Below are 286,306 nucleotides of genomic sequence, written 5' to 3' on the forward strand. Positions count from 1 at the left end.
CGTGAATGCTGGACATAAAATGCTTCTCTCAGAGTCACCACAATTGAACACTGTAGTGTTGTTTATGCAACATTTGTTTTTCTTCTCTATTTGCCGATTTATATTTTACTCATATTAGTTCATGTTTTAGTTATACAGTGCTGTGGAAAAGTATTTGCCCCCATCCTGATTTCTTCTGTTTTTGTGTATATTTCATACTAAATGTTACATACATCAAAGGCAATCTGAGTAAACATTAAAATACAGTTTTTATATGATAATGTTATTTATTGAAGCACAAAAATTTCTCCAATACCAACTGAGCCTGTGTGAAATAGTATGTGTCCCCTTAGTTGCTAAATCCCCAAATCTATGAAAAAATCAACACCTAAAAGGTTCACCCAGTAGCACACTATGTCAAGGTCAAAATAAATTCCAGAAATGAGAAAAAAGGGGATGAAATACGTCAGTCTGGGAAGGATTATAAAGCTTTTTGAAAGACTCTGGGACTCCAGAGAACCACATTGAGAGCCATTCTCCAAATGGAGAAAACATGGCACAGAAGTGAACCTTCCCAGAAGATTTTTTTTCCCTGTGAAAATGTAAGACACTTCATATAGATATGTAAGTAAAAACAATGTTTGCTGTACCCTTACATTTCACTTCAAATGCATTACATTTTTTTGTGTGCATATGAAACAGCAGGTTTGAAACTTGCATTGTGAAATTATAACCACTAGAGGTCAGCAAACAACTAATTTAACCACACACACACACACACACACACACACACACACACACACACACACACACACACACACACACACACTTTCTATTTTCTCAACCCCATTTAAGGGCGAAGCACGGAGGTGTGAAGTACACTACAGTTGCATCTGTTAGTTTACTAGAATAGTTTTTAGTACACTAAAAAGCATCCACATGTTAACAGTAGGGTACAACGGGGTAAAAGGCTCCTATGATTTGATTTTCTCCCAAACCACTAAACAGCATCAGAAACGATCTCAGTACTTTCCTAAACACCTGTTTGTCACTACACACTGCGATCTGTTCCTCTTCCATAAGATCATCGCGTGTAATGTGCAAAGGTTGATTTAGAGGCAGTTTGATCTAATATTTAATATATTTTAAAAGGTCGTAAATGTATGTAGCTAATGAATATATATACTAATATATTCATTTATTTATAATAACTGTCCAATAAGTGACAGGATAATATTTGGGGTAAAATCCCTGATAAACAGCGTTAAGCAGATGGTCTCTGAATAAGTGATTCGGAAAGTCTTGCAGGCATCCCGCAACAGACGGTGTTCAACTTTCTCAGAACAAAACGTTTGCTGATTGTGCTGTTGATGAAAGCAGTGGTGCCTTCAAAGAGGGGCCATCTGCCATGATCATGATATATACATACACTAACCAACTACTTTATAAGTAACACCTGTACACCTACATATCCATGCGATTATCTAATCAGCCAATCGTGTGGCAGCAGTGTAATGTATAAAATCATGCAGATACGGGTCAGGAGCTTCAGTTAATGTTCACATCAACCATCAGAATGGGAAGTGTAATGTGATCTCAGTGATTTGGAGCGTGGCATGATTGTTGGTGCCAGATGGGCTGGTTTGAGTATTTCTGTAGCTGCTGATCTCCTGGGATTTACTCTGAATGGCGCCAAAAACAAAAAAAAATCCAGTGAGCGGCAGTTCAGAGGACGGAAACGCCTTGTTGGTGAGAGAGGTCAACGGAGAATGGCCAGAATGGTTCGAGCTGACAGAAAGTCATCGGTAACTCAGGTAACACCTCTGTGCAAGTGTGGTGAAAACCCTGTGGCGGATGGGCTACAACAGCAGAAGACCACGTTGGGTTCCACGTCTGTCAGAACCGAGGCTGCAGTGGGCACATGTTCACCAAAACTGGACAGTTAAATACTAGAAAAAACATCTCCTGGACTGATGAATCTGGATCTCTGCTGAGATTCACAGATGGTTGACCCACTCCGTCCTTTAACCAGTGAAGGGAGGCCTTTAGTCCTGTTTTGACCCATGACTCAGCATCCATAAAAATTCGGAAATAAGCTTTTTCTTTGAACGTTAGCACTTGTGAATGTGAAGTTTTGATATATTTTAGAAATGAATTGTAAAATAGACATAAATGGGTCTATCTTCAAAGATTCTCCAGGGAAAAACTGCTTTTGACTAATAAGGGGATAAACTAAAACACTTTACAATCCCCTAGTCTATAATATACTGGGTAACAACTATAAAACACTTTTAACCCTCCTATTGCGTTCAAAATCTGCATATACCTTTTGCATTTGTGGGTCAATTTTGACCCGGTGGAGTTTTAAGCTTCTAAAACATTCATAATCCAATTGTTTTCATAAAAATAATATTGTAGCTCATTGTAAACTTCTTAGCTGTTCATACATGTAAAAAGATCTATATTTTTGGCATTTTAACTGAAAAATCTAAATGTTATTATGCATGATGTTTTTAACATAGAAATTCTTTAACATTTCAAAATATACATTAACTACAAAATTGACCCGGGAACACAAGATGTAACAACTTTATAAAAATGGTTATATCTCTTCAATAATTCTTCTAAAAATGATAGAAACGATGTGGTATTTAAAGATTATGATTTACCTCTACCGGGTCAAAATTGACCCGAACGCAATAGGAGGGTTCAAGCTGCGTACACACTGCCAGCGACACCGTGCGAGACAGCGACACCATCCCATTCATTTTCAATGAGAGCGCAGCGACTGCCGGCGACACGAGCTGTCGCGACCATTGGCGACCAGATGTGGGCGTGTCCAGCGACGCGACAAAGTTGAGACAAGTTTCACTTTATTCAAATGAAGAGCGACTTAAGGAAGCAACAGCCAATATTAGAGAAGACGGTAGAGCTCACGTGATCCTTCTCTCAAGGAAAGATCAGTGGACTCACCCTCTGCAGCAGCTCATCAAACTGGATCCTGTCAAGCCTGAATTACTGCTGTAACTGGACTTCATCCAGCCGCAGCTCTTGCACCAGCCGGTGGTACTCACCGTGCTGACTCGGATTGAATGGTTTTGTGGACCCAGACAGACCGGCGTTTGCGTTCGCCGCAGATAAACAGCCGCTGTTTCTCGTTCATCTTTGATGTAAAGCATTTTATGTACCGATTCCATTTATATTTAGTCTTTTCCCTCCAAAATTTTTGTTTTTAGCAGCAAGAAAAGCAATTCGCTGTCAACAGCAATGGAATGGCTTCCGTGAATGTCATTTATAAACGTTACTAGGCAACCAGTTGTGGGAACGCCCACTAGCGACTTCACCGCCAGCCACTGGCGACCTGCAGCGATGAAGTCGCTGGCAGTGTGAACGTAGCTTAAGAGAAACTTTTAAGAGAAACGACTTTCTTTCTATTCTATATCATTGAATCTGTCATTCCAAAAGCTAAAGACAACGTTGATGAAGACACGCCTCATCTTTCAAAAACCATGTCCTACAAAGATACCGCTGAAATAAAGACTTGGAGCAGGAGGGCGGCAGCACGTCATCTCTTTGTAGTCAAAGTTGTCAAGCAACGGTAGCAAACTAAAGTTCTCGCACAACAAACTAACAACTGCTAATGACGCTGAAAGTGAAGTTCATTCTGAGAAAGCCTCTGGAATCATTTGTTTGCATTGACTTGCTTTGGCTCTAAATATCTGAACAAAAATCTGAACTTCACTGCATTAAAATACCTCAAAATCTTCAAACGACTTTTTGGGGCCACTGTATCAAACGATACCCTTTTCTCTTGTGCTTTTGTCGTTGTCATTTTCGGCATTACTCTTCCTCCAAACAACAGGGGGTTTTGACACTGTATTCATGTACATCTGTCTCTGATGCTCCAGCACCTGTGAGCGCAGTCTAAAAAACATTTAATGAAGTCAGCATGATTTTGTCCTCTCTCACGACAAGGACAAGATGACTCGTGGAGGCATAAATTCTCATTAGAAACTGTTTGACTGTCCAGAGTTTTATAGTTCAGAGAAAACAACACTTTTTTGTAAGTGTGTGGCAGTTTTCAGATGACCCTCTTGTGTACCTGTGAATTTGGCAATAGTAAGTCTGAAGTTCTTTAGCTTAAAACATGTCTGTGATAACTGTAATTTGGACCATTGCCCCCAGTGGCTGAAGCTGGAAGTGTTGTTTAACTAATGGGCACATGAAAGCTACAGTTTCCAGTTGAAATGTCCATAGGGTGGCGCCAAATGCGAGTATTGAAATTCACATCCCCACTGCTGTTTAAGGATTTCGTCCTCAAGTTAGTTCATCGTTTTAATAGTACCACCAGTTGCTCTGGTTCTGGTACTGCAACGCTTCTCAACACTTGATCTAAAGCTTATATATTATTGGTCATGGCATTTCTTCGTCGGACAAAGAAAACTAAATCGGCACACTCACCATTTCAAAAAGGTTTGCGATGTAGCCATGCGATTCTGTGCGAATGTTCGCTCCAGGGGAGAATGCTTCCTTAGGAATCTATTGTTTCGATTCAAAATATTGATTGTGCCGTGAAATCGCGCTGAACATTCACGTTTGGTGTGCAATGGCCTTTAGAGGGAAAGTGCTACTTCTGAATCACACTCACCATTGTTTATATGAACGCGGTTACTTCCTTGTATCCACCCGGGAACTGAACTCGTGTCTCGGAGGCTGCTCGTGCAAAGTGCTATCAGCTGCGCCACATTTGAACTGATGCAAAAAAAAAATCTTATGGGAAATGCTGCTAATAACTTGGCAGAATGAGTCGATTTCAGGGTACATGAACATTCGGCAGCAACATATCGATTTCTCGTGTGATCATGTTGCATGCCAACAACGTTTCATAAGTTGCACTGAACACAAAACTCTACTATTACGTTATCAAGTATTAAATTGTATTTCCTTGTAAAATTACACATACATTCATTAATTCTATGGCCTGTGAGAAATTCTAATTAAAAAATTTCTAAAAGTAACACCTAAACATTTGCCATGATTAAATATGTACTGGTTTTCCTATTCACACCAGCTCACTCTCATTTACATTAAAAACAATGACTTTTAATTGAAGCTACACGTCAGAATTAAACATGAACATTTTATGTTTTTATACTTTTACACTATAAAACTCACAACGGCAGTCAAATTCTTTGCACTGTGTAATGAGTGTCTTGCGTTTTCCATTTTCTTTATTGTATGTTCTCAACCCTTCTCTTGGGGAGACATCTTTCTGGCATTTTTCATTGAAAAGTGTACACCAAAGCAATTTTCAGCTGAACAGATTTCAGGTCAGTCCCCTTGGATACTCATTGAGTAAAACTACGAATAAGCAGGTGTGTGTATGTATAAGACGGCAAGCAGAAAATAATGAGACACGCTTTCCCACAACATTCATTTTACCCATTCTACAACCTTGCAAGCCTTCTGTTTTTTTGTTGTCTATTAAGAAAGCATCTGGGACTTTGTCGACAAGCAACAGCCAATTAAAAGGTGCCCTGGGGCGGGATAGAGAAGTGATGTGATTCCAGCGGCTTATGCACAGTATGGCTGAGCAGGTTTTATGCAACAGTGTTTGCATTTGATGGTGGACAGTGAAAAATATGATTTTGTGCCACTGCAGTCTTACACACTGTCCCTTTTCCACTGTTTCTTTGTCACTAGAGTTTCGTTTTTCATACACAAAAATTCTACACAGGGCATGCGAGCATATTACACATATTACCCTTAAAATCTGTTTATAAACCACATCTTAATTAAGTCTTATACACTAGTTTTTAAAAGCAGCCAGATTTCACTGGATTACATCTGGATCTATTAAGAAAACTATGTGAACCCTTTGGAATTTGCTGGTTTCTGCATTAATTGGTCATACATTGTGATCTAATCTTCATCAAAGTCACAATTATAGACAAACACAATGTGCTTAAGATAACAATACACACAAAAGATTGAATGGTCTTTATTGAACACATCCCATTAAACATTCACAGTGCTGTGGAAAAAGTAAGTGAACATTGGATTTAATAACTGGTCAATCCTCCTTTGGCTGCAATAACTTCAATCAAGCCTCTCCGGTAGATGTGGATTAGACCTGCACAACGTTCAGAAGCAATTTTGGACCATTCTTCCTTACAGAACTGCTTCAGCTCAGCCATATTCTGAGGATGTCTGGTGTGAACGGCTCTCTTGAGGTCATTCCACAGCATCTCTATTGGGTTAAGGTCTGGGCTCTGACTGGGCGACTCCAAAAGGTGGATTTTCTTTTTTTAAATCCATTCTGTTGTGGATTTACTTTGATGTTTGGCATCATTGTCCTGCTGAATCACCCACTTCCTACTGAGCTCCAACTGGTACATTGCCACCCTGATATTATCCTGTAGGATATCTTGATAAACTTGGGCATTAATTTTCCCTCGATGAGGACAAGCGGTCCAGACCCCGAAGCAGCAAAGCAGCCCCAAATCATGATGCTCCCTCCACCGTACTTTACTGTTGGGATGATGTTTTCATGGTAGTATACGGTGCCATTTTTACGCCATATGAAGTGCTGCGTTTTTTCCCCCAAACAATTCAAACTTAGTTTCATCAGTCCACAAAATATTTTCACAGTAGCGTTGTGAAGTGTCAAGGTGGTCTTTGCCAAACTTCAGGCACGCATCAATGCTTTTGTTGGAAAGAAGCAGCTTCATTTGTGGTTTCCTGCCATGGACACCATGACTGTTTAATGTTTTCCAATTAGTAGACTCATGATCAGAAATTTTAACCAGTTCCATTGATTGGGTTCTCTGTTTTTACCTCATTGAGCATTCTGCTGTGTGCCCTTTGAGGCATCTTGGCTGGACAGCCACTTCTAGAGAGAGTAGCCATAGTACTGAATCGACTCTTTGTCTAACTGTGGACAGATGAATATCTAAGCTCTTTGAGATCACTTTTTAACCCTTTCCAGCAAGAATTCTTGATGGTTTACGTCAACAGATGCTTCTTGTGAATAGCAAACTCAAAATATTTGAGTGCTTTTTACAAGTCAAAGTAGCTCTAACCCACACCTCCAATCTTGTTTCATTAATTGGATGCCAGGATTGTCAACTCCTGACTCGAATTAGCATTTGTTGATGTCATTAGCCTAAGGTTTCACATTTTCCACAGCACTGTGAATGTTTAATGGGATGTTTTCTATAAAGACATGACATATTATAATTGTTTGTGTGTTGTTAGCTTAAGCACATTGTTTTTTGTCTACTTGTGAATTTGAAAAAGATGATATCACATTTTATGAGCTCATTCCCATAACAAACTGAACGATTAAGGACGTGTGAAGTAAATAACCCCTAAATCAAGATCTGTGGTTAACATTAAAGAGGCCGGTTGTCTGATAAATTACATCACATGTCATTCGTCAAGCACATATCAACCGTACATGCTTGACAAATGATGGGTAATTAATCTGACAACCATTGTGTTTTCAAAGCTACATAAAAGTTTCAGCTGGTTCTCATTCTAATAGTTAGTGTAATATAGGGCATGTCTGATGCTAAAGATTAAATGGTTTGCTTTAATTATTTGTTCTTAAAGATAAAGTGAGAGAAAGAATGGGCCATGATTAACACACCTACAGATTGCGAGACTTCCAAGAACCTGGTCTTTGTCGAGCATCTTTGAACTTTGCCATATGAAGAAACCTATTCATAAAAGTCTTTAGATCATACATGAGTCATTCATGTTCTGCCTCAGGCTTCGACTGCCAAGATGAGCCGAGGATACAGTTCGAATTCTTCAACTTCTTTAGCGCTTTAGGCTCACTACTATTGAAGGGCCGACAAATATACTGTTACATAAGTCCATCTTTCTTCACTGTAAAAAGTGAACATGAACAGAGTTATTTCTGACCTGACCCTTCAGTAAAATGAAATAATAATATTGAATGATTGAATAAAACTATTTAATTTAGATGTAGTCTTACTTCGCCACTCTTTTCACTTTCGAAACAAAGTCTGGTCCATATTGCATCTTAGGGTGTGTTCACTCTTGTAGTTCGGTTCTCTTGGTCCGGACCAAAAAAATAAAATTATACATTTAGTCCTGGTTTGCTTAGTGTTCACACTGGCATTTCTAAAACCGAACCTAACGATACAAAACCAAAGGCATTAGGAAAAAGTCACAACGTGATTGGACAGCTTTTATGACGTATATTTTTTGATGGAACTTGCCGATCATCCAAAACAATGTTGGCCTGCTGGGTGAAATGTGCTTGTTAGATTTATATATGGTGGTATTTCTACCTGCTGAGAACAAACAAAGCGCTAATAAAATGTAAAGGAGTCAAAACAGCGCCAGGAATTCCTCCGTTGCAAACACAAATGAAGATCTGCTGCAATGACGGCTGACGTCGGTTCCGACACCTGTCCCGAACTGTAATGGGCAACATTGATCCTATGATGAGAAGAACCAGGTATGCTTGAGGTCAGTATTAGGCCAATTACTTTCTATTTTTGGTCCGTTTAGACGTCTTTGGTCCATGTTGCGTTCATATATCAACCGAACCGCACCAGAGTTCATTTGGAAGTGGACCGAGACCCACTTTTGTTAAGTGCGCACCAAGGTTCGTGTGACAGTGTTCACACTTGTTCAAATGAACCGCACTAACAGAGCAATCGCACCAGAGCTCCAAAGTGTCTTGTGACCCATTGCGACATATTCAAACCACGAACCAGCAACAGGGTGTTTGGCCCTCAAGGCTCATTGATGGACGAGGGTAACGAAGGCTATCCTGTCTGGTCCAAACCAGCAGAAGGTCTACCGTGGCACAAGTCACCAAAAATGTTAATGATGATTACGGGAGGAATGTGTCAAAACACACAGTGCATCACACCCTGCTGCGTATGGGGGAGCGTAGCCGCAGACCTGTCAGAGTGCCCATGATGACCACTGTCGAAAGTGCCTACAATGGGCAAGTGAGTGTCGGAACTGGACCTTGGAGCTGTATAAGAAGGTCGCTTGGTCCGATGAGTCCTGTTTTATTTTACATTGCATGGTAACAGGATGCACTGTGGGAAGAGGACAAGCCGGTGGAGGGAGTGTGATGCTCGGGGCAATGTTCTGCTGGGAAACTCCGGCCATTCATGTGGATGTCAATTTGACACGTGCCACCTACCTAAACATGGTTGCAGACCAGGTACACCCCTTCATGGCAATGGTATTACCTGATGGCAGTGGCCTCTTTCAGCAGGATAATGCATGCCACACTGCACACATTGTTCAGGAATAAATAGTAAATGGTCTGCACTTATATAGCACCTTTTTAACCTTAACAGTATTCAAAGCACTTTACACTGTGACTCATTCACCCATACATTCATACACCAATGGTGGCAGAGCTGCTATGTAAGGTGCTAGCCTGCCATTGGGAGCAACTTGGGGTTCAGTGTCTTGCCCAAGGACACTTCAGCATGTGGAATCATGTGGGCCAGGATTTGAACCACCAACCCTGCGATTAGTGGCCGACCCGCTCTACCACCTGAGCCACAGTCGCCCGAATAGTTTGAGGAACATTATGAAGAGTTCAAGGTGTTGCCCTGGCCTCGAAATTCCCCAGATCTCAACCCGATTGAGCAATCCTGAACCCTATCTGCAAGATTTTATGCATTACACTGCTGCCACATGATTGGCTGATTAGATAATCACATGAATACAGTAAGTAGATGTGCAGGTGTTCCTAATAAAATTGTTGGTGAGTGTATGTATTTAATGTAAATATATTTGTACAAATATTTTATAAGGCATTAGTAAAAACATTACATTTCAGATGTTGCCAAAGCATTCATGTTATACGTTTAATTGTCTACACAAATGTACAAATACGTACTTTTAAATGTTACATGCGAATAGCTATGTATATAATGTAAATGTAACTTACATATAACAGTATGTGACAAAATATAACTTGAGCAATATAATATAACAGAGCATAAAATATAGTTAAATAATTGAATGGTACATAACTAAATATATGTTAAGTTATATACAATAAGTTATAAGTATGTACAGTGAACATATACTTACAAACTTGTAATTGCACATATTTATTTTACTTGCACAAAGTACGTTCACGTTCAAGCCTGTCTCTGAAGGTCTTCATTCATACAGATCATTAAAGAATGTCTGCTAGAATCCAGTGAAATGCATCTGGACTTGGTTTATCCAAGTTCAAACAAGTGTACATACTGTATGTACACACTCACACAAACTATACCTACATAATGCATCATGTGTACAGTGCATAAAGCTTACATCTGCTGTAAAGTATTATTGAAAAATCAGAGGGCCTGATTGGCATTAATTACATATTACTATTTAAACAGGAGATGATTTATATGTTCCATGTGCACCCTTCACCCACATGGCCATGTGTAAAGGGTGGAACTTGCAGCTGTGTCAATACACTGCCATGCACACTGAATTGTGGGACTTTATTGCTTCAATATCACCAACAAAACATTATTCAGCTAGAGAAAAAAATAAGAGGGAAAAATTGATTTGTGTTTTATAACTTTTTTCATATTCTCTTATCACAACTCAATGAAATGTAAAAACAAGTCCTATAAATCCATCAGAGATAATCTTAGCTTGAGGGCACATATCTTACCATAGTATGTAAACGTACAACTTATAGGCCTCAAACCTAGGTTTCCCTCGTCATCATTTTCTGTTTTATTTTCTGTTCTACAGAAGGCAAGACATAGAGCAGCCCACCTTACAACTCCAACACAATGATTGCAGTGTTTGCATTGCAAATGTCAAGAAATTAAGACGTTTAGTTTCAATAAATTGCACTGTGCCATCTCAAGATAATTTAAGATTCAAACCAATGGTCTGCTGCTTTCTTATCAAGGTTATGATCTCCTTTCATTATCATTCAGAAAATCTGTTTTATGTGATTGCAGTTAATATATTATGATGAATCTTAAAACTACAAAAACTACAAAATAAGCATTTGGCTCTTCTGAAACTCAAATGATGTTTGAGTCCCTATTAATTTGAGTTACATTAGTGGTGTGACAGGGCAGAATCAAAATTATTTAACCCTGTTTGATTTAAAATTACATTTACATTTATGCATTTGGCAGATTTATCCAAATTGACTTACAGTGCAATTATTTCATATATATATACACTCACCTAAAGGATTATTAGGAACACCTGTTCAATTTCTCATTATTGCAATTATCTAATCAACCAATCACATGGCAGTTGCTGGTCAAGACAATCTCCTGAACTCCAAACTGAATGTCAGAATGGGAAAGAAAGGTGATTTAAGCAATTTTGAGCGTGGCATGGTTGTTGGTGCCAGACGGGCCGGTCTGAGTATTTCACAATCTGCTCAGTCACTGGGATTTTCACGCACAACCATTTCTAGGCTTTACAAAGAATGGTGTGAAAAGGGAAAAACATCCAGTATGCGGCAGTCCTGTGGGCGAAAATGCCTTGTTGATGCTAGAGGTTAGAGGAGAATGGGCCATCTGATTCAAGCTGATAGAAGAGCAACTTTGCCTGAAATAACCACTCGTTACAACTGTGGTATGCATCAAAGCATTTGTGAAGCCACAACACGCACAACCTTGAGGCGGATGGGCTACAACAGCAGAAGACCCCACCGGGTACCACTTATCTCCACTACAAATAGGAAAAAGAGGCTACAATTTGCAAGAGCTCACCAAAATTGGACAGTTGAAGACTGGAAAAATGTTGCCTGGTCTGATGAGTCTCGATTTCTGTTGAGACATTCAGATGGTAGAGTCAGAATTTGGCGTAAACAGAATGAGAACATGGATCCATCATGCCTTGTTACCACTGTGCAGGCTGGTGGTGGTGGTGTAATGGTGTGGGGGATGTTTTCTTGGTACACTTTAGGCCCCTTAGTGCCAATTGGGCATCGTTTAAATGCCACGGCCTACCTGAGCATTGTTTCTGACCATGTCCATCCCTTTATGGCCACCATGTACCCATCCTCTGATGGCTACTTCCAGCAGGATAATGCACCATGTCACAAAGCTCGAATCATTTCAAATTGGTTTCTTGAACATGACAATGAGTTCACTGTACTAAAATGGCCCCCACAGTCACCAGATCTCAACCCAATAGAGCATCTTTGGGATGTGGTGGAACGGGAGCTTCATGCCCTGGATGTGCATCCCACAAATCTCCATCAACTGCAAGATGCTATCCTATCAATATGGGCCAACATTTCTAAAGAATGCTTTCAGCACCTTGTTGAATCAATGCCATGTAGAATTAAGGCAGTTCTGAAAGTGAAAGGGGGTCAAACACAGTATTAGTATGGTGTTCCTAATAATCCTTTAGGTGAGTGTGTATATATATATATATAGGCTCTATATAAATGTGATCCCCGAGGAGGTGGAGAGTGGCGTCGCCGACGGCGTAGGATACGAGCCTCTGAACACCCAGAAATGCGGGGAACCACCGGAGCAGGTGAGGGTGGTTCCTGAGAGGGAACAGCATCGGGAGGTAGGTTTTTGAACAACAGAGGTGAGCTTAGCGAGCTGTGACACCATCATATCCAGAGCCTGGTTAGATGCAGAGATTTCATCCTACTGATGTCCCAGTAAGGCTCCCTTCTGAAAGAGGGCAGAGCGGAGTGTAGATTCCTCCGCTGTGTCTATACTTGGCTAGAATGTTCTGTCAAAGAGCGATACAAAGAGACCCAAGAGCAGAGGAACAGTTCAAATGATTGAACATGTCTCTCCAATTTGGAATGCCCAAGTCCTTGTGGTTGTGTAGTGACTTGTGACCATGTGGAGGCTTCACGCTGTTCTCTGCGGCATCCACGAACAACTCACCATGTGCCCCACCGAGAGCGAGAACCACATTATAGTGACCATGAGGAGGTTACCCCATGTGTCTCTACCCTCCCTAGCAACAGGGCCAATTTGGTTGCTTAGGAGACCTGGCTGGAGTCACTCAGCAAGCCCTGGATATGAACTTGCGACTCCAGGGGTAGTAGTCAGCGTCTTTTCATTGTGGAAGTCAGGAGCACTTCAGGAGAATCCTCGGTGGATGCGTATTGAGGTGCAGAGAACAACGGCCAGCAGATTGGAAGGCAATCACTTTCATGAAACATGGGCAGAGACAAGGAATCCTCCGTTGAAGACTTGTGAGTGCAGAGAACAAGCGTACAGCAAGCTAGATGGTAACCACACTCCTGACACGTGGGCAGAGGCAGGCTGTCATGGAATGCAGAGGCAGGACCCAAACGCAGAGTTGAAGGGGTACAAGGCCTCAAGGGGTAAAAATAAACATAAACTAACCAGAAGGGGAAAAACACACTGTACATAATACAGGCAGAGGAAACGGGACTGACCGGACTGGGCTACGGGAACCAGGGAAGGAGGAAACAGACAGACTGACATGACCGACATGAGAGATCCAATAAGACAGGAAGCAAGCCAAACTGGCACTGGACAGTAAACACAAGGAGACTAAAATATGGAGATAAATCAACAGGTTATCAAGGCAGCGCAGGTGTGACTAATAAACTAATAATGGGCAAAGAAGGATGTGGGGTATGACGTAAGACAGAGAGACATGTGGCAATACAGAAACTAAACAAAGCCACATGCTCTCACAAGACAACCAAACACAGGATTGGCATGAGCGCACATCACCATGCCAACCGACAAACAAGATGAGAGAATGCGTAGCAATGGCAAAGCGATGCCACGCATTCTCACACTAAAAAAAAACCTGAGCGTACAAACGCCACGTGATGCACACAACAGGTGACAAAAACAAGACAGGACACTTGTGCGAGAGTTCAGACACACACCCGACATCTTAGACCAAAGTGACCGAACCTCAGCACAACATGAAGACAGCTCGGGACCCGAGCGTGCAATGCAATGCGAGCGTGGCGCGTGGTACACCCATGTTCGCGAGAGACAGACAAAATATTGACGCAAGTGCATGCTGCCAAGATGACTTAAGCGCGATACACCCACGTCAATAACAGACAGACATAAGAGCATGAGTGTCCGGATCCCGACACAGATCGAAACCGAACCAGACAGGAAGACAGGATCCAGACACCATGTTCCCGACATGAAAAAAGACAGACTGAAGAGCGCACGGCAGGGAATTCAGTGCACATCAAATGTCATAGAATAGACACAAATGTTTTTCAAAATGATGATTGCAATAGAGTCGAAAGTATATAACGTGACTAATGTTAGGGGTTTTAATTATAAACCAATTAATATAATAGCATTAGGAATGGCATATGATAGCATTAGGAATCCTCTTGCCAGCTGTCTGTCATGTATCATTGTAAGAAAACTGCCTCAGAGGAGATTCAGCAGTCTAGATTTCACCAAATATAAGGCATTAAATTACATCTGGATATTGTTCCTGCATCAGAACTACTGTGTGTGCGGGCAAGAATGTCTCTCTCTCTCTCTCTCTCTCTCTCTCTCTCTCTCTTTTGGCTTGTTCGATACTGGTCTCTCTCTCTTCTCTGGTTTGTGGTTTGCTCTTGTAATAGAGGCCTTTGGGTGGAGATGACAAAAAGTCTACAGGGCAAGAAATGAAGAAGGCAAAATGCACATGACCAGAACTTTCTTTTAACTCTTTATTTAGCTGCATTCAAACAGCTTCATTGTACTGAAATGAGTGAAATAAAGAGTTGCTGTAAGTTTCTAAAATAGAAGTAGCATTCAAGAATCATACATTGTTTATGTAACTTTTGGGGTGAAGGATCAAGAAGGGAAAATATGGTGCAAATTGTACCCTCAGTTCTATCCCTTACACATACGTTATTGCTGAATAGTCAAGTTAACCATTAATGTAGTAATGTTTGCGATTTGACTTGATTGAAAGAAATGTAAAAGATAAAATTACATTTTCACAAACAGTGTGGCTTTTACAGATATCTGTGCTTTCATTCATATTTGTGAAGTCATGTCCTTATTAAAGGAAATGTTCTTTTGACTGTGTGCTTGTTAGTTTGTCTAGGTTTGAAACAGCACTAAACACTACACACTGGAGAGCCTTTTTGAAGCTACATGAGAAGAGACCACCATGTTGACATTGTCATACCAGCAGAATAACTGAAGACATTCCATCACAGAGTATTGTGCTCAGATTCTATCCAGTAGGGGCAACACAGTCCCATTTCACAATGGCTCACAATTAAGCTTTATCCCTTTTCAAAAAGTTTGTTGAATGCTTATTGACTCCCTGTTGGTCTTTAGGGGCTCAGAGACTTTGGCTGCTCAGGTTGCAAAGTTGTACATGGCTTGTCCAGGAATGACAAAACAAAACATGAAAATATTAGGAGAGTTGAAACTTTGATAGTAAAAAGGAATATTCCGGGTTCAGTACAAGTTAAGCTCAATCGACAGAATTTGTGGCAAAATGTCGATTACCACAAATAAAACATAAAAAATTGATTCTTTAATCAAGGTTACAATGAGGCACTTACATCTGAAGTGAATGAGGCCAATTTTTGCCGGGTTTAAAGGAAGAAATGTGAAACTTATCATTTTATTTAAAGCACTACATTCATTCTTCTGTTAAAACTCATGTATTATTTGAGCTGTAAATTCATAAAAATTTCGTACAATTCATCATGGCACCTAACAGAAAATGAATGCTTGTAAATCTGATCTATTTGAGATGTTATGATTTAGAATGCTTGTAAATCTGATCTATTTGAGATTATATGATTTAGAATGTTTGTAAATCTGATCTATTTGAGATGTTATGATTTAGAATGCTTGTAAATCTGATCTATTTGAGATGATATGATTTAGAATGTTTGTAAATCTGATCTATTTGAGATGTTATGATTTAGAATGCTTGTAAATCTGATCTATTTGAGATTATATGATTTAGAATGCTTGTAAATCTGATCTATTTGAGATGTTATGATTTAGAATGCTTGTAAATCTGATCTATTTGAGATGTTATGATTTAGAATGCTTGTAAATCTGATCTATTTGAGATGATATGATTTAGAATGTTTGTAAATCTGATGTATTTGAGATTATATGATTTAGAATGTTTGTAAATCTGATCTATTTGAGATGTTATGATTTAGAATGCTTGTAAATCTGATCTATTTGAGATGTTATGATTTAGAATGCTTGTAAATCTGATCTATTTGAGATGATATGATTTAGAATGTTTGTAAATCTGATGTATTTGAGAAGTTATGATTTAGAATGTTTGTAAATCTGATCTATTTGAGATTATATGATTTAGAATGCTTGCAAATCTGATCTATTTGAAATGTTATGATTTAGAATGCTTGTAAATCTGATCTATTTGAGATTATATGATTTAGAATGTTTGTAATTCTGATGTATTGAGATGTTATGATTTAGAATGCTTGCAAATCTGATCTATTTGAGATTATATGATTTAGAATGCTTGCAAATCTGATCTATTTGAGATGTTATGATTTAGAATGCTTGTAAATCTGATCTATTTGAGATGTTATGATTTAGAATGCTTGTAAATCTGATCTATTTGAGATGATATGATTTAGAATGTTTGTAAATCTGATGTATTTGAGATTATATGATTTAGAATGTTTGTAAATCTGATCTATTTGAGATGTTATGATTTAGAATGCTTGTAAATCTGATCTATTTGAGATGTTATGATTTAGAATGCTTGTAAATCTGATCTATTTGAGATGATATGATTTAGAATGTTTGTAAATCTGATGTATTTGAGAAGTTATGATTTAGAATGTTTGTAAATCTGATCTATTTGAGATTATATGATTTAGAATGCTTGCAAATCTGATCTATTTGAGATGTTATGATTTAGAATGCTTGTAAATCTGATCTATTTGAGATGTTATGATTTAGAATGTTTGTAAATCTGATGTATTTGAGAAGTTATGATTTAGAATGCTTGTAAATCTGATCTATTTGAGATGATATGATTTAGAATGCATGCAAATCTGATGTAGTTGTGATGCTATGATTTAGAATGCTTGTAAATCTGATCTATTTGAGATGTTATGATTTAGAATGCTTGTAAATCTGATCTATTTGAGATGATATGATTTGGAATGCTTGCAAATCTGATGTATTTGAGATGATATGATTTAGAATGCTTGTAAATCTGATCTATTTGAGATGTTATGATTTAGAATGCTTGTAAATCTGATCTATTTGAGATGTTATGATTTAGAATGCTTGTAAATCTGATCTATTTGAGATGATATGATTTAGAATGTTTGTAATTCTGATGTATTTGAGATGTTATGATTTAGAATGTTTGTAAATCTGATCTATTTGAGATGTTATGATTTAGAATGCTTGTAAATCTGATCTATTTGAGATGATATGATTTAGAATGTTTGTAAATCTGATCTATTTGAGATGATATGATTTAGAATGCTTGTAAATCTGATGTATTTGAGAAGTTATGATTTAGAATGCTTGTAAATCTGATCTATTTCAGATGATATGGTTTAGAATGCTTGTAAATCTGATCTATTTCAGATGATATGATTTAGAATGCTTGCAAATCTGATGTAGTTGTGATGCTATGATTTAGAATGCACCCAAATCTGATCTATTTGAGATGTTATGATGTAGAATGCTTGTAAAGCTGATCTATTTGAGATGTTATGATTTAGAATGCTTGTAAATCTGATCTATTTGAGATGATATGATTTAGAATGCTTGCAAATTTGATGTATTTGAGATGTTATGATTTAGAATGCTTGTAAATCTGATCTATTTGAGATGTTATGATTTAGAATGCTTGTAAATCTGATCTATTTGAGATGTTATGATTTAGAATGTTTGTAAATCTGATCTATTTGAGATGTTATGATTAAGATGGCTTGTAAATCTGATCTATTTGAGATGTTATGATTTAGAATGCTTGTAAATCTGATCTATTTGAGATGTTATGATTAAGATGGCTTGTAAATCTGATCTATTTGAGATGTTATGATTTAGAATGTTTGTAAATCTGATCTATTTGAGATGTTATGATTAAGATGGCTTGTAAATCTGATCTATTTGAGATGTTATGATTTAGAATGCTTGTAAATCTGATCTATTTGAGATGTTATGATTAAGATGGCTTGTAAATCTGATCTATTTGAGATGTTATGATTTAGAATGCTTGTAAATCTGATCTATTTGAGATGTTATGATTTAGAATGTTTGTAAATCTGATCTGTTTGAGATGTTATGATTAAGATGGCTTGTAAATCTGATCTATTTGAGATGTTATGATTTAGAATGCTTGTAAATCTGATCTATTTGAGATGTTATGATTAAGATGGCTTGTAAATCTGATCTATTTGAGATGTTATGATTTAGAATGCTTGTAAATCTGATCTATTTGAGATGATATGATTTAGAATGCTTGCAAATCTGATGTATTTGAGATGTTATGATTTAGAATGCTTGTAAATCTGATCTATTTGAGATGTTATGATTAAGATGGCTTGTAAATCTGATCTATTTGAGATGTTATGATTTAGAATGCTTGTAAATCTGATCTATTTGAGATGTTATGATTAAGATGGCTTGTAAATCTGATCTATTTGAGATGTTATGATTTAGAATGTTTGTAAATCTGATCTATTTGAGATGTTATGATTAAGATGGCTTGTAAATCTGATCTATTTGAGATGTTATGATTTAGAATGCTTGTAAATCTGATCTATTTGAGATGTTATGATTAAGATGGCTTGTAAATCTGATCTATTTGAGATGTTATGATTTAGAATGCTTGTAAATCTGATCTATTTGAGATGTTATGATTTAGAATGTTTGTAAATCTGATCTGTTTGAGATGTTATGATTAAGATGGCTTGTAAATCTGATCTATTTGAGATGTTATGATTTAGAATGCTTGTAAATCTGATCTATTTGAGATGTTATGATTAAGATGGCTTGTAAATCTGATCTATTTGAGATGTTATGATTTAGAATGCTTGTAAATCTGATCTATTTGAGATGATATGATTTAGAATGCTTGCAAATCTGATGTATTTGAGATGTTATGATTTAGAATGCTTGTAAATCTGATCTATTTGAGATGATATGATTTAGAATGCTTGCAAATCTGATGTATTTGAGATGTTATGATTTAGAATGCTTGTAAATCTGATCTATTTGAGATGTTATGATTTAGAATGCTTGTAAATCTGATCTATTTGAGATGTTATGATTTAGAATGCTTGTAAATCTGATCTATTTGAGATGTTATGATTTAGAATGTTTGTAAATCTGATCTATTTGAGATGTTATGATTAAGATGGCTTGTAAATCTGATCTATTTGAGATGTTATGATTTAGAATGCTTGTAAATCTGATCTATTTGAGATGTTATGATTAAGATGGCTTGTAAATCTGATCTATTTGAGATGTTATGATTAAGATGGCTTGTAAATCTGATCTATTTGAGATGTTATGATTTAGAATGCTTGTAAATCTGATCTATTTGAGATGTTATGATTAAGATGGCTTGTAAATCTGATCTATTTGAGATGTTATGATTTAGAATGCTTGTAAATCTGATCTATTTGAGATGTTATGATTTAGAATGCTTGTAAATCTGATCTATTTGAGATGTTATGATTAAGATGGCTTGTAAATCTGATCTATTTGAGATGTTATGATTTAGAATGCTTGTAAATCTGATCTATTTGAGATGTTATGATTAAGATGGCTTGTAAATCTGATCTATTTGAGATGTTATGATTTAGAATGCTTGTAAATCTGATCTATTTGAGATGATATGATTTAGAATGCTTGCAAATCTGATGTATTTGAGATGTTATGATTTAGAATGCTTGTAAATCTGATCTATTTGAGATGATATGATTTAGAATGCTTGCAAATCTGATGTATTTGAGATGTTATGATTTAGAATGCTTGTAAATCTGATCTATTTGAGATGTTATGATTTAGAATGCTTGTAAATCTGATCTATTTGAGATGTTATGATTTAGAATGCTTGTAAATCTGATCTATTTGAGATGTTATGATTTAGAATGTTTGTAAATCTGATCTATTTGAGATGTTATGATTAAGATGGCTTGTAAATCTGATCTATTTGAGATGTTATGATTTAGAATGCTTGTAAATCTGATCTATTTGAGATGTTATGATTAAGATGGCTTGTAAATCTGATCTATTTGAGATGTTATGATTTAGAATGTTTGTAAATCTGATCTATTTGAGCTGTTATGATTAAGATGGCTTGTAAATCTGATCTATTTGAGATGTTATGATTTAGAATGCTTGTAAATCTGATCTATTTGAGATGTTATGATTAAGATGGCTTGTAAATCTGATCTATTTGAGATGTTATGATTTAGAATGCTTGTAAATCTGATCTATTTGAGATGTTTCGCAGATATAAATTAGACTGTGATGCTTTCAAGATGAACAAATCTAAAATAGACCTCACAACAACAATGTCCTATAAAAAAGAGCTTCAGGTTATAAATTAAACATTGAAATATATTCAAATGAGGCACTGTACTTCTTAGACATGCATTCTTCAGATAATATAGTGGTGAATTCTAGAAAACAATACTATTTTATTATATATATAATACAAATTTAGTTTTACTAGCTTACTAATAATTATGATAAATCATATTTCACAATAATATAGTAGCATTTTGAAATAACGTTATGCAATGGATCCAATGATTGTCAAGCTTTATCTAACTGATACTTCCTTAATTTCATTAGTACAGACATGGCCAGTTTTAGCCTCATCCAGAGAATTTTCTGGGCAGATCAAATGTGGAATAAGTAATTTGAGGAGAAGAAACAGGCGTCATAGTTTTCTCAGTAAAGTCATTCAACTATTGACGTCTCCTTATTTGACTTGGATCTCCTCACTTTGTATTTAGCTGGGCTCACAGCACAAGTCTCACATTCGAAAGGTTCAAAGCACTTCAAAGTTTCCGCGGCGACACACGAACAGCTAAACAGTGCGCCGGAGGAGTTGTTTTTATTAAACGCACAGAGAGGCGGAAACATTAAGCGCCAAGTTGGAAAAGTTTCTCACTAGGGTACGACGAGTTAGTCTTTCCTCTGTGTTTCCCTGGAGATTTGTTACAGTGGAAAGAGGACTACCCCTGAAACCCATATGGTACAACCCAATGCACCTTTTGATCATTCCAGCAGCGGCGGACTGTGAAACAACATTTCGAGGCACTCACTGGAGTTGCGGGGTTAACTTAAAACTCGTGTCGTGACCCACAGGGATTACACACGCGACAAACAATGATTTTTAAAGAGTTAACCATCTAACAACGCTGAGCTGAAGAGTAGGCCCTATTAATGCATTAAATATAGCGAAACATTTGCTGTAACACCGTCCGCGATGAGGCTCACTGCGGTTCTTTATGGCAGTATTTTAACTTTGATGCTTCTCTTTGAAGGTAAGTGTTTCTTTGGAGTGTCCCCCCACCACACGACATGTTGTTTGTAAATACAGGTGCAATTACAAAGCCAGCATGTGTAAATAGCCTTCAAAACAAACGACTAGAATCACAGGCGGTCTCTTCGAAGAGTTCCAGCGCACACAAACAAAACAGAACTGAAGAGTCGCGAGTGTTCCAATGTGACGGCGGCACTTGTTTCATCTTGATTTATAGAATTTGACCAACATTCGAAAATGGATTTTATGCTCGTTACATGAACTATACAAGAGTAATCGGAGGAAATGGTCACATTTTGCTGCTCAATCGCGGTTTAAATCGAATTTTCTCGGGTTGTATATGTAAATTCGGACATTTTCAAGTTTATAACCTGTAAAGTATTTTTGAACCCGATGCTTGTTTATAACATGATGCGTAACTTCGCTGCGAGTCAACAGCCGCCGCTCACGCTGCTTTGAAACATGTTGGAACAGCCGCTGGAATGTCGCGACTTCAAAGCCGCGCGTGTCTCGGCCTTTATAAAGAAATACGCGGCGACTAAACAAGGACTGTGATTTTTACGGAGGTGAACATGCCAGATACAAGTTCGACAGGTCTGCTGATGTCACCTAGATATCTTTTCTTGTATGACAGGATATAAAAGACAGTAAACTTGGTGAGTTTCAGTATTCATTGCGTGTGTTTTTCAAACCTCTTACATGACAGTGTAATTAAACATTCATTTTTTATTTAAAGTTGGATCTACACTAGAAAGAGCATTTTCCTTGAGATATTGCCTACAGATGTAATGCATGCTTCAGAATACATCAAACGGTATTGAGTAATCTTTCCTAGGCAAATGTAATGGCTTGGTACAATCTCTGAGCTCACTTTAAATAATAGTTAAAGAGCAAACTTTTTGGAAACTTTCTATGTCTGTAGATGTTTACTTTTGAAACCGCTATTTAATTAAAAAAATTTTTTTGTTATTGTCTCATTGTTTCATTTTGCATTTAACCATACGAAACCGGTTGTATTTAGGTTCAAACTCACAGTGCAAATCTTATTTTGTTTAGGGACACTGTATTTGATGCAAAATGTTTGCATGTGTTGCCTGATCAGTTTTGAAAGGGCAAAATTGGCAGATTGGAAGGAGGCTTGAGCTTAAAGGAATATTCGGGGTTCAATACAAGTTAAGCTCAGTCAACAGCATTTGTGGCATAATGTTGATTACGTAAAAAAAATTATTTCGACTCGTCCCTCTATTTTAAAAAGAAATCCAAACACAGAGGTTCCAGTGAGGCACTTACAATGAAATTGAATGGGATTCATTAATTGAGGGTTTAAATACCACCTTTTTTCTTCCGATCCCGATATCGGAAATCTCCGTATCGGCCAATACCGATAATAATTCACTTCTTATTCAAATTCTGGTCAAATGCTCCTCCGGTGCCGTTCTAAATGCATATTATAAGTGAACCGAACTATTGAACATCTACATCTGAGATGTTGTTCGTGAGTAGCGCTCAAATATTGCGCACCGCGTGAAGGCTAAAAATAGCCGCGAGTGCATCAACAGCCTGTTCGTGAGTTTGTCAACAGAGCAGCGCCATTCACTAACACGCTGCACATACTATATATTTACTTATTAAACAGCCGTTTGTGATTCACAGAGCTATCGCACGTCTTCAAGTGACTTTGAATAAAATGCATGAGTCATATGAACTGCTTTAATGGTGTTTTTATGGTCCTTTGTAATTATTTTGAGCTTGACAGTGACTAACATGACTTACACACAATATCGGATTTGGATTGGGTTCGTCGGACCGATACCAGATCGGTCTAAAAGCTTCAGTATTGGAGCCGATACCGATCCAGGTTATTTTTGGGAGTTATTGTCCCAATGGTAGGAATGCAGATCGATTTAGGTCTTGAGGTCTGAGGCTATTGGCCCTGGCTGGCTAGTTGAGAGCCATGACTCGCTCTGGCCCGATAGTGGAAAAACAGCTACTGTAACCAAGATCCTTTTCTTTTACTTCTTTTTTTATGTTGCGCTATTTTTTGTATCTGTATAAATAACATCTCGCTTTGTGTTCCATGGTCTTTTTTTGCTGTAAATTTCGTGGTCTTTCCATGGTCTTCGAGTAAACTATGATAGACCTTTAATTTTTGGGTGAAATAATCCTTTACATTTGTGTAAGGTATGAACTGACAAAGCAAGTAGTCTCTTGAAATTTGTGTGAAATCCTGATGTCTTTTAAATGAGCTTTGTTTGGTTTCGTGACTTCTAAACATTGCAGAAGAATTGACCACTCTTGCACTATTACTATAATTGGGATACATATTGAACAAGTCATTTCTGAACAGTTAGGATGCTTTAAGATTAACGTCCCAATGCACACAATATTCTACTACACCAACCTGTTTTCGCTTCAAGACCCAGATTTTACAATGGACATCAAGTGGTGACCAAGCACGGTTCTAAAATTGTTACCTTGTGTAGTATTGTTCATGGTTTTTAAACATGAGGGCATATCACACAACCTGACCATCGGTCTAGTTTGACTATCTTCTACCAAGCGATGGATGAATTGTATGGAATGATATTCCGGACATTATTCAAAAGGAATTGCAAATTGCGTTTTCAATTTGTGGATGCATAAAATGTGACATAATCCAAACGCAATTGCAAATCGCGCATTACGGTTTGCATTTTCGTTTAAGCGAACGCACAGTGACTGCCAAATTTCAAATGGAAAAGCAAAGTCCGTTTGCAACTGTGTTTCCCATATCTTACGAGTTTTGGCCCTGTCATATTTAAATAGCAATTTCAATTACCACGTCTGCTTTTTCACTTTCTCAGCGTCAGTATGTAGCCAGCCAAAACTCAAATGGAATACTATTTTATTTATTTATTTTTTTTTTTATTGCAAAATTAACAAACAGAACAAGACGATACATACAAGAAATATAAACAATCTTTCAAAACAAAAGAGAAATTATGGTTCAGAATACGTTAAGAGAGGAAATGTGAAAGAAATTTAAATATATTCAACAATAGTCTAAAAAGAAAAGAGAGTAAGAGAAGAAAGAAGAAAAAAAAGAAGAGGGCACAAAAGAAAAAACATTAAGAGAGAATATTAAACATGGCACTAATTCTGGATGTTTTCATTGCTTTCTTGTTAACAGAAGTTGAAATTGTATTTAAATACATCTTCAGTTCTTCTTTGAAAAAGCTAAAGTGGGGTTTACTTTTTATATATTTACATTTATGGATATGAAACTTTCCAATATATAAAAGAAGGTTTATACAAAAACATGCATTAATTAGATTCTTGTCTTTAACATAAAATCCAAAAAGAATGTGTCTATATGATAAAGAAAAGTTACATAAAACCTTTTGGACAATCAGAGCATCAATATTGTTCCAGAAAGACCGAGTAAAAAGACATTCCCAAAACAAATGATCAACAGTTTCAGAGGAGGCTTCACAAAAGAGCAGGAAGTATCAATATCATTTCTAAATTTCTTTAAAAAGTATTTAACTGGATAAAATCTATGAATAATTTTATAGGATATTTCTTTAACTTTATTAGTTAGAAAGAATTTCTGAGGAAGTGACCAAACATATGACCATTTAATATCATCAAAAAGGTTATTCCAATAAGAAATGGAGGAAGGAATTGAAGTAACATGGTCCAAAAATAATGAGCTAATTTTATAATTGGATTTATGTATTGAAAAACAAATAGAACCAACCACAGTAGATTCAGGGCTAGGGGGAGAAACAGAAGTCACTGTAGCACTATTATTGTTTCTAAACAGCATACAGATTTCCAAAGAGATGGCCTTGAAAACTATATTCAATTATACTGTATAACTATATCCTGAAACAAAATCGGAATAATTAAATAAATTACCTTCACTATCAAATAGCTGGTTTACTAATATCACCCCATTATTGAACCAGTTTTCAAGAAATAAAGATTTCCTCTTATGAAGAATATTACAGTTGTTCCAAGTTAAAAAATTGTGTGGCGAGAAATTATGCTTGTAAATAAGTTTCCAAGCCATAAGCATCTGCTGATGATAATTGGAAAGTTTGACAGGAAGTTTACTAATTGAATAATTGCACATTAAAAGAAAATGTATACCTCCTAATTGAGAAAAAATATATCTTGGGATTATACTCCAAATAGAAGATTGATTGTGAAGGAAACGTTTAAGCCAATTTATTTTTAAGGTATTGTTAAGAGAATCAAAATCAATGAAATTTAAGCCACCTTTATTATAAGAATTCAAAATAACTGATTTTCTAATACTCAAATGGAATACTAATTCCCTTAGTATTTCCATTTCCGATGCCTTACACAGAAACCTGTCAATCAGGGTCAAGGGTGGGATTATGCTATGGGGCGTGTTTGTCTTGGGAAGTGACGTCACTCACAGTCGACGGTCAAGAGGTGATGCCCTGAACAGACGCCGGTTTATCAAATCAAATCACTTTGTCACACTACCATGTACACAAGTGCAACAGTAGGTGAAATTCTTGTGTGCAGTTCCGAGCAACATAGCAGTCATGACAGTGACGAGACATATACCAATTACAGTAAACAACATACTTACACAACACAATTTACATATCAAATGTACACATACTTACACAACACAATTTACATATCAAATGTACACATACTTACACAACACAATAATTATATACAATGTACAGTAAACAATACACACAATATACAATACAATAAGGAGTATATGAAATATATATATATATATATATATCTATGAAGTAGTATATTGAGGAGAATATGTTGACAGTCCAGTGTGAGATTATAGATGAATAAAGTGCAGTGCTAATTATTGATCCTGATAGACTGTGAGTGATGTCACTTCCCAAGACAAACACGCCCCATAGCATAATCCCACCCTTGACCCTGATTGACAGGTTTCCGTGTAAGGCATCGGAAATGGAAATACTAAGGGAATTAGTATTCCATTTGAGTTTTGGCTGGCTACATACGCGACGCTGAGAAAGTGAAAAAGCAGACGTGGTAATTGAAATTGCTATTTAAATATGACAGGGCCAAAACTCGTAAGATATGGGAAACACAGTTGCAAACGGACTTTGCTTTTCCATTTGAAATTTGGCAGTCACTGTGCGTTCGCTTAAACGAAAATGCAAACCGTAATGCGCGATTTGCAATTGCGTTTGGATTATGTCACATTTTATGCGTCCACAAATTGAAAACGCAATTGCAAATACAATTTGCAATTCCTTTTGAATAATGTCCGGAATATCATTCCATAGAATTGCACCAAAATAATGTAGAGTTTGATTGGATGGATGGTCTTTGACATCAACGACAAAAGGTTTTCTCATTCCCTTTTAAAAGCCGGTGAGCCAATTGGTTTTGCGATCCTAAATTTACACAATTATGTTTAGTTGTACTTAGTATTTCCATTTAACACAATTTTTTTCACAAATGGGTCATCACCACGCACCAGTTGAGAACATTTGAGACCTTTGTACGTTTTGATATAAAGCACTGGTTTTACAATTTTATTTAGCTGGGTGTGTCATTGCAATAATGTTATTGCGGAAATATGCAGTCCTTGTAAAAATCTGTGTCCACCATGCGTGTTCGTTCTGAGATGGCTCATAACTCCTTGTTTACGATTCTCTATGGTGTTTTCTTAAGCTGATGCTTCCTCAACATTTGCTGCTTTTTTTTAGCCACTGGCAGTGGTACAGCTCTGTGAATGTCCTGCATACATGTGCACAATCTTTTTATAAAGTGTGTGAAAATCTGTGACAATGTTTTAAGTTTCTCACCAACCCCCTGGGCATCAGCTCAAATGTTGTGATCCTATTCAACTACTCATAAAATGCGTGCATATGCTTCTTATTGCCTTAGGGGCTTGCGTTTAACAACAGCCATAGCAGAAGTAAGGTCGTCAGCATTTTCATTGGCACATTAAAAGGATTCTGTATATTTTAAGAATTATGTATCAGTTAATGAATTCTACTTCCATCAAAGGATCTAGAAATGTTGAATGCATGTGACGGCACGTGTTGTTTTCATTTATTAAGAACATTTACATGCACAAACTTATACCAGTTACACTTAATAGGGCATAAACGTGTGCGGTCATGTGGTAACCCTTTTAATTGGGTAGGATCATAAACAGCCAAGAATAAACAGATCGACTGAGGTACATTTTTGCCCATCACCCTGATTTCGCATCCCTTTACAAGCGCCTTACCCCTTTTATTGGCTTGGCCAATGTGCACAAGCGCATGACCGTTTTAATTTTGATGTAAAAAGCAGAGAATAATCAGATGATTGCAAGTAAACACATTTTTCTAAAACAAAAACTAGTTTTGGCAGTTATCTGCGTATTGGTGTGCATGTAAACATGCTCATTGTGTTTTTAGTGGTAGGAGAATTCTTTATGGCCGTGAGTTTAACTATTGGATCGTACTGTTGACTCCCTCTTATTCCATAATTATGGCATTTTTTTGTGCATATTCTCATGGTGCGTTCATTTATGCCTCGCATTGCTCTCGCGAGTTTAACTGCTGGATTATAAATGCTTGTTTAAAATCGCGAGTATTCCCCCTCTCTCTTCCAGAAAAGGACAGGAGGGGCTTCTATGCTTGGTTCATAGTAAAGTACATCCAATAGCTGGAATCAAGTAGACGTGCGTATTTTCAGAACTTACCAGGTAGACCAACTTCCTCGCTCACTTTCCTCCAAGCGATGTCTTTTTTTTTCGTATCACTGTGTCATACAATTACGGGTGCCCACACACCACTACAATAATTTTTCCAGATTTCTTCTGCTACTATGTCAGTACGTCAGTGACATCCGGACAATCTCAATGCTTGTCAAAGGCATTTGCGACAACGCGGCATGCAAATCTTTCGCTCGAGTTGAACATTTTTAACTTGTGCGAATACGCTAATGAAGCGATTTTGCGTGTTCGAGTCACACCATTCGATTCATTCGCGTCTATTCGCATCTTTGCATTGACTTTGTATGTAATTGCGCCACGCGAAACGCTCACTTCATGTTGTATATGAATGCAACATTAGGCTATTTGCACTATAATATTGGCTTCGATAGGTTCTTATAGCTCACATCTTGATTATTAGTAGACATATATATTGGTTTTACAGATTAATCGGTGCCGATTGTTGCTCTTTTTTTGTGTTATCTGCAAAAATCTATGCAGATTTTATTCATTTTTTATTATTGTGGCTGCCACTGGAGGGTTCTTCATATAAAGCGGCCTGGTTTTGTAGTATAACAGTGGCCACTAGAGGTGAAATGAATACTTGCACATTTTGGAGATTTGCTGTATCTAAATCTTTCATCATTGACAATATTCATCCATACTTTTATCCTCGTTTCAATGCATTTTTTGTAATTGGGGAATCAAATGTTTTGAGTTAGGCTTGGGATCTATGCCTTTTTCAACAGGGCTCTACAGTGCGAGTATTTCACTCGCATTTGCCCCTAAAAATAGATATGTGCGAACTTGAAAAATGATTTACGAGCGTGCGATTAAAGATTACAAACGTAACCCCCCCCTTTTTAAGATATTTGTTTAAAAAATTACAAAACCCACATTCCACAAGCGGAGTTTTCTGTGATGACGCGGTCCAGTCAGAGAGAGAAAGGTGAACAATGGAAAAAAAGTATCGGTATAGGCGACATCGCATTTTATTTTAAGTGAAAAAGAGATGAGGAGAAAGAGGGAGATTCGCAAGCTTCAACTAATGAAGTCTCTTCAGAAGGTTTACCGGAGACTGCTAACGTTAGGGCTGCTGAGTGCAAAGCTACCGTGACCACAGCGGTCACTTCAACGTCCACTGTAGCCGGTGAAGGGAGAACATATAGATTCAATGCAGATTGTCTCAAAATGTTCCCATGGCTAGAGTTCGAAACAACATCATGTTCTGTAAATATTGTAGAGGGCAGAAACAGGTGGGCATCTCGTCCTTCGTGTCAGGAAATCCGTATCTGAAATAGTGATGGTCATTTGCGAACGAGTTTTAATTATTATGAATAATCAAAAGATTTAAAAATAACGAAAAAAACAAATAAAATAATATTAGGCCTAAATGCTCAAGCGCACACATTAGTTCTGACTGTCTGCTCAGACTAAAAGCCTCACCTGTTGTTCCTGTCAATCAGACACGCAGTGTCAACCAATGAACCAAAGATGCATGAGGGAGGGCGGAGCCAACTTACGTTGTTCAGATTGTATTTGAATTGTTACATTTATATGCCCTTTGTTTATATACATTGAAAAGTTATACTTTAAATGCACACGTGAAATAACATCCTTCTTTTTTACATTTATTTCAATTTGTGGGATGCTGCAGTTTTGCAAATTATTAATTTTTCTTTGATATGGTGCATTATTCTATTATCAGTACCGCCGCTACCTACATGCATACTAAGCAGTTTGTGTAGGGCACCAACTCCCTAGGGGGGCACCATCTTACCCTAGGATGGCACCAGAAAGACCACCGGCTGCCCTTACTCGTTTGCTATACGTTATTCAAGGACCCGAAAGCAGTTGCGCAACACTGATGGTCGCTTCACGCTCATATCACGTGTAGGGCATCAATTTGGCCAGCGGTGGCGCTGTCTATTATGCTGTTCAGACTGTATTCATTTTGAATGGTTAGATTTATATTCACTTTGTTTATATACAATAAGTTATACTTTAAATGCAAATGTTTAATAGTATTATTTTTCTTAACAAATCAATGCATTTTTAAATACATTGTGGTTAAGGTAGAGTGCAATTTAATTTAATAATTTAATTCAAATTGTTTTAACACCAATTATGAAAAGAGCCGGAATGCCCATCGCTAATCTGAAAAGAGATAGTGTAGCGAAACCTCTCACGGCGGCATATCCAGTGCTCTGGATGAGACCGGAGAAACCTTCAGGCTCGGTGTATACAGCCTTGAGGAGGCAAGTGCTGCAGTCTAAGGAGGAGAAGTGGAACAGTGGGGATTTCTTTAAGACTGCAAGGGAAGCTCAGCTTCCCCTATAATGTCAAAAAAATAATGGTCAAATATGTACTATTGTGTAAACAATTTATTGACTAAAAATGCGTTAGAACACGTTCATCTCGAAGACGAGTTTGTTCAGAATCAGCTACATTACATATAGCAGGTCGGCTGACTCGATTTACTTCTCATACACTCCCGTAGCGTCAGTGCATTTCCCTGTTGAAGCCGAGCGTCCATTGACTTCAATGGGGCTGCTCTGAACAGTTTTTTCAGTGCTCCGAAAATAGACGGTCATTGGATAAATGCTGCGATTATGTCCCGCCCACGGACGCCATCGCCTCTGGGGTGAATGAGGAGTGGGCTGGCCCGACTCCGGCTTCAGCGTGATGATTGGAGGATCTGTCGAAAGACTGCATCTCCTTTTGATTGACAGCGAATCTGTACTATAAGAAGTCACTGAAGCTATTTCGCAGCTCAGTCCCATCGTGGATTTCTCAAGTGTAGTCGAAAGACAAACTGCTGCAACCTATTTCTTTATATTTGTTTGGCGAAATTGCTAGTCAATTTGCATAATACATTTCACACAATTATACACCACATTCCTTGTTTCAGTTTTACCAAGTTTAATATATTTTGTTTTAGCTGCGTTCGCTCGTTCGTTCGTTCATTCATTCATACAGTAGGCTAGGCTAGCGTCAGTACGGGTGAAACTGCGCATCGATGGCAGACGGTGCTAATATTGTCGACCTGATTTTGGCGAAGCCATTTGAAAGTCTTCCTTACGAGGAAAAATTGTGAATTAAACAGCAGGGCAGATCAACACCTAAGATTGATTTAGTGCAAAAAATAGGGTAAATAAGTTTATAATGTAGGCCGAAAATGAGCTTCCCCTCTTTGAAAGACCAGCAGCCACCACTGAAGTGGAAGCAGCTGAAAATAAAGATAAACATTGCATACTTCATTGTGAAAGAAGAACCTTTCGTCAAATTTGGGATGTGTGGAGATGATCGGTCAAATTGCTGACATAATGAGAGATCGCTGGCTGACCTCTAAGTATGCCAGACGGTCAACATACAAAAGCAGCTGGACAACTGATATCCTTTGATTCTAGTAGGCATGGGTTCAATGTGTGATTTGGAGGTATTTGCTGTTCCACAGATGTGTGTCCCTTTAGTACACGCACACACACGCATACACGCAGTATAAATATGTATGTAATACATTTTTGTTAATAAACTCTGTATTTAATTTTCAGTGTGCTCCTAAATTTTTTCATTTTAGGAGCGCATGTACTCCTTGGGAAAAAAGTTAGGGTAGAGCCCTGTTCAAGCAAATCTGAATCTATTTTCATAATCTGAAGATTTTCCTGATTATTATCGAATATATATCGAAAAAAAATAAAATAATTCAGATATAAATAGTGCTGCTCGTTGCACAAAAGTCTTTGTCTCTTTAGACATATTTCTCAACACAACTTTGGTAACTTTGGCAGGGTTAATTAAAGGGGTTGCACCCCAGACATGGCACGTTCTAAAATTCAAAACATTTATTTATTTTCTACTAAGGTACGAACACACCGCCAACACTCGTTGGAGTGCAAGTTGCATAGTTTTCCTTTAAATATGACCCAAATCATTATCAAAGGACAAATATTATTTACTCTAGTATAACTGGATGATGTATTGTGTATTTGTCTTGCATAAAGCCTAGACAACGTACTTTCAGTTACAAGTATGACCTATTCATGGCTACATACAGAGAAATGTCATGATAAATGTTTCACTAACCTTCAAACTCAACAACGTCACTGTTCATAAAAGTATAAAAACTTTTGTAACTTTGTGACTGTGCCACTTCAGCTCGTGTGTGTGTGTGTGTGTGTGTGTGTGTGTGTGTGTGTAGATCATGACTGTGACCGGCTTCAGTAAATGGTATATCACCCTCTTGTGGTCTCCCAACACTATTACGGCTGACTGTTAAACAGAGGCCAACTGAGTGAATTGGAAAGCATGCCAATTAGGCTTCTAATTTAAATGTCAACTAATTTTAATATATCAATGCCTCAAATATATCAATAAAATAACGTGCTGATCAATAATCGATATTTTATGACATCCTTATTTTAAATTGAAGTGAGGGTATGCAAAGAAAAATGTGACTTAAGGAAACCTCACCGGTAAGCACAAACATCGTGTCTCCAACTTCATGTCTTGTGAATGATAATAAACCTTATTCCTCATTAAACCTCATCTGGTGATGTATACTAAACGCTTCATCTGGTAAATATTTAGTCTATAAAAAAAGCATAGTTTCGTTAATAATTCTAGGGCATTGTAATGGAGCGAATCTCGGTAATTTCAAAATAAGAGCCTCTGGTGTGTTGGCGTTATGCACCAAATAATCTTTTTGGCATTTTGTTTGAGCAATTTTTGGAATTTTATCCATTTTTGACTCTTGTAGCCTCTATGTCTGTGCCCATCATAGAAAGGAAATAATGAGTTGTTGTTGTTTTTTTTACAAAGCTTCCGCTTCTGGTGTAAAAATGCTGTGTGCGTCTGGCTGCCGCTTCACATTCAGACAATATGTTTTTGCGTGTTTGTTTCAGTTTGTTTTTCTTTTCATGTATTAGTCTGTGCATGAAGTTAAATCCTGTTGGCTTCTTGATCTATAACATGTTTGGAATTGGATTCTATGCCTTTCTTTCTGCTCGCCAGAGAAAAACAGCATTTACCTGCCATTGGAGACTGGACAGCTCACACTCCATTTCACGGGTATGTCGCAAGGCCTCTCTTTCTAGCATTCACCTCTCTTGGCATTGGTATTCACAGCGGTCATCATCACAGCTGTGTACATCCCCCCCACAAGCCGACACAGACCGGGCACTCAGGGAACTGTATGGGAGTATAAGTGAGCAGGAAACCGCGCACCCTGAGGCTGAGTTCATTGTTACCGGGGACTTTAACAAAGCCAACTTCAAAACAATCCCTCCAAAATACCACCAACACATAAACTTCAACACACGAGGGGACCGGGTTTTAGATCATCGTTACTCTCCTTTCCGGGATGGCTACAAATCCCTCCCCCGCCCCCCATTTGGCAAATCGGACCACTCTTCCGTTCTGCTTTTGCCCGCTTACAAGCAGAAGCTGAAACGGGAAGCACCCACCCTCAGAACGATCCAGTGCTGGTCGGACCAATCAGACTCTGCGCTACAAGACTGTTTTGATCACGCGGACTGGGAGATGTTCCGGTCCGCCTCTGATGACGACATCGAGGTTTACGCTGACAGCGTAACGTGTTTCATCAGGAAGTGCGTAGAGGATGTTGTTCCGACCAAAACAATACGGATATACCCCAACCAGAAACCATGGGTTAACGGCGAGGTTCGCGCGGCACTCAATGTGCAGTCCTCCGCTTTTTAATTCTTCTAACACGGAGGAGCGTAAACAAGCCAGTTATGCCCTCCGTAACACCATCAGTGAAGCCAAACGCCAGTACAGGCACAAACTTGAAGGTCAGTTCAACACCACTGACTCTAGAAGCATGTGGCAGGGAATTAATACCATCACGGACTACAAACGGAATAAAGACTCCGCTGTGAACACCGCTGCATCTCTCCCGGATGAACTTAATACATTTTATGCTCGTTTTGAGGACAATAACACCGCCCTCGTGGAGAGAGCACTCGCTGCTGACGCTACAGAGGTTGGTTCACTCTCCGTCTCTGTTGTGGATGTAACCCAATCCTTCCGACGGGTGAACATCCGTAAAGCCGCGGGCCCAGACGGTATTCCGGGCCGTGTCATCAGAGCGTGCGCGAATCAACTGGCTGGTGTTTTTATGGACATTTTCAATCTGTCCCTCTCCCTGTCTGTAGTCCCCACATGCTTCAAAACATCAACCATTGTGCCTGTACCGAAGCAAGCCACAATCACTTGCTTAAATGACTGGCGTCCTGTTGCTCTGACCCCCATCATCAGCAAATGCTTTGAAAGGTTAATCAGAGATTACATCTGCTCTGTTCTGCCCCCCTCTTTGGACCCATTGCAGTTTGCCTACCGCAACAACCGCTCCACTGATGATGCCATTGCATCTACACTACACACTGCTCTCTCCCATCTGGAAAAAAGGAACACATATGTGAGAATGCTGTTTGTAGACTACAGCTCAGCATTCAACACCATAGTGCCCTCCAAGCTTGATATGAAACTCCGGGCTCTGGGCTTAAACGGCTCGCTGTGCAGCTGGATCCTGGATTTCCTGTCAGGCAGACATCAGGTGGTTAGAATGGGCAGCAACATCTCCTCATCACTGACCCTCAACACTGGAGCCCCGCAGGGCTGTGTTCTCAGCCCACTACTGTATTCCCTATACACGCATGACTGTGTGGCAACACATAGCTCCAATGCCATCATTAAGTTTGCTGATGATACGACGGTGGTAGGTCTGATCACTGACAATGATGAAAGAGCCTACAGAGAGGAGGTGCACACTCTGACACGCTGGTGTCAAGAGCACAACCTCTCCCTCAGCGTCAGTAAAACCAATGAGCTTGTTGTGGACTTCAGGAAGAAAGACGGAGAACACAGCCCCATCACCATCAATGGAGCACCGGTAGAGCATAAGTCAGCAGCTTCAAGTTCCTCGGTGTCCACATCACTGAAGAACTCACATGGTCCGTCCACACTGAGGCCGTTGTGAAGAAGGCTCACCAGCGCCTCTTCTTCCTGAGACGGCTGAGGAAGTTTGGAATGAACCACCACATCCTCACACGGTTCTACACCAGTACTGTAGAGAGCATCCTGACTGGCTGCATCACTGCCTGGTACGGCAATAGCACCGCTAACAACTGCAAAGCCCTGCAAAGGGTGGTGCGAACTGCCAGAAACATCATCGGAGGTGAGCTTCCCTCCCTCCAGGACATATACACTAGGCGGTGTGTGAAAAAAGCTCGGAGGATCATCAGAGACTCCAGCCACCCGAGTCATGGGCTGCTCTCACTGCTACCATCAGGCAGGCGGTATCGCAGCATCAGGACCCGCACCAGCCGACTACATGACAGCTTCTTTCCCCAAGCAGTCAGACTGTTGAAAACTTGATCTATCACGATCAATAATTAGCACTGTACTTTATTCATCTATAATCTCACACTGGACTGTCAACATATTCTCCTCAATATACTACTTCATATATATATATATATATATATATATATATATATATATATATATATATATATATATATATATATTCATATACTCCTTATTGTATTGTATATTGTGTGTATTGTTTACTGTACATTGTATATCATTATTGTGTTGTGTAAGTATGTGTACATTTGATATGTAAATTGTGTTGTGTAAGTATGTTGTTTACTGTAATTGGTATATGTCTCGTCACTGTCATGACTGCTATGTTGCTCGGAACTGCACACAAGAATTTCACCTACTGTTGCACTTGTGTACATGGTAGTGTGACAATAAAGTGATTTGATTTGATTTTGATTATTGAGTGAGTCTCCACTCTCTTTATCACCTCTGTCGACAGTTCTTTGACCAGTTGGGTAGCCTTCCTCTTGATCAACTGTTAGGTGTAGACTGGGCAGGGCTCTGGCTAACGTGATATTGTTGATTGTGGCTGATGTAGCTGGCATCTCATGACTTTTTGTACTATATATCGCATATGAACATGTCTTGGATATCATTTATTAAAGCGTTTTATCTTCCTCATGCCCTTCCTTGGCATTCATATAATGGAAATCCAACAACTGCCATCCGTGTTTAGACTCTGAGACATATAAACTCTGTTGTGAACTCTGAATCCTCCGGCGACCGCGGTATATCCATCGCTCGCCACGGAAACTCCAGTCTGTCTATTGCTCATCTCCTACAGCAATTCCATCTATCTGGATAAAAAGATGTTGCTATTGAAAAGTCGTGCTCTAATGGACAAAGTGTCAATTCTCAATGAATACATCACTGATAAAAAACTGGACAACTGAAACCATGCAAACACCTAATGACTTTCTACAACAAAATTTGCTTACTCCACATAGATACAAATATTTTTCTAAACCCCAACCTCACGTAAAATGGGGCGGACTGGCTGTTGTTTGTTGAGATGGCTTGAGAGTGGTTTTGACTGAATTTCATAGTGTCACAGTCTTTTGAATATCTGGATATCAAGATTGTTGGTGAAACTCCTCTCATTGTGTTTTTGATTTTATCGACCTTCAATGTATCAGCCTCACTTTTTCTCTTGACTTAGTGAAATACTCACTCTTATACTTAACTTAGATTGTACATCAAGTCTTAATGTTTCTACAACTGGTACACAAATCGGCATCTCGGATCATAAACGTATAGAATTAAGTCATACAAGAAAACTGAGGTATCTTATCGCAACCTCAAAGCAGTCACCCTTCATCGTTCCCCACCTCTTGTTTGTGCACCATTATTTTCTGACTCTTCGAAACTGTCCTGTCCTTCAAACATCCTGTCAAATTATAATTCAGCTATCTCAGCTGCTCTTGAAGAGCACGACCCCATCAAGACAAAGCTGGTGCCCTCTTCTCGCACAATGCCTTAGTGTACTCCTGAACTGCGGGCATTGAAGAGAGCGGGTCAACTTGAAAGACTCTGTAGAAAAACAGGCCTCACTGTTCATTCCTTAGCTCTTACAGAACATCAGCTGAAGTACAGAGCAGCACTCAACGCTGCATGTTCAATGTACTTCTCTATCACCCAAAAAGCAAGTTGTAGACCTAGAGCCATCTTTGCTATGGTGAACAAGCTAATTCACCCGCCAGCTCAGTACTCTCACAGCTCTGATCAACTTTGTGACTCATTCCTGCACTTCTTTCAAGATAAAATTGTTTCCATTTTACCAAACATTCACGTCAACAATTTCTGTAGATCCTCTACACGGATGTCTGTCTGAACACCCTATCCACCCTTTCTCCTCCTTCACTCCCACTAGCCCATCATCAGTAAGTGATCTAATTTTACATTCCAACTCATCCTGTCAGTTTGACCCTGCCCCAACCTCCCATAACCACTATGAGTCAGTCCTTTCAGCACTTATTTCACATATGATAAACACATCTCTTGCATCTGCCGATGTTCCTACTGATCTTAAAATTGCCGCTGTTACACCAGTCCTTAAAGGTCCCAACTTAGATCCATCTTCCCTCAGCAACTATCGTCCTATTTTAACCTGCCTAAACTTCTGGAAAATGTTGTAGCCTCCCAGTTACAATCACATCTTGCAGTCAATAATGTCTATGGCCCTTTCCGATCTTGTTTTCGCCTACAGCACTGAACCTTCTCTCTTGAAGGTTGTTATTGACCTCTTCCTCTCTGCTGACTCTGATTATTCTGATCTTGCATTAGCTCTGCTTTTGACAGCGTATACCACAAAACACTCCTTTCCCGACTTTCAGATATTGGTATTACTGGCACTGCTCTATCCTGGTTTTCTTCCTACCTCACTAACAGACAATTTTTTCATTTTGATTAAAGGGGTTATATAATGCCATTTTTGTACAAGTTAATATGAATCTTTAGGGTCTAAATGAAAACTTTGTAATATACTTTTATTAAAAATTCTCATTAGTATTTTAAGAATACACTAATTTTACCTGCTCAAAAACAGCTCTGTTTTCAGCACGCCGTTTCAGTGCATATGACTTTAAATGATAATGAGCTTTGGTCACCCCGCCCCTTCTTAGCAAAACCAGCTTTATACTGACCCTCGTTTATAAAGCAGTCTGGTGAAAAATGATTCGCGCAAACATGAACGCATTGACGTTGCTCGTGGGGAATATTCCCATCGTAAACAAAACTCAGCCACTGCGTCTTCAGCGGTTCAGATTTAGGAACATCAAAATGACTGCTGTGTTCGTTATTACACCGAAGAACAGAACGCCACAATCGCTTAGGTGCCATTCTGCTCCAGTGTATCAACAATGATGACAGACTATGATTGACAGCTCGCTCACGAGCGAGGGCGGGTCTGTGTTGAAACACTGCTGTCAATCAACAATCCTGGGAGGGGCGTCCGACCGTGTGACGTCACACAGTCGAACGGCTCGATTTGAGGCAGGGGAAAATATATAAGGAGATTAAAACAAAAACACTGGATGGATTTTTATCATAATAGGATGGTTGTGTACAGGCACAGCCAACACACATTTCAGTACAATCAACTTGAAAAAGTACATGTACCATTATATGACCCCTTTAAGAAAAACAAATCCCCTACTGCTCCTCTAACTCAGGGTATCCCCCAGGGCTCTGTACTGGGTCCACTACTGTTCATAGTTTACGTTCTCCCACTAGGTTAGATCATCCGTCGTCATGGTCTCAGTCCACACTGCTATGCTGATGACACCCAGATTTATACATCTGCACGTGCTGATCAGCTCATTAACTGCCTGTATCAATGATGTACAATTTTGGTTAAACAGTCAAATCTGAGATCATGATTTCTGGGCCACAAACACTTAAACATATTGACATTTGTGTCTATATTGATGGAAATCTGACCAAACCCTCTAAAATCCATCTCTTACTCTGCCCACATCAGAACCATCACTAAAACTGAACATCACAAGGAGTGGTGGTGGCGTAGTGGACTAAAGCACATAACTGGTAATTAGAAGGTCTCTGGTTCGATCCCCACTGCCACCACCATTGTGTCCTTGAGCATGACACTTAACTCCAGGTTGCTCCGGGGGGATTGTCCCTGTAATAAGGGCTCTGTAAGTCACTTTGGATAAAAGCGTCTGCCAGATGCGTAAATGTAAAACTGCTTTCTTCCATCTACGTCACATTGCACGACTTCGCCCCATTCTCAGTTTGAAGGATGCTGAATCACTAGTTCATGCTTTCATATCATCACGTTTCGACTACTGTAACTGCCTCTTTACTGGCCTACCAGCTAAAACTATTGCCTGATTACCATACATCCAAAACTCTGCAGCTATAGCTCTCACTAACACGAAGCGTTCTGGACACATTACTCCCACAGTCTTCACTGGCTGCCTGTCTCATGCCATATTACGTTTAAAATTCAAAGCACTCAATGATCCGTCACCTCGCTATATATGAACTGCCGCGTCCATACACACCAGCACACACTATTTGTTACTTGTTCTTCCGATTCCAAATTGGTGACTATCCCCAGATTTCGTCTATCCACTTTTGGTGGGAGATCCTGCCGTGTAATTGCAGCTAAACTGTTGAACTCTACCTCAGAGCCTCTGTGGCATCTCCTCTATTTCTAACTTTAAATCTCAGCTTAAAACACATCTTTTCTCAGCGCAGATTGATGTTTCCTAAAAGTCAGACTTTATAGCTATATCACCAAGTGTGTGTGTGTGTGTGTGTGTGTGTGTGTGTGTGTTTTCAGGATGGCAGTAAATGGACCGCGTCTGTGTGAATGACTGTCTGAGATTAAGGCCAAATGTTGACCTACAGTCAAGCAGTCTAGAACATTTTAACAATTATCGAAGAATCAGACCACGATAGGTACATACACCATATGTAATGATAAATGAAAGATCTGGACTACACATTATTCTGACTTCATTTAAGCATTCAGCAGAAAGATACTGTTGTGGTAGTGAACGTCTGTTCTGTCCTGCTGTGTGATAGTTTAAATAGGTTTTTATTTGTGTGAATAGCTTGTGTTCATAGATGAACGACGCAGTTTTCTCAGACTTTTTTCCAAGCTGCTGAAAAATGGGGATTGTCTGTGGAGAAAATTCAATTGAGTTTGTCCTCTCCCATGTCTCACATTGACAGAAGATCTGTGTGGAATGATGGAACATGGGAGAATTGTTAGAGTGAATTCTGCTGTCTGGCGTTTAACGTTACTAAAACAAATCAACAATGTCTCCTTCATTTCACCCCTAATCGAGTTAGACATTTTTATTACTACGGTGGGAGTTGTAGTTAAAGTTTTCTCAATGTGTTTCATGAATTCAGCAGGAATGGTTCTAATATTCTGGCTGTTCTTTGGAGTACAACACTTTACTGAGTTGGGACTGTGCTAGTGAAAATGTTTGTTTCCTACTCCATCACAGATATTGTTTTTCTTCATCAGTATTTTTTAGCAATATCTGAACATACATAAGGTCAGTTTATTACCTTATATCAAATTAATTTTGCTTTTGGAGAATTGGCTGTCGGCCTCAAAGTAGGTGGAGCTCGTGGTCACACCTTCCGATGACACGGACCAATGGCAGTAAGAAACGATTAAGCAGCAGAGAGAATTTTTCCTAAAAGTTTGCCCAGGCGAGCTGTTGTGAACCACCGAAACAAATACAAAAACGCAACCTTTTGGCCAGATTTTTTCTGTTTGACTTCACACCTGTTCGTTCTTCGATTTCGTATGAAGGATATTGGGGCCTTGATATACCGTAGTGAGTTCAGGTGACAATGTAGCATACTACCGTTGGAAACATTACTGTTGCACATGGCCTGGTCTAAGGTGGACTTAGGGGTGACAATGCAAAAATAGTAACATCTATACATAAAAAGGCATTTGTAATATATATGAAGGCTTGGTAAGAAGTTTCCAAGTCAGTTTTATTTAGACAATTGCTACGTTTATTATTTTATAAATTAATATTTATTACAAAAAAACAACTTGCTAATATGTCTTTTTTATTATTATTAAAAGATTTATTAAAAGAATCACTTCATACGAGTCATTTCTGACTATAATGGACGTGTCGTCTGTTTCGATTCACTAAAAGTACCGGTTCATAAGAGTCATTTGTTTGCCGGACTACAGTGGTTGCTCTGCTTCGATTCACTAAAAAGAATCGGGTTCATAAGAGTCATTTGTTTGCCGGACTACAGTGGTTGCTCTGCTTCGATTCACTAAAAAGAATCGGGTTCATAAGAGTCATTTGTTTGCTGGACTACAGTGGTTGCTGTATTTATTCACTAAAAAGAATCGGTATATGAGACAAATCATATAACATATAAGAGAAGTTGAAATGTGTTAGTTTAAAAAAAATACATAAATCAACCCCTGGGACATATGTGTCAAAGCTGAAGAAACACCCATGATGAAACTGTCAGATTAACTCTCCAGAGAAAGCCTGAGCAAATCAACCGTCATGACATTCATTCATTCATTAGTTCTTTGTGCTTCAGCAGGGACTTTCCAAACACTGTTTGAGGTGCTCTGAAGAGTCTCATGCACATGTTAAACATGCACTACTTTTCAGATGTGTTCTGAGTCCTCGATTACAAACGGTTAGATCTGTACAGTTAGTCCGATGACCAGTGTTGAACCAATCCACCAATGATAAAACTAAGAGATTTAATGCTCATTGCAATGCATATGCAACCTATGTCGGGACTAGTTCGTTCAATTAGTCAAACTCCCACTCAGACATTGGGAAATGTTTAATGTTACTTTGGGTATATTTTAGGACATTTCTATCTTTATACTGTGGAAAGCTTATGTTAATAAAACATTTATATTGTTTTGTTTTCTTTCCTAAGAAGAAACTAAATGCATTTTGACAGGAAAAGTACTGCATGATTAGAGTAAAATTTCAGCACTTTCCAAAAATCTGTGATTTTTATCACGATTAACTCATTAAATTTGTGTTAATTTGCAATTTAAAAAATGATCGTCTGACAGCATATATATGCATATACATGGTCTGTAATGCACATGTCTATACCGTGTAAAAGGATGTTGTTAAATGATATGTTGAGTGTTGAAGGCGTTTAGCATCTATCACAAATGACCCCTATACTGGTAATCGTTTGTATCCATTAGCAATGTGCTCTCAAGTGCTCCTGTTCTGTGTGTTTAAAGCAAGTGCTCTGAATCCAGAACAGCTGTAGAATGGAGGAGTAAGTAATTTTATTTACTGGCTGCATTGTGTCTAATGAACTCTCATTTCTGTTTCCCAGGCTGTCTTTCTCTCCGTCAAAGGCTTTCTGTGTCCTTGGCCTAGAAATCCATGTCACGTTCTGTGGTCGCTCTTTTCCGAAACCCCCTCTCCAACCCCCCCAACCCACACATTCTCACCGCCATGTCTGCATACCCTTAACCATCCAAGAGGCCTCGGCAACAGGCTCCATTAAAGAGACAATATGGCAATCCAATGGGCCAGCAACGCTAGGCCTCAAGTAGCAGTTTGCAAGTTAAAAGCTCCTCTCCGTAATGAAGTCAGAGAACTTGAGTGGCCCTTTAGTGTGCGGGACAAAATGTCCAAACAAGCCGGCCTCTCTCTTGAGCAGTATGGGATGCATGTAAACAATAGCTTTTGACTCAAAGTAGAGTTCCCCTTTGGTTATTTTGACAATCAGGAGGCACTTGGGAAAGGGTCGCAAACTCGAAATTTGGTGGTGTGCGTCTAATTAAAGAGTATTTGTTTTAAGTTTAGTTTGGAAGGGGAGTAATACTTCCTGTTTGTCTTCTGAGTCTTATGTTCAAACAGTTTAGACTCTTATAAATGCTTGTTTTATTTGATATTCAAATTATGCAAAAACTGTTTGTTTTTCTGCTTCAGAAACCAAATTTCACATTGGATATCGTGGCGACCCAACACCTGTTTAGCATACCAAACTAAGCAAATGGCAATAAAATCAAGCATTGGAATTTAGTGCTATTATCAGGATCTGCAAAGGCACAACAATGTGACAAATTATGAGCTTTTCGTGATTTTTGATCATGCAACTTGTCCTTGTTGACATCGGTCTAATTTGGCGAACTTCTAACAATTAACAGACAAAATTGCGCCAAAATACCATAGAGTTTGATTGGACAAATGGCCTTTGACGTCAGGAATTTTTATTATATATATATAATATTTTATTTATATACATTTATTGAATTTTTCTATCCTAACTAAATGGTTTCTTAAAACCATTTAAATGGTTATTTGCATTTGATAATTCGCATTTAGCCTTTCTTTAGTGCTGTGAATTGATACAGATTTCCAGATTCTATTTGAATTCCAATTAACAAATTCTCAATTTGAACTTTAAGCTCTCGATTCGATTTACCCACAATTTGAATTTGATTTTGATTCATATTTCTGATATCATGTCCATTTTGCATGCATATGAAATAAATTATCTCTCTGCTAATGCTGTAAATTATACATGGGATGTTCGTCCATATATTTTCACAATTTTAGTCACATTTTAGCTTTTTTAAAATGAACATATTCCATCAAAAATTTGATATCTTGTAATTGCATACATCATGTTGTATAGCCTATATTCTGTTACATGCATATGGTGTATGTGCATACATTTGTATTATTTACATTGATATGTACAACCAGTGCTTAAACCGTACTCGCTCTTTAAGAATAGCAGCTGCAGTTAAGCAAGCGTCTCAAGGAGGTGACTTATCGAATGAGTTGCAAAGCTTCTTTAGATCTGAATGACTCTGTTTTTGATCAATAATTGACTGTAAAGAACAGAAAGGTTATTAAAAGAGACAGTATTCAATGTGGAATGGATTGTGTGGATCTTGTCTATGGAGACACATTACACGGAACGAGTGAAACCAAACTTTTACTCTCTACATGCAGTGAAAAGATCTCGTCGCTGAACTTCTTCGCCACTATACAACTCTGTCATTGTGAGTGAAACCTGAACATTTACCAGCCAGTGGCTGATTGCAGAAATATTAGTCGCGTAGTGCGTAATTTGGTCTAAAATGCAAGGCGTTTACTCTCATTGCAGAGGGCTGTGACTATCATAACAGACCAGCTGAGTAACACTTTGTTAAAGCAGGCGTTAGCTTTAATTCACATTGAGTGTGGATCAAAATGTCATACTCATCAAGTGTTCGGAATAACTTTAGCCTCTCTTTGGCCCGTGACTCACTGACTTCGCCCTTTTTCCTACTGTGCTGCTTCTGTCCTGTTTTCTAATGTGGGGTCTGATCTAGTTTAATGTCACTGATGCTTCATCAAGTGATTATTGGTGCCTTCATGTCGTCCTGGTAACTTTATACTCAAGAATTATGATGTGATGTCCAATCAAGTGATTTTGTTCGGATTTAAAAAGACCCATTGTGCAATTTCCAATTCATTTCTGTTTTCCCAACAAACACGGATGGGACTTTGCGAGTCAACTCAACCAAAAGGTCCCAGACTCAAAATGCTGTACTTGATTATTATGGGGTAATTAATTCATTATTTTGCCAAAACGACCATTTTTACCTTTTTGATTTTGGAGAAAAACTATGGGTCAAAAATATAACCTTGAAGAAAGTTGGCAGCATCATTATTTTTACACCGAGATAGGCAAGTCTATTTCTAAAATCAGTTGACTTCAGCACCCTTTCTTGCATTATATGCCAATGTTGGGAATCCAAAAATGGGAAAACAATGTTTTGTGTGTTGTTTTTCCAAAGCTGGAGTGCCTATAATTCCATAAGTATAATATATATATATATATATATATCTTAATATCCTTGTAGATTCTGGGTCAGAACAAACTTTCCTTTTTGTATCTTGATTTTAAGGCCCTATGTGGTTAAATCCAAAATATATTGGACTCTCATTGTGACAGCGTCTGAAAATGAAATGTAACCCATTTTCAGTGGTCAAAAACCAAATTATTTTTTTCCCACTCAGTCATTCAGTGGCCCCCAAATGAAATGGTCTTTTGTATTTTTGTTTCCGAGAGACATTTTCTCCCGCATTTATTTAAAAAACTAAAATAAAAATCATCATTGTTTCACATGGAATTTGATATGTATCATCTAGAGATGTTCCTGACAAAAATAATATTTATTTTGGCTTTCATCGTCATTTGTGTTTATCCTTCAGAAATGTTGTTGATTTGATCTGGAATAGACCAGAAATATCTTTAGTGCTTCTATAACTAAATGAATGGCAAATGATGCACATTAGTCGTTAATTGATCATTCTAGTGCTGAAAATGGAGGAAATGTAGTTTTGTTATACTTACAATATTCTTACATTGTCATCAACCGCTCTCAAACTGCATTCAGACTAAATTATACAGTCAACGTTTACAATTACAGCTTATTATGATCAATAACCGACAGTTAACGTCTGACATTGTCTTAACTGACTACTACTGGTAAATACAACATTTTGATGGCATTCAAGCTTATCTCGTAAATAAGATTATTCCGACTCTACTTGAAGGCGGCATACGTTTAACAAGCTTGTTATACATCCTCTTCAACGTCAATACTAAATGTGTCACTCATGTATAAAACAGGCAATCTGTGTTCATTGTAAATCTATAGTTCTCTCTTTTTTCAATCCATACTGTCATCTGTCAGCTTTGAATCTTTTCATTCCGGTTGCAGAGCCATAAACAAGCTTTTCTTTATTTTGACACATTCTCAAGTAGTGCTTTTAAGGATGAGCTATTAAAAGCCACATGTGGGGTAAATAAAGCAAAAACCATGGCAACGGCATATGCTGTTTTCCCAGAAGGAATCTTTATGTTGGCCTAGTTGTTATGTACATATTTAAAAATGTAATGTAGTACTTTCTGTATTGCTGCTGCTTCACCTTATTTCTTCGTATAAACTTTGCTTTGTTTAAAATGGCTATAACCGTATACATTTACGGTGAATTATGCTATTGATATTTGGTGTGGTTGCTTAGCAATGCTATATATTGTACAATTTTGAAATATGGAAGCTTGACACTGCACAACTGTTTGAGATACAGACATGAACTTTTATGCCGTTCTTTGAATTTTCGACTTTGTTGGGCTTTTAATTAAAACATGAATAAAATGATGAATTGATTGAGCATTTTGCCCAAATCTTGGCATGCATGCTCTTTGGCCATTTCAAGAAGAAGAAGAAAATTGTCTTTGGCACCCATAATGACTACTGTAGAGTGTGTAGAACCTAATATTGATTTTATTTTACAGTATTTTCAATGCTGGAACTGTATTATTCTCAGATGATCCATGTATATGGATGGGCGGAGGTAGAAACTGGCTGAACAGTCAACGCAAAGTTTAATGCTATGAATGAACCTAAAACCAACATAAACAAACATGCAATGCGGCCACGTGCATCTCTCTCTCAAACCGACGTCTCTGGCCACCCCTAATCTCGCTCTCCCGCTGATCAGTTGATTCAGCGCCAGCCTTGCTCCATCACGGCCCGGCCACGCCCTCCTCGTCACACTATATTACGCAAATAAGATGAAAGATTCAATCACCATGTGATACACGTCATGAATGCTGAAGTAATTGTTTGTGCCTTGTTCAAATTCGAAAAGATTTTGTTTGTTGCTTTGGGTTTTAACCTTGTACTGTGTTATATTCTGTCTGCATTTGAGAGATTTTGCAGACTAAAGCTCTTCAATTTATCAGTTAAAACAATAGAAAATACTGTGTCTGTGGTATCATTACAATCGTCGTCTTTCTATATATGGCAAAAAAAAATTGCCATTTCTCAAAATGTAAGAAAATGGGAGTAATTTCCCCGTCATTTCAAAATAAGAGTCCCTGGTGTGTTTTGGGCTTGTTTATACAGTCCCACGTTATGCACCAAATTCTCTCTTTCTTTTTTTTTCATTGTTTTTTTCTTTTTCTGGCTGTTATTGGGATTTTGGTTGAATACACACAATAATTATTATTATTATTATTTTTAGATTTTTTTTATCAAATTGTTTGAGATACATCTTTTGCGTTTGGGGGTCAATTTTGACCGAGCATCAATTGTGGCTTTACACATGATGAAATATATAGATATAAAAACATTATATCTATATATTTCATGTTTTTTGAATAGATCTAGCTTAAAAACACAGAACATATGTATTAATGTTGCATACGTGAGTTGTGCAGTTGTTTTGTTGAAGAATACTTTGGTTTCAGAACTTTTGACCACCAAGTTTTATTGAGCCGTTATGAGTAACAGGAAATTCATTCAGATTACAAGTAATTCTCAAATTAGATTTTAATATAAATTGTATATATTGTTATATTTAGATAAAACTTGAAAGAAGTGTTCATACAAAATATTTCTTCACATGTATCACACTGGTTTTGCTGTAGTTGATGTATATTTTGAAATTTCAATGAATTTCTACATTTTTTTTTTTTTTAAATGGCATAATAATTATAAACCTTTTATAATTGTCAGTTAACATGCCAAAATATCAATCATTTTACATGTATGGACATTTAAGAACCTGTTATTGGTTTACAACATAGTTTTAGATTAAAACCATCGTGTTATGAATGACTCATAAACTTGAACTCCACCCGGTCAAAATTGACCCGCAAATGCAAAAGCTGTATGCCTGTTCTGAACGCAATGGGAGGGTTAAACCGCACTTTAAAATGTCCTTGTCATCGCATTCGATAAAGAAATATCAAAGCAAGTGTCATTTGTGCTCACACACCACTTTAGCTTTTCTCAGAACTAACTTCACTTTTGCTCAATGACATCATAATCAGTCAATTCCCTTCCTGTTTGAACAATACAGTCTCAGTTGGTTTGGTATTTTGTAACTAACGCATTGACATTCAAAAAGTGTGAATTAAATGTCCAAATACTGTTTTGGGCCACTGTGATACTCATGTCCTTTACAAGTTGTGGAATAGTTTGATGGGGGTTGAGTCTCAGTGTTTCAGTGATGTTGGCATACTGGATGTCTGCTGCTGGTTCAGAGTGATTCCTGGGGATTTGGGCTGGAATGCAGTGAATGTGTCCAGTGTTCTCTTGCCCATGTGTCTTGTATATAAACCCTCAGCACAGCTATGACAGGTGCCATGGCTTAGTTCCCTGTGTGTGCATGCTTTTATCTGTGCGACTGTGTGTTTATCATGCTCTGCACTCGGTTTTACATGCACAAACCGCAGTTGTGAGTTTGAGACAGGTGCATGGGGCAGTCCAGTTGCTGGGCAGTTGTGGCGGTGGGCAGAGTAAAATGTCTCATTTGGTGCCTGGCCTCATCGCCAATGGGCAGATATTTTCCGTTGGCAGGATGCCCTCACTTCACCCTCCCTCTCTTTTTATGTGGCATTCTTTAATCTCATCCCACACACTCTGATACACAAAGAACTGCTTATTTCATTCCTGATTATTCTGAAATGGTGTTTATATGCCCAATCAATACATCTGTACTGCACGCAAAAGTTAACATTATGTCATCGTTTACTCACCGTCATGCTGTTCCAAACTTTTATGAATATTGCTGTGGCAGGTCGTAGTGATTACAGCTTTAAGTCCTCATCAGAAAAGTAGTCCTCATGCGTCATATTCCATGTCTTCTGAAAGAACAAGATTTAAATAGAAGTTTTTTCATTAGTCATTCTCAGTTGTTTGCCTATTAATTACGGCTGTTGATTTAACACTCAATAAAGTGTGATTTTAATTATATACAAAATGAAGGCAATTAATCATTCCCCGGACCGTGATAGGAAATATTCCTTCCAAATGAGCAATTCAAGCTTGTAGTACCACTTGTTTTCTCCAGGGGGCAGTAACCAAAACTCCAGCTGTATAGGCAACACACAGCTCAAACAGAGAACAAACCAGACTTACTGAGCAGCACAAGATGAGAACACGTTCTTGCGTTCAAACACAGCTTGATGGAGCGCAAATCCAAACGCAGGGATCTCAAGATGTGTTTTTTGGAGTTTCAAACTTAGTTTAACAAGACATAAAAACTATATATTTATGACGCAACGCAACCAAGATGCTCAAAGTGTCCGTCTAATCCAGGAGTTCATTGACGCTTCCTTAAAGCCTTTATAATAAATCTCGGGACTGATTGATGAATTCAGTTGTAAAATGGATTGCTGTGAACTGTAGAATTGGCTTATGTTGAATAATATGGAAATAAACAATATAATGCGTTCTTTTTTTTTTTTTTAGCTTCACTTTTGTGCCAAAATAATGTAACGCATGGTATCTATATTATTTATTTATAAATATTTAATCATTATTTATATATATATATATATAATATTATACACTGTATAGATTTCTACTGATTTAAATATAACTATTTATAATTATCGAATCATTATATATTGAATTATTGATACTTGAGGGATTTCTCAATTTTATGAATTTATGAAAATTTATGAATTTCATTAATCTGCATACCATGTAATTTATTTGATTATTTATTTTTATTTATCGATTGACAGCCCTGCTATTAATGCAGACGAGTTGTGTTAGCTCTAAACCAATGAATATAATCCAAAAGACTGCGTGATTATAAGAAATATCTGAATTGTTGGTTATTTCTAGGGATGGACATTCATCAATAATTTGGTATTCGAATACTTAAGCTCATACATTTATTTATTTATTTTTTTTAATATTCTCTTATTTAAATGAAGGTAGTTAATGAGAAAAGAGACGTTGTAAAATAAATGTTTTAGTCAAAGGTCGCGTCACCATTAAAAAAACATACTTCTAATTCTAATAAAAACAAGCTGATATCATGTTCTGTTTTTAGTATTTTTTTTTTTATAATCACACAATCAATGCATGAAAAAAACAAATAGAATGAAAGCATTTAAGCTTGCGCAAAGCGATGAAAAAGAAACCGCTAACTAAGTAGACTGACGCAGTTAACGTACAGGACGACTAGGAACACTCGGCATATAATAGTTCTCATGTTTATATTGAAACACAAGCATATCAACGTGCTCAGTAAACTATACTCATTTATACACCAGTTTAAATGATGGGATGTCCCTCCGTTAGCCCAGTCTTTATCGGATGCCATGTTTGTTGTTTACAGAAGTGTCGCGGGGACGCTGCTTTCTGACGAGCTGCACATATACGACAATAAAGTGTACATTTACATTTAAACAGGAGCTTTCTCACTGTAAGCCGCTTTTCTGGTGTCCATCTGAATGTACTGACAGAACGGTTTACTCAACAGCGCCACCCAGTGCATTCTGTGATAACTGCAGTTTTAGTTTGTGCGTGCAGGATTTAACATGCATCACTCTGTATATACGGCCAGCGAAGCACAACTTTGCGTAATTCGACTTTTACTGTTTCTGAATTAATTTATGGCTGTTTATCAGAAAATGAGGACTGCGCCTAAATGGTCAAACTCGCATTATTGCTTTTAGATGAACGGAAAATAAATCTGTTATTCAAGTGATGAATAAATCATACAGAAAGCAAGCATCGCACATATCCGGGAGTGGTTGCAATGCTCAACCTCTACAAAAATGGAGTGGTGGTGGTGTAGTGGGCTAAAGCACATAACTGGTAATCTGGTAATCAGAAGGTTGCTGGTTCGAGCCCCACAGCCAACACCATTGTGCCCTTGAGTAAGGCACTTAACTCCAGGTTGCTCCGGGGGGGATTGTCCCTGTAATAAGGGCTCTGTAAGTCACTTTGGATAAAAGCGTCTGCCAAATGCATAAATGTAAAATGCACGTAAAAACAAACGCGTTAAGAAGACGTACATGAACAACGGTAATTGACGCTTTTAACGATTAGTTCATTTTAGCAGCTTTAATTATTGTCTAAATTTTTTTTTTCTCAATTGTGCAGCTCTAAGCTACATTACTATAAACATTTCTGAAACAGAACTATCATAGTCGAATGATAACATTGAGGAAACATTTTACAGCAGACCTAAAACTGCAGCAGCGAGCGCTGAATGAACAGAGTGCAGATGAGCGTCTTCATGAGCGTCTTCATCCTACAATGATTTTGTAGACTAGTGCTAAGATCAAACAAACCCTTGGCCTCATCACAGTGAGCTCATTCATACGCTCAGAACTTACAGGACAAGATTCGTTTAGAAAGAAACCCTGAATAGTGATAATCAGAGGGTTGTTTTGGCTTCTATCCAGAGTCTCATGACTTGTCTATGTATCCTAAAATAATCTTGTGGCTTCCATGATTGCCGTTGTGTTTTGCATTCATCTAAGTTCAGTTTTGGAGGGTTAAAGGGACAGTTCACCCAAAAAGGAAAATTCTCACATTTAGTCACACTCATGCCGTCCCAGATGTGTGTAACTTTCTTCTACTGAACACAAGTTTTTTAGAAGAATGTTTCAGCTCTGTAGGTTCATACAGTGCAAGTGAATGGTGACCAGATCTTTGAAGCTCCAATGATGACATATTTGTGGGAGGAATAGACTGAATGGATTACTTTTATGATACTCTTATGGTGCTTTTGCATCCTAATTGGAGCTTGAAAGCTTGAATTCTTTGTCAAATAAGTTTGGAACAACTTGAAGTTTGTAGTTTGACGACTTAAAAGTTCGGAGTAGCTTCGGAAGCTACGCTTTCAATCTAGCTTTCCCATTAAGTGTATACGTTGTTGATTGGTGGTCATGGCTAATTTTCAACGTTTGAAAAGTGCTTTGTGCTCCAAACAATGTCAACTCTTTGTCATTCTGTGCCTCATAGACGCTCGGATCAGGAGGCCTTGTTTTCTCTGCTTGTTTGTTTGACTGGGAGTGTCTCGCTGTGGATTTTCTCCCTCAGGAGGTCAATCATTCACTTCAGCATTCCCTCCACGGGCTTTATTTTTCTAAACACTTCCTCGACCTCTTCCATGTCCCAGTGGAGCTGTTTATGTATGCAGCCGCTACTCTTATTAAATTTTTAATGAGCTCGATGTCCAGACCGAAGAGTTTGCAGGTGATGGGATGTCGTGGAGAATCTGGGTCAGAATTTGAAATGTGGCTCTGCTGTATGAAGGAGAGCTGACGTGTCTCCGGATGGGACGATGTCCTTCGCCGTATTCCTCAGCGTGCAGTTAAAGGTGCAGGATTAATGTGGTCTTTGTCAAAGACATAATGCGGCTCTTTTACATTTCAGTCATGAGCCATCTGTTACCGTTTATCTAGAGAGATCTCTGAATGTCCGTTGCAGACTTTAGACACTGTTGTAGTCCTTGAGCAAAGTCAAAATCAGCATAGATTGCCACTCAAAATGGCAAAAATCGAGGTTGTTCAAGAGACTAAAAGATGAACTTTTGCCTCTGTGGATACATCCCAGTGACTTTAATACTTCATCCGATTTTCCATTTTAGTTGAAATTTGATGGACAAAAAACTAAAGAAAATTATTCATAAATAAATGCCAAGTCTGGATTCATATCATGTAACACTTCAGTTGAAAATGAAAGACTCATTACAGCTAAACTAATATCCGTTTGAAGGAGCCTTGTTCAAAGGTGTTGTAAAACAACCGTTATACAGACCCCTTTGATCACACAACTGTTGAATCCTATGTTGGCTTGACCAAGCCAATATACTGTTATTCTACGAACTTGGTTTAGGAATTTCCAAAATGTGTAAACTGAGACCAACATTTCTGACTCTAGATAAAGTTTTCGAGCCATGTCTACCAAAAGTGGCACATACCTTCAGCCTGTTCAGACTTTGCATGCTATATCATTTATAACATATTGGAATTATGGTTTTCCCGTAATGGAGGTTAAAAAATTCCAAAATCCCATTGGCTTCCATTCAAAATTTCGTAGTGTAATAACTCTTACATCTTTCGAGCTTCATTCACCAATCTTGGCACAGACCTTCAGACTGTTGTAACATTACATGCTGTATCTTTTATAACTGATTGGAATTATGGTTTTCCCATAATGGACATTCAAACTTTCCAAAATTCAAAAAGTGTAATAACTCTTACATCTTTCGAGCTTAGTCCACCAGACTTGGCACATATTTTTAGATGATTATGACTTTTCAAGCTATTTTTTTACTTGCCCATGGTAACCAGCCAGAACAACTGAGTAACAGCAGCTAACATTCAAAAAGTCCAGTAATGCCTAACAACCAGCCAGAACACCATAGTATCACCTAGAAACCAGCCAGTACAGCCTAACAACAAGCCAAAAATCCTAAAAAGAAGCTAGAACAGCCGAGAAACATTTAGCAACCAGCCAAAATGATTGTAGAAACCAGCTACAGTATTCTTGTAATGCCTAGCAAACATTCAGATGATCTTATCAACCACTTAGTAATGCATGGTGTCCATCTGACATGCTGTCTGTCTTTGTTTTCCAGAAAGGCCTGTAGAAGCTTTTTTGGATCCATTTGAACCTTTCAGAGAAGGCTTTGTCAACCCAACTTTACCTGTCTAGTTACGCTTATAGTAATGCCTCATCTTGGCTAGTTTTTCGTGTAAATGTTAAGCAGTCCTGGAACTGCAATTTCTACCATCACATGACATGTACTGTCATATTGTTTAGTATTAACCAGCTCTAGCAACCACAAGCGATCTGCTTCTTGGTTATCAGCTAATGGTTTTATATAGAACCCCTCTACAATGTTGACTGCAACATTTTGACTAACCCATCTTTGGTCGTTTCGACAGTTGGGTGGATTTTTGGTCTTGATTCATTTATAGAGTGGTCTAGATGACTAATTTATCACCTCTGGTTCTCCAACCCCCTCGTAAGGGTCCACACTACTGCTATATGTCAGACCAGCTGCTTAAGAGGTCGGCCTAATGCGTGTTCCTTCAACCATTGTCTGCTCTTCAATTCTCTAGAGGGAACCCCCCCTTTCTTGCTTCTGTTGACCCATCAGCTGTGCTGGCGGTCAATAGCGACCGGTCCCTGAGGGACTCTCTCAGACCGGCTCTCTGTTTTAGCAAGTCCTGTCTGAAGGACGTGAGGTCTGTCGCCTTTTGTTCTTCTGTAAATATGATCAGAGCTTTATTCTCTTTACTCTTGTGTCTAGAGTAAAAACACATGCACTCCTCACACGACAGGTCTATCAATCACATGCCCACATACATCACCCGATGAGCCTTTACAAATACTGCCTCCATTCTGCTGTTTAAAAGACGTTATCTATGAGGCAGAAATGGCCTTTTGTAGGTGGAAATCCATTTACTTTGATTGACATTGTGTTAGTATTTTAATCCTACGTTTGCTTTACTAGATTCCTTACCAATTTGCCAAAGGTGCACTGAGTAATGTTTGATTTTTCTGTTGCAATGGATCTTCAGAATGTGTCCACAAAATTGAGCTTGGACAAGTAATGCTCCTTTAATAATCTATTTCGAGTGATTTGGTAACCTAAATGTTTTATTTTTGGAGCCAGTGGTTCCTGAGTCATTTTCTTTCCATTCTTTTGGATTTGAAGAAGTTATATGAGACAGCAAATGCCTTGGTGGAAGTCAGCACTTTCTTACTATTTTACTGTTTCCTAGGCCATTTATTAGCTAAAAGTGAGGTAATTAAATCTGTGTGGATGCAGAATTATGGAAAACTCTAGGTTCTGATGACATTGTAGAAATGTTGTGTATTTGTCAAAAATAAGTGAGCTGTATTTGGCTGTAGTATATTTACTTCAAGCAATCAGATTTACGACTTTGGCCTGGCTGACATTACAATGGGCGGTAAAAGAAATCCCATTGATTTGCATTGAAGGAGACACCCAAGCTATATCTTGAGACTTGGGGGTGGACTATTTTTACTTGGACCTATAAGCGAACACCCCAGAAACCACCCAGAAAACCAAAACAACCATGTAGCTAAAAAGGACGCTCTGAATTTTATGGCCATACCTTTGCAACCACCCCAGCATTGAGGCAGTTTTTACATGGTCAAGCAACACGTTTCCCTCAGAAAATGTAAAAGTCAAGTTAATGATCGCAGTTTAACTCAAATAACCATATTATCCGTTTATCTCTCTTGCCGTGCCACAGAATGAAGACGCTGGAAGCAGTGGCTCATGACAAATGACTGTGATGAACTAGTTTTCATCACGAGCCCTCAAACTGAAAGCAAGTTTGACCTCAAACAACTACAACAGACTGCATTTATGAAGCTCATTAAGGATAAATCCTCATAAGCTTCCCAAGTCAAAGCTTAGGGTGGGAATATTTTCCTACTTACTACCATGAAACTGTAAATTGAGTCATATTTGTATTATTTATATATATATTTTCTTTTATGTTGGCCATTTTAATTAACAACAGTGGAGATCTGACCAGCCAATTAAGGAAGAAGATTGGTGTTTTGGAATCAGGAAGTGAGCTGCGCCTGAAGCAAACGTAGGTCGTCGCAAAATGACTACCCAACCGACCACGTCTGCAGCATTTCATTTCACAAGTTTTATTAAAAAGGTAGTTTTGTCAATACAGCATTGCCATTGTTTAGCTGTGTACTGTCAGAAGCCATTAGGTGATGCACAAGTCGCTACAGATATGTCTTCGATGTTACTTGCATCATTGACAGGCTTGCATTCTGTTCATTTGGTTTGAACCATGAATTATGTTTCAGTTCCAACTAAAGTTACTGACCATATTTACCCACCTAAAGCTTTTGGTGCTTTTAAACTTTGAAGCTTTTGGTGCAAACTAGTGGACGACCCATAGTGGATTTTGCCAATACAATAACTAACGTGGTGGAAAATGGCAATAACCGATTAATCGGCCAATAGTTTTGTTGAACGTTGCAACATTTTCTTAGTCGGCACGGAGATGGAGTCCAAAAGTAATAAAATCCCAGATATAGTTTATTTTTCAACCAAAATCCCAATAAAATATGGGCTATAAATTTGGTAAATATTAAATATAGAGCATTGTGACGGAGCCAAGTTTCTGTCATTTCATAATAAGAGTCCCCAGCGTGCTTCTGGCTTAAGTGATAAAAGTGCACCCAATCTTATTTTTTTCTGATTATTATTATTATTATTATTATTATTATTCACAATATATAAGTTGGAGACAAAGTATGTGCTGAAGAGGGACATATAGTCGATTTGTCTTCGCATGCCCTTGCTTCAATTAAAAAAATTACGTAATTATCATAGGAACATGGAGGAATAAAAAAACGATCTGCATATATTTTTTGCAGATAATCGATAGTTCTAAAAAGCAACTATCGGCACCGATTAATCGGCAAAACCGATATATCGGTCTACCCCTAATCTGAAAGCTCTAACTTTTGTCTAAATATTTTTGTGGAGACAAATCCTGTTGAAAAACCATCTTAAACCAGCACAAGGTGGTTTCCTGGTTTAAGATGGTTGTCTCCCAGCCTTTAAAACCAGCTTAACCAACTTGACTAGACTGGGAGACCAGCAAAACTACCTTAAACTAGTTTAATCTGTTTTTGTCAGCAGTGTTCACTTAACGTTTACTTGTTGTGTTTTGTTCCCTTTTTTTCAGGATTGTTTTTCTATGGACAAATAGTTTGTGTAACCCCGGTGTCATGTTTCAGATGTCATCATGCGAGCGTGAAACCTTAGACATCCTTTGAGTTCCACAAATAATGCAAAAGGTCAAATAGACGACAGTATATGCTTTTTATGTCACATTTGTGTTTTCAAAGCATAGTTCACCCAAAAATATGACAATTCTGTAATTGTGACACAACGGCAGTTATAGTGATCAAATCTGTCAAATTCCAAAGAGGATAAAACCCCCCAAAAAGTTGTTCAATTTGTGAGGAACCAACCAAAGTTAAAGTAATTATTCTGTTAATTTGGGTGTTCCTCGGAAAAGGTCAAGGCAAGTTTGGAGTGACGTATAATGAGTAAATAATGAAAGATCTTACATTTTTGGGTGATATAATGATCTGTGTGGCAATTCAGAATTATCTTACTCTATTTAAGTGCATCAGATCCTGTTTTGAGGTTTCTTTGGGAATCTTTGTTGTTATGGTAAGTCGCACATTGTTGATTCCCAGACCGAGGGTGAGCTGCTCGTAAATGTTAAGCTGTGTTTTCTAAAAAAAACCTTTCAGGGGTTCTAAGCTGTGTTCAAGTCCTGCAGTGAACCGGCTTTGTTCATGTTTTTGGTTTAAGATTCAATCGTTTCCTACCTACAACTTTCAATCAATCACGCACTGTCTGTGAGCTCGGCTTCCTCCCTTCAGTCGCTTTTCTGTGGCGCAGGTTTTCTCCAAGGTGAAGGGAAGGGGGGATGTTGAAAAGAGCGCTAAGAGAGTGAATTTCAGTACTCGCTGTTAACTGCAGCTCACTGGGCCTGTGGTGCTTTTGTTGGGCCCCTCGCACCCCTGCCGAGCATTGAGGGAGAAATTCTCTCCAGCAGAGGCTTGTGGGAACAGCTGAGGATTTGACCCATCAGTGGTGACTAAATAAATAGGTCGCTTCACGAATAATAAGGGTCCATAGGAATCTGCCTCACTATGGAATAAAAAGTTTTGTTCACATGCTTCCACTTTTCAGAATATATTTTGTGTCTGATACTTTTAATTTACATAATTTAATAATGTGCATCGGTTCCACATAAATCAATTAAAGGGACAGTTCACCCAAAAATGAAAAGCCAGTCATTGTTTTCTCACCCCTGTTTTGTGATAAGTAGTCAAAAATAGACTTTAGGATTTTAGTAAAGCTAATAATGAAAAATACCATTTAATTTACACAGGATTCGATACATTTCGTGAATTATTACCAATAATCTCAGGGTTTTACAGTGCGAGCGTTTTACTTGCATTGGCCAGTGAAAATTACTGCTTGCGAATGTGAAAGTTATTTGGGCACACCGGCGCGAGTGACCGCTGATCTAACGCCCAAAGTTATTAATTTAAGCCTACCTTCAGAATCAAAACTCCCTAATGCATCTTCAAATGCCAAAAACGTTTAAAGGAGGCAAGTCAACTGGTTTTAGTTATAGACCTACTTGTCTTTGTGTAAAAATTAAATAATGACAATGCCAACTTTTATGAGGTTTTTTCTTTTCACCTGCAGTTTTGCTCCCAAATCATTGGCGAAAATTGACATTTTGACCCCGCTTTACAAAATAATGGATAACTTTGTAAATATGTATCATTGCCGTTACATTTTTTTGGCTTTAATCCTCATTTAGGCTTATCTTTCAGCAGTAAGTCATAGTGGACATCTGGTTGAGTTGACATGGAATGACCCTGAACACACAGTATTCCCAATATACACTGTATGGAATGTTTTGCGCTTGTGTTTTTAAGCTTCTAAAGCAAGGATGATTGATATTGGTTGATCTGCCTTTGCTCACCATGACAAGAGCTTCATTCAAGGTTAGATGGATTTCAGTCTCCTTTGGTCTTATACATTTATAATGCTTTGAAGGAACATCAGTTGGAGCTTTCAAGTCACACGATGGCTGAGACAAGCTGCTCGCTTAATAATGGAGTAACAAATGGCCGATTAATCACATTCAATCACTCTTGTAATATAATATGCACGCATACATGTAGTACAAGAAGCCCTTACAGATAGGATGACCTTCTGAATGGCATTTGATGATGATGTTGCTTTAAAAAGAGCTCTTGTTGGATGGGCGCTTTATTTGATCAATGGGGGGCTTATTTGAACAATTTTCCTTTTGAAGATTGTTTGAAAGAGTCTGTGACTTGGTAGGGATGGGTAATAAAGCCAAACATGTTTGATAACTATTGGCTATGAGAGTCGGGTAATCTGTTCGTCTAGACTTGGCTACATGAACTCTATTAAAAGCATCAGCACGCCTGTCCTTGGAGTTCTGATGACGGATATTTTTGTGAGCTAACGGCTTCACCATGTGAACAGCTGATCATTCGGGCTATTTAATCCACAGAGCGACTGTCCACCTCCTGCTAGTGCACGTCTGCTGCTCTCGCTCTTTTCTTTAAATAATAATTTCCACATTACTGTCATGCCCATCAGGTGCCACTTCCTGAAGCGTCCTCCCAATTTAAACTGGTGCTTTTTTATGGATAATATATTGTTTAAAATGTTGCATGTTTTGTCTGGATTTGTTGAAAAAGTAAGAGTGACTTGTGATAGTCTTGGAAGCATCAGTTAAAATGGGTTTGGAATACTCTACTCTGATTGGTCAATCACTTTGGCATTTGTTTTTCAGCATTTTGGACACATTTTAGCTTTTTAAAATGTACATATTCCATGAAATAATGTGTTGAAGTTTATATATATATATATATATATATATATGTATACGCAGGGTTGGGGATATAACTGGATTACATATTTAAAATACTAAATATAAGTAACTGTATTCCACTACAGTTACTATTTAATCATTGGTAATTAGAATACAGTTACTTTCAAAAAAGTGTTTTGATTACTGAAGAGATTACTTTGCATTTTATTGTCATTTGTTTAATATTTAGACTGTTCGGTTGTAAAACATTTATCCATATTAATGATGAAATCTGATGAGCGTTTAAACAGCGGTGAAACACTTATGATGAGTTGCGTTCATACTGCCATGCGTGAAAAGGTGGATATGACGTCATTTAGGAACTTTCCCTTGGAGCTTAATGGAGGAGCTACATCACGTTTCTACAGCTTAACATGAAAACAGTTTGAAACGCATTGACAAATTAAACAAATCCAATAAAAACACCTTGTCAAAGTTTTTATGAGGTTGGGGTGTTTTTACAAGAAATGCGAACCAATGTTGCCTTTAACGTTGTATAGAAAGCTACAACCAATAACTTGTTTTCACTAGTAAGACCTTTTGATATTAGAGCAAAGACATACTGCAAAAATCATATTCTTTATGAGAATTTAAATATAGTTTTTCTGTAAATATTTAATAAAATCCTTAAAGCAAGTTTAATGTGAGTGAATTTTATTACTTTATTGACTTGTTTATAGTAAAAACAAGTGAAAAATTTGCCAGTACTGAAGAAGTAATCCCAAGTATTTCAATTACGTTACTGACCTCGAGTAATCTAATGGAATACGTTACAAATCACATTTTACAGCATGTATTCTGTAGTCTTTAGATCTATACATTTCAAATCCCAACCCTGTGCAGAAATATATATATTAGGGCTGTCGATTTTAATGCATTTAGTGCGATTCATATTTAAGAAAAATAACGCGCTAAATAAATTAATGGCAATGCCCCTGTAATAAGAAAGATTCCTGAGAAATGCAAGCTTGTAGTACCACCTGTTTACTCCAGAGGGCAGTAAGTGAAACTTCAGCTGTATGGCAACACACAGTTTATACAGTGACGAAAACACGTCACGTTTGAGATGTTTTCTAAGTATTAAACTATATTTAACGTGACACAGTGACCTAAAAATGTATGTTTATGACGCAACGCACCCGAGATGTCTGACGCAGGTGTACATTGACGGGTCCTTAAACAAGCCCTCATAATAAATCACTGATTGACAGATTCACTTGTGTAATGGATTGCTGTGAACTGTGTGTCAATGATTGACTTATGATCAATAATATGGTAATAAACAATACATTGTATTCTAAAGACGCTTTTTGTCTTATCGATGATGAACTCTTCTGCTACAAGAATGTCATGCATTTTATTTATCTGAATATTTTATATTTATATATATATAATTTTTAAATATTTAAAGATAACTATATATAATTATTTAATCATTATATATTGAATTATTGTTATATGAGGGGCTTTCTCACCAAGTATTTTTATATACAATTAATTGCGATTTAATGAATCATGACACCATGTAATTAATTTGATTAAAAATGTTAATCGATTGACCGCCCTGATATATGTATATGATATATATATATATATATATATATATATATATATATATATATATATACGTACATACAGATATAGTAGTTTACATGCCTAATTTGTATAGGTTGACCGATAGTGGATATTGCTGATACCGATAACTAAGGTGGCGAGAGGTCGATAACAGACTAATCGGCCAATTAGTTTTTAAATTTGATTTATATAATGTAAAAAAAACCCCATCAAATTCATACTTTACTCTGGTGGGCAAAGACAAAGAGTCTGAATTGAATAAAATCCCAGATGCAGTTTTTTGTTTAACACAAAATGTAGGTTTGGTACATAACGCGGGACTTTATAAGCAAGCCCGGGACTCTTATTTTGAAATGACGAAACAATGAAAAAACTATAGACAGATTTTTGGTGATAACGATAGTAAAAAAAAGGAACTATCTGCACCTATTAATCGGTAAAACCGATATATCGGTCTACCGCTACTTATTTGACTGTTTACAAGTATTTACATTGCAATAGAGACCAGGTGCTAAAGCAGTACTGTCTCTTTAAGAACAGTGGCAGTTCAGCGAGTGTCTCACTGAAGTGTTTCGTTTGAGTGCACATTAATGAGTCACACAGCTTCACAAAGAGTCATAAAGTACGACTTTATGTTCAACAGATTTGAACTGCTGCTGAAGTCTGGCATTGAGCTCACAGATGATTTGTGAACATCCTGAGATGACGTGCAGCTCCGATGCTTCCATTGTGGACACCGTGTAACAAATAATGTATTGCATCATTCTGTTGTGATCATTTACAATAGATACTTTCTCTTCTTTTACAGCGTGTGACAGTTCCTGTCAGTGACTGCAGACAGATTGATTTTTGTCAGTATTGATTAGCAGCACACTGACTGTGTTTTTCTCCAACTCTTCCTTCCTTTATAAAAGCACTAAAAGAAAATCTTTCCTCCAAACTCACTGAACCCCTGCTAACACCCGAAGGCTTTTAATTCGGCCACACGGCCCCCTTCTGTTCTTCACTGAAAGAGGACGAGAAAGCGGCTTTAGGTGCAGAGAAAAGATATAGTGTCCCACTGAAAGAGGACAATGACAATGACTGTTAGGCCGGGCCTAGCGGGAGACTGAGCTTAAAGCTAAGACTGAGCCTTGAAATACAGGTGAAATACTGTGGGAACTCTACACGGGGCTTTTGAAGTCACCGTTCCAAACGTATCTCGATACGAACGGTTTAGTTACTTGGTAGGAACTGCGTAAAAGTCCGACTGATGTTCAGCTCGTTTCATCTTTAAAGGAACGAAAATTAAATTCTGACATCATTATTCAAACGCATCGAGTTCCAAACCCGCATGACTTTCTATCTTCTGTGGAACACAACAGGAAATATTCAGAAATATGTTCATGTTGCTCTTTTACATACAATGAAAATGAAAGGGATCAGATGCCATTGAGCTCCAAAAGATACATGATAGTAGTCAATACGACTTGTGCACAATGTTTCCAGTCTTATGAACCCATGTGAGGTTTTGTGTTGGGAACCAAATATAAGACCAAATTCAATTGTTTTTTTCTGTCAATTTCGGAGCCTGAATTTTTGACCATTTTTATTTTTGGGCTGGAACTTTTAATTTTGAATCCCAAAATGGAGTGAAAAAGTACAGAATTAGCAATTTGATTTGATTTTGATGTTTTATGCCATTTGTTTTTCCAGGGCTGAGTGGGGAAAAAAATCACAAACAGTTTTCTGATCAATCGTGATGTCGATTCCTCAAATCCCAAGATCGATCTTTTAATTCAGTCGCTCGCGCTCGCTCAGTCTCTGGTGCTCTGGCGCTCGCGCTAACTCAGGCTCTGGCGCTCGCTCAGGCTCTGGCGCTCGCTCAGGCTCTGGCGCTCGCTCAGGCTCTGGCGCTCGCTCAGGCTCTGGCGCTCGCTCAGGCTCAGGCTCTGGCGCTCGCTCAGGCTCTGGCGCTCGCGCTCGCTCAGGCTCTGGCGCTCGCTCTGGCTCTGGCGCTCGCTCTGGCTCTGGCGCTCGCTCTGGCTCTGGGGCTGGCTCTGGGGCTGGCTCTGGCGCTGGCTCTGGCGCTCGCTCTGGCGCTCGCTCTGGCGTTCGCTCTGGCTCTGGCGCTCGCTCTGGCTCTTGCGCTGGCGCTGGCTCTGGCGCGCGCTCTTGCGCTGGCGCTGGCTCTGGCGCGCGCTCTTGCGCTGGCGCTGGCTCTGGCGCGCACTCTTGCGCTGGCGCTGGCTCTGGCGCTCTCGCTCTCGCGCTGGCTCTGGCGCTCTCGCTCTGGCTCTGGCGCTCGCTCTGGCTCTGGCGCGCGCTCTCGCTCTCATTCTATCGCTCACTCTCCATCTCTCTCTCTCTCTCTCTGTGTGTGTGTGAGAGGGAGAGAGAGAGATATGTTAATACATACAGTTTGTCACATGTTTTAGCATCTTGTAATCAGCAATGAGCTGGCAAGTTTTTGTCAAAATTATAGTTAATGATTTTGCATTGCATATGTCATATTGCATTGTGTGGGTGCTCGTTCTGAACCCTGTTGAACTGACTGTTTTTATAAATAAATTTAAAACAGTACAGGTTAAATTAATTAAGTCTGAAATCTTAAAATGTATCAAATTCAGGTAGAATCCTATTAGTATCCCAGATTTTCTACAGATCATACATTTTGACTATGTAATGTAAAATTGTAAATATGATTTTTAAGTAGAGCATTTTTTATTTTATTTTTAATCATGAAAGAGTAACGTTTAATGACTTGAGACTCGACTCGTGACAAAACCTTGTTGCCGAACACGTTGAGTGGTCCAAACATGATCTGCAGCCTGAAACTTCTGTTCAGATGCTCCCTTATTTTTATCCTAACTCCACATAAATCCTCTGAAAGCAACATTGTTCAGCTTTTGGATGAACCCATTTATTCTCAATGTGATAATGTACAATAAATATATATTAATGCGTTTACTGATGTTAATGGATAGAACCGTATTGAACGGAGGTAAAAAAACAAAAAACAATTAAAAATAATTAAACGTAACAATGTTTATTAAAATGAATCGAAATGACCCACAGATGTTGAAAGTTATTAAAAATATCTAACGTGTTTTTTTTTTCTACTTTTGAGGAAACACGTTGCCAGTTTCCACATATGTGGACATCATGTTTATCAGCCGCTGACGTGCGAAAAATCTGATTTTTTTTAAAGCGGCATATCAAACGAATCTAGAGACACTACTCGAAAATACTCTCCGTAACCATATAGATTGAAAAAAACGATGACATCAGAACACTGAAAACTGAAGCGGACTAGAATGGACGGGACCTGAGAGAGAATTTCTTTCATATGTAGCTTAATGGACATTTTAACTGAAAATGAATCGGTACAGAATGAAATTGTATTGGAATCAAATCGAGAGCTTGTGAATCAGATATCCAGCCCTAGTTTATAAAACAGGCGATGGCGTGTATCGTGGTGAATAAAGTTTGGGTATCGCTGGTTACGAAGGATGTAAAACCCGACAGCAATGGTTCTTACTGCAGATTTGTATAAAATAAGGTCAGTCGAGGTCCTGAGAATTCTCACAGACGCGTGGAGCTTCACTCCTTGTCTGGTGTGTCATTAGTTTGTGTTGTGTTGGAGGTCATGCTGATGATTAGAGCTGTAGACTCATAGGCAGTAGTATTGTTCATCTCTGTGTTTAGAGCGCATTACATTCACAGGCTGTGCTCTGATGTCCTGCTGTGCTGCCATGGGAAACACATCTCTCCACTTGATAAATTAACACTCCACTATAACGCTGAGAAAAATTAGACATTTTTACTCTTGTCCTAAAAGTAAAGGTTTTGAAATAACCAAGCTAGTCAAGGGAGAAATCACTTGCTTGTCATTTTTAACTCACCCTCATGTCGTTCCAAACACGAATGCCATTATTATTTTGTTTTTGTGGAACAGAAATTCAGATTGTTTTAAGAATGCCGTCCATTCGACGTCCAAGATTCAGGAGGCTGAAAGATTATCAGTACATTTTCAGTCAGTACCTCACATAAAGCTATCGTTTGACTTCAGAAGACTGGGAATAAAGCGCACAAGTTCTTTGGACTACTTTTACGATGCTTTTCCGGTGTTGTCTGGAGCTTGAAAGACATGGTCAATATATAAACAGTTGTTTAGATTAAAAGATTAGCATAAAGATTCTTCAAAATTTATTTTTGTGTTCTATGGAAAAATGTATTATTCCTGCAAAAATGTTCCTGCAACCTGGTCTCATAGATTCATGTTACTATTTTTTTTTTTTAAATACATAGATTGTTATACATAATGCAAAAATGAACACTAGAGGCTAGGGGTGGGTATCAAGTTCAATACATTTTAGGCACCGACCGAATTGCCTCTAAACTATTGAGTGTCAAAAAAATGTCTTGTTGTTCAGTACCAAATTTCGATACCTAAGGGGTTAATCTAGTCAACGTCCATGATAAGCATGTAGCATGCTAAATGTATCCAAATCTAAATGTGCCGGTGATTGGCTCTGTTTAGGCATCAAGGAAAAGCACTAGTTTACGCCAGTTACGCCCAGAGATGCGACTCACACGTGAGGCTGTATAGTGTATGCGTCTCAAGCCCCATACATGTGAAAGATGTGGATATGATCAAAAGTGTGGCTACATTTCACCAGGCTCGATGCCAACAGCACACCAATGCAATATTTGCGACAAGCTAATTGCTGCCAATACCGGCAACACGACAAATCTGATGAAGCACTTGACAGTGCATGCAATAAACTGCGTCTTCGACTGCAAGAAGACCGAGTCTGTGCTGTCAACCTGTCAGCGTCCTGCCACAGAGCTTCCATCAACATGCCCACCGTGAGTCCTCCAAAACTACTGATGAATGCAGCGGCGCTATGACTGTGACACCGACAGCAAAAAAAACAACAAACAAAATCGGATTACTTGTAGTGGTACATGCTTGTGTACATGTTAAATTAACGTTTCTGTGCGTGTGACGTAGTCCTATAAACTGGGACTTACGAACGTTAGATATTGTTTGGATGTATGGCTATAGGTAGCTAGCTAAATCAGTGCTAAAAATGCTTTAAGGTTAACAGTAACTGATCAAGTTTAACGTACATTAAATTAGTTATCGTGTTAAACTGTACTTATCTTTCTTGTTTTATTTTTCCTCTTCACATTAATGTTATAGCCTCTGCCCCTGCTGACCCTGACCAGAAGGCTCAGGAGATGAGTCTTTGAATTGGTATCGAAAACAGGATCATTTAGGAACTGGTATTGAAGTCAAGATATCGGTATCGATATTGAAATTATTTGAACGATACACAGCCCTACTAGAGGCACTACGAAAAAATGACTTTTGTTCCCTTTCAAGAGAAAAATGGCAAATAAACATGTTTTTGCCCTGTTACTCACACAATGCTATCTAATGACATATAAACACTTTTACTTGTAGCACACGACTTGTTTTTAGATTACATTTTAACGTTTAAATTTCATAACCGTCTACATTAACGAGTTTGTTCAAAGTGTTTGTTCAGGGTGCGATCAAATTGTGCGGTATCTCAACTAATAGAGCGTTGCACTTGAGATGCAAAGGATCTGGGTATGAGTCCTGAAGAGCACGCAGGTCGACGCGTGCACCGAAAGTGTCATAGAAGCACCATAAAATGACCTGCTTCTTTTATTCATCTCATATTTGCTTTTTATGACACTTTCGGTTAGGTTTAAGGTTTAGGGTCAGGAGATTAACTTTCTTTTATCGCCACACAGTGGACATTTCCCCACTGTACTGCCGCGATGTGTTGTGACCCATGCAATTTTGAAAAAACCCAAGTACATATAAATGAAGTTGGTAATGGTGTAAAATCAGGATATTTTGGTGCAGATTCTCATGACGGAGGTGACTGGAAGTATTGTGATTCTGAAGTAGAGGTGAGCTGGAGTTCACATGAAACAAAAGTGTCTTTGTGAGACGAGACGTTCTCGAAATCAAGTGACCCTTTTGCTTTTTAAAACACTGTGCATCTTCCTTTAAAACAGGATGTTGAGTACAGTCAGATGAGTGAATCAACCGAGGTATTAAAAACAGGCATGCTAGATGTAATTTTGGTGCCTGATTTATATATCATGTATATGCATTAACTTTGTTGCTTGAACCTGATTCATGCAATATTTCAGTTTCTTTTTTTTATGGATTTTTATCCCATTTTCTCCCAGTTTGAAATGCCCAATTCCCACTTCTTACTAGGTCCTCATGGTGGTGCGGTTACTCACTACAATCCAGCTGGCGGAGGACAAAGCCTCAGTTGCCTCCGCTTCTGAGACGTCAATCCGTGCATCTCATCACGTGACTCGTTGTGCATGACACCGCGGAGACCCACAGCATGTGGAGGCTCATGCTACTCTCCTTGATCCACACTCAACTCGCCACACGCCCCATTGAGAGAACCACTAATCACCACCACAAGGAGGTTACCCCATGTGACTCTACCCTCCCTAGCAATCGGGCCAATTTGGTTACTTAGGAGACCTGGCTGGAGTCACTCAGCACACCCTGGATTCAAACTCATGACTCCAGGGGTGATAGTCAGCATCAATACATGCTGAGCTGCCCAGGCCCCCCAATATTTCTGTTTCTTGGCATTTTTAAAATAGGTTTTATCATACGCCAGACATGAATTGTAATTGATTAAAATGTTAGTAGCACTTCAAAATGAAGGTGCTTTTGTAAACCACAAATCAAGTTACAAACCACCCAAGTTGTTTCTGTGCTGTTGGCTGTAAAATTAATCTGGATTCATTTGAAAACAGAATTTTTGTATGTAAAACCACTCTCCATTTACACTGGCATTTTAAAACTCTTCCAAAAGTTGCATGTCCACACTGAAATATGTGAAGAAGTTTAAATCCCCTCACAGTGCATGTGGTGAAAAAAATAACACATTTTTTTTTGTGATTTGCCACAAACGTTTGCCAGACATTTGCAGCTCTTCAACAGTAGTGCTGAATCTTCAGCAAACCTTTTGGCGACAAATAAGGGTTTGCCGCAAAGTTCATTTGCATGTGAATATGATTGCCGGTTTGGGTCAAGTTTGCCCAACTCTTGTTTTTTTGTAAGGGTTTCCATGTACGGTCTAAAACGCGATTGTCCTCGTGTCCCGCCGAACAGCGATTACGAGTAAACCTCCCGTCACCTTTGAAGGAATGCATTGTGGACACAACAACAGTGACACAACAACAGTGTCACAACAACATGGGTCACCCTCTTGATTGCTTTGGGTTGAATGGATCACATGACAGCGTCACAAGTCAACAAATAAGTCATCATTTTCTAATATCTCCATTTTCCCTGTCCACTAAGTTGATCCACTTCGTAGAGAGTTTTCGAAAAGATATGTTTTGCTGGAAAAAAACGTTGTCTCAGTGTGGACGGAAAATGTAGTGAAATTAATGTATTAGTTTGGACGTGGCCTGAGGCTGGATCTCCATTGACTGCCCTGGAGGTCAATTTATTTGTATTTGTGTAGCGCTTTTAATAATGCACACTGTTCCAAAACAGCTTTGCAAAGTGTTTTACAAACCCACAGTGAGCAAACCAAAGGCAACGGTGACGAGGCAAGATTCCCCAAGTTTTGGTAGGACAAGGATGGAAGCAATTTCTTGGCAGGAACAAGACCATTTTTATCCCTCGTCAACCACTGACCACCAACAATTTTGTGGTTCTGTGTGAACGTATTCACAAAAGGACAGTCAAAGCTCTTTCTGTGTTTTGATTTGTGTGCGAGCCAACTTGTACGGCTTCTAATGATTTTGCCATCTCGTTCTATTTTTATAATTCCTTGGCTCATGGCCGAGAGATCCACATACTCGCTTTCATTTCTGCACGATAGGAATAACAAACTGTGCATTTTTTGGGGTTTGTTTGTTCATTTGTTTGTTTGTTTGTTTATGCACCCATCTGCAATAACGTTGGTTACTACAGTCCCATTGTTAACTGTCATGAACACATCGAACTTTGAATTCAATATATTCTTAAAAGATGCTTATTGTGATTTGTTGCAAACCAGTTCAGGGGCATTCATGTAATGAACAGGTTTTATTAGCATGGACTTGTTAACTAATACCATTACAAATGCAGCCGTAATTGTTTTGACCACTAATGAGCTTATGGGCTGAACGCTGGAGGCTCACAGGTGTATTTGTATTTACTTTAGGAGGTACATCGGCTCTTTAGGTTCACCGCATGCTCTCACGGCTTCAAAGTATTTGGACTGCTTTTATGTATTGTATGTGAACTGTTGAGGATGCTGTTGTGGACTTGTTGACACATGCTTTAATTCAAATACTGATATGATGGGCAGAGCTAGACAAATTCAATTGAGCTCAAAAGCACCCAGTCATTGCACAGCTGTTCTCATTTGTACATGAATTATGGTGCGTATTCAGTGTGTGTGCTTTTGGTTTTGGTCCAAAGTAAGTTCAAGTGTATCTGTGTTTCTCTGGGTTTGTTCGTAAGACAATGAAAAGCATTTCAGTATTATTATAAGCTGTAGTATTTTGGCTATGTCTGAATTTGGGCCGGAGCGATATTTCCTCAATATTTATTCTCATGTTGGTCGATATCATTCCACGTGTTTGTTAGACCTCAAGAATAAAACCAACATAAGGTCTGACCTCTTCAATTAAATTTCGCCAATTTCATCGTCTTTAGCTGTCGTTTAGTCACGTTTGACTCCACTGAAAGACTTTTATGTGACGCTCCACACTCCAGCCCAGTAGGTGGCGGTAATGCACATTAAGCTTTCACATATCATGAAAAAACTTGTAACGAAATAGCACACGAATAAACACAATTTTGTTGATGTTGAAGTTGTTGTTGTTTGATAGCTGTATTGCATTGTCAGTGCTGTCTGATACACAATGATATCTTAATTAGATGGATAGCTAGGTGCTAGCTAGCTTGCAAATACTTATTGTTATCGCTAATTATTATTATTGCTAATAATATAACTTACACAAAATTTCTCTAAAGTTTATCACTGATATCGAGGAATTTTTCCTCTCGATAATTGATACAGTTTTATCGGCCAGCCTGAAACTGAACTTCTGTTCAGATTTTAGGAGTGAATGCACTTGGCTGCATAGAAAGATATAGAATGCTCCCTTGCTCCCTATTTAGTGAATGACTTAACCTCCAGTGTGCTGTCTGTCTTCTGGTCTCAGAACAGTTTGAAATGAACCTTATTTTCTTACTAACTCCATACAAAGCCATTGAAAGCAAAATTTTTCAGCTTTTGGATGAACCCGTTGATTCTCAATGTAAACTGCATAGTAAATGTAGGATTTGTAATGAAACACTGGTGCTGTTGTACACATTAGTGTACGTTGTGTTTGGGAGCGTGGCGTTTTGCAATAAATTGCTCAGTTTAAAATATGGCATATCAGATGAAAGTAGAGACACTAGTCTTTTGACTCAAACAAAAAAAATTTAACTACATCTGCTTAGAAACCTAATTTTTTTGGTGTTTCTCCCAAAGACAATCTCCGCTGTGGTCAGCGCCATGTTGTTTTGTCACATGACTCAATGCGTCGAAAGTTTAACTTTTTACGGATATCCTCCTGAACTGAGATCAGTCGGTTTAAATTCATTTAATTTATGCGTCGCATAAAGCGAAGTTCATACTCTACACACACTTGTACTTGGAAGATGCACTTTTTAAAGCATTTGGCATATTCTAGGAGCCAAATTATTGCAATGACCCGTTCACATCCAAACAGCGTTCGCTTGCTCCATTTTCCAGTTCACACCCACAAGCGCATGCCTTTCAACAAAAAACCCAAATCATCATTCAGTCGCTGCCTTCAAACAGTGTTTATGTAACACAGGACATTAGCGCTGTTTAAAGAAGCCCACATGCTTGAGAGCGCGTGTGTGTGTGTGTGTGTGTGTGTGTGTGTGTATGTGTGTGAGACAGTCGGATGCTTGGGCTGTGTAAGATGGCTTTCATTGTATCTATGAAAGGTAAGATGGTGAGAGGTCAGTGAGTTTGTGTTGCGGTTTCTAAAAGTGCTCGTTGATCAACATTTCATTGTCAAGTGCTTTATTAAGAAGAACTTACTGTACCTTTTACCTCTTACCTCGTTTATTCTAGCTGTCAGTAACTTAAAGAAGTTGCTCTGCATTTTTTCTCACTCAACTCAAAGAAATGTATTTTCTATTGGTTCAAAAGCACAGAAATGTAAATATGCAGAATTGTCACTTGATTTTTGTAAATATTTTAAGGTTTCCCAAATATATTTAAAATGCATTAAGGGAATCTCGTGCAAAAAAAAAGAATTCAAAGAATTATAGAGAAAACTAACGAATAATATTTCATTCAAAAAAGTTCATACAGTTTTTGCTTCAAGATAGAAAATGTACAACCATTAAAATATTCTGCGTTTCACATATTGTATATTTATTAATAAATATAAGAATTTTTTTGACATAATTTTTATTTATATTATTATTATGTCTTATTGAAATGTTTTATTGAAAACCAGCATAAATTTAAAGCAGTACAACAAATACTTATTTTTTTACTGAAATTACAAAAAGTTGTATTTATAGTGTGTGTGTGTGTGTGTGTGTGTGTGTGTGTGTGTATTAGGGCTGTCGATTTAATGCGTTAATTCAGTGCGATTCATTTTATAAAAAATATTAACGAAATTAATCGCAATGCCCCCGGACCGTAATAAGGAAGATTCCTGAGAAATGCTTGTAGTACCACCTGTTTACTCCAGAGGGCAGTAAGTGAAATTTCAGCTGTATGAGCAACACACAGTTTATACAGTGAACAAAACACTTCAGTAGGCAGAACAACAAACATGCGTTACATTCTTGCGTTCAAAACACTTGAAGGAGCGCAAATCTGAACTAAGGGATCTCAATATGTGTTTAAAGATTGAGTATTAAACTATATTTAACTTAACTACAAATTTTATGTTTATGATGCGACAAGCATGTCTGACGCAGGTGTACATTGACGGGTTCTTAAACAAGCCCTCATAATAAATCTCTGATTGAGAAATTCACTTGTGTAATGGATTGCTGTGAACTGTGTGTCAATGATTGACTTATGATCAATAATATGGTAATAAACAATACATTGTATTCTAAAGCCGCTTTTAGGGCTTTAGAATACAATGGGGGGCTTTCTCCGCAAGTATTTGTATATGCGATTAATTAATCAGGGCACCATGTAATTAATTAGATAAAAAATGCATCTCTGATGCGGAGGCAACTGAGATTACACTTCTAGTGAGAGTACCTATAGTACTAAATCACCTCCATTTATAGACAGTTTCTCTAACTGTGGACAGATGAATATATAACGGCCACTTCTAGTGAGAGTACCTATAGTACTAAATCACCTCCATTTATAGACAGTTTCTCTAACTGTGGACAGATGAATATATAACGGCCACTTCTAGTGAGAGTACCTATAGTACTAAATCATCTCCATTTATAGACAGTTTGTCTAACTGTGGACAGATGAATATCTAACGGCCACTTCTAGTGAGAGTACCTATAGTACTAAATCATCTCCATTTATAGACAGTTTGTTTAACTGTGGACAGATGAATATATCAGCTCTTCGAGATAGCTTTGTAACCATTTCCAGCTTTATGCAAAGCAACAATTCTTGATCATAGATCTCTTTTTTGTGAGGCATGGTCCACGTCAGCAGTCGCTTCTGAATAGCAAACTCAAAATGTTTCAGTGCTTTTTATAAGTCAAAGTAGCTCTAACCCACTCCAATCTCAGTAAATTAATTGGATGCCAGGTTTGCCAACTATTGACTCCTAATCCTTTGTTAACGTCTTGAGCATGGGTGTTCACATACTTTTTCCAACCTACACTTTTTGAATGTTTAAACGATGTATTTATGAACAATACAATATTTTAAGTGTTATTAGTGTAAACGGGTTGTGTTTGTTCATTATTATAACTTAGATTGTGACAAATTGATACATAAATGCAGGTAATTCCAAAGGGTTCACATACTTTTTCTTGCCACTGTGACAAAGCTTTTTGTTGGATTCACTCTTTTAGCATCAATGCTGTGTATTAAGAGCAGCTCGGGTTACAAAAGTGATCCATTTAAATTTAACTTGGATTGAATGGGATTGCTTTAAGCGTCAGAAGTATTTGTTTCATAATACCGATCACCAAAAACATAATTTCCTTGTCTCTTGTTTATTAAAAACAAAAACATATTACAGTTACAGTGAGGTAGTGTGAACGCTTCTATTCCTAGTGTGATAAAATTGCTTTTAGGGGTTAACCAGAGATATGTCGTCATGGCAACAAAGTTGTAATATATGATATAAATTTACACAGACGAGGTTTAGTGATTCGATTACACTAAAATCATGTTTACATGTTTAATGTTTACGTCTTATGGCTATGCTTTAGAAATGGGCCCCATTCACTTCCATTGTAAGTGCCTCACTGTAACTTTGTTTTGTTTTTTTGTGGTAATCACCATTTTGCCTCAAATGCTGCCAATTGAGCTTAACTTGTGTTAAACCCAGAATATTCCTTTTAAATACTGAAATATCTCAATCGGACTAAACCCTTGAAAAATATACCCCCCAGACATTTCTATGCATTTACAATGCTTGTTTGAATGTAGACCGCTAATGCTGCAGTTTCAATTGTCCAGTGTCTCTTTCCTTTTATGTTCACACCCCCATCCCGTCAGCCCCCTGTCTCTCAGTTCTGCCTTCAACTGCAGCCACGAGCATCCAGCCTCATTAAACATGTCTTGACTGTGGTGGAAAACACAGTCACAGACCTTCTCTCTCTCTCTCTCTCTCTCTCTTTCTCATCCTCTCCCTGTTTCTGCACCTCATCAGTCGAAATTCGACTTCTGCACTTGGCGTCTGCAATAGGATACCCTTGTGTAAATCTCAGACTAATGTCTGTTTCCATTTCTCTCTGGGGTCTTTTCAAATCCAGAATTAGGGGTTGTGCTGCAGTTGTCTAGCAGACATTTCAAACCCTTGGTTTAAGCCAAAAAACTGTGGGCGCTTTCGACCGATCAATTCTGGTTTTCTGTGAGCCAGCCTCACGTGGATGTTTTAAAGACTTTATGAACATTATACTCAGTTCAGTGAGAAAGGAAAATGTAAAAAGTATTTGAAGTTCACTTACAGGGGGAGTTTTTCTCAGCTTAGTTTAATGTCAAATGTCAGTTCTGTCATGTTGGTATGATATTATATGGTATAAAGATCAGCAATGTGTTATTTCCAGTGTGGTGTAGCTGGATGAAGAGCAGGTCCGAGGCTGGACCACTTTCAATATTAAGGGGCATTCATACTGACCTGTATTTCGAATAACAAAACGACTGCAACCGTTTGTAAAAACAAATGTTGATATCTTGATAAATGTTGAAAACGGACAGAAATGCAGATTAAGCGGCCATCTTGAGTAAAAATAGAAATCAAATGCAGCACCAGGAATAGAGCAGAACTCTGATGTCTTGAGAGACATTTTTTACAGTTGAAGTTATTTTCAAGTTGACACGGCGGTTTCTAAAAAAACGTTGCACTCTAGCGTGACATGCTACAAAAACAGCGAGATGTGGAACAACGGTCAAAGACGACAGTCTAGTGCATGTTTACATAGGAAAGTAATTTAAAAACGCAGAAGATAGATGCGAAAATGCGTTCGGTGTGAACGGCCCCTAACTCAACACGGCATCAAAAAAACGTGCCACTTCTGGTCAAGATGCTAAAAGAAACTGCGAAATGTCAAGGTCAAAGATGCCGGTCTAGCACGTTTACATAGGATCGTCTTTGGGAAAAACTGCGCAGATGGATGCAAAAATGTGAACGTGTTCGAATCGGCATGGCATCTAAAAACATGGCGCTCCTGCACAAAGCGCTAACGAAACGGTCAAGTGCATTGTAGTGGTAAAAGACATCCATCTAGCATGTTTACTTAGGAAAACTATTTAAAACTGCGCTGACGGATACAAAAATGTAAATGTCACTGTCAGAACATCAGTGTGAACGGCCCTTAACTCAACATGCATTTTGAAAACTTGGCACTCCTGCGTGAGATGCTGAATAAACAGTGAGACATGGCACAAAGGTGAAAGACGTCATTGAACAGCCCTTAACTTGACATGATGCCACTTCTGTGCAAGGCGCTAAAAAACAATGAAATGCGAAGGTCTAAGATGACCGCCTAGCATATTTACATGGGAAAACCATATGGGGAAAATCAGCGCAGATGGATGCAAATATGTGAACGTGCATGTCAGAACATCAGTGTGAACTGCCCCTAACTCAACATGTGTCTGAAAAACGTGGCACTCCTGCGTGAGATGCTGGAAAAAAACCGGAGAGACATGGCACAGTGATCTAATAACCGTCTAGTGCATGTGCATATATAGGAAAACAATGGAAGCAAAAATGCGTTCGATGTGAACACCCCCTAATTCAATACGGCATCTAAAAAAAACGTAGAGCTCCTGTGTGACATGCTAAAAGAAACGGCGACGTGTGATGGTCAAATACGTCTATCTAGTGCATATTTACATAGGACAACAATAGAAAAACAGTGCAGATAGATGGGGGGAAAAAACATGTTCATCTAAAATCATGGTGCTCCTGCAAAAGTGCTGAAGAAGCAGCGAGACTCGTTGTGGTGGTCAAAGATGTCCATCTATCACTTTTACATAGGAAGACAATTGAAAACGCTACAGATGCAAGAACACATTCGTTATGAATGGCCCCTAACTCGTTAAGGCGTCCGAAAAACTTGGCACTCCTTTGTGAGATGCTGGCAAAAACAGTAAGACATGGCACAGTGGTCAAAGATGTCCATCTAGCATGTTTACTTAGGGAAACGATAGAAACGGTGCGGATAGATGCAAAGACACATTCGGTGTGAATAGCCCCTAACTCGCCACAGCATCTTAAACTTGTTTATATAGGAAAGCAATTGAAAAACAGCACAGACGGATGCAAAAATTTCAATGTCCATGTCAGAACATCAGTTTGAACGGCCCCTAACTAAGACTTCCATCTAGCTTGTTTATTAAGGAAAACAATTGAAAAACAGCATGGACGGATGCTAAAATGTAAATGGTAGTGTCAGAATATCAGTGTGAATGTAAAAACATCAGTGTGAATCATGTGTCTAGAAAAATTGGCACTGCATGAGATGCAAGAGGTCAAAGATGTTGGTCTAGTGCATTGACATGACCTAAAACTACACATACAGGTGCAACAACGCATTCATTATGAATGGCCCCTATCTCAGCAAGGCTACAGTATCTAAAAAATGGTCAAAGCATCCGTCTAGCGCATGTTTACATGGGAAAGCAATTGAAAAACCGATGCAAAATGTGAACATCAGTGTCAGAATATCCCCCAAATTGAGACGCATCAAGATAACGTGGCGCTCCTGCCAGAGACGTGGTCGGTCCAATACATTTACATTTATGCATTTGGCAGATGATTTTATCCAAAGCGACTTACAGAGCCCTTATTACAGGGACAATCCCCCCGGAGCAGCCTGGAGTTAAGTGTCTTGCTCAAGGACACAATGGTGGTGGCTGTGGGGATCAAACCAGCAACCTTCTGATTACCAGTTATGTGCTTTAGCCCACTACACCACCACCACTCAAATTAAATGTAGCTTAACATTGTCTTTGTGCATGTTTACATTGGAAAACAACTGGGGAAAAAACAGCGAGGATGGACCCAAAAACAAGAAAATGTTTTTTGCCATGCAATAAATAGACCTGATTACTTGTGTGCAGTGCTGCTGAGGTACTCTAAGTGAACCTAAGGAAGTTTTTCAAAGAGTAAATGTCAGTTTTCTAGCTTTAAGGGCATACATGGCTTTCTTTATGCACAGCTGTGTCTTCAATGTGTCTTTGAGGGGTTTAGCTTGAACGTTTGACAGCTTTCTGGAATCACATGATGGGAAATCTTTGTGGTTGAAGGGTAATTTAAAAGGGTAGAAATTATAGAGAGCAGCAGTTGTGGGATTGGCATTTTTGCTGCCAGTATCTGTAACGGGAGCAAGCGTACCCACAGGGGGCCAATCGGAGAGATTCCAGATGTGAGGGGCTTTTCAGGAAATGGAAAGATCATTCAAGTACAGGCAGACACGGCTGAAGTTCTTGATTATTAAAGTGATCATATTTAATTGGTCTCTTAAGCTTTTCCGTGTTAGTCTGATTTGAGCAAAGGTGAGGAAAGGAAGGAATTGCTCGAGTGGGTGTAGTTGAGGTGAAACACCCCTTTGTTCTGCCTGATTCCTTTTCATCTCCACCCTGATTTCCACACTTGCACCACCTGCACAGACTTCAAAAAGTACTTGGACTTTAACCAGCTGGACGGTGTCAAACAGAATGCAGGGTTCTCGAAACTTGTGTATAAAGTTCAGAACCATCTTAAAATTGTGGCGATGGAGCCTCAAGATGCAACACAATGGTAAACAACTATCTGGTGTGTCTGTGGAAAGACCATCAATTAAAAAGGAGCAAACGTGTGGGGCCTGGGTAGCTCATCGAGTATTGACCCTGACTACCACCCCTGGAGTTGCGAGTTCGAATCCACGGAGTTCTGAGTGACTCCAGCCAGGTCTCCTAAGCAACCAAATTGGCCCAGTTGCTAGGGAGGGTAGAGTCACATGAGGTAACCTCATCGTGGTCACGATTAGTGGTTCTCGCTTTCAATGTATGTGGTAAGTTGTGAGTGGATCGCGGAGAGTAGCTTGCGTCTCCAGGGTGTCATGCTCAACAAGTCACGTGATAAGATGCGTGGATTTAATTTCTCAGAAGCGGAGGCAACTGAGACTTGTCCTCTGCCACCCAGATTGAGGTGAGTAACCGTGCCACCACTAGGACCTAGCAAGTAGTGGGAATTGGGCATTACAAATTTGGTAAAAATGGAGCGTAAGTAGCAAAATCTTGTTTTGGATTCTTGCAGTAAGGTATTAGGAAGGCAATAGCCACGTTTCCACTATCGGGCCAAATAAGGGATGTGCTAGTGCGTCCCAGGGCCAGTTGGGTTCCCGCTGTCACTTCTAGGGCTTCATCGTGCCTCCTCGGGGCTTCCTTGGGGCCAACGGCCAAGCGACTTTGGCTTGCCGATTACTGAAGGCCTACTGGGGATTGAGGTGAGGGTCAATGACAAAGGCGGAGTTTCACTGAGTCGGCTCACACTTTCCACCAAGCATAGACCAAAATAAGCAAACAAACGGCTGCTTCAGTCTTCACCATGTCTATTTTGAGGGCCAGGGAGTCTCGAGAGTCTGATACCTCAGCTTCAGCATCCCTCTTGCTTGTGAAATGGGCGGGGTAGGTGATGTTGGCACGAGCGCTGTATTAAGGGCGGGTTTTAGGGCAATGCTTTTTAGGACATCACTATCATCAAGCTGCATGCAGTTTATATTTGCAAATGTGTTACTTTGTTGCGGTGTTCATTTTCAAAAGTAACAAAAGGTTCTGGAGAAATGTGTCGGAGTTGAAGTATAAAGTTTTCTTCAAAATATAGTGGTTAGTAAAAGTCAACAGATATGTATACTTGAGTTAATAGAAATATTCCAAAAATCTTGGGGGGCAATGCCTAGTCCCAGCTCTAAACATAATAAGGCTAACAGAGTTTTTGGCTTTAAAACAGAAATGACGAGTCTTTAAAGCTACATGATAAATGTCTTGCTCCATTTAGTGGCTAAACATGCCATTAGAACTCCATCCCGCAAGAGAAGAGCTGTAATTATATGAGTGAGTGAAAGAGGAACACAACGCTCCCTTTTCTCCGTGAAATGGTTTTGACTGCGTAATGCTACATTATAGCAGTAAGAATTATACTTGCATCTAAAGACTTGAAATAAGGGGGGTGGATTTGGAAAAGTTCTCTTTCTTGAAGCTTTTCCTGACCTCATTTGGAAATTTGAGTTCAGAAGGACTGGGAAGGGTTGACGTTTTCTAACACATTCTGTGGTCGATTGTGTAAGAGTCATTTTGGTTTTGAGCAAGTTGGGGGGTCTGTGTACCTTTCTTTTTTTGTCTTTAAATGAAATAACCAATGAACCCGTTCATTTATCACATTTCTGTTCTCTTTTATCACTTCTCAATTTATGTCGTATCTGCATGTTTTGCAATTTAAAACAAATATTGCCAAAAGCAAGAAATCATATTTTTAATTTGTGCATATAAACCAAGATTATTACTTGAATATTTGTTTTGTGCATGTGGGCGGTCCTGACACTCCTGTTGCCACTGATTGGTCAATGCGTGCCACCATCATCATCTGTTCTTCCTCAACCCCGTCTATAGAGTAAGAGTTCGCCAAATTCAAGTTTGTCTCTTGTTTTTGCAGATAGACTCTTAATCATTTGAATGAAGAACATTAATTTATAGATGCAATGAGGTCTTCCCGAAATAATGCAAAGAAAACAAGTTCATATTCATTTATAAACAACACAACACTAATGTTTTGTCTTGGGAAGATATTAACAGAATAATAAAGATTTTCAATCACAGCTTCCATACGTCATGGCGTCTTTCACGTCGCTGTTGGGTGACTTTAAGCCACTCCTGGTGCAAAAATTCAAGCATCTCTGCTTTGTTTGCTTTGTTGTGGCAATCCATCTTCCTCTTGATCACATTCCAGAGGTTTTCAATGGGCTTCAGGTCGGGATATTTTTTTTTCTTTTTTTTTCTCCACATTGCAGTTCAGGGCTTCCATACAATTCAAATGCATAAATCTTAAAAATAGGCGAAAATATTTTTTAAGTGCAAGTGTTACAAGGGTCAGCATCCAGTTGCAGAACAACTTTGGACAAGAAAAAAAAAAAGCTCATTGTCCTGTTCATTTTCCCTTTTTATTCATTTAACAACAATTTGCCTCGTGATGTTTGTGAAATACAGCTGCTTCAAAGCTAGAAAGATGAAAAGTGCTGTAATTTCTTGGTCTTCATGCACAGCGAGTTCACTCGAGTATCTTGAATTTGGTTTCCGAGCAGTCTCATTTATATTCAGATCCCAGACTGACAGCGGATGAGTGAATTCCCTGGAGTCTTCATCCTCTCCTCCTCTTCCTCTGCTTTAATCTCTGGTTCTGTTTTATATCATATTAACATGTTGCCCCAGTGTTTGATTTCTAAACATCCGCCGTACAGTAGCTTTCATAATAGAGTTAAACTTCGAGGAATATCTCAAGATGCGTTGGGTCAACAACGCGCATAGTTTAAAAGCGGCTTTACAGAAGGTCGTGGCTCAATGTGAAGGGGAAAGAAAACTAAATGGGATGTGAAGGGAAAAAAACTTGAGAAACCAGAGTAATGTGGGGGAGCCATCCTCAATCTGTCAAGAGATGTTTGAGAGCAAATAACATTTGATGTCTTTGTCAAACTTGCCATAAGACATCATAAACTTCTGGAAAACTAGAAAACGTTTTGTGTGTGTTTTGTAGGTGTTTTGAGTGGTGCAGAATGCTCGTGTGGCAGGAATCACTTCACGTGTGCCGTCAGCGCGTTTGGAGAGTGCACGTGTATCCCGGCGCAGTGGCAGTGTGATGGAGACAACGACTGCGGAGATCACAGTGATGAAGATGGATGCAGTGAGTCATTCACACAAATGCACACATACACAGATGAGCCAAAACATTATGACCACTCACAGATGAAGCAAATAATGTTGATCATCTCCTAATAAAGTCACATGTCATGGTATGGGTAGATTAGATGGTAAGTGAACAATCAGTTCTCCTAGGCAACGTGTTGAATGCTGGAGAAATGGGCAGGAGGAAAGACCTGAGCGACTTTGACAAGGGCCAAATTGTTATGGCCAGATGACTGGGTCAGAGCAATCCTGAAACGGCAAGGCTTGTGGGGTGTTCTTACCGACAGTGGTCCGAGGAGGGACAAACCACAAACCGGCGACAGGGTTTTGGGTGCCCAAGGCTCATCGATGCACGAGGGCAACGGAGGCTATCCCATCTGATCCGAACCGACAGAAGGTCTACTGCAGCACAAGTCACAGAAGATTGTAATGATGGTTAGGGGAGGAATGAGTCACAACACACAGTGCATCGCACCCTGCTGCGTATGGGGCTGCGTAGCCAGCAGACCGGTCAGAGTCCCCATGCTGAAAGTGCCTACAATGGCCATGACAGCGTCAGAACTGGACCATATGGTGCAGTGAAGAAGGTCACCTGGTTCAATGAGTCCTGTTTTCTTTTACATCACGTGGACGGCCGTGTACTTGTGCACCGTTTTCCTGGGGAAGTGACGCACCAGGATGCACTGTTGGAAGACGACACTCTTGGGAGTGTGATACTAAGATGTGAATTTGCAATAAAATGATATACACAACTTTAATCAAGCACAAGTTGTTTATATTCAGCAAATACTCATTTTAAAATATCAGTACCAATATAATCATTACTGCCACTTTATTAAAATAATCTCTCATTTATCCCAACATAAGAGTCACTTTTCACACAAGTCTGCCATCATTTTAAATAGATCGGTATAAACATTGAAACCACTTTTTTCACAAATAACCACTAGATGGTGCCGTAAACAGGTGAAACTTGCATTCCAAAGGTTGTTTGGCTTGTCAGCTAGAACAGAGTGTTAAACAGGAGCCGTTAAATGTTGTGCATCACATTTGATACACGCGGCGTTATAGCGTTAAAGTATTAAGAAGCCTAAAGTGATTTTGTGTCCCGAACATGATTCATTTCTTCAGTTTTACTTAATATATTTCTGTCACATTACTGAATTATCTTATAAAGTTATGCTAGGTAGCGAACTTTCAGCTAGCAATAGCATACGTTAGCATGCTAAATGCTAAATAGTACATGCTAATTGAGTGAAGCATCTTGCAGCATGGTGTTTGTGTACCCGTCCTCAGCATAAACAAAAGCTCCACTCTTCACCATAATGTAATTCAGCATATCAGAATCAGTTCTAAATCCCAAAATAACAACATTAACCACTTCTTAAGTAAACAATAATTTCAAAATCTTTACTCTCTGCATATTTCCATGCAAAGCATGCTGGGAACAACAAATCCCCTGGTCCATGTTATTGAATGACTTGATTGGTTCACATTCACCCGACATAGTCATCTACATGAGTATACATTTGAGAGAATTACATTATTCGAAAACAAGTGTAGAAGAGAAACACTATTTTGTTGTGTAGAACAAAAATAATACGATTTAGTAAATCGGACATCTTGTGTTTTCCCTTTTTTCTCTCTCCGTGTGTAAGGCTTGTTACGGCACGCTATATGTGAGACGTTAATGGCTTCTTCATAGAGCGAGATGCATAGACGTGGGCTAATACAGATTCTTTGTGTACGTCTTCATAAAAGCACCTGGAAAAAGCTTTTGAAGCTGCATTGAGTGACATCTATTGAAGAGTGTTTCAGATGGATGGTTCCCAAGGCTAATTGTCATGGCAACACACATTTTTATTTATTTATTTTTTTGTCAACCAATAGATTTTTCTGGAGACGTACTGAGCAGGAACAGGTCACCTAAAAATGAAAATTCAGGCATTATTTTCCAAACCCGTATGACTTTCTATGACATGCAAATGGAGGTGCTCTCTTTCATAATGGGTTCAGGGAATGACTGTAGCTCATAAGTTAATTGAAATTCACAATAAACTGTCATGCCGGTTTGTCAGTGATGAGACCATTGGCATTTAAAGGGGTCATGATACGAGGAATCAAAATTCCCTTGATATACTATAAAAACCTACTGTATGTTTCAGAACTCAAAACTTCCTCCTCACTGCAAAAAGAGAATTTGTTGAAGCTAAGCTGCCAAAAGGAGCAGTGCTCTTCACAGTGTGATGTCACACTGTGGCAGACATTTGCAACTGACCACCTCCACAACAAATGCATCAATGCCTCCTTTACTTTTGGTAAATGGTCTGCACTTATATAGTGCTTTTTTTAACCTTAGCGGTATTCAAATCGCTTTAGACTGTGTCCCAATCACCCATTCACACTCACACCAATGGCGGTAGAGCTGCATGCAAGGTGCTAGCCTGCCATTGGGAGCAACTTGGGGTTCAGTGTCTTGCCCAAGGACACTTCGGCATGTGGAGTCATGTGGGCCGGGAATCAAACCGCCGACCCGCTCTACCACCTGAGCCACAGCCGCCCTACATCACTTTCGTATCCCGCCCGGTAGCAGTGAGCAGTGAGATGACAAGGAGCAGGTCAGTCAAGAGCAGAGAGCCAATCAGAACAGTGGGCGTTTACGGTCAAGTCTTAAAGGAGAACCAGCACCAAAACAGAGGGTCACAAAATAATCATGTTTTATAAATATGATATGCAAAAAATTTTACTAATATTATAAGTGGAGATATTAAGCATATTAAAGTAATAGCCATGTCAAGACCCCTTTAACATCATGATGTCAAACCTTGAGTCTTGAGGAACAAGGTAGAGCAGAAGTTATTTCGGTCTTCCTCGCACAAAGCTATCGTTTGACTTTATAAAAAAATGTAATAAGGTACATAGACTGCTTTTCGGAGCTTGACAGCCCCCGGTCGTGGTATGTTTTATTACACCCATGAGCCAAATCATTAGGACCACCTGCCTAATATGCTGTTGGTCCTCCACGTGCCACCAAATCATCGCAGACCCACAGAGGCATGGACTCTACAAGACCCCTGAAGATGTTCTGTGGTATTTGGTACCAACACATTAGCAGCAGATCCTTCACGTCCTGTAAATTGTGGAACCGCCGTGGATCGACCTTGGGCGCCCAACACCCTGTCATCATTTGTTGTTTGTCCCTCCTCAGACCACTGTCGGTAGGTACTCGCCACTGCTGACCGGGAGCGGCCCACAAGCCTTGCCGTTTCAGAGATGCTCTGACCCAGTCGTCCGGCCATAACAATTTGATCCTTATAGTCGCTCAGGTCTTTCCTCCTGCCCATTTCTCCAGCGTTCAACACATTGACTACAAGAACTGATTGTTTGCTCACCATCTAATCTACCTTGACATGTGACTTTATTAGGAGATGATTGGTCATAATATTTTGGATCATTCTAATAGTAGGCTGAACATTGAGTCTTTGATACAGTAAGAGGAAATAGCTCAATCCTGATGTAATAAGAACATTTGTGAGGTTGATTCTGGATTAAGTGTCCTAAAAAGGTTGTCTTAATTGCTAACTCTTTTCACCCATGACAGTTCATTTAAGGGACATCATTACCTAGTACAGTTTATCTGAAAGCAGAAAGACTTTTTATTTCCTTCAAATTATGGTGTGCCTTCATGGATCGTTTGATGGAAGGGAATCCTAGTGATTTAATTTAAACATGAGGTGAATTCCAAAAGGCGTTTTTGAGTCCATGAAGGGCACCGCGGCAACGGGAAGCTATTCATAGGGTCATTCCAAACGGTATTTTGAAGTAATCCCTTCATGACAGGCCCTTTTTTCACTCGGCAGGTGTTCATGCACATGGTTGAGTCTTTGTTGGGTTTGTTCCCAACAGGATTTGATGTATCTGTGAACGGGATGGCCGTAACTAATACAAGTGAATCATGAAATGATTGCATTATATTGTTTACAAGTGCAGTGTTGCTCATGCAAACATGTGACAGACTTCACAATCTTATGATGTCTGAAGTTTTTGATATTTTAATTAATTGTTTTTTACATCAATCACATTGTTTCAGTATTGCCCACCTGCTCACCGCTCGACTTTCACTGTGATAACGGGAAATGCATCCGGCGCTCATGGTTATGCGATGGGGACAACGATTGTGAAGATGATTCGGATGAACAGGACTGTCGTAAGTACATCTAAAGGTTATTTTTCTCCCCAATTTTGGCATGCCCAATACCTAATGCACTCTTAAGTCCTCGTGGTGGCGTAGTGACTCGCCTCAATCCAGGTGGTGGAGGACGAATCTCAGTTGCCTCCGCATCTGAGACGTCAATCTGTGCATCTTATCATGTGGCTTGAGCGCGTTACCGCGGAGACTTAGCGTGTGTGGAGGCCCACGCTCTTCTCCGCGGCATCCACGTACATCTCACCACATGCCCCACCGAGAGCGAACCGCATTATAGCGACCACGAGGAGGTTACCCCATGTGACTCTACCCTCCCTAGCAACTGGGCCAATTTTGGTTGCTTAAGAGACCTGGCTGGAGTCACTCAGCACACCCTGGATTTGAACTCGTGACTTGCATTTCTGTATTAGGGTCGAAACATACTCTACGCAAGTACATGAATGCAGAGGCATCTTGCAACGCATGCTCGATTTTCCATGTCGTTGCATTCTGAAATGTGTCAGACCCCGATGCAAGTAAGTGTTGCATTCTCAGCATTGCCACAAGTGGGGCTATAGTGAGATTGGTGTGAAATGTCCAATTCAACTACTGTCATGCGGAGCAACTGTTGGAATATTACTTGGAAAGTAAAGTCAATATATTTAGAGCAACTTACCTGAATAATAACACTTCCTGTTTAATGACTCCAACGTTTTAAGGTGACTCTGTCGCACCCTTGAGTACTGAGGTTTGTTCCCGCCGTGTTGAACGCACAAAACATGTTCAACTAGACTGGATCGCATCTGCATTCATGTACTTGCGTAGAGACCGTTTCGGCCTTTAGTAGCACTGACAGGTTGCATATGGCAGGCATTAGAACCCGAGAGCAGTCGCTAGACTTCCCTTCGGCTGCTTAACATGTCAACATGTCTCAACTGGCTCCATGAAGCCCTTCATATTGGTATTACCCCTTCATATTCTGTTTATGTCTCAAATAAGCCAAATCTTTTTATAACATACAGTGGTGTGCAAAAGTTTGTGCACCCCTGGCCAAGTTTCTGTTGCTGTGAATAGTTAAGTGAGTAGAAGATGAACTGATCTCCAAAATGCATAAAGACAAAGATGAAAAATTATTTTTTTCTTTTGCACAAATTTAGAGTAAATAAAAGGAAAGGGGCACCATGCAAAAGTTTGGGCACCCCAAGAGATTTTACCGTTCAGATAACTTTTGCCAAGATCTCAGACTTTAATTAGCTTGTTAGGGTAATGACTTGTTCACAAACATTGTTTGGAAAGGCCAGATGATGCAAATTTCAAAACGTTTACAAGCTGGGATACTTGCCAAAGGGGCACTTTTCCTTTTTAGTTTTTTTGGAAATCAGGCCATCTTTTGCTCGCTTCGCTTTTCACAGCAACAGACATTTTGATCAGGGATGCCCAAACTTTGCATGCCACTGTATGTAACTCTACGCTGTATACAAATGAACACAGCTTTTGTGGTGCGTTCCATGGCAACACTTATAACGCCAAAAGGACTTTGTTGTTGATAAGAGCAAAAATGTTTATCACTAATGTTAATTCAGCTTTATATAAAACTTGTAGTTTTCAGTTACCGGTGCCATTGTAGAAATTCACTATGCACAGTAGGCCAGGATGAATTTAATCCATGAATGAAAGTGTCCAATAATGGCACTTTTCCACTGTGCGTTACGGTTCGCCTCAACTCGACTCGCTTTACATTTCTGATCTTGCTTTTCCGCTGCAGTTTAGTGCCGCCTCAACATGGGTGGGATTATAGGCTGATCGTCATAGTTGCGCCGCCTCTACTGCCGTGACATCATCTTAAACACGACACAAACTGACCAAAACAATAGCACGATCGCTAGCTGTTCGCTACTAGCTCATTGTGCTGCATAAAGCAGTTGTTCATGGTGATTTTACACAAGTGTAACAGTTAAATTGGTCTGGTTGTTCTAGAAGCTTCCAGTAGCTGGTCAACTAAATAAAGTGAAGCGTTCAAGCAGAGTATAGAGTTAACATAAAACGTACCATCCTCCATCGTGGATCAACGCCAGTCCAGGGTGCTCTCCCTCCCATTGCTCGCCGGTTTAGATAGCGTCCATTTGATCGAACCACTTCCACTTTTCCTTGATGGTTCTGTAGTCACTTTTAAGTTGTTTTACTTTTCCCTGCACTGTTGGTGGTCCGGTGGTAGCCGTGTGCGGCCAACAGCTTAGACACTTCCTGAGAGACTTTTTCGTTTCGCTCATTGCTAACGAGTGGACCGTCTGCACCTCGTTTATTGACCACGGAGCCATTTCTTTTTACAATTCGAAAGTCGCGTGAACAAATGATACTGTTATCACTGTAGCTAACTTTAAAACTAGCGGGTTGATGTCGCGTGTCGGAAATCTGGTGACGCTGCTAGTGATGATTCTCTCTGACCAATCAGTGATCTGCAGGATTTTGACGTCACATTTAGTATCAGCTCACTTGGAACCTCGACCGAGGTTGTACTAAAAAAAGCATCAGGTACCAGATACTATCCACAGTGAAAAAACCCCAAAAAGCGAGTTGAGTTGTACTGTGCGGTGGAAAAGGCCCTTAACAGGACAGTAACTGAGGGTACGTTTACACGACAACGATGTACTAAAACGGACATTTTTTCCTTTGCCTTTTTGAAAGGTTTTGCGTACATATGACAATGTTGTCAAAACGATTCCCGTTCACACGGATCCGTGAAAACAACTAGAAACGCTGTATTATGCGTGCCAGACCAGTAGTTGGCGATGTCACTTTAGAGCATTAGCACATAAGCATTCTTCCACAGAGCGGTGAATACAAACAATGAAGATGGCGAAAGCATCGAGCACTTTTGTCTGGATGGACGATGAGGTTACTTTATTACTACAATTACTTTGCTGGAGAAGCGTCAATGAACTCAAAATCTTGAGCAGCACAAACACAGTCCTGTAGTGCCCCATTGAAGTTTTGAATGTCTCACGCGTTGTTTCGAAGTACTGGCACGCATGCCTATTGACTGAACACACGTGCGCATGACATCATTTCCACAAACTCGCGTTTTTGTACGTTTACACAGAGATGATAACGGCATCGTTTTTAAAAACTTGCAAAACTTTGAAACGCGTTTTCAAAAGTTTGCATTTTCAGGCCCCAAATGTAAACAAACAGCCATCATACATAAAGTTTTCCGTTTTTAGTTGAAAACGCTGTCTTGCAATCGGCCCCTGGGATTAAGCGAGTATTATTCAGCTGGTCATGTGATCATAACATGGCTGCCCCCATGAAGCACCCCTGCCCCATGTAGAATAAAAGTGCTTTTATAAGGTTAGGGTTAGGTTACAATTAAATGTGATTTACTTTTTTACTTTCACTTTTTTACTTTCACTCAAGTATATTTTCAGAGTACTTTTTACACCCCTGACTTTAAATAAAACCCTAAATATTTGACTAATATTTTTTTTTTTTTTTTTTACAAAATTACATTTGAATAAAGCAAATATACTGTATTAATGCCAAGCACGGCATGTCAGTGTGTCATTCAGTTGAACTCCGAGTCCGAGCATCACTGAGCAGCGGACATCAATCAGATCCTGTCCGGAAGCGTGTTAATGACATGCCGTGACAAAGAGGAGGAAACGCGCACTTACTCTATTTCTGTGGAGGGATAAAATGATGAAACAAAATCTCAAAGGTTTTGCTGCATGACAAATAAGGGCTCGTGGGTTTAATAATCAGAGCAGTAAAATAACGTAAAAGTCAAGAAATATTTTACTATTTCATAACATATAATAAAAAAATATATATATTAATGTGAGTGAGTGTGAGAGAGACGTAACGTGTGTGATCCCCTGTTGCCACTCCAAAGCAGAGATGCTGTCATCTTTCTGAAGATCAGCTTTCTCAGTGGAAAAATAGCATCCAAGCAGGTGTTTCTCCCTATTTCACGGAAGCTAGTGCGCAAGAATCGATCACTATAGAAACCACAATGTCCTCCGCCATTTTTAACAGCACCCATTGTGTAATTAATCAGTCTGTTGTGTCTCTCAGCTGTGATGAGCCGTAATGCTGAAGTTGTTCATTTAAAGCTATTTCCTATCTTTAGTAGAACTGTTGTATGTAAATGGCTGATGCAGATTCACTTCATGTCACCAAATCGGCTCATATTACACACAAAAATGATATTTTGTCATTACCTGCTGGCTAACATATGTAAACAAAAGACAAACAGTAGCTCTTAACACATGTGCACTGCTCTTACACTTTAGTTTAGAACGGCAGGAACACAAGTGGAGTGACACACACAGTGAAGCGTGTCACAGTGATGATGGTGTCAAACCATCAGTGCTCATGGAACGTCTGTCGTCCAATCAGATTCGAGGACCGGAGTGTGTGTGTGTGTGTGTGTGTGTGTGTGTGTGTGTGTGTGTGTGTGTATAAAAATTATATTTTATTTATAAATTTTTTTTTAAATATGAGTAAAAATTGCAGATGTAAAATTGACAAAACTTGTTGACCGAAAAGACATATTTTAAGTATTTAGAAATGTTTATATTTAAAACATTATTTTTCATGTCATTCATACATTTTTAAAGGCTTAAAAGGAAACTTTATTATTTGATATATACATTTCAAGTTAAATATGTAAAAATGACTTTTTAAGGTGTATGAAGCACACATTCAGAAAAAATATGAAATCACCCTCAGTCATGAAAGCCCTTAACGAGACAATCATCATAATCACAATTATTTGTTTAACAATAGTGATGCTCCAGTCTGCGTTGAAAGGTTTATCCATGGAAAAAAGGAACGGGATTTATGGATCTTGACTGTTGCGCTAAATAATCGTGTTTCCCCCCCCCGTAAGTTGTTGCATAGCAATGCTTCCCAATCCTCCTGCACTTTGTAAAGACTGCATGTGTGAGTCACTGAGAGAGGAAAACATCAAACCAGCGAGTACAGCGCGAGCGTCTGACCCATATTTCAGAGTGATGCGCCCTTGAGGGTCCACACTTGATGGGGGGGTCTGTCTGCCATAAGCTTTCCATGAATTTTTCATTCGCTCGCTTTGTAAGTGTCTCCAGCACTTCTCCGCTGCTCATTGTTTCATGCTGCTCCGTCTGTCTCATATTGTTCCTCTCGGTTTTGTGTCTTTTTGTTTTATCATTTAAACAGGAGGACCAAATAATTTATGCATTCTCTGTGAATTAGGAGCATGAAATGGAAATAATGCACTGAGAAACCGAGTAAAAGAATGTGATGTGAAGAAAAGAAGTGTTGGTGAGGGATGTGAGGGGGGGGGTTGTGTTCTCTGTGAGGGTCTTGGCTGTCATTTTGGGGAGGAAATATTCCTTTTTATTCCCTTCCTGAGGAAGTACTATGTTGCTTTTCAATACAAACACTCCTGCACACACAGCATTTACTCAACATAGTTTTTTACCGATTCTTTATGCAGCTCATGGTACATAGTGACCACATCTGGCAAGCTCCCAAAGGGGGAAAAAAGCACCATAAATGTTGAAATCAGTGGACTTTTTACAGTTTGTGTGTGTGTGTGTGTGTGTGTGTGCAGCACCGCGGGAGTGTGATGAAGACGAGTTTCACTGTCAGAATGGATACTGTATCCGTAGTCTGTGGCACTGTGATGGAGACAACGACTGCGGAGACAACAGTGATGAACAGTGCGGTGAGTTTGTGTGCAGCTATTTTAACATCACTTGAAGTTCTTGTTTGGGACGTCAGTTTCGGCTTCTTTTTCTCCATATATTTAACATATACTTAGAGACAACCTCTACTTTTAACATCAGTTACATGTATCCATAACGTAGCATTTATTTTGCTATTGTTATAAGGAGCTGTGGTTAAGTGCCCAGTCAGTGATGGACAGTAATATTGAAGCTGGTAATTTAACTCTATTGCTCAGCTGTAGTGTAATAGAAATCAGTTCGGAGCGATGGTGGACGTGCAAATATCACAAACTAAATGTAATAATTTAATCATGTGAGATTTAATATATATTAAAAAAAAATTGTATTTAATTAAAAATACAGTAATATTATTAAAATATTATTAAATAAATTAACTTGAAGTTATATGAAGTATATAACCATTTTTGTTTAATTTAATATAATACAACCATATATTGAAATTAATACAATTTTTTAAATTCAAAGAATCAAAGAGATACAAATAGCACAAATTCAACATTAATTTAATAGATTAAATAGTGTGGATTTTTAAATATATATATATATATCAGAAAAACTGTAGCATCCATAAGACATGAAAAGGGTAAAAACAAAGACTTAATTGTTCATATTTTATAAGCAAGAAGCAGGCCATTGAAAACAACTTTTTCTAGCCATCAATAATCAGATCCCAAAATAAACATTTTGACCTTTGATACAATACCTACACAAGAAATAGCCCAAGGAGATATATATATATATATTTTTTTTTATATTTAAAGATAACTATGTATAATTATTTCATCATTATATATCGAATTATTGTTATATGAGAAGCTTTTTCAGCAAATCTTAAATGCAATTAATCGTGATTAATCGGGACACCATGTAATTAATTTGATTTAAAAAATGTAATCGATTGACAGCCCTAATAAATATATATATATAAAATTCCACATTATTAATTATTATATGTATAGCTATTTTTGTTTTAATTAAAATAAGGTTACATTTTATTGTACAGTGTCCTTGTTTCAGTGTACATAAGTACTGCGTAATATTAATTAACAACATGTAGTTACTATAGGTTTAGGGTTAGTTGCTTGTAATTATGCATTATGTACTAATACATGTAATTTTTATATCAATGACAGTCAAATAAAGTGTTTCCCAAAATAATATAATAATTCAGAGAATTAAGTCACAAAATAAACAATAAATACAAGAATTAATGATTAAATACATTTAGTATTTAATGTTATATACGACTAATTTTTTGTTAATTTTAAATAAAATATAATTTTAAATGAAGAGAATGAAAGCGATTACAATTAATACAAATTATACAATTACCACAAATTAAACGATTCCTTTAAATAAAGAAGAACAGATAAAAGGGATGCTGTCATAAACGATAAATAAGAACACACAAAACATGTCATTAAAAATGTAAGATGGACACATCTCGGCTCCTATAATGTATTTCCCTGTTTGGCACTGAATGTTTTCCATATTAGTACAGTCTCTAATCTTCCACTGAACCCTCACCGTGCTTGTGCAGATAAGAGGAAGTGCTCTGATAAAGAGTTCCGCTGTTCTGATGGCAGCTGTATCGCTGAACACTGGTTCTGTGACGGAGACACCGACTGTAAAGACGGGACCGATGAGGAGAACTGCCGTGAGTTCATTCTCATGTGTTTGTCATCCTTTTCTTTATGTGTCCATGCAGGATTATAGATCATGATTTTAAATGTGTGGGTGTGTAATTCTATAATATCTCTCTGCAGCGTCGGATGTGACGACAGCCACGTGCAGTGTTGAGGAGTTTCAGTGTGCGTACGGTCGCTGTATTCTGGACATCTATCACTGTGATGGAGATGATGACTGTGGAGATTGGTCTGATGAGTCTGACTGTTGTAAGAATCTCCCGTTCAGTCTCTCTTGGAGCTTTTCGTTTGGTTCATTTGAAATTCCTCCTTTAACTTTATTCTTCCTAAACTATTATTAGAAGTAGCAATTATCTTTGCAATGTTATGATATTCTTGACTTGATGCCATTAAAGGGTATTTTTATATATATATATATATATATATATATATATATATATATATATATATATATATATATATATATAGATTTATGATCTTCCCTGAGGTCCACTGATAATGATAGTAAAGTTTTTTCCCTTAAAACAATGTCTCCGACCCTCTGTCTGAATCACTCTGTTTTGGCATCAGCGCCTCTTTAAAAGTTCAGCGTAAACGCCCACTGTTGTGATTGGCTAACATCGTGCAGCCCCTCGAAATCAGCCATATTTGAAACTCAATCTGAAGAGAATGAACAAGCACCACAACATTATAAAACTAAATTTCAGGGGTTACACATAATGCACGTCCAACACTTTGCATCTGAATATATTAAACTGTTCATCTCAAGCACAGCTGTTAACACTCACACCCTGTCTACACCGGACGTGAGAGTCATGTCGATGACGCTATCTACCGTGGAAGTGTCCATTGCGGCTCGTTGTGCCAGAAGTAAACAGATGTTCAGTTCCATTTTGTGCCGCACGCACTGGTGATACTACTGCCGACAACACATCAATAACAGTTCCTTTGCCAAGCATTTCCATGCACATCGCCGAAAACGCATCTAAACGGTCAAAGACGTCAATTAAAAATAATCCAGATGGGCGAAAGAACGCATCATTGATGCGTTTGTGCTCAAAACAACAAGAGGCAGCAGCTGAATGAAACCGAATGGGCTGCTGCTTTTCAGAGTTGTAACTTGACAACGCGTCTTTTAAAAGCGCACGAGATATGAATCAAGTGGTCAAAGACATCAGACTGTGCATGTTTAAATACAAAAATTATTTAAATAGTCTAGATGGGTCCCCTTTAGTGTTCAGGAATAGTTAGTCCACAGTAGGCCTTGTTTGTCCTTCTCTGTCAGTTTATGAACTGATGCACCAGTGGGCGGGGCCAAGGGTGCATTGTGGGTGGGGCCAAGGGTGCATTGTGGGCGGCCATGGGTGCATTGTGGGTGGGGCCATGGGTGCATTGTGGGCGGGTCAAGGGTGCATTGTGGACGGGGTCAAGGGTGCATTGATTTTAAGTAGGCGTTAATCTTTTTGAGCTTTAGAGGCGGTCACATATGAATACACCCCAAATGACGTAGGGAAGTCGCGTAAGTCGAGAACGAGGCGTTTTTGCTGCTTGGTTTCAATAAATGCTTTTATTGCAATTCTGAAATTTACATTAAGTTTTTATAATAGAAAGACCTCTAATGTGTCAAAATATCAAGGGAATTTTGATTCCTCATGACGTGACCCCCTTTAAGGCTTCCCGAACTCACTTTTCTGTAAGAAATGGTGAATGAAATATGATATGACAGAATTCTTTAATATAATTTAGGTAAAGATTGTTTATGTCTGTGTAAACGCGCCTTTTACAAAAATTTACTTGCGTTTATTTCTGATGTGTTATATCTGCTCTTGTATAAATCTGAAGTGATGTCATAATTTGACAAATTCAAGTTCTAAAAGAATCATTGATTGAACCGTTAAGGAACCCAAATCTTTAAGAGGAACTGGAATCGTTCCTCATGATTTCTCACGATTATCTACGGCTCATATTTCAGATGTTCTCAGAACATTTATTACCAGTTTCTGAAAGGTAAAATATAATGATCAGTGAAGACGTTACGCCATGTCCTAATCAGACGCAATGCGCTGAGATTCCTGGAAGAAGCAATTTGTCTTTTTGACCAAGTTGATCTTAAAGGCTTAAGCTTAAATGCTCAAAGAGATAAATCTCAAAGATAATATAATAGGAACCTTTATCAGCAGTGACTCGCCTTTCTAATGTTTTTCCTTCTTCAGCTGCTAATGTGTGTGTTTGTGTGTGAACGCAGCCTCTCATCAGCCGTGCCGCTCGGCAGAGTTCATGTGCAGCAGTGGGATGTGTATAAACGCAGGCTGGAGGTGTGACGGAGAATTTGATTGTGATGACCAATCAGATGAAAGGAACTGCAGTGAGTCTATATATAATCAAAAACTAGATACAGCAGGTACCTGACAACACTAAATATTCCCATTATTACACACAACAGTATGTGACCGGTAAAGTAGCATATCGCAACAGGATTGTCGGTGGGAAAAATATTTCTTATTATTTAGCATGTTAATTAACCCTGTTAAGCCTGACATATGAAAGAATTGTCAGAAAATTATAATTTGTTTTACATTTAAACTGTTTTTGGTACAATTAGACAAACTAGAAAATAAAAAAGTGCGCTTTTTATTTTTTTATCACATTTGATACATCAGGCTTTTTAAAGTGGTAATTCTTGGGGTATCATCAGAGGACTCGTTGGGCTTTTCAGAGATACCAAATGTTTGAGAGTTTGACCATGACAACTTCCTCCCCTTGATTTATAAATATGGATTGAAATGTATCAGTTCAGTTCAGAACTTCAAATACATTATGAATAAAATATTCTTTTTTCAATAAGCCATTTTTATCATTTGTATTTTATGCACAAAACACTATATTAGCATTTAAAAAACTTTTCACTGGGTCTCATGAACTTATGGTAAGATGACATCATAATAGCTTGAAAGAAATGACATCATAATAGTAATGTAAAATAATGAGCTCTTTATAATGACAGAGCAGGTTGCATTTATGAAAATACACAGAAATGTAAGTTCACATTTGAATATATATTTTGTTTTTGTGGTGGGCATGAATGTAATGTAATGATGATTGAGAGATTTCCTCAAAAGCCTGTTGTATCATATTTGATACATGAATTTCAAAGGTATTCAGTAAAATAATATACAACAAGTTGTCTATATTCAGCAAATACTCATTTTAAAATATCAGTACCAATATAATCATTACGGTCATAATCTTTCATTTATCCCAACATAAGAGTCACTATTCACACAAGTCTGCCATCATTTTAAATAGATCGATATAAACATTGAAAGCACTTTTTTCATAAATAGCCACTAGATGGTGCCGTAAACATGTGAAACTTACATACAATAGCTTGTTTGGCTCGTCAACTTGAACAGAGGGTGAAACAGGAGCCGTTAAATGTTGTGTATCATATCTGACACACACGGCGTTATAGGTCTAAGGATCTCTCTCACTATAAATAAAATAATAATATTTATTGTGTGTGTGTGAGTGAGTTGATTTCTCATGCCTCTTGCTGTCAGGTACATCGATGTGTATGGCTGATCAGTTTCGCTGTATGTCTGGTCGGTGTGTGCGGTTGTCATGGCGATGTGATGCCGAGGATGACTGCTCTGATGGCAGCGATGAAGAGGGATGTGAAAAGACAGGTTAGACGACACATACTTTTATGCATTTAAAATGTATTTTCTTTTACTTCTGTTACCTATCAGCATTACTATGTATTTAAATAATGAACCCTTTAAGCTCTGAGGGTGTTTGTAAAGTTTTAAATCCTTTTTAAAGGTTTCAGTGGCATACTCAAAATTAAAACCTTATAATTTGGCCTAAAAAAAACTAAATAAATAAATAAATAAGGGGTGTCAGGTTTTTGGTACCATTGTAAAGACAATTTTTCACATTTTTTTAGTAATAAAGATTATAATACATTCCAAGACTCTCAGCCTAATAAACTGCTGAAACAAAAGTACTTTTCATAGCATGCAGACATGATTACAGTAATGAGATTTTACAGAATGAGTTTCATTCTGTGCCATTTGAGTCATCATTGAGTCGTTTTCACTGCAATTATTTTAATTTTTTGGGGTAAATTATCAAAACGAGTTTCTATGCTTTCAAACGATACATATTTTGTGTTGGTCAAGACTGTAGTTATTAATATTTGTAAAAAAAAAATTTCTCATGGGGCCATCCGAGCTTAAAAGGTGAATGTTTAGCATTTACTACAATCCTGCAGTTTCTGTATGCTGTTTCTTTAGCTGTAGAAAACACATTTCTACAATGTCAGAATAAGACTGCGGTCGTGTCAAACTTGTGACAATCAACAAAGTTGGTTTCACTTTGCAGTTTACTCTGGCTAAGAACTGCACACTTAAAGAAACACTGTCTGTCAACGTGTAAAGTGACCAGTTGCAGTCCAGTTTTGTTTTAATGGACTGTTTTGGATGGTGAATCTCCAGTCGATGATACCACTATAACAAACCAGCAAGTTAAAGACTGGTTTAACATTCCTATCGGGACAACAAGAATATATTAGAAATACTGCCTAGTTTTTGTACTGGAACCAAATGACCATCAAAACAAACACAATAAAATAGAAAAGTTATTTTTTTTTGTAATTGTTTTAGAGAAATCATTTTTTTTTGCTCCTTCCATTGTCTTAATGGGCCAATTTTGACCCGTATGGGAAGAACCATTTGTGACCTTTGGACTTTCTGGATGTTAGACAGATTTAAATAGTTTTTTGTGCGTCTATGAATCAAATTTGACCTTAAAATATTTGCAATTTTCTCATTTAGCTCCTAGCACCATACTGTTCTCTAGCGCCCCCACCTGCTTCTCTGGGTACTGCATCTTTACCGCAAATTGCAGACTTTTCTTTTAAATGATAGGGTACAATGGGGCTATAAAGGCCCCCCAATGGTAAAGGACCTATTGAATGTTATTTCTTCTAAAATATTAGATGGCAGAAATATCTATGATGGCACCTTCTTAAACCCCTGTAACCAGGGCTTGACATCAATCGCCCACACGCCAAATGCGGGTAGAAATCGGCAGTGGCGGGTAACTCTTGTCACTCTTACTGGCCACTTTGGCGGTTAGCCGCAGTCGAAGAAACTTTAAGTGTATTAATTTCTCATTCAGCAATTTATAAGCAGTAAATATGGTTACGCCTTTCTTCGTCTTCTACTTTATCTACCACTTCTTTTTCCCGTTATCTTTTAGAAACTCCTCCGTGTGCCGCAGATCAGTTCTTGTGTCAGAACGGACGCTGTATTGGCCAGCGAAAAGTTTGCAATGACATCAAGGACTGCGAAGATGGAACTGATGAACATCCACATCAGGATTGTCGTGAGTCAATAAAATACACATTACGTGCGCACAGAAGTACATTTGGTAACAAACACTAGATCAGTGGGGACCAAATTTGCACAAAATTAGCAAAAATGTCCTTCTAAATGTTTTCTGCACGTCTCTTGAATGGTTTCATGCTCTTGTGTTCATAGGCTCCAAGTCGAGTGAAGAGAACTGTAACGTTAACAACGGCGGCTGCTCACAGAAATGTCAGATGTCGCGCGGTTCGGTTCAGTGCACGTGTCACACTGGCTATACGTTGACACAGGATGGAAAGACATGCAAAGGTGAGCGGGGAGAAAATCATTAGGAGGAAACCAAAAGGACAGTTAATAAGTGCGGTGGTGTGAATAAATATTTGCCCCCTTCCTGATTTCTTCTATTTTGCATACCAAATAGTTTTTTAAATCTTCAAACGAGATATAACATAAAACAAAGGCAACCTGAGTAAACGCAACATACAGTTTTCAAATATATATTTTTTTTTATCCATGCGAAAATGTTACCCAACACCTATATCACCCATGCTGCTTTTAGTTCAGCCACATTGGAGGTGTTTCGAGCGTGAACTGCCCGTTTAAGGTCCTGCCACAGCATCTCAATCCTGTTCAAGTCGGGACTTTGACTACGCCACCCCAAAACTTTAATACTTTTAAATACTTTTTCACACATGACCGGTTCAACTTTTTTTGCTTCAATAAATAACATTGTCATTTAAAACCTGTATTTTGTGTTTACTCAGATAGGCTTTGTTTTGTGTTTGATTTTGTTTGAATTTTTTGTTAATGTCTTTAATATTATTTGTGGCAAATCAGTTTCTAGTAATGCAGTCACAAACTAAACTTGTTCCTCTCATTGTTTTGCATCACATCTGTCCTGCTCCTGTGGTGTGACCTCAGATGTGGATGAGTGTGCAGATGAAGGTTATTGTAGTCAAGGCTGCACCAATATTGAAGGAGGTTTCCAGTGCTGGTGTGTCCAGGGTTATGAACTACGACCTGACAAACGCAGCTGCAAGGCTTTGGGTGAGACTGTATATATGTATTTAATGTTTTAATGACAAAACTTTGATGGTTTGGACCGAAACGAACAATTGTCATTTCCGTGATGTTACTGAGAATCTTGAGGTTGAATAAGTTGACGTGTGTGTCGTCTGTTCTCAGGTCCAGAACCGGTTCTGTTGTTTGCAAATCGGATTGATATCCGTCAGGTTCTGCCGCACCGCTCCGAATACACGCTGTTACTGAGTAATCTGGAGAATGCCATCGCACTGGACTTCCATCACAGCAGAGAGCAGGTGTTCTGGTCTGATGTCACTCTGGATCGCATCATGAGAGCCAGTCTTAACGGCAGTAATGTACAGGAGGTGGTGGCCACAGGACTGGAGAGTCCAGGTACACTGATGATCCATTATCAGTAAATATACATCAGCTGCTACTTTAAAACAGTGTTGACCTCTCTCATCAATAAGGCGTTTCCATCCGCAGAACTGCCGCTCACTGGATGTTTTTTGTTTTTGGCACCATTCTGAGTAAATTCTAGAGACTGTTGTGCGCGATAATCCCAGAAATACTCAAACTAGCCCATCTGGCACCAACAATCATGCCATGCTCCAATCACTGATCACATTTTTCCCCATTCTGATGGTTGATGTGAACAATAACTGAAGCTCCTGACCTGCATCTGCATGATTTTATTCACTGCACTGCTGCTACACGATTGGCTGATTAGATAATCACATGTATGATTGTTGATAAATGTATAAATACCAAAAATATAAGTGTGTATAAAAATTTATTTAAAATGCGAAACATTTTAAAATCATCATAGTATTTGTTGGATGTATATACATACGTGAATATGCTGTGTGTATATACACCGATCAGCCACAACATTAAAACCACCTGCCTAATATCGTGTCGGTCCCCCTCGTGCCGCCAAAGCAGCTCTGACCCGTCGAGGCATGGACTCCACTAGACCTCTGAAGATGTCCTGTGATATCTGGCAGCAGATCCTTTAAGTCCTGCGAGGTGGAGCCTCCATGGATCGGACTTGTTGGTCCAGCCCATCCCACAGATGCTCAATCGGTTTGAGATCTGGGGAATTTGGAGGTCAGGGCAACACCTTGAACTCTTCATCATGTTCCTCAAACCATTCCTGAACAATGTGTGCAGTGTGGCAGGGCACATTATCCTGCTGAAAGAGGCCACTGCCATCAGGGAATACCATTGCCATGAAGGGGTGTACCTGGTCTGCAACTATGTTTAGGAAGGTGGCACGTGTCAAAGTAACATCCACATGAATGCCTGGAGTTTCCCAGCAGAACATTTCCCAGAGCATCACACTGCCTCTGCCTCTTGCCATACTCGGAAGCTGCGATGGACTGTGTGTTCCGATTCCTTGCTATCATGGCCAGCATTACGTTTTTCAACAATTTGTGCTACAGTAGCTCTTCTGTGGGATCGGACCAGACAGGCTAGCCTTCGCTCCCCACAAGCATCAGTGAGCCTTGGGCGCTGTCACCGGTTAACCGGTTGTCCTTCCTCGGATCACTTTTGGTAGGTACTAACCACTGCATACCGGGAACACCCCGCAAGACCCGCCGTTTTGGAGATGCTCTGACCCAGTCGTCTAGCCATCACAAATTGGCCCTTTTCGAGTCGCTCGGATCCGTACGCTTGCCCATTTTTCCTGCTTCCAACACATGAAATTCAAGAACTGACTGTTCACTTGCTGCCTAATATATCCCACCCCTTGACAGGTGTTCTTGAAAGATTTACCCCATGATACAATGTATCAATAATTAGCAAATGCTACATTTTGATTGCTCTTTGTGTGTTCTCAGGTGGTCTGGCTATAGACTGGATTCATGATAAACTGTATTGGACTGATTCAGGGACGTCTCGTATTGAAGTGGCCAATCTGGACGGCACACACCGTAAAGTGGTTTTATGGCAAAGAATGGAGAAACCGCGGGCTATTGCTCTACACCCCATTGAAGGGTAACAATTCGGACCAATTCTAGGGTTTTCCACAAAATATAATATGCAGTTTGACTGTCTTGCCCGTTTTGAAGAGGTCCATTAAGCGAGTATAGCTTAGATGGTATGTGTACCCCGTGAAAATGCACCGTGTTGTACTGTTTGCACTATACATGCTACAGTGATTGATTAGATATACTTTGATATATCCTATGATACTGAATGGTTGCCATAATAATTGTGTCAGATTCTTAAAACAATCCGTGCTGAAATATGCCGCTCAAACTGTTCAGATAAGACCGAAATGGGATCTTGTTAATAATAAACTGCAGAGTTGTAGGTGCTACACACAAGCAGAAACCGGTCTGATTTCTGAAAGTTACAGGATGTTTTCATAGTGCAATGATCTCTTTAAAGGGCGGCTGTGGCTCAGTTTGTAGAGTGGGTCGGCCACTAATCGCAGGGTTGGTGGTTCGAATCCTGGCCCATACATCTCCACATGCTGAAGTGTCCTTGGGCAAGACACTGAACCCCAAGTTGCTCCCAATGGCAGGCTAGCTTACATACCTTGCACAGCAGCTCTGCTGCCATTGGTGTATGAATGTGTGCGTGTGTGTATGGGTGAATGAGACGCAGTGTAAAGCGCTTTGAATACCGTTAAGGCTTAAAAAGGTGCTATATAAGTGCAGACCATTTACCATTTAAAATATGTAGGAAGTGTAATTTAATTATTTTATATTATTAATGTTGTTATTATTATTTCTGGTGTAACTGAAACACATTTCTTGATGTTTATGCTTCAGAAAGATTTACTGGACTGACTGGGGAAACATGCCACACATTGAATATTCCAACATGGACGGCTCGAATCGTAAAATCATTGCCGATACGCACCTGTTTTGGCCCAATGGACTCACCATAGACTACGCCAGTCACCGGATGTACTGGGTGGATGCTAAACACCACGTCATTGAACGCGCCGACCTGGATGGCAAAAACAGAAAAGCAGTCATCAGCCAAGGTAAAAATAAACACCAAAAAACCTTTATAATTACATTTGGGAACACTTTACAATGTTCTTTGTTAGTTAAATATTAATAGATTGTTTCAAATTACATTGTGATTTGGTGATTCTGAAGAAATGGGACAAAACAGATTGTTAGGTTGAAAATTAAAATTTTATACTTTAGAACAGTGTTTCTCAACTGGTGGGTCTCGGGACTATTCGGACTGGGCCGCGGACAGCAGAGAAAGAACAATGCCAATGGCCGCCCAAGTGATCGCCTATTTAAGACTGCCGAGGCAGATTTAATGATAATCTCGCAATCAGCTAAAGGCATCTCATCTGCACTTTCAAACGAGTGTAACCAGCTCGCGATCATGATCTAGGTGGCGCTGTAATGCCTTTTAGCCCCCACAGATGTGCTCGTCCATAGACATTCAGTCTAATGTTCAGTTCAAGCACCACCCTCATTGTTATATTGAATATCTCGGCCTCTGAGTGGACTACAAGCTCAATCTAGGTGACATTAGAAAGCTGAGATCCTCCGATGATACAAAACATTTTATCAGCAATAGTTTTATTTTCTGATGATTTGTTTTGCACGCTTCTCCTTCTGGATGACATATTTTGTTCTGGACATCTAAGATATAACATTGGATTATAGCAAGCCAAGCAAGCTCACAGAGAAGTAAAAAATATTTTATAAAATTTAGAGAACTTCCTAAAGTAAAAGCAGATATACATATTTTGTCTAGTTTGTGCTAATGGCAACAGTGATTGGCGCATAAGAGACATTTTATTTGATGTCTTACAAAAATACAATTTCACTTTGTGATCGTTTGAAAATCTTTAGAACTGTGGTATTAAGGTGATAATTTACTTACAATTAACTGTACAGTCACACTCCTGAGAGTGTGAGCTTTCATTCGATATATGACATGTCCATTTATGTGCTATGTGAAGGACTTTATATTAATATTTCTACCCCGTTACCTCAAGGGGGCGCTCATTTTCATTGTGAATGTTTTCCGGCCTTATTTTGTCATTTTAAGTAACAAATGCAGAAAGCATAAACTTTTTTCGTGATATAGCGCAGAGTTTAAAGTGTTTTTAAATAGAGTTATTCAATAAAGTCCAGTATAGATTGGCTACATGTATGATCAATAGAGAGAGAGTCTTATAACCACTTTAAAATATCTTATGGATGTTTATAAGACATTGTTTTTGTCACTTAAAGCATACCGGTTACAAATTACATATAATACATTAAAACGTCTGCAGATAGAACTGGATGTTGCTTGTATTATAATGCATTATACTCTAGGGTATAACTATGAATAGGTAAGTATTATAATGTATTATAATTGGGGTTTCAATTATTTATGAGGAGTTTATAACAAGTATATTCTGACTTTTCATTTTCGGCATTGTCTGATAAATTTTCCCCGTTGGATAATTTGTTTCTTGAGGGTGCTGAGAATCGCCTGCTGCCACATGTTGCGTGCCATCATGTTGCGACAATAATAGACCGGTGTGCAGCACAGTGTCATTTAAACGGTCCTTGTGTCAGAGCCGTGGCAGACGCGTTTGAGCTCATTATATTAATATGCCGCCAGTTTCATTCTCTCTCCTCAACAGCTCCCTGTAACTCTGAACTCTCTTGTCAAAACTAATATCACGTACAGTCTGCAAATATGTGCATATCTCATTTAAACAGGTGTAATAAACCAACCTCACAAAACTTCAGCAGATCCAGCCTCCAGCTCATTTATCTTCCTTCTGTCAGTCTCTCCTCAGCAGTTCCCTGTAACTTTTCCAACGATAGAAGACAAATATCAATAAATATATATATCATATGCAAATATCACAAAAAAGACACATTTAAATGGGTTTATATAATTCATGTTTTAAAATGTCATTTATATTTAACAATAAAATTGTGCATTAATAAATCATGTTTAGAATTTCATTCAATGCATCAATAAATGAGTACATTAATGAGTTTTTTAATTAACCTTTGAAAATTTAAATTTTAAACATGAAATATATATGATTTTTTAATGTACAATTTTATTGTACTCATTTTAAACATGAATTAAACGCCTTTTAAATGTGTCTTTTTATTTGTGTCTTTGTCCATTTAAGTTTTATATTTTCAAATTAATTGATTGATAACTTATTCTCCCATTTGGGCAATTTTTGTCTTTTATTTGTCCATTTATAAATTGCTTTATTCACATTTTTATTTTCAAATTAATAGATTGATCATTTATTCCTTCGTTGTTTTTTAAATGGCACTCTTGGGCTTCCATAATTGCTAACGTGGACATGTCATCCATGGTTGCTGGACTGCTGTGTGTACTGTCATTTCCTCAATATATTAACAATTTCTTAATGTGCAAATAAATTATGAGCATTTGATGACTAAACTGAAATCTGGAGAAACTGCTGTCTATCATTTAAAATACAAAATTATTTTTTTAGTTTTGTGAGAAATTTATTAAATGTAGTGCTAAATTAGAGTATTATTATTATTTAGCAATTTTATGTTTATTTACTATATTAAATTGTGTGATATATCGGCCTATCGGTGACCCTCCTCACTGTATATCGGCATCCTATCGGCCTATCGGTGACCCTCCTCGCTGTATATCGGCATCCTATCGGCCCATCGGTGACCCTCCTCACTGTATATCGGCATCCTATCAGCCTATCGGTGACCCTCCTCACTGTATATCGGCATCCTATCGGCAACCCCCTCACTGTATATCGGCATCCTATCGGCCTATCGGTGACCCTCCTCACTGTATGTCGGCATCGCCATTGGCCATTAAAAAACCCACAACAGTCGACCACTAGATAAAACCTATTATAAGGTGTATTTTGAGACATTACTAATGCCGATACAATGCATTATAGAAATATGGAAAGTGTTACCAATTAACCTTTATACTGTTGTTCCTTTACTTTAAACTCAAAAATACACTTCAATTATTTTTACGTTTTCCAAAAGAAACAGAATACATTTAATAGATGAACTGTGCAGTGGACAGTTGTCTTGTGAAGGTTGTTTCTCTGACGTGTGTTTGAGTGCAACCAGCTGTCACAAACACACACATGCCGGCATCTCAGTGGGTGGTTTTATTTTTGTTTTGGCATGTAAGGCGAGCAGGAACCGAATAGATGTGCACCTGGGAGAGAATTGGGAGTATTTACACCTGAAAATGCAGCTCTTTCAATTTCACAAACGTTCCACTCCGAGAAAAATTCAGCACAGATGTGCAGCTGTTCGTGCTGTGGCCAGATAGACCAGCATTATAGATTCAGGGTGCGTTCCCTCTCAAAAGAGATGTTGAGTGGAAAACAATGATTAAAAGAGATTCATGATGATGATGGAGAAGAGAAAAGGGTACCAGCAAGAAGGGACTGCAGATGGCGGTTTGAAACAAAAGAAAAAATAAATGTAAAAGTCAACCTGCCCTGCTAACTCAAACCCAGCCTTGCTTGTGTTTACCGATAAGATCACTCGACCGCCCGCTCTGTGTGCACACCTGGAGAGAGAGGGGGGACACACTTGTATTTTGGTAGAATGGGTGTTTAAAGGGTTTTAATGTCACTACCAAGTATTGATTGTTTTTGTCTTGTTTTCCAAGAAAAATATCTAAACATCTTTTAAAACGAGATCAATTAACTTAAGAAGCAAAATTGCATAAGATATTAAGACTTGATTTCAATATATTTATATTTTAATTGTCGTTTCCTTTTTTAAGCATATATCTTGCATATATCTTTTTTTGTTTTGTTAGCGCCACCGAACGGAATTGCAAAAATAAACAATGTTTTCTGAATACGCCTCTTGAAACGGTCCTATAGTCCCACCCCCAACTCACGTCATTGGTTGAGTAACATTGTTGGGCGGGTCTAAGCTTTTATAGTGTCACAGAGACACAGTGTTTACAGGTGTCGAGAAATTATTCATTATTGTAGTCTCTTTATATTAAGCTTGGATAGAAGAAATGATATTAGCATGGAAAAAGTTCAATGTAAGCTCAATCGACAGCATTTTTTGCATAATGCTGATTACAATAAAAATATTTAATAAGTAAATGGTTATAGTAAGGTATTTACAATGCAAGTGAATGGGTCCAGTCCATCAACAATAAAATACACACATGCAAACGTTGTGTGGTAACATGATTTTAGTTATCAAGACTAAATTCAACCTAAATCAACTCTCACTGACCATAAATGTAATCAATTATTATTTCTATCCCAAACTTAGGTATTTACCAATGTTACGACATTTACAGTGTTTATGGTGTTATAACGCCACACATTTTTTTAGATGACATGTCAAGTTAAAAAGAGCAACTTTTAAAAGTACGTCTCGAGACATCGGCAATCTATTCTTGGCACTGCGTGTCACTTTTTTTTTTTTTTTTCACGTTTATGTGTTTTGTGTACGGCCCCAAACCAAAACACTTTCTCAGGCTTTCAGCTTCATCATACCATGTTGCTGGAACGACCTTCACAACTCGATCTGTGAAGCAGACTCACTCTCTGTCTTCAAAAAATGAAATAAAACACATCTTTTCTAAGAGCACTTAACCAGTCACTAACAAAAAACTAAACAAAAATTTTTTGGAATACCATTCTGATGTTAGTGAAACTTTTAAAGTGCCATAACTTTTGTACCACTGTTTCCTTAAAATGATTTGCTTATGTTTTCCTCTTTAGTAAGTCGCTTTGGATAAAAGTGTCTGCCAAATGAATAAATGTAAATGTAACTGTTTTAGAAAACACAATATATGTTGTGCTTAACAATGAAAATAGCAACAAGATAAAAACACAAAATTGCAAGGACCGGAATTGAGACCCATTTACCTATTGAATATAGATTGCAAAATAAAGTTTTTACTCATAATGTGAAGCAAAGTGTTTTAGTGCTAACTTGCTTTTAAGACCTGCTTGGCTTGTCACCAGCATATGTTGTGTTATATATGCCAGTCCCATACATAAGATTCTGGTGTGTTAGTGTATCCACCATGATACTTAACTAGCTTAACCAGCAGCTCTGCCTTGATCTTCACCAGAAAGACAATAATGGTTTAATGGCTAAGCTTTGCTTATGAACAACATGGCTGTGCTCATCCACCTATTAGATTAGCACTAACCAGCCAGAACCAGCTTGAAAATGAATACTAGTGTTTCCCGTGGGTTAAAGGAGAAGTGATCTATACTGACTTACAATATGAGATATTAAAGAATATCGATGCCCCTTTTTCAATATATCTGTATTGACTGCATGTTTATCTTTTGTCTGGTTAATTCCTCCCTTTTCCCAAAGCAAAGAAGCTTCATTTAATGGACATTTTATTGACTAAAAGTGGTTCTTTTATATCTTTTTTATGATTAGCATGAATAGCTTTGAAACTTAACAATGGTTGAATGACTGAATGTTTTTGACCATTGACTGTAGTCACAAGTATGTGCTTTAAAAGTGACAGTTATTCAAACAAGATGAAAGAAAATGGGGTTATTCAATGTTTGAATTAAAGGCATTACCAATAATGGCCAAACACCAATCACAGCTCAAATGGTTCATCATGCCGTGTCTGATGTGGTTTATTTAGTTGACTGTTGCTCATAGTTCAGCTTTTTATACACTTAAAGGTGCACTCAGTCATTTTGTTCCTCAATACAATGTTTTACACAAAGAATTGAGTAGTTCTTTTAAAAGTGGTGTGGTGGTGGCGTAGTGGGCTAAGCGCATAACTTGTAATCAGAAGGTCGCTGGTTCAATCCCCACAGCCACCACCATTGTGTCCTTGAGTAAGGCACTTAACTCCAGGTTGCTCCGGGGGGATTGTCCCTGTAATAAGTGCACTGTAAGTCGATTTGGATAAAAGCATCTGCCAAATGCATAAATGTAAATAATGTTTAAAACAATGCCTAATAAACGGCCTAATTTAAAGCCGTTTTATTTTACATCGAGCGGGTCGCATCATGTTGAGATCACATGACCAGCCAAGCCAACAACAAAATATTTTATTGCCAAATATTTATTCAAGTAGTTTGAGATTTGTTTACATTTACAACGCTTCATTGGAGTTGGTAATCTGTGCAAAACTCTTTTGTCGTGATTTAAGTGTCCAAAGTAACAGCAACATCTCTGATTGGTGGAACTCTCTTGGGGATTATGGGTAGTGTAGTTCGTTACTGGGGAAATTGGATTCTCAACATGATTTTCTTATAAATGAATTAAAATGCACATTGACTCGTGGCTTCTACAAAAGCATATATCGTCACTTAACCTCAGAGCACATGATGGGCCTGTTTCTCTATAGAGAAAATGGATGGGATTTTTACTTCCGGAACGGTTGCTATTGTATTTTCATTAGCTGTTAATTAGAACTCATTATTATAATTATTAAGCTTATTATTTCATGCATGAGCGATATTCATTTTACAACAAACGTACACATTTATGTCTTCTCTCACACATCTGTGGTGATGAATATTGCATCTCCTTTGCTGTTGGTCTTGTGCAATATTTCCGACAACCCTCCTTTCTACTCCACTCACCCACAGTCTTGATCTGTCAATCCATCTCTGCCAGGTCTTCCACATCCCTTTGCCATCACCGTGTTTGAAGATAGTCTCTACTGGACAGACTGGCACACCAAGAGTATCAACAGTGCAAACAAGTTCACTGGCAAGAACCAGGAAGTCATCCGGAATAAACTGCATTTTCCCATGGACATCCATACGCTGCATCCACAGAGGCAGCCGGCAGGTCAGATTATTTCGAGTTTATAATTGTGAAGTACAAGATGTTTACAAATACTCTACTCGTCAAAAGTTTGAACACAGTCTTTATTAAAACTATATTTCACAAGTTAGAGGGATAGTAAAGTCACAATGAAACGGTGAAATAACACCAATGAAATTATGAAAAATATGTAGTTACCAAATTAATGTTAAACAAATCAAAACTATTTTATATTTGAGCTTCTTTATATTAACCATCTTTTTTTCTAGAATAGATTTACAAATGCTAATGAAAATAAATGTTTTCTTTTATTGACATTCTACTACATTTACACTATCAGACAAGTGTTTGCTTATTTACAAAACTAACATTTTTCTATACTTGTATATTATATCGATATAATTATATAATACAAATTCTGTTATAACATCAAATATTATATAAATTACATATGTATAAAATTATACTATATCTATATAATACTGTAATGTAATATTGTACTATACGTTTTAATAAATTCTATTAAATTTCAAGTAAATATTATATGTACAATTATTTATATATAAAATTTAATTTAAATTATTTGATTTATATTATAGTTTATAATATATATACTGTATGTATGTGTGTGTGTGTGTGTGTATATATATATATATAACACCTGAAGATAAAAATAACTTTTTGAGTAGTAGTGTAACTATATTGTTTTTATGAAATGATAAACAGAAGTCGTGATTTTTATTGCGCATTTTTGGCTGGTAATTTCGGTGTGGTTCGTCCAAGGTTCAGGCAATGGCATGTGAAGTATCCCATGTCTTATGGTTGGAGTTGACATCAGTTCATCCTCTGAAGTCCATCATAATAGACTGACGTGATGTTTGGCACTGGCTGCATGTAGTCATCATCTCTGAGACATGTAGCAGTGGAGTCCAACACGAAGCGGGAATTGTGCTGGATCCAGCCGGTTCTGGTGACCTCAGGATAGGAGTCCCGAGCTTGAGACAGGGAAACAAATTAAATAATATTAGCATAGATGCCATTCAATTTATTGCAGAGTTATAGATCATGATCAGTGTTTCTGGTTCTGGCAGACCCAACTAAAGCAGCCTAATTGTGGGTTGAAGGATGAATTAGGTGTATGCCTGCCTAAATGGAGTCTTTAGACTTAAACTGAGGGAGTGTGTCTGAGTCCCGAACAGTGTTAGGGAGACTTCTATAGTTTAGGAGCCAAATAGGAAAATGATCGACCTCCTTTTGTGGATTTTGATATTCTAGGAAATATTAACAGGCCAGAATTTTGTGATCGTAATGAATCTGATGGAATATAGCGTGTCAGAAGATCACTTAAGTACCGCAGAGAAAGACCATTCAAAGCTTTGTATGTAGTTAACTGAATATTTAAATTAAAATGGGGCTAATATGTTCATATTTCTTGGTTCTCGTCAGCACTCTGGCTGCTGCATTTGAATGGGGTTTAAAAAACATTTTAAAATCACAGCAAAATAATGTTCTTAATCAGTACTTTTTGATTTTTGTCTTAATATCTTAAAGTAACTATCTTATACATTTCCTTGTGTTTTAGAATTTTCAAATATATTAAAAATCATATTCATTTTATAAAGCATTTTGAAGTAATCGTGAAATTCAGATTTTCTCTGGTTATTTGTAGGTGGGAGAAATCGCTGTGGTAACAATAACGGGGGCTGCAGTCACCTGTGTCTCCCCAGCAGTAAGACGTACACCTGTACATGTCCTACAGGCATTAAGAAGGTGGATCATTTCAACTGTGCCCCGAGTGAGTACTGCTACCCAATCACAATTAATGAAATAGTTTCAGTTAATAAAAAGATGACCTCAAAGCTAACAGACATGAACTTAAATTCACAAAACTCCAATTTTGATTCGTTTTATTCTTTAAATAAGAATGTTATTTCCAGTTTCATGCTTAATTTGGCATTTTCAGTTTGTTATGACGCCTGATTAAATAATTTTATACTAATGATCCTGATGAACATCTGAAATCTGAAGAACTGACAGGAGACCTTTGGTCTTTGATCAGGTCTTGACAAGTTCCTGCTTTTTGCCCGAAGGACGGACATCCGTCGAATCAGCTTTGACACTGAGGACAAGTTGGATGTTGTCATTCCACTGGCCGATGTTCGAAACGTAGTGGCTCTGGACTGGGAATCTAGTGAGCAATACGTATACTGGACTGATGTCACTACCGACTCCATTAACAGAGCGAAATGGGATGGTACCAAACAGGAGGTTTGTGGGAAATCAACCTGAGATCCAAATCAGGGGGTGATATGGACAAAAAGCTCATTATGTGGCTGTTCTGTATTTCTATGGAATTTAACAGAAGCTGTTTTGATGTCTCAGGTTGTGGTGGACACCAGTTTGGAAAGTCCTGCTGGTCTCGCTATTGATTGGCTCACACACAAACTCTACTGGACTGATGCAGGTAAGAACTGTGGTAATAAATTCACTTCTGATTAATCTCCAAACCATAATCCGGTCAAAATCCTCACTAGTCCTTCTATTGCTAAAAACAAATTGAGTGCTGCAACGATTAATCGACAAAATTGATCATAATAATGAAAATGGGAACACTTTATTTTAGGGGTCCACAATAATGCACTAGTTAAAGGGATAGTTCACCCAAAAATGAAAATTCAGTCATTGTTTATTCACCACTGTGTTGTTATAACACTATGTGACTTTCTTTTTTTTAACAAAAAGGGAGAAATTGTGAATAAATGTTGTGCTCAGTGATGTCATACAATGGCAGTTTATAGTGACCACCTCTTCAAGCTTCAAAAGATCACAAAAATATAATTCAGAAGTCATATATTGGGGCGTTCAAGCGAAAACTCGTTTGTTTATCTAAACAAAAATTCAGCGCCAACAGAACACAACACAGCTGCACACAGAACAGAGAAAGAACTTACTAAAGACTTGATGCATTTCTGTGCCCAGCCTTATTTTATACTCTGAAATCAAACAGAAAATAGAAGAGGCTACAGGCAGCAGTCACACCATGTCCTAAACTGACAGCATACGAGTATCTTTCCTATGATAGAGTTTGTGTCCTAACCAGCCGTGGCGAGTGATGTTACATGCCATCCATCACTTGTTTTCTATTTTCGGCATCGAGCCAGGTATCTCCATCAGCTGTGAACTGGCACCAGTCCAAAACACTTCCTCATAAGAGTGTATTAAAGCCAGCATCTCGCTAGTCAGTTAAAAACTACTTGATTTGATGAAGGGCTGGTAACATCACTCTTGACCCCATTCACCCAGCACACTTCCTTTTCTAACTGTTGCCCTCTGGCCGACGCTACAGAGCACAAACAAGACAGGCACAGGAACATTTTTTCCCCCTCAGGCCTTCCACCTCATGAACAGTTAAAACTGTCCCCAAATACTTTCATTTTGTCAATACAAGCATGTGCAATTTCATTTATGTTCTTTAACATATCCTACATATATAACATAACCTGCACATAATTGTATATCTGTATATACAGTGGGTACGGAAAGTATTCAGACCCCCTTAAATTTTTCACTCTTTGTTATATTGCAGCCATTTGCTAAAATCATTTAAGTTCATTTTTTTTCCTCATTATTGTACACACAGCACCCCATATTGACAGAAAAACACAGAATTGTTGACATTTTTGCACATTAATTAAAAAAGAAAAACTGAAATATCACATGGTCCTAAGTATTCAGACCCTTTGTTCAGTATTTAGTAGAAGCACCCTTTTGATCTAATACAGCCATGAGTCTTTTTGGGAAAGATGCAACACGTTTTTCACATCTGGATTTGGGTATCCTCTGCCATTCCTCCTTGCAGATCCTCTCCAGTTCTGTCAGGTTGGATGGTAAACGTTGGTGGACAGCCATTTTCAGGTCTCTCCAGAGATGCTCAATTGGGTTTAAGTCAGGGCTCTGGCTGGGCCATTCAAGAACAGTCACGGAGTTGTTGTGAAGCCACTCCTTCCTTATTTTAGTGGTGTGCTTAGGGTCATTGTCTTGTTGGAAGGTGAACCTTCGGCCCAGTCTGAGGTCCAGAGCACTCTGGAGAAGGATTTCGTCCAGGATATCCCTGTACTTGGCCGCATTCATCTTTCCCTCGATTGCAACCAGTCGTCCTGTCCCTGCAGCTGAAAAACACCCCCACAGCATGATGCTGCCACCACCGTGCTTCACTGTTGAGACTGTATTGGACAGGTGATGAGCAGTGCCTGGTTTTTTCCACACATACCGCTTAGAATTAAGGCCAAAAAGTTCTATCTTGGTCTCATCAGACCAGAGAATCTTATTTATCACCATCTTGGAGTCCTTCAGGTGTTTTTTAGCAAACTCCATGCGGGCTTTCATGTGTCTTGCACTGAGGAGAGGCTTCCGTCGGGCCACTCTGCCATAAAGCTGGTGGATGGCTGCAGTGATGGTTGACTTACTACAACTTTCTCCCGACTGCATCTCTGGAGCTCAGCCACAGTGATCTTTGGGTTCTTCTTTACCTCTCTCACCAAGGCTCTTCTCCCCGATAGCTCAGTTTGGCCGGACGGCCAGCTCTAGGAAGGGTTCTGGTCGTCCCAAACATCTTCCATTTAAGGATTATGGAGGCCACTGTGCTCTTATGAACCTTAAGGGCAGCAGAATTTTTTTTGTAACCTTGGCCAGATCTGTGCCTTGACACAATTCTGTCTCTGAGCTCTTCAGGCAGTTCCTTTGACCTCATGATTCTCATTTGCTCTGACATGCACCGTGAGCTGTAAGGTCTTATATAGACAGGTGTGTGGCTTTCCTAATCAAGTCCAATCAGTATAATCAAACACAGCTGGACTCAACTGAAGGTGTAGAACCATCTCAAGGATGATCAGAAGAAATGGACAGCACCTGAGTTAAATATATGAGTGTCACAGCAAAGGGTCTGAATACTTAGGACCATGTGATATTTCAGTTTTTCTTTTTTAATAAATGTGCAAAATGTCAACAATTCTGTGTTTTTCTGTCAATATGGGGTGCTGTGTGTACAATAATGAGGAAAAAAATGAACTTAAATGATTTTAGCAAATGGCTGCAATATAACAAAGAGTGAAAAATTTAAGGGGGTCTGAATACTTTCCGTACCCACTGTATAACATTATTGCTGTATTGTATATCTCTCTTTTTTTTTTATCTGTTATATCTTTTTTTTGTCACTATGTATATCCATCCATCTTCAACCGCTTATTCGAAGTCGGGTCGCGGGGGCAGCTGCTCCAGCAGGGGGCCCCAAACTTCCCTATCCCGAGCCACATTAACCAGCTCTGACTGGGGGACCCCGAGGCGTTCCCAGGCCAGTGTGGAGATGTAATCTCTCCACCTAATCCTGGGTCTTCCCCGGGGCCTCCTCCCAGCTGAAACACCTCCCTAGGGAGGCGGCCAGGGGGCATCCTTACCAGATGCCCAAATCACCTCAACTGACTCCTTTCGACGCAAAGTAGCAGCAGCTCTACTCCGAGCTCCTCACGGATGACTGAGCTCCTCACCCTATCGGCCGCTTGTACTCTCGACCTAGTTCTTTCGGTCATGAGTGAAGGAGTTCAAGTACCTTGGGGTCTTGTTCACTATGTATATGTTTGTATGTATTTATATTTGGTTGCATTTTCTTTGCACTGGAAGCTTCTGTCACCAAGACAAATTCCTTGTGTAAGCATACATGACAATAAAGCTCATTCTGATTTCGGCCAAGTATGTTACACCTACTGATTGTGTTTGCAGAGGTCTCGCTCTCTTCACGTCTGTCATAAATACTCACTGGTTCAAGAATGGAGAAAAGGTGACAGACATTTCTGCCTACTTCACCTCTCTCTTCGATTGAGGACTCTGGTTCAAAAAAATAAGGCTGGGCATAGAAATGATTCAATTCTTCGACTACAAACTCTTCAGACATGTTAGTTAGTTCTGTTCTCTGTTTTGTGTGCAGCTGTGTTGCGTTCTGTTGTCACTATCGCTCTGGAGGACCTGCTTTTAGATAATCAATTTAGTTTTCGCTTGAACGCCCCAATGTCGCGAGGGGGCTGCGTGAACTGTTGCTCTCGTGCTCTACCATGAACGCGCACAGATCAACGGTCAGTGAAAATTAATACATTCGATTTCGGGTTGTTTCTCACCAAAGCTTATCGTATTTTCATAACTCATGGAATTATTTATTAGACTTCTGAATTATACTTTTGTGTTCTTTTGAAGCTTGAAGAGGTGGTCACCATAAACTGACACTGTATGACATCACTGAGCACAACATTTATTCACAATTTCTCCATTTGTGTTCAGAATAATAAAGTCATATAGTGTTATAACAACACAGTGGTGAGTAAACAATGACGGCATTTTCACAAGTAATGTGATTAATGCTCAGTTTCTGAGATCATGTGTCAAAAATAAACCGGTTTCACGAAAACTTCCTCTGTCTTCCATTGGTCAAATAACAATTGAAAAAATATCAATGGTTAAGTTTGTATAACTTTTAGGCACGGATCGAATTGAAGTGTCAAACACGGATGGAAGCATGCGCACAGTTCTCATCTGGGAGAATCTCGACCGTCCCCGAGACATTGTTGTTGATCCGATCGGAGGGTAGGTCACATAGTTACAGCCATTGAATCATAAGAACACTGCAGTAGTATACAGATCTTGTTTTGTTTTGTCATAGATACATGTACTGGACAGACTGGGGTGCAAATCCAAAGATTGAGCGTGCTGGAATGGACGCGTCAAACCGTACAGTTATCATCTCAACTAACCTGACATGGCCAAATGGATTAGCAATCGACTACGAGACTGAGAGACTGTACTGGGCTGATGCAAGTGTAAAGACCATCGAGTATGGCAACTTTGATGGATCAGGCAGACAGGTAGAGCACTGCATTTCTGGATTAAATCTAAAGTTCCTAAAACTTAAGTTGTTCACCTAAAAATGAGAATTCTGTTGTAATTTACTCAACTTCATGTTGTTGCAAAACAAAAATAAGTTGCATTTAGTTATTTCTCAGACAATAACTTTTTGTTTCCTTCTCTTTTCTCCATTGAAGGTGTTGATTGGCAGTCAGTTGCCTCATCCATTTGGTTTGACGCTCCATGAGGACAGAATATACTGGACAGACTGGCAGTCCAAGAGCATCCAGAGTGCAGACAAACTCACTGGTTTAGATCGGAGAACACTCGCTGAGAACCTGGAGAACCTCATGGACATTCACATGTTCCACCATCACAGAACTACAGGTACAAATACCAGAATAGAATCTCAATGGACACTTTTAAAATGTTCTGGGTTTGGAACATCAAAGTAAACAATAGTGGGATAAACCTCAATAGCAGTGAATGGGGGCCTGGGTAGCTCAGTGAGTATTGACACTGACTACCACCCCTGGAGTTGTGAGTTCGAATCCAGGGTGTGCTGAGTGAGTCCAGGCAGGGCTTCCAAAGCAACCAAATTGGCCCGGTTGCTAGGGAGGGTAGAGTCACATGGGGCAACCCCACACCCCCACCCTCACAAAACCTATAGAGAGAGTATCCCCTATTATACAACTTCAAGAGTGGCAACCCTAGTCTCTGTGTTATAGTTTATATGACCTCAGTAATGTGTTAAGGCAGCCAGCAGATGGTCGGTTTAGCTAGTATATCTGCTTCCTGACCTGGGCCCCAGAGAGTGAAACACTAACACTATTAAGTGTCCCGTATAGCAAGAGTGGCAACCCGAGTCTGGTGCATTTTTATATTGTAAAACTTTTATGAATTATAGGTCATATGGAATTTTTTTAAATACACATTTATGCTTGGCAGATCAGTGTTTCTAGAGGTGTGAGTGTGTGTGTGTTGTCAGACAGCAGATGAACACCAGTGGAAGCTGTTTTTCAGTCTCTCGTCTCATTCTTGTATTATGATCTAATGAAACATCCAGAGGCCTCATCCATCACATCTGATTGGTCTGCCATATCTACTCCTTCCTCTCTCACTTCTCGCTCTCTTTTTGCTTTCTGTCTAAAGTCCAGACGCAGTGTTCGGTGAATAACGGAGGTTGTAGTCATCTCTGCCTGCTGGCTCCTGCTCCGAAAGCCTCAAGCTGTGCGTGTCCAACCGGCATCAACCTACAGGCAGACGGCAAGACTTGCACTCACGGTAGTACAGTACCTATTACAGGGATATTCAATTAAACTTCCAACATATTCAGTTTCTAATTTACTTCCCACAAAACCATCATAACTTAAACTGTTTCAGGGCCCATATATCAGGACACTAGCTACAGTCGAAGTCAGAAGTTTACATACAGCTTAGCCAAATACATTTAAATTCAGTTTTTCACAATTCCTGACATTTAATCATTGAAATAGTGATTTCAATGATATAATAATTCTCTCTTCATAGAGAGAATTATTTATTTCAGCTTTTATTTCTTTCATCACATTCCCAGCGGATCAGAAGTTTCTATACACCTTGGTAGTATTTGGTAGCATTGCCTCTAAATAGTTTAACTTGGGTAAAATGCTTTCACAATAAGTTGTGAATTTGTCCGTCCTCGACAGACTGGTCTCACTAAGTCAAGTTGCTGGAATCCTTTCGCTCCCAGTTCTGCCAAATTCTCAGATTGGTCAGAACTTGTGATGGACACACCATACGACTTGTGTCCTAGCCATTTCACAATTTGAGTTTGTAGGGTCATCGTCCATTTGAAGACCCATTGTGACCAGCTACTTCCTGGCTGATGTCTTGAGTTGCTGCAATATATCCACAAATTTTTCTCATGATTCCATCGATTTAGTGAAGTGCAGAGTCCTTCTGAGCACCCCCCATGATGCTGCACCCCATGCTCCAGGGATGGTATTCTACTTGCAAGACTCATTTTCTCCAAACGTTGTTATGGCCAAACAATTATATTTTTGTTTCATCAGACCAGATGATTTTTCTCTACAAAGTAAGATCTTTGTCCCCATGTGCACTTGCAAACTGTAGTCTGGATTTTTTTTGTAGCTTCTTCCTTGCTGAGCAGCCTTTCAGGTTATGTCTATATAGGACTTGTTTTGCTGTGGATATATATACTTGTCTGCCTGTTTCCTCCAGCATCTTCACAAGCTCCTTTGCTGTTGTTCTGGGATTGATTTGCACTTTTCACCCCAAACTACGTTCATCTCTAGGAGACCGAATGCGTCTCCTTCCTGAGCGGTATGATGGCTGCGTGGTCCCGTGATGTTTATACTTGTGTACTATTGTTTGTACAGATGAACATGACACCTTCAGGCATTTGGAAATTGCTCCCAAGGATGAACCAGACTTGTGGAGGTCCACAATTTTTTTCTGAGGTCTTGGCTGATTTCTTTTGATTTTCCCATGATGTCAAGCAAAGAGGAACTGAGTTTGAACTTAGTCCTTAAAATACATTCACAGGTACACTAAATTATGCTTGACATCATTTTCTGGAATTTTTCAAGCTGCTTAAAGGCACAGTTAACTTGGTGTATGTAAACTTCTGACCCACTGGAATTGTGATATAGTCAATTAAAAGTGAAACAATTGTTCTGTAAACAATTGTTGGAAAAATTACTCATGTCATGCCCAAAGTAGATATCTTAAACAACTTGCCCAAACTAAAGTTTGCTAATATTAAATCTGTGGAGTGGTTAAAAAATTAGTTTTAATGACTTCAACCTAAGTTTATGTAAACTTCTGACTTCAACTTTAAGGCATTCTTCCAGAAGTGCCAGAAGCTGAAGAAACATCCAATAATGCTTAACTAAATTTATTCCAAAATGTAATGACTGAACTATAGGCTGTTTACGATTGCCAAGCAATGTAGCATCTTGGCGTAGCAAACAACTTGTGCACCCTTGAAGGGCACTGTGGGAAGGGGGTGCTAGTTCAATGAAAGTTTGTTTCAGAATCCTTTCGCTAATGGCCATTAGCAAAGAATGGTACATGTGATGGTAATTTCAAGGAAGTCATTTCACTGTTTATAATCATGTGAACCACTGTGTGACACGTCTGCATGATTAATTTTGAAAACTGTGATTTAAAAAAAAAAATCACTTTTTATAATTGTTAAAGTTATGATAAATGATCCTAATAGAACCAAACCCCACTAAATGGTGACCTTTAGCATAAGTTCACGTTATCGTATTTCACACTGTTCATGCCACTCTCCATCTCAAATATCTTAAAACACCAGCATAAACTTGGCTACCATAACTCAAGCATTCATTTGAAATATAATAAAGTGGCCTCCGGTGTTCTTTAAGTTAGAGATTGCAGGTGGCAGTTCTGTCCGTGGTTCTTGGTGAAAAGGCAGGGGATCATCTTTTGAAATGTGAACCTCATTTTGAGTTGCCGTAGGGGGTTAGAGGTCACTGTAATGATGTGTCTGGGGTGATGTCATGAGGTATGACTGAAGATGACCGTGGGTTCATTTGCTTCATTTTTCTAACAGAATATTCTCGACGACATTCTCTGATTTGAAAAAGAGAAAACTGTTGTGTTGTGTTCTGTTCAGACGTATTCAATTATATTTGGACGCAACATCCTGCTTCAATATTCTCAAAGTGAGTTTTTCCTTGCCTCGTGCAATGGGTTGTGGCTCAGTTGGTAGAGCGGGTCGGCTGCTAATCGCAGGGTTGGTGGTTCGAAACCTGGCCCACATGACTCCACATGCCGAAGTGTCCTTGGGCAAGACACTGAACCCCAAGTTGCTCCCAATGGCAGACTAGCACCTTACATAGCAGCTCTGCCGCCATTGGTGTATGAATGTGTGTATGAATGAGTCACAATGTAAAGCGCTTTGAATACCGTTAAGGTTAAAAAGGTGCTATATAAGTGCAGACCATTTACCATTTTACCATTTATGTGATTCCAAATGAGAATGCCCCCAAAGTTGTTGACCGGTGGGATTGGGGGTGCCACCGCTGCCTTGTGTCGTGTTTTTTTTTTTTATTCTCTCACAAATTTGGAATGCCCAATTCCCCATGCGCTCTTAAGTCCTCATGGTGGCGTAGTGACTCGCCTCAATCTGGGTGGCGGAGGACGAATCTATTACTTATTAGAATTGAGTTTAATTGTATGATTAAACTCATTCTATGTAGAACGCACTTTATCATTCCTGCTATATTTACTTCTCCACAAAATGTAGTCATTATTTCTTATTAATATGTAAATGTTGCCATTTCAAAACTAATAGCTGGTGAAGTTGTGATATTTGCATTGTAAATAACATAAAACCTATCGTTTTCTTTCATGTTAAAGGAATGAACAGCTTCCTTATCTTTGCGCGGCGGACGGACATCCGAATGATTTCTCTGGATATCCCGTACTTTGCTGATGTGGTTTTGACAGTTAGCGCTTCAATGAAGAACACTATCGCCATCGGAGTGGATGCCACAGAAGGTATGTGGAAAATGCTCAATGTACACGTACATCTGCATGCATAATGTTCATTTTTGGAGCATTTTTGTGAATGATCTCATGTGCCGCAGGTAAAGTGTACTGGTCAGACAGCACATTAAAGAAGATCAGCAGAGCCAATGTCAATGGTACTGGACTTGAGGACATCATCTCAACTGGTAAGATCATAGAAACTATAGGACTGCATTTACACCGTCAGCCAATTCTGATATTTTTCTAAATCTGTTATGTTAACAATACGAAAGTAGGTCTTGTCTTTTAAAGTTGACTCGTACCTCTTATTTTGTGGGTTTTCCTGATTGTTACATGACAGATAAGCAAAACCGATCATATTGAATGCATGAAAATTCAGAGAGAAATTAATATTCTGTGTATTGAGTTGTTTATTGCTAGTCGGTTGTAGGTGATACTGGAGCGTTCTTGTTCTAGAGAACATTTGATTGGATAAAAATATGTGTAGTGCAAGATGAATTTGTCAGTGATGTTTAGGAGTATGATTGCATATTCTTCATTCAATGTTAGATGAATCTTGAGATTGTTTTCCCTCTTTCAGGTCTGATAACCACAGATGGTCTGGCGGTGGATTCGGTGGGCAGAAAGATCTACTGGACAGACACGGGTACAAACCGCATTGAAGTGGCCAATCTCAACGGCTCCATGAGGAAAGTTCTCGTGTGGCAGAATCTGGACAGCCCCCGTGCCATCGCCCTGTACCATGAGATGGGGTAAATCATTTCACTTCATTTACTGTGTTCTACTTTGACAAATCCACACACACAAAAACGACTTTTCCAGACTCATTCTAGGACAGGATATTTGCAGATATTTACTGTAATGTTCTTTACCCTGATTGCTCATCTGCAATACACCTATAAGACATATGTCAATAAGGATATCTCGGATATCAACAAGACGTTCAGCAGATGTCTTTGTGATGTTTATGATTTAGAATAAGGGCTGTCGATTGAATCATGTCATTTTTAATTGTATAGCAATTTTGACAACATGCATCATTTCAAAGCAGCTTTAACAGAAAATGAAACTGTAATATCTATAATGTCTTAGTGTCATAATGGTGTAGTTTGATTAAATATGATTGTAAAAACTGACAGTGAAAACTAATTCCACGGTTCCTGATGATATCTCCCAGAGGAAGCATATATAAGTGGCACTCCATGCTTCAGTTTGATCTGACAATTAACAATTTAACTCGTTAATTTAGTGTGATTTATTTAAATAATAATAAAATAAAATAGTGCATCGGGGCCTGGGTAGCTCAGCAACTAAAGACACTGGCTACCACTCCTAGAGTCGTGAGTTCGAATCCCAGGGCGTGCTGCGTGACTCCAGCTAGGTCTCCTATGCAACCAAATTGGCCTGGTTGCTAGGGAGGGTAGAGTCACATGTGGTAACCTCCTCATGGTCACTATAATGTGGTTCTCGCGAGTTGTTCATGGATGCCGCGGAGAATAGTGTGAAGCCTCCACACGCGCTACTTCTCCACAGTAACGCGCTCAACAAGCCACATGATAACATTTACATTTATGCATTTGGCAGACGCTTTTATCCAAAGTGACTTAGAGTGCACTTATTATAGGGACAATGCCCCCGGAGCAACCTGGAGTTAAGTGCCTTGCTCAAGGACACAATGGTGGTGACTGTGAGGCTCAAACCAGCAACCTTCTGATTTTCCTACCAAATGAGTAAATCGAGCTTGAAGTACATCTGTTTTTACGAGCCGCATCAATAGGTGGCAGCGTCTCGACAAACCTCACAAGCAGTGCAGCCACAGATTGAGAACCGCTCACTGAGGAAGCACAACAAAGCAGCAATTAAAAATTAAAGTTACTTATAGTGTTGTCTAATCAATGCTTTATTCATCTTCCAATATAAAAAGCTACTAAATCCCCAAATCTATGAAACGGCATTGATAATGGGGTTCAGCTGGACTAGACACACCCAGACCTGATTACTGTCAGTCCCGTTCAATCAAATCAACACCTAAATATAACTTTTTCAGCAGCATGAAGTTAGCTAAAGGTTCTCACCCAGTAGCACACTATGCCAAGGTCGAAAGAAATTCCAGAAATAAGGAAAAAGGGGATTGAAATACATCAGTCTGGGGAGGGTTACAAAGCCATTTCAAAGACTCTGGGACTCCAAAGAACCACAGTGAGAGCCATTATATCCATATGGGGAAAACTTGACACAGTAGTGAACCTTACCAGAAGTGGCCGTCCTTCCAAAATACCTCCAAGTGCACAGTGACGACTCAGCCAGGAAGTCACAAAACAGCCAAGGACAACATCCAAGGAACTGCAGGTATCTCTCGCCTTAATAAAGGTCACTGATCATGACTCCACTATCAGAAAGACACTGACCGAAAATGCCAACCATGGAAGAGTGGCGAGGCGAAAACCACTGCTAACCCAGAAGAACATCTGAATTTTTTCCAAAACACTCCTTGATGATCCTCAAAGCTTTTGGGAGAATGTTCTGTGGACTGATGAGTCACAAGAGGAACTGTTTGGAAGACAGGGGTCCCGTTACATCTGGCATAAATCAAACGGAATTCCACAAACTGAACATCGTACCTACGATCAAGCATGGTGGTGGTCATGTGATGGTTTGGGGATACTTTGCTGCTTCAGGGCGACTTGCATTAATTGAGGGAAGCATGAATTCTGCTCTCTACCAAAAAATCCTAAAGGGTAACGTCCCGTCATCAGTCCGTGTGTTGAAGCTCAAGCACAACTGGATTATGCAGCAAGACAATGATCTAAAGTATAGGAGGAAGTCCACCTCTGAATGTCTCAGAAGAAGCTAAATTAAAGTTTTGGAGTGGCGTGAGTCCCGACTTGAGTCCCGATTGAGATGCTGTGGCAGGACCTTAAACGGGAAGTTCATGCTCGAAACCCTCCAATGTGGCTGTACTAAAGCAGTTCTGCAAAGAAGAGTGGGTCAACATGCCAAGTCTAAAGTTAAAGAGACTTGGTTCAATCGTATACCCCTTCAACAAGGCACTGTGTACCAAACTATGTGAGATTAGGCCACAAGGTTTCTGTTATGCCGTCCACTCCCGTTTAAGGGCCGAGACACCTGCACTGACTCTGAAGATGTACAGACTGTGATGGGTGATATGATTTGTCTGTTTTCAGGTACATGTACTGGACGGACTGGGGTGAGAACGCCAAACTGGAACGCTCTGCAATGGACGGTTCAGATCGCGTTGTGTTGATTAATAATAATCTCGGCTGGCCGAATGGACTTGCCATAGACAAGACTGGATCACGGCTGCTGTGGGCCGACGCACATACTGAGGTTAACGTCAACTTACAGGGTTGTTTACATTGAATCTCTTTTTTTCAAGTTCCATTGTGTCGTTTGTGTTATTTTTTTTTGGTAAATACGAATCTTGGTTTTGTCCGTTTAGCGGATAGAAGCGTCAGATCTGAACGGTTCAAACCGGAGGACGCTGGTGTCGCCTGTACAGCATCCGTACGGGCTGACGGTACTGGGACCGCACATGTACTGGACGGACTGGCAGAGTCGCAGTATTCACAGAGCTGATAAAGCCACTGGAGCAAACACCATCACGATCCGCTCTAACCTGCCCGGACTCATGGACATCCAGGCTGTGGACAGTGCAAGATCCGCGGGTAGATTTCACACACACACACACATATATAGATATTTCAGTTATTAGATTGGAAGATCCTCTTAAACTCCACAAATCAACAGTCTTAAAATGTTGAAGGAATAGTTTGGTCACATGCTGCCCTCTTGTGGTCGGCTCATTACACTAAATTGTCTGTAAAAGCTTTAAAGTCTTAGTGAATGTTAATGCTTAGAAGTCGTTCTTCTCTGTTTCTGTTTTGGAGGTTTTAATAAATGTGGTCGGAGGAACGGTGGCTGCACTCACCTGTGTCTGCCGCGTCATAACGGGACGTCCTGTGCGTGTCCAACGGGCGTCCTGCTGAAGAGTGATGGAAGGTCATGTGATAATCTGCCTGAATCATACCTGCTGTTTTCAAACCGCGTCAGTGTGCGGAGAATCTCTCTAGACACGACGGATCACACAGACGTACACGTGCCCGTACCCGAGTTACATAACGTGATTTCACTGGACTACGACAGCATGGAGGGGAAGCTCTACTACACCGACGTGTCACTCGATGTCATCAGGTATCATTTATACAATTGTAAAATTAATTGTCTTCTATTAAGTTTCAATGCTGCTTTGGTTGCTTTTATTGTTTGTCACTGATAATTAATTAAAAAAACACCTTTTTAATTCATTTTTTTTTTTTTAAGTATTAACAATAATTGTAATACTGTTAAAATAATTATTTTATTAAAAATACTGTATTAAAACATTATAGATAAAATTAAAGGTAATTTATCAAAACACAATTTATGGTTCATAGTTGTTTTCTAATACTTCAAATATGCCTTGCCTAAAATGTTATTAAAACTACTAAAATGCTTCAAATATTTTATTAAAAACAATTTTAACATTTTAAAAAAAACTTAAAAGCTTCAAATATCTAAAAAAAAAAATAATAATAATAATAATATTTAAATAAAATATTTTATTAAAACACTTTTTTTAAAATGCTTGAAATATTTTATTAAAACAATGTTAACATTTTAAAAAAGACTTAAAAGCTTCATATATCTAAAATAAATATTATTTAAATAATTTATTTTATTAAAATGCTTGAAATATTTTATTAAAACACTATTAAAATGCTTCATCGATCTATAATACAAAAATATTTTATTTAAAAAATAAAGATTCAAATATCTATAATAATACTATTTAAATACTTCAAAAAGTGTTACAAATATATTTGATTAAAAAACATCATTAAAATGCTTAAAATATAATAATGCCATTTAAATGATTAACCTATTTTATTAAAACACTATAGAAATGCTTCATAGATCTATAATAACATTAAAATACTTCTAATATTTTATACAAAAAATTCAAATGCTTCAAATATGTGTAATAAGACTAATACAATACTTAAAATACAGATATTTCCGTTCTGGCCAATTCAAGCCTTCAGTTGAACAAAAACAGTGAATTGTGTTTTTAAGGGGACGTTCACTCGTTTCCATATAAGGACCATAAAAGCAGTCTGCATGCCTCATTATATCCCAAGTCTCCTGAAGTCATACGGGTGCTTCAGACTGATATTTAAGTTGTTATTAATGGACAATCTTGACATCCCACATCTTATGAGTGCTCAAGGGGTCATTTTGGATCTTGATGCCCGCTCCCCATCTACTTTCAGTATATTTTGCACCTTTTGTGTTGCACCCTTGACCTAACATGAACATTGTTTTCAGACGGGTAAATTTAGATGGCAGCAATATGGAGACCGTGATCGGTCAGGGTCTGAAGACCACTGATGGTCTTGCGGTGGACTGGGTGGCCCGAAACATGTACTGGACCGACACTGGCCGGAACACCATTGAAGTGGCTCGCTTGGACGGCACGTCGCGGAAAGTTCTGGTGAACAACAGTCTGGATGAACCAAGAGCCATCGCTGTGTTCCCCAGCAAGGGGTGAGTTGACGACACAAACATGTCATTGCACTTTCTGGGATCACTGGCTGCTGTTGTTATTAAACGTTGTTTTGTTCATTGCAAGGTTCTTGTTCTGGACCGATTGGGGTCACATTGCAAAGATTGAGCGAGCGCATCTGGACGGATCCGACAGGAAGGTTCTCATCAACACAGATCTGGGCTGGCCCAATGGTTTGACGCTGGACTATGACACTCGCAGGTAAAAGAAGTGTTTTGAATCTGAACCTGATGATCTGCTACACCTCTGCAGCACTCGGAGATGTTTACTTCAGTTTAACGGCTCATAAGAGTCATTTGTTTGGGAATCGGACTATACTGGACGTGCTGTATATTTTGGCTTAAGATTCAAAAGACCCGGCTCATAAGTCATTTGTTTGGGAATCGGACTATACTGGACGTGCTGTATATTTTGGCTTAAGATTCAAAAGACCCAGCTCATAAGAGTCATTTGTTTGGGAATCTGACTATACTGGACGTGCTGTATATTTTGGCTTAAGATTCAAAAGAACCAGCTCATAAGAGTCATTTGTTTGGGAATCGGACTATACTGGACGTGCTGTATATTTTGGCTTAAGATTCAAAAGACCCGGCTCATAAGTCATTTGTTTGGGAATCGGACTATACTGGACGTGCTGTATATTTTGGCTTAAGATTCAAAAGACCCAGCTCATAAGAGTCATTTGTTTGGGAATCTGACTATACTGGACGTGCTGTATATTTTGGCTTAAGATTCAAAAGAACCAGCTCATAAGAGTCATTTGTTTGGGAATCGGACTATACTGGACGTGCTGTATATTTTGGCTTAAGATTCAAAAGAACCAGCTCATAAGAGTCATTTGTTTGGGAATCGGACTATACTGGACGTGCTGTATATTTTGGCTGTAGATTCAAAAGATCCGGCTCATAAGAGTCATTTGTTTGGGAATCTGACTATACTGGACGTGCTGTATATTTTGGCTTAAGATTCAAAAGAACCAGCTCATAAGAGTCATTTGTTTGGGAATCGGACTATACTGGACGTGCTGTATATTTTGGCTTAAGATTCAAAAGAACCAGCTCATAAGAGTCATTTGTTTGGGAATCGGACTATACTGGACGTGCTGTATATTTTGGCTTAAGTTTCAAAAGAACCAGCTCATAAGAGTCATTTGTTTGGGAATCGGACTATACTGGACGTGCTGTATATTTTGCACTAAAAATTCCAGTAAAGAACATGAAACCAACAAAACTCAAGAGATATTTGAAAATGGTCAATTTTCATTTTAATATGTTTTTTTTTTACTTTTGTATGCTAAACAATTCTTGTATTGTGTTGGGTCGCCACTTGTCCAATATAAAATCCGGGTTCTGCGGCAAAACCAGAAGAAATTCACTGATTTGTAGTTTGATGCCACTGTATCACTAACAAACATTAGATTTTGCAGATTGCACAGAACTGAAATATGATTTTATGTGTAGGATCTTTTGGGTTGATGCACATCTGGACCGTATAGAAAGCTCTGACTTGAATGGCAAACTGCGTCAAATTCTCGTGAGCCCCGTGTCGCACCCGTTTGCCCTTACTCAGGTACCTGTCCTTATGTGATCCTCACCTGAACTCATCCACTCACCCTGATCACCCTCTCCTCCTCATTTACTGATGCCTCTGTGTATATAACCGTCGCATGTTGATCTCTTCCTTTGCATCTTTCCATTTTCTGACCCCCTTTGTCTTCCCATTCTTTTCTCCTCTTTTTACCCCCTTTGTCCCCAGTTGAAACTGGTGAACTCTCCTTTAACTCCTTTTTCCCGCATCTCACAGCAAGACCGCTGGATCTACTGGACGGACTGGCAGACCAAGTCTATTCAGCGGGTAGATAAACATACAGGTCGTAGTAAAGAAACGGTGCTTGCTAATGTAGAAGGACTCATGGACATCATAGTGGTGTCACCACAAAGACAGTCAGGTAAGATTGAATTTTGCCGGTTAATGCACAACAAGTCTACAAGATTTTGTGATTTTATAATTAATTTTTAAATAATGAGTGATTCAAGCTTGAAGTACCACCTGTTTTCAGCAGGGGGCAGTAAGTTCTTGGACCAATGAGGTTTCGCTATAGGCGGGGCTATTTAGCACAACATAATGAAAATAAAAACCTAACAACTGACAAAATGTCGTGCAGCACTATTGACAGTCACGAGCTCGCTAATTGTGTTCATCGTTTAACGTATGGTCATTTGCATGCTTAGAAATTATTAATATTCTTATAATGAATATGTTGTTCATGTTTGCCTTTTAAGTATCTTTTAGGGCTTTCGTGTTAATTCAGTGCGATTTAATTATATAAAAATAACGTGTTAAAACAATGTACGCAATGAATCGTGTCCCCGGACCGTAATTCAAGCTTGTAGTACCACCTGTTTTCTCCAGGGGGCAGTAAGTGAAACTCCAGCTGTATGGGCAACACAGAGAACAAACCAGATTTACTGACAGCACAAGATGAGAACACGTTCTTGCGTTCAAACACAGCTTGATGGAGCGCAAATCCAAACGCAGGGATCTCAAGACGTGTTTTTATAAGTTTAATCTACGTTAAACAGGCCCGTGTTCAATCATATGGAAATAAATAATATATGGCTTTCTAATGCCACTTTTTGTCTTTTTGGAAACACTTTACAATAAGGTTAACATTTGTTAATGCATTAAGTATCATCAAGACACAATTAACAATATATTTTTACCACATTTATTCATATTTGTTAATGCTTTTCATAGTGCATTAACTAATGTTGACAAGTGCAACCATATTTTTTTTTAATGCTTTAAAAAAGTTGAATCATTGAAAACATTCCCTGTATTAGGTCAGTTGGGATCACAACTTTATTTTAAGAATGTGAAATGTCAGAATAATAGTAGAGAGGATTATTTATTTCAGCTTTTATTGCTTTCATCACATTCCCAGTGGGTCAGAAGTTTACATACACTGTTAGTATTTGGTAGAATTGCCTTTAAATTGTTTAACTCGAGTCAAATATTTTGGGTTTCCTTCCTCAAGTTTCTCACAATAAGTTGCTGGAGTTTTGTCCCATTCCTCCAGACAGAATGGTGTAAATGAGTCAGGTTTGCAGACCTCCATGCTTTTTCAGTTCTGCCCTCAAATTTTCTATCAGATTGAGATCAGGGCTTTGTGATGGACACACCTTAAGCCATTTTGCCACAACTTTGGAGGTATGTTTGGGGTCATTGTCCATTTGGGAAGACCCATTTGCGACCGAGCTTTAACTTCCTGGCTGATGTCATTGAGATTTTGCTTCAATATATTCATATAATGTTCCTTCCTCATGATGTCATCTTATTTAGTGAAGTACACCAGTCCCTCCTGCAGCACCCCCACAGCATGATGCTGCACCCCCATGCTTCACGATTGGGATGGTGTTCTTCAGCTTGCAAGCCTCACCCTTTTTCCTCCAAACATAACGATGGTCATTACTAGAGGACATTTCCCCAAATAGTAAGATCTTTGTCCCCATGCGCACTTGCAAACTGTAGTCTGGATTTTTTTTGGTGGTTTTGGAGCAGTGAATTCTTCCTTGCTGAGCAGCCTTTCAGGTTATGTGGATATAGGACTCGTTTTACTGTGGATATAGATACTCGTCTACCTGTTTCCACCAGCATCTTCACAAGCTCCTTTGCTGTTGTTCTGGGATTGATTTGCACTTTTCACCCCAAACTACGTTCATCTCTAGGACACAGAATGCGTCTCCTTCATGAGCGGTAATGATGGCCGTGTGTTCACATGGTGTTTATACTTGCGTAATATTATTTGTACAGATGAACGTGACACCTTCAGGTGTTTGGAAATTGCTCCCAAGGATGAACCATTTTTTTCATGATGTCAAAGAGCAACTGAGTTTGAAGGTAGGACTTAAAATACATTCACAGGTACACCTCCAATCAGAAGCTAACTGTCTAAAGGCTTGACATCATTTTCTGGAATTTTCCGAGCTGTTTAAATACACAGTTAACTTAGTGTATGTAAACTTCTGACCCACTGGAATTGTGATATAGTCAATTAAAAGTGAAACAATCGGTCTGTAAACAATTGTTGGAAAAATTACTCGTGTCATGCACAAAGTTGATGTCCTAAACGACTTGCCCAAACTAAAGTTTGCTAATATGGAATCTGTTAATTGGTTAAAAAATGAGTTTTAAACTTGTACAACTGTAGATATGCCATTAATCTGTTAGTGTCTTTTATTTTGTGCTCTGAAATATTCTCAAGAATATTTTGAACACATTCAGGAGTACATGTGTGATAATGGATATTTATCATTCAAATGAACATATTGTTTTGTAGGGACGAATCATTGTGGAGCGAATAATGGAGGCTGCACACACCTGTGTCTCGCCAAGAGTAACAGTTTTGTGTGCGCGTGTCCAGAAGAGCCTGACGAACGACCCTGTTCTACAAGTGAGTGAAACACATGATCGTTTCAGAGAAATGTTGCTGCATGTAGGGCTGGGCGATCGGACGATATAATCCGTTATCAGCGATGTCTGGTGTCATGTACCTTGTTCACTTTATTTCCACAGAGCAGTTTGCTGAACTTAACATGCATTGTGAACGCAACTCTGCAGGTTCACACAAATATATGTTTGTATAAAAGAAACAAAGACGAAAGTGATTGAATCATAAAATAATACAAGACCACGTTCACCTTGAACCTGAAATGGAGTTCTACTTTATTTTCTTTAGATATCATTAACCGTATTAACAAGGTAATTTGTTAGGTTTCACCTTATTTGAAACTTTCTATAGGTAATGCTTTATGTATTTCTAAATATTGTTATTATAGTTATTATCTTTACATGCATTAATGTCTTTAGTTCTTAATTTTTAGGCTATTAGTAATTTCCCACCTGTTTTCATAGACAGATACATGCGTGAATGCAAACGGGGCAACTGAAGACGGTAAATGTTTGGGTTTTTTGGTTTAATTGCAATTAATGTGAACTTGGAAGCATCTTTTGTTTTTTAGTTTTTTGTTAATACATTTTTATAGCAAAATCAATAGAGCAAAAATATTCAACGCTCCTCGGCATGGGATATAATCGGATATCGCGATATTATTTAAATATATTTAATAATTAATAGTAAAAAATGGATGTAAAATATTGTTTACATATCGCCCAGCCCTAGTCGCATGATGTCCAAAATACAGAGGTGATTTGTCCAGAAATCATTTGTCAATATACAAATAGACATTAATATTAATACATTTAGGTTCATTATGCGCCAAAGATTTGGAACGTCATATAATTAGTCAAATTAGACTACTTAAAGCATTTTATATTTTTAAAAAGCGTCTAAAGACATATTTTTAATGGAGTATGTGTCCATAAATATGCATGTATGTGTGAATATGCCTATTTGCACTTTTATTGTCTCATTTTTCTATTATTATTATTCTGAAATGGTAAGCATTTTGATGTGCATTTGGTGTTTTAAAGGTGCTATACAAATTAAATATATTTATTATTATATTTAAAATTCCAGACCACTGTATAATTTGAATTATGAGACTCATCCACAATGAATTATTGCATTTTTGTTCAAAATTCGGCGTCTTGTTATTTGACACATGTAACATCTTTCCTTTTAATGCAGCTTACATTGGACAAGATGAGCTTCTTAATCTGCATTAATACACGTTATATGATTATATATGATTTAACAATTTTCTGTCTCAGTTTCTGGCTATGTTCCCACGGCACCTGAGAAGGGGACCGCTGGCACTCAGGCCCCCAAGAAACGACCCAAATCCCCCACAGAGAAACCTCAACCAGGCTCATCAGTGGTCAAGTAGGACAAATGCTGCTGTCGAGTTTAACAGAAACTAAAAGTGACGATGTGTAAATGATTTCCAGTGTTCAAACTGACGACATGTTGTGTCTCCTCAGCTGTACAGATAAAGCTCTAAATCTAGAGGACTGCTTTCAGAACAACGTGGTGTCTGCGCCTCGTGGTAAATATATGACAATACTCTGTTCTTCAACCGTGTCTTTGGGAATCACTTGTTTGACTCTTTACTTTCCAAAGATGGCGGCCCTCATATCAGCTACGTGATTGGTGGAGCTCTGACCATCCTGGCGATCCTGATTCTCATAGCCGCGGTCATTATTTACAGGTATACGCAGCACATCATAAAACCGCCAATGAATCATTTTTCTCACCGTCTCATTCTTGTTATTGCGTTTTCCCGTCCAGACACAAGAAATTCAAATTTGCGGATCCAGGAGTGAGTAACTTGACCTACAGCAACCCCTCGTACAGGACGTCAACACAAGAGGTGAAAATAGAGACGGCACCGAAACCAGCAATAAACAATCAACTGCGATATAAAAAAGAGGTGCGCTTCACTCTTCTTTTCCTGCCGTGTCTTTGAGAAGTTCACTCGGATGTCACGTGTAGAGTCACCGCTCATGTTTTATCATTTCAGCTCAATCATCCGTACAACTCCCTCTCTCCGTTCATCTTTTGACATCTTTTATTTTCAACTCCAGGGCAAACAAGGTAGACGCGGGACAACACCCCTGTTTTTAAAGTTAGCCTTGGGATTGTGACCCGTTTTCTGTTTTACCCCAAATGCAGCATCCCATCTAATCCTTGATGCACGGTGTCCGTTTGAAGAGACGACACATTCCTGCATGGAAGTGCAATTAAAACACGACCACAGAACGTATATATGGACATTTTCAGACACTTTAATGTCATCGCATTAGATGCAAACATCATGTGGCTTATGATACATTTTTTGGTGTGTGTTTTAAATGCTGCATTTAATGCAATAACATCATCACACACTCGCACACATTTCTGGGCTACTGTTTAAGTTTATCATGATATTACAGAGGGATTTCTCTGCCTGTATTGCCTGAGTTGCCATGAATTGTGGGGATTGAGTTTGTTGATGATGTACTTTTCATCTTGAACGTTTGCTTTAATACATTAATGCTGTAATAACTTGACTGCATATACTCTAATCAATAGAATAACTGCTCTAGAAGTAGCTCAGTGAGTGGTATGACTAACATCTTATATCACGGTTTGAATAAGTGTACATCTTGTTAACTGTAAATAGTGTGATGGGAGATTTATAGTATAGGTTTATTTGTGAATGATCTTGTGATTAGGCTATATTATATATTATATATATATCTGACAATTTAACCGCAATTATTGATCTTGGTTAATAATAATTTATAAACAACTGCATTTGTTCAATTTTAGTTAACTAATGTTAACATTTACAACTTTTAATATGAAAATGTATTAGTACAGTGGCAAGAAAAAATATGTGAACCCTTTAGAATTTCTGCATTAATTGTTTATAAAATGCGATTTCATCTTTATCAAAGTCACAAGTATAGACAAACACAATGTGCTTAAGCTAACAACATACAAACAATTCCCATTAAACATTCACAGTGCTTTGGTAAAAGTAAGTGAACCCCTAGGCTAAAGTACCATTAGAGTCAGGAGTTGACATATAATTAATGAAACCAGATTGGAGGTGTGGGTTAGAGCTACTTTGACTTGTATAAAGCACTCAAACATTTTGAGTTTTTCAGAGATGTTTACCAGTTCATATGATTCTTTCAAGTCTTTATCTGTCACTCTAGGCATCTTTTTTTACCACATTGAGCATTCTGTGATCTGCCCTTTGAGTCAACTGCTGGACGGTCACTTCTAGGGAGAGCACCTATAGTACTAAATCGACTCCATTTATAGACAGTTTGTCTCACTGTGGACAGATGTATATCTAACGGCCACTTCTAGGGAGAGCACCTATAGTACTAAATTATCTCCATTTATAGACAGTTTGTCTAACTGTGGACAGATGAATATCTAACGGCCACTTCTAGTGAGAGTACCTATAGTACTAAATTATCTCCATTTATAGACAGTTTGTCTCACTGTGGACAGATGAATATCTAACGGCCACTTCTAGAGAGAGTACCTATAGTACTAAATCATCTCCATTTATAGACAGTTTGTCTCACTGTGGACAGATGAATATCTAACGGCCACTTCTAGGGAGAGTACCTATAGTACTAAATCATCTCCATTTATAGACAGTTTCTCTAACTGTGGACAGATGAATATCTAACGGCCACTTCTAGGGAGAGTACCTATAGTACTAAATCACCTCCATTTACAGATAAGTTGTCTAACGTTGGACAGATGAATGTCTCAGCTCTTTGAGATAATTTTATAACCCTTTCCAGCTTCATGTAAAGCAACTGTTCTTGATAGTCTTCTGAGATCTATTTTTTTTTGCGAGTCATGATCGACACCAGCAGATGCTTCTTGTGAATGGCAAACTCACAATATTTGAGTGATTTTTATTAGTCAAAGTAGCTCTAACCCACACCTCCAATCTGGTTTCATTACTTGGATGCCGGGTTTGCCAACTCCTGATTCTAATTCGCTTTTGTTGACATCATGAGCCCAGGGGTTCACAAACTTTTTCCAACCTACACTGTAACTGTTTAATGGGATGTGTTCAATAAAGACATGTTTGTGTGCTTTTTTTAAGCACATTGTGTTTGTCTACACTTGTGACTTTGATGAAGATGAGATCACATTTTATGACCGATTAATGCAGAAAACCAGCTGATTCCACAGGGTTCACATACTTTTTCTTTGCCATTGTATATAATGTTTTGTCATTGTAAGTTCATGTTAACGAATACAACCTTACTTTAAAATTATACCGCTGATACTTTTTAATCAAAGGAGTGTTTTCAATAGCATGTTAGTTTTTGCTGTGCTATCAGAATTGGGATGGAGACACTGACATTAGTATCGACCCCAGAAATTTTAATAGCGTACTGTACCGTTTAAACTCGCTATAGTTTAAACGCACTTAAACTCTCTTCTAATGCTGTTGAATGATATCTGTAGGTGCAGGGTGTTGTGGACGGAGGCTACACCAAAGAGAAGATCCGTATCGTGGAGGGAGTTTGTCTGCTCTCAGGAGAGGACCTTTACTGGGAAGATCTGAGACAGCTAAAGGTGTGTCGAGGGGCGGGGCTTCACACCTGCATGCGTACGGATACGGTTTCTCTTCAGACGAGCTCCGCCTCCCTCAACGACGGGGAGATGGAGCAGCTGCTACAGGGTGACCAATCGGAGTGCTCGAGTCTCAACACAACCCTTGCCTTAACGCCTCAACACCATAGCGGACATCCCGACACCGGCTGGGTCCCGAACCGTAAAGCCTCGACTGAGAGTGAAGTGTGAAACTACATTGAAAAACTATAACTTGTTGAATGCTTAAAGATTACAAATATGTCCTCAAAAAGGCTTGATATGTACAGTTCAGATTACATATGTTGTACTTAACAGAATACCGTAAATATCCAGACATACTTGAAAAGCTTCATCCTCAAAAATGGTACGACGCCAGTCACATGCAAGCGCTCCATCCAGGATCATCCCGATCATACGGACGTCTCGCAATGTTTCGGATCCTTGTACACCCTCTACTTTTGGGCTACGACCCTCCTCCTTTGGGTCTTTGCATTATGGACGAGGTCAATGAGAATTCAGCGAGATATTTGAGCCTTTAAATGGTTTCCAAGCTTCTTACGATACTGTCGCTTCATGGACGATTTAATGAATGCTCGTGGACGGGTCCGCATCCAGCCGTCAACGTGTCGTTTTGAAATGTATTTATGAACTTTTTGTACACTTCCTTTGGGGTTTTTAATGTTTTATTGGTTTGTAAAGTAGTTTTGAAAGTGTTCAAACTGTTAAAGGACGCCATTCACAAGACTTTGTGACGTGCCAAAGGACAGAATTTACTTGCCTGAAGAATCTGTAATTTTACTGACTGTTTCTAATAAATGATGGTCTGCTTTAGAGAGTTTCGCCAAGAAAGATGAAGCCAGTGTTCGCGTATTCATCTTTGTTTTATTTTTTTTTATATATTTGGTACATGCTTTTGGCTTTTCTCTTTTTATGAGTTGATATAACAATGATAAAACAACTAACCAGAATCTGTAAAGCACCTTGCACTTACAGTAATGTAGCGGCTAAGTGAAACGTCTCATGAAACTGGTCAAGAATTTCACAATTTGGTTCATATTTCGCCCCCAAAATCAAAGAAATAAATAGAAAATTATATTTTGCTTTTAAAGGAAATGAATCCTGTTTTAGGACCATTATGATCTCTTTCATTGTGACATTATTGTCATGGCAATTAGGCACACCCACATTCTCAACACTGTATAATTATAAAATAGAGAACAAGTAAATATATTCAAAGATAAGCTCGGTGGTAAAGACGCTGACTGTCACACCTGGAGTCGCGAGTTTGAATCCAGGGCGTGCTGAGTGATTTCACTCGGGTCTCCTTAGCAACCAAATTGGCCCGGTTGCTAGGGAGGGTAGAGTCACATGGGGTAACCTCCTCGTGGTCGCTATAATGTGGTTCTCGCTCTCGGTGGGGCGTGTGGTGAGTTGTGTGTGGATGCCGCGGAGAATAGCGCGAAGACTCCACATGCACTACGTCTCCGTGGTAACGGCCACAACAAGCCACGTGGTAAGATGCGCGGGTTGACTGTGTCAGATGTGGAGGCAACTGGGATTTGTCCTCCACTACCCGGATTGAGGCGAGTCACTTCGCCACCACGAGGACTTAGAGTGCATTGGGAATTGGGCGTTCCAGATTGGGAGAAAAAGAGGGAAACCCTATTATATACGTGTGTGTGTGTGTGTGTGTGTGTGTGTGTGTGTGTGTGTGTGTGTGTGTGTATTAATTAGAGGTAATTAATAGGTGCCGATAGTTGCTAATAATGTTTTCATAATTTAGAATTTTGAAAATAAGAGTCCCTGGTGTGTTTCGGTCTTGTGCATTTTTTTTTCTTCTGGTTATTATTGGGATTTTGGTTGAACAATAAACTGCATCAGGGATTTTATTCATGTTAGACTCGTTATCTGTGTCTGCCATAGTAGGAAAAGAATGAGACATTTTTTAACATTCTGTAATCGATTTTCAAAACTATCAGCAAGTTAATCGGTTATCGTCCTTTAACACCAACTTCATGATCTGTATCGGCCAAATCCAATATCAGTCGACCTTTAATCATCCATATTAATAATTTATATATTTTATGCAGCATTTTTTTATACATATATATATAATTATTGATATATAATATTTAAATTAATTATATAATATATCAATAATCATATTTATTTATCTATATATATATATAGATATGATTATTGATATTATATAATATTTAAATTATATATCATGGTAGTAATTCTTATATTATACTTTTTCTTTACTGTAGTTCAGTGAAACGTTACGCTTGTACAGTGAGAGAATTCATATTGAAAAAAGTCAAATGTTTGGATGCTTTATATGAATATTGTGTGGTGTGCTTAATTGTTGAAAATATTATGTAACGGGGCAAAATTTTCGAATGCAAAATAAAATGTTGCTTTGCTTTTTGATTTTTGACTAAATGTGACCTGGACATGTTTGTCGTGAGATTCGTGTTTATGATGCGTTCAAACTTTAGTTCATGTTTTAATTTTGAGTTTCTTTCAGGACTTTATTCAAACTCATCTGACTTTCTCAAAAGCATCTTGAAGTTTTTCTCCAGGTTCAGGATGACGCTGATTTGCTGCTAAAACTCGACGGCGCATTGAAGCCACATCATAGTTTCACTGATCTTGACACTCGAGTTGATGTCCGACAAGTTAACCACAAATTAGTGCTGTATAGTGAACCTGTAGTTGACCTTTAACCCCTTCCTCCTTTCTTTTACAGAAAACATTGTACAGATTTTCACAATGGAGTAAAAAATGGTCACTGAAATGTAAAAGATTCTTCTGAACAAACGTGCATTAATTTGATTCATTTAAAGATATAACCACTTTATATGTTTACCTGGGGAATGATCAGGTGGTGTCAGCTGTTTAACAGCGTGCTCGTGTGTTTGTGTTTCACACGTATAACTGCTGTAAGTTAACGAAGATATTTATAATGTCATTGTTTGGTTGTAATTTGTCTGTAAATATGAAGATGTTGTATATGTAGTTCACATTTGCAATACTAATAAGCCGTGTGTGAAAGTGATGCTTTGCTCTTTTTCTATCTTTAATATAAAACTGCATTTGATTTGAATACAAAGATGGCACTTACTTGATCTGAACAAAATTGGTGTCGTTTTAAAGCTTAAATGATGCTTTTTAAATAGCTGGTAAATAAGAGCTGTTTTGGGATCATAATAATTACATTCAGAGTTGGTAAAAACATACAAAAGATGAGACATGTGTTGCATATCGTTGGAAAGGTCTCCATTAGTAGAACACAATGAGCAGATCTCATTGGCCAAACTGCAGATAGTTTTTCTTATTACTTCCTAAAACATGCATATAACATAGTCAACAACATACAGTGTCATTGAGGTGACCAAGAACCCGATGGTCACTCTGACAGAGCTCCAGCGTTTCTCTATGGAGAGAGGAGAACCTTCCAGAAGATCAACCATCTCTGCAGCACTCCACCAATCAGGCCTGTACGGTAGAGTGGCCAGACTGAAGCCACTCCTCAGTAAAAGGCACATGACAGTCCCCCTGGAGTTTGCCAAATGGCACCTGAAGGACTCTCAGACCATGAGAAACAAAATTCTCTGGTCTGATGAAACAAAGATTGAACTCTTTGGCCTGAATGGCAAGCGTCATGTCTGGAGGAAACCAGGCACCGCTCATCACCTGGCCAATACCATCCCTGCAGTGAAGCGTGGTGGTGGCAGCATCATGCTCTGGGGATGTTTTTCAGCGGCAGGAACTGGGAGACTAGTCAGGATCGAGGGAAAGATGAATGCAGCAATGTACAGAGACATCCTTGATGAAAACCTGCTCCAGAGCGCTCTGGACCTCAGACAGGGGTGAAGGTTCATCTTCCAACAGGACAACGGCCCTAAACACACAGTCAAGATAACTAAGGAGTGGCTATGGGACAACTCTGTGAATGTCCTTGAGTGGCCCAGCCAGAGCCCAGACTTGAACCCGATTGAACATCTCTGGAGAGATCTGAAAATGGCTGTGCACTGACACTCCCCATCCAACCTGATGGAGCTTGAGAGGTCCTGCAAAGAAGAATGGGAGAATCTGCCCAAAAATAGGTGCTTGTAGCATCATACACAAAAACACTTGAGGCTGTAATTGGTGCCAAAGGTGCTTCAACAAAGTATTGAGCAAAGGGTGTGAATAATTATGTACATGTGATTTATTTAATTTTAAATTTGTAATACATTTGCAAAGATTTCAAACAAACTTCTTTCTCATTGTCATTATGGGATATTGTTTGTAGAATTTTGAGGAAAATAATGAATTTAAGCCATTTTGGAATAAGGCTGTAAAAACAAAATGTGGAAAAAGTGAAGAGTTGTGAATATAACCGAGACGACAACATTTCATAACTTACAGCAGACTGTCCTGATTCAAATGAGCCCAAACACAACATATAATATAAGGAGATCTTGAAATAATGAATGTACATGAAAAGACGACACAAAAAAGGGTGCTCAACGCTGTATATATACGTATATATATGTGTGTGTGTGAGAGAGAGAGAGAGAGAGCGAGAGAGAGTGAGTGTATGTAAGTGTGTTTTGGTGTGTGTGTGTGTGAGAGAGAGAGCGCGAGAGTGTGAGTGTATGTAAGTGTGTTTTGGTGTGTGTGTGTGAGAGAGAGAGTGTAAGTGTGTGTGTGTGAGAGAGAGAGAGTGTGTGTGAGTTAGTGAGTGAGAGAGAGAGAGAAAGAGTGTAGCGTATCCTAGCGTTTGTCCCACGTAGGTGCAGGGTCCGCTTCATGATGGTCTGTATATATATTTTTGATTTGGCACAAGTTTTACACCGGATGTCCTTACTGATGCAACCCCCAGCGGCTGTGGGACTCTCACACACACACACACACACATACGGGGTAATTTAGAGTCTCTAATTCACTTAACCTGCATGTTTTTTTGGAGGAAACCCACATAAACATTGTGAGAACATGCAAACTCCCCACAGAAAGGCCCTAGTTGGGCCGATACTCGAACCTTCGACCTTCTTGCTAACCACTGAGCAACTGTGCCGCCCAAAAATGACCACAACACAACATAAAGGTTCACATTAACTATATTTTATGTACACGTACGTTTAATTGATGTGTTTGAATGCAACTGTTGTCTTGACGAAAAGATGACCATGGAGGTTGCGTACTTCCATAAATGCCAAAAGCTTTACTCATGTCGGATTTCATTTGAAGATAAAGCCAAGTAGATTTGAACATGCACAGTTAGTTATTCAAAATGATTGAACACCTCATTCGAGTTTATTGCCAGATGAATTTCATTGCACCGTCTAAGTTCCAAGATGGTATGACATTGATTTACTGCAGCAGATTAATATTATAATCTCCTTTAACATCTGTTGAAGATTTAAGCAGAGCCCTCAAGAGCTGTCCGGTGTAACCTACTTATCATTCTGTGCACAGACACTCGAAGTATTTACATATCGACAGCAGTCAATGGTATGTATGATTTCATAACAACTATCAAAGTCAGTTTGCTAAGGGTCTTAATATTTCATAGTGCACCTGTCATGTAGATAGGAACTGTTAGTTACTTAACTTTAAGTTATAAAGCAATGAGAATGTAAAACAAAGGGAATCATAAAAGACCCGACTAGTTTAGATTAGATTTAAACTCTAGACTAGAAATGTATTCGTTCATTGACGTTGTTTACATCAGGAACCAGATTTTACATGGGATATCAAGCGATTGGTCATTTGTAATCATACAAGAACAAATGTACTTTAAATGTAAAACACTGAAAATAAAAATGCATTTTGTTTGATTTATTAAGGCAATGATTCACCGCCCTTAACGCATGGACGACACAATGCAGTCTGGTACGTGTATTCTTTTACCTTGTGCAGTGTTGTTAATGTTGTCCAAAGAAAGAAGAATGGTCATTTATCTACCTTCTACTAATTGAAATGTGAATTCATGTCAAAATATGTACATTTACGTCAGTTTGATTGGTTTCATGGCCTTTGTCGTCAACTACAAAAGATATGGGAGGTTGCTAATCCTATTTATTTTGCTATCCTAACTTTGCATAATTAAATTGTATTTTATTGTTTGTATTTAGCATTGTCCCCACCCCCATACACCCAATCAGAACAACCCCATACCCCCCATACACCCAATCAGAACAACTCCCATACACCCAATCAGAACAACCCTCATACCCCCATACACCCAATCAGAATACCCCCCATACCCCCCATACACCCAATCAGAACAACCCCCATACCCCCATACACCCAATCAGAACAACCCTCATACCCCCATACACCCAATCAGAATACCCCCCATACCCCCCATACACCCAATCAGAACAACCCCCATACCCAATACACCCAATCAGAACAACCCCCATACCCCCATACACCCAATCAGAACAACCCCCATACCCCCCATACACCCAATCAGAATACCCCCATACACACAGTCAGAACAACCCCCATACACCCAATCAGAACAACCCCCATACACCCCTATACACCCAATCAGAACATACCCCCCATACACCCAATCAGAATCAACCCCCATACCCCCAATCAGAATACCCCCATACACCCAATCAGAACAACCCCCATACCCCCATACACCCAATCAGAATACCCCCCATACACCCAATCAGAACAACCCCATACCCCCATACACCCAATCAGAATACCCCCCATACACCCAATCAGAATACCCCCATACACCCAATCAGAACAACCCCCATACCCCCATACACCCAATCAGAATACCCCCCATACACCCAATCAGAACAACCCCATACCCCCATACACCCAATCAGAATACCCCCCATACACCCAATCAGAAAAACCCCCATACCCCCCATACACCCAATCAGAACAAACGTGCAACACACTTTTTGTTTTAGGTCTTGATCAGTTGATAATACTACAAAAGAGCTAAAACCTCTAAATCTATTTAAATGCCCCCGTAAGTTCCCTTCGACCAAGGAAACCTAATTAAATTATTCAAGCTCAGGGGATTATTCCTTGTGCTCTTCATTTTGTATTCAGTCATATAACATTTAAATTCTTAAGTCTATAGATTTTCAAGATAACTATGTTCATTGAACATGGATATTAGAGTAAAAAGCCCATAACTTCACATTTCAAGTCATGTTTAATAAAGACAACTTTTGCCCGGTGAAATACAGTCATCTCAATGGGAATCCGCGCAATCCTGAAATTCACACGATGGACTTCCGGTGGCGTGGAATTTCCTCTCGCGGATTTCGCTTGGAGTTCAATTTTGGTGAACTTTGTTGATGACCTTTCACCGCTTGACAAATAGAAAGCTGTACTTGGTGGCAAAACCCGTGTTGGCAATCACAGAGGTCAGAATTTTCTTGTAGTTGGCCACTAGGTTTGCACATATCTCAGGAGGGATTTTGTCCCACTCCTCTTTGCAGATCTTCTCCAAGTCATTAAGGTTTCAAGGCTGACGTTTGGCGACTCGAACCTTCAGCTCCCTCCACAGATTTTCTATGGGATTAAGGCCTGGAGACTGGCTGGGCCACTCCAGGACCTTAATGTGCTTCTTCTTGAGCCACTCCTTTGTTGCCTTGGCCGTGTGTTTTGGGTCATTGTCATGCTGGAATACCCATCCAAGACCCATTTTCAATGCCCTGGCTGAAAGGAGGTTCTCAGCCAAGATTTTATGGTACATGGCCCCGTCCATCGTCCCTTTGATGCGGTGAAGTTGTCCTGTCCCCTTAGCAGAAAAAACACCCCCAAAGCATAATGTTTCCACCTCCATGTTTGAGGGTGGGGATGGTGTTCTTGGGGTCATAGGCAGCATTCCTCCTCCTCCAAACACGGTGAGTTGAGTTGATGCCAAAAGCTCGATTTTGGTCTCATCTGACCACAACCCTTTCACCCAGTTCTCCTCTGAATCATTCAGATTTTCATTGGCAAACTTCAGACGGGCCTGTACATGTGCTTTCTTGAGCAGGGGGACCTTGCAGGCACTGCAGGATTTCAGTCCTTCACGGCGTAGTGTGTTCCCAATTGTTTTCTTGGTGACTATGGTCCCAGCTGCCTTGAGATCATTGACAAGATCCTCCCGTGTAGTTCTGGGCTGATTCCTCACCGATCTCATGATCATTGCAACTCCACGTGTAGAGCTCTTGCATGGAGCCCCAGACCGAGGGAGATTGACAGTTCTTTTGTGTTCCTTCCATTTGCGAATACTCACACCAACTGTTGTCACCTTCTCACCAAGCTGCTTGGCGATGGTCTTGTAGCCCATTCCAGCCTTGTGTAGATCTACAATCTTGTCCCTGACATCCTTGGACAGCTCCTTGGTCTTGGCCATGGTGGAGAGTTTGGAACTGATTGATTGCTTCTGTGAACAGGTGTCTTTTATACAGGTAACAAGCTGAGATTAGGAGCACTCCCTTTAAGAGTGTGCTCCTAATCTCAGCTCGCTACCTGTATAAAAGACACCTGGGAGCCAGAAATCTCTGATTGAGAGGGGATCGAATATGCAATTTTCCTCATGAAAATGCAATTCAATTTATAAAATTTTTGACATGCGTTTTTCTGGATTTTTTGGTTGTTATTCTGTCTCTCACTGTTAAATTAACCTACCATTACAATTATAGACTGATCATTTCTCTGTCAGTGGGAAAACGTACAAAATCAGCAGGGGATCAAATACTTTTTGCCCTCACTGTATGTGTGACCGTGCCTTAAATTCCGTAGGTGAAATACAGTCATCTCAATGGGAATCCATGCTGTCGTGAATTTCGCGCAATGGACTTCTGGTGGCGAAGAATTTCAATACGCGGATTTTGAGTGGAGTTCAAGTTGCTTCAAAGCAGCTTTACAGAAAATCATATTGTAAAGTCTGTAATCTAATAAATGTCATGAACAGTTTCACTAAAAAATCACACCTTAATGTTTTTTTCTTTAAGCCCAAAAGTGACTGTAGCAAGCAAAAAATAAATCTGTCTCTGCTGGGGGAGCCAGTTCCCCTCTGGACCAATACATAAATGTAATGGAAACCAATGCAAACCATTAAATCCTAATGGAATATGGCCCAACACCCACAACACTTGTAATGGTATTTGTTATGGAAACCAATAGATTTTTCATCAGGGATGTGCAATTGTTTTCAATATCTATTGTGTTTTTTTTCTCAGGCTATGATCCGGCTTGTGTGACTACTACAACGCTGCACATTTACATCAACATTTCTATTAGATCACCTCTCTTTCTTCAGGGTAATATTACTTGGCATGTGCATGCTTAATTTCACCTTCATCCACTCAACAAATAATTGGAGTTGTTCTTCTAGGTTCAACTGATGACTGAATATTCATACTTGCATTTCTCCAGATTTTGACATCAGTATTTAAGCTGTATATAGGACTGTATTCCAGTTACTGTATCAATGAATCGGTTCCAAAGGAAATGGCTGAAGTTCTGCCAAATACTCAGTTTTATCTTGATAATGCTGGTTTGTTGGATCTACTGGGTTTCAACAGGCAGAAACGAGGAGCTATGGAAGAGAAAAGTTCAAAAAGAGGAGGCTGATGAAGCACGGAATCTAAAGGCATCTTATGAAGCAAGGACGGACTTGGCCATGAGTTCTGCTATCAAAACACGAGATTATTCACGATGTATTTATATAGGCCAGTTACCCAAACCTACTGCCAACAGTTCTCAAGTGACAGTCTTCACCACAGTCACTCCAAAATTGAACAGTAGTCCACCACCTCCTGGCGAAGCCCCTCACAGGAAAGGATTCTATCCTGAAGACCTCTTTACATTGGAACAACGGAGGCACGGTTGGGTTCTTCTTCATATTTCTGGCATGGTTTATATGTTTTTTGCCTTAGCCATCGTATGTGAGGAATTCTTTGTTCCAGCTCTTGGAATCGTTACGGAAAAGCTCCACATCCCAGAAGAACTCGCAGGAGCCAACTTCCTGATCTCAGGGGGCTTTGCTCCGGAGTTCTTCACCTCGCTCATCGGTATCTTTCTCTCCCATAGTAATGTGGGTTTTGGAGCCATTGTGGGGTCAGGATTTTTCAACATTCTCGTTGTTATTGGCATGTGTGCTTTGTTCTCAGAGGAGATGCTTAGTCTGGCTTGGTGGCCACTACTTAGGGATGTCACCTACTACACATTTGACCTGCTAATGCTCATTGTGTTTTTCCTGGATGACATCATCACCTGGTGGGAAAGTGTACTGCTACTGCTGGGATGTTTGGCATACGTGGTCGTCATGAAGTATGATGGGCTTCTAGAAGGAACAGTTAAATTGTACCTTCAAAAACACGACAACATTGCTAAAGTTCTCGCCATTGATGACCCTGAAGAGGTAAGGGGGAGCTTTGTTTACCTAGCAAACAATTATTTGGTTCCCAGAACGTTCCGGTAATGTTAGTTTTTGGTTTCCAAATCAGACTTTCTAACATTCTCTTAAGGTTAGCCATTTTGTATGGATATAGAATGTTCCATTTACACTGAAAATACATTTGTCCATTTAAATTGTGGTTCCACACGATGAAAATTAGCTTCTGTGATATCAAAATAAAACTGAAATATTTTGTGTAACGAAAACCTAAATTAATTGAGTTAACCTAATTTAAAGTTGATCTGTTCAAAACTTGCAGCTTATTGCTAGCTAGCAACAAACACTTTAGCATATACACTCACCTAAAGGATTATTAGGAACACCTGTTAAATTTCTCATTAATGCAATTATCTAAACAACCAATCACATGGCAGTTGCTTCAATGCATTTAGGGGTGTGGTCCTGGTCAAGACAATCTCCTGAACTCCAAACTGAATGTCAGAATGGGAAAGAAAGGTGATTTAAGCAATTTTGAGCGTGGCATGGTTGTTGGTGCCAGACGGGCCGGTCTGAGTATTTCACAATCTGCTCAGTTACTGGGATTTTCACGCACAACCATTTCTAGGGTTTACAAAGAATGGTGTGAAAAGGGAAAAACATCCAGTATGCGGCAGTCCTGTGGGCTGAAAATGCCTTGTTGATGCTAGAGATCAGAGGAGAATGGGCCGACTGATTCAAGCTGATAGAAGAGCAACTTTGACTGAAATAACCACTCGTTACAACCGAGGTATGCAGCAAAGCATTTGTGAAGCCACAACACGCACAACCTTGAGGCGGATGGGCTACAACAGCAGAAGACCCCACCGGGTACCACTCATCTCCACTACAAATAGGAAAAAGAGGCTACAATTTGCAAGAGCTCACCAAAATTGGACAGTTGAAGACCGGAAAAATGTTGCCTGGTCTGATGAGTCTCGATTTCTGTTGAGACATTCAGATGGCAGAGTCAGAATTTGGCGTAAACAGAATGAGAACATGCCTTGTTACCACTGTGCAGGCTGGTGGTGGTGGTGTAATGGTGTGGGGGATGTTTTCCTGGCACACTTTAGGCCCCTTAGTGCCAATTGGGCATCGTTTAAATGCCACGGCCTACCTGAGCATTGTTTCTGACCATGTCCATCCCTTTATGGCCACCATGTACCCATCCTCTGATGGCTACTTCCAGCAGGATAATGCACCATGTCACAAAGCTCGAATCATTTCAAATTGGTTTCTTGAACATGACAATGAGTTCACTGTACTAAAATGGCCCCCATAGTCACCAGATCTCAACCCAATAGAGCATCTTTGGGATGTGGTGGAAAGGGAGCTTCGTGCCCTGGATGTGCATCCCACAAATCTCCATCAACTGCAAGATGCTATCCTATCAATATGGGCCAACATTTCTAAAGAATGCTTTCAGCACCTTGTTGAATCAATGCCACGTAGAATTAAGGCAGTTCTGAAGGCGAAAGGGGGTCAAACACAGTATTAGTATGGTGTTCCTAATAATCCTTTAGGTGAGTGTGTATATATATATATATAGTACTGTATGACAAGTATGGTGCAGCTGAGAGTTAACAGATCCCCAATCAGTCATTATACATACAATCCCTCAATAAAATACACAGAAATATTAGTTCACACTTTAATATATCTTATATAATGTATATGTCAGAATTGTCTAAGGCCTGTGATTTTATATTGTGGTGGGCATGAATGTAATGAAATAATGATTGAGAGATATTCCTCAAAAGCCTGTTGTATCATATTTGATACATGGATTTCAAAGGGTGGGTTTCAATAAAATAATATACAAACTTTTAACCAAGCACAAGATAAGAGTCACTTTTCACATAAGTCTGCCATCATTTTAAATAGATCGATATAAACATTGAAACCACTTTTATTCCACAAATAACCACTAGATGGTGCCGTAAACATGTGAAAATTACATACCATAGATTGTTTGGCTTTTCAGCTTAGACAGAGAGTGAAACAGGAACCGTCAAATGCTTCACAAGTGTCATATCTGATGCACACAGCACTATAGTGTTAAATTAATCATTAAAATAAGTCATCACACATAATATGGATTCAAAATGTAAGATTTCCTGGAACATCTTGTACCAGAATACAGCCATTGTATTCTATCAATAACCCCTCTGCAACTTTTGAACAATATTGAAATATAGTTATGTGAATGGAAAAAATAAACCATTAGAGAACGTTTTATATACGTTTCTATAAGGTTGTCAGACAAAAACATGTCTGCGAGGTTCTGATAATGTATTTTTAGTTTATGGCTATAAAAATAAAACCTAAAGAGAACGTTCCTTGAACGTTCTGTGTTTGCTGGGTAGATAATAATTTAGCTTTAAAGGAATAGTTCACCCAAAAATGAAGATTCTGCCATTATTCACTCTCGCCCGTGTTGTTTCCATGCAACACAAAAGGTTAATTTGTTAATTTCGCCACTCTTTGCCATGTAATGAAAGTAAATGAGGACGTTAATCACTAAAGTGTCCATATATGCAACATGTACTGTATGTGCAGTGCAAGCTAAAAGGATAGATGTGCATTTATTCATTTATCTGGTTGTCTAGTTAAGGCCTGATGTGTTCAGAGGAGGCGGTTCAGATAATCTGCGTAACTGCACGTCACGAAACACCATCTATCAGCTTATAATTCACGCCACCAACCCCTTCAGAGAAGGTATATCCACACAAACACTCACTCAAACACTAATATAGAGATATGCACACATGAACACACAGCATATGCAACAATTACATTACATGACTGTACATTATCTCATGTGTGACTGCTGACTGCAGGTTTGTTCAAGAGGAAAGCAGAAGTGAAATCTGTGCAGGTGTCAAACCCAGCAGAACCCTCCAAAATGAGCGATGAAGAACAACAGGTACAGTGTCTGATTCAGGCTTCACAGTGTTCGACAGACATCGATTGAAAAAGAGCAGTGAATGATAATTCCTACTTGAATGATATAAAGAGTTCAGATTCTGAGGCGTCTGGGGGCTCTGAGAGCGAGGAAGATGAGGATGATGAGGATGATGACAGCAGCAGCAGCAGCATTCAGGGGGATGACAGTGATGCCTCTTATGATGAAGATGAAGATGAAGACGATGAGAATGTTAATGAGCCGCTGTCTCTTAAATGGCCGGAACGGGAACACATTCATGTTCCATATGTTCTGTTGTTGCCCATCACCGTCTCGCTGTGCTTTACTCTCCCTGATGTCCGCAAACAGGTCAGTTTGACAGAAGCGAAACATTTTAAATAAGGTTGTTTTTGTTAACGTTAGGGGTCCTATTTTAAGAGCGCTTGCGCAATGCTTTAAGTCATAAGTGCAACGTCAATGGGCATGGCCAGGACGTTTTGGTGTTATCATGCAAGCATGCACTAAGTCTAGGTGCAAGTATGTTTAGCGAAATTTTGCATACTGTGGTTCTTTTCCGGTTATTGCAGTGTTTGCCTCCTATCGTATACTGTAGTCCATTCCCTCAAGCATCAGTGATATAAACGAAGACAGCACACTTATAAGATGTTGGTAGTGTAAATAGACTATATACAATGAATTAGAAGAATAGAAATATGGACTTGCGTTCTTTTGTTCATTAACTGCATCCTTTTTGTATGTCAGGCATAAATTATAGATACGTTTTATTAATCATTTTCAATCTACTGACACACAAATCATGGCTAGTATTAACAGTGATTGAATCAGAATGCACTTCACATCTACCGGTCGATTTTGCTAAAAGAAAAATATATTTTTTAATTCAAATTAAACTTGAAACTAAATGATAATATCATTGAAATAACAAAGTGGTCAAAGATTTTTTATAAATAAAAATATTATACCAAATCCAAACATTTAACATTTTCTAACTTCTTCGACAACAGGTGGAAAAATACCAATTCAAATTAAATGTATGCAATTGTAAATACAAACGTAGTAATAATAATAATAATTGAAAAATAAACCATGACCTAAAGATAGTTTAACACAAATCTCATGAAGATTTGTTCATAAAACGTCTTTCAGTGTATGTCTGGGACATTATTTGATGTTCAATTTTATTTTCAGAGTTTGAACATGAACTTTATTACTTTTAGACTTTGCACTGAAAACCAAACGTTTTTTTAAAGACTTCAGCATATACCTATTTCTCAGGAAAATAGCAAATTTCACTTTGCGCCACTTCATTAACATACAATACACCCACAGTTTGTGCGCATATACCCATAGATAGCGCAAACACTCCACCCTATGCCCACTTGCATTTTGCGCTGGCACGAAAATTGCCGTTAGAATTGGCGCACTCACGAAAACCGGATTAGACGCAACATGCAATCTTTGCGTGAAACTCTGCGCTTTGCACACTCAAGAAAATAGAGCCTTACCGTGCATTCACACCAGAGGCGGCGAGAGAGTCAAATCGACCGGAAGTCATTCATTTTCAATCACATATTGCCGTGGCGGGTTTCCCGGTAATATATGATCTGTCCCTGTTTGCTTACAGGGATATAAAACAACCAAGACCAGTTATTATTACAAATGTATTTTATTTTGATAACAAACAACTATAAATTTAATGACTTTCAGCCATCGTTCGATTTCTTATTTTCACATTTTAAAGAGTTCATGAGGATATACGCTACTTGTGATAGGTCGGCAAAAGGTAAATGGTCGACATGTCTGGATGTTTAAATTGCGGCCCCTTTAAATATAGTTCACAAAACAAAGCATTCTGAACAAACGTTGCCGCCTATTTCAACTACGTCAGAGTGTCCACGAGCGTCATCGAGCGTTGAAGGCAGGGCAGCCAGAGCGGATTTTGACGCTCTGGTGTGAACGCGCGGTCAGCTTTCTAATTAACATGAACTAACAATAAACAATACGTTTACACTCCAAAAAATATTTTAGCCATTTTTTTTTTGGAAGATTTACCCATTTTAATTTCCATAAAATGTTATTGTGCAATGTTTATTTTTTGTTACTGTAATTATCTTTAAATATGTAGGATATTTAATTTTATTGTAATTATTATTACCCAATTTAGTTTGATGGAATTTTATGAAATTGAAATGTGTAAATCTTAAAATATTTTTTTTAAATACTACATTTACTGTACTCATTTTAAAAGACAAATGTGTATATGTTAACATTATTTAATGCATTATGAACTATGAACTAGTATATTAATGAATTAAAATTAACCAAAATTAACAAAAGCTGTAAAACATATTGTGTTCATTGTTAGTTCATGATAAGGAATGCATTAGCTAATGCTAACAAATATATCTTTTTTTTACATAATTGAGTTTGACCATATTCTGTATTTATTAAAACATCAAACATAAACATTTCAATGGTTTAAAAGTAAAATATAACAATCATACTCCCACCACTCAGTGTGCATGCTATTATTTACCAGGCCTCCAAAAAACATTTTGTGGGAACGTTTCTTGGTTCCATCCTATGGATCGGGGTGTTCTCCTATTTCATGGTGTGGTTGGCTCATCGGGTATGTATCCTCAATAACTTCCTCATACACCTCAGTCTCAGGGTTGCCAACTCTCACGCATCTGGCGTGACACTCACGCATTCAGCCTCAAGGCTGAATGAGGCTGAATGCGTGAGTGTCACGCCAGATGCGTGAGAGTTGGCAACCCTGCAGTCTAACTGCAGCTGCCCTGTCCTCATTATTATCTGTTTATTTAGGTGAGTGAAACAGTTGATGTATCTGAGGAGGCAATGGGTCTGACCATCCTATCAGCGGGCATCTCTCTACCTAACGCCATCACCAGTGCTATAGTGGGACGGAGAGGATTGGGTGGCACGGCTGTGTCCAGATCCGTGGGCACCAATGTGTTCGACATTACTGTCGGGTGAGATTTACGTATTTTCTCATGTTCATAATTGTGCACTAATGAACCCTTAATACTATTATTTTAATGTCTTGGCTCTGTCTCTGTGTCTCCAGGCTGTCAGTGCCGTGTTTGCTGTATTCAATGTTCACTGGTGGTCGTGCCGTGTCAGTCAGCAGTACTGGCCTCTTCTGTGTCACTGCAGTGCTCTTCCTCATACTGCTGACTGGCGTCGCCTCCATTGCTGCTTTCAAGTGGAGAATCAACAAAACGTTCGGTCTCATTATGCTCATGTTGTACCTTCTCTTCCTGTTTCTCAGTGTGCTGCTAGTGTGAATGAGTTTAGTGTGAGCTCGTTTACTGATCTATTTCAGTCTATGCCTGAAAAGCAAGACAGACGAATTCTAAGGCAAACAAAATCAGATTTTTTTTGGGGTGTATCCAACTCAAATATTTGAATGCATTTAACTCAAATTGTCCATCGACATGTTTTGCTGACTTTATTTTCCCATTTGTGATACTTTGTACTTATAGCCTCATTTTTATGTTTCATTAAATAAACAAAGACTATTAACTGCCTCATTTCTGGAGAAGAAAAAAATCACAATTATTAACATCACACATCAACATGTAACAAAAGAAGTATAATAGAGAGGAAAAAAGATCAGTTAGCTAGAAACATTTAACAATAGAGGTGTTCAGCCGTGACTTCAATTTGTAGGCGAACCCGAAGTGTAATTCGACTTGGGTTCCCTCAGGATTTTCCTATGGGTGTTTATAAAGGGGTTTTTGAACTTATGTGTAAGATAATGTCTGTGGTAAACATTACTTGATGACATGTGGCAAGAAAAAGTATGTGAACCCTTTGGAATGAGCTGTTTTCTGCAGTAATTGGTCATTACATGTGATCCCATCTTCATCAGTCACAAGGATAGACAAACAGAATGTGCTTAAGATAACAACACACAAACAATTATAATCTTTCATGTCTTTATTGAACACATCCCATTACAAATTCACAGTGCTGTGTAAAAAGTAAGTGAACCCTTGGATTAAATAACTGGTCGATCCGCCTTTGACAGCAATAACCTCAATCAAGCATTTTAGGCAGCCATATCACCCTGCAGCTCTTGCCTGGTTGCCCACTAAAGCTAAGCAGGGTTGAGCTTGGCCAGTACCTGGATGGGAGAGCTCCTGGGGGAAACCAAGGTTGCTGCTGGAAGTGGTATTAGGGAGGCCAGCAGGGGATGCTCACCCTATAGTCTGTGTGGGTCCTAATGCCCCAGTATAGTGACAGGGACACTATACTGTAAAAAGGCACTGTCCTTCGGATGGGATGTTAAACTGAGGTCCTGACTCTCTGTGGTCATTAAAAATCCCACCGGGGTGTAACCCCTGTGTCCTGGCCAAATTCCCCCCATTGGCCTCATATTAATTCCCCTATCTATCATGACCTCATAGTAATCTCCATCCCTGAATTGGCTACATCACTCTACTCTCTCCTCTCCACCAATAGCTGGTGTGTTGTGGGCATTCGGACGCACTATGGCTGCCGTCGCATCATCCCTATGCTATGTAAAGCGCTTTGAGTGCCTAGAAAAGCGCTATATAAATGTAAGGAATTATTATTATTATAATTATTTCTGGAAGATGCGGATCAGACTTGCACAAAGTTCAGAAGCAATTCTGGACCATTCCTTACAAAACTGCTTCAGCTCAGCCATATACTTAGCATGTCTGGTGTGAACGCCTGAGTGGTGGTGGTGTAGTGGCCAAAGCACAGGTCTGTTAATCAGCAAGGTTAATCAGCAAGGTTGCTGGTTCAAACCCCACAGCCACCACCATTGTGTCCTTGAGTAAAACACTTAACTCCAGGTTGCTCCGGGGGGTTTGTCCCTGTAATAATTGCACTGTAAGTCACTTTGGATAAAAGCGTTGGGTAAATGTAAATGATTTACCTTATAGTTTAGGCTCATTGTCCTGCTACATCACCCAACTTCTGAGCTTCAGCTGGTGCATAGACACCCTGGAAATATCCTGTATGACATCTTGATATGACTTGGGAATTCATTTTTCCCTTGATGATGACAAGCGGTTTAGACTCAAATCATGATGCTCCCACCACCATACTTCACTGTTGAGATGATGTTTTTATATTGTTATGTGGTGTCCTTTTGATGTCATACATAGTACTGCGTGTTCTTCCCAAACAATTCAACGTAATTCATCAGTTCATAGAACATTTTCCCAGTAGCATTGTGGAGTGTCAAGGTGGTCTTTGGCAAACTTTAGGCAGCAGCAATGTTTTTGTTGGAAAGCAGCGGCTTCCTTCATGGTGTCCTGCCATGCACACCATGCTAGTTTAATGATTTCCATATAGTCTACCCATGAACAGAATAGTTAACCAGTTCATATGATTCCTTCAAGTCTTTATCTGTCACTCTAGGGTTCTTTTTCACCTCATTGAGCATTCTGTGGTGTGTCCTTTGAGTCATCTTGGCTGGACGGCCACTTCTAGAGAGAGTACCTATAGTACTAAATCATCTCCATTTATAGACAGTTTGTCTAACTGTGGACAGATGAATATCTCAGCGCGGAATGGTCCACACCAGCAGATGCTTCTTCTGAATAGCAAACAAAAAATGTTTCAGTGCTTTTTATAAGTCAAAGTAGCTTTAGTCTGCACCTCCGATCTCGTTTCATTAATTGAATGCCAGGTTTGTCAACTCCTGACTCTAATTCTACTTTATCATAGGGGTTCACTTACTTTTTCCACAGCACTGTGAATGTTTAACGGGATGTGTTCAATAAAGACATGAAAGATTAAAATTGTTTGTGTGTTGTTAGCTTAAGCGCATTGTGTTTGTCTATCCTTGTGACTTTATTTAAGATGCGATCGCATTTCATGACCAATTCATGCAGAAAACCAGCTGATTCCAGAGGGTTCACATACTTTTTCTTGCCACTGTCCCTCAAATGTTTTTTTTTAACTATGTAATTCAATACAGCTTCAAAATTCATGTTTGAGGTATGACTGTGTAAACATCCACATATCGTCAAGTAATGTTTACCACAGATCTTATATTTCTCATAAGTTCTAAAAACCCTTTATAATCAAAATCATTGAGAAAAAGTAGCAGATAAAGTTTATAGTCTTAGGTAAGGCTCTCCAAAAGTCTTCCTGCACTCTTTAATAGCAGTGCTCGGCGGCCGGTCACAATTCTGAGTGAGTTTGATTTGTGAAGGATTCAGGCGGTCGTATGCTGATTGATACTCTCGATCAAAGACATCTGAGATGAGGACAGTAAGGAGGATTGTCAGAATAAGGCATAAAAGATATCAACGGTACAGTTAAAGGAATGGTTCACTCAAAAGAAGTTCACCTAACTGTTGCAAACATACAGAACAATAACTCACCAATATCTATGTTTTCTTCACCGAGTGCAACTCTACACAGAAAGAGAATATCTCTGTATAAACTTCTGTCAAAGATGAAAATAAGAGAAAGACATTTGTTAGGTTTCATATTAAATCATCCAAATGCTTGCAGGATATTTTCTTATAAGAACGTCTGTGCATGTGAAGAGTCTGTTGTGTGTTGTATATCAATTCACCTCTTTCTGTGAGCTCCGGATGAGTATGATAACAGCTGTAGCAGCTGGCAAACAGGGGTATAAACATCATCCTTCTCAATGCTTTCGATCACTGTCTGCAGCAGATCCTCATTGAACACACCGTCTCGTCTATACACACCTCGAGAAACTGGGTAACTAAGACCTGGAGGTGCAGTAAAACAATCAAACACTTTTAAATACTGTGGGGTTATTTTAGAGAGTTGGAAAAAAACGTCTTATTAACTAACCACCCACAATTCAGTAATTAAGTAATTAGCCGCATTTCTACTGTCAGGCCAAATGAGGGGCGTGCTGGTGTGTGCCAGGGCCAGTTGCGTTCCCAATGACAATTCTTGGGCTTCACCGTGCCTCTTTGAGGCCCGCCGATTACCCTTTGGTTAAGAAGGCCAACTGGGGATTGAGGCAGGATCATAGAGTCAGTTCTTGCTTTCCAAGCAATGACCAAAATAAACAAACAAACAAATGGCAGCTTCAATCTCCATCATGTTTATTTTGAGGGCTAACTAGCCTCCTGAGTCTAATACATCAGCTTCAGCTTCACTCTTGCTTTAGAAATGGGCAGGGTGTGTGGCGTTGGCAACAGGGCAGATTATTAAGGGTGGGTTTTAGGGCAACGCTTTGGGGCTATTGGCCCAATGTTGGGAATGCAGATCAATTTTGGTCTTGTGGCTCAATGTCAGACATTTTTTTTTTTTTAGAAATTCTTAAAACCCAAGGAATCATGATTTTAAGCAAAACAGTTCAGAAGTAATGGGCATTTTTCAGATTTCTTGACTCAGGTGGCACTGTCACCAAACTTGCATGCACCCTCAGATCATTGACCCATTGAAACAAATACCAAGTCTGTTTCGATAAACCAAAGCATTGCAAATATACACCCTAACTTCCTGTTTTACGTCGACACTTTTAAATTTGCTTTGCTGTAACATTTGAACAAAAGTGAAAATCTAAATTCTGTACTATCATTTCTGTGCAGCTTAATCTAGAGATCTTCTGAGCCAATATTTTGGCAAATTGGACAAAGTTTGTAGGAAGAGTAGCGCAAAAACTATAAATGTCACAATCCAAGATGGCGGCCACTGTAATGGGTGGAGATTAAATGTAAGGGGTCCATTACAATCATTGAACAGAAAAAATAGACAAAAAATTTTATAAAAATTTTGTTTTTTGGGTAAACGGTTCAAAAGTTAGAAGCATAAAAAAAGTTATTTTATTGTAACTGGTTGTGGTGCTATAGAGTTTGGCCAAGGGACCCCAAACTTTGTCAGTGGGCTATTAATACCCACCCCTGTCGGTGTGCCAAATTTCAACATTTTCCTATATTCAGTGACCAATTTCTTAAATCCGACAATCCTGCTATCAGCAAGCGCAATACATTCTTGGTGAATCCCCTGTGTATTAAATGTGTCTTGGTGTACTCACTGTGTGTATTCCAGAGAATATATAAAGGTTGGGCTTGGTCTTTGTGCAGTTTAAGGTTGTCCCATAGAAGCTGCACTCGAATATATTTGCTGTCCTCAGACATCCAATGGCGTGGAACCTACAGTAAGAGCATCATCCATTTGTTGGTATGACAAAACTCATCAGCTTTGTTTGCAATACACCTCAACAATATCTTAAGATTTGGAAAAAATGAAGAGACCACTGCAAAATGATCAGTTTCTCTGGATTTACTATTTATAGGAGTATGTTTGAGTAAAATGAACATTTTTGTTTTATTCTATAAAGTACTGACAACACTTCTCCCAAATTCCAAATAAAAATATTGTCATTTAGAGCATTGATTTGCAGAAAATGACAACAGAGCTGTACATTAGAAGTGCTCAATTGGATAACTGATTATCAAGCGCTTTCTCAAAACTAACTTCAATTTTATGAGTCATTTTTGCAACTGGTTTGCTTGGAGAGTTTTAGTGGATGTATGAAGTCAGATTCCCTCACGCACAGGTTTCTAGGCCGAGAAACCACATGTGAAGTTCAGAACATTATCATGGATATTGAATGGATGGATGGAGATACCTGTGATCCTCTGTTGCAGTGTTCTGACGTAAGAATGAGACCAGGCAGATTGCTTGGCAGGCCGATTCGCGTGAAGTACCACAGAAGGTTCCAGAAGATGATTGGGTGATTGTCCACCACAGTGGAGTGACAGATGATGCCATTGCCTTCATTCTCTAGCAGGCTCTCCAGTTCCTTCCACAACACCATCGGACTCAGGTATGGCACCGTTACTGGCTCTGGATGATGCAAGCGCCAGGACATGCTCAGAGCATTCTGCAAAACACAGTCACTGTTTTTATATACTGTAGGTATTATACTTAAAACAGATCTAGATCTGCATGGTCTTGGATACAATTTTCCAAAAAAAGATCGACATCAAGACTCATTTCAGATCTAATTTTACAAGAGATGTACAATACTGCCCTAATAAGCCAACATCCATCCATCTTCAACCGCTTATCCGAAGTCGGGTCGCGGGGGCAGCAGCTCCAGCAGGGAGCCCCAAACTTCCCTATCCCGAGCCACATTATCCAGCTCTGACTGGGGGACCCCAAGGCGTTCCCAGGCCAGTGTGGAGATTGAATCACTCCACCTAGTCCTGGGACTTCCCCGAAGCCTCCTCCCAGCTGGACATGCCTGAAACATCTCCCAAAAGGAGGCGTCAAGGGGGCATCCTTACCAGATGCCTAATAAGCCAACATTTTCAAGCCTATGTTCCTGAGATCATATAAGAGAGTGCACCATACAGGATGAACTGATTCACTATAGTGACTTGTACTTTTCAACGCAACATATAATAGAGGGCACCGTTCCGGACGAACCGATTCACTCGAATTACTTGTACTATCCACCGCTACATATGAGTAACAGGACCATTCAGGATGAACAGATTCACTAGAATGACTCCTACTTTCCAATGATGAGAAGTGATGCGATATGTTCACCCTTAAATTGTTAGTCATAGAATACTATAACTTTGTATTAATTTTAAATAAGCAACTAAATAAAGCCTCAAATCCTCTGCGTTGCAAATGAGCGCCACCTAGAGATGATAATGTGGAAATATGATTATGAACGTAAAGTTTTTTTTACATAGCACTTACATATACAAGTAATATATCAAATAAAAGCTCTCGCTCTTCTGGAATGTGACTGCATAGTTTATTTTGTTGCCCTAATACCACAGTTCAAATGATTACCAAATTAATCATAAAGTGAAATATAATATATACAGTACAAGTTATCTCAGATGTCCAGAAAAAATTGCCCAATCAATAAATCATCTGCAAAATATGTTAGCAACTATTGATGAAAAAATATGCTACAGTACATCACCCCAAAGCTTAGGATCACAGCTATTCAACAGCATCGAGAATGAGCGTCTAGTCCATTCAGAGGCTGAGATATTTGGCGAAATAGTGGGGAACATGCATGTGATCCAAAATAGACTGGATGTCAGTGGTGTTAGTGCTTAGCTGCGTTAGAGCGCACCTACATTTCAGATCTGTATATTGTGATGGAATGTGAAAAAAAACGTTTTCCTACTACTTGCTGCCATCTAGTGGAATGACAATCCCCCCGGAGCAACCTGGAGTTAAGTGCCTTGCTCAAGGACACAATGGTGGTGGCAGTGGGGATCGAACCAGCAACCTTCTAAATACCAGTTCAGTGCTTTAGCCCACTACGCCAATAATACGCATGTGTGTATTGTGAGTTGAACAGGCTAATTGCTGGAGAAAATGTAGATAATTTCTTGGAAAAAGTTACATTATTTTAAAAACTGTTGAACTACTGTTACTAATACATTAGTTCAACAGTTCATTAACAACAATGATATGTTTGGGATTTTGTGAATTACCAGAGCATCTTTGGGGCATCTTGACGATGGGATCGAAGAACTAGCGCACTGGACAGATCTAGAAGATTCCTCCAAAGACCCAAAGGACTGGATGCTGTGTACCAGTGTTTCCTCCGAACACAAAGTGACCTGTTTTGAAGGAATCTTCACACCTGGTGACTGTGAGTAAGAACTTCTGTGGAAAAAAGAGTTCATTTGTCCAGATTACAATGTCGTTTCATTACCTTCATGTAGGGTTAAAATACACAATTAAAATCACAATCTCAAATGTTTGCTGAACTGTGTCTAAATACTATATAGAGTGCAGTGCATTCAATTTTAACACATTGCTAAGAAGATCTCTGTAATTTACTGATCCTGACTAAGAGCCTGGCTGATGATGGGCTTGTTTATACATTTAATGGTGTTAAACATATTTAAGTCAACATGATAGCCCTACTTTGTCTTTACATGTTTGTTGTCTTGGCACCTGTATTTGTCATGAAGTGATGATGCTGAACAGGGTATTGACTGGTCCGATGAGGTTGACATCAAATTCTCTGATGGACTACTTTTCAGAAATAAACTGTGAAAGGACAGAAAGAACCAATGGATGTCCAATGTATAATATGGGTCATGAAGCAAAACCGGTTTAAAACCATCTATTTACATGTACAATAAATAAGGATCGGAACCTTCCGGGCTCCCGGAGGTCCCTTATCTCCACGTTCAGGAATGGTAGGAATGGGTTTCCGCAGAACGGACAGGTCGAGTTCAGATTAGAATCATCTGCTGTCCAGCCCGCCATGATCTCCTCATCATATACAACACATTCACATGTCTTACACCGTGAGCAGCTCGATATCAGGATCTGACACATACAGAACAACAAATGTTGTTGACAAGCAAGTCAAAAAGCAGGCGTTTGATTAGAGGTGTGGTAAATATTTGTAAAATTTGGGCATAATTATCTTTTTAAAGGTTTAATCGGTTGTTAAGGAAGATGGATAAGAACCAGCAAAATAAAATACAAATGTATGCAGAATATCACCATGCATCACCTCCATTGCATAGTTCTGGACTGTGTCTTTGTTTGCATACTGAGAGGAATCTGTTCCAGATTTGCCTGTGAAGGAGCAGTCCTGAGGTGCATAAATACAGCCTAAAGAGGAAAATATGGGTTAAATATGAAAATTACAAGATTAAATGAGCATATTACAGTAGCCTGTTTGTAGAGTTGTTATGACAAGATGCAGACGATATATCGGTTTTACGATTAGTTTTTTGGAACTTTTGGTTATCGACAAAAACCTAAGCAGTTTGATTTTTAGTATTACAGCTGCCTTTAGATTTGCTTTAATCACTGTAAATCGTTATCCATATTCTCACTTCAATGCATATATGACAGGACAGGACTCGAACCGAAATCTTCGGCATAGGAGGCAAGTGAGCTAACAAGGAAACTAAAGGCTACAGCCTCTAGCATCAGTCACTAGTGCACCAGTTGAGGTCAGGAGAGTGAGGTTTATAAACATTGCACAGCTATCTATCAGCTGACTCCCGTTACACTCACCCTCCTAAATCTCACTCCCATCCGGGTCACGGCACCATTGTGACACTCCTGTTCTACCCGCTCCTCGGTCTATTTATGGACTACGATCTTGAAAATGAAATGCTTAGACTAACTATTGCCAACAAAAGCCTTCATCAGCCAATTAACAAGGACAATTGCATCTGTGTGAACTTCTGCAATTAATCAAGATGGACTTCAAAGACTTTGGTCATTAATCTTACATTTCAAACACAATCGATGTTTAATCACTGACCCTTAACACTTAGTTTAATAATTTTAAACCATGATTTTACCTATACATAATTAATATTTACATTACACTCATAATGTTAGCCAGAGGGGAACTGGCCCCCACAGTGAGTCTGGTTTCTCCCAAGGTTATTTTTCTCCATTAATCTACATCTTATGGAGTTTTGTGTTCCTTGCCACAGTCGCCTACAGCTGCTCACTGGGGTTATTAATACAATTATTATTTAATTATTTTTAAACACTATTAAAAATAGTATTTTATCTAAATTACACAATGATGATTAATTGACTTCATAGACATTACAGTTTTATCGTCTGTTAATGCTGATATTCTGTAAAGCTTCTTTGAAACGATGTGTGTTGTGAAAGGCGCTATACAAATAAAATAGACTTGACTAAAATTGACTTGACTTGGCTCCGCACAGGACTTGATCCACCGTCTCCGGTATGGGAGCCAGGTGCACTAATAAGGAGGCTAAAGGCTACAGAATCTAGCGTCAGTCGCTAGTGCACCTCTTGAGGTCAGGAGAGTGAGGTTTATACACATTGCACAGCTATCTATCAGCTGGCCACCGTTACACATAGTTTGTTATTTTGCTTAGATAAATCAAGTGTTCTAAATTGAAGAGAGTGCATGCAAAGGAATGGAAATGTGGAAACTAAATGGAAACGTGCCCCGTCAGCACAGATTAATTCTTAATCTGGTGAATATAGGCTGTTAAAAGCTTAATTTAGTAAATGCTGAAATTGATTTAGGGCATTCTAAATGTGTGAAGTCTCAGTCAATTCAAAATAAGAGTCCCAAAATAAGTGTGCAAGATTGCAGCAAAGCTCATTTTCATGTGAACATTATCAGTTGCGGATTTGCAGCAAATTTGCCATAAACTCTCGATTTTCGCAAGGGTTGGACTCTTGCAGTCTTTGTGTCTGTGCCTCTCATAGCAAGAAAAGGCTAAGACATTTTTTTTAACATTCTCTAAAAACTATCGTCCGATTAATCGTTTATCAACCTTATCCCACAATTTTAGTTATCAGTAAAAAGCCACTATCGGTCGACCTTTAGTTATGATTGCTTACATGAGAATGCCGATTGTTGTGTTGAGTTGAGCTGTTTCATTGATTTATCAAAGTACTGCTCACATTCAGTGGTTGGTGGAATCGTACAATGTCCTTCATTGAATGAAAACACCCCTTCCCCTTGTAGAGATGCATAATTGTCTTTCTCAGTTGAAAACAGTTTGTCTGAATGGCTATCCTAGAAACAAAGTACACAAAATTATGTTTTTTTATTTTGTTGGCACAATGAAACATAATATGGAAAATAATTACTGCTAGCAAAAAATGGTCCAGTTGGTGTAATGAGCTACCCTTGCTGAAAAGACCAGCATATATTGTGTTTTTAAGATGGTGTCCAGCTTGCAATGCTGGTGTGTTGGTTTCCCCAACTGCAGAGTCAACTATACACTGATGAGCAAAAACATTATGCCTAAAATACTGTTGGTCCTCTGCCGATCTGCCAAGGCATGGACACTACAAGACTACTGATGGGGTTCTGTGGTATCTGGCACCAAGACATTAGCAGGAGATCCTTCAAGTCCTGTAAGTTGTGAGGTGGAGCCACCGTGGACCGGGCTTGTTGGTCCAGCACATCCCACAGATGCTCAATCGGATTGAGGTCTGGGGATTTTTAAGCCCAGGGCAATACATTGAACTCTTTATCGTGTTCTTCAAACTGTTCCCAAACAATGTGTGCAGTGTGGCAGGGCGCACTATCCTGCTGACTGAGATGAAATGGCGCATGCGTACACGGCCGTCCACAGGACTCATTGGACCAGGCGACCTTCTTCCACCGCTCCAAGGTCCAGGTCTGATGCTCGCGTGCCCATTGAAGATGCTTTTGAAGTTGGACAGGGTTCATCGTGTGCATTCTGAACAGTCTCGGCTACGCAGGCCCATACGCAGCAGGGTGCGATGCACTATGTGTTATGACACATTCCTCCCATAACCATCATTACAATTTTCTGTGACTTGTGCCACAACAAACCTTCTGTCAGTTCAGACCAGACGGAATAGCCTTCGTTGTCCTCGCACATCGATGAGTCTTGAGCACCCAAACACCCTGTTGGGTTTGTGGTTTGTTCCTCCTCGGACCAATGTTGGTAGGTACTCGCCACTGTTGACCAGGCGCACCACACAAGCCTTGCCTTTTCAGAGATGCTCCGACCCAGTCGTTTTTGTCCCTTGTCAAAGTCGCTCAGGTCTTTCCTCCTGTCCATTTCTACTGCATTCAACATGTTGACTATGAGAACTGATTGTTTGCTTACCATCTAATCTACCCAGACCTTGACATGTAGCCTTGTTTGGAGATGATCAATGTTATTTGCTTCAACTGTGAGTTGTCATTATGTTTTGGCTCATCAGTGTAAGAAACATTGGTAGGATGATTTCCCAGAAAAGTATAAACACTCTAAAAATTCCTCTGGTTGTTTTGAGCACTCCAAACAGCCTGACACAGCAACATTGGCTCAACCAATGGCATACGTTAGGGGCAGGAATATTAATTTGTTTGACCAATGACAGATGGAGGGTGTATTCTGGAATGTTCTTAAACATTTCACTTCAGATTTTTACTTCATATGTACTGTGCTATGTAACTTACTTTGGACGGAGTGGCAAAGTGTGAGTACAAGCGACTGGCTTTCTCAGCCACACCTTTTCCAGCAGACATCACACTAGTCTTGAGAACATCCAGTGATGGTGGAAGAAGAGAATCTATTCCAAAGGACGAGTAGGGAGAGGTTGAAACCAGGAACAAACTGGAAGTCTCTTTTGCCATCTCCCATGGGATGGATGAAGATTGGTAATGTGTGGTTTGAGAAGGTAAGGCACCAGCCATTGATGCAGAACTTTCAGGTACACCAGAGACAAGGCCAGCAGGGAAATAGTTTGAAGACATTGCAAGGTCCATGCTTGGGGCTCGACTGCTACGTGGACTGCAAGAGTACTTCATATACATCTCGATTTCTTCTGCCAGATGGCGACTAGCAGTGGGAGTGCAGTTGGTGTCCTGATCCAAGGATTCTTCTTCCTCAAACTCTGAAACCAGCAGAGAAAGGGGATCAAAACCTATTTTAACTCCCATTCTTCTGGACAGACGACTGGCTCCAACACTTCTGTTGTCATTTGACATAATTGGTGCATTTTTATCATCTGTGTTCTCTGCCTCCAATTCCAAGTCCTCAAAAGCAAAGATGGGCATTGTGTCAGGACCAGACACTCTCGTTTCCTTGTTGCCTGAGGTCATGTCTTGACTCCAGGAAGGTGAAAACTTGCCAAGTGTGTTTATGTCTTGTGTCTTGGGTCTCCCAATACAAATTTGTGAGCCCAAATCCAGCTCAGATGTGCCATAACAATCACGTTGACCACCGGGCCAGCCTACAGAACCATCTCGTGACTTGTGGCATCTATGAGAGCTGCTATTTCTTTGTACCACACCAATCTCTTCCAATGAGGAAGAGAACAACAGTCCTGCTTCATGATCTACTGTGAGAGAGAATAGAAAAGAATGTCTTAAATAAAAAGGAAATTTGGAAATACTTCCCTGGATTAGGTAAACTAAGACAATGCTACAATTTTGTCCAAGATGATAAAAACAATTGCACTTTCACAGCATTGGCGATTGGTTCAACATTGGTTGCTGAAACGATCTGTGAAGGGACAAACTGTTATCTAGTGAAGGCAGGGCTCACCTTCACATAAATACATGTTTGGTTGAAAACCGGGATTGTCCTCAACCACAACGGAACAAAATTGTCCTACAGTCAAATTTGAGAGTTTTAAAAACGCTCTTTAATAATGAATAGTTTGGAAAACAATGAGGTTAGAAAACAGAAAATGGTGTTTTCGAAAACGTATTCTTGCACTGAAAAAGAGATTTTGTGGTGAAGTAAATATAGCCGAAAAAATTAAGTACTTTCTACGTTGAATAAGTTAGTTTAAGCGTGACCTTGAAAGTATTTAGTAAATTCTACAGTTGTACTCTATTCAAGCATGTAAAAATGAAAGCTCTAGCTAAAAAGTAAATATTATTCACGGTTGTTTATCTTTATAATGCGTCATCATGTATAAACCCTAAAGTAGAAAAGTCTGTAAAATTAGTCTGTAAATGAAAACTAGTTTAAATATGTAAACAAGAGAGTGATGAGGACTCACAACCTCGACTCTCATGGGAACAGTTGCTACGGAAAATTCCAAGGTGAGGTGAGGAGGAAATGGTGTCGGCTGTGGAGAGCCTAAAATCACTGCTGCTGTTGATGTCGTCAGTCTCTGAAATAAGAATGAAAAACACAAAACCAATATTACCATTATGAGTACCAAAGAAGGCAAGAAGAATTTACTGACTTCTAATTTACTGATGGTTACAGATCTGACTTTTAGATGTTTTTGTAAAACACAATCATTCCAAATCGTACGTTTACAATTACAAACAAACTTTCTATTACTTGAAACTTATTACAAATAAATTAAAAACAAATAATATCAGCACAATTCACCCTTTTTCACCCCAATTTGGAATGCCCAAGTCCCAATGCGCTCCCAAAGTCCTCGTGGTGGCGTAGTGACTCGCCTCAATCTGGGTGGTGAGGACAAATCTCAGTTGCCTCCGCGTCTGAGACCGTCTATCTGCGCATCTTATCACATGGCTCGTTGAGCACGTTACCGCGGAGACCTAGTGCGTGTGGAGTCTTCACGCTATTCTCCGCAGCATCCACGCACAACTCACCACGCGCCCCACCGAGCGCGAGAACCACATTATAGCATCCACGAGGAGGTTACCCCATGTGACTCTACCATGCCTAGCAACCGGGCCAATTTGGTTGCTTGGAGACCTGACTAGATTCACTCAGCACGCCCTGGATTCAAACTCACAACTGTTTTGGGTGAAAATCATATCAAAAGTGCCTTTTACACCAGTGCGTCTTTAGCCCCGTTGTACCATTTTAAGTAATGTTTAAGACATTCTGATGATTACATTTGCAAACAAAGGGAACCCATTTGTTCCCCTTTAAAAAAATTATCATATTATAAACCAATTTAATGAAACCAAACAATTTGCTAAAACTGATTGGATTTCCCAACTCTAATAAATAGCAGCAAATCATACAAATAATACATCAAATAAACAAAAAGACAACCTTTTTTAAGATCACTATAATCTGTGCTCTACCTGATGAAGGGGTGTGTGTCACAAAGGTTTGCTGTTTCTTCAGGGCCCTTTTAAACTGAGCAATTGCCATTATAACGTTTCTCAGCTTTATCCAAAGGAAATATCCTCCTCTTGTGCTGGATGGCCAGGAATTCTCCAACACTGCCTAGAAAAATAGACAAATATACTTAAATATTCTGTTACATATAGATATTCCAATTTAGGTATTCTACAAGTAAAGGTTATATATATATATATATATATATATATATATATATATATATATATATATATATATATATATATATATACATTCAATGAATAAGTTCTGTTTGTAAGTTACCTTGTTGTAATATCCATACGTGATGGCATTTGGCTGAACTCCAGCCTTTCTCATCTCAGACAGCACCCTGACTGCTAAAACTGGCTGACCGTACTCCCCACATAACTGCATTACAATACGGTAACACACCTACAACATACATTATATTTAATTACTTTCATACCTGTGAAATTGACTCAAGTAATCTGTGTGCAAAACCTCTAGTGAGATCAAAGAACCTGCCTTTAGCTATTATGCCCCCAACATTTCGAACCTTAGAGAAGCTTCAAGCATTCATATTTTTAAAGGTATATGGTGAAAAACGTTTACGCATAAAACGGTAAAGTCTCGGGCATATGTGGTATCATTTGAAAGTTTGAATCTGTCACAAAGGCGAGACAAAGAGACCCAAGAGAAGAGGAACAGTTCAAAGGATTTATTAACAATACTATATAACTTCAGCAGATCCTGGTGAAGTGTGGAGATCCCGGCACCAACTGCAGTTGATGGGTGTTTGTCGATGAGTGCGCGGAGACCACGCAGTGAGTAGATCCTATAAGGATTCCTACGTGAAGAGTGTGTTCATAGGCGAGCGTATGTGTTGTGTGTAGTAAGGATCAGATTCATGAGGAATCCTCTGTTCAAGAGAACAGGAGTACAGCAAACTGGAAGGCAACCAAACTCCCGACACACGGGCAGAGACGGGCAACCAAAACAGATACGCTAGACAGGACCAACTAGGCAGAGAGAGCGAGGTGAGTTACTTCAACTCCAAATAAAAATCTGGCGAAGAACATGACACCACGAAGGGCTTAAATGGGCAGTGAATTAGTGGAGAGATGGGTGCTGCTATCACGCTAATTAGTGGCATGATCAGTGTTCCCATGGAAACAAAATCCATAGCTATGTGCGACCAGGGTCTTGAAGGGACTGACAGCGGTTGGTGGAGCCTGGCCGGAGGGTCTTATTAGTCGTGCAAATGGGACAAGCTGCTACGACCCGGCGTATGTCCTGCAGTAGCGATGGCCACCAGAATGATGAGCGTGTGGGTGCGAGCCACCCACACGCTCAATGAGTGGCCCCACTGTAGGACGTGCATCCAAACTGATCGCAGAACAAACAATTGATTCGCTGGACACGTGGCAGGAGATGCGGTGTTTTGTAGCACAGCACAGGCTTTAGCCTCCAAATCCCAGGATACCATGCCAACCACCCAAGTGGCAGATAGAATGGTAGATGTCTCGATTTCGAAAAACCAAGACATTTAATCTGGCTTGATGTTTTTAGAGTCCGGGTGACACAAAAGGACGAAGTTGAAACCGGTGAAAAATAGTGCCCAGCGAGCCTCTCTAGAGTTAAGACATTTAGCGCTACGAATGTACTCTAGGTTCTTACGGCCAGTCCAGATCCCAAAAGGTACACCTGAACCATCTAACCAATGATGCCACTTGCCCAAAGACAGTCGTAGTTCCGTTCAGCTAGCGTTAAGCAGTGCTAAAAATTTCACATGGATGCATCTTTCCGTCCGAGGAGGAGCGCTGCAGTAGGACCGCTCTGACACCAACCTACGATGCATCCACCTCCACCACAAACTGACATGCAGGGTCGGGAGTTATCAAAATTGGCATGGTAGATAACTGCTTCTTTAATTTACTGGGACCTACAAAAGTCAGTGTGGGTGGAGATGAGATCCATCAGAGGCGTGGCGAGTAGCTTGTAATTACGAATAAACCTACGATAGAAATAAGCGAACCCCAGAAACCTCTGCAAAGCCTTGCGAGAATCTGGGGTTGGCCAATCGGAGATGGCATGCGCACTCCCTCGGATGAAACGACGAACCCCAGGAACGGAACCGACTGCGCATGACAAGCGCACTTCTCCAACTTGATGAACAGCCGATTCTCTAGCAGTCGCTGAAGCACCTGCCTGACATGCTGAACACGGTCCTGGATATTCTGGGAGAAGACCAGTATATCATCTAAATAGACAAACACAAATCGGTCAACTGTGTCTCCAAGCATGTAATTCATGAGCCCTTGGAAGACAGCTGGGCCGCTGACCAATCAGAAGGGCATAACCAAATATTCGAAGTGCCCCCTATGGGTGTTAAAAGCTGTCTTCCACACATCCCCCTTACTAATCCGGACAAGGTGATAAGCATTGCGCAAGTCCAACTTCGTAAAGATGGACACTCCCTGCAAGAGTTTGAAGGCTGAGGACATCAACGGCAAAGGATAACAATTCTTCACCGCGATGTCATTCAGCCCCTGATAATCTATATGAGCTTGCTTGGCTCTTTATTATATCTTAGATGTCAAGTACAAAATATGTTATCCAGACATAAGGAAAAGCATGCAAAAATCTGAAAATATGTTTTCGACTTTTGATGATAAAATTGTATATATCATTGGAGGATCTCAGCTTTCTAATGACACCTAGATTGAGCTTGTAGTCCACTCAGAGGCCGAGATATTCAATAAAACAACAAGGGTGGTGCTTGAACTGAAAATTAGACTGAATGTCTATGGACGAGCACATCTGTGAGGGATAAAATGCGTTAGAGCGCCACCTACATTTAGATCAGTATATTGTGATGGAATGTTATGTGACATTTTCTAGTACTTGCTGCCATCTAGTGGATTAAAATTAGACTTTTCAAAGTGAGGTTGAGTGAACAGAACCAGAATTACATGTATACAAAGTTAAAACAACAATAAAAAAAGTACAAAAGAAAACATTTTAATATGATTAATAAATAATTGGAGTCTTTTTATTTTTATTTGGGGGGTTCTCTGAAAAATTTTAAATATTTTTTTGCATTTAGTCCACAGTATGTTTGAATGGTGAGCTTTTCAAATTTGAGTGTGAAAAATTGTGAGCGGCAGTCCAAAAATGCCCCAGTGTTTATACACATCTTTAGGTTTTTCATTAATATATTTTTTATATCTGTATTTTTCCCATTTTTACTTATTATCAGTTTTACACCATTTTCATTGTTTCCCATGTTTTATACTTTATTAATATATATATATATATATATATATATATATATGACATATTACAGAACTATTGTGTAGAAAATATGTATTTTTGTATTAGTAAAGATATGTTCCAGGTTCAGCACAAGTTCAGCTCAATCGACAACATTTGTGGCATAATGTCTATTACATAGATAATAATTCCAACTCATCCCTTGTTTATTTAATAAGAATAATAATAATAATATTTATGAACTGGCCCCTTTCACTTCCAATGTAAGTGCCTTTTACTGTGAAAAATAATTATATATATATATATATATATATATATATATATATATATATATATATATATATAGAGGCAACTGTAGTTGCCAGAAATTTACCGTAAAAAACATGTGACCATGTTTCAGGCTTTACGGATGTCATTTTGAACCCTGTAAATTTTACGGTTCACTACCGTTTATATTGTAAAACGATATTAACTTGATATAATAACCTTCTGGAACTATAAAAGTCTGGTTTTCTCTTTAAAATATATTGTTAATTGGTAAAATAGAATGAAATGTGATGGGTCACGCAGGGACTTCTGAGAACTCACGATTATAGTTTTTCACCGTAATTTTAACGATAATTTACCGTAAAAAGTACGTGTAAAGTTTTGAAACACTTGACTGAAATGTTTTTCATGATGTTAAAAATCTTTTGATCTGAAGGCTTAAAAATTTGAAACTATATAAATATAATCGTACGAACATATTCATTTATTTCATTACGGTAAGGGGGTTACGGGAAAATGAGGCGGCGAGAACCGGCTTGACACTATAAATAATAGTTTAATAAAGAAATAAACGAAAAACACACGAACGTAAACACACAGAGCAGCTGCCGCTCTCTCTCTCTCTCTCGAACCGTCATCACCGGCCGCCTTTATCCCTCGCGCGCCCCATCAGGCTGATTGGGGACCAGGCGTGCGTTGTTCCGGCCCCGCCCTCCACCGCTCTACACTTACAAAACCAAAATGTTATTTAAAAAAAACATGTTTTTGAAATGGATGACTTGGACTAAATAATAAAGAAAAGCAGCCAATAAGTGCCCAACATAGATGGGAACTCTGTCAGTACTGTTTAAAAAGCATCCCAGCGTGATTCCTCGAGAAAATTCCAAATTCTGGCAAACTTTGAAGATGCCAAAATATAACATTTTTTTAAATTAATAAATTATTAGTTTCATTTCAGTTATTCCATAGTTTTAATGACTTTACTATTATACTAAAATGTGAAAAAAAAAATAATAATAATAATAATAAAAAAAAAATAAAAAAATAATAATAAAAAAAAATATATATATATATATATATATATATATATATATATATATATATATATATATATATATATATATATAATGAGTAAGTGACCCTCAACTTTTGACCGGTTGTGGACATTTTTACCATTAATTATACAGTAAAATTGTAATTTTTACATCTAAAAACCCCAAAATGTTTACAATATTTAATCGTACAATTTAATGTATTGTCTTGTTAAATATATTATAATTTTGAACTGTATACGTTATCTACTCGTTAATCAATTAACATTTTTACAATATTTGACAATAAAATTATGGCCATTTTTTACAGTGTACTGTAACCGCTGTTGGTTTTGTTTTTTTATTAATAAACGAGGGTCGAGTGAAGATAATTTTTTGTGGTAATCAACATTAAGCCACAAATGCTGTTGCTCGAGTTTAACTTGTGTTGAACCTATAACACTCCTTTAAGAAAACACCATCATCATCATCATCATCATCATCATCTGACCTCATCTGGCTCCTGCCGTGTTTTTCTCCGCATCTTTCTCAGTACATCATATGCAGCGTGCAGCGCTCGTGATTTTGAATGGCACCCTTTGACGTACGCTGGCAGACAAATAAACCAGAGACCATAAGAGCATCTCAGAAGACACCTGGACCAGAGCTGAGGAACAGACCAATGTTTCTGAGCGATCTTCTGTGCTGACTTGATCTCCTACAGATGAAAGATGATTATCACAACGGTTAAATAAGAAATACTTTATTATGAATGACGGGATATGTCAATGTTTTTGCCCTACCTGTTTTGTCCGTCTGAATGTGGGATCGGGGTTAGATGTGCCGCTCTGTGGGATGGCTGGTTGTTTAGTGCTGGTTGGAAACTTGACCACATGATCAAACAGTTCGTTTGTTAACAGAGGAAACACACTGTACCTGAAACAGACAAAAAAGCAAAGGTACTCAGGTCCTCTCTTTACTTCTCCTTAGAGTAATGTTTCATGATCAGTACAATTTAAAGGGACAGCTCACCCAAAAATCATAATTTATTCACCCTCATGCCGTTCCAGAAGTGTATGACTGTGGCCGCTCAGGGGCGGAATAGCCATCGGGGGAACTAAGCGGGATGGTGGGTTGCCCGCAAAATGTGCTGAATGGGCCGCGATAAACTAAAATGAGCCGTCGCGTTATGCCGAACGGACCTAACAGAACGATTTTGGGCCAGTTGCCATGTAAAATTCCGGGCCAATTTCTATTCCCAGTCCAGGACAATTTATCGTAAAAAGGACTTAAATATTAATCTGTTTCTCACCCACACCTGTCATATCACTTCTGAAGTCATGGATTAAACCACTGGAGTTGTATGGATTACTTTTATGCTGCTTTTATGTGCTTTTTTGAGCTTCAAAGTTCTGGCCACAATCCACTTGCACTGTATGGACCAACAGAGCTGAAAAATTCTTCTAAAAATCTTCGTTTGTGTTCAGCAGATTTCAGAAAGTCATACACATCTAAGATGGCATGAGGGGTAGGGCCGGCGCTACCTTTAGGCAAACTAGGCAGTTGAGAGTGATTTTGAGGCAGGGCAACTACAGGGCAAAAAGAGTGTAGGTCCAGAGAGTGTTTTTTCTGAGGTAGAACATCAAGTCAGCAAAGAGAGTGAAGGGCCAGAGAGGAGCCATGAGGTTGAACGCAATAGTAATGAGAGAATGGAAGTCATTGAGTCTGGAGGAGGCAATGTCAGACCTGGAACATCAACAAAAAGTGAAATAGGAAGCACAGTACCCAAAGCTCAACCTGTTGATCCAGCCTTGTGGCCTGACACAATTTCGCAAAGTTACAGAGCAGAAGCAGTGCGAAGAGGACCATTTCAAGTCAGAGAAAGTTATGTTTTTCCCAAAAATACAGATGGACGAGCCTTTTCACACAGTCTGTGTTATAGAAAAATACCTAATGGTGAAAGAGTCAAACGATCATGGTTGTCATATTCAGAAGTGAATGATGCAGTCTTTTGCTACAGCTGCAAACTTTTCTCTACCCAAGTAATTAAGCTCATTAAAGGAGGATTGAAAGACTGGAAGAACATCCACACCATCCTGCGCAGTCATGAGAACAGTTCTGAGCATATTAGCACCATGCAGAAGTGGAGGGAATTAGAATTGCGGTCTACAACAGGTCAAACCCATAGACCAGAGACAGATGACCCTTTTGGAGGAAGAAAGACAGAGGAGGCGGAATGTTCTCACAAGACTGTTAACAATTATACGGTCTCTTGCTGAGAGGAATCTTGGATTTAGGGGATCCACAGACAAACTCAATGTTTCTGATAATGGTCATTTTCTAAAGGAAGTGGAGCTCCTGGCAAAGTTTGATCGAGTCATGCAGGAGCACTTGGCTAAAATCAAAAATGGAAGTACACACACACACACTACTTGGGGAAAGACATACAAAATGAGCTGCTGAATCTGATGAGTAGTCAACTGACCAAAGAAATTGTTGCAAAAATCCACACTGCAAAGTACTTTTCTATCATCCTTGATTGTACACCAGACATTAGCCACCTGGAACAGATGTCTATCATTCTACGCATTGTGGAACTACAGCCAGAGCCAGAAATAAAAGAATATTTTCTGGGATTCTTGGTTGTGGAAGAGACAACTGGAAAGAATCTGTCTTCGGTAATCCTAAACAGGCTGAAGGACCTTCAGATTGACTTCATGGATTGTCGAGGTCAGTCATATGACAATGGTTCGAATATGAAGTGCAGAAGCAAGGTGTACAAGCCAGGCTGCTGGGAAAAAAACCCAAGAGCCCTGTTTGTCCCATGCGGGGCACACACGTTGAACCTGGTTCTGGCAGATGCTGCAAGAGCTTCAAAGGACGCCATTGGATTCTTTGGACACCTGCAGAAACTATTCAGCTTGTTTTCAGGATCCACTCAGAGATGGTCTATTTTGAAAAAATATGTGGATCTCACTCTTAAATCATGGAGTGACACAAGGTGGGAGAGCCGATTGCAAAGTGTTCAGGCTGTCAGGTTCCAGGTTGCCCAAATCAGGGAAGCACTTGTAGAAGTACGGCAGAGTTTGTCTGACCCCGTTTCTAAAGTGGAGGCCCAAGCTCTTGCTGACGAATTGGGGTCTTATCGCTTTTTGATTTGTTCAGTTGTGTGGTGTGACATTCTGACACTTGTCAACCAGGTCAATAAGCTTTTCCAGTCATCCTCTATGCAACTGGATGTTGCTTCAAACTTGATTACGTCCACCAAAGCAGCACTCTCACAGTATAGGGCCTCTGGCTTTGCTGCAGCACAAGCAACTGCAAAGGATCTATGTGAAGAAATGAACCTAGAGGCAGTTCTCAAACAGAAGAGACTACGTAACACCAGGAAGCAGTTCTCTTATGAGGCTGCTGATGAGCCTCTGACCGACGCACTGCGAAACCTGGAAGTGACATTTTTTAACACAGTTGTGGATGTAGCACTTCATTCTCTTGAGGAGAGATTTCAGACCATGGAAAACGTTAGGGACACTTTTGGTATCCTTTTGAATTTTAATGATGTTGCAACCATGTCAAGAGGTACAGTGAAGAAACACTGTGAAGGCATTGAGAAGGCACTCAGTAAGGAAGGACATGCAGATATCTCTGGAATTGAAATGGCAGAAGAGATCCTCAACCTTCCACTATTACCATCAAAAAACACAGCCCTGGAGCTTCTGAAATTTCTTCACCAGAAGCAACTGCAGGAGATATTTCCAAACCTCTGGATTGCTCTCAGAATTGCAGTTACCCTGCCAGTAACCGTAGCAGCTGCCGAGAGAAGTTTCTCAAAACTGAAGCTTGTAAAAAATGACCTGCGCGCCACAATGACTCAGGAACAGAGCAAGGCTTAGTGGACTTGCTTTAATCAGTATTAACAGAGAACTCGCACAGCAGATTTCTTATGAAGTAGTTATTGATGAGTTTGCTTAAAAAAAAAAGCAGAAGAGTGCCTCTGTAGGTGGCCATGGAATAAGAATAATAAGTACTGGTCCAGATGACTTTTCAGATTATTTTTATTTTGTTTACCTTAATTAAAGTTACATTAATATGCACATTTAAGTAAAATATAAAAATACTTATAACAGGTTTTGTATAAATAAAATGGTTAAGAATCATATTTGTTTTCAAGTCTTTTTTATTAAATGATGTTTTATTAACAAAGTTGGGGAGGAGCACATTCAGATAATCAATGAGATAAGAGGTATATATACTGCAGACTTACCTCTGTTCAATGACAGTTTATCAGCATCCCTCCACCACCCCCATCTCCTCACTTTGATTTTTAATAATCTCTTATTGGATGTAAACAACACAATCCAAAATACAATGCAATCCAATGTAATACTGTGTAAATCTAGCCAAAATTCAGAGCCTGGAGCCCTCCCCTGGACAGCATGCCAAATCCGCATAAACTTTACTCTATTTAATTTGATGTAAGTGTGAACTCATGAATTCTGAAAGGTGGAGGGGAGGAGGGCATGGTGGGGGCCTCCAACATACATTTTGCCTAGGGCCTCCAAATGTCTAGATCCGGCCCTGTGAGGGGGAGTAAATGATGAGCGAACTTTCATTTTTAGGTGAACTGTCCCTTTAAAACTCAAACAGCAGCGTTTGTGGCATAATGACTTGTCCCTTGAGTATTTAAAAATATGCAATAAGTGCGGCCACAATAACCTTTAGTACCTGTAGCACAGCGGATGCTCCTCCCCCTCAGGTAATGCAGGTAATTCAGGTGGGGTGACAAATACTGTGTGTTCACTGCAATGAGATGTGTTCGGTTCAATCAGTCTGCTTTCGTCATTCTGGCTTCCTTCCATCTAAACACACACAAACACAACTGTATCAAACAGAGACTACACCGCTGTGTGTGTTCAGGTCAGAAGTGAATTAACAAACCTTCTCAACACACTCATCAAAGAAAGCCAGACTGGCATCTTTATCACTGACAAATGAGCGTTCCTCGATGAACTGCATAAACATCTGCGTTTCTGTCATTAGAGAGTAAAATGTTTGATTAGAGGAGTCCCGATGCCTCACAAACCCTACGGAAGGACAAAGGAAAGTAGTTAAAGTGTTGCACTGAAATACAGCGTGTTAAAGTAGTCAAATACTGGATTTTAACACAAAGGATGCTTTCTACTCAGTCCCTCACCCTGTAGGTCAAACAGTGATCGGGCATCTGTGGTTTTAGCTGAAGGGATTTTGGTGATGGGCTGGAGATAGTTTCGATAACCCTTTAAAATATCAGCCATGAAGCGCAGAAACGCCTCCTGAATCGCTAGTTCCACTGTCAGCACACTCCGTCCACTGCTGAGTTCAAAATCCAACATGGATAAATCCACCACAGCGTCATCTCTGGGCCCTAAACACACAAACACACAAACACACACAAGGTTAACAATCTCAGTGTATTTTTGTCATGTGTCTGTAAGCCTCTATGTACAGAAATTATGCGAACGGATACATAATTGGATTACAAAAACATAAATAATATATATATATATACATACACTCACCTAAAGGATTATTAGGAACACCTGTTCAATTTCTCATTAATGCAATTATCTAATCAACCAATCACATGGCAGTTGCTTCAATGCATTTAGGGGTGTGGTCCTGGTCAAGACAATCTCCTGAACTCCAAACTGAATGTCAGAATGGGAAAGAAAGGTGATTTAAGCAATTTTGAGCGTGGCATGGTTGTTGGTGCCAGACGGGCCGGTCTGAGTATTTCACAATCTGCTCAGTTACTGGGATTTTCACGCACAACCATTTCTAGGGTTTACAAAGAATGGTGTGAAAAGGAAAAACATCCAGTATGCGGCAGTCCTGTGGGCTGAAAATGCCTTGTTGATGCTAGAGGTCAGAGGAGAATGGGCCGACTGATTCAAGCTGACAGAAGAGCAACTTTGACTGAAATAACCACTCGTTTCAACCGAGGTATGCAGCAAAGCATTTGTGAAGCCACAACACGCACAACCTTGAGGCGGATGGGCTACAACAGCAGAAGACCCCACCGGGTACCACTCATCTCCACTACAAATAGGAAAAAGAGGCTACAATTTGCAAGAGCTCACCAAAATTGGACAGTTGAAGACTGGAAAAATGTTGCCTGGTCTGATGAGTCTCGATTTCTGTTGAGACATTCAGATGGTAGAGTCAGAATTTGGCGTAAACAGAATGAGAACATGGATCCATCATGCCTTGTTACCACTGTGCAGGCTGGTGGTGGTGGTGTAATGGTGTGTGGATGTTTTCTTGGCACACTTTAGGCCCCTTAGTGCCAATTGGGCATCGTTTAAATGCCACGGCCTACCTGAGCATTGTTTCTGACCATGTCCATCCCTTTATGGCCACCATGTACCCATCCTCTGATGGCTACTTCCAGCAGGATAATGCACCATGTCACAAAGCTCGAATCATTTCAAATTGGTTTCTTGAACATGACAATGAGTTCACTGTACTAAAATGGCCCCCACAGTCACCAGATCTCAATCCAATAGAGCATCTTTGGGATGTGGTGGAACGGGAGCTTCGTGCCCTGGATGTGCATCCCACAAATCTCCATCAACTGCAAGATGCTATCCTATCAATATGGGCCAACATTTCTAAAGAATGCTTTCAGCACCTTGTTGAATCAATGCCACGTAGAATTAAGGCAGTTCTGAAGGCGAAAGGGGGTCAAACACAGTATTAGTATGGTGTTCCTAATAATCCTTTAGGTGAGTGTGTATATACAGTATATACATTTAAATGTATGCATTTGGCAGACGCTTTTATCCAATGTGACTTACAGTGCACTTATTACAGGGACAATCCCCCCCGGAGCAACCTGGAGTTAAGTGTCTTACTCAAGGACACAATGGTGGTGGCTGTGGGGCTCAAACCAGCAACCTTCTGAGTACCAGTTATGTGCTTTAGCCCACTACGCCACCACCACTCCTATGGTGAATCTCACACAACCTTTGCCAGAACAAGTGCAGGTCATATAATAAGAATATTTGAGGACCATTAAGACGTTTTTAGATTTTTAAAGGGACAGTTCACCCAAAAATGAGAGTTAACTCTTCATTTACTCCCCCTCATGCCATCCCAGATGTGTGTGACTTTCTGTCTTCTGCAGAACACAAATTAAGATATTTAGAAGAATGTGTCAGGTCTGTTGGTCCATACAATACAAGTGAATGGTGACCAGAACTTTGAAGCACCTAAAAGCACATAAAGGCAGCATAAAAGTAATCCATATGTAATGGGAGCCAGCTGGTAGATAGCTGCGCAGTGTGTAAACCTCCCTCTCCTGACCTCAAGAGGCGCACTAGCTATTGACGCTGTAGCATTTAGCCTCCTTGTTAGCACACACGCCTCCCACGCCAGAGATGTCGGTTCAAGTCCCGTTCAGAGCGGGGGTGAGAAGGACCGGCAACACATACAACGCCAGTGATTAAAGTCATATCTTCAGAAGTGATATGATCCGTTTTGGGTGAGAACAGACCAAACTGTAACTCAATCTTGCCTTTGCGGTCTCTAGGCACAATCATGATTGCAAGTTTGATTACATTTCCTAGTGCTTGAGTGATAGATGGCACAATAGGAAGTGCAATTGACCTTAAAATCATGATCGCCAAGGAGAGAGCAGATGTCGAGGTTAATAGCCGATTGGATCGCTTCAGAAATGGGTAACTTTTATGCTGCCTTCATGTGCTTTTTGGGGCTTCAAAGATTTAGTCACCATTCAGTTGCATTGTAAGGACCTACGGAGCTGAGACATTCTTCTAAAAATCTTCAAATGTGTTCTGCAGAAGAAAGAAAGTCATACACGAGGGTGAGTAAACGATGACAGAATTTTCTTTTTTGGGTGTACTGCCCCTTTAAAAAAAATTAAAATAATAATAATGATAATATATATATATAGTTTTTGGGGGGGTCCAATAAGACCTTGACATGTTCCTGTGAGATTCAATCATAATAATGTTTTGATTTGTATAAAATAAAGAGCACATTTGTATATTTTAGAAGCTAGAATACATCCATATCCAAGTACACCGAAATGTTTCATTACATATACCTTCAGATACCTCCGCATGAAGGTCTTTGAGGGCATTCAGCAGGTTTTTGCAGGACTTCTTTGGAAGGATCTTCCATGTCAGAGCTCTCGTGTCATCTGTACTGAAAACAAACAAACAGATGGCATGAAACCACACCACTGGCCTTTAAACCGTTGTATTATTACACCAGTTGAGATCCACAGTGGGGAAATATGTTCAGTAAACTCACCGGAAGATATTGTTTGAGTCCAAGTCCACACAAATGACATCTGCTGGAGGTTCATAGATATCAAAATATTGGGAGTCAACACCCACAATGAATGGGCAGGGCGCACTGAGTACACCAGCCAGTGGCAGCGGGCACAGAGGGATATACGGGCACTGCCAGTGGAGCGGGAAAATCATCTTATCAAGAAGAGACAGAGAGACGATGGAGAAGTTAAAGAGGGTCAGAAAGATCGCTCAAGAGATAAAGAAGAATTAGACACATTGATCATGTGAACTCCTTTGCAGGGTTTTGTTCATGCCCGCTCTAGTGCATGCTGGCATGAAAGAGGCCTACCAAATGCAACGACATTCTGACATTCATGCGCGTGTTTCAATGAAACTTTTACCTTCAGTTTTATGTTGGCATTGCCCTAAATCATGCCTAATGATTTAATCATGCCTAAACTCACGGACAACAGCGCCTCTGCGACACTCGTTAGTACAGCTGCCTGTGAAGAGTGCATCACTAGCTTGTGTTCGGTCACCGCCAACACCAGCAGAGTCACGGCATTCTCAGGACCCAAGTGTTTCAGGAGAGTCAAGAACCGGCCGCCACTACACACACACACACACACACACACACATTATAATGATAGCATGGTTTATTTGTTTGTGTTGTTTTAGCATCTGAAGCCCTAAAGGTTTTATGCAATATTTCAAATGCTTAGTGAAACTTGATCACACGGGAAGTCGGCATGTTGTTTCCGAGAGCTCCAGTATCGAGAGTTCCAGCTTTGGCCACTGGGGGCAGTGTTTTGAATTTCGATAAGCACAGACCGATTTGAGCCAAAGAAAAGTCAACCTACTGTTTCCGATTTCAGAAACGAGAGTTCAGTCTGAACAGCGTTGGGTTTTTTTTTTGGTTTTTTTAGGTAAGGCTGTATTTATAATAAGTCTAATATAAATAGAAAGAAGGCGTGTTTGTATTGAAAAATGGCACCTCCCTTTGGTATTTACGGTCATTTTTGACCGATTGTTTTGTTTATGGTGATGATGATGATGATGAAGAATCCATTTTATTACCACAATAACATTATACATTTATTTGGTTATTTTATGCATTTTTTAAAATCTTATTTACATGTACATTTATCAATTTTACCAATAATTTGCATATACAAATAAGTACATTTTTGAAAAAATAAAAATGTTTTTTTTTTTTTAAGTTTAAACATGAAGACAATATGAGAATGTGGCATAAATTGGAGGCAGATTGCCGCTGATCTGCTGAACAAAATATAAATAACTTGACTTTAATACCATGTCATGCCAGTAACGGCCAGCAGACGACTGTAGACACCTGCTGTGCAGTCTGATGCCTTGTTATAACATCATTTTATATTTTATCACAAGATTTGCATTTGTATATATATTTAGACACTGTCAAACTATATTATTTGTCAAAATGTAGCACTTTAAAATTTATTTGAAGTGTCAGTTTTTGCAGTTAATGCCATTATGCTCGCAATCAAACCTGACCATGGTGTTACAAAGAGAATAAGCATTTTTACATCAATAATTTCACATCAAAACATTTATTAATTCAATGTAAATGCATAATAATGTCAAGAAAATGAACATCAAGGAACAGAAATGAACTGCAAAATTCTGAAAATACAACTATAGAATCAAACGGATGAATTTAAGTAAATATTTTGCACTTTAAAACATTCTATAGTAAAACTTTATTTTGCGTTTGTGTGTGTGTGTGTGTGTGTGTGTGTGTGTGTGTGTGTGTTCTGCATTGAGAGGGTGTTATCGTCTCACCCCTTCATTTTTAAGTGTGTGTGTTTAGCATTGTGACTGATTTTTTTATTTTTTTGGACAAATGTAAAAAAGAAAAGCTCTGTGTTATAATCTCACCAGTCCATTTGTGTGTGTGTGTGTGTGTGTGTGTGAGTGTGTGTGTTTTTTAGGATGAGGATGAGTTCTCACCCTCTCTGTTTTGTCTCTGCATTGATTTATTGATTGTAGTTGACAGATAAAAAGAAAATTCCTCTGTTTTTATATCTTTCCCCCCTCAATTTTGACCGCGAATACCAAAGGTGTTGCTTTTTTTTTTTACGACCACTTCGACTTATCTAATCAAGCCCAATTTTGTTTGTCTTTTACGACGGTCTTGTACTGCTCAGATAAACAAAACCATTATTATTAAATCAGGAAAATGTATTTCGGTAAAAAATGACCAAACTACTGGATTGCGGGTGCTTTGAGAATGAAACAGCAGTTTGTGCTGAAATACAGCATGCTGACATACGCAACCATTTACTAAGGACAGAAATGTATGCGTTCACAGATGCGAGTGCTTGGCCAACACGTTGGTGACACGTTGGTTGAACATACATGACGTGCATTCTTGCATTACTGTGGCGGTAAAAAACCTTAGTACTCAAGGGGGCGATAGAGTTACCTTCAAACGTCTGCGCCATTAACATGGAGTTGTTGTTATTCTGGTGAGTTGCTATAAATATATTGACTTTAATTGACTTCTTTAGCAATATTATCTTCTCTTGCACCGTCATGACAGTAGTTGACTTGAAAGACAACATTTACCATAGCTAATGTACACTATAGCGCCACTTGTGGCAAAGTTGAGGAAACGCAGCAGCGCACAAAATCAAGCGATGCTTTCACGTACTTGTGTAGAGTTTGTTTCTGCCTTATTGTATTTGTATGCCCAATCAATAACTATATTATACAATTGCATCCATTTTTAATGTTCAACAGTGAAGATGTGTTCTAATGCCACAATAATCACCGATAATAATCACTCTTGAGTACCTTAGAGGAAGAGGAGACGACATTGGCTGACTCAGAAGCAAACTATCATGAGGGGAAAGCTGAGAAATACAAACATAATGACACATTGCAAAATCATTACAAGAGAATTGACAAACTGCAAATATGCCCCATATACTGTATAACCACATACCTGAATTAGAATCCGAGGTCTTTGGGCGGTAGGGAAAGGAACTTTGTGCAAAAAGTGGGAAATGTGTCTTTAAGAAATAGAGCAGAAGATATAAGGTCACTTTTAGGCACACACACACACACAAAGCATGTTTTAATTGCATGGGAAAATGTGGTCATTACATACAAGAGAGAAAGTCATATAGGTTTGGGTCAACATGAGGCTGAGTAAAGAAGTGCAGAATTTCCATTTTTGGGTGAACTGTACCTTTAAATGTTTTGGACTACTCAAAACACTTGAATACCACATTTGTCCTTACATGTGAAATCGCTGTCCTCTAAATGTCACATTTGAAATGCCACAGGTACATCTGAATAAATCGTCTAATCATACTCACTTTTCTATAGGCAGAGCATGAGGGCCAGATATGGAATAGCGGTAAAGGAAGGTGAGAAACTTCTTAAAGACATCAAAGAAAGGCCAGTGCGAGAGGACACAGATGCACTTATTAGTGTGCATGACTTCTGAGGTCCCTGTGGCGCATGTGCTGATAGTGCAGGACGATTTAGTCGTTTGCGTGACTTTGGACTCCATCGTTTGAAGCTGTTTTCTTTGCATGTCTGTTAAATGTTCTTCTGGATAAGCCTCAAAAAACTGCAATGCTGCACCATATACCTGCATGACCACACATACACAAAACACAATATAAGGGGCGTTCACACTGAATGCTAAAGAAGTGTGGGAACAACTCCAAAAAAATGGACGAGGTAAAGGAGGTGGAATGAGGTCCCGGGTCACTAAAAAACATGACGGGACTTACATTTTTCAATATGGAATTGATTGTATGGTGTAAAGAGGGCTTGATGATGTCATCTGTAAAGTAATATTTGTTTAGAATAATGTGCAATCAAGCACAATAATTCCAGGAACCTGCATTAGGAAAGTAAATAGAGATCATATTGATTTCATGTTGCCTTCAAGACTCGTGACGTCCTGAAATTGCCTTTATATCAAACCCGGGGACATCTGAACTCACCTTGTCTCCGGATGCTCCGGTCAGAACGAACGTTGAGAAGGTGGGGAGGGAGTACTTGACATGCGGCGACCAGCGCTCAACAGTGACGCCCATCGGCAGACAGAACATCGGGACAGACTCAGGCAGGGGAAATGACGTGTAGTCATCTTCAGGATAGCGACTGAGCAACTCTATAAACATATATACACTAAGCCTTGTGTTTGGTGACAGGTAAATAAATGAGTGTTAGGCCTGCAAGAATGAACCGTTATAACTGATTATAAGATAATCTATTACATAGAGATGGTGGTTTTCTTTTTATATATGTATTTATTCATTAAAGGGACAGTTCACCCAAAAAATGAAAATTCCCTCATCATTTACTCACCCTCATGCCATCCCAGATGTGCATGTCTTTCTTCTGTGGAACACAATCAAAGATGACACAAAAGTGGATGGTGGCCAGAAATTTGAAGGTCCAAAAAGCACATAAATGCAGCATAAAAGTAATTCATAAGACTCCAGTGGTTTAATCTATGTCTTCAGAAGTGATATGATAGGTGTGGATATGTCAATATGCAAGTCCTTTTTACTATAAATTGTCCTCTCTGCCCAGTAGGTGGCGATATGCACCTACATATTCACAATGTGAATCGCCAAAAACAAAAGAAGAAGAATTTTAAAGTGAAAGTGAAAGTGGAGATTGATAGGACTTCTGTTTCTCACCCACACTTATCATATAGTTTCTGAAGATGTATGGCTTTAACCACTGGAGTCTTATGGACTACATTTATGCTGCATTTATGTGCTTTTTGGACTTTAAAGGTTCTGGTCACCATTCACTTGCATTGTATGGACCTACAGAGCGGAAATGCTCTTCTAAAATCTTCATTTGTAGTCAGCAGAAGAAAGAAACATCTGTGTATGACTGTTTTGTGGTCCGTTCGGCATAACGCGATGGCTCATTTTAGCCGCGGCCCATTCAGCACATTTCGTGGGCAACCCACCGGCCCGCTTAGTTCCCCCGATGGCTATTCCGCCCCTGATCGGCCCCAAAGTGTGTCGCCCCACCGGGAAAATGCCTGGTATGCCAGATTACCAGACAAGCCCTGCTGCCCAGTAGGTGGCATTATGCATGAACAACATTAATCGACAAAAACAAAAGAACTTTTGAAAAGCGCTTGTTTAAAAGAAGAGATTTATGGTAAAAAATGACTAAAATATTGATGTGTTTCTCACCCACACCTATCATATCACTTCAGAAGTCATGGATTAAACCACTGGAGTCATATGAATTACTTTATGCTGCATTTATGTGCTTTTTGGAGCTTCAAAGTTTTAGTCACCATTCACTTGTTTTCATTTTTGGGTGAACTGTCCCTTTAATAAAATGTTGATTTATATACGTAAATTTTGTATTTGTTTTTGTTGTTGGTTTGTCTATGAATAGAAAATATCATGCCAGTGCACAAACCTGCTTTATAAGCAATGGAGTTGGTTTTAATCACAGACTTCTTGACACACAGATATACAGCTGGACCCCACTACCGAAAGACAGACAACGTGTAAAAAACATTTAAAAAACCAATTACTGTATAAGAGCAAAACTATATTATATATATTTTAAATCTGCCTGAACTCTGAATTCTACAGTTGCTATAGTTACTTTCTTCCCTGGAACACTGAAGCAGACGTTAGGCCTCAGTCACCATTCACTTTCATTGTATGCAAGTGTATGGCGACTGAGAATGCAGTAAATGGTGACATTGTTTTCATTTTTGGCAGAATTACCCTTTTAACTGATTTATAGACCTTCACAGACACACATGAAATTGTGTGTTACTTCAATAGAGCATGATTATAATTCATGGTAAGGCATGTTACCATGCTGCTGCTGAGGTTCCTGTTTACTTTGCAGAATGTATGTGGTGGTGTTTCTCCTTTTCCTGGTGTAATGATACAGATGCCTGTGACGGCTCGTGAGTTACGGCTGCTGGTCGCTCGCTGGTAGGTGATGTAGATGCATTGAGAAGACGTGCCACTCAGGTTGGCAGGGCGACCGTATGGTGTTCTCTGGATAACATGATATCCTTGCTTAATTCTCTCTTTCCATTCATAAATAACTCTGTGAGAGAGAAAGAAAAGGTTATGGGCCTTATTTATATTTATAGTTTGAATACTTGGACAATTTGCAGAGAGATTTGACAGTAAAATGTAGTTTCAGTTGACAGATTAACGCTCCTATTCTGTTCTGTCATTTTTGACCGAAATGTATTTTTCAGATGAAATAAAAATGGTTTGATTTATCCGAGCAGTACAAGACTTAGTGACAGACATAATGCAGCACACACACACATAAATCAATGGGTGAGATTAACACAGCCTGAAGGCAGCATGCAGAACACAACATACACAAACGCATGTCAACACACTATCACGCTCCAGGTGAGGTTTGACTGTAATCATAATGTGACATTATTGCAAAAGCTGACACTTCAAAACAGAAAAAACAAACAAATGCTAAACTTTGACGTGTTAATTCAGTGCGATTAATTATATAAAAAATAATGCATTAAAAAAATTAATGCAATTAATCATGTCCCTGGCCCATAATAAGGAATTTTCCTTCCAAGCTTGTAGTACCACCTGTTATCTCCAGGGGGCAGTAAGCGAAACTCCAGCTGCTTAGGCAACGCATAGCTCAAACGGACAGAGAACAAACTACATTCAGAGGCGCATTAATGCACAGGATAAACAGGCTGAAGCCCAGTTGCCTACACTCGCGTACCAGGGATCCCATGGGCCCAGAGGTGCCTTAAAGCACCCCTGACCACACTTACCGAAAGCAGACAACACAAGATGAGAATATTTCTTGTGTCCAAAAACACAGCTTAATGTAGCACAAATCCAAATGCAGGGATCTCAAGACGTGTCAACATGTCATGTTAAACTTCGTTTAAATGGTACTTTTATACTGCGAAGCAACCGAGATGCTGCAAAATCCTTAAACAAGCCTTTATAATAAATCTTGGACTAATTGATGAATTCCATTGCAAAATGGATTGCTGTGAACTGTAGGCCAGTAATAGGCTTCTATTAAATATATGGAAATAAACAATATATTGCATTCTAAAGTCTTTTTTAAGTCACATCAGTTACTTACTGGGGTACCTCAGGGCTCAGTGCTTGGGCCACTTCTCTTCTCTATATACACAACATCACAGGGACCCATCGTTCAAGGACATGGTTTCTCTTACCACTGCTATGTCGATGACACACAGCTCTATTTGCCTTTCCAACCCAGGGGTTGTGTTCACTGTCCTTTTTTGCATATCGCGTGCCATTTTGTGGTCCGTTCTCATTGTTTATTTGGCTCATCACGGCCCATTAGGCACGTTTCGCGTCCCGAACAGACGGCCCGCTCGGTTCTCCCGATGGCCATTCCGCCCCTGTTCGGCACAAAAGCGCGTCGGCCCACCGGGAAAATGCAAAACCCGGTATGCCAGATTACCAGTCCAGCCCTGCTCGGACTGCTCAGCCTGTTTGACAGACATCTCGACCTGGATGAAGGAACGCCACCTGCAGCTTCACCCAACGAAAAATGAGCTCTTTGTCCTTCTAGCCAACCCTGTTTTTGAACACATCACCGTTCAGCTGGGTTCAACTACAGTAACGCCTTCCAAAATGGTCAGAAATCTAGGAGTAAATATCAAGTGGACCCCTTGATGACCGCAAATAGCAAAGATGTTGCTCTTTCTTTTTTACGACCACTTTGACATCGAATCGGGACCAATTTTCCAAAAGTTTTTTTTTTCCTTGTATGTTCAAATTGCAAATGGAGGAAAAGTCCCCAAGTCTTGTACTGCTCAGATAAAGGAAACTATTTTTCGGTCAAAAACGAACACCATAGGAGGGTTAACAAAACAAAGCTGCACCTGTACTGTGTCCGGACAAAGTAAGCGTCAATACTTAATAAGAGGTTTAAAGAGAGATTTCAAGTTTTAAGCTTATAAAGGCCTTAAGTAGTTTGAATACTGAATTCATATTTCATACACACTTACCCCAGGTCTGTGAGAGGGGGTTTATCTTGTCCGCGTCTGTAGCATATGTAAAACTCTGGGGCCATCAAGCTCCCGTTGTTCAGATTGGCAGAGAAGCCTGTGGGCGTTGTCTCTACACATGTGTACCCTACTGGAACATCTTCACCTATTGATCGCATCACCACAGTCACATCTGTGATTGGCTGTTTGGCCTGAGCTGCTTTATGACACGCATCATCAAAAATGACCTCTTGACCCAAAGGGGTGGAGTTACTGCTCAGGCCAGACACTACAAAGTAGTCGGCAACACGTGGACCCCTGTCCTCCATCATCTCCAAACCCTGCTCGAAAGAGAGAAAAGCAGACATGTTTGAGATGTTATAATAATGATCGTGAGATGTGGTCAGCTGGATATCCTGAAATCATTTTCAGCAATAAAGTGTTTGAGATTACATTACTTTGCAGAGGAGACCAATTTGCCGAAATACCCGGATGACCGACTATTTCCGGCGAGATTTTGAAGTGCTGAGATTTTGGACTGGACACTCAACAATCCCATAATCTCTCGAGAGCTGAGGCGACATCACGTTCAAAACACTTGATTTAAAGGTACGCCGGTAAATCAAGAGGGGGACGCCACTTCTCAACTGTAAGTGATATACACCGAACCGCCACAACATTAAAACCACCTGCCTAATATTGTGTAGGTCCCCCTTGTCCCAAAATAGCACCAACTCGCATCTCAGAACAGCACTCAGACGCGCCATTATTCTCACTACAATTGTACAGAGTGGTTATCCGAGTTACAGCAGACTTTGCTAGTTCAAACCAGTCTTGACCTCTCTCATAAACAAGACGTCCCACACTGGATGTTTTTGGCAACATTCGGAGTAAATTCTAGAGACTGTTGTGCATGAAAATCCCAGAAATACTCAAACCAGCCCGTCTGGCACCAACAATCATCCATGCGATTATCTAATCAGCCAATCATGTGGCAGCAGTGCAGTGCATAAAATCATTCAAATACGGGTCAGGAGCTTCAGTTAATGTTCACATCAACCATCAGAAAGGGGAAAGGATGTGATCTCAGTGATCTGGACCGTGGCATGAATTCGAACGGAAACACCTTGTTGATGAGAGAGGTCAACGGAGAATGGCCAGACTGGTTCGAACCAAGTGTGCCCCACAAGCCCTCAAAAGTGAAGCCAAAACGTCTCGATCGCCCCCCGGTGACTGGTCCTAGTATAGGTCATAAACCCCGCCTCCCCATGTTATTCATCGGGACGTGAGACCAACTAAACAATTAAATTACACTTCACATATCTTTTTTCCAAAGATAGTTTCTGTCATGTACTGTAGTTTCTATCACGTTGATGTCATTTCAAGTGTTTCTTTTCAAAATAAGTTTGTTTTTAGTTATTTGATGCTATAAAAACGGTGCTGAGACATCATGATTGACAGCTGTGATTGACAGGTTCTCTGAGCGAAGTAGTCACTGAAGCACCAACTGACTTTTTTTCGGGATCTTCGGAGGACTGAGGAGATTGGAGCTTTAAATTTAATATCTGAATTTCTATAATTAATTATTTCACACCGTCATAAGTCAAAAGTCAAAAGTGCAGGGGCGTGTGCTTGCGATTGATTCAGCGAGAGTGAGGGCGGAGCCTTGATTTCATGGCTTTACTTCCTGCTCACTACTGCGCAGGTCTGGTCCCGAAATCGCAACTGCACAGACTCAAGTCCCAAGATGCCAGCGCCATATCGGGACACTGGCGGCTTCAGTTCTCACCAATGGAAAAGAGCGAAGGGGCGTCGTCCATCTTTTTTTACAGTCTATGGTTTAAAGGCAGAAATGTGAAGCTTATAATTTACAAAAGCACTCATATCAACTCTGTATAATCATTTTTTGTCATTTTATGGTTTTAGGGTTTGTTGACATTACGTTGTCATGGTAACTAAGTTTTAAAATTGGCTTTAACTTTACACAGATGCGATTAGTAAGCGATTTTATCACACTGAAATCATGTTGACTGTACTTTTGAAAAAGTGAGTGTTTTAATGTTTAAAAATTGGCCCCCATTCACTTCCATTGTAAATGCGTCACTGCTGTACTTAGAACCTCCGTTTTTGCTTTATTGAAGAAAAGGAAGAACGAGTCATAAATAGTATTTGTGGTAATCAATGAGTTTAACTTGCATTGAACCCGGAACGTTCCTTTAAACTAACTTACATTTCTAAACACTAAAAAGGCTCCATAGAAATACATTCAAATAACACTTAATTTTAAAATTGACTGTCCCAATCCAGTCCCGTTCAAAGCATGCTGAAAACTGGAACCCCCCCTGCCCTGTTTCAGCAATACATTGTCGTAACAAATATTATTCATAGATGGAAAGTAAGCCGAGACAAAATTTTAGCCGTTCTACTTCAACGAGACTGAGCCGTTGGATTAGCCACGCCCCTTATCCACCAAAACACCGCCCTCCAAAGATACCAAATGAGCTTTATTGAGGCCGACGTCATGCAGCGCCCTCAACTGGCAACTGTTATGAACAACATGGCATAGAAATGGCATTAAGCCTCAGTAATTCACTGCCGCTTCATTACTATGAGAATTATGGTTATTTTGGCAACAATGACCAGCTGACAGTACATTATCGCTTACTATTCACTTAATATTATTATTGTAAATGTATTATAGGGGGAAGGGACTAGTTGTCACAAGGACTATATCTCAGAAACAATATAATTATGAGTCAAAAGTCCAAAATAAATGGGTTTACTCTAGCAGTGACACCTAGATTAAACCCCTCTCAAATTAGACTTATTTAATTATCATAATATGTTGTATATGTTACAGCTGTTGGATAAACACAATCGAAACACACTATATGGGTAAGACTCAACAGTATAATGAAGGTAGATCTTAACTGAAAAACTGTATGTTCTCGGGACAAGGGTGTGTTTGGGGCAAGTTGTCACATATTGTTGAAGGATATCATGAATGTACAGAAGCCCTGAACCGCACTGTGTCCAAACCACTTACAGTCACCGTCTATACGGTATCTGATGACAGATGCACTTATCTGTCGGCAAAACAGTGCGTTATTTTAGGTATGCATGCGAGTTGTATGAATAGATTTCAGACGCACTTCATCCCGGGACGTTGGCATCATCTCGTAACCCAAGTATATGACATATTCAAGCACAAGGAACAATTATCTCGGTAATAACACCGATCAGCCACAACATTAAAACACCCTGCCTGATATTGTGCAGGTCCCCCTCGTGCCGCCAAAACAGCGCCAACCCGCATCTGCGATGATATTCTTCTCACCACAATTGTACAGAGCTGTTATCCGAGTTACCGTAGACTTTGTCTGTTTGAACCATAGACTGTACAAAAAGATGGACGACGCCCCTTCGCTCTTTTCCATTGGTGAGAAGTGAAGCCGCCAGTGTCCCGATATGGCGCTGACATCTTGGGACTTGAGTCTGCGCAGTTGCGATTTCGGGAACAGATCTGCGCAGTAAGTAAAGCCGCGAAATCAAGGCCCCGCCCTCACTCTCGCTGAATCAATCGCAAGCACACGCCCCTGCACTTTTGACTTATGACGGTGTGAAATAATTAATTATAGAAATGTAGATATTAAATTTAAAGCTCCAATCTCCTCAGTCCTCCGAAGATCCCGAAAAAAGTCAGTTGGTGCTTCAGTGACTACTTCGCTCAGAGAACCTGTCAATCACAGCTGTCAATCATGATGTCACAGCACCGTTTTTATAGCATCAAATAACTAAAAACAAACTTATTTTGAAAACAAACACTTGAAATGACATCAACGTGATAGAAACGACAGTAAATGACAGAAACTATCTTTGGAAAAAAGATATGTGAAGTGTAATTTAATTGTTTAGTTGGTCTCACGTCCCGTTGAATAACATGGGGAGGCGGGGTTTATGACCTATACTAGGACCAGTCACCGGGGGGCGATCGAGACCTTTTGGCTTCACTTTTGAGGGCTTGTGCGGCACACTTGCTTTAAACCCTCCAGAAGCTGCATTGACTTCCATTGTAACCTCGATTTTTACTTTTTTTAAATACTTTTTTTTTTCTCAGTGTAAAACGGTGCGCGTCTTCGAACACAAAGTTTTGTCCTTGATGTCGCTACACAGTCAGACAGGACTAAGTATAGTTTGTAATAAGAACAGATTAATACAGACTCGCTGATTATGCAAAACTTCGCATGTAATTATGTCATTGTCTCCTCTGATATTAGAGTCATTGCTAATTCTTTGATATCAAAACAACTGTTCATTTAATCAAGGGTTCTTTGTCATCATTTGTGCATATACAACAACTCCAAAGAGTGATTCTTGCTTCTTTTAAAGCTTGTTGATGAGGGTGATATTGTGATAGAGGAATATAATGGCTCCAAAAGAAGAGCAAAGACTCTGTTAGATTGATCAGAATGTTAATGGTTGATATGTGACAGTCTTATATGAATTTGTCATGACTCTCAATGTCTATAATGAATAAAATAAGACATATGTGTACTGTTTAAAGGAAAAGCATGCATTCTCTTTTGATTTGGAAAGACCGTGACTTCATGTCCCCGCCTGTTTAAACGCACTTCTCAAATGCATCATCTCACGCACACTCCATTATGATCAGCAGCCTCGTCCAGTCAGGCCTGATGACCGTCAGTATTTGAACTGTTAGTAGAAAACAGCAAAGAGAGAGAAAAAGGAAACTCACATAGTCCATAAAGTTGTGAATCCAGTTTTGATGCAATGTTTAGGACTCAAAAGCAGACAGGGACTCAAATGAGCATTGCCTTTAACAACATAACTGTAATGCTGCTGAGTGCATAAATAGACATCAGCTAAACTTGTCATGGTCAGTCCAGTGTATGTGTGTGTGTGTGTGTGTGTGTGTGTGTGTGTGTGTGTGTGTGTGTGTGTGTGTGTGTGTGTGTGTGTGTGTGTGTGTGTGTGTGTGTGTGTGTGTAACAGGTGTCCCATTATATTTTAAGGCCTGACCGACTGTTACCCAGCAGATCTAAATGTCTTGCAGGATATTTGTATGGCCACTTCTGATGCAAAATGTTTGACCCCTTCAATACATAAATGGGTGTTTCTTGCACACATTAAATCCCAGGTGTTGACTTTTATTAAAATAAACAGATTGCAACTTGTATTCCCCTTATTGCTAAATGAAGGTCACATTAAAAAGGTCTTGGAAACTTCTCACTGTGGCTTCCTCATCTATTTTTGATACTTTTCAGTTTTTCTTTTAATTATTATTATTTATTTTTTTCTCACAGACCCAGACCTTCAATTTTAAAATATGACAAACCACCATAACAAAATATAAAAATTTTAAAATATGAAAAATCTTACCATATGCAATTTTAAACATTTATTCTGTGAAAAGGATTTATATGATTTTTTTTTACATAAATCAGAAACGTCCTTCGGTTTTGCCGTCATTTCCATTCCATCACAGCCAATAAAGTTTTTATTTACATATACCTTTTTTGAACTGTACTTGTTTACCAAGTAGACAACATAGTGTCAGTAAAGAGCTTGCAATGGGCCTAGTTTAAATACATTTTTTAAACTATAATTATGTAAATAAATTAAGCACTGCATTGAATGAAACACATGGATAAAACAAAAGAAAAATATGATAATACAAAATAAATATAAGTATGCCATTTATAATATATAACAATTAAAATATAATATATATATATTGTAGAAAAAAAATATAGTCGTAGCTAACCAATTTACGTCACGTGTAGTGGGCGTAGTCACTTCAGAACGCGGAAGAACTGATCATTCGGTTTAAACGTCTCGCACATGTTCCGTGTTTATAGCTGTCATTCTTTCAGACACGATGTAAGTAGCGTTTCTTTCCTTTTAGAAAGGGGTCGTTCATACAGGACGTTTAATTGTGTTCCGTTTGCGCTAGTTTTTCATTGTTGGTCTATTTATACATACATACATCAAACGGGCGTCTTTGGCCGTCGCGTCACATCTCGCGCCAGCACCATGAGCGTTGCGTCTTTAAGGTGCAGTTCAAACCGAACGCGTTTTGCATCCGTCTAATTTGTTTTTTTTTAATGGTTTTCTTATGTAAATATGGACGTTTTATAGACGCAATGTCAAGTTAAAAAGAACTTCAACTGTTAAAAACGCGTCTCGAGACACCTGCGTACTAATATATATATATATATATATATATATATATATATATATATATATATATATATATATATATATATCGGCGTATGTATGTACAGTTGACGTCAGAAGTTTACTTACACTTAGGTTGAAATCATTAAGACACATTTTTTTCCACAGATTTTATATTAGCAAACTATAGTTTTGACAAGTTGTTTTGTGCATGACATGAGTAATTGTAAAAAACAATTGTTTACAGACCGATTGTTTCACTTTTAATTGACTATATCACAAATCCAGTGGGTCAGAAGTTTACATACACTAAGTTAACTGTGTCTTTAAACAGCTTGGAAAATTCCAGAAAATTATGTCAAGCCTTTGGACAGTTAGCCAATTAGCTTATAGTAGGAAGACCTCCACTAATCTGGTTCATCCTTGGGAGCAATTTCCAAACACCTGAAGGTACCACGTACATCTGTACAAACAATAGTACACAAGTATAAACACCATGTGACCACACGCCATCATACCGCTCAGGAAGGAGACGCATTCTGTCTCCTTTGAGATTTGCGAAAAGTGCAAATAAATGCCAGAACAACAGCAAAGGACCTTTTGAAGATGCTGGAGGAAACGGGTAGACGAGTATCTATATCCACAGTAAAACGAGTCCTATAGACGAGCAATACTTTCTACGATTAAATGTCAGGAATTGTGAAAAACTGAGTTTAAATGTATTTGGCTAAGCTGTATGTAAACTTCTGTCTTCAACTGTATATATATAAATTATAATAAAATTGATGTAATATATATATATATATAATTTTAACAGTTGTTTTAGAATATAAAATATAACATAATACCAAGCTATAATTATTATAATGATAGGAGCATGTATAGAAGACAAACTTCTTGTTCAAGAACCTTTTCTGAGGTTTTACTGTATAATGACACACATCCCAATTCACCTGTGCTCCCAATGTTGATGCATCCTGATGTAACTGTAGCCAGCTGGTACGTGCTGTGTTGTATGTGTAACCAGGACCGATTACAGTCAAATTAAATAATTTACAGTGTCCTGATAGGCCACGTTCATATGGCAACTAAATACGGTTGTCCGTTTGCATTTTAGTGCTTAATCCTGTTCTGTAAACACACAGTTTGATCAAATACGGGAGTGACATCCGCATTCTACAACCCAATGAACTCCCAAAAAATCTGTGTGTAAAATGGCATTTCTTGTCATATGTGACTCTTGAGATGTTTACATATCACCTGCCACAGTGGGTGGCTGGGTGGGTGGGTGGTGGGTGGGTGGGGGTGATAGAGCCAAAATACCCGCAACTGCGCATGTTTCACCCACATTTGGCAGGTGGCGGGTGCTAATGTCCTAAGCTGGTACCATGTTATTCTTTAAAGTATCTTGGAAAATCATGTGAAATCTGAATACACTGAAAACCCTAATAAGTTGGCTTTACTCAACTAATTAAGTAAACTCGTTCCCTCAGTTGAATTGAGTAATGGAGTCTCCAAAACTTGTCTAATTAAGTTAACTTAACTTTGGGATCATATCGAATTAACTTAACTATTTAAGTTAAGGTGACAAGATGCAAGTAGACTGAACTCAGATTTACTATATAAATGCTGTTTATTCTACTTAATAAGTTTAATTGAACAGACTCAAATTTAGGTCATACAAAAACAGCTCAAATCAAGAAGATTGTGACTGATTCTACGGAAATCGTTAATTATATTTATTTCTCCTCAGAAATGAATAGACACATCTTCAGTTGCACAAGGAGAATGTGGCAGGGTGGAGGGCGGGGCCGGGTCTGATCCTACACACCCTGTCCCGTATTAGGATAATCAAGCCTCACGAGAGGGATAAAGGTCGACTGCAGAGGGTGGTGCGGGAGAGAGAGATCGTTTACGGACATGTCCGTCATGTGTGTGTGTTTGTGTCCTTGTTTTAAGTTGTTAATTAAAAAACAGAGCAGTCGCGGCCATCTGCCGGGGGACGAGGAGCCCAGCCGGCTGAAAGAGGACGATGGCCGCCGACCGCGAGGGGAGAAGGGGTCTCCCCCCTCCCCTGGCAGCGGTTCTCCAGCTCCAGGCGGTTGTCAGCGGTCTCAAACCCCGCCGTGTTTCAGCGGCTGGTAGGGGACTCCTCCGCCCCTGGCGGTGGCCCTGATCTCTCTCCCCTGCACGACCCTCTGCAGTCGACGTTTATCCCTCTCGGGAGGCTTGATTAGCCTAATACGGGACCGGGTGTGTAGGATCACGTCCCGGCCCCGCCCTCCGCCCTGCCACAGAGAATAAACCCTAATAAGTTAGCAGAACTCCAAAAAATTGAGTTAATTAAAATGTAAAACACATGCATGTTAATTACTCTTAACTTGAAATATTGAGTAGGTTATTAAAATAAGTTAAAGGAACATGGATGTTTGAGTTATGAGCCCAAACTAATGTTTATTTAAGACAACTTGATTTGTTTGAGTAATGACGACTTTAGGGTTCACAGGGAATGGTGAGAAAACTCCTCATACTATCATTATTTCATATTTCTGTTTGTTTATCGTTTATCTGTGCCAGGGAAGTCCCTGTTTTTCATCAGATTGCCATGAAACCCGAGGTGCGAGAACATCTTCGGCACGTTTACACCAACAATGAGGTTTGCGGTTTCATTTAATAACATGTTTTTTGAGTTCAAGAATAAAGCGATTTGTTTGTTTTACGTGGCTGTATGGAAAATGATACGAGCAAGGTTTACAAAACGCCATTTAAAGTGCAGCGATATGTTCCTCATAGTGTTCTCGTGTGTGTTTTAGGTGGTGTGTGAGGTTGGTATGGATGAAGCAGAACGGGCGTTTGAAGCTCTGCTGTCCTGTCTCTCTCATCCACCCTTGTTCACCTGTGTGAGGGCCAGCACACACCTGCACACACTACAAGACATTCAGCACAGACTCCAACAACATGTTACTCAGGTGTGTGTGTGTTTCTGTGCATTCTGGATAAATAAATAAGCTGCACGTCATTGATAAATATATAAATGCAACAGTTTACACAACAATATTTGTTTAAAAACATTCACAAAACTGCTGATATTAAATGATCATTTACTTTACAGAATATTTTTTTTTTTGATGTGCATTGAAAATGAGCATTGTTCATTCTTAATGCTGTCAGTAGATTTTGAAACACAAGGGGAAGCTGCAATTTCTGTTAATCAGATAAGCATGCAGGGTAATTGGCCAGTTCATCAGCCTGGCCGATATATCCATGTGTGACTAGAATATACTGTTAAATACATTCTGTATTGAATTAAAGGACTTTGGTTTATCTGTGACCTCATCATCTCCTTTCCTTGTATCAGATCAGTGCTCATGAAGGCAGTGGATTTCCTGTAGCCATTCACACACATCCACAACTCCCAGATGTTCTGCTGCTACCAGTCCATGGCCCGAGGTATCATCCATCCGTTCATCCATCCGTTCATCCACCCGTCCGTCCACATGTCCACCCACCCATCTGTTTGTCTGTCCGCCAGTCCATCCATCTATCGATCCATCCATCCATCCACCCGACCGTCCACCTCTCCCTCTGCACATCCATCCACCCATCCATCTATCCACCCGTCTGTTCATCCATCCATATATCGATCCGTCCATCAATCCATCCATCCGTCCTTCCACCTGTCCCTCTGCACATCCATCTATCGATCTGTCCGTCAATCCATCCAGCCCATCCGTCCGTCCATCCAACCATTCATCCGTCTGTTCATCCATCTTCCGCCCATCAGTCCATCTATCCATCTGTCCATCCATCCTCTCGTCCGTCCAACTGTCCCTCCGCACATCCACCCATCCATCTGTCCATCCATCCTTCCATCCATCTATCCATCTATTTGTACACCCGTCCACCCATCCATCCATCCGCCAATCCATACTCCAGTCCGTGCATCCATCTGTAGTGTCTGAACATTTATGTGTGTCATTGTGAACTCTGTCCTGCAGGTGTGTGGATTTGTTGGGTTCTGAGGTGATTGTTGGTGCTCAGTGTGGTAATGCTGTCCTCAGAGGAGCTCATGTCTTCAGCCCGGGTGTCCTGAGCACACCGAAGTGTGAGTAACACACACATGTCACTTTTCTCAATACAATGGATGTCAGGGTTCTTAACTGGGAGGGTTAAAGCATTAAAAAAAGTGGTCTCTATACTATACTGCCACTATCTGTAGCTGCTTGGGATTCTGCAGCCCATGACGACTCCTTCCCTCACTGGAGGTAACATAAAATATTTAGGCATTAACATTTCACAAAAGATGTCAGATCTCTTCCACCTCAACTACACCCCTCTGTTAAATAAAATAGAAGATGACTTTAAACGATGGACAAAACTACCTGTTCTCAATGCTTCCCATCACTCCTACTGACAAACAGTTCAAAACATTAGATTCACTAACCACTCAATATTACTGGAAAAATAAAAAACCTAGAATTTCGCTCATTACAAAATAGGAAATCACAAGGAGGCTTAGAAGCACCCAAATTTTCTTTACTACTACTTGGCAAATCAATGGACCCGAAAGCACAACTTCAATAACCCATGACAAGAACTAGAACAATATCGATGTACACCAACATCACTTGCAGATCTTCCCTTCTTACCAGCATCAATCAAGAAATTAAATTACTGTAAGAATATTATAATCTCCTCAACTCTCACAGCCTGGTGGAAAGTTAATAAAATCACTAAGTCATCACTAGAACCGTGTAAATACACCCCAATCTGGCACAATCCGGATTTCAAACTGCACGGTGTGCTCGGGACACCCTGTCTATTTTCCAGCATGGCAGCACTGCGGTATCACCATCCCCAACACAACATATTCGAAAACAACCAACTCATATCATTTAATGCACTAATCCAGAGGTATGAGTTTGGGAAAGACCAGCTCATATTTAACATAGATACTTCCATAACACTCCAACTACAAAATGGGAAAATGATGTAGCTGTTTCTCCCAACTCTGAGATCTGGACACAAATCTGCAATAATGCTTTCTCAATGACCACCAACACAAACTTGCAACTCATACAACTCATACATTTGTTATTTTAGTTCACCCCCCCACTTTTTTTCTTTCTTTCTCTTTAAATTGTTAACGTACACATACACACACGCATACATACATACACACATACATACATACACGCATACACACGTGCATACACACATACATACATACATACACGTGCATACACACATACATACGTGCATACACACATACATACATACATACATACACGCATACACACGTGCATACACACATACATACGTGCATACACACATACATACATACACGCATACACACGTGCATACACACATACATACATACATACACGCATACACACGTGCATACACACATACATACATACATACACGTGCATACACACATACATACGTGCATACACACATACATACATACATACATACACGCATACACACGTGCATACACACATACATACGTGCATACACACGTGCATACACACATACATACATACATACACGCATACACACGTGCATACACACATACATACACGCATACACACGTGCATACACGCATACACACGTGCATACACGCATACATACGTGCATACACACATACATACGTGCATACACACATACATACGTGCATACACACATACATACATACATGCATACACACGTGCATACACACATACATACACGCATACACGCATACATACATGCATACACGCATACATACACACATACGCATACACACATACATACATGCATACACACATACATACATACATACACACATACATACATACATACATACATACACACATACATACATGCATACACACATACATACATACATACACGCATACACACGTGCATACACACATACATACATACATACACGCATACATACATCGCATACACACGTACATACACGCATACACACGTGCATACACGCATACACACGTGCATACACACATACATACGTGCATACACACATACATACATGCATACACACATACATACATACATGCATACACACGTGCATACACACGTGCATACACACATACATACATACATACATACATACATACATACACACATACACACGTGCATACACACATACATACGTGCATACACACATACATACATACATGCATACACACATACATACACGCATACACACATACATACATACATACACGCATACACACGTGCATACACACATACATACACGCATACACACGTGCATACACACATACATACATACATACATACACGCATACACACGTGCATACACACATACATACATGCATACACACATACATACATACATGCATACACACGTGCATACACACATACATACATACATACATACATACATACACACATACACACGTGCATACACACATACATACGTGCATACACACATACATACATACATGCATACACACATACATACACGCATACACACATACATACATACATACATACATACATACACGCATACACACGTGCATACACACATACATACACACGTGCATACACACATACATACATACATACATACACGCATACACACGTGCATACACACATACATACATACATACATACACGCATACACACGTGCATACACACATACATACGTGCATACACACATACATACATACATGCATACACACATACATACACACATACACACGTGCATACACACGTGCATACACACATACATACACGCATACACACGTGCATACACACATACATACACACATACACACGTGCATACACACATACATACATACATGCATACACACATACATACACACATACACACGTGCATACACACATACATACACGCATACACACGTGCATACACACATACATACACGCATACACACGTGCATACACACATACATACACGCATACATACACGCATACACACATACATACACGCATACACACGTGCATACACACATACATACACGCATACACACGTGCATACACACATACATGCATGCATACATAAACAAAGATAAAGATCCCCCATTTAGCCTTAACAGACTGTAGGGGCAAGTGCTGTTAGCGAGCACCTATGAAGGCTAGTCATATACATGCATACACGCATGCATACATACATATATACACATACATACATATGTATTTTTTTGTTTGTTTATTTTATTTTTCATCTTTTCCCTAAAGATTGTCTGTTTTGAAACATGTTATTGTCCTGTATGTTCTAACATATGCCCGTCTTTCCACTACATGTACCTCCAATCTGTCTGATTTAAAATAAAAATAAAGTTGTCCTCTGAAGAGGGGGGGTGGAAGTGGTCTCAGGTCTGTTCTGATCGTGTCACGGACAGCAGGGGAAAACAATGCTGAATGCAAATTATAACATTTAATGTTTAAAGTGTGTTTTTTGACCCTGTTGTTTCTGTCTGTGTGTGTTTGTCAGTTCTGAAATCTGGTGACGTGGTGTCTGTTTGGTCGGACATTGAGGGGAAATGCACACGAGGAGCCAAAGAGTTTCATTGCAAGAAGGTGTTTGTGGGTAATGGGGTTTCTCAGGTGGATCGCTCGGAGATCTTCTGCTCAGATGGACCAGTCAAGTGAGTCCAGTTCTCCACGCAAAGCCTTGTTTTGACCCTGTCGAAGTCCGTTCATATTAACACATGGATCTCTGTGTCTCTCATGCAGGGGTCTTGCGATTCGAATGACGGAGCCACTTTATCAAAGTCTTTCCTTTGACGGAGTTCTTACGGATGAACTGTTCCTCCAGGTACCCTTCGTGTTTACGGGTCAATGTTGTGACGATCTATTGCATTTTTCACAAATACAACAGTTTTCAATAAACAGAGAGGACCCCTTTAGACCCTAATGACTTTAAATAATCATATATAGTTTTTTTATGTTTATTTAAAGAGGCACATTTTGTTCAGGTCATATGGAGTAACCTTTAGAAAACTTCTTGATATTCGTGACTCAAAAATGACCTTGAAACATGAATATTTTAGCAAGAATTTCATGTGATAAAACAACATGGCGCTGACCACAGCGGAGTTTGGCTTTGAGCACACTTAAACACCAATTGTTCAAAAATGACGCAGAAAAGTAAAGCTAGTTTTTAGAAAAGTTTAGCAGCATTTGAGCACAGATGACGCATCTAATGCAAAAACATTCATACATTAAATAGTTTTTATAGCCACTGTATATGCAGTTAGTTACCCATAGCAGAAATACACACATGAATGTTTCTGTTTGCAACTGAATATATTTGCGTTCGTGTGTTTGATGATACAGAATCTGCCGTCAGTGGTTGTGGGACATGTTTTAGGAGCTCATCCTGGTGAACGGATCCTGGACATGTGTGCAGCTCCTGGAGGAAAGACCACACACATCGCCGCTCTTATGAAGAACCAGGTGACGATTTTAATGTGCCTAAGCAATCCCGGAGGGTCTAAGCTTAATGCACTTGTTACAATGTTGACGGTTAATATTCTTTCCTGTGTCGCTGCAGGGAACCGTAGTGGCGTTGGAAAAGATCCGATCCAAAATGGAAAAGATCATTCAGAACGCAAAGTCTCTGAAGTTAGATTGTATTCAAGCATACTGCTGTAACAGTGTACATGCTGTGACCTCTGACCCTGCTCAGGGAAACGGTGCAGGTAAGTCTCAAAACTCGCCCTGAAAACAATTTGACAAACCTAACGTTTAAATCGAATTGTATTATTTTTCATTTCGTTCATATGTAGCTTATAGCTTATTTTGTCTATAGCTAACTAATTGTACATGTGTGTGTATTTGTTGACGGTCCCCCTTACCCTGAGGAGAGCTTTGACCGGATATTGTTAGACGCTCCCTGCAGTGGTCTGGGTCAAAGGCCAAACATGACCTACAGCTGGAGTCTGAAAGAAGTGTGTTCATATCAACCTCTACAGAGAAAACTCTTCACTACGGTAATGCAACACAAAAACAGTCAACCTTTGTTTCGTTGAGTCCGTAAACAGAAGGTGGAGCTGTTCACCCATTTGTTTGTAATGTTGTAGGCTGTGCGTTTGTTAAAGAAGGGAGGTGTGTTGGTGTACAGCACCTGCACTGTGACACTGGCGGAGAATGAAGAGCAGGTCTCCTGGGCTCTCAAGACGTTCCCCTGTTTAACTCTCCAACCACAGGTAAACATACAACAACAAGAACATTCGGAGTGTGAACTAGCTTAAAGACACATTCAGAGGCTTTCTACCAAACGTAGTACTGACTGATGGGATGCCAAAATGTTTGCACATTTGCTTTGTTTTGACATTGTCGTTATTTTTATTTGAAATATGTGAAATCAGTCATACCACAATGCAACTAATTGGTTCAAATAATGGTGTGGCTGTCTCAGGGAGAGGCTACACGGACAAAATATTATAATTAAGAAATGTTTGTGGTCAGAATTTCCATTTGTAATTAAGCCATAAGTACAGATCATTTCATGAACATCATGCATTTTTAAAGATTGAAATGACCAACATATATAATAACTATATTTGTGGGTGTTGCTTCCATGTCAGGCAGTTTTAGCACTGTGGATGTCTAGAAAGTAGTGCAAAACATTTGCCTCACTCTGAATCGTTTATTTAACCCGCCGATGGTCTTTGGTCATTTTTGACCGGAATCACTTTTGCTGATTTAATAGAAGTTGTTTCCTTTGCCTGAGCATTATAAGACTTGGTGACTTTTCCTCCATTTGCCAACTTAACATAAAAACTAAATTGGGCATGATTAGATAAGTCTAAGTGGTCGTAAATAAAAAAAATCAAAACATTTTGTCATTGCGGTCAAAATTGACCGACCATTGAAAATGAGTGGGAAAGACCATAACACAGAGCAATTTTTTTTTATCTGTCAAATACGATCAATAAATCAGCCACAATGCAGGAAAAAAACACACACAGAAATTAAAGGGTGGGCCTATAAAACATACACACCCACTCACAAATTCTGAGTGACCCCAATGTACGAAAGTATACCCTTTCCACTGTGGGAAAGTTTATGCTTGGATGCATGTGCTTCACTTTTCATCTTTCTGTTATGGAAACAAAATACATTTTCCCACAGCTCTAAGTTATAAATGTGGGCTTGTCGAGCTCTGTTTATTCTGTAGCAGCACCATGTTTGCTTCAGGAGTCCCTGCTGCCATCTACTGGCTATTATTGTCACTACATGATTTTCAAGTCATGCTAATTATGTTTTGTTCAGCAGATGACTGCATTCTGCCATCAATATATGTCACATTCTCATATTTGAGTGTAGGTTTTTACTGTACTAAAGTTCCATGAATTAGCTTATTTGCATATACAAATTACATGTAAATAAGATCAAAATAGCATAAAATCCCTAAACAAAGTGCATCATTTCATTACTCATGGAAGAATGGTATCATCATCATCATCAAAAAAAAAAAAAGTTACACCTTTGCTCATTCTGGTCAAAAATGACCGGGAGGACCAAAGGTAGGGCTAATTTATGAGTCCCATTGAAGGGTTCATTTATGTATATGCAACACAGGAGATGTTTAATTTCTGTGCTGGAAATAAAATTGTATGTACCTTAAACACAATGAATTAATATTAAACTTTATTTATTTTGCATAATTTGACAATTGGAAATTACGCCCCCTTGAATAGATTCTGCAAACAAGTGATATTTAATTTGAATCTTACTTTTAATCTTTGTTTTCTTCAAACATCGCTAATGTCATATTTCATAAACTTCACTGTACACTAACTTTTGAAAAAACCTGATTTGGGGCAAAATTGTGTCACATTTTTATTGACTGTGAAAATGATTTCTATCAATTTGACGACTATCAGTGTTTTATAGGGTTTGTTTATTTTACTCTCTTCCTATATTATCATAGTTTTAAATATGTAATAATTTGTATATTTATAATGGATTTTCATAGTTTAATATTGAAAGTCTGTGTCTGGGACAAGGATAAAAGAGTAAAGTCTATACATAAAAGGCATTTGAATAGTACTCAAAATAAAGGCTGGATAAAACGTTTCCAATTCAGTTTTAAAGTTGAGGTGTGTAACTTTTTTAGTGTTAAAGTACTTTCTTCTATCCAACTTAATATGCAGAGACAACTATTAATAAGCCATTCATTGGTTCATTTTCTTAAACTGTAAACACGGTGTCTCTGTGGCACTGTAAAAAAAAAAGCCCAACAACATTACTCAACCAATAGCGTGAGTTGGGGGCGGAGCTATCTGACTGTTTGAACAACTGCAGGCGAGGGGCTGTTTTGAAAACATTGTTCATTTTTGCAATTCTGTTCGCTGGCGTCGCAGAAACACTTCAGTGTTAATGAAACCTCCAATCTTTCATTTTCACCCTCTTCAGGTGCCCCATTTAGGATCGGAGGGCCTGCCCGGTGCCGGTCTGTCACATGACCGACGGCGGCTGTTGCAGAGGTTTCGTCCAGAATTAGTATGGGGACGAGCTAGTCAGTCAAATTCCCCTGAGACACACGACCAGCTCGCCAACAACGACACCATCGGCTTCTTCATCGCCAAGTTCATCAAACGATAATAAACACACACACACTCCTTACTTACAGTCTTCTCAAACAAACGTGTTTGCTGCATGTGTGGAGGAAAGAAATATAGCTGGAGACAGAGAGCGACGCTGGCGCCTTATGCATGCCGTCTTCCATTACCATGACAACAGAGACGACAGCTGCCATGGCGACCATAAATGTGCATGGTTGATTGGCTTGAAAGCAGGAAGTGTTTGAGAATACAACAGTATTTACAGTCAGCTGCCTCACACACACACGGAAGGAAGAGTTTTAACGTGCGATGTTTTGTATGCGCATTAAACTTTGACACTGTAAATTAGACGAATTATCAATTTTAACATGCACAAAAAAAATAAAGGTAGATAATATTCTGGGAGCCTCAAGAATGATTCTTTTCCCACATGCAATAGAAGAATTACTGTGATATTATGGTTTATGATGATTTGCACAGCATAGACGGTGATTCGACACATTGTAATGCACTTAAAGTGATAGTGCACCTTAAAATGAAAATTCTGTCACCCTCGTGTTGTTCCAAACCTATATGACTTTAGTTCTAAAACATGAGGCAGTGCAAGAGAAACAACCCAGAACACTTTTTGTAAATGACAAGTAAATAACACAAACTCAATGATGACTCAAATGGCACAGATTGAAACTCACAAACTTTTTAGTCATTGTTGTGTTTGCATGTGTAATTAGTTCTTCTGTACAATTTTATGCTTTATTTGTTTGATAAGGCTTTTAGAGACATTGAGACATTTTTGGACACAATGGTAAATTGTTTTTGTAATGCTATAACTTTTGATTACCTTGTCGGATCAACATTAAATGTTTCTCAAATACAGATGGCGTGATTGGGAACAAAACAAAAAAACACCCAGAGATATAAATGTCCATTGAGAGAAAAGTAAGTTTTTATAATCTCCAATTCATCATTTGCTTTCATTTTTTGAATAAATAAATGCATGGTTACTGAGGCTAACATTGTGCCTAACATCTAACATGCCATTTGAAAAAATAAAGAAATACAGGTTTTTAACAACATGAGGATAAGCAGAATTCTTATTTTGGGGTGAAATATCACTTTTAGTAAATAGAGTAAATTTATGTTAACTTTAAAATAGGAAGACATTTTTTTAATTCATGCCATATGAAATTAGGTTATAAATGTCTTTATTATTAATTTGTGTCCCCACCTGAAAAGAAAATTCAACTATGTGTGGATAGCAAGCAAGAGGAAAGCAAGAAGACTTTAAAAAAGCCTAAACTGTATAAGATAGTTTTGATTTATTTCACATGTTTGATAACTACATAATTCCCATACATTTATTTAATAGTTTTGATGATTTGACTAGTTTTCTAAAACTGACTTTATCTTCTTTTTTTACTTAAAAAAAAAAATTACCAGTGAAGGACGTAATGATGGAATATAGTGTGTCAGAAGGTCACTTAAGAGACCATTCAAAGCTTTGTATGTAGTTAACTGAATTTTAATATTAATATGAAATTTAACAGGCAGCAAATGTAACGATGATAAAATGGGGCTAATATGATCATATTTCTTGGTTCTAGTCAGCAATCTGACTGCTGCATTTTGAACCAATTTAAGTTATTTATTGATCTTGCTGGATATCCTCCCAGTAATGCATTACAGTAATCTAGTCTTGAGGTCATGAACGCATTAATTAATTTTTCAGCAACAGAGCTTGTGTCTTAATATTTCTGAGGAAATTTAGTATCAAATATAACACCTACTCCAAGTTGTTTGCTGTAGAAGACGATGTAACTGTACATCCATCGAGAGTCAAATTTAATTTAGCTGCTTATTTTTTTAGGTTTTTGGTACCTCTGTTTTGTCAGAATTGAGTAGAAGGAAATTTCTGGCCATCCAGTCTTTGATTACATTAATACACTCTAATTTGGGGAATTGTTGGGTTTAGAAGAAATATATAGTTGGGTATCTTCGGCATAACATTGGAAATTCCTGATAATATCTCCATGGGGAAGCATATACATGGAGAAAAGCAGAGGCCCTAAATCTGATCCCTGTGGCACTCCATACTTTTGTTTTGGTTTGACAATTCCTCATTTACATAGACAAAGTGGTAGCGGTCTGCTAAATAGGACCTAAATCATGCTAATTTAACTCCACAAATGCCAACATAATTCTCAAGTCTATTCAAGAGAATGTCGTGATCTATCGTGTTGAATGCAACACTAAGATCTAAAAACACTAGAAGTCAAATGCAGCCACGATCAGATGATAAGAGCAAGTCATTTGTAACTTTGATAAGTGCAGTCTCTGTACTGTGATGAGGCCTAAATCCTGACTGAAATTGTTCATATATACTATTTCTCTGTAGAAATGAACATATTTGGTAGGACACTACCCTTTCTAGTTTTTTTTGACATAAATGGGAAATTTAAAATCGGTCTATAATTAGCCAGTTCTCCAGGATCAAGTTGTGGCTTCTTAATAAGCGGTTTGATAACTGGCATTTTAAAGTGTCTTGGGACATGTCCTAAGGATAGCAAGGAGTTAATAATATTAAGAAGAGGTTCTGAAATTACAAGAAATACCTCTTTTAAGAGGTTAGTTTGTAATGGATCTAACAAACATTTTGTGGCTATTCATTTTTTCTTTAATCGTAGATGGGCGGCAATATCAAGAAAAAAATGCTAGAAAAGACTATTTATATTTTATGTTATTACATCAAGTTCTACTAGACTTTTTGGCTTACTGAGTATGAGAGTCTTTAGTGGTTGAAAGAATAGTTCTACCTAAATGATAGCATGGTGTAGATTGAGTAACATTAGCTGATCACAGCAAACAAGAGACGAGGTAATGATCCGAGATGTCTTCGCTCTTCGGTAGAATTTCTATAGTATCAACATCAACTCCAAATGACAGAATTAAATCTAGCATATGATTATGGTGATGAGTTGATCCCATCACAATTTGTCTGACTACAAGTGAGTTGAGAATATCGAAAAGTGCTAATCTCAATGTGTCATTTTCATTATCTGTGTGAATGTTGAAATCACTAACAATTAAAACTCTATCTACAGTAATTACTAGATCTGATTTCACCAAGTTCAAATTCACCAAGGAAATCAGAATACATCAGAAAATTGGTAGTACGGGAACAGACAGTCTCTATATGATATCTAGGTGATACAGTCACTATGTTGTGGAGCGGAGGGGGGGCGCGGCCGATCAGAATATCGCGCGCCCGGTCCCCAATCGGCCTGATGAGGCGCGCGAGGGATAAAGGCGGCCGGTGACGATGGTTCGAGAGAGAGAGAATTATGGGCATGTCCGTTGTGTGTGTTTGTTTATGTGTTTTGGTTTAAGTTTTCATTAAATTATCATTTATGTTGACAAGCCGGTTCTCGCCTCCTCCTTGCCCATTCTTGAGCTATTTTACATTGGTGCCGAAAGCCGGGAAGGAGGAGGGATGCCCGTCGCAGAGTCCTCGACACTGCCGTCCACCCTGGGGAGCGCCGCTGCCATCTTCCGGGTGACGGAGTAGCCCGACCGCCCGGATGCGGGGAACGGCCGTCGTCCGCGGGGCAAATGGGGACTGGATAACCCGACTGCCTGGAGCGAGGGAGCCGCTGCCGGGGGCAGAGGAGTGCCCTGCCGTCCCCCGAGACGCGGAGGGGTCGAGGGAGACCGCCGTCCGCGAGGGGAGGAGGGAATAATCTCTCCGACCGCCCGGAGCGGTAGAGCCGCTGCCAGGGGCGGAGGAGTGTCCCCATTTGCCGCCAGAAAAGCGGAGGCGCGTTCTGCCCGCTGGGGGTCGAAGGTGTCACCGGTTTGCCCGGGGTTGGAACGGCTGTCGTCCGCCTGAGTGTTGAGGAGTGTTCGAGGACCACGCAACGGTACATCGGAGAACCGATGAGTGAGTTTTTTTTCTCTCTCTCCTCTCTCTCTCCCTTTCGCACCGTGTTGGCCTTTTCCCTCGCCTATTTTGTTGTTTGTTTGTTTTTTTTTCTCCCTCCTCTCCTCCCGGGGTGAGGAAGGCGGGGATGACCACGCGGGACGCAAGATACACCCCGCCCCAGGGATGGGGGGGGGGGTGTACGTCATGCCGGTGGCACCCTGGCCTGAGATAACGCCGGGAGGAGTGTGGAGCGGAGGGGGGGCGCGGCCGATCAGAATATCGCGCGCCCGATCCCCAATCGGCCTGATGAGGCGCGCGAGGGATAAAGGCGGCCGGTGACGATGGTTCGAGAGAGAGAGAATTATGGGCATGTCTGTTGTGTGTGTTTGTTTATGTGTTTTGGTTTAAGTTTTCATTAAATTATAATTTATGTTGACAAGCCGGTTCTCGCCTCCTCCTTTCCCATCCTTTAACTATTTTACATATTTGTTGTAGTTTATGTGTTCTGTGTGACATCTCAAGGCAGCTAGCAGATGTTCGGATTAACCAGTATGTCTGCTTCCTGACCTGGGCCTCAGTTAGTCAAATACTATCATTATTAAGACTGTGAGCCAAATTACTAGAGAAGAGAGCAGCACCTTCCCTGGAGGGATTGAGTCTGTCTCTCTTTAGCAGGTCAGGTTTACCCCAAAAACTCTTCCAATTGTTTATAGATCCTATGCTACACATTGGGATTATTCTCCAGACACCACTCAGACATCCAGAGACACTAATCTACAATAAACCTCGTCACCACGATGAGCAGGGAGGGGGCCAGAGCATATTACAGTGTCTGACATCGTTTTTGCACGTTCACACACTACTTTACCATTATCTTTAGCGATCCCCGACTGGCGAAGCCTGACATTGTTAGTGCCAACATGGATAACAATTTTAGAAAATCTACGTTTAGCATTAGCCAGCACATGCAAATTTGATCTGATGTCAGATGCCCCAGAAATGCATTTAACAATAGTCTTAGTAACAATGGCTGGAGTCTCTATTTCCTCGTTCCTTACAATAGAATCATCTATTACTAAGGCTCTCAGCAGGTGTCACCCTAATGCCCTGCTGCTGGGGCTCTACAGCCAGAACCGAAGTGTGTGTGTTGCTCGCTGTACTACCCTCATCTGAAACAGTATCTACCATCTTCTCTTTCTCACTGACCTCCACTAGAGTTTGGATGCGTGTCTCTAACTCATTAACCTTTTCTGTCAGCCTGACTAATTCCTTACATTTATCACATGTAAACCCCTCAATGCTGATGGAAGAATCTATCATAAACACGAGGCATTCAATGCAGGAAGAAGTAACATGAGTGTATGCCATGACTTACCACACTTGTTTGTTGTTGTTGTTATTATGGTTGTTCTTGAGTGGTGAGGGTTTGAGATTGATGTGGTTCCTGATCAGCAGACGTTTGAGGTTAACGCAATAATCCGTGTAAAACACAGAGTAGAAAATGAATGCACACAGTCGAGAAGCGAGATGTAGACAAGCGAAGAAAAAGAAAGAGAAACATGTGCACGGTAAAATACACACAGTTGAAACAGTAGAAAAGTGGAAAAAAAACTAAGCACGCAGTAATTTGGCAAAGGATAACATGATGAATGTATAAGAATAAGCAATGCTAAGTAGGCTAGCAAACTACAAACACAGACTTGTGTAGCAACTGCAGTGCCGCTGAATGGTGGAGCAGTGGTGTGCCCCATCCTCATCGCACCGATAACCAAATGCTTCGCAAAATGATTCATTTTCTGATCTTTTCAGAATATACGGTATGTCGATTTTAAAGCCCTTTTTATTTTTTTAGTGTTTTGATTTATTAATTGATTTTATACAACAATTTGTACAAGTCCTCGAATCTGATTGGACAAGAGGCGTTCCAAGGGTGCTGATTAGTCAAATCAGCACTGGGATGCTTTACTGTTTGTATTACTCCGTTTTTGTTCGTGGCATTCTGAAGTGTAAGAGCGGCTAGATTCATCCCTGTGACAATAAAGATTTCAGCCAGCAGATGGTGACAATAGGTCATCTTTTATGTGCGAAGAGTGAGTTGAACTGATGTTGAGAGTCTGTGCTGCAAGGCAGTGCTAAATTTTCATTGACATCATTGGCTTGTCTCGTACTCCATGATTGATCGGATCACTGCTACACTACAGCTGAGTAATAGTTAAACTTACAGCTTCAGCATTACTTTCGATCACAGCTGAGAGTCGTGACACACAGAGTATTCAAACACACTCAGGGTGCCTACCTGATACAAGTTTACATGTTGTGACCTTGACGTAAACTTTCAACATGGCTGAAAAGAGTGTCTGTGAAGGGGTCAAAAGAAAGAGTTCCCCAAGAAATATACAAGAATTAAACTGGCATCCTCCTTGTTTTCTCTCTTACAACATAAGTGAGTGAAAAGCTTGTAGGATTATTGCAATAGAACGTAAAGGCAACATCACTGCACAATAGCTTGGAGTGGATTTCTGCAACACTACAGCTGAGGAATAGAGTTAAATGAACAGCTTCAGCAGTACTGTTCATCACTCCTTTGGAGTTGCGACAGACGCAGGTGATCACACATGCTCCGTCACTCTCTATCTCTCCCACTCACTCACAAACAAACTTTGTTTTGTTCCGCCAATAACTTGTTAGAAACTACCAAGCCATCATTACATATTCAAATTAGCAACTTGGGGGCATCTTTTGTACAAGCAAGTGCATTTGTTTTTATGATAGTCCTTAGTTATTTAATTACTTGTTCATTGAATTTTTGTTTAAAAGCAATAACTCTCACACTTGCAATCGTGTATTTAGCTTGTGAGTTATTGCTTTATTAAATAATGTCTGTCTTTGTACTAAACCAATACTTTTGTGTTTTTTCCCATAACTTACACAGTTTTTTTGATGTTCCAAGTTCAAGATACATCAAAAAAATATCTTTAAACCTATCTATCTGTCTGTCTGTCTATCTATCTTTATATCTATCTATCTAGTATATATATCTGTCTTTCTCATATGTATCTTTCTAATGAACACAACAGCTTTTTGGTATTGTATGCTTCGGGAACTTGACTTAAAGTGATCATCAGAACATTTTAAATCACAGCAAATCATGTTTTAATCAGTTTGATTTTATTAACCTAGTTTTTGTTAAACTGACTCGGGATCACTTACAACCATACTTTGAGAGTGATTCAGGATTTAATTGTGGCATCAAGCACCCCTAGTTCGGTGTTCGGTGACATTTAACAAAACTGAAGATTTTCCTGGCATATTTTATACATTTGTATTTTTAACCCTCCTATGGTATTCGGTCATTTTTTGACCGAAATAAATGTTCCTCATTTAATAAAATTGGTTTCCTTAGTCTGAGCAGTACAAGACTTGGTGACTTTTCCTCCATTTGCCATCTGCCATTTTTTTTTTTTTAAATGGGATTGATTTGATGAGTCTAATTGGTTATAAAAATAAAATAAAAAATTCAAAATTGACCGTCCACTGAAAATGAATGGGAAAGACCAAAAAAACAAAAAACAGAGCAATTTTTTTTTTAAATCTGTCAAATACAATCAAATCGGCCATAATGCAGAAAAAACAGACAGAAATTACAGGGTGAGACTCTAAAACATCCTCAGTGCAAAACATACTCACACATTCACACACACACAAATGAACTGGTGAAACTTTAACACAATGCTTTTTTTTTCTTCTTTTTTTTTTTACATTTGTCAAAAAACAAAAACATGAACTCACAATGCGGAACACACACACACATACATAAATTGAGCTCTACAGCCATCTTTTGGTCATTGTTGGCATTACAAGTCACCTGTTGTTTTCCTGCTGATGACATCAATCTGACACACACACACAGTTTGCAAAATAAATATATTTTTACTATAGAAAGTTTGAAATTGCATTGTTTACTGTGATTCTTCTGTTTTATACTCTAATTGAATTTTCAGAATTTTGCAGTTAATTTCTGTTGATGATAATTTTTTGACAATATTATGCATTTACTTTGAGTTACTTAATTATATATTTTTTTAATAAATTGTTGCTATTAAAATGCGTATTCCTTGTCTTCTCTTTGTAACACCATGGTCAGTTTTGATTGCAAGCATAAATATATTAACTGCAAAAAAATTAAAGTGCTAAACTTTGACACATAATAGTTTGATAATGTCTAAATATATATCAAATGTATATCTTGTGATAAAATATAAAATGCAACAAGTCATCAGACAACACAGTAGGTGTCTATAGTCTGGTATGACATGATTTTCATGTTATTTATATTTTGTTCTATAGATGGCAGAAATCTGCCTCCAATTCATGTCACACGCTCATATTGTGAGTTTCAACTTATAGATCTGTAGGTTCTGAAATGGGTTTTTTAGTTTTAGATTTTTGTCAAAAAATGAGCTTATTCGTATATGCAAATTAATGTAACATTTTAGAAACTGACATGTATAAAAGCATAAAATCCCAAAAGAAATTCATCATTGTATTGTTGTTACTTCATGGAAGAAGAAATGGTATTAAAAAAAAAGGTTACACATCTGACCCTTCTGGTCAAAAGTGACCATGAATACCAAATGGAGGTGCCTTATTTCAATACCACAGGATGGTTAAACAGTAGATTTTTTGTTTGATTTTATTTATTTAGAGGTTAAATTAGCTGTCAAATTAATGATAATAAAGAACAGAAATATTATGCAAAATTAGATTATAGAATTACAGTTTCAAATTTTTAGATTAAGAAGAAATTCAGATCTCCAAATACAAATCTCTCACATTTAGCTAACAACAAAATAGGCCAAACAAGTAAACAAATAGGCCAAAGGTCAGGCAAAGCTGGGTTATTTGCTTGCGCCACTCGGTGGGCAGCGTATATATTAAGAAATTAACATTAACAATCGACATGAAACGTTGATATCAAAAACAGATGGTTGATTTATAATTAACTAGTAAAACACTGTAAAAACTCTAAATCCACAATGCAGAAATAATAATAGCCACAATATTTAGAAGGGTTGGCATTCCTAAGAACATGTAATCTTACATTTTTAATCTTTCTCGTTCTTATGTTAATGTGGAAAAACCAGCGTTACAGCAACATGACAGTTGTGAAAGCAGCACTTACCTATAGGCCTACACGATGAGGGAAACCATCCAAAATGCTTTGAAACCAGCAGATTTGACTTCTGAGACATTGGTGTGATATCCATTAATGCTGCATGATTGATTGAATCAAGACTGAAAGCGCAACATGGCCTTGCATGATTACAAAACCTAAAAAAGACTTTAAACCTTCTGCATTCAGTGCTTCAGTCAGTGCTGTGTGAGCAAGTGGCGCCCTCTAGTGGTCTGCTCGGCATTACCCAATATCTGTTATACCACTATAATACAGAATTTAAAAGAGGTTTTGTTCCTTTGGTTAACTTTTTTATTTTTCCATGATGTGGTTGACATTTTGGGGGAATTGCCCAACATATGCATAGTATGAATTTGTAATTTCTATCATATAAACTACATACATGTAAAATGTGAATTCTGTTGTTTTGAACTGCATAAACAGAAGTGGAAAAATGTTTTAGAAGTATAAAATAGTATTTTCTAGTCTATTTATCTTTCATTGTGGCTCTTTTAATAATTTTGGGCTGTCGTGTTCAACAAATCCAATCCATGTTCAACAGTAAAAAAGCTTTCGTACCTCTTGTACGTTTAAAGCATAATTTCTTAGTAAAACAGTGTTCTGATGACAAAATAAGGTAAGTGGCAAAATACTGGTATCGGCCAATGTTTTTTTTTTTTATCAATATTGGCCAAAAATGTTCATATCTGTGCATCCCTAATTATAGTTCATGTTAACTATTGCATTAACAAAAGCGCTGCATGGGACTGTTTTGTCAGCGCCACGTTGACCATTGTGGTGCAAAGCTTTGCTTGACCTTTGGCCTAGCTTTTATGATTTTAACATCTGAGATCTAAATGCAGGGCCGCCACTGGCCAAATTGATACCCTACGCAGAGTTCCAGGTGGACGGGTGAGTCGCCGCGTGATTTGAGCGCAAAGCTTCAGGGACCTTGAATAACGTATAACTGTGCGTTCAGACCAGTGGCGGCGAGAGTGTCAAAATTCCCTCTGGCTGCCCTGGTAACAACGCTATCGAAGGTTCGTGGACGCTCTGATGTAGTTGAAATAGGCGGCAACGTTCGTTAAGAATGCTGGTTTTGTGAACTATATTTAAAGGGGCCGCAAAACATCCAGACATGTCGACCGGTATCATTATTGCCGACATATCACAAGTAACGAATATCCTCATGAAATCTTTTAATATATTATTATATAATATTATATAAACCATAATATCCACTTCATCAACTCACCTGGCACACCAACCATTTCAGACACCTTTGTCCATGCATCGTTTTTTATTTTTTTTTATTTTTATCCCTGTAAGCAAACAGGACAGATCATATGTCAACACGGTTGTGTTCTCTAGACTTCGCTAGAGCGGAGCACTTATTCCAATAGGTTGCCGCCGAACCGCGTCAAAGCTCATTACCATAATGTTGCCCACACTTGAACTTTCCTCTGACGCCCACACCGCCCAAGAGGCGCCGCCCACGGCCGCTGGTTCGATCCCCACAGCCACCACCATTGTGTCCTTGAGCATGACACTTAACTCCATGTTGCTCTGGGGAGATTGTCCCTGTAATAAGGGCTCTGTAAGTCGCTTTGGATAAAAGCGTCTGCCAAATGCATACATGTAAATGTAAATTTACCGTCCGAAATTAAAACATTGACAGAACTCAAGGTTTTTAATACACATTTAAAGCAATGGCTGAAACTGAAACAACTCTGTGAACACTGACTGTATAAGATACAACACAATGCATACAAACATAATGCTGCATATGTTAGCACGCACAGACATATGCACATTTTTGTCTTCTTGTATTGTTAAATGTGTCTAGACTTTGATTTATAGTGATTTCTACATCCACTTAAGCCCATATCTTATTTCATGTATGGGATGTATTTATTGTATGTATTTTCATAGTTATAAATTTTAAACTCAATACTCTGTAATTTTTGTTTTAATTTTAAAAGCCTAACCAGGGACAGGGGTTGCAAATTAGTCATGGCTAGAAACCTGTATGCATGGCATCTACTTTGTATTCTTTATAAAGCAATGTTTTATGCATTTGTCCCTGTCAAATAAACATTAAATAAAAAAATTTATAATAAATATTATGGTTTATATAATAATATTTTAAAAGATTTCATGAGGATATTCTTTACTTGTGATATGCCGGCAATAATGATTCCGGTCGACATGTCTGGATGTTTAAATTGCGGCCCCTTTAAATATAGTTCACAAAACAAAGCATTCTGAACAAACGTTGCCGCCTATTTCAACTACGTTAGAGCGTCCACTAACCATCAATAGCGTTGTTAGCAGGACAGCCAGAGCGAATTTTGACGCTCTCGCCGCCTCTGGTCCGAACGCACGGTAAGGGCAGCCGGTGGACTTTCTGGTGCCCTTCTAGGGAGTTAGTGCCCTACGCAGACTGCATAATCTGCTTATTGGGAGCGGCGGTACAGTCTAAATGTGAGATTTGACTTTTTAAATATGAACCTGTATTTGTACAATAAATTGTTATTATTTTTTACAGCTAAATCCACCTCAGAAAAATTCTAAACCAAAAATATGATGTTTAAAAATACAAATGTAGAAAATTCACCACAAAAAAAGTTCAGTTTTAAGTGCCGCATGTCAAGAATTCAAATGGACAAATATCAGATTTAAATCCTTCAATCATTGTTTTAGCTCCATCCAAACCGGCGACGCTTTGAAACGTTTCGAAACAGCTCGATGGACGCATCGTTTGCAGAAATCACGTGACTTGGCCAGTTTTATATGCGCTCCGATCTTTTGGGACAAGTTTGAAATAAAATATCTGTCGGTTTCATGAAGTAGTCACATCACAAATCCAATATTAATTCCATTCATTATTTCCAAATATTTCCTCCTCAAAAGTACTAAAAGAACTCGTAATGAAACTACAATTCCCATCTCTATCAAAATAGTAATTATAGTTAATAAAGCATCAGTAGATGTGTCCAAACCTTTGACTTGTAACGATCATATTGTTCTTTAAAAACACGTTGATATGAGGCAAATCAAGGACCGTGGAGGAGGTCCACATTAGAGTGTGTGCATGGCAGGGTTTTATTCATGTGTGTTTGTGTCACTGCTCTATGTAATGGTCTCTCGTCCACTCGGTTTCTCCTCGTTTCCTGTCCTGTCTCTCGTGCTGATGTTCTCGCTGAGATCTCAGTGGTCCTCTTTGCCTGCTGTTCCTCTCGTTGTAGTCGTATTCCTTCTCTTTCTCTCTGCAACGATGATGGTGATGATGATGATGATGATGATGGTTTGGTCGAAGCATCTGCTCTTCTTCCTCTTCTGTTCGGTGTGTTTGCGAGTGTCCGTGGGAATGCTCATTGTAAGTGGACTCCCTGCTCTCCAGCGTCTCTTGTCGGGAAAGTGTCTGCGCTGTCCGATTGTGGTGGTGGTGATGATGTCTGTTGTGCTGATGGTTATGGTGATTGTGGCGTTCAGTCCGTGTGGATGAAGATGGGTGGTGTGTGTGATGTGTTTGGAGCTGTTGTTGATCTCTGTTGGCTTTAGTCTCCCTCTCGTCCATATCGTCATCTGGTGGTTGTTCTAAACTTGTTTGCCTCTGAGATTGGTGGTGATGATGATGATGATGATGGTCTTCAAGAACTCCCCTCCGGTCGCCCACCGGTCTCTCTGTCTTCTGATCACCCCCTGCAGCCTGGTTTGGCAACACGCATGGAATAACGCAGTTATTTAGACTTAAAAACTACATTTGTCAAATGGATTATGCAATGCACGACTGTAACTAAACACACACATGCAAGTCTCCATTTATATTGCACAGATGACCATCACAACACGGCAAATCGTTACAAAAAACACATTAAGTCAACTTCTAATCTCCTGTTACATCCGTAGAATGCGATTAAACTAGAAATTGGATCTGAAATGGCTTAAAAATCAACCAGACCCTCCCAGCTAATTCTGACATCATGTATTCACTCTCATGTTGTTCCAAACCCATACGGCTTTCTCTCTTTGGTGGAATAGAAAAGGAGATATTTTGAAGACTATTCGGGCTGTTCATTTCCACACAAAAGTGTAGTGACCAGGGGCTGTCAAGCTCCAAAAATGACAAAAATTGCAACTCGTGGGCTATAATCTGAATCTTCTAAAGGCGTATAATAGCTAGCTTTGCAAAGGAGACAAACTGAAATTTAAGTCATTATTCACTGAAAACCTTTGCCGTCACTGAATCATTTGCATTCCTGCTTATTTCAATTTGCCATTTTATGGAAAACAGCAACGTGAACATTCTTCAAAATATCTTCATTGCGCGTTTAAACAAACAGCTGAACCTCTAAAGTATGAATTATTTAATAATAATGGTAATAATAATAATATTATTATTCTTTTCTTATTAATATATTATATTATTATTATATAAATACAACTGACTTCAACGCACACGTGGGAAATGACAGGGACACCTGGAAAGGCGTGATTGAGAGGAACGGCCTCCCCGATCTGAACTCAAGTGGATGTTTGTTATTAGACTTCTGTGCTAGTCATGGATTAGCTATAACAAACACCATGTTCGAACATAGGGATGCTCATAAGTGTACGTGGTACCAGAGCACCCTAGGCCGAAGGTCGATGATCGATTTTGTAATCGTGTCATCGGATCTGAGGCCATATGTTTTGGACACTTGGGTGAAGAGAGGGGCAGAGCTGTCAACCGATCACCATCTGGTGGTGAGTTGGGTCAGGGGGTGGGGAAAGACTCTGGACAGACCTAGGAAGCCCAAGCAAGTAGTGCGGGTGAACTGGGAACGTTTGGAGGAGGTCCCTGTCCACGAGATCTTCAACTCACACCTCCGGCGGAGCTTTTCAGGCATCCCTGCGGAGGTTCGGGACATTGAACCGGAGTGGGCAATGTTCAAAGCTTCCACTGCCGAAGCCGCGGTGGAGAGCTGTGGCCTCAAGGTTTTAGGTGCCGCAAGGGGTGGTAACCCTCGAACACCATGGTGGGCACTGGTGGTCAGGGAAGCCGTCCGACTGAAGAAAGAGGCCTTCCAGGATTTGTTGTCCCGGAGGTCTCCGGAGGCAGTTGCAAGGTACCGACAGGCCCGAAGGGCTGCGGCCTCGGCCGTGAGGGAGGCAAAGCAGTGGGTGTGGGAAAAGTTCGGAGAAGCCATGGAGAAGGACTTTCGGTCCGCACCAGAGTGCTTCTGGAAAACCGTCCGCCACCTTAGGAGGGGGAAACGGGGAACCATCCAAGCTGTATACAGCAAAGATGGGACGCTGTTGACCTCAACCGAGGAGGTTATTGGGCGGTGGAAGGAACACTTTGAAGAACTCCTAAATCCCAACACGCCCTCTATGCTAGAGGCAGAGCAGATCTTTACTCTCGTAAGGATCATGGAGGGGGCCTGGGATTTGCCCATCCGGTCTACATGTGTTTTGTGGATCTGGAGAAGGCGTATGACTGGGTCCTCCAGGAAAGACTGTGGGAGGTGCTGCGGGAGTACGGGGTGGGGGGGGTTCCCTTCTTAGGGCGATCCAATCCCTGTACGTCCAAAGCGAGAGCTGTGTCCGGGTCCTCGGCACAAAGTCGAGTTCATTCCATGTGGGGGTTGGTCTCCGCCAAGGCTGCGCTTTGTCACCAATCCTGTTTGTGATATTCATGGACAGGATATCGAGGCGTAGTTGGGGTGGGGAAGGTGTGCGGTTCGGTGGGCTGGGGATCTCATCGCTGCTTTTTGCAGATGATGTTGTCTTCATGTCATCATCGGTCCGTGACATTCAGCTTTCACTGGATCGCTTGGCAGTCGAGTGTGAAGCAGCTGGGATGAGGATCAGCACCTCTAAATCTGAGGCCATGGTTCTCAGCAGGAAACCGATGGAGTGCGTACTCCAGGTAGGGGAGGAGGTATTGCCCCAAGTGAAGGAGTTCAAGTACCTCGGGGTCTTGTTCACGAGTGAGGGGACAATGGAGCGGGAGGTTGGCTGGAGAATCGGGGCAGCGGGGGCGGTATTGCACTCGCTCTATCGCACCGTTTTCACGAAAAGAGAGCTGAGCCGGAAGGCAAAGCTCTCGATCTACCGGTCAATTTTTGTTCCTACCCTCACCTATGGTCATGAAGGCTGGGTCATGACCGAAAGAACTAGGTCATGAGTACAAGCGGCCGAAATGGGCTTCCTCAAAAGGGTGGCGGGCTTCTCCCTTAGAGATAGGGTGAGGAGCTCAGTCATCCGTGAGGAGCTCGGAGTAGAGCCGCTGCTCATTTGCGTCGAAAGGAGTCAGTTGAGGTGGTTTGGGCATCTGGTAAGGATGCCCCCTTGGCGCCTCCCTAGGGAGGTGTTTCAGGCACGGCCTGCTGGGAGGAGGCCTCGGGGAAGACCCAGGATTAGGTGGAGAGATTACATCTCCACACTGGCCTGGGAACGCCTCGGGGTCCCCCAGTCAGAGCTGGTTAATGTGGCTCGGGATAGGGAAGTTTGGGGCCCACTGCTGGAGCAGCTGCCTCCGCGACCCGACTTCGGATAAGCGGTTGAAGATGGATGGATGGATGGATGGATTACATAAACATTATTATAAAATAATATTAATAATAATTTAGAGTATGTTTATAAATTATTCATATTATGATAGTTTTTACACATTTTACAAACTGTTTTTTATTAATATAATATTATTAATATATTAAATTAATTATATAAATATATATTATATTAATAATCACATTATTATGATATATTATAAATATTATTATAAACTAATAATATTTTAGAATACGTTTATATTTTGATTGTTTGAATTATTTAATAATAATAATAATACAATATTATTTACATACTATATTATTATAATATATTATAAACACTACTATTACATATTAATTATTATTATATTTTATAATATGTTTCATAATAAACTTATATTCTGTTTGTTTTTGTTTACACATTTTTTTTCCCAATATTTGTCGGGATTTTTGAGTATCTATTATATGAAATAAGTTGTTGTTTTAACTCAGTAATTAGTGTATTTCTCATTTGCTGTCACTTAAATTGTATTATATCTATCAGCATCATAACGGCCCATCAGCCACCCGGCTCACTAGATATTGATATTGACCTTTGACCCTTGTGCTGAAGAGCTGAAGTTGCATAAGCACCTTTAGTTGTGCATTAGACGGCGGTTCAGGACAGACAGCGGGAGCGTCCGTCTCTGTGGTCTGACTGACACTGGGAGGATGAGTGGACTTCCAGTACGCTTCCAGATAATCAGCCATGTGCTCACAGGCGTCTTCTAACTGATTCTCATCCAGAATGATGTCAAACAGCTCCTGCATACAGAACAAACACAGAGTGAACAGTGTGTGATATTTAAACTTCAGTAACTTTTTTTTGCAAACTTGGGCTAATCCACAAGGAAGGTGAGCTATTTAATACTACGAGATGATCCACACAAACATGTTGACACACTGTCAAGTGTCGGCTGCTAATCGCAGGGTTGGCGGTTCGATTCCTGGCCCACATGACTCCACATGCCGAAGTGTCCTTGGGCAAGACACTGAACCCCAAGTTGCTCCCAATGGCAGGCTAGCACCTTACATAGCAACTCTGCCATCATTGGTGCGTGAATGTGTGTGTGTATGGGTGAATGAGTCGCAGTGTAAAGCGCTTTGAACACCGTTAAAGTTAAAAAGGCGCTACATAAGTCCATTTACCATGGTGTGCGATATTTCTCCTTTATTAGATTTTTTGAGCCTACGCACTGAAGCAACATGGATATTTAAACTTCTCTGTGTTTGGCACAGATGTTTTTTCAGCTTTTTGTCTATTAATGACAATATAAAAATGCAGAAATGTGACACTGTGGTTTGTGTGATGGTAAGGTTAGCTAATGTAATTAGCTCAATATAAAAACACCAGTCCTTATATAATAGTATACTTAAAACAGTCAAAATTAACACGTTAATGCATGCAATTATTTTTAACACGATTAATGCATTTACCAATATGGCATTAGATTCATATATTTTATTCAGCTTAGTGCGAGTTCTGAACTGGATAATTTGGATGAACTCTCATTACATGAACAGTGCCAGCGCTAAAAGCAGAAAACTAAGATGCTCGCTGCAAGCGCTTTTCATGTGGAGTTAAAAGCGGCGATAATCATGTAAATGCAGCTTCACGATTGCTGTAGCAAAGTGGATAAGCACTATTAATGTCTAAGAGATGTAGGGCCTTATTTTAAGAGTGTAAGCATAAAGCGCAGCGCAATTCTTTAAGTCATAAGCGCAAAGTCGGGTGGTAATTTTGTGCAAGCATGCGCTTAGTCTAAATCACCATCGCAACGCACAAATTGGCTGGATCAAGTGCAGTTTAATTCAATTTAAATCATAAATACAATTGTAAATATATAATATTATGAATATGATGTTCTTTACTTTCAGAATTGGGACATCCGCTTTATTACCACCTGCTGGTGAAATCTCCACAGTGTAAATGCAGGAACTGAATTTGGACTTTGCGCAGAGTTAAGAGACGGTATTGAAACGTCTTCACGCAATGACATATTTGAAATGACGTATTTCTCAGGAAAACGGCAAATTGCACTTTGCGTCTCTTCGTTTACATACAATACACCCACAGTAGTGCAAACACTCTCACCCACAGCCACTTGCGCTCTGCGTTGGCACGAAAATTACATTTAGAATTAGCGCTCACACGAAAATCGGACAAGACGTTGCGAGTGGTCGTAACACGTTGCACTGCGCTTTGCACACTCATGAAAATAGAGCCCATAATGTGCATTGCAATGCATAGTAGTCAAACTCCCACTTATGGTGCGTTCACATAAAACGCGGATTCACCTTGCACCTTGCATTGCTCGCACGAGTTCGTCCGCTGGATTAAATTTGTGTTTAAATTCGCTTTCGCGCGAGTAACGCGAACCCGCGAGTATTCCCCCGTCTCTTCCGGATAAGGACAGGAGGCAGGGCTTCCACGACAACTTACGTTTCCGCCACCAACTAAGGCTGATATCACAACGATTGCTGCTCTGTATCTGTTGTGGAAGTCCCAGATACGTTGACGTTGAGTCGTACAATTCCGAGTGACCACACACACCGCTACGACCATTTTCTACTACGTCAGTGACATCCGGACAATCTCAATGCTGATAGGCTTTCGCGACAACGCATCATGTGGATATTTAAACGTTGGTGGAACATTAGCGTGTTCACGTTTAAATCAATATTAAACAATAGAAGTCAGTGGAAAGTCTCCAGGATGACTGTAAAACCAACGAGAGTGTGTACTCACAGATGGGCACTGTGCCAGTTTGTCTGCTGCCACCATCTGAACATTGAGATGTTTGGCCTGAGACTTCCCTCTAGACTTGATTAACCTCTGAAGAACCTGAGAGATCCAGAGTCACAATGATTATCAACACCATAACAATGACAACAACGTGACTTCATCATCAAAATACCAGTCAGTGGGATTTTAGCTGGGACACAGTGGAGGACACTGACTTTGTTTCAAACCCAAGTGAGCTGCCTTGTAGTATACTAACTAAATAGGCACCCTTCTTAGGCAGCATCGTAACTTAAATTGAACCTCATTGGTGATTGATTAAACCCTTGTGCGTCAATTTAAAAAAGCTTCTTCGAGAAAAACACGACAGAGTCAAAAATCTGCCATAATAATATTATATATTAATATTATTTTCCACTTCAATGTGTTAAAATTTTTTAACCAACATCAGTCCTGATCATAACTACCAAATATTCATTCATTTTCCAAATGCCAGTTTGTTTACATAATGCTACTGTTGTTTTACACACACACACACACACACACACACACGTTTAGCTGCATCATTTATTAAATTGGCCTGCTGTGCTCTATAATAGAGAAAATAGGGGAAAAGCATGTATTTGCTCCATAGGCTAAACATGAGAAAAGTGGCGCCATCTGGTGGAACTTATTAAAAATGTCAATTTTGAAGCCAGGGCTCAGAATGAAAGCAGGATATCATATTCCCTACATTATAGGGACTGAGGCTGAACAAATACACCCCTTTGCAAAAATGTTTGCCATTGGCATTATGCCAACATGTTCTCTGCAAGCCAAAATGATCGAAAAAACAAAAATTACAAAAATGTATCGAATGTCGCACAAGGGTTAAATTGCTGTACATATACAGCGACTGTGTTAACAGTCACTCAGGCGTGCCACACAAATACAGCACCTCACGTTCATGCGTGACGCTCAAGAGACCCAACGTATGCTCTCATCTGATTCCAGTATAGATTGAATTAGCATGTTGCTAAACTAACAACTCAGTTCTCTTATAAGCAAAATAAAAGTAGATCTATTTTGGATCAATGCAACATAGTAGTCGATAAAATCAACTTTCCCTCGAGTTATTTCAGCTCTATCTGCCATCTTGGATAGAAATTTTCAATACGTTTGTCGCAATGCATTCTGAGATGGATTGAAGCGCACTTGCGATACTGCCTTAGATTTTGGCTAAACTGAGTCACCATACAAGGCACCATTTTGGAACAGCTTTTGCATTCATAGCACACTTATGATTGCTTAACATGCTGTCTAGTAAGTCAGCTCACTAGGGTTTGGAAAAGAGCGTGTGTGAATGCAGATGTGACCTTGAACTGGACTTTGTGTGTGTGTGTGTGTGTGTGTGTGTGTGTGTGTGTGTGTGTGTGTGTGTGTGTGTGTGTGTGTGTGTGTGCACCTTTGGAGATGTGATCTTGACGTAGACAATAAGAGGAGCTAAAGAGGTCTTTCCCAGTTGAGCCGGATGGTTTATTGTGTCCGCGTCTAGAACAACCAGTTGTAATGTCCGAGCCAGCTCAAATATTCTCTCGATCTCACTCTGTACCTCCGCTGCAAACACACACATATGTACATTTACCTTGTCCAGACAATATGGAGAGCTTGTTCAAAAACATAATGCTTAATGTTGAGACACTATAAGGAAACCACCGGTAAGTTGACTTTCTGAAGTCTCTGTTTGTTTGAATGGACGAACATGTCAACTTCTGGTTCAACCAATGGTGAGCGGGACTTCCTGTAATCATGTATATATAAGGGGACTGACTAGTTTTGATGAACAATGAAAGCCAGACAGTGGTGCAGAAAATAATGCATATGCATAAATAAATAATATATATAATGTAATATAGTATGTGGCTATATTCATGGAAAAATCCAAGTTAAAATATAAAAACAGGCCGATATAAGACGTTTATGATCCATTTTGAATAAAAAACTCTGATTGTGGACTGAAAACATTACAGACACTTTGTCTAATGTGAAAAAGACTACAAATAAAAACGATTTGACTTGAAAAAAAATTACTGAAAATGACTGACTTAAATAGTAAATCTAAAATTAAAATATATAAATATATAAAAAATTTACATAATATACAGAATAAACCATAGGAAAAAAATATGAAAATTATTCTGAATTTAAGAAAAAAAATATTAAGAAAACAATTATGCATATAAATTAATATTTATATTATATATATATATATATATTTTTTTTATGCCAGCTTCTATGGCTATTTTCATGGTAAAATACAGATTTAAATATAAAAACAGTAAAAATTAATTAATTAATTAAAACCCTATATAAGATGTTTAATACCCATTTTTAATAAAAACTCAAAAACGGACTTATTAAAAACAATAGTAAATCTAGAATAAAAATACAGTATTATATACAGTATTTTTATACATTTACATTTAATACAGTAATATAACATTTTAAAAATGATACTGTATAAACAATTGAAAAATAATCAGAAAATTATTCAGAATTTTGAGAAAAAATTATAAAAATAAATCTTATAAATAAATAAAGAAATAGCATGTTTGTTTTTTAATGACAAGCTTCTAATCCAGGTTTAATTATAGACACAAGCTACTTAAACCCCAAATAAGATGTTTAAAATCAGATTTTAATAAATAACAACATGGACTGAAAACATTTTCTGTAAAGCTGCTGTGAAATAATGTCTAACGTAACGAGCAACACACAAATAGTAAACGAATATACAAATCTAATATAAAATAATACAAAATAAAACTAACATTAAATACTTAAAAATAATAAATAAAAAAGTTTGTTTTTAACACCATGCCAGTGTCAAAAATGACTAGTTTCATACTGAAATCCAGATTAAAATGTAAAAATAGTTTAAAACAACAACAAAATGTATATAAGATATTAATCTCTAAAACTGATTCTGAACTGATTATAATAAATTAATAAATCTAATATATATATAGCGAATCAAAATAATAGGGCTATATTGTGCATACCACTGAAAAACAAACAAACAAACAAACAATGATCAGTTTTGATTGTACAAGAGATTATACCAGTGTAATCAAGAGTTAACAGATCCCCTCCCCTCACTGTCTCTCTCTCTGTGCGCATGTGCGGAGTGTTCGGGAGGAGTGTGTGAGTGACTGAGCGGCGTGTTTGAGTGAGTTTCATACTTTTTCCTTTTTTCTCTTTATAGATTAAGGTACATATTGGTTCTGCAGTTTTTTATTTTTCTGACTTCGTCAGCAAAAGAGTGCAGCAATGGGGTTGAATTCTGATGGATTTGCGTCCTTGACCGCACGCCACGGGTGCAAATGTTTATCAGACGAGACAGTGTCAGTGGAAGATTGTTTAGTTGCTGTTGGTAATGCAGTTGGTGCGGTGAACATCTTATCTGCATCGCGAATGAACAAGGCAGTTGTTATTTTTCTGAAGGAAACGTTTATGGTTGATGATTTGGTTGAACGTGGATTATCAGTGAGAGATACATTTATTCCGGTTTTGCCGCTGTCCAACCCCGCGAAGAAAGTTATCCTTTCAAATGTACCTCCGTTCATTCCAAATGATACGCTTGAGCGCATTCTGGCGCTTACGGCAAATTAATGGGACCGATCAAAATGATTCCGCTTGGTTTAAAAACCCGAATTAAAGCACATCATGTCATTTAGGCGTCACACGTTCATGATTTTAAATGTTGAATTTCAAAATCTGGAAGTTGCTGTAAAACTGACATCGAATGGGAAAAATTATACGATATTTATCTCTGTTGATTCAATGAAATGTTTTACATGCGGGAAACAGGGCCATGTAAGACAGTCGTGTCCTTTAAATATGGAGGCTGAGAAGGAGAGTAATTCTGTAACGGAACAGGTGAATACCGCTGCGGATAATAAAAACATTGCAGAAAGTACGTCTACTGACAATGTACAACTAGATCAAACTGCAGTTTTATCTAATAGTGGAGAGGGTTCTGGTGTGCTTGCACAAGATTGTCCCACTGTAGATACAGACGGAGCCCCCGTCATTAGTACACATGAAGATGACAATGCTGTTGTTGTTGAGGAGCTCATTGCTTCAGGGGTAGTTAGTGATGCAAAATACTATAAAATGAATTTTCTTATTCCCCATTTAAAACCTCCTTTTTACACAGTTCAAGAGTTGAGCAATTTCCTAGACGCTACTAAAAATCAGAGAAAACCCAAATTGGATAAACACTTTCCTGATTTAGAACTTTTCGTGGAGTCTGGTGCCATTGCCAAGCGAAAGGCGACCTTGGAGGAACTAGATCAACCAAAACGCTACAGGCTTAAAAAACTTGTTAGCACGGTTAGAAAAAGTCTAAATTCGCGTCTGAAAAAACATTGATTTTATGAAAAGTGTTAAAAGGCAGATGTGGTGGGTTGTTTTATACCCCTTTATTATTCTTGTCATGACTTTTTTTAATATTGGGTCTCTAAATATTAATGGTTGTCGTAGTTCTGTAAAAAGAAATGATCTTTTCAATTATTTAATTCTTAAAAAGGCTGATGTGATCTTACTTCAGGAAACGCACACAGATTTGCAGAACCAGTCACAGTGGTCTAGTGATTGGAAGGGTAATGTACTTCTGAGCCATGGCACAAACGTGAGTGCAGGGGTAGCAATTTTGTTTTCACCCCGGGTTGGTGGTATTTTAAAGAGTTTTGATATAATACCAGGAAGAATATTACGAGTAGATGTTACTTTAGGTGACACAGTTTTTTCTCTGTTTAATGTGTATGCTCCAAATGATGGCCGGGAGCGCATCACTTTTTTTGAAAAACTATCAGATGCATTATCGCACTGTCCCCAGGATAATATTGTTATACTGGGGGGTGATTTTAATTGCATTTAAATCAGAAATTGGATCGGAATCATAATGAACCACATCCTCCTTCAGCCAAGATTCTGAAAAGTGTAATTGATTATTATAATTTTGTCGATTTGTGGAAAGATGCATTTCCTGGGCTTAGACAGTACACTTGGATGAAAGTCAACTCAAATAACATGTCTGGATCTAGACTTGATCGTTTTTATACTGAATTATGTAATAGGGGAAGGTTTTTTAGGAATTCTATTTCGCCCACTTTTCTCTCAGACCATCATTATATTTGTATGGCTATTTCTGTTGAGACCACTAAATCCTATAAATCACTTTGGCACTTTGATAACGGTTTACTTCAGGATCACTGCTTTGTCCACTCTTTTCACCTCTTTTGGGATTCTTGGAGAGAGGAGAGAGCAAATTTTCCATCCTTAAGTCAATGGTGGGATGTCGGCAAGGTGCAGATAAAAATATTCTGCCAGCAGTTTACTGCACATACCAGGGGTGCCCTAGTGGAGAAAATGAAAGCCATTGAACAAGAAATCCTTGGAGAAAGCAGTCACAGTGCCACAGGATCCATCTCCACTGACTCTTTTGAACAAAAGAAATTTCTGTTACGCAGCTTGGCGGAAGAACAAGGAAAAACTGCCCTTTTAAGGGCAAAGTTCACCCGCCTAAATAATATGGATTCTCCTACTGCTTTTTTCTTTGGACTTGGAAAAAAAGCCAAGGGCGCATAAGCATCTTCATCAACTGAAGCTTCCAGAGGGAAGAATATTAACAACACAAACAGAAATGAATGCTTTTGCTATTTCCTTTTATAAAGATTTATACCGTTCAGAGCCCTGTAATGGAGTAGAAGCTGATGTTCTTCTGAGTGACTTGCCTCAATTATCAAACAGGGACAAGATGGATCTTGAGAGCCCTTTGACAATGGCTGAACTTTCGAGAGCTGTCCAGGAGTTGAATCCTGGAAAATCACCTGGTTTGGATGGTCTTTCATCCGAGTTTTATAAATCTTTCTGGAACTTAATTGGCCAGGATGTGTATGATGTTTTGGCGGAAAGCATTGAAAGAGAGACCCTTCCTCTAAGCTGTCGGAGAGCGGTTTTAACTTTGATCCCCAAAAAAGGAGACCTTGGTTGCTTAAAGAACTGGCGCCCCGTCTCCTTGCTGTGCGTTGATCTAAAAATCTTTTCGAAAGCCTTAACCAACAGATTGAAGAACTGCATAGAAACTGTTATTCACAACGATCAGTCTTACGGTATTCCTAACCGAACAATATTTGACAACCTTTTTTTGGTTAGAGATATAATTTCAGTGGCAAAAAGGCATAACTTGGACATTGGTCTACTTTCTTTGGACCAAGAAAAAGCCTTTGATAGAGTGGACCACTCTTATTTATTTAAGACTCTTGAGGCTTTTGGCTTCGGTCATCATTTTGTGTCTTTTATCAAGCTCATGTACAGTGATATTTACAGCATGTTAAGAGTAAATGGAACATTAACTAGACCTTTTTCAGTGACAAGAGGAATAAGACAAGGGTGTCCTTTATCAGGTCTACTCTATTCTATTTCTATTGAGCCTTTTTTAAGTTTGTTGAGAAAAAAGATTATGTGGTATTGGTGTTCCTGGTTGCCCCAAAGTACCCCAAGTAAAACTTTTAGCATATGCAGACGATGTAACTCTGATAATTAGAAACTCAAATGATATTGAAAATATTATTTCATGTTTGAATATTTTTCAGAAAGCTACCTCTGCACGCATAAATTGGGAAAAATGTGCTTCTTTGTTAATGGGAGATTGGCATAGTTCAGGACCTCCTAATTTACCAAATCATTGTAAATGGGCACAGGATGGTTTAAAAGTTCTTGGCATTTATTTTGGAACTGACCAGTACATGGAGAAGAACTGGGAAGGAGTGGTTGAACGGGTTATTGGTAAAATCCAAAAGTGGAAGTGGATTCTCCCACAGCTTTCATATAGAGGGAGATGCCTGGTGATCAATAATCTGGCCGCTTCGATGCTGTGGCATAAGGTTACAGTGTTAGATCCCCCTAAAGAACTGCTTTTAAAGGTTCAAAAGGCATTTGTTGATTTCTTTTGGAATGGCTATCATTGGCTTCCTCCTGGAGTGCTGTATCTTCCCGTTGCAGAGGGAGGTCAAGGGAGGTCATGTTGAATCCAAAATTGCAGCAATGAGACTACAAACATTGCAAAAACTGCTGTACTGCTCTGATGGTACTGCTCAATTTTTCAATCATGGAGTTTGTTAAAATTTTCAAGAGTGGGTGATGAAAATTATGGATGTGCAGAACCTTTGTTTTTTAACCCTTTTTTTAAGCTACAGCCTCCATTATCGGGTTCTGTAATTGAAATGTTTCTAAATGCTGGAATAACTAGAGTTATAGATCTGCTTGATATAACAAGAGGTCAGTGGCGAACGGCTCAGTCACTGGCTGACCAGGTTGGGTTGAGGTCAGTAAGAATAGTGGAAAGCGTAGTTAAGAGCTTTAAGGCCTGTTTCCCTCCAGATTTCACAGCATTTGTAGATTCTGCTTTAAATAATGGCTTGTTATCTAAGACTTTTCCGGCATTAAAAGTTGTTCCTAAAAATTTGGAAATTGAAGAGAACACTAAGGTTCTTTTATTAAAGGGGTTTGAACTTCTGGATTTCCAAAGTATGGGGAAGAAAACGGTTTATTTTGTTTGTGTTAAATCGGCACACTTTGGACAGTTGAAGGAAAGGGTAGACACTAAATGGAGGATGTACCTTTCAGTGCCCAGAGATGTGGATCCCTCATGGAGGCTGTTGTACAAGCCTCCGATCCCAAAAAAGTGTGGAGATCTAGAGTGGAGAATACTTCACAGTGTGTTGGCTACAAACAACTTTGTTTCTAAATTTAATGAAGTGGTTTTACCTGAATGTCCTTTCTGTAAGGCTTCTGATACTGTTTTTCATTTATTTTGTGAGTGTTCAAGGCTGGTTCCACTTTATGTACTTTTGGAAAAACTAATTATGAAATTGGGTTTTTCTTTTACAAACACCCTTTTTATTTTTGGTTGCAAGTATAAACAATCATGGCGTGAACAGTGTGTGCTTGGCAATTTTTTAATGGGCCAAGCCAAGTTAGCAATCCTGAAAACACATCAATGTAAAAATGCTGCTCAAGATGTTGATTTGTTGGTTCTTTTTAAATCATTGGTAGAATTTAGGGTTGCTATTGAATTAGCATATTACAAACAAATTGATAATGTACCTTTTTTTTACAATGAGGTGGGGCGTGAGAGATGCTTTAGTGACAATTAGTGAGTTTGGAAATTTGGTTTTTAATTGGTAATTTTTTTTTTTTTTTTTTTTTGTGTTTTGTATATTATTATGTGTGTGTTTTGTATATTAGCTCTGTAATGTTTTGGAAAATGGGGTAAATTAAAAGGGTTTTAAAAGTCAAAAGTCTCTCACTCTCTCTCTCTCTCTCTCTCTCTCTCTCTCTCTCTCTCTCTCTCTCAATTCAATTCAAATGAGCTTTATTGGCATGACAAATTGTACATTGTATTGCCAAAGCATTTATATGAGCATGAAAAATAACAGAGTAGAACAAATTCTGTATTGAACAAGTGTGTAAAAAATAAATAAATAAAAAAAATTTAAAAAAATATATATAGTTAACAGTGTACATACTTTCAGTGGTGTGTGAGTGAGCGTGTGTGTGTTGTGTGTGTGTGTGTGTGTGTGAGTGAGTGAGCGCGTGTGTGTAGTGTGTGTTGTGTGTGTAGTGTGTGTGTGTGAGTGAGCGTGTGTAGTGTGTGTGTGTGTGTGTGTATTTGTGTGTGTGTGTGTGTGTATTTGTGTGTGTGTGTGTGTGTCTCACTCTCTCTCACTTTCTCTTTCGCTCTCTCTCACTCTCTCTCACTCTCTCTCTCTCACTCTCTCTCTCACTCTCTCTCACTTTCTCTCACTCTCTCACTCTCTCTCACTCTCTCTCTCTCTCTCACTCTCTCTCTCTCTCTCTCTCTCTCTCTCTCACCTAAGTTGGAGCGTGCATTTGAGCGCTCGATGATGGCGTGTTTACTGGGGTTGTTCAACACTGAGCGCTTGGCCAGAGAAATATCAGCTGTGACACGCGTGATGGAAATCCTGAATGAGAGAAAACGAGAGTGAAAGAGAGTAAATCATATTTCACAATTGACAGATATTGACAGATATTGACAGATATTGCAGTGAATGCACTAAAAGAGAAAGCTAGAAGAGCATTCATGCTATTAAGGGCAAATTTACCCAAGTTGACATTCCTGTAACAATCTGGTGTAAGATCTTTGATAGTATTATAATGCATTGCCCTGTATGGAAGTGAGGTTTGGGGTCTGTCTGGCAGATTACTGGAGATGGGACAAACACCCCATCGAATCCCTGCATGCAGAATTCTGTAGAAACATTTGAAGATTTTAGAGAAGAACACCTACTAATGCATGCCGGGCCGAACTAGGCAGATACCCCCTTATTATACATATTGAAAAACGATCCCTCAAATTTTGGACACACCTAAATTCAAGTTCCCCAAACACACTGCAACATGAAGCCCTTAAAACCCAAGAGCCGAAGCCTAAAACCAGAAAACTCACAAACCCACTAACAACTAACAAACACCAGTTTCAGACCAGCACTGCTGAACAAAACCAGATCATAAAACAAACCAAAAATTCATATTTGGACCGTTGGGAAAATGAAAGTAAAAACCAAAGCAAACTGGAATGTTATCAGACCCTAAACAGAACATATAATCTGGCAGAATATCTGCACACTGTAAGAGATCCAAAACAGAGACGGATCCTCCCCAAATACAGACTCAGTGATCACAGAACATAGACACACATGAACGAGTCTGTGCTCACTGTGACACGGGTGAGGTCGAGACAGACAGCCAGAGAGACAGAGTCTGTGCTCACTGTGACACGGGTGAGGTCGAGACAGACAGCCAGAGAGACAGAGTCTGTGCTCACTGTGACATGGGTGAGGTCGAGACAGACATGAAGGAGTCTGTGCTCACTGTGACACGGGTGAGGTCGAGACAGACATGAAGGAGTCTGTGCTCACTGTGACACGGGTGAGGTCGAGACAGACAGACGAGACAGACATGAAGGAGTCTGTGCTCACTGTGACACGGGTGAGGTCGAGACAGACAGCCAGAGAGACAGAGTCTGTGCTCACTGTGACACGGGTGAGGTCGAGACAGACATGAAGAGTCGTGCTCACTGTGACAGGTGAGGTCGAGACAGACATGAAGGAGTGTGTGCTCACTGTGACACGGGTGAGGTCGAGACAGACAGCCAGAGAGACAGAGTCTGTGCTCACTGTGACATGGGTGAGGTCGAGACAGACAGACAGAGAGACAGACATGAAGGAGTCTGTGCTCACTGTGACACGGGTGAGGTCGAGACAGACAGACAGACAGACTCTGTGCTCACTATGACGCGGGTGAGGTCGAGACAGAGACACACTTTCTCCTTTACTGTGAGAAATTTACAGAGCTGAGAGAGATATACTCCACAAACTCTCAAACTTCATGCCACAGTTTTCCAGTTTGGCAGAATCTGATCAGATGCTGGTGTTACTGTGGGAGATCAGATCAGATGCTGGTGTTACTGTGGGAGATCAGATCAGATGCTGGTGTTACTGGAGGAGATCAGATCAGATGCTGGTGTTATTGGGGGAGATCAGATCAGATGCTGGTGTTACTGTGGGAGATCAGATCAGATGCTGGTGTTACTGGGGGAGATCAGATCAGATGCTGGTGTTACTGGGGGAGATCAGATCAGATGCTGGTGTTACTTTGGGAGATCAGATCAGATGCTGGTGTTACTGGGGGAGATCAGATCACATGCTGGTGTTACGGGGAGATCAGATCAGATGCTGAGTGTTACTGGAGGAGATCAGATCAGATGCTGGTGTTACTGGGGAGATCAGATCAGATGCTGGTGTTACTGGGGAGATCAGATGCTGGTGTTACTGGGGAGATCAGATCAGATGCTGGTGTTACTGGGGAGATCAGATCAGATGCTGGTGTTACTGGGGAGATCAGATCAGATGCTGGTGTTACTGGGGAGATCAGATCAGATGCTGGTGTTACTGGGGAGATCAGATCAGATGCTGGTGTTACTGGGGAGATCAGATCAGATGCTGGGTGTTACTGGGGAGATCAGATCAGATGCTGGTGTTACTGGGGAGATCAGATCAGATGCTGGTGTTACTGGGGAGATCAGATCAGATGCTGGTGTTACTGGGGAGATCAGATCAGATGCTGGTGTTACTGGGGAGATCAGATCAGATGCTGGTGTTACTGGGGAGATCAGATCAGATGCTGGTGTTACTGGGGAGATCAGATCAGATGCTGGTGTTACTGGGGAGATCAGATCAGATGCTGGTGTTACTGGGGAGATCAGATCACATGCTGGTGTTACTGGAGGAGATCAGATCAGATGCTGGTGTTACTGGGGAGATCAGATCAGATGTTGGTGTTACTGGAGGAGATCAGATCAGATGCTGGTGTTACTGGGGGAGGACCATCATGCACCAGTTGCAGCTAAATTCATTTTTGAGCTGCACACACTCAGAAACCAATTACTGCCTTAAAGTACTTCACTCACAGTACTTTTATTCTCTTATGTTCATAATGTCATGTAAAATGCACATTTTATTTTATATTGTATAGTGTATATTGTCATTATAGTTTTTTTTTTATTTATTTGATTTGATTCATTACCTGGCACCTTATTTTAATTATATCTTATCATTATTATTTGTCTTGTCATTATCTGTTTTGTGTATTAATGCTTTGGCAATATTGTATGTAAACACAATCATGCCAATAAAGTACTTTTAAATTGAAATTGAAAAAATAAAATAAAAAATATTGTCCTTATTCCTAACAACAGTTCAGATAAACAACCTGAACAATGCATGTTCCCCATACAGAGTCAGGGGCCGTGCACATCGAATGCATGTTTTTCATTACTACATTTCATCTCCACATGGCAAACTATATGGTGAAAGCGTGAAAAGGAGTGAATTAATAATTACATGTCACTTCCTAATTGATTAAATAAACTTCAAAACGAACCGTTGTGACTGAGGGAATACTGCAGTCAGGAGAAAGCACGTGACCCTGTGACGTTTATGGACCAGCATGGCCAATTAAGGCAATGAGATGTAACTATTTAAAGTAACTCTGTCCACTCATGTGACGCACACACACACACACACACACACACACACACACACACACACACACACACACACACACACACACACACACAAATATATAAACTATCCCCAAAGGAGGGCCAAAGAGGAAGAGAACAGAGAGAGACCAGAAGAGCGTAAAGACTTACCTCCCCTCAAACCGGTGCTTCAGAAAGTCAAACAGAGCTTTCTGCATCATGTCTGTCACCTGTTAACACCAATAAAGGAAAATAATTGGTGTAAAATAATAATGTATTCACAGAATTACTTATAATAATAGAGGCATTATAAACAGCATATACAGTGGCAAGAAAAAGTTTGTGAACCCTTTGGATTCAGCTGGTTTTCTGCATTAATCGGTCATAAAATGTGATCTCATCTTCATCAAAGTCACAAGTGTAGACAAACACAATGTGCTTAAGATAACACACAAACATGTCTTTATTGAACACATCCCATTAAAAATTCACAGTGCTGTGGAAAAAGTAAGTGAACCCTTGGATTTGATAACTGGTCGATCCTCCTTTGGCAGCAATAACCTCAATCAAGCTTTTCCGGTAGATGCGGATTAGACCTGCACAATGTTCAGAAGCAATTTTGGACCATTCTTCCTTACAGAACTGCATCAGCTCTGCCATATACTTAGGATGTCTGGTGTGAATGCCTCTCTTGAGGTCATTCCACAGCATCTCTATTGGGTTAAGTTCTGGGCTCTGACTGGGCGACTCCAAAAGGTGCATTTTCTTTTTTTGAAGCCATTCTGTTGTGGATTTACTTTGATGTTTAGGGTCATTGTCCTGCTGCATCAGCTTTAGCTGGCACACAACCACCCTGACATTATCCTGTAGGATATCTTGATAAACTTGGGCATTCATTTTCCCTCGATGAGGACAAGCGGTCCAGACCCCGAAGCAGCAAAGCAGCCCCAAATCATGATGCTCCCTCCACCGTACTTCACCATTGGGATGATGGTTCATGTCGGTATGTGGTGCCCTTTTTACACCATACGTTGTGCTGGGTGTTCTTCCTAAACAATTCAACCTTAGATTTATAAGTTCACAAAACATTTTCCCAGCAGCGCTGTGGAGTGTCAAGGTGGTCTTTGGCAAACTTCAGGCGTGCAGCAATATTTTTGTTGGAAAGCAGCGGTTTCCTTCGTGGTGTCCTGCCATAGACACCGTGCCTGATTAATGTTTTCAGTATAGTCAACTCATAAACAGAGATGTTAACCAGTTCCAATGATTCCTTCAAGTCTTTATCTGTCACTCTGAGCATTCTGCGGTGTGTCCTTTGAGTAATCTTGGCAGAACGGCCACTTCTAGTGAGAGAACGTATAGTACTAAATCATCTCCATTTATAGACAGTTTGTCTAACTGTGGACAGATGAATATCTAACGGCCACTTCTAGGGAGAGTACCTATAGTACTAAATCATCTCCATTTATAGACAGTTTGTCTCACTGTGGACAGATGAATATCTAACGGCCACTTCTAGTGAGAGTACCTATAGTACTAAATAATTTCCATTTATAGACAGTTTGTCTCACTGTGGACAGATGAATATCTAACGGCCGCTTCTAGTGAGAGTACCTATAGTACTAAATAATTTCCATTTATAGACAGTTTGTCTAACTGTGGACAGATGAATATCTAACGGTCACTTCTAGTGAGAGTACCTATAGTACTAAATCATCTCCATTTATAGACAGTTTGTCTAACTGTGGACAGATGAATATCTAACGGCCACTTCTAGTGAGAGTACCTATAGTACTAAATCATCTCCATTTATAGACAGTTTGTCTCACTGTGGACAGATGAATATCTAACGGCCACTTCTAGTGAGAGTAACTATAGTACTAAATCATCTCCATTTATAGACAGTTTGTCTCACTGTGGACAGATGAATATCTAACGGCCACTTCTAGTGAGAGTACCTATAGTACTAATTCATCTCCATTTATAGACAGTTTGTCTCACTGTGGACAGATGAATATCTAACGGCCACTTCTAGTGAGAGTACCTATAGTACTAAATCATCTCCATTTATAGACAGTTTGTCTCACTGTGGACAGATGAATATCTAACGGCCACTTCTAGTGAGAGCACCTATAGTACTAAATCATCTCCATTTATAGACAATTTGTCTAACTGTGGACAGATGAATATCTCAGCTCTTTGAGATAACTTTGCAACCCTTTCCAGCTTAATGCAAAGCAACAATTATTGATCGTAGGTCAATAAAGCCATATGACTTAAATAGACTGAAGTTTAGGTCATTGTTAGTCACTTAAATTCTGACCATCTGCATTAACTACTATAATATAAACCCAATTGTGCTGCATGGGGTTAAAAGGTGATATAAAGCTGAGAAGATGAATTCAAATGTTCTCTATGAAGTGACTAACCTCGTATCCCTTGAGGGAGGGTCCCACCAGCACCACGGGTCTCATAGAGGGCACCACATCATACGGAGGAACATGCTCTGTCTGTAGAGCACCGGAAAAACACAATTTGATTAAACTGCATAACATCAGTTATTTGTACATCCTGTAGTGAAGTGTACTTTTCGTATTAACACTTTAAGCTCAGATGGGCCCGCTTGTCTAAATATTAACACCTGCAGTCTTGACCAACACAAAATATGTATCGTTTGAAAGCTTACAAGCACTACTTTACAATGCATGTAGGAATTATGACCAAAAACTGAACAAGTGCTTTGAAATTTACAGACAAATCAGAAGTGTTGCGTTTTGATAATTTATATTAAAAAAGAAAATTGCACTCTACATATTATTGTAATCAGTAAAAACATCAAGCTCATCAAATAGCCATGTGTCATAGCTCTATAAGTTTATACAACCAGCCAATTTGTTTTACACACTGACAAAAATATAAATATAGCGAGTAAAAGTTGATGTCTTTGACATTTATGTTTCATGTGAGCAGGTGTTATATACCGATGTTTTGCTTGTAACTGAAGGACAAATAAACAGAGCATAACATTTTAAATTGATAAAAGTGATTATCTTTCAAACGAGTCCACACACAAGGTAATGAGGTGTATAGATCATTAGATTATCCACATGAAGCACAATGTTACATATGGCCACCAGGAGATGGCGCCAAATAGATGACACAGACTCAATGATGACTCAGATGACACAGAATGAAACTCATTCTGGGAAATCTCATTGCTAAAATAGAGTTTCCTTGCAATGCAAACCATTAATTACTGTTTAGTTTGCATGTGTAATTAATGCTTATGTACAATTATTATGTTTTATTTGTTTGGAAAGGCTTTTGGACACATGTAGATGTTTTTGCAGTTGTCAAGATGATCTCTGATGTGTGTTTGGCGCATTGCTACAGTATGTGGTTGCCAGGTTGTTGCTATGCTGTTTTAACTGTGTTTCAGCACATTGCTATGCAGTTGCCAGGGTGTTCTGGGTTGTTGCTTATTGGCCCAAATGAAAAGAGCCCAACCCCCACAAGTCTCTGTTCTGGTCACTAATATGACTCAATCCCCCCTTCCGTGTTCCAATTTTTATGGACTGTGGTGTTCATTTACACTCGTCCCATGAATGACATATCATTCTGATTTGACTTGAATGCACCATTAAAGGGACAGTTCATTTAATTTTCTTACCCTCGTTCTATCCAAGATGTGTATGACTTTCATTTTGTTTCTACAGAACACAAACCAAAAAAAGATTTTCAGAAGAATATCGCTGTTATGGAGGTCAGTTCATTGTAGCCAGAACTTTGAAGCTCAAAAAAGCCCATAAACGCAGCATAAGAGTAATCCATAAGACTTCTGAACAGATCCAATTGGTTTTAGGTGAGAGTAGACCAAAATATAACTCCTTTTTTTTACTATAAACCTTTACATTAGCGGTCGCCTTGGCGATCAGGATTTCAAGCTTGATTACACCTCTTATAGCGCCATCTAGGGCTAGAATGTGAAATTAGCTTGTAAACATGATCATGCCTAGAGATTGCAATGACAAGATATTCAGTGAAAATTAGTTACAATTTGGTACAAACTGGATCGCTTCAGAGGACATGGATTTAACCAATGTAGTAGTATAGATAACTTTATGCTCCCTTGATGTGGTTTTTGTAGCTTGAAATGTCTGGCCACCATTCACTTGCATTGAATTGACCTATAAAGCTAAAACTTTCTTCTAAAATCTTTTATTCTGCAGATGAAAGAAAGTCAAACACTTTTGGGATGGCATGAGGGCGCAACACCAATCAAATAAGTTACATTTACATTTATGCATTTGGCAGATGCTTTTATACAAAGTGACTTACAGTGCACTTATTACAGGGACAATCCCCCCGGAACAACCTGGAGTTAAGTGCCTTGCTCAAAGACACAATGGTGGTGGCTGTGGGGATCAAACCAGCGACCTTCTGATTACCAGTTTACCAGTTATGTGGTTTAGACCACTACACAACCACCACTCCATGTTGCCATGAGTTTAATGAAATGTTGCGTAAAACGTACATGTACTTTTGATACTTAAGTAAAATGAATATCAGTTACTTTTTACTTGAGTAATTTTCTCATGAGCTACTTTAGCTTTTACTTGAGTCAATGTCAATGAAGGTAACTTTACTTTTGCTCAAGTATGACAAATGGATACTTCAGATATTATCAAATGCAAAAATTGCTTAACCAAAAATATATCCATGCACAAACACAAACACAAGAACAGAAATATAAAGCAGAGGAACTGAGAAATGGCAGGAAACACACAGTGATGCAGGCGGAGTCCACTGCCTAACTTACCGACTTCTGCCTCTGGTTAGCTGTGGAGACGAGGAGGGAAACAGATAGAAGAGGTGTGAAAGATTGAGATACAGAGGGACAGAGACATGGAGAGAGAACGGACAGAGTGAGTAGAACGAGTCGACATGAACAAGTGAAACGGGCTGTGCGTGCGTCTGCTAGTGCGGCAGGTGACAGATGCAGCCATACAGGTGAATGCAGGACAAAGACGCGTGTTCTTTACCTTCTTAAAGAAAGGAATTCGTTTCTCACGGGCTAAAGGGGATATGACTGTGTTTGGACTGGCTTTAGGAGAACGCTGTTGGGGAGAAGTGTCATTCTCCTCTGGATCTAAACCAGCCGCGTCTATATCCACAGCTACACAGACACATATATGTATTTATATATAAGCCTCACAAGATCATATAGAGAAACCATTACATATGCACTTTGTAAATGCATTATAATCATTGCACAACATACATTTAGAGTTAATTAGACGACAAATACATTATATTGAATCATAAATAATACACTTGCATATCACTATCAAGCTTTAAATTGAGAGATAACACAACACAACAGTCTGAACACATATATTGTATGGTTTACAGCATTCAGCGAATGTATAATGCTCTGCAAAGGTGAAACGCAGTAACTACACATTGTGCAAAAATTTAGTTATGACTGGAATCGGGGGCCGGATTCACAAAAATCTTAAGAAAAAAGTAAATTCCTAAATTATAAGAAGTTCGTAAGTATGTTGCGATTCAATAAAGAACATTCTTAAGAAGTCTTTTAGGGAACACAAAATACTCTTAAAGGGGTCATGTCCTTAAGAATAACATTTTCCTTGATATTTTGACATATAAGAGGTCATTTTACCATAAAAACATACTGTATATTTTAAAACTCAAAACTTAATTCCCAATGCCATAAAAGCATTTATTGAAACCAAACTGAAATAACGATTCGTTCTCTACTTCCGCAATTTCCCTACGTCACTATGTGGCCCACTAATTCATAATCGCCTCTACAGCAACAACATCAATGTCTACTTAACATAATTTCACCCTTGGCCCCGCCCACTGGTGCTCAGTTCGTAAACAGAGAGAGAGCCAGACAGAAAGGCCTAGTTTGTAATACGAACTATTCCTGAACACCAAAGGGGACCCATCTGGACTATTTAGAACTATTGTTGTATATAAATATACACTAGACAGACATCTTGGAACGTATTCATGTATCTCGTGCCGCTTTTAAATATGCAATGTCAAGTTACATCTCTGAAATGGAGAAAACATTCTCTTTCATTCAGCCACTGCGTCTTGCTGTTTTGAGCACAAACGCGTCCTTCTCGGGGCGATCTACGCTATTTTTAATTGTTGGTTTATGAAAACAAGCACTAGTTTCAATGCATTTCTGGAGATGTGTGCATCTGTGCAGGATGATACTTTACAGTATGTGTGTGTGTCTAGTTCGTCGTGATTTGGACTATGCGTGTGCATTTTTTGTCTTATATCAGCGTCGATTGCTTGTGAACCATTTATTATTCAAGCTTTGCAAAGGAACTGTTACTGAAGGATAGGGCAGTTAAAAACACTATTGGACCCAATCGCAAAACAGTAAGTAATTCATGAATATTTCAAATTTCATGACTGTTTTGGCAATTTATAGTACAGCGTGTTAACAGTTGTGTTTGAGATAAACAGTTTAATAAATCTGGATGTAATGTATTGGATGTGCATTATCAGTGGACATCAGGGAAGGTAATAAAATTATATAAAAGAGTATTTCATGACCCCTTTAAAGGAACGTTCTGTTTAATACAATTAAGCTCAATCAACAGCATTTGTAGCACAAAGTTGATTACCACACAAAATTATTCTAATTACTTTAAAAATGAAAAGTCAAGGTTACAGTGAGGCATTTACACTGGAAGAGAATGGGGACAATCCATGGAGGGCTTAAAAGCAGAAATGTGACAATTATAACTTTATAAAAGCACTTCTATTAATTCTTCTGTTAAAACACTTGTTTATTAAAAACTTTATAAAGTTATTAAAATCCTCGTTTTGCAGTTGTTTAAAGGATTAAAGCGTTATGTCCTCATGGCATCACATTTTTTATATAAAATTTTATATAACTTTACCCAGGAAAAGTTAGTAAATGATATTGTCACACAAATCATGTTAACACATAGTGTGGCCCCATTCACTTCCATTGTAAGTGCCTCTCTGTAACATAAAGCTTTTTTTAAAGAGAAGGACAATTAAAAAAAAGATTTTGTTGTTGTTTTCAACATTATACCAATGAGCAAATATCAATTGAGCAAAACAAACATAAGTAAGAAGAATTGTTTTCTTAAAAATGTTTCATGATTTTGGCCCCAGGTCTGAGCGGTTGACAGACAGGTTTGCTCAACTATGCCCAGATTCAAGAGAAAACAGTGTGAGACTATTTTATAATCCACATTTAAGAACTTTTTCCTCAGTTTCAGTGTTGGTGTATTTACTGCATTTTGGCTTTGTAGGGCAAAAACAGATCAACAGTGCTTGTGTAAATTCACAAGTTGTAGAGGATGTACAAACGGGGTGAATCAATAAAACATCTAGGTCATATTTCACTCCAAAATAAACAAAAACAATATTATGGCCGAATTCCAATCGAAAGTGGTCATCCCTATCTATGCCCACTCCAAAGTGCAGAGCTCTTTATGTGGGCATGCTTACTGTACGAATGGACTCATCGCTAACTGTCTTGTGGAATGGTGTTCGTTAAAAACAAATATATATATATTTCGTTTGGACCATCTTTTGAGTGGCGTCCTCTTTCCAAAGTGAACTTTTATGGGCATGAAATGCAGTTTTTAGAAACATTAATATTTTTGGCATTATTTGTAATAACATAAGCACTTGCACACTCTCTCAATACTCATCATTTTAAATATTTGTATTAGAGATGCACCGATTGCAATTTTCTTGGCCGATTTCGATTTCCGATTTTTTGCAAGTGTGACCTGCCGATACCGATTTTTTCCGATTCTGATTTTCTTTCTAGGAACTATTATTGACCGCATATACAAACAAAATCTACCTTTCTTCAATGCAACATTTTATTTTCATAATAAAATAAATTATTAAACTTTACTTGTGTGCCAAAATAATGTAATGCATTTTAATTATCTGTATTATTATATATTTTTTAATAATATATATAGTTTATATATAATTTAAATATAACTATTTATATTATATATTGAATTATTTTTATTTGAGGAGCTTTCTTAGCAAATATTTATGTATGTTATTAATTGCGATTGATTCTATGAATTAATTGGCATGCCATGTAATTATGGCTGGGCGATAAAATAATATCAATATTTATCGCGATAAAAAAACTCCACGATAACGACCATAAGCTTTTGAGTAATTTTCGATATTTAGCCTGTGTTCTACATCTAGACATGCGTGTTGCTAAAAATGCTAGCAGTTTGGCTTTCTTGTCATATGTTTCCACTGGCACGTGCTGAGCGAATGTTAGCGAGTGCTTTCAGTTCCTTCCTATGGAAGCCGAGCGTCAAGCTCGCGAGGTGGATTGTAAAATTGACAGCAGTGCGGGGAAAGCGGTTCCCTAGCGTTGGGAGTGGCTTTGTGCGGATTTATTCTGCGTCAGTGGAAACGCTGCCTCAGACTGTATGAAGTTGCTATTGTCCCCGCTACGCAGGTCACCGCGTTCCGGATCCCAGATTGATTCCATCTTGACTGCAAGGCATCATGACGATGGTTACGCCCTCTCATCGTCTCTAGTGAGCAGCGTGACAAAACAACAGTGCCAGTTACATCATATCTGATCTTTCTGTGCTGTATTCTTGAATATTTTTCTCTAGCACTGAAACATGCTTCACTGATGCCCGGGCCGCACCCGCTTCCCCTTTTCCCCACATGTGAGTAAACATGAGGTGTGTGTTTCCAGAGCGCCTCCTGTTTAGACCATAAGGTTTTTTCTTTCTAAATTGAGTTTTATTAATCAGCATGTTCCAAACCTTTAATAATAAATAAATAGATTTCTGTTCTAACTTTGTGAAATTATTCAGATTTCATCATCTCTGACAAGGATGAAAGACAAAACAATGACTAGTTTGTCACCTAGTCTTTCTCACTTTAATAAAAACAGAAAAATGGTCCATTCGGACTTTTACATTTTCAAAATTTTCTCTCTGGAGACACCCCTGAACCCCCACACAGTATCATTCCTCAGTCACAAAGGCTTCAATGCCCCCATACTTGGATATCTGTATGTAAAGAAATATGAAAATAATTTTCATGTAAATAAAAATATATATATACTGTCATTATGATTAAAAATGAACAGATCATCTTATAACATTCATATCCAACTGCACTCAATTGATAAACTCTATAAAATATTGTAATAAGTGATTGGCCCCCAACGCAGTTTTGTAAAGACTATTTAGACTGTTTAGGGTTTTGTTTTCTCTTCTTTTTTGGAAATTCAAAAAAATGTGCAATGTGCAAATGTGATTCAATATCCTGATAAATATCGATATCGAATGATATGAAAAAGAATATCGTGATAATATTTTTTGCCACATCGCCCAGCTCTACATCTAATTGATTTGATTTTTTAATCGATTGACAGCCCTTGTTATTTTGCATTACATTAATGACAATGTTGGTGGAAAATGTGCTTAACCAAATACAGTTTTTTATTTTTTTGGGGGGTGAAATATGACCCATATTTATTTGTAAAATTCACACTTGAAACTATAGTATGATGCAGAAAATTGTACTTGAAAAACACCCAAAAGTTGTTTTTTTTTATGTAAAAGGTTGTTGAATAATGTTGAAAATATCATGTTGATAAAGTGGCGCTAATTAGTAATGACTTACCCGAGGAGGGTGGAGTTGATTTCCGTGAGTTTGTGACCACGTCTCCTAAACTAGATAAAGAATTTGCCCCTGATTTACTGTGAAGGAACACAAAGAAACACAGTTGAACAAAAAATAAGGTGTCATATTTCCTTTATGTATATTTATCTGATATTTTTGGTGAACATAAACAGTCTGCACTAGCCAAACAATTTCTGTTGGATTCGTGGATAAACCAGGTAAAAATATAAATGGTTACCAGTAAAAGCTATGCTTTGGGTACTTTCATTTATTTGCAGTTACCTTGAATAAAATTTGCCTTGTTTTGTACGGTGCTCCTGACGAAAGCGAGTGTTTTCCAGCTTCACCGGACTCGGGATGAACCCGATATCACACCCTTCTTTCACTAAACGACCAATCCACCAGTCGTTATTAAATTTCTGTCATTAAAAACACAAAAGCATGCATGGCGGAATGTTAACATCACCATCATTATAATATTTGATCAACTAGAATAATAATTCGAATGTATATACATTCATCTGTGAATATATATGCACTTCATACTTCTTTAACATGAAGAAAGTCTTTGGCCTCAAACGAAACGGCCATTCCAAGCACAGGGGCGTCATCTTCAAGGGAGGCGCTGTAGCTGACATTAGTGCGTACTGCGAATGCCACTGGTTTAGACTGTACAGAAGGAAAATAATGAATAGTAAACATTATTGAAGAGTAGAATGAGAAATACTATAGAAACATCTCTACAGCAATATAATATGTTAAACTCTGTTGGACCTGGCGGTGAGTTTAAAGGGGGGTACTATATCACGAAAAAAGTTTACGCATACTTTTCAGAGATCATCACCATTTAAAATGACATTAGAGCATTCACGTTGAAAATTAGCGCCCTCTAGAGGTAATGGAGTAGATATATTTATATGAAAATAAAAGCACATAGCACATAAATGGACAAGTATGACATATCAAATAAAAGCTCACACTCTCAGGAATATGACTGTGCCGTTAATTGTGTGGCCTTAATACCACAGTCTGTAAGAGTTTCAAAAGAATCACAAAGTGAAAAATGATTGACAGTGTTGTCCAGAACAAAATATGCCATCCAGAAGGAGAACTAAGGAATATACTGTATGTCGGATACTTCATTCCAACAGTAGCATATATAAATCACCAAGGCTGCGTACGATCTTGCATGTCGCAACTCGCCCGCCATCTCCTCCTCTGGAGTCAGCAGCTACTTCCTGCAGGAGTAGCTGGAGGGGCTGCTGTCCCCCTCCACCAAGAAGGTGAACGTAGCTGCTATAGGTACGAACCCTCCTAGGTAGCGCCTCTTTCCCTCATGGGACCTCTCCGTGGTCCTGCTGGGCCATCGGAGAGCCCCGTTCGAGCCCCTAGAGTCAGTTGAGTTAAAGGCCATTTCATTAAAGATCACATCCTGACCTGCGCTCACTTCTATCAAGAGGGTCGGGGACCTGCAAGCGTTCTCTGTCAACGAAGTGTGCCTGGAGTATGTGCCCAAGGATCCCATGACCCCTTTTAGTGATCAGGTGGTAAGCCTGCTAGCACTGCCCTGGGAGGAGGCAGACCCAGCCTTATCGTTGCGGTGTCCAGTGCATGCCTTGCCCATCTATTTGGATCGCACGCAGAGCTTTAGACGCTCTGAGCAGCTCTTTGTCTGCTTTGGTGGACAGTGGAAAGAGATGCAGATGCAGAATCCAAACAGATGCTTGCCCACTGGATCGTGGATGCCATTGCATTGGCCTACCAGACCCAGGCCGTGCCCGCCCCCTTGCGGGTTCAAGCACACTCTACAAGGAGTGTGACATCCTCGTGGGTACTGGCTAATGGCACCTCTCTAGCAGACATCTGCAGAGCAGCGGGATGGGCAACACCCAATACATCCGGGTTGGGCCTGTTTCATCCCGAGTTCTTTCAGGTATGAACAGGTAGAGTTTGGTAATACGGAACAGCTGACCAGGTGTATCGATTGCATATATCGCCTTTCCCCTCCCCTGAGGTGAAAATGTGCACTTTTACCCGAGTCGATGGGATTTCAGTGGAGGAGTTCGCAGCCAGACCCACTACGGGTACTGATATGCCCTGTACTGGGATAGGTGCTCCACAGGTGCCGATTACTCCGGTAACACCCTGTGATGTATTCTCCGTAGTACGGTCTATCCGTCGGCAGACCAACGTCTCCCTTGGGTAGAGCTCTCTCTGCCCCCGATCGCTGTGTTTGTAGACAGCCTTCGAGGTAGGACCTACCACCATTTTATTTATGGGACACTTCTGATTTCTCTCCAAATTTCAAAGCACTTGTTCAGTATTGGTTATAATGTCTGCATGCATTGTAAAGTAGAGTTTCTAGGCTTTAAAATGATAACTAGACTGAAGTAATTCATATTTTGATATATTTTATTTCTTTATCCAATCTTAAAAGGGTTAAAGTCCTAATAATCATTATTGACCGGTCATGGAAAAGTGTGGGGACCCTGACGTTGCAAACGTAACTGAAAATTATAGATACAATATTTGGGAGAATTGAGTTAATAATATTAACCATGACTATTTTCTTATCTATTCTATTTATATTTGTGCCTTATTGTGCCTACCTGTCCTATGTTTTTTATTTTTATAATTTTTTTATTACTATTATTTTGTATGAGTCTGCTCTGTTATGTAACATGACAACCAATACAATTGTTTAACATGCAAGTTGTTGAAGTGGGGGCAAAGGGAAAAAATATAATGAAAAATGGTTGAAATATATTCACTTATTCTTGTTTTTTTATGCAATTGCAAACAACAAGACATGTTATTGGATATTACAGTAATCTGTGACAGGTATCTGCAGTATGCATGTGTGTGCAAAATGTCTTTATGCATGCGTTTATGTGCAATATAACTGAGCGTTAATCTCAGACTACAGAGAATTAATCTCAAAACTCCTAAAATAAGAAGAAAAACATCATACAGTACAACAGTAATATTCAAAATGATTCTGCTGTTGAGCTTTAACGCTCAGCTGAAATGTGACTCACTTAAACTTTCACAAAGAAGATTGAAGGCCTTAGTTCTCATTCACTTTCATTGTATGGAAAAGAGTGTCCCGGATATTCGTTCAAAAATTATCTTTTGAGTTCAAAGGAAGTCGTGATGATTTGGAACGACATGAAAATGTAAATGTTTGGTGAACTATTCCTTTAAGTGCTGAAGGTGATACCACAAACACAAACCAGCAGGAAGATGATGTGAAGCCGTCATTTATCTTTTATGATGGAGTAAGTGTTTGTCACGTGTCGGAGCCTCAGGGCACCATCAGCGTGGACTCAGAGTAATTAACATCCACATGATGGCCTGCACACGCTGTGAATTATGGGTATGGCAAACAGAGGACACGGTGTCCTCTCATGGTAGAAGAGATGGTTGACTGCTCACACCTGATCTGTCTGATACAAACTGCTTTCATCTCTCGTATATTTCTCTCTTGGCATCTCTGTGTCTTTTTCATGGTTATAAAATATATTACAATAACATACATGAGGAAAATGTGCTGTTAGCAATTAGAAGCACTGTTTTAAACATGTAGTTATTATTAAAGCTTTAAATTATTATTTCGTGTCATAGTACCTTAAAAATGTCAGTCTTTTCAATCTATGCTTTTCCACAACCACCATCTGCCTCTTACGCAACAGAGTCCTCCATTATACATGCAGTATTGACCACAGAGAGAGAACGAGCAGTTGCAACCTTGAGCGTGCATGTCCTTCCATACTGATCAGCTGCGATATGGATTCATTCACATCAACCGCAAAAAACCACCGACCGTGCACAACACGCTTGTTTATTTGAGCATATTTTGAGGCAAGATTGTTTTTAGGCTGCATGACAAGAATTGGCTGTAATTACCATGAACTGCATATTCAGAGTTAAAAGAAATGAAAGAAATTCATTCATTCAAAAAGTGTCACTTTCGAGAAATTGATTATGGATACAGATTTCCCAATTCGCTTCGATACCAATTCCCAAGCTCTCGATTCGATATCGATTCATATGGTTATATTTGAGTTATAATGTCTCGTTTGCTTGCATATATAATCTATTCTCTCCCAGCTAATGCTGTTAATTATACAGGGGACCTTCTAAATAGGTACAATATAAAAATATACATTTTACAAATAATATTTTATTCATTTTTCATCATTTTGGTCACATTTAGTATTTTTTAAAATGAACAAATCGATGTATTTAATCAATAAAGATGATATTATGTTGCATATAATACATTCTGTACTATTTACAAGTATTTCGATTGATTTGTTGAACACGTGCTAAAAAGCTCTACTGTCTCTTTAAGGAAACCTGGCATTTCGGGAGCGTATGTACATGAGCACATGTTAACGAGAGAGACTTGAATGGCTTTATCTCATCTGTGCTGTGCCTGATTAGAATTAAATGTTTATTTTTGTTGTTTTTGATCAACAACTGACTGTAAAGTATAGAAAGAGACATTATTGATTGACAAATAAATTGCGTGGATCTTGTCTTTGGGCATACAAAAAGCAACTTTTAGGGTGTTTTCGGACCCGTAGCTCATTTGATTTGGCCCGAAACAGGGGCTAAAATTGTTACAATGTTGCATTTTCTCTTGCTTCGGTTCACTTTCACAAGGCAACATTTCAAAATGGACCAAAACTGTGTCAATAAAAGTCACATGTAAGGAAATTTTCCCTTTGTTTATGCGCTGTTCTGGGATTTAGTGCATCCATTGATAAAGGACCGGTTAAAGCGATATGTCGGTCAAAAATGTGTCAACCATTACACATGTTCAAGTGTTGCTCATGCAAACGTCAGAGCATGGTACAGAATGCATGTTTCACTCAGATGTTGCGTGGCAAAGACACTATCCGACACACAAATGAAATGCCATGTAAAATTTGCATCATGGCTATTTTTAACCGTCATGAGTTGCTTGAAAAGTGCCAGTTCTCATGGTCACAGAGCTGGCTCTTGCGCACACATCAGCAGTTACAGAAATACTGAAACCAGCCTGTCTGGCACCAACAATCATGCCACGCTCCAAATCACTGAGATTACATTTTTTCCCCATTCCGATGGTTGATGTGAACATTAACTGAAGCTCCTGACCTGTATCTGCACTGGATGTCCAATGAACTCTCTGGGTCCCAAAGCAAAACCAGTTGAAAACCACTGACCTAGACCACCTTAGCAACTGCAAAGCATCATGGTAGCGAGCATGGGCAAGCGACACTTACAAGTAAAAACGTTTCTACGGTATATCTGTAGAGTCGATGAGATGTGGGTATTTCAAGAATATTTTACTTCTGTCTGCTCACCGCAGGACATCTGGCTTTATCATTCATATTCATGTGTGCAATACATTAATTATAAAATCTGACTGATGCGGAGTGCTATAAATAGCATCACCGCTAGGAGGTGAAAATAAGCATAACAATAACAGGAAAAAATAGATGACAGAGAATGCCAAATGGAAATGTGTGATTTTAAGTTTCAAACATCGCCTTGATACGAACATCTGCTCTGAATCGCCGCAGAGAACGCTCCTAAAAACGTGTGTAGCTACCGATGACCTAAAATAGCCTCAGAGGAGCATGTGACACCCAACGACAAGACAAACCCCTTGAGCTGTGTGTGTGTTTTAATTAAGAGAGAGTGAGAGGTTTGGGGTGGGTGAGTAAGTCGATGATTCAGTGTGAACAGACACTGTGAGAATTCAAGGTGTGAACAACCAGTATTATGAAGCTTCAGCCTGAGAATTACACTAACAGACTACAGGAAGACTGAAACTGAAACTCTTGAAAAAATGTTCTTGTAAGATAGCAAAAATGTCAAAGTGCTTTTTGCTAATTGAAATTGAGAGAGATTAAGACATTCATGCATCTAGCTATTGATGTCAGAGGTAAGCTAGAACTAACATTTGGACTATTTTTGGATATAACCAGTTACAGCACAAACCGGTGCTGGTTATATTTGGCAAAGAGCTTGACAGAGCTGAAGAGACAGAGAGAGTATGAGTGAGACGTGGAGATGGACCTTGGCTTTCTCGATCTGGGCCAGAGCTTGTCTCTCAGCTTCTCTGCGCTGGGTCTCTTTATCTTCCTCCAGAGAAACATCAGAGTCAGATGGACGACTGGTGTATGAGTCTGCCGAACCCTACGGCAAGAGCACAGAGACATTATTAGGATCATATATATATATATATATTTATATATGTGTGTCAATGTATTTATATGCATGTTATTAGTCATCAAAAATATTTGCTTTTGTGCAATGCTGCTTCTACAGATAGATGTCAGTATAAAGCCCAGGACAAACTGTACTGCCAACACTTTTAAGAAGTAACGGTGTACAACAGAAAACTGTGTTTGTAGGATTGTTCAGCTCTGAAATGTTCAATGGTCTTTCAAGGTCTGGCTTTGGATTTCTCCAAGGGTTGATATAGTACTTCTCTGCAAAAAAAACAAAACTTCCACTTAATAAATCTTTCTAAATTGTGTGAATAAACCTGTCAGAGGGACAGTTAGGCCTACTTCATATTCGCTTCTCTGGTTAATTAATCATTTTTTTTTAATATATTTTATGCTAAAACAAACAATTATTCTAATAAAGAATACAATTATATACAAGCGTGTATATAGGAAATATGGAAGGACAGGAAAAAATGAATGAAGGAAAAAGCAATAAGGAAAGAGTGAGCAAGAATGAAGGAAGGAATAAAGAAAAATAAAAAGCAAGAAGGAAGAAAGGATTGAAAAGCAGGAAGGATGCAAGGAAGAAAAGAAGGTAGGAAATAAAGAAAAAAAAGCATGAAGGAAAGAGCGAGCAAGAAAGGGATGAAGGATGCAAAGAGCAAGAAGGAAGAAAAGCAGGAAGGAGAAAGAAAAAAGCAAGAAAGTAAGAACAAAAGGAAAGAAGGTTGGAAATAAAGAAGAAAGAAAAAGCAGGAAGGACAGAATGAAAAGCAGGAAGGAAAGAGCAAGAAGGAATCCAGGAAGTAAAAAGCAGGAAGAAAGGAATGAAGGGAGGAAGGAAATAAAGAATGAAGAAAGAAAAAGCAGGAAGGATGCAAAGAGCAAGAAGGAAGGAACAAAAAGCAGGAAGGAGAAAGAAAAAAGCAGGATGGTAAGAGCAAGAAGGAAAAGAAGGAAGGAAAGAGCGAACAAGAAGAAAGGAAGGAAAGAAGGTTGGAAATAAAGAAGAAAAAGCAGGAAGGAAGGAAGGAATGAAAGGCAGGAAGGAGAAAGAAAAAAGCAAGAAAGTAAGAGCAAGAAGGAAAGCAGGAAGAAAGAAAGGAAGCAAAGAGCAAGAGGGAAGTAAAGTAAGAAGCTAAGAATGAAAAGTGCCTGTGTGTAGTGTTGAGCACATCAAACAGTGTCAATCTCTCTCTCACACACACACACACACACACACACACACACACACCCCCCGTAGCACTTTTACTGCAGTCTTTATCTCAGTGATTTTCCACAATGTGTGATAAAATCACCTTTTAGCACCTGATCAATTACGATACACACATACAGTTTACAAGACATCCCACAGCTACACAAGTTATATATTGTCATAATTTAAGATATGATAAATGTGATTGATCCCATGTCAACCTTTCAGTTGACATGGGAGATGGTAATGTCATTTTGCACTTGCATTACCAATGGATTAATTGTAATTATATTAAATATGTTATATATATCAAAACAAGCTATTCGATTATATACTTGGATATCATACGTGTGTGTAGTAAGGTTTATAGCTTCTTACACCGATGTTGTTCTTTACTCGAGTCCCCGTTGCTCGTTTCAGCAGACGAATCCATGAGGCCTTCATCAGCCAATCCGGTTAGAGCATTTGCTCTCCTCACCATACCAACCACAAACGTCAATGAACTCTATCAACAATCAAATACCGACTACCAATGGCATCAACTATATCATATACAAATGTCAGTCAAAGTTTAAGACAAAGCTGCGAACGAAAACGAAAAAAGCTACATTGAAACTTCACACAGTATAAGAGTACGAAGTCCTTGTTGGATAATCAAATGCAGACAGCGGCACCATAAACACGCCACTGCTGTGGTTCATTTAAATTGGTTTTAATTTACCTTAAATATCTTTCACTTAAATTTAGCCTCCATAAGATGCTACCTAATATCTCTGCTATTGCTCGGGCTAACGTTGACAATGCTAGCTACACCGCTGCTGTTGCTGTGGGGACGGAGAGTTTCGCTGTTGCGTTGTTGACAATGGCGCGCAATTCCACGTGCATGTACAAGCTCTTGTTCCCTGCGCATAGTGAATGATGGCAGCTGCGGCAGTCAGTGTAGACTTTGTTGGTTACATATTTTCTCCTAATTTTCCATCCCACCCTGCTGCAAAAACGCCAGTAAGCCCAGATGCCATGCTCCTCGCTGGAGAGCCCTTGCCCGATCCCCAGAGCCTGGCACTCCGGTGATGCTAAAGAAGCTAGCAACACTGCTGCAATCTCTGTGTCTCTCAGGTGCTGCAGCGTTTTGCTCCCACTTTGCTCCTTATATGTCAGTTTTGGTCCTTCTGTGTAAGCATAGTGTTGCTAAACATCAGGCAGTCATCTGGACAGTCATCTGTGAGCTCTGCAGTCTTCCTCTCGCTCTCATGTGATTCCTGTATCAGCTCCTCTGTTTTGCTTTCTCTCTGCACCTTCACTCTTACTCAGCTCTCTCTCTCTCTCTCTCTCTCTCTCTCTCTCTCTCTCTCTCTCTCTCTCTCTCTCTCTCCTCCTCCTCCCCAGCACTCGCGCTGTCTCTGCATTCCTCTACATGGTCTCTCCATCTGCACTTCTCTGCTGTGATTAATGCCCCTGTGACTGTGCTTGTGTGTGTGCGTGAGAAAGAACGACAGACAGAATGAAAGAGTGATAAAGATAGAATGAAAGAACAACAGAAAATATGTCAGAAAGAAATAATGAAAAAAAAACTACAGAAATAAAATGACAGAATGAACGGCAAAAAGAACGACCTTAAGAAAGAATGAAAAACTGACAGAAAGAAAAAATGGATGGAGGATGAAGGAGCAACAAATAATGACAGAAAGAATATAAACTTACAAATTAAAGAACAACAGAAAGAATGAAAGAACGAATAAACAAATGATTGAATGAAAAACAAAGATAGAAAGAACCAAACAATTAAAAAAGAATGAAAGAACAACAACAGGCATTGACAGAAATAAAATAATGACTGAAAGAAGAAAAAAATGACAGAGAGGATGAAAGACAAAGAACAACAGAAAAAATTAAAAAACAACCGAAAGAATGAAAGAGAAAAAGAATGATAAAACAAATGAGTGAGCAAACAAATGAGAATAAGTACAAAGGAAAGTGAGAGCCCATCTCTTTCCAGTTGTTGCCCACCTAATCAGTGGCCTCAGTATATTCTCTGTAGAAGCACCACAGGGGTATTGGACCTGAAAACCAGCTCTTCCTTCAGCATCTCCCAAACCTCCCAAAAAGTTGGGGTGGCTACATGTTTGCTCCACAACATTACCAGAGCCAACTGGTTGAGAAAAGTCTCACCCCAGTCAGGGGTAGGGATAGGTGTAGGATTTATGTGAGACAAAACAAAAACACACACACATTAAACACAGTGAATGAATGTTTATAAATGGTCTGCACTTATATAGCGCCTTTTTAACCCTAATTGTATTCAAAGCGCTTTACACTGTGACTCATTCACACATTCACACACACACACATTCATACACCAATGGCGGCAGAGCTAGCAAGATGCTAGCCTGCCATTGGGAGCAACTTTGGGTTAGGTGTCTTGCCCAAGGACACTTTGGCATGTGGAGTCGTCTGGGCCGGGGTTCAAACCACCAACCCTGAGAATAGTGGCCGACCCGCTCTACCAACTGAACCACAGCCGCCCCTAAAAATGTCCTATGAAACTTTCCCAAGCCCAACAGGGGTTCTTCATCTTATTCCTGGATCCACCTGCATCTTATAGTGTGCTAGAGTTGAGAGCATTTGAATCTGATACCCAACTATCTGGGCTAACCATAACAACTTGCATTGTTCACAAAAATTAGGCTTGCATGGGCTTTAGCTACATGGGATTGCACAACAAAAAAAAAAAATTCTAGATGCCTATTTGTCCAGAAAAGTCGATGGATAGTCAAGTCAATGGTTACATTAAGTAAATGACTAATCAGTGGCCTGACAGTCATATGGAGATTATGTGCTCTCCAACTGTCTGTTCAGTTCTGGACAATAGTTTCATTTGTTTCAGAGGTCTCAGGGCAGTTCATAAGAATTACAATTTTATGTGAGCACCCCAAACAAATTCAGACTATTGCAGAAGTCTGCCATTCAGATTTGCTTATAAAGTGCGCTTGGATGGTTTAAGTCATACCTAACAGGCAGATCCTTCAAGGTCACCTGGAGAGCAGAGGTGTTCAAGTCACACCAGCTGACCTCTGGTGTTCCTCAGGTATCAGTACTTGGACTCCTCCTATTCCAAATCTACACTACATCACTTGGACCAATAATTAAGGCACATGGTTTTTCCTACCACTGCTACACAGATGATACGCAGCTCTACCTGTCGTTCCAATCTGACGACCCTCACCATCTCTACCTGCCTCTCGGAGATCTCGGCCTGAATGATGGAATGTCACCTTCAGCTCAACCTGGTCAAGACAGAACTCCTTGTGATCCCAACCAACCTGTCTGTTGACTACAACCTTCTGCATGATTCAACTACACTAACGCCAACCAAGACAGCTCGGAACTTGAGAGCGGTGGTAGATGACCAGCTTTACTTCACTGCCCACTTTCCTATCTGAATATGCTGTGGTCCAAGCTCTAGTCATCTCGAGACTGGACTACTGTAATGCCCTGTTGGCTGGCCTCCCAGCTAGCATGATTAGCCACTGCAGATGGTCCAGAATGCAGCAGCTCATCTGAGCTTCAATCAGTCAAAGAGAGCTCACATCACACCACTCTTGATTTCACTCCACGGTTTACCTGTTGCTGCCCGCATCAAATTCAAGGCTTTGACTCTGGCCTTCAGTTTTTTGGCCCTGGCACAAAATTACCAGCTAACATCATTTCACTAATCATATCAGCAACACCTGGGAAAGTGTGAACGAGTACTAGTCAGGTGACATCACTCTATCATTCTGATTGGATTATAAGAGCAGACTGATTGCTATAAAATAAGGGAAGAAGTGCTTCCAATCATTGTGTTCTTGTTCACAATGGTTACCTCTAAAGAAAGACATGCAGAAATCAATTTACATCAAAATGGCCTCAAATGCAAGAAAATTGCTGCAAAGAATATTGCACCTGAATGAACCATTTACCGGATCATCTAGAACTTCAAGGGGAGAGGTTCAACTGCAGTGATGAAGGCTTCAGGACATCCCAGAGTGTCCAGCAAGTGTCAGGACGTCTCCTCCTGAGGTGTCAGCTACGGAATCATGTCACCACCAGTGCAGAGCTCAATATTGGCAGCAGTTTGGTGTGAGTGCATCTGTGATGCAGTGAGGTGAAGACTTTTGGACAATGGCCTGGTGTCAAGAAGGACAGCTCCAAGAAAAACATCAAGGACAGACTGACATTCTGCAGGAAGTACAAGGATTGGACAGCAGAAGACTGGTGCAAAGTTATTTTCTCTGATGAAGCCCCCCTCCGACTGTTTGGGACATCTGGAAAATTGATAGTCCAGAGAAGAGAAAGTGAACACTACCATGAGTCCTGTGTCGTGCCAACAGTGAAGCATCCTGAGACCATCCACCTGTGGGGTTTCTTTTCATCCAAGGGAGTGGGCTTTCTCATAATTCTGCCCCCAAAAAACTTCCATGAATAAAGAATGGTATCAAAACATCCTGCAAGAGCAACTTCTCCCAATGATCCAGGAGCCATTTGATGATGATCCGTGCATTTTCCAGCATGATGGAGCACCATGCCACAAGGCAAGAGTGATACTGAAGTGGCTCGGAGATCATTACATTGAACGTTTGGATCCGTGGCCAGGCAACTCTCCGGATCTTAATCCCATAGAGAACATGTGGTCAATCCTCAAAAGGCGAGTGGACAAGCAGAAGCCCACAAATTGTGAACAACTCCAAGCACTAATAAGGCAAGAATGGATCGCCATCAGTCAGAATTTGGCCCAGAAGCTGATATCCAGCATGCCAGAGTGAATTGCAGAGGTTATGCAGAACAAGGGTCAACACTGTAAAAATTGACTCTTTGCATATATTGAATGTTTTTGCCAACAAAACCTTATAAAACTCATGAAAAGCTTATCATTGTTTTCCAGTATACCATAGAAACATGTGAAAAAATAATCTACAAATACTGAAGCAGCAAACTTTGCAAAACACAAAATGTATGTCACTGCCAATACTTTTGGCCACGGCTGTATTTCCCACCTCGCTCTCTGTGGTCAATGAAACTGGTGGTCCAATCGCATAATACAACAAAATCTATTTCACGATCATATACTTTCTCTGTTACTGGTGGAATGAACTTCCATCAACCTCCACGTGATCTGCTACTACGATCTCCTCTCAACCACACTAAATGCACTTACTTATTATTCAACAATTGTCTGTCTCTTTCTTCTACACATTATTTCTCCAGCCACTTTGAGAACTTGGCAGTGGGATATTGCAGATATGATTGAATTGCTTGCTATGTTCCTCATTTGTAAGTCGCTTTGGATAAAAGTGTCTGCTAATTGACTAAATGTAAATGTAAAATGCTTTGTGCACACAACACGCTCCAGTTTCATGTTATTTTTCAACATTTCGAACAAGCTCAACGGAAGTCATGTGATCCACAACTGGTTTTAAACAGTCCAATCTAACACTGAGAGGCCATTTATGCATTAAAAATCTAGATGCAGTGCAACACATATCCCAAGAATTGCTTTTATCAGTTGAAATTATTTTTTTATCTAGTTGTATCTAAAAAATGTGGTACACGTATGCGAGATACTAAAAATACAGCTGGACATTGCGCAACAATCATCTAGCGCATAGGCTATTTACATAAAAAACTATGGGAAAGAGCGCTTAGACACGAGCTGACACGCTTTAAAAGTTGACGTTCTTTTTTAACTGATTTGACATCTAAAAAAATGTGCCTCCAACAAAACACAGATGTCTTGAGACATGATTTTAAAAGTTGATGTTCTTTTTTACCCGCCGTCTCAAAAATTTGGTGCACCTGTGTGATAAAAACAGCTGGACATGGCACAATGTTCAAAGACACGTTTGGTGTGAATCAACCTAAATTATGTAGGATTCACTGTCAATCAAAAGCATTTTTTTCCACTCTCACATTGATAACAAGTTTTCTGGGACTCTGACTGAATTCGGTCATGTTCAGAGCCACTATGTTGTACCACAGAATGAGCGGTCCAAGAATGTCCCTTTTGCTTTTGTCTCAGAAGTATAGTCTACTTTCCTTGCTTTCATACTGTACTTTTTTGATGAAGGATATTCAGAGATAGTAGATTCCTTTTAATTGACTGATTCTGTATCTTTCTGACATTCATTCACAGACATCATGTTCTGTTGAGAACTGACAACACCGCAGTGGTATCTTACATAATTCGCCAGAAGGAATCATCACTGTAAACCATGATATACATTTAATGTAGAGGAACGGCGGAGAGTCAAAAAATATTCATTTAAATGAGGAATTCAATCACTAATAGCAATCTCTGCTACAGATGGTCTCGCTGGGAATCAATATTTTAAACATATAGATCCACTCTGAAAGTTCAAACATGTTCCATTAGAACAGACATCAATGTGGAGAATCTCAGTTATTGATTACATCACACAACGTCACCATCGCCTTTCATATATATAGTTGAAGAAGTTTACATACAGCTTAGCCAAATACATTTAAACTCAGTTTTTCACAATTCCTGACATTTAATCATAGAAAACATTCCCTGTATTAGGTCAGTTCGGATCACTACTTAATTTTGAGAATGTGAAATGTCAGAATAATCGTAGAGAGAATTATTTATTTCACTTTTATTTCTTTCGTCACATTCCCAGTGGGTCAGAAGTTTACATACACTTTGGTAGCGTTGCCTTTAAATAGTTTAACTTGGGTTTAACATTTTGGGGAGCCTCCACAAGCTTCTCACAATAAGTTGCTGGAATTTTGTCCCATTCCTCCAGACAGAACTGGTGTAACTGAGTCAGGTTTGTAGGACTCTTTGCTCACACACGCTTTTTCAGTTCTGTCCACAAATGTTTTATTGGATTGAGATCAGGGCTTTGTGATGGACACTCCAATACCTTGACTTTGTTGTCCTGAAGCCATTTTGCCACAACTTTGGAGGTGTGTTTGGTAGAGGTCGACCGATATTGGTTTTTTCAGGCCGATGCCGATCTTTTGAAATCCGGGTCGGCCGATGGCCGATTAATGCAGCCGATTTATTTTGGCCGATATTTGGCCGATATGTGCTTGTTTTTAACCTCTTATTTGAACCTTTTATTTGTAAGATAAAATGTAACACAAATAATTACTTAAGATAGACAACATTTCTCAACAAATACATTTATTGAACACTTGACACTTAAATTAAAAATGTATAATGTAAAAACATATTATATAAATAATGTATAACAAATATATTAAATAAACAAAGCAGGTGTTACGAACTGCTCCGAGACACGAAGGTTGAGATCCAAATGCAGCTTTAATTAAGGGGCAATCCAGACACGTAATCCAATATTCAGAGCATCCAAGAGAAGCACAGGCATAACTAGGGATGGGTATCGGTAAGGTTTTAATGGTATTACTATCTTACCGATACTGCTTATCGATCCGGTACTTCAACTGTATTCTTAACGGTTCTTTTTAAGATAAACGTTATATAGGCACAGTGATTTAATTTCAGGAAGGTCTACTAACATTACTGTTCAGGTGTGGTCTAAAAAGAAATCTAATAAAGTAATCAATTGTAAAATAACACTGCATAGTTTATCATAGATAGATTAATGCTTATTAATGCAGAAGTTATTCATTCAAGAGCTGTAAGTGATTTTCTCTTTGCCTTTTGTTGTTTGATTCGCAGTAATGGCTCAATCGTCGGCATGTTTATTAGGATGCTTCCCCTTTAAGACCGAGTTCAGATCTAATAGACTCCTGATGCAGCATATTTTCTCCCAACTATTTCCATAACTACCTCCATTTAAGACATAAACTGTGTTGAATGAATCTCCAAGTCGGTCGTTTAGACATATTTTTGTGTATATTTGATCGTTTAGATGCGCACATGAAACCCAAAGTAGTCTATAGTTTGCTTGTCTTGTTGCTGTCTGTTTCGGAGCGCGCGCCGCCTTGGGAACGGTATCTCTTGCGCTATTTTATTATTAAACGCGTCCCGCAGTTTAGCAACAGTAGCATTTTACAACAATCACCGATCGTGCTGATTCTGACGTTAAGTTTGAGTTTTAGGGAGAAATGTCAGTGCACCGCTGTGAAGGGAAGGAAGTTGTGCTAGACAGAATGCGGCTTATGTATAAATATTCTTTTTATAATCTTTGGAAGGTGAAATATAAAATAAAATCAGACTAATATCACAGATCTAAACCAGCCTGGGTTTGAATGTTTAGTTCTGTCACTCATTTAGCTGGGCTAGTGTTGTGCTCGCTGTGCGCGAGATCTCTCTCTCTCTCTCTCTCTCTGACTGCGAATGGCTAAATTGCATCACAGACAAATGGTTTCATAGAATTATTATACATATAAATGGCTGGCGAGATAAAATAACTTTCTCTTTATAGCAATAAAGAATGTATTTTCTTAATTTCTCCAGTACCGACAGCAGAACCGATAACGTCCGAGCTTACCAAAGCCAGTCCCTCAATAGCATATAGCGCGTTGGTATCTTTTTTATTACTTATTTCTCTGCATTGAGTGACAACCCTCTCAAATATAAGACACACAAACAGAACAAATAAAAGTCTCAGATTCACTGTCTGTAATTGCAAAATTCTTGCTTACTTATTGTGACATGATAGCAACCCTTCTGCTGTGAGAATGCAACTTCAACTACGCTATCAATATCCAAAGTAGCCGAACGTCATGTCGCCTATCGCGTTTGTCACGTTTTTTCTTGAAGTTGGCAGTAACATATCAAAAGTTTTTAATTAAATCTAAAGAAGTTATACAAATTTTATCCTTACCGTTTTCTCCAAGGAACTTAGCTCCTTCCTTAGGCACTGGATGAGGTCTGCTCACTCTGCTGGAAAATGACTCTAGGGGCAGCGTGCGTCGAACACGTGTTCCACAACAACACTAGGCTGCCCACAGATGCGCCTGCCTAATAATCGGCTTGATATACTTGGAAATTGGCCAATGCTGATTATGTAAAAAATGCTAAAAATCGGCCGGCCGATTAATCGGTCGACCTCTAGTGTTTGGGGTCATTGTCCATTTGGAAGACCCATTTGTGACCGAGCTTTAACTTCCTGGCTGATGTCATTGAGATGTTGCTTCACTATATCCACATAATGTTCCTTCATCATGATGTCATCTATTTAGTGAAGTGCACCAGTCCCTCCTGCAGCACCCCCACAACATGATGCTGCACCCCCATGCTTCACGGTCGGGATGGTGTTCTTCAGCTTGCAAGACTCACCCTTTTTCCTCCAAACATAACGAGATCTTTGTCCCCATGCACACTTGAAAACTGTAGTCTGGCTTTTTTTTTTTTTTTTTTTTTGACTGTTTGGAGCAGTGGCTTCTTCCTTGCTGAGCAGCCTTTCAGGTTATGTGGATATAGGACTCGTTTTACTGTGGATATAGATACTTGTCTGCCTGTTTCCTCCAGCATCTTCACAAGCTCCTTTGCTGTTGTTCTGGGATTGATTTGCACTTATTGCACCACAAACTACGTTCATCTCTAGGAGACAGAATGAGTCTCTTCCTGAACGGTATGATGGCCGTGTGGTCACATGATGTTTATACTTGCATACTATTGTTTGTACAGATGAACGTGGCACCTTCAGGCATTTGGAAATTGCTCCCAAGGATGAACCAGACTTGTGGAGATCCACAAGTTTTTTGCTGAGGTCTTGGCTGATTTCTTTTGATTTTCCCATGATGTTAAGCAAAGAGGCACTGATTTTGAAGGTAGTTCTTAAAATACATTCACAGGTACACCTTCAATTCAGTACACCTCCTATCAGAAGCTAATTGGCTAACTGTCTAAAGGCTTGAAATAATTTTCTGGAATTTTCCAAGCTGTTTAAACTTCTGACCCACTGGAATTGTGATATAGTCAATTAAAAGTGAAACAATCGGTCTGTAAACAATTGTTGGAAAAATTACTCGTGTCATGCACAAAGTAGATGCCCTAAACGACTTGCCAAATTTGTTTGCTAATATTAAATCTGTGCGGTATCTAAAACATTAGTTTTAAGTGAATGTAAACTACTGACTTCAACTGTAGCCTACTGTACACAGAAGTGATTTGTCTCTTTCTACCTTCTTTACTTTTCATCTAACTTTATAGTACATATGAAGCGGTTTTATTTGTTGAGTAGAGTTATCTCTGTTTTTGCCTGTATAATGGAGCAGCCAATACTGGGTACACAATGTACACATCTGCCAATCAAAGATACACTCCATATTAGGGATGGGACCAAACTTTTTTTTAGATGATTTCTTAAAGTGACAGTACCATTTTTAGTGCTTGTTATACAAATGAAGGTAAATTCAACAGTTTTACTGTAAACATTATCTCAAACCGTGACAGTGCTTATCAATATTATAAATACATTTTCATGATTAGGCTGGCTAATTTATAATTTTTTTTTCATTATTTTATTTTAATTTATTTATTTTTTTTACGTTTGGTTGATACAATATTGATTCTAAAAAGCCATGGACCGATCTTTTACTCTATGCGCAACCATCCACTAATATGAGAGGAAATTACTTGCATTTGCAACCAAATTTTGTGCTATGCTGGTAAATGTTTAGATTTCACTCACCGGTAATTGTGTAGTATAGTGGTGGAGTATTGATCAGTGAGATCCTTTCACTGCGTGTTGACAGTAAAAGTTGATCCGTGTAATGTGCGTCCAAATAGGAGTTCCACGCAACCGATTTATCATTGAATAATATATTTTTTAATATCCTTTCTATTCTATACAGTCAGTTGATGATCATAAACAAAAGAAATTAAAAAAGAAACATTTAATTGTAATCAGGCATAGCACAGATGAGATGAAGTATATATATGTGTAGTGGGCTAAAGCACATAACTGTTAATCAGCACATAACTGTTAATCAGAAGGTCACTGGTTCGATCGCCACAGCCAACACCATTGTGTCCTAGAGCAAGACATTTAATTCCAGTTTGCTCTGGGGGGGGTTGTCCCTTTAATAAGTCACTTTGGATAAAAGCGTCTGCCAAATGCATAAATGTAAATGTAAGTAATTTACAGTGTACAGAAATGCTGAATTTCTTTAAAGAGACAGTAACACTTTTTAGCACGTGTTCAGCAATAAAAATGTATTAATATAATATATTTACTGATTAAATGCATTGATTTGTTCATTTTTAAAAAGTTACAATGTGCTCAAAATGATTAAATCTAATAATTAGTCAAATTACTATTTTCATATTGTACCTATTTAGAAGGTCCCTGTATAATTCACAGCATTAGCTGGGAGAGAATCTATGTCATATATACGCAAAAGGAACATCACACCTGAAATATTCCCATATTGTGAATTGGATTCGAATTGTGAAATCTGTATCGATACCCAGCCCTATTTGTGATAGAATATGAATGAATAGAATGTAGTACATTTCTATTTTTAAAAAGTCAAAATGTGATTACAATTATGATGACAAATTATTAAATGAAAAACATATACGCTTTCAGGTTCTGTTCAGTTCTGTTGCTTGTTTTGCACCTGACCAGCCTAAAACCCTCTATTTATTACGTTTTTTATTTTAAAAAGCTTATTTGTTTGTGCTAAAAAAATTTATAGAGGAAAGTATATGGGAAACTCTTATTATTTAATCTTTGAGCATTTATATTGTGTATTTAAAAACTTAATTTTGAATAATTTGAACCGAAACGTGAGAACCATATCGTCCCATCTCTACTCCATATATCAAAAAACTCCACATCTGTTCATTAAAACTCTTTAAAATCTGCATGTATTGTAAAGCTTATATGATTCATGACTGGGTGCACCAGTATTGTTTACACTAGCAACTACTGTAGTAAACATCTAGATAAAATTCTTGCAATACGGATTAATTGGCTAGTACGGAACAAAACAGTTTGATGTTACTAACGGATCTTATCCAGAAATTACATAGAAGCCTTCTGAGACTTTTTATGAAGAATTGTACGAGTTTTATGATCACAAAACAGTTTGTACAGCTAAAGAGAAAAAACTGGAAGTACCTGGAACACTTGCAGACAAATGTTCATAAGTCAGTTTGTTCATGTGCTATGGCCTGTGATAGATAGCATGCACACTAGTCTATTCCAGATGTTATCACAGATGTTAACAACAAATTTGTACAGCTAATTCAATCACAGGCTTCTAAACATACTTTAAAAAGACTCCTGTACTCTTATGCAACATCAAAGCAAGACTCTTTTGGGCGGCAAATAAGTTCAGGAAACTTCACAGAATCAGTTATTCAGCCCAAACAATTCCAGAAAGGAGACATTATTTTTCATGCAGCTGAAAAGGGAAGATATTCGGGACTCACCACATCAGATTCCTCGCTGGTAGAGAGGTACATGTCTCTGAGCGTGTCTGTCAGTGTGTGTGTGTACGTATAAATAAGTGTGTGTGTGAGAGCGGTACTCCACCCAGTCACTCTATAAACAGTCCTAGAAAGAGGGGGGTGCTTCCTTCCCGTCCCACTCTTGTGGGCTTGAGTTCGAGTTTCCAGGGGCACAACTATGTGCTTTTAAAGTGAATGGTCTAATACTCCACATTCTCCGCCCTCCCAAAGCAAGTTACGCTACCCAGAATTCTCTCTGTCTTTCCCACACTAAGAAAAAAACCTACAGTGACTGACCCATTCTTTCAGACGTTTATACAAACACAAGCAGTCATACACATACAGTACACTACCAGACAAAAGTGGCACTAGTGTACAGTCAGCAGATCTCATGCTAATGAATGAAGATGATCACTTTAGTTAAAGCAGAATTTGTTTTGAAAGGCAAAATTAGCTTAAAAGTAAGGAGAGGATTCAATGTACTAACAGTTGTTATGTAAATGGTTACTGCAACCAATTCATAACATGGTCTAGCTGTTTCGGCTCTCACACACACACACTAGGGTTTGACCCAGATTTGTACAGTATTGATATAAGCCTGGAAAACTAAGCCTCCAGCAATGAATTGGCTAGTTTCAGAAAATGCAGTTCCAGTAACAATTACTTCCATAAAAACGCAGTTAGTCTAGCTATGATAAGTTCCATAATAATGCAGTTATTCCTGAGAAATTCAAGAGAAACAAAATTAGCCCAGCAACAATTATTTCCAGTAAAATGCAGTAAATCTAGTTCTGACTACTTCCAGAAAAATGCATTTAGTAATGCATCAGGAAGACTTGCAGACTTGAGTGAAATTTGACATTTATTTGATGCATATAAAACAGAAAAGTAATGTCTCGCTCTTTGGCGTAGGCCCCGTCTGGCGGTCTGAAGAAGTTGTACTCGGAACCGTCATATCCTGCCGGAGATAGGAGGCAGGGGTGAGGAGCCTATCCCCGTGCAGGCCGGGACTCAACTGGTGGTGGTGGGGTGGTGGAAGTTACCGTGTTAGCACACTGAAATAGCAATGTGATAGCTTGTGAACAGACCTATAAAGCAACGGCTTGCATGTGATTGGCTGGGAATGATTAGTTCCATTAAATGTGGTTATTCCAGTAAGGAGTAGTTCCATTAAATGTAGTTATTCCAGTAAGGAGTAGTTCCATTAAATGTAGTTATTCCAGTAAGGAGTAGTTCCATTAAATGTAGTTATTCCAGTAAGGAGTAGTTCCATTAAATGCAGTTATTCCAGAAATTATTAGTTCCATTAAATGTAGTTATTCCAGTAAGGAGTAGTTCCATTAAATGTAGTTATTCCAGTAAGGAGTAGTTCCATTAAATGTAGTTATTCCAGTAAGGAGTAGTTCCATTAAATGTAGTTATTCCAGTAAGGAGTAGTTCCATTAAATGTAGTTATTCCAGTAAGGAGTAGTTCCATTAAATGTAGTTATTCCAGTAAGGAGTAGTTCCATTAAATGTAGTTATTCCAGTAAGGAGTAGTTCCATTAAATGTAGTTATTCCAGTAAGGAGTAGTTCCATTAAATGTAGTTATTCCAGTAAGGAGTAGTTCCATTAAATGTAGTTATTCCAGTAAGGAGTAGTTCCATTAAATGTAGTTATTCCAGTAAGGAGTAGTTCCATTAAATGTAGTTATTCCAGTAAGGAGTAGTTCCATTAAATGTAGTTATTCCAGTAATGAGTAGTTCCATTAAATGCAGTTATTCCAGAAATTATTAGTTAAATTAACTGCAGATATTCCAGTAATGAGTAGTTCCATTAAATGCAGATAGTCCAGCAACAATTAGTTCAAGAAAAAATGCAGTCCCAGTAAAAAAATAGATACAAAAAACAGTAAAGTTGGTCCAGTAATGATTCGTTTTAGAAAAATGCAGTTAGTCCAGTATCAATGAGTTAAATGAAAATGCAGTTAGTCCAGTAGTTAGGCCTTATTGTTATGATTGGTGTAACCTAATGTCTATATCTGATTTACCTAATATCATAACTATTCGCATTGTCATTTATCTAAAACAGAAATGCCTTGTTTCTCAACATACAAACTTTATCAGTGAAAATAGTCCAGACACAAAACCAATGCCATTACGCTATACTTTGTATGTGCTACCTATAAAATGGGTTAAAACAGCTTCTAACAAGGCAAAAAGACTACCATATTCATTTATTTATTTTTTAGAAAGTAGTAATGATGCAGGTACAAATTTGTACAGACAATGACGCATTATATACGAACCTGCACACTAATGGGTGGTTTCCTGGACAGGGTTTAAATTATGTCAGGAGTAGGCCTTAACCTAGAATGGTTAATCATGGTTTAAAAAATGGCGCTCTGAAACACAGATTAAGTACCGATTACTAATGCCTGGACTAAGGAGTCCTGAACTAAAGTAAACAAGATTCATTTAAAACCACCTGTGCTAGTCTGAATTAGCTGGACTGAGGTTACCTATGAAACATGGAATGGACCCAGAAAAGCCTAAAATTGTGAAGCAAATCCAAGGAAAGCAATGGCAGCAGAAAAGAGACTGTGATCAAAAAACTTTACTGAGCATGAGAAAACTGTTTTAAAGAAAATAGTTTCAAGATCATTGAAGATAAACTGCACACAACAGCTGTGGAATCAAAGAAAAGTAATGCCTGGATATCTATTTGTAAGGAATTAAATCCAAATGAACACACATCTTCAAGAACATTACAACAACTTCAGGTAAGAATCCTCAGCTTTATTTCCTTACTGTTTTGTGAAATCACTGAGATTACAGGTGTTATTCAATACAGGTGATGTGGAAGAACAAAAAAAGAAACCTAAAAAAACTGCTGCTTAAGCCTGAAGAGAGAGGCTTAAGGTTGGCAAGGACCTGCAAAGATACTAACCAGTTGGATGAGTTACTGACCGGAATAATGGAGAGCCAGCAACCTTTCAGGAACATACAGATGATGGCCATCTAGAGAGTTAATAATTCCTTACATTTTCTAGGCACTCAAAGCACTTTACATAGCATAGGGATGATGCAACAGCAGCCATAGTGCACCAGAACACCCAACACACACCAGCTATTGGTGGGGAGGAGAGAGTAGAGTGATGTAGCCAATTCAGGGATGGAGATTAATACAAGGCCATGATAGATAGGGGCCAATGAGGGGAATTTGGCCAGGACACCGGGGTTACACTGGAGTGTTTCCAGATCAGATGAAAATTGCAAAAATTATATCAATTTACAAGAGTGGTGATAGTCATTTATACTCAAACTATAGACCAATTTCCTTATTATCTCAATTTTCAAAAATACTGGAAAAACCTTTTTTGAAGAGGCTTGATAGTTTCATAGAAAAATGCATGATATTAAGTGATGATCATCATGGATTCAGAAGTGGTCGATCGACTTCAATGGCAGTTATTAAATTAGTTGATTATATAGCATCTGCATTAGACAAAAAGTATTTTACTTTAGGTGTTTTTGTCGACCTCAAAAAAGCCTTTGATACCATAGATCATAAATTGTTAATGAATAAACTAGAGCTGTATGGTTTTAGAGGCCGTGCTTACTCTTGGTTAGAAAGCTATCTTGATAATAGACATCAGTATGTTTGATGTAACAAGATTCTCTGGTCTAATGAAACCAAGATTGGTCTGTTTTTCCTCAATTCCAAGCTGGAATAAACCAGGCACCGCTCGTCACCTGCACAATACCATCCCAACAGTGAAGCAGAGTGGTGGTTAGTGCTGGGCGATATGTCTTAAAAGCCTATTGACGATATTTTATATATCTCGATAATTATGTATTTGCTCTAAAATGTCTCAAAAGGGTTTTTTGTTTTAACAGAGGAACTATTATTTCAAACAGCCATTGTAGCCTAGTAGATTAAATATTTTAAAGACATTAACAAAACTTTCATTAAATAAACACAAATGAGAATGAAATTCAATAATTTTCCTTGATATGCACTTTATATTTATATTTCATACACGATACATAGTAGCTTAATAAAAAGCATTACCGTAATTTCCGGACTATAAGCCGCAACTTTTTTCCCACGCTTTGAACCTCGCGGCTTATACAATGACGCGGCTAATATATGGATTTTTCCCGCTTTCAAATTTTATAAAAAAAAAAACATTCTGTGACCATTAGACCAATGAAATTGCGGAACGGGTTAAGGTCAAAACAACTTTTTTTGTTTACTGTTTAGATTCAATCGAGCGCGCTCAAACTTCCCATCATTCTTATTACGGTAGTAATTTTGTCACCCTCACCATGGCAAAGACATGGAGAAACGCATATGATGCTGCTTTCAAGTTGAAGGCGATTGATCTGGCTGTTGGAAAGGAAATAGATCTGCTGCACGGGAGATTGGTCTTAATGAGTCGATGATAAGACGTTGGAAACAGCAGCGTGAGGAATTGACTCAGTGCAAAAAGACAACTAAATCTGAGGCTATTCAACTCCGACACCGAAGGAGATGACTTCAGTGGTTTCAGTGCACAGGACGAGGAAGATAGTGACCAATGACTTTCTTGGTAGGCTACTGTTTACTTCAAATGTTTTATTACAAGCCGTGTGTGGCAGCGGGGGAGTGGTCAAGCGCCCGTCCGGGAAAGAAAAGCTGTAAGGGCGCTTACACCTGCGCTAAATTATGTCTAACACCGGTGTCTAATTTCAAGTGCCCTGCTTCACGTGTCCTTCTTGGGAAAACTGTAACACGGGCACCAGTGTGACAGTTTTCAGCAGGGCACTTGACGTTCCAGGTAAGGCTTTTAATGGCCACAGCAATGTTTACAATCAATTTTATAAAGTTTCTCAATTCTTCTATGCGCCAACACTAGACTGACGTGTGTCACTCTCTCAGCTCTGTGGCTGCTGCCTTTTATGCTGCTCTCCCATGCTTACTGAAATTAGACACCGTGTTAGACATAATTTAGCTCAGGTGTAAGCACCCTTACCGCTTTTCTCCCGGACGGGCGCTTGACCACGCCCGCTGCCACACCGTGTTTCGTTAAAGCCTATTTATTTTTGTTACAAGTCGTGGTTTCGTTAAAGCATGAGTAAAGTTAATTTGTTTCAATGTACCGGTAGGCACCTGCGGCTAATAGACAGGTGCGGCTTATTTATGTTCAAAATAATATTTTATTTAAAAATCAGTGGGTGCGGCTTATATTCAGGTGCGCTCAATAGTCCGGAAATTACGGTACTTGCCTTCAAATGTTTTTACTGTGCAAAGCTACTTCACTGACTTATTTTTGAAACCCCAGTTGAACATTGCATAATACTTCATTATTACTGTGGGACACGTCTGGTTGATTATTATAATATAATGCTAAAGTATCATTATTATTCGGATGATTAGATTCGTATTATACAAAAGTTATATATTTCTGTCACGTTTACTTCAGCTTTACCTGGGGGCTTTTATTTTGAATACTGTCGTTTTCAACTTCACAAGGAGCTTTTGTTTCAATGTTCTGCATTTCCTGAAACACTGTAATCTCCTTTTTATTTATTCTGTGCCGTGTTTGTACATTTGTATACTAACTTATAATTGTTACTAATGTTTGGAATTGTGTGAATGCTTGAACCTGCATTACTTCGATTTCACAATGCACGTGAACTGATCTGAAAGCAGATCAGCGCGTCACTGGTTTGTTCTAGATTCTAGATTATATAGATAGTATTTGATATATCGCCCAGCCCTAGTGGTGGTAGCATTATATTGTGGGGGTGTTTTTCAGCAGCAGAGACTCAGGGACTGATTAGGTGCAAAATACAGAGATATTCGTTATGAAAACTTGGTCCAGAGCACTCAGGACCTCAGACTGGGGCGACGGTTTACCTGCACTAAGCACACAGCCAAGACAGTGCAAGAATGGCTTAGAGACAACTCTGTGAATGTCCTTGAGAGGCCCAGCTAGAGCCCAGACTTGAACCCGATTGAATACCTCTGAAGAGACCTGAAAATGGCCATCCACCAACCCCCATCCAACCTGACAGAGCTTGAGAGGATCTGCAGAGAAGAATGTCTGAAAATCCCCAAATCCAGGTGTGCAAAGCTTGTCGTATCATACCCAAAAAGACTTGAGGCTGTAATCGCTGCCAAAGATGCTTCAACTAAGTACTGTGTTAAGGGTCTGAATACTTATGTCAATGTGATATTTCAGTTTTCTTATCAAAAATCAGTTTTTTGTTTTGTCAATATGGAGTATAATGGGTATGGAGTGTAGATTGATGTGAGAGAAAAAACATTTTAGCATTTTAGCATGGCTGCAACAACAAAATGTGAAAGGGTCTGAATACATTCTGAATGCACTGAATATTGAACTACAATACATGGTGACACAAGGTTTGTTAATATTAGTTAAAGCATTCGATATCATGAGCTGACAATAAACAATTATTTTGCATTATTTATTGATCTTAGTTAAATTATTAGTGGTTTATTTACAAAATACTATTGTTCTTTGTTTTTCATTGTTAGTTCATGGTGCATTAACAATACATGTTACATACAGAATTTAACTATATATATATTTAAGTTGCACTATGCGCAAGATTTGTTTAATTAAAAATGAACAAATTGTCATTGTTGATTGAGTGCAGGGCTGGACTGGTTATCTGGCATACCGGGCATTTTCTCTATGGGCCGACTCACTTTTGGGCCATTCAGGGGCGGACTGGCCATCGGGTGAACCGAGCAGGCCGGTGGGTTGGCCGCGAAACGTGCCGAATGGGCCGCGACAAGCAAAAACCAGCTGGCGAGTTATACAGAATGGACCACAAAATGGCGTTGCGATATGCATAAAAGGACAATTGGCCCAGTTGCCATGTAAAATCCCGTGCTGATTTCCCTTCCCAGTCCAGCCCTGAATGACTACATAAACAATCAGTGTTCAAACTAATGTCCTTACCCCGATTCACTAAGTTAAGCCTATAAAATTATTGTATTTTGAGCTGTCTGGTCCGATTTGGCTCAAAATCGCTGGCTTATGATCTTCATCCTTGTGTCATTCCGTCATGTCCGTAAACACAGGAAAGAAGAACCTGCGGTCTCATGTTCCGGCTGGAGAAACTACGTTCCCATGTTAACAGTAGATGGCGGTAATGCACTATTTTAGTTTGCGAGCCGCACACTCACACAGCTCAGGACAGCATCGCTGCAATCTGGAAGGATGTTTATCTGTTATCCGTTTAGCGGCATTGTTTACCTGCTATAATGCTTTATATGTAAATTTTTGCATATTATTTTCATGTTTAATAAAGTTTATTATGCATTGAATAAACATACTATTGTAGTATTACGGTTCACTTGCATTATCAACTGAGGCTGTAAAATATAATATAACAACTTTCAGTTTTAAATGTTTCATTGTATAACAAAATCAACATTAAAATAGCATGTTATGACACTGCCTCTAAATATCTCCCAGTCGTGATCACACACAGGTGATGTCCAGGTATCAAATCATGAGATTCATCCACCAGAAGAGCAGTGCCGAAACACGACTGACGTAAAGTGTTCTTCTGCAATTTGCTTGCAATTTTAAGTATCAACCACAGATGTCGCTAGAGAGCACAAAGTTACATAGTGCAGCTTTAATAATATAATAATCTATTATAATTTATAGAAATTAACATTAACCACGATGAATAAATGCATTGTTAGTATGTTAATATCAGCTATTGTTAACTAATACAATCTTAAAATAAAAGTGTTATCCAAAAATGAATGGAGAATTTACTTGAGTTGGATTCATTTACTCAAGCTAGGAACCAACAGGTTCATGTAATTTGTTTTACAATTATTCTAGGTATGATATTCAATTCCTAACAAGTTTCCAAGATAACTCAATTTCCCCTGACATGAACATGAACAAAATACGGCATAACACTGCTGTCACACACACAAATACACAAGCACTCAATTCCCTGAGCTAGCTATAACTTAACATCTGGAACTCACCCAGGACACTTTCTTACTCTTGGGTGCTTTGTCCTCTGCAACGTGAAGCTCCATGCAGGTAAAGGGTGGAGAAGAGACTGATGCCTCACATGCTCCTCTTTGGTGGGTTACCATCAGAAGAATGGTCTGGGTGGAAGTCCATTGAGAAAAACCATGGTGGATTTACCTTAAGGTTGCCAACTTATCCATAACACTGAGCAAATAGCTTGCCAAGACGACAAGATCGAAACTTCACTTTGAATCGCAAGGACAAAGTACCACACAAGAACAATGAACTCAGAATATGATAATCCTAATTTTTCTCTGTAAGCATGAATGAGGATTTGACCACCTTTATCTGCTACTGGTTACTGACAATAACAATAACTATCAGAACTGAAGGAGGTATTCTCAGTTGATATGTATATTCAAAATGCCTCTTGAAGGGCCACAGAAAGCATCCAATCAGAGTGCAGGGATTTGGTGGACACACCTACAAGTGAGCTTAGAGCGATTTAAGTCCTTTACAACATGAAAAACACCAATTCAGAGAAGAGAAAACTATTCATGGACTCAGTAGAGAGGGGTTTACATGTTGGTCTGTTACTTGTCTTTCATCTGTTACACATAAACACAGCTCTATCATTCTGTTGCCATCATTACTTGAGCACACGTTTACTCAAACTATTTGTCCCTCCCCTCTGTCTCACCCTTATTCTCCAGAGTCTGTGATCTCCCTTGTTTTGCTTCTGTTGTCTGGTGAACAACAGAGAGGGAGAATGGTAATTTCCTTAAACCAATTCTTACATATTAGTCTTCACCATCACTAGCATGCTTGCAATAAAGCATTTCTCTTAATCAGTATTCTTGTCTTGTTTAAATATATAAATACATGTTATATATATATATGTGTGTGTGTGTGTGTGTGTGTAATGGGAGCCAGCTGATAGATAGCTGTGCAATGTGTATAAACCTCACACTCCTGACCTCAAGAGTTGCACTAGCGACTGACGCTAGAGGCTGTAGCCTTTAGCCACCTTGTAAGCGCACCCGTTTCCAATGCCAGAGATGCCGGTTCGAGTCCCGTATGGAGCGGGTAGAACAGGAGCTTCACAATGGTGCCATGACCCGGTTGGTAGTGAGGTTTAGGGGGGGGGTGTGTGTAATGGTGGCCAGATGATAGATAGCTTAGCAATGTGTATAAACCTCACTATCCTGACCTCAAGAGGTGCACTAGCGACTGACGCTAGAGGCTGTAGCCTTTAGCCTCCTTGTTAGCGCACCCACCTCCCATGCCGGAGACACCAGTTCGAGTCCCATTTGGAGTGGGTAGAACAGGAGTGTCACACACACATATGTATTTTTATATATATATATATAAAATGTAAGGTGAGTGTTTGATAGTCTGGACAGCGAAAAAACCACGTGAAATCTGATTTTACTGAATCTGATTCAAACCACATCAGGAGGTGGTTTCAAATGACGTCCGGACAAGGAGTTCTGCACCGTGACTGGACAGGGCACCTCCATTTTTCCAGCATCTGTTTTGAAAGCATCGTCACATGGGTACGCCTACGTCGTTAACAAAGCAACCCATGCCGATAGGTTGGTTATGTCTGAATGCGCAAATCTGATTTGATCACTTGCAATTAATAGTGTGGACAGTCTACCTGATAAGATCTGATTTTACAAAGAGCCTATTAACTCAGACAACGCACTGACTGGTCGATTGGTAGTTTTAAATTGGAAGTTTTGCACATCCCAACCTTTAACCTGTAAATTCTGTATTACGGAGTGGAACGACTGTCAGTTCAGACACAACTCTTCTTCAATGGACATTTCTTTCTGAGAAAACAGCTAAATAAATAAAAAAATTAAAAATCAACTTCAAATCGCAATACTTATAGGTTCGCAATACACATCTAATTGGAAAGTAAATATCATTGTAATATCTATTCAGGTCTGTGGCAATTCCCAGCCCTATTGTTGCCTATAGAGCTGGAGTTTCGCTTACTGCCCCCTGCTGAAAACAGGTTGTACCTTCACGCTTGAACTGCTTGGTTGGAATCCTCCATATTATGATTATGATTAATTGCAGACATTTTAACACATTATTTTGAATATAATTAAATCGCACTGAATTATTGCATAAAATATTAGGCGACAGCCCAAATAAAACTAGATGTAAAGGGATCAAGGGAAAGAGGAGGCGAGAACCGGCTTGTCAATATAAATAATAGTTTAATATAAAACCTAAACAAAAGACAAACACACACATATGACGGACATGTCCGTAAACGATCTCTCTCTCCCGCACGATCCTCTGCAGTCGACCTTCATCCCTCTCGGGAGGCTTGATTAGCCTAATACGGGACCGGGTGTGTAGGATCACGACCCGGCCCTCCGCCCTGCCACATTCCTCCCTCGTTCTCTCAGGCTGGGGAGCCCCCAGAATGACGTACATCCCCCAACTCTTTCCCTGGGGGAGGGCGTGCCCTCATGACCCCCTATGGAAAGAATGCCCCTCCGCGTTCTCGGCGACTCATGGGGACTCTCCTCTGCCCCTGGCAGCGGCCCTACCGCTCCAGGCGGTCGGGGAGAGACTTCCCTCCTCCCCTCGCGGACGGTGGTCTTCCATCGACCCCTCCGCATTTCTGGGGGATGGCAGGGCTCTCCTCCACCCCTTGCTCCACCGCTCCAGGCGGTCGGGGAGTCCAGTCCCCACTTGCCTCGCAGGACGGAGGCCGTACACCACGTCCGGGCGGTCGGTCTATTCCCTCCCCCGGTGGATGGAAGCAGCGCTCCACTGGGTGGACGGCATGTTCGAGGACTCCGCGACGGGCATCCCTCCTCCTTCCCGGCTTCGGCACCAGTGTAAAGGGATCAATGGAAAGGAGGAGGCGAGAACCGGCTTGATAATATAAATAATATTTTTAATATAAAACTTAAACAAACACACACATGACGGACATGTCCGTAAACTATCTCTCTCTCGCACAATCCTCTGCAGTCCACCTTTATCCCTCTCGGGAGGCTTGATTAGCCTAATACGGGACCGGGTGTGTAGGATCACGACCCGGCCCCGCCCTCCGCCCTGCCACACTAGATAAACTTACTTGAGAAGCAAATGTGCTCTAAATGTCATTTATTTTGCTTCAAGTTCATTTTCAGTTGGTAAACTGTAGGTATTATAGACATTCATGCAGTGGCTAAATAAATAATGTCTTGCACTTTTCATTTTAACACCTCGTTCTCTCAGCCAGGGTTTTGTTCCCAACACTATTTTTTGCACAAATGACAAACCAAATGTTGTGTCAAGCTTGCCAAAGACATGACAAATGCACCGTTTAGTGAACATAACCTCTCATTTATGGATATACAGTATATACAATAAAACTATTGCTGTTATGCAGTGTCAGCTTTCATCACAATTTAATTCGATTTATGCAATTATTTATGCCTCTTTCCAATATCTAAGACACATTTCTCAAAACTATAATCAGGTTAGTTAACATGAAATCATTTGTTTAAGTTTTCACATCCTGTTTATACTCAATTTAAAACTATTTAAACAGTATTTTCCTACTTATTTTATAATCATTATGCATGTAGATTTTATAACTATATTAAATGAGAGACTACACTGAATTTATCATTTGGCAATGGCATGCCATTGCATCATATATACAGTAATTACAGTTTTAAATATACAGTATCACATTTCTTTGGTCCAAGGTAACAAATGATTATTTGCAGATGATGGGAGATGTTGTGAAATATAGAGTAACCTTACTTAATAAACTCTCCCTTATAGATTTTCCCTCCATTTTCACATGTGTAAACAGACATATATTGAATGAGTTCTCTCTCATAGTGGCTAATGTGTTGTGGTTACACAAGTCTCCAGCTAATCCCTGTAACTGCTGTTACTGTCCCAGCTGTACGTCACTCGGGTCAGACAGAACGCAATCGCCCAGCCTCTGATGTCATTACCCGGAAGTCTCTGTGCGTTTCTAGTGCCTTTGGAGATTGACAAGAATGCGGTCAGTGGTGGCTCTAGCTTGTATGCCGCCCTGAGCTAGGCTGGGTTCCTGATGTGTAATACATGTCTCTCACATGCATGTTAATGCATAATGTGGGCATGGAGTTTTTTGTTTTTATCAATATCAAGATTTCAGGTTAAAATTGATATAAATGTGCATCTTTTAGGTGCTCTAACTGGAGAATTTGGAAAAAATGTTGGCAAAAATCTAGCATTCGAGTGCAAGGTAATTGTTTCCCACCACTGTGATTCCAAAACACCGCATATTTTAATGATATACAATGCATTGCGTATGTCAGTTCTCATTCTGGAAGAGAAAGATGTTTAATTGTGATCAGATCACGAAAACCACATTCGTATGTGGTCAAAAACTCAGTCCACATCTCATTTGAGGTGTAAACAGTAATCCATCCTGTATGCATCCCGGCAGCAGTGAAGCACCGCCCCTAACCTGTCAATCAACCGATGCTCTAAAACAAGAGTTTAAACTTTGCTGGTAGCGAGCTGCTTTAAAAGGAAATAACCGTCTGATTGGAAAATTTAAAGAAAGCAGATACATTCTAGGAATGGCGATACCAATAATATCAAGTCCAGTATTGTCGATACGATACTAATACCAATACCTCTATTAAATTAACTTTTTTTGCGATTTCTTTGCATAAAATGGGTAATTTTAAATAATATTTTAATCATAATTCAAGTCATTATTTATTTATTTTTTACATTTATGAGCCTAAATAGACAATTATTAGACTTCTGCTTTGTTTCCCCTTACAAAAGTTAACCTGTTTACTGTAATAAAACCATGGTTCATTTTTATTATTATTATTATAATTATTAGGGTTCAAGCCCCAAAGGGGCGAAAGTCACCTATTGTTTTCACTAGTTTTCTTACTAAGGGTCAAGCCATGAAAGGGAAAAAGACCCATATTGTTTTCGTTATTTTTTTATTATTATTATTATTATTAGGGGTCAAGCCCCGAAGGGGAGAAAGACCCCTATTGTTTTCGTTAGTGTTCCTATTCTAATTCTTCTTTTGCTCTTGAGTCTATGGCTGCCCATAGAAACACTTGCAGGAAGGTTAGGAAATTTGGCACACAGATAGAGGACAGTCTGATCTGTTATCACAGCAAATTTGGTGTCTCTACCTCAAACCCTCCAGCACCACTAACTGCCCAAATGAACCGTGAGTCCTAGAAATGAAATTATTTTCCCCTCTTATTCCTTGGCTCAAGATGATTCGAAAGCATGTCATTTTCCATCATGACAGTTTTTCCGGCATTTCGATTTTTCTGAAAAACATACTTTTTCTAACTCCTCCTAGACTGTCCGATTTGCACAAAAATTGGCCTACATCATCTAGAGGCACTCATGACAAAAATGTGCTCACAGAATTTTGATAAACCATACAGTTTTCAATTGGCACGTCAACGAATTCGTCGAAGAACGTGCAAATTTGAACATGAGGCTGCATCTCCAAAACACTTTTGGGATTGGGACAAAACTTGTTACGAGTCATCACCATTAGGCCTTGAGGTAACCCGCAGCATTTTGGTACACTGCCCCCTATACTGATCACGAGATATGAAAAAGCTCATTTTTGCTTATATCTTCTGAACAGTTTGTCATAAAATATCTCATTAGATTCAGTGGGGTATAGCGAGTCCAACGATATGAAAAATTCCAATATTGGCCATTTTGGACATTTGGCACGAAAATTGGCCTGCATCCACTAGAGGCACTCACAACAAAAATTATTAACAGAATTTTGATAAAACATACTGTTTTTGAATGGCACTTCAACGAATTTGATGAAGAGCATGCCAAAATGGACGTGAGGTATATCTCCATAAAGCTTTATCGTATTCATACCAAACTTATTATTTGTCGTAGGCACCATGACTTGAAGGTTCCTACCCAGTTTTGGAACAGTGCCTCCTAGTGTTCACAAGATATGAAAAAACACTTTTTTGCTTATTACTTCTGAACAGTTTGTCATAAAATAATCAAATTGGTCTCATTAGATTCAGTGGGATTTAGCCAGTCCAGCAATATGAAAAATTCCTATGTCTGCCATTTTGGACATCGGCCATTCTGAATTTAGGCATAAAATGCTATATTTTATGAACGACTTGGCGTATTGTTATGAAACACAGTATGTGTCTTTGTTACCATGCACTGAAGGGACTCAAAAAGGTCCGGGATAGTGCCACCTTGTGGTTAAAAATTATAATGCTATTTCTAAAAATGCTAATAGCTATTAACTCCTTTTACCTACTGTCATTAGACTGGTCTTGATAGATTCCGTGGTCCATGCTGAGAAAAATGATCTCAATTATGTAATTATCGAGCAAACTTCCTGTCCGCCATTTTGAATGCATTGAAAACCTACTTTTTTGAACTACTCCTAGACTGTTCGAATTTGCACGAAAATTGTCCTGCATCATCTAGAGACACTCATGACAAAATTTTATTTACATAATTTTGATAAACTATACCGTTTTCGAATGACGCTTCAATGAATTCGACGAAGAACACGCAAAATTGAACTTGAGGCTGTATCTCCGCAGCGCTTTGCGGGATTGGAATGAAACTTGGTAAGTATCATCAATATTAAGTCCTGAGTGTACCTGCAGTGTTTTGGCGCACTGCCCCCTACTGTTCAGGAGAAAAAATATTTTCTTGAACGCTTAGGCTGAAAATCACGAAACTTGTCTCTTTAGACTATGCAGTGTCAGTTGATACCAGATTTTCCTATGTCGGCCTTTTTTGGGCATTGGACTTTTTTAATTTTGTCGCAAAATGTTGTATTTCACTATATCATTGGCGTATAATTTTGTATGATTGTTTTGTACGTGTCATCAGTACATTCCCCTGAACTCATTTAACAAGTTTCAGGACAATGCCACCTCGTGGTCAAAAATTATAATGCTATTTCTAAAAATGCTAATAGCTATTGACTACTTTTGCCTACTGACATGAGACTGGTCTTGATAGATTCCGTGTTTCCTGCCGAGAACAATGATCCCAATTATGTCATGATCGAGCAAACTTCCTGTCTGCCATTTTTAGATGTTTTTCCACCATTTTATAATGTCCGACTTGCATGAACATTGGCCTGCATAATGCAGAGGCACTCACGACAAAACATCTGAAAACTTGGCACCTGCAAAATTTTGGCACACTGCCCCCTACTGGTCAGGATATATAAAAATGGCAATTTTGGCTTATAACTCTTGAACATTTTCCTACATGATAACTATCATGCCCAGATATTACCTGAGCAGTTTCAGAGCAGCACCACATACTGGACAAAAATTCTAAGTAGGTATTTTTTGTTAATTTTAAAATATTCTTTTTAGATGTATTTTTCATTCACTGTTCATCGAACTCTAACCAAAAACATGTCACAAAGCTTCTTTTGCCGCTCATGGTGCCAATAATTGGCTTGACCCTGGTATCACTGCTTGCAGCTATATTTCTTCTTCTTCTTCTTCCGCTCTTGAGTCTATGGCTGCCCATAGAACCATTTGCTTGAAAGTTAGGAAATTTGGCACACAGATAGAGAACAGTCTGATATGTTACCACGGAAAATTTGTTGTCTCTACCTCAAACTCTCTAGTCCCACCAACTGCCCAAATTTGCACTCATGTTTATGTTAATAACTTTTGATCCTTGAGTCCTAGAAACAAAATAATTTTTTCCTCTGATTTCTTGGATTTTCACACTAATTTGCATATTCGAAAAACCTCTTTTGAACTCCTCCCTTGGCCGTATGTCTAATTACGTTTACTATGGACCATCCTGTCAAAAATGTATCAAAAGAATTTTGATTTGTCAAAGCGTTACGAAGATATAAGCCAACCAATTTGTTAAGAGTCGTCCATTTTGTAAGTTTTGACCAATATCTACCAAGCGAAAAGGCCAAATGTTACGAAACTTGATACACCTATACAACAGGACATTCTGAGGATGCACACATAATGTCATGACAAATTTGCCAATAGGGGGTGTGACAACTAAAATACGTGCATAAACAATATATATACAGATTCGTTTCATACACTAATCTGCAAACTCATCAACGTCATTGATGTGTTATTCTTAAAGTTCAAAATCCTTTGTGACTTTTGTGTCTATGGTGACTAGATTCGCAACTGTCACCTGCTGCTTCGACACGTCCTGTGAAATTGATCCCTGTGTCTTGTCCTATCTGAGACAAGCTTCAGTAAAATATCACCCTCTTGTGGTCTCCCAAAGTCAATATGCCAGACCAAATAAACGGAAGACCAACTGACAGTGAATTGGAAAGCATGCAAATTAGACTTCTAATTTAAATGTTGGCTAATGTTAATATATTAATGCCTAAAGAAATATAGTGATAAAGTAACATGCCAATCAATAACTGATATAACATTATTTTATGACATGCTTTTATGACACAAACTGTCTACAAACTGAGCCCAGTTTTAAATGTAAAGCATGTTTTGTTGAAATATAAGGCTTAATTATGGGTAAGAAAATGCTTAATGGAAAAATATTGTATTTCTCTGTTGATTGCAGCTTTGTTCATTAAATGTGAAGACTAATAAAATTTGCCATTAAATGTTTTAAAATTTGGAGCCTATATGATGTTAATTGCTTGATCGATTATTCTAATAAAGGAGTTGAAATAAAACTTAAAAATTCACAAAGTATACACAGTGGCATTTTATTTATTTGTAAAACATGTAATGTGTGCTGTACATTTGCTTACTGGTTCACTTTTTATTAAAATACATTAAATAAATATTTAAACTGTAAGCTTAAATTTCTTTATGAAGTCTAAACGTTTTAAAGCATTTATTTTTGGTTTGCATTCTAACAGTAGTTAATAGTTGAGCAAAATCTGACAATATTTGGCCATTTTGCGATTATCGGCAATGGATAGTCAAAAGTTTTTTCATTTCATGTTGATGCAAATCTGAGTAAATATTGCATAAAATAAGTGTTTGTTTCACTTCAGAATTTGTGTGCACATCTGATTTGCCAACCCGATCTCATGAAAAGTCGTACATAATTTACGAGTTGGCTATTTCGTATGGTCTCGCACGTTAATGGTTGCATAAACTCGTACGACTTCATCATGTGCAAATTCCCAGATGTCTAATGCGGAAGTAAGAATGAGTTCCACGCATGAGGCTTTAAGGACATGCTTATTAATATTATGCCCTTTCCCAAACCCCTTATCTAAACTTAACCAATCAGTAGCATGTGTAAACATGACAGGAAGCTGTTGTGTGTGACCGAAGCAAGTAATTGTCGTGTATTAGATGGAAATTATTTCCAGTGATGTCATTGGCAGTAGTGAAATTCGTAGGTATTCAAACGAGTGCAGTCGCGTGATATCATACGAATGAGCCAAATTTGAAAAAGTCATACGAATCCTGACGATTTTGCCGTGAGAGTGTGTTGGATTTGCTATTAGCCATCCTTCCATCCAGATATCGCCATTGTCCATTGAAAAACCCATAACTATTCATTAATGTTGGCCTTTGTGCTTTGATAACGACAGCTTTTTTGGCATAGAAAGATGGAATTGAAGTGAATCCAGAATGACAGATATTTTTGAGGCCAACACCCTTCAACCCTCCAAAGCTCTCACTATGGAGGGTAAACCCATCAAAGGGATTAGGGATGAGCCCTTCGAAATGGAACATACCCCTAGATCAGTGTTTCCCAACCACAGTGCCATTACTTTTGGTTACTATGATCTTATTGTAAAGGCACTAGTCTACCATTGGGAGCAACTTGGGGTTCAGTGTCTTGCCCAAGGACATGTCAGCATGTGGAGCCACGTGGGCCGGGAATCAAACCACCAACCCTGTGGTTAGCAGCCGACCCGCTCTACTACCTGGGCCACAGCCGCCCTGTACCTTACGTGACTTGCGTTTTTGGCATAGTTGAATTTCAAACATAAGGAGTAAACAAGCAACTAAAATGGACAGAAAACATGGAAGTTCTTGAAAAGGAAAACGATCAACGATGGTTATGTGGGACAGTGGGATAGAGGTGTGCCATGGGATTTGTTAAATTGTAAAAAGTGTGCCGTGGCAGGACAAAGGTTGGGAAACACTGCCCTAGATGATACCCGAATTGCCGAGTTGAGACATGAGAGGGGACGTGTCGACAGGAAAGATGATGGAAAGCAATGATTTTGCAAAAAGATTTCAAATTTTCTTTGCAGACATAAAACAGATATTAACGTCAAATAATGGAAGGCTTGTAAATGACTCACACTTCACAGTTTGTTTTATGAAAATGTATTCATTTGTTAGACACCATGCATAAATAAATAATGTAGGTTGTGTTAAAGTGATGAATGTGTATTCAGATGATTATGCAATTGTAGAACAGTTTTGATTTAGTTCGGCTTCTATTTGGTTACAACTTGAATGCCTGATGCTGTAGTAATGATGAGCTTCACATGTGCACTTGAAGGCAGCAATAGCACAGGTGGGATTATTGTTTGATCAGGAGTGGGATCATGATGACCCCTGGTGGTGATCTGATTTAACAGTCCTTGTATTTCAGTAATGGGACACATTTGTGCTGATTTGAAAGCATAGATCTCCCAATTTGTGTGAGATAAAGGCATGAGACAATGAGTTTTTGCATGCCGTTTTGGACGTGCATGTTACTGTTACAATTAGGGCTGTCAATCGATTACAATTTTTAACCGAATTAATTACATGGTGTCCTGATGAATCGCATATACAAATATTTGCTGAGAAAGCCCCTTATATAACAATAATTCAATATATAGTAACTATACATATTTATATCAATATAGAATTATACATAGTTATCTTAAAATATATATATAAATATTCATATAATTAAAATGCATGACATTCTTGTGGCAGAAGAGTTCATCATTGATAAGACAAAAAGCATCTTTAGAATACAATGTATTGTTTATTACCATATTATTGATCATAAGTCAATCATTGATCAACAGTTCACAGCAATCCATTACACAAGTGAATTTGTCAATCAGAGATTTATTATGAGGGCTTGTTTAAGGACCCGTCAATGTACACCTGTGTCAGACATTTAAAAAAAAATTGTATTAATGCTTACAAATGTTTACATCTAGAGCAAAGAGGTATATTAAAACAAACAACAATAAAAAGGAAAATAAATAAATAAACAGTTTAATAAAAATATCAAATTTTTTACATATTTAAATACACTTTAAAGCTTTCTTGTTACTCAAATTGGAAATTGTTCTTAGGTATTATTGAACCTCTGAATTAAAAATTAAATCTAATGGTTTATAACCACCATACTTACTTTTATGAATATTAAACTTTGCCAACAAAAGCAGAACATTAATCAAATAATATTCCTTATGAAGAGACATATCATAGCTAAAAAAACAAATAAAGCATTTTCAAAACAAAGTTGAAAGCTGGGAATAACATGATCTCTAACAATCTTGCAGAAATCAGACCAACAACAAGTCGAGTCGGGACAACTCCAAAATAAATGAAGAAATGTTTCCTCCTGCAGACCACAAAATGTACAGAATATAACACTGTGTCAAGTTAAATATAGTTTAATACTCAATCTTTAAACACATCTTGAGATCCCTTAGTTCGCATTTGTGCTTCTTCAAGTGTTTTGAACGTAAGAACGTAACGCATGTTTGTGTTGTTTTCTTCACTGTATAAACTGTGTGTTGCTCACACAGCTGAAGTTTCACTTACTGCCCCCTAGAGTAAACAGGTGGTACTACAAGCTTGCATTCCTCAGGAATCCGGGGGCATTGCAATTAATTGCGTTAATCTTTTTAACGTGTTATTATTTTATAAAATCAATCACACTGAATCAATGTGTTAAATCGACAGCCCTAATATATATATATATTAGGATTGCTCCGATACAAACATTTTGGATTCGGTATGATACCAGCCCCGGCACACTGGTATTGGTACTAAATTGATACTTCGGCAACAAATAAATAGCCTCAGATTAATGGTGAAAGCATTCAGAAAAGCACTTGATTAAAAGAACTGCTTGCAGATGCAAATTCTGCATTTTCGCAGAAGCATTCATACATAATTTTGTCCTCCACAGAGTGTAATAATGGGTCACAGAAATAAAGACCAGATGCAAACACAGCATTCCTAAAGGAGCTGTCTGCTTTATAATTTTCACAAACACCCTTCTACATATTTGCAAATATATATATAGAGAGTGAAAGAGTTACCTTCAAACGTCTGTGCCATTAAACTGGATTTGTTATTATTCTGGTGAGTTGCTGTAAGCATATTGACTTCAACTTACTTACTCAGTAAAATACTCTTCAAACTGTTGCTCTGACATGACAGTAGTTGAATTGAAAGAGAAAACTTACCGGAGCTGCAGACAGTTCACACTGTTGTCTGCTATAGCGCCCTATGTGGCAACGTTGAGAATGCAATGCGCACTTGCATTGTAATCCAAATATAATAATTGAATGAGGACAGGGACTGTCGGGCTCCGAAATGAACAAAAAATCTCTTAAAAACCCCATCAAACAAAGTCACATAAAAATAGTCCATACGACCTGTGCACTTCTGAATGTTTGATTGAGAAATAGTGATGGACGGATCAATCCAGTAATATTATTATTTGGTTACCAGGAACATGAACAACGAACATAAACTTCAAAGTGAAATAAAAAGCTTTAGAAATGGGAATGCGTCACATGGTCTTACCAAGCCCGGTCAGAAGCACGTTATTTGGAAGGGTCCCATGGTAGATCCTACCCATAGGGGGAGGAGTTACTACAAACATGGTGAACGGGGACAGAGAGGCCTCTGCCCAAGGAAGACACGGTTTACCAACAGGAAAATTCTCTTGCGAAATACATCACACAGGGTTATCAACGGGTTAACCAAGGCATGTGGAGCACCTACCCCAGTACAGCGCCTAATTGACACATGTACTGGGTCGGTGGCAAGTTTCTTCGAAAACTCACCAGCCACAGGGCTAAAGAGGAAGGACATCCAGGGTCCACACTTTTGTGAATGTGACTGTGAGAAGGAGCGCATGTCTTCGCCTCAAGGGAGGGGAAAGGCACTATACGCAAGCGGTACACCTGCCCAGCTGTCCCGAGACTTACCTGTTTGAACCTGACAACACACGGGATGAAACTGGCTCAACCCGGAGGTTCTAGAACCTCGCAAAGGTGTTAGGTGTTGCCCAGCCCGCTGCTATACAAATGTCTGCTAGGTGTTGCTGCTGGTCAGAGCCCCACCGCTGGTAGAATGGGTGCGCAGCCCCGCAGGGGGCAGAACGTCCTGGGCATGATATGCCATAGTAATGGTGTCAGTGGGCGATCCTTTGTTTGGAGACAGCACTTCCTTTCCGCTGTCCACCAAGGCAGACAAAGAGCTGCTCCTAAAGCTCTGCGTGCATTCCAAGTAGATGAGCAAAGCACGCACCGGACACAGCAATGCCAAGGCTGGGTCTGTCTCCTCCTGGGGCAGCGCTTGCAGGTTCACCACCTGATCCCTGAATGGAGTTGTGGGAACCTTGGGCATAGAGCCCGGTCCCTGTGCGCACACAACAGGTTCGGTGAGTGAGCTAGAATCAGCCAGTCATCGAGATAGTTGAGGATGTGAATGCCCACTTCTCTTCAAGGGGCAAGGGCTGCCTCTGCGACCTTCGTGAAGGCATGATGTGACAGGGACAGACTGACGGGGAGGACCTTGTACTGGTATGACCGGCTCTCGAAAGCAAACCGAAGGAAGGGACTGTGTCGAGGAAGGACGAGACATGAGATTACACGTCCTTCAGGTCTACTGCCGCAAACCAATCTTGATGCCGGATGCTCGCGAAAATGCATTTTTGCATCATTATCTTGAACGGGAGTCTGTGCAAAACCCGGTTCAGAACTCGCAGGTCCAAGATTGGCTGCAACCCACCGCCTTTTTTGGGTATGATGAAGTAGGGGGCTGTAAAACCCATTCCTCATCTCAACTAGAGTAACAGGCTCTGTTGCGTTCATCCTTATGCTACGTTCACACCGGACGCGAATAGCGTCAAATTCGCGTCTACCGCGTCTAGTTATACGCTTGACCACTTTGAATCCATTCGCGCGTCAAGAGCGAAATTGACACGCGTAAAAAACAAAAGTTTGAAGCGAAATTTACGCGTGTGACGCGCGTCGGAGGCGGAATCCGATGACGGCCATCTTTTTACAAGATGGCTGATGTTGATCGAGCATTCGTGGAGAGAGTCACTGCTCTGTATTTGCTCTGGAGAGCAGAACAGCGGCGT

At 39.2% G+C, this 286,306-nt stretch overlaps 5 protein-coding genes across 12 annotated transcripts; 3 read left to right on the forward strand and 2 right to left on the reverse strand.

The window, feature by feature from the left end:
• Nucleotides 1-21,257: 21,257 nt before the first annotated feature.
• lrp4 (low density lipoprotein receptor-related protein 4) lies at nt 21,258-137,532 on the forward strand. Of its 3 annotated transcripts, XM_052140031.1 has the most exons (39): nt 21,258-21,472; nt 80,447-80,593; nt 84,686-84,802; nt 90,375-90,488; nt 92,051-92,167; nt 92,277-92,405; nt 94,402-94,521; nt 95,717-95,842; nt 97,419-97,544; nt 97,700-97,834; nt 98,447-98,572; nt 98,711-98,941; nt 100,393-100,549; nt 101,332-101,549; nt 108,151-108,327; nt 109,973-110,098; nt 110,363-110,571; nt 110,686-110,767; nt 114,828-114,933; nt 115,010-115,211; nt 115,389-115,578; nt 116,344-116,475; nt 119,584-119,724; nt 119,814-119,900; nt 120,296-120,467; nt 122,901-123,063; nt 123,176-123,401; nt 123,624-123,927; nt 125,101-125,319; nt 125,405-125,539; nt 126,799-126,907; nt 127,094-127,286; nt 129,678-129,791; nt 131,072-131,183; nt 131,282-131,346; nt 131,421-131,508; nt 131,589-131,730; nt 131,821-131,894; nt 134,289-134,416. In XM_052140031.1, exons 1-38 carry the CDS (start codon nt 21,415-21,417, stop codon nt 131,860-131,862), a joined length of 5,457 nt encoding a protein of 1,818 aa, XP_051995991.1. In that variant the 5' UTR covers nt 21,258-21,414; the 3' UTR covers nt 131,863-131,894; nt 134,289-134,416. The 3 variants fall into 3 exon arrangements, with proteins under 3 accessions (XP_051995991.1, XP_051995975.1, XP_051995985.1); XM_052140015.1 differs by lacking the exon at nt 131,821-131,894 and having other exon boundaries at nt 134,289-137,532; XM_052140025.1 differs by lacking the exon at nt 131,821-131,894 and having other exon boundaries at nt 127,142-127,286; nt 134,289-137,532.
• Nucleotides 137,533-139,884: 2,352 nt separating this feature from the next.
• LOC127653367 (sodium/potassium/calcium exchanger 1-like) lies at nt 139,885-151,647 on the forward strand. 3 transcript variants are annotated; one of them, XM_052140046.1, is made up of 10 exons: nt 139,885-139,922; nt 140,258-140,303; nt 143,627-143,707; nt 143,972-144,810; nt 147,432-147,540; nt 147,663-147,748; nt 147,839-148,096; nt 150,288-150,377; nt 150,575-150,741; nt 150,837-151,647. In XM_052140046.1, the coding sequence occupies exons 2-10, from the start codon at nt 140,282-140,284 to the stop codon at nt 151,054-151,056; spliced, it is 1,872 nt and encodes a 623-aa protein (XP_051996006.1). In that variant the 5' UTR covers nt 139,885-139,922; nt 140,258-140,281; the 3' UTR covers nt 151,057-151,647. The 3 variants fall into 3 exon arrangements, with proteins under 3 accessions (XP_051996006.1, XP_051996014.1, XP_051996001.1); XM_052140054.1 differs by lacking the exon at nt 139,885-139,922 and having other exon boundaries at nt 140,257-140,303; nt 143,782-144,810; XM_052140041.1 differs by lacking the exons at nt 139,885-139,922; nt 140,258-140,303 and having other exon boundaries at nt 143,383-143,707.
• A 66-nt stretch (nt 151,648-151,713) lies between these two features.
• On the reverse strand, nt 151,714-191,008 carry LOC127653424 (C-myc promoter-binding protein-like). Its single transcript, XM_052140114.1, has 30 exons — nt 190,909-191,008; nt 186,174-186,493; nt 183,997-184,237; nt 183,587-183,656; nt 182,134-182,303; nt 181,495-181,772; nt 181,119-181,185; nt 180,968-181,026; nt 178,597-178,741; nt 178,149-178,324; nt 177,940-178,040; nt 175,027-175,236; nt 174,771-174,916; nt 174,558-174,691; nt 170,636-170,768; nt 170,344-170,550; nt 165,565-165,693; nt 165,243-165,387; nt 164,228-164,341; nt 162,675-163,558; nt 161,093-161,270; nt 159,255-159,355; nt 158,889-159,064; nt 158,684-158,779; nt 158,215-158,389; nt 156,375-156,629; nt 155,778-155,895; nt 154,335-154,497; nt 154,138-154,202; nt 151,714-154,010 (listed from the first exon to the last, which is right to left on the reverse strand). The coding sequence occupies exons 1-30, from the start codon at nt 190,915-190,917 to the stop codon at nt 153,868-153,870; spliced, it is 5,208 nt and encodes a 1,735-aa protein (XP_051996074.1). The 5' UTR covers nt 190,918-191,008; the 3' UTR covers nt 151,714-153,867.
• A 970-nt stretch (nt 191,009-191,978) lies between these two features.
• Nucleotides 191,979-204,979, forward strand: nsun6 (NOP2/Sun RNA methyltransferase 6). Its single transcript, XM_052140101.1, has 12 exons — nt 191,979-192,053; nt 194,928-195,006; nt 195,164-195,319; nt 195,709-195,800; nt 196,349-196,455; nt 199,840-199,993; nt 200,082-200,163; nt 200,685-200,804; nt 200,902-201,048; nt 201,191-201,340; nt 201,431-201,556; nt 203,772-204,979. Coding segments are annotated over exons 1-12 (1,404 nt in total). The 5' UTR covers nt 191,979-192,051; the 3' UTR covers nt 203,961-204,979.
• A 10,366-nt stretch (nt 204,980-215,345) lies between these two features.
• cacnb2a (calcium channel, voltage-dependent, beta 2a) lies at nt 215,346-264,062 on the reverse strand. 4 transcript variants are annotated; one of them, XM_052140072.1, is made up of 13 exons: nt 263,949-264,062; nt 250,223-250,342; nt 244,697-244,819; nt 244,433-244,569; nt 244,151-244,227; nt 239,482-239,615; nt 236,869-236,949; nt 234,614-234,672; nt 231,253-231,362; nt 223,778-223,929; nt 222,340-222,435; nt 220,185-220,355; nt 215,346-216,724 (listed from the first exon to the last, which is right to left on the reverse strand). In XM_052140072.1, exons 1-13 carry the CDS (start codon nt 263,979-263,981, stop codon nt 216,137-216,139), a joined length of 1,881 nt encoding a protein of 626 aa, XP_051996032.1. In that variant the 5' UTR covers nt 263,982-264,062; the 3' UTR covers nt 215,346-216,136. The 4 variants fall into 4 exon arrangements, with proteins under 4 accessions (XP_051996032.1, XP_051996050.1, XP_051996041.1 ...); XM_052140090.1 differs by lacking the exon at nt 263,949-264,062 and adding an exon at nt 253,580-253,816; XM_052140081.1 differs by lacking the exons at nt 239,482-239,615; nt 263,949-264,062 and adding exons at nt 239,259-239,278; nt 251,951-252,194.
• Between the last annotated feature and the right edge of the window lie 22,244 nt (nt 264,063-286,306).

The sequence above is a fragment of the Xyrauchen texanus genome, chromosome 2 (assembly GCF_025860055.1).
Source record: "Xyrauchen texanus isolate HMW12.3.18 chromosome 2, RBS_HiC_50CHRs, whole genome shotgun sequence".
Taxonomy (NCBI): Eukaryota; Metazoa; Chordata; class Actinopteri; order Cypriniformes; family Catostomidae; genus Xyrauchen; species Xyrauchen texanus.

Bases quoted from the DNA above. Each gene is read 5' to 3' on its own strand.
- lrp4 (XM_052140015.1), top strand. From the start codon at position 21,415: ATGAGGCTCACTGCGGTTCTTTATGGCAGTATTTTAACTTTGATGCTT. The intron at 115,212-115,388 runs GTAGAGCACTGC...TCTCCATTGAAG, and splicing joins TTGATGGATCAGGCAGACAG to GTGTTGATTGGCAGTCAGTT. The intron at 126,908-127,093 runs GTACCTGTCCTT...CTTTGTCCCCAG, and splicing joins ACCCGTTTGCCCTTACTCAG to TTGAAACTGGTGAACTCTCC.
- LOC127653367 (XM_052140041.1), top strand. From the start codon at position 143,512: ATGGAATATGGCCCAACACCCACAACACTTGTAATGGTATTTGTTATG. The intron at 150,378-150,574 runs GTATGTATCCTC...CTGTTTATTTAG, and splicing joins TGGTGTGGTTGGCTCATCGG to GTGAGTGAAACAGTTGATGT. The intron at 150,742-150,836 runs GTGAGATTTACG...CTGTGTCTCCAG, and splicing joins GTGTTCGACATTACTGTCGG to GCTGTCAGTGCCGTGTTTGC.
- LOC127653424 (XM_052140114.1), bottom strand. The intron at 181,027-181,118 runs GTATGTGGTTAT...TGTATTTCTCAG, and splicing joins GACCTCGGATTCTAATTCAG to CTTTCCCCTCATGATAGTTT. The intron at 154,498-155,777 runs GTGAGTACACCA...CTGCACCTCCAG, and splicing joins TATTCTCTGGAATACACACA to GTCTTAGTTACCCAGTTTCT.
- nsun6 (XM_052140101.1), top strand. The intron at 195,007-195,163 runs GTTTGCGGTTTC...TGTGTGTTTTAG, and splicing joins ACGTTTACACCAACAATGAG to GTGGTGTGTGAGGTTGGTAT. The intron at 201,557-203,771 runs GTAAACATACAA...CACCCTCTTCAG, and splicing joins GTTTAACTCTCCAACCACAG to GTGCCCCATTTAGGATCGGA.
- cacnb2a (XM_052140065.1), bottom strand. From the start codon at position 252,016: ATGAAGGCCTCATGGATTCGTCTGCTGAAACGAGCAACGGGGACTCGA. The intron at 236,950-239,481 runs GTAAAGAACACG...GGTGCTCTACAG, and splicing joins GAATTCCTTTCTTTAAGAAG to ACAGAGCATGTTCCTCCGTA. The intron at 220,356-222,339 runs GTGAGTACACAC...TTCTGTATGCAG, and splicing joins AACTGGCACAGTGCCCATCT to GAGCTGTTTGACATCATTCT.